Genomic DNA, 288,358 nt, shown 5'->3' on the forward strand with positions numbered 1-288,358 from the left:
GTGATCCTCTTACCTTGGCCTCCCAAGTGCTGGGATTAAAGTTGTATGCCACCACGCCCTGCCAGTTTTACCTTTTAATTCTGATTATTTTTATTATAATTAATTTATCTTACACTTTTGGTAGCTGGGACTTTGTCTTATGTATGCGAACTGTAGTACATCAATGTTTATTAAATAAAAAAAATGAATTAGCTGAGGCTGGAGAGATGGCTTAATGGTTAAAGCACTTGTCTGTGAAGCCTAAGGACCCAGGTTTGATTCCTCAGTACCCATGAAAGCCAGCTGCACAAGGTGGGACATGTGTCTAGAATTCATTTGCAGTGGCTGGAGGCCCTGGCATGCCTATTCTCTCCCTCTCTCTCTCTGCCTCTTTCTCTCTTTCTCTCAAATAAATAAATAAAATGTTTTTAAAAATGAATTATCTGAAAGCAAATTATGATTCTAGCCACTTCAGAAGTGCAGACAAACCCCCTACAAAAAAAAATTATACCTTACTCCCAGAATGGTATTCCAGGGAACCAAGGGAGAATCCTTCACACCTGTCCACCTTCCCATACACCACTGGGCAGTGGAAAGTGATGCTGTGGTTCTTCAGTCCCTTCAAGTTTATCCTGTCGTAGGTCCTAGGAGGGAAGCTACTACTGTTGTTTGGCTAAGTGGTATTTGCGTCCATCAAATTGCCCTCTAATATTTATGTTACTCCAAGACTAGTGGCTCTCTCACTTTTGATCAGAGAAGCTGCTTTTTGCAGAAGGTGCTGACCACTGGGGAGACTCGAATCATGTCAGAGTGCTGAAAGTGACGGATGCATGTTCAGTGCTAAGTAAGACATGTATGTAAGCCCTCCGAGGTTCAAGGAGGGGTCGTGGGGGAGCATCTGACGCACACTAGGAGCTGGAGGACGGGAAGGACTGCTGTGCAACGCTGACTTCCAGGCATGACGCGATCACGACCTCATAGCAGCTTTCCTTACCTGCGCAAGGCCGCACAGCATTGGGCCCAGCAACATTCTACCATGGATGGCGCAGGAGGGCATGAGGCCCCATCCTTCCCTGAGGAGTTATTGGTACTTAATGGTTGCTGAGGGAGAGGTGGAGATATTTTCTTCAGTGGAGTAGCCACTGGTAAGTTGCACGTCCTCTGGTAAATAACTCCCCTGCTTATGTTCATGCAAGCAACCCTATTTAACTCAGTGGGATGGACGCGTGCGCGCGCGCGCACACACACACACACACACACACACACACACACACACGGCAAGGTAGAAGGGAGTTCAGTGGGGGGAAGGGGAGTGGAGAAAAGACAAGGTAATGGAAGGTGATTATAATCCAAATACATTATATACATGTATGTATAAAATTTGTTAATAAATATGATTTTTTTTTTTCTTTTAAAAGAAGAAGCCTGGAGCAGTGGCCTTCAGAGCTGGGATCCAGGCCTCTGAGGAGGGTGAGTCCCAAGCTGGTGAATGCTGCTCTCTTTGAAAAGGACTGACACAGCTGGTTCTGGGAGTGTTAAGAGAATCAGACTCAGTTGTGGAAGCAAACTGAGGTGCTGGGGCAAAGAGACACTGGGAAAGGTAACAGACGTGGAGAGGAATCCATAGAAAAGAAAGGAGCAGTCTTTTTCCTCCTTGCCTTGCCATCGCCCTCTACTGCCCCCTACTGGCCGAGCCACCAAGTAGCTGGCAGGCAAAGGAGAAAATAGGTTTGCAGTTGTCTTAACCCGGTAGTAATCACAAGAGTGTGTTGCAGGCAGAGACAATAGTTCAATAAGCAACTCAGTGGTGCCTGGTTCTTCAGAATCTTTCAAACACATATAAAGCACACACAGAATAAAGCTATAAAGTGTATTGTTTCCAGCTGATGTCATGGTAATAATAGATAATTTGCATATGAATAACACTTCTGCAGGATTTGTCCAGGGCTTTTGCATATATTATCTGCTCAAAATTCAGCTGTCAACATGAACCCTTCCCCCTGTGCCTCACTAGCCAGAACACAAAGAAGAATGAGAAAAGCAAGTTTATAAAGACATCAAAATACAAATGTTAGCAACGCAACTCTGGCTTTGATAATTTTGCACTACAATCACCCACTCACTGAAGTCCCCGCTCCCCACTTTTCTAGGCAGGGGCTCAAATTCTCATCACCAAGACTCAGTCTGACTCCTACTCTCCCAGCATCATCTCCAAGAAGAATTTCCCCCAACAGCTTCCTTAGACCGTTTTTTGTGATTCCTGGATTAGAGCAGTTCTCCTGGGGACGTTTGACAATGGTGACATTTCTTATTGTCCTCATCATTACTGGCAGCTAGTGGATAGAGGTCAGGAATTCTGTTAAGTGGGTTACAGTGCACAGGATAACAGCAAATGTTACGTAGCCCAAAATCTCAATAATCCTAAAGCAGACAAATGCTGTGCTGGGCCAATGGCCTGTGTTTTATGAGCCGAACATATCAAGGGCATGTTTCTAGCTTTATGTATGTGTTTGTTCAGTATTTTGTCAAAATTATCTCCTTATGGTGTCACAAGCTCCCACAGAGCAAGAATTACATGGCACATGGTACCTAATGGCTGGTCAGTAAATGATGGAGAAAGGCCACAGTGTCCTTACACTTCAGCCTTTGAGAGGAGAATAGGTAAACATAGCCCAGCAGCCTTTCCATAGAAATGGTAAGGCTGGTTGGTCATGCCCTTTAAAAGGCACATTCTCTTATTTGACTTACAACTATTACTGAAATCCAGAACATATTCAAGAATTTTAAGATGAATGCTATTAACTGAGAACACAAGGAAAAGAGGCATAGGGTTAAAAAGTATCTTAAATAGCCAAGAAGTTTGTTGTTCTGTTTCAACATGGAGGTTTCATTGTCTGGTTCCTTCATTCACAGTACCTTAGAAGCCGCTGGTTAGAAATGGATCGGGATGAGCACATTGAGATCAGAGAGAAGGAGCAGCTCTGGTGGTACATAAAGGGACCAAAAGTTCACAGAAAGAAGCGCGATTCTAGCTGACAAGGCAACCTAGGATCATTTGGTACAAGGGAAAAGAGCCCTTAGACTTACAGATCCTGTGTGAGAATCATAATATTACCATAAACACAAAAATTCATTTCCATATAAGGTAAGTTAGTTAAATATTGACCAGAAAGGTAAAAATTATGCATCATATTTTCCAAAGATTTTCATTCCAAAACACTAAAGTACTTAAAATTTTAAAGGATACAACCTGAATCATACAAAAAAATATATGTAATTAGAGTGACTCAGTCTTGACAGTTTTAGAGCAATAAATTTCTAATAAACATATGTTAATACAGACAATGCAAGATGACAGACTGCCCATTGCTGGGGAGCAAGAGGAAGGGAGCAGAGTGGGGGCCTGGCTGGCATCACAGGTTTTAGGGAAGAAATGATCTGGAAGTAAGGCTCTTATTGACACACATTAACAAATTATCAATGATAGCTATTAGTACTATTACTTTGTTTTTTTTTATTTTCTTCCTTGAAAATTTAAGTGACCTGGGCATGTTGACACATGCCCATAATTCCAGCAGGTGGGAGGTGGGCACAGGAGGATTAAGAGTTCAAGGCCAGCCTTGTCTACATAGATAGCAAGATCAAGGCCAACCTGAGCCACATGAGACCTGTCTCAAACAACATATATGCATATGTAAAGTTTAAGACATTTTTACTGTGAAAACTTAGCCATACTCAACAGGAGAGAGAAAAGCATTATGAATGAGTCTGTTTCCTTCAACCAGCTGTACCAAAGTTCAACAGGGGGTCAGCCTTCCCTCTTCACAAACTGCTATACCCCCATCAACTTACAGAGAAGCAAGTCCCAGCCCTCACACGGTATAACATCTAAGTACTTAAGGATGCCTGGCTAAGAAATCATTGTTAAATAATCACAGTACCTCATAGGGGAGATAGCTCAATGGTTAGAGGCGCTTGCTTGTTAAGCTTGAAAACTATGATTTGATTCCCCACCACTCACATTAAGTTGGATGTACCAGAGTGGTATAGGCATCTGGTGTTTGCAGTGGCAAGAGACCCTGGCATACACACACACACACACACACACACACACACACATGCACACACACACGCACACATACACACGTGCACATTCAAATGAATAAAATTTATATAAGAAACCCACAATACCATTAGGTCTAAAATACAATTAATGCTTTACTATCATTGCTGTTCCGTATTCAGACTCTCTCTCCTACATGTTTTTTTTATAGTTATCGGGTTCAAATCAGGATCCAAACAAGTTCTACAGAGTGATTTTAAAAAAAATAACTCTATTGTGATATAATTTACATGTCACACAACTCACCTTTTTAAAATGTATATTCTTCAAGGCCTGGTGGTGCAGTTCTATGATGTTGGTTACTCAGAAAGCTGAGTCAAGAGGACCAAAAGTTTAAAGCCTGCTTGGGCTGCAGAGTGAGTTCAAGGTCAGCTCAGATGACTTAGTGACTCTTTGCCTCAAAATAAACAGTAAAAAGCTGGGGTTGTAGCTCAGTAGTGCAGCTCTTGGCTCACACGTGCCAGGAGTGAGTTTCAACCCCCAGTGCTGGGGCGGGGAGCAGCTCAGTTCTGTCCACCAGGGTATGTCAGGTTCTCTTGGATCCCAGTCCTTCAACCCTCGACCTTCCACTATACATAGCATGCTTATTTGCTTTGCGATCTTTTCCTGAGAGAAACTCAGCTTGAAAATCTGGTCTAGGAGCCAGACATGGTGGTGCATGTCTTTAATCCCAGCGCTTGGGAGGCAGAGGTAGGAGCAACACAGTGAGTTTGAGGCCACCCTGAGACTAGAGTGAAGTCCAGGTCAGCCTGGGCTAGAGCAAGACCCTACGTTGGAAAACCAAAAAAAGAAAGAAAAATATAATAATAAAATAAATAAAATTAAATAAATAAAAAATAAAATAAAAAGGAAGAGAATCTAGTCTAGATGCCTGAGATGCTTGAGGCTGCTTGTACCCCTAGAATCACATTTGAAGTAACACTCTCATTTTCTTCTAAAAGTATCTTTACTTTTCTAAAGGTACATCTTTTTTCCCATAAATCAGAAGCTAACTCAAAAAGGTTTCCTGTCTTAATGAATAAGTATGAGCTATTGTTTCATAGATCTGAAAAAGATCTGGCAGAATTATTATTATTTTTTTTCAAAATGCCAAGGTAGGTGTTCCCTTGAGATTTAGGCCTCCCTACAAATTAAGCAATATATTTTGTTTAAAAAATAAGCTGTGAGGCATTTTTGGGAGAATGCAAGATTTTGCTGCCCAAGTTTTGGTTTGCTTCTATCTGAAAAGTAGGCATAGAGGAGAAAAGGCAGGAAACTTTAATATATTTCCATGGGTATAATGATCCACAATGACAGATGCTCATGCATGCATTACAGGAAGGAAGAGGGCTTCTCTCTTAGAAGGCACAAGATGGTAAAAATACAACATTTCATCTAGATCAAAACTCCCTTGTAAATATGGTAAATTGCCATGACTTCAACCAGGGGATGTGATGGGAGATTATGTTGTTGGGTTAAATTAGTGACTCATTAGCGGTCAGTAGTTCAAACCACCTTCTTCATCTTTGGGGAGTCTTACTTTTTGAGGGGTGCTCAGACCATTTGGTAGTATAATGTTTCTCTCTGTTATTTTCACTAATGGCAGATGGCACAGGTGTGCTTGAAGCCAGAGTTTTAATTTTTTTTCTCAATTTTTATTAACATTTTCCATGATTATAAAAAATATCCTATGGTAATACCCCCCCACACTTTTCCCTTTGAAATTCCCTTCTCCATCATATCCCCTCCCCCTCTCAATCAGTGTCTCTTTTATTTTGATGTCATGAACTTTTCCTCCTCTTATGATGGTCTTGTGTAGGTAGGGTCAGGCACTGTGAGGTCATGGATATTGAGGCCATTTTGTGTCTGGAGGAGCACATTGTAAGGAGTCCTACCCTTCCTTTGGCTCTTACATTCTTTCTGCCACCTCCAGAGTTTTAATTTTTTTAAGTTATGAGACAGTAATATGAGCATCCTTTCAACTTAGTTTCTAGAAGGCAATACTGAGAGGGGCCATTAAGTAGAGATTGGTCAGTTGTTCTCTGGTTCCACCTTTCAATGAGTGAAGAGGAAGTCAGTATGAAACACACTTTTGGGCTTTCTATATAAGAACCTTTTTTTCTTCATTTTTTAAAATTAGATATGGACATATTTAGTATGTAAACAACACATGTTGGTAGCATCCTTTCCCTCCTCCTTGCCCCTTTTCTGAAGAGGCCTTCCTCGTTGGGGATCCAGGTCAACCCCATAGGGATTATGGCAGGAGAGGCAATGTCTGTGTGCAAAATGTCCCAACTTGTGGCTCTAACAGTCTCTCCACCCCCTCTTCTGCAAAATTCCCTGAGCCATGCTGGGAGAATTTTAAGTCTAGTTCAGTGATGGGCACTTAGGAGCCTCTGGATCTCTGTTTTGGTAGGTGCTGAGAGTTCTCTCTCTGTAAGAACTTTTTTTAAAAAAATTTTTATTTATTTATTTGAGAGTAACAGACACAGAGAGAAAGACAGATAGAGGGAGAGAGAGAGAATGGGCGCTCCAGGGCTTCCAGCCTCTGCAAACAAACTCCAGATGCGTGCGCCCCCTTGTGCATCTGGCTAACGTGGGACCTGGGGAACCGAGCCTCGAACCGGGGTCCTTAGGCTTCACAGGCAAGCGCTTAACTGCTAAGCCATCTCTCCAGCCCTGTAAGAACTTTTTAATGTGAGAACACACGCAGGTCTTACTTTGGACACTTTAGGAGTCCAGGGACCAAGGTGCCAATCTAAGCTGTTTTACTCATTACTTGTTCAGTCATTGGTGGTGGACTGAGGGGCTGGAGAGATGGTCCCATGGGTAAAGGTGCTTTCTGTGCAGGCCTGCAGCAATAAGGCTAGAGAGATGGGGAACAGTCAATCCAGCAACTCTGGACACCAGGCGCTCCCTGTCCACTTCCTGGCATTCCACATTCTACTGCACAGAGGACAAGGGGTCCCACTGTTGTAGCTGAACTCATCAGTGTCCTGGGGTATAGCCCCCTAATACCTCATTCCTTCTTAAATTTCTCCTGAAGTCATGATGAGAGAGCAATAGAAGGCGCATAGCCATGAATGTGCTCAGCCTGGATGGAGCACCTTGAGTCTACCCTTAGTGGCTTGCATGTTGGTTCATGTGCCCAGTGTATGTGACCATAAACGGGCCTGACATATGTAGGTCCTCTAAGAAGTGACACTTCCTTTTTGTTGATATTCCTTCCTATGTGTGAACTATAAAGAGAGAACTGGCTATGGGCCTGGCACTGTGAAACTTAGGCCCCTTTTGTCCACAGAAAGTGTTTGACCTGTGGATTGGCGCTTAGTCCATCCAGGCAGGGCTAGATGACATTTATTGTCCTTCTGTGTCCTAGACCCTGTGGACATTTGAAAGTGATAACCAGGGGACTGTGGTCACCTTAAAGATAGCATTGATAATGCAGCTCTATTTTGAAATTCTTTTGGTTTGTGTTACATCAGAGTTGATCCAGTGTCTTTTAACCAACCACCCAGAAAACTTTTAGAAAGTGCTAATTCTAAAACTCCACCTCAAGTTTCCTGAGGCCAATCATGGGGTGTGTGGGGGGTGCTCCTGTCTTGGGAAATCCCCTCAGGTGACTCTGATGACTAAGTACACTTACCTCTGCCCTGAATGTTACTGACCTGTGGGCACATTCATTTGGCCTGGGATAAAGAATCTGAAAAAAACAGACAGTCAGGGGAATGTCCTTTGGGAGGATTCTTAGCAAACATGGACTCGGCCAACATCTCAGTGAGGTTTAATCAGCCATGACAAGTACCATCTCTGAAGTGAACCGTTTTCCCCTCTGGATTGTTTACAGAATAGTGATGTCTTGGCGAATGGTGTCTGCCTCAGATCTGCTACAAAACTATAAATAACATGTCAAATCTCACTGTCTTCACACATTAAAACTCACTTGGGAAGTGGGATAGCTACTTATTTTTCTTCTCCCAACCTGTTACCTCTGTTCCCTTCCCAAACAACTCCACTCTAAGGTCTTTAGATAGGATGTAGCAAAGCAGGCATCTTCGGGGTGTTGTAGGGAAGCTGTGGAGGCCCAGGGCAGGTGTGGCATCTCTACCTTTGGAAGGAGGCAGTGCCCCACAGAGGTTTGTCTGCACACAGTGTGAGCCTCAGTAGATGAGAAAGATTCTATACAGCTCTCTCTCTCTCTCTCTCTCCCCCTCTGTGTGTGTGTGTGTGTGTGTGTGAGTGTGTGTATGCTCACATTCATGCAAACTTGTGCATGCTAAGTTTCCACCCAGTGGGGCCACGTGATGTAGGTATCAGAGGCCAAGCTTAGTGAGGGTGAGAGCCGGGCACAGAAGGTACAGTTGGAGCAGCAGGAGGAGGACATCCTGAGGGGAGCAGAATATTAGTAGAAATGAGAGCTGACCTACATATAGTGAACTGATCAAATCAGTAAATATATTAAGCATAATGAAAGCCTGTCTCTCAGAAGAGGGGGTTACACATGCAGAAATAGAATAAGCTTGTGGTTTTCAATAGATAGGTTTGCACACACATGTGCACACACACACATGCTTGCATACACATGAATGCTCCTGTATAAATTGTTACACTGTGTATCTCTGTCCAGTTAGAGAGCCTGGGAATAATGATTTCTCAGAAGCAATGACTGTGCCGGCCTCTGGATTTTGGCTGCTAACTATCTTTTTTTGGGGGGCTGGGAGAGGACTCAGCAGTTAAAGGCACTTGCTTGCAAAGCCCTGCTGGCCCAGGTTTGATTTCCCAGTGCCCATGTGAAGCCAGATGTACAAGTGGCACATGTGTTTGGAGTTTGTTTGAAGCTCCAAGAGGCCGTGGCATGCCCATACTTTTTTTCTCTGTCTTTCACAAATGGATAAATAAAATATTTAAAAAACTCATTCTCCACTAAATGGGAAGGAATCCTCAGAGAAGTGGCTGATTTCCAGGCTGGCAGAGGAAAAGTTTAAGTCTGAACTCTGCAGTACCAGCAAGCAAAACTGTGCTGAAGAGTGAAGAGCTCCTCTTAATAGGACATAGAATCCAGCTTCCATAATCTAATAGTGAAATTCTCAATGCATCAAGTTAATAGTCATAGATTCTAACTGACTGAATGACAGAAAAACACAAGTTCATACAGCTATAAGAGAATAAGTGAATAGCTTTAATGTCGGATGGAAAAAAAGACATTTGCATAGTTTTACAGAATCTCACCACAAAATACTATTTTAAAAATATTTTATTTAGAGCTGGGCATGGTGGCGCACGCCTTTAATCCCAGCACTCTGGAGGCAGAGGTAGGAGGATTGCTCTGTGTTCGAAGCCACCCTGAGACTCCATAGTGAATTCCAGGTCAGCCTGGGCTAGAGTGAGAACCTACCTCAAACAACCAAAAAAAAAAAAAAAAAAAATCTATTTATTTACATGAGAGAGAGGGAGGGTAGAGAAAGAGAAAGAGAATGAGTGGGCCAAGGCCTCTAAGCCACTGCAAATGAACTCCAGACACATACACCATCTTGTGCTGGGGAATTAAACCCTGGTCCTTTGGCTTTGTAGGCAAGTACCTTAATCACTAAGCCATCTCTCCAGCCCTCACCACAAGATACTTTTAAAGGAGAAAATGAAAGGGTAATTTGGCATGCCCTATCTAAGGACTTTTATTTAATGTAACAAAATGATCAAAGTGAGTACCACAATTAAGATGGAATAAATAATCTACAGTCAAACAAATACAACAGGGCTTCTGTGATAGTCTAATGAAAATATTACTTAGTGGCTCATGTTGGTAATCCCAGCACCAGGGAGGCTGAGGTAGGTGGATAGCCATGAGTTTGAGGCCAACCTGAGTTACAGAATGAGTTTTGGGTTAGTTTAGGAAAAAGCAAGACAGCCTTAAAAATATAAGAAAAGAAAATATAACTTGAACCCAATCATTAAACAACACAGCGGTGAGACAGCTCAGTTGGTAGTGTGCTTATTGCATAAGCATGAGAACCTGGGTCCAGATCCCCAGCACCCACGTAAAGCTAGGGGTGCATGTGTGTGTGTGTGTGTGTGTGTGCAATAGTTTAGAAAATTTTGGCTTGTTCAAAACCAAACAATGAGAATTGCTGCACATCAGAGTTTGTTATGACTTGTAAATTGATATAAAAAAAGACATGTAAGTCATTTTCACATGCAAAAGCAAGAAGTACAATTTGGACTAAATTCTCTATGAAGACAAGTATACGTTCTTGTTTTTATTAAGGAATTAAAAAGCCATCCATTCGGTCAACAATCTGTTAAAGTCATTATTCTCTTTTGCACATGTTTTTGTCATGGAATGATCAGGTTAAAAGCTTGTATATTGGGTTGATTCATGTGATTTAGCAAGAAAACCTAAGAAACTCCTGGGGGTTCCCTTGAGCTCACTACTTGGGTCTGGAGGTGTGGATCTCTGGGCCTTCATGTCTGTCAGCCACTGTGACATACCACTTCTCCCTGACACCCATGAATCATCTTCTTAAAGCCTGTCCCGGAAGGAGCCTTCTGGCATCAGGGATTATCTTTAGGTACCTTTCCTCCTTAAGTTCTTTATTTTCATGACCAGAAGGAATAATTTTTAAAAAATTAAAATAGTTTCACTCTGTCCCTATGTCTAAAAATTGCTGTTCCCTTTGAGGTAAGATTCTAGCTGGTCACATTGACCCTGACCCACAGGCTCAGCAGAGTTTTCCCTCTCTGAAGCAGTATCAGGCATAATAGGTTCTTTTATTTTTTCCTCCTTTCTTTCAACTCTGAGCTTTCTGTTCAGGGTTTGGTTCTCATATTGCTGCCCTGGCTCCAAAGACACCATCTAGCATTGCACTCAAAGTACATTTTTCATGTCTCAGTACTTCTGCTCCTTTCCACAGGCTGCTCCCCTGATGATGGGCTGCCCCAGAACCCTGTCTTCTATTGCAGGGAATGCTACACGATGCTCTCAGGGATCCCAGCGTGCTTGCCTTCCAGCTTCCAATGCTGTAAATTCTCCTTCCTCTTTGTTCTTGCTTCTGAGTAGAACCGTGTGATGTAGTTCATACAACGCTTAGAGTGGGATGCTGCAAGGAAAATGCATTAAACAAGAGTCTTTATTTGGAACAACACTTATTTGAAACACTTTGATTGGGTGTCATGTTTTTAGGTCTACATGTTTATGTCTTATAAATCTGACCTAAAATTTGAAGGTAATCTAAAATTCCCTGACACATATAAGTGGTCTGAATGCATCATTATGCCCTCATTTTTAAAAGTCATAAACACAATACTAATAAACCTGAAATAAAACACACAGACATTTCTACCACATATGTGTTGCAGAAAACAGATTGCCTTCTGAAATATCATGTCTTTTAAACAACAGTGTTTATGAGAAAAACAGAGCTGGGGAAAGACTTCTCGAAGCCTGTACAGCTGTCCATGGAGCTGGGCTTGGGTCAGAGGAGACACTTAAATGTGCAAAATGTGTGGCTGCAAAGTTGGACTTGAGGGCAAGAGGCAAGGATTGCGATTAAATGTAACCTTGATTGCCAACTTGACCAGGTTGAGAGAGAAGGAAAGCACGTTGCTGGGGTGTCTGGAACGAACGGGGGAGGAGGAAGAAGCTAGTGCAGGCAGGCTCTCTGCTCCATGGCTGCTATCATTCAAACTGCCCTGCTCCACTCACATAGGCTGAGACCTCTGAAATCATGAGCTAACATGGATCCTTCCTCTCTTGGTTTCTTGCAGGATTGTCTCAGCAGTGAGAAGAGCTAACACAAGGAGAAAGTGAAGGTCTGAGCCCAGGAGAAAGTACAACTTCCTGTCAGTGTGGGGAGCCCCACCCACAGCCGCTTCTGCAGAGGAGTTCTGAGTACTGGTGCTTATTTAGATTTTCTTAAAGTTGAACTGTGAGGGCTCCTGCTTGCTCAGCACCTGAGTCAAGGCCCTTTCTTTTCCTGAAGCTAAAGCTCATAATTCTATGCCCATGCTTTTGTTTCCTCTGGCCCAGGAAAACAGTACAGGAATCAGCCCAACTTACATGGGATACTGACACCAGTTGTCTGTACTTTACAACCCAACAGAAGGATGTAGTTTCCATCCCTTTCCCCACCCTTGTCCACACAGTCAATTCACTGTGTTTATCTTCTGCTATCACATCTATCCTCTCCATTTAACACCTTAGCACGTGAAAACAAAGCAAAACAGAGCAAAAAAGACAGAGGTGTTGTTATAAAAGTCCAGCTTGCTTCAAAACTTCAGTGAAACCCATAGGAGCAAGGAACAAAGTTTGTGAGCTCCTCACAAGTTCTGGTAGGTAGAATAAATTGATTAGCATACAATACTTAGAAGGCATAGAATTCTTACCTTTCTGTTTTTTTTTTTTTTTTTGAGTATTTAAGACGTGTTTATTTTGGTATCTCCATTCCTTGCTATAATACATGAGCCTCCGTTTAGTACTTTAGTTTGGTAGACAGACTCCTAGTAGTCTCGGGGATACTCCTGTCTACCTCCCCAGTGCTGGGATTACAGGTGCACACTGGCACTCCTAGATTTTGTGTGGTGTTGGGGATCCAAATTCAGGTGCTCATACTTTCATGACAAGTACTTATCCCACTGACCCATTTCCCTGGCCCCAAAATTCTTACTTTTCTATAGACCTAGATTCTGCCTATTAGATCTTCATCAAGACTATACATGTATGTGCATGTGCACACCCACCCGACACATACACACTCTTCTCATTTAACCTCTTCCCTCCCTTCTTTCCTCCCTTCCTTCATCCTCTGTCTTTCTTTGTTTATTTTAATTGAAGAATTGCAATGAAGCTATTCAAAAGACCCAAAATATTCCTTTGTGGATTCATTAAGTCTTGCATTCACTTATTCCATACAAACTTATCAAACTGTCCTTTTGTGCCAGGCCTCTTGCTAGGCTTCAAGGATCATAACAAATTCAACTATTCACCACTTGAAGGAATACTGTGAAAACTAAGTTAAAATGCCACAAACTATAGGATGGCATGGGAAGGGCTTCATTGACCTTATATTTATATCTTAAAGATGAATTTCCCTAAGTTTTATATTTCAAGCAAAAAGTCAAACTTGGATACCACCCTTCCCATAAAGGCAACGAATGAATGAACATCCTTTTTCAAATCTCAGGTTGGCTTACTTGGACCACTTTTCTCTTGGGAAGATGTTTCTTCATTATTGGACCTTGATCTGTAGCTTTCTTGGGTGTATTCTGAAATTTCATTTTCTGCAAGAAAAGAAGACTAAGTTATTAATTGCTGATGTCACACACATTATGATATCATGATTACTGTATAAGCCCTCCCAGAACTCAACAAATACATTTATTTACTTATTTATTTATTTATTAATTTACTTATTTATGTAGGATTCCCATAGGCATGGTGTAGGGCACAAGAAGAGTTGTGGAATCAGTGAGCACCAGATCGAGGAAGGGACCCTACCTTGAATAAGCTGCAGAGTGATGGAGCACACTTGACATCAGCCTCTGGCTTCCATGTGCACTTTGACCTGTACACAAGGGTGGTCATACAACTATGCCCCCCTCCACATAAATTTAATATAGAAGGAAATGCTTATCTGAGTGTGCACAACAGTTTAGGAGCCCAGAACATGTAATCAGTGCAATTGCAGGTGGCCAGGTATGGTTTTTCCATTCCTGGAATCCCAGTTCTTGGGAGGCGCACGTGGGAGGATTGTAACACTCCAGGCCTCCAGGGCTGCATAATAAGATCCTTCCTCAAAAAATAATAAAATGGTCCAATGACCGTGAAAAAAAAAAAAGAAGAGTTGTGGAAGTCAAGTGACAACAGAATAAAGGTGAAAATTGTCCTTCAGGAAAGAACAATTGCATTAACCTAAAAAGAATGACAGTTGAATAAAAGTGATATCAGATCCTGTCCCTAGTTCTACTTATATTAATTCTATGGTCAAAATATCTTTTGAAATTAATTTTTTGGTCAGCACATAGCACAATAGCTTCCATCATAGTATTTTGTTCATATGTGTCATTATAATTTGCTCATATTTGCCCCCACCTTGGACCTCCTGGCCTTCCTCCCACCTCCCTGCTCCCAAAGTGTGCCCCTTCTGCTTTTGCATTGTGCATATTCTACATATGAGAGAAAACATGTGATAGTGGCCTGGAGAGATGGCTCAGTGGTTAAAGGCACTTGCTTGCAAAGCCTGACAGCCCAGGTTCAATTCCCCAGTTCCCATGTAAAGCCAGATGCACAAAGTTCTCTTTCTCCTTCTCCTTGTCTGCTTGAAAGTAAATAATAAATTTTTAAAAATATGTACTTTTTGGTTTTTTAAGGTAGGGTCTTTCTATAGGCCAGGGTGACCTAAAATTCAATATGTAGTTTCAGGGTGGTCTTGAACTCATAGCAATGCTCCTATCCCAGCCTCCTAGTGCTGGATTAAAGGCATGCACCACCATGCAGGGCTAAATAAAAATATTTTTTAAAAGAACACATGTGCTACTATCTTCTTCTATCCCCATAACCTATGTGTTCACCCTTTATAAGTCTGTTTGTAAGTATATTAATACAAATTACTGTCTATAGACATATCAAACCAGCAAAAGTGATACTTCTAAGCCAAAGCTACTCAGAGATGGAGCATTTTGCTTGGTACAAAGAATTCTTTGTTACTGAAGGTGTTGGGCCACAGGAGTCAGTTAATGTATACATATGTCCATACACACACATTCAAAAAGGAAAAGGTGAAATTAATTAAATGGCATATTTTATTTAACCAGACTCCCAAGATATTATCATTGGGCATATTATGCTTGTGTTTGAGTGTATGTGTGTGTGTGAACTGATTCTTCAAGTTGGGTATTTTATTCTTATAGCCCATTTTGATAGAGACTCCTGACACATCAGGGACTTGACTGTCATCTTGTGGTTATTGTAATGGGAAGTACAAGATTGATACTCACTTGGAATTAAATAGGGAACTAAATTTTGGCATACTCTCATGGAGTGAATTGAGTAGATGATCATTCTGCATTACTTCTAAGGTCCTGTCGCTCTGAGAAATATTGAGTGGATGATTGAATAGGCATCTTCTAGCTATTTTTATATATTATTCCTGTTATTGTTGTTTAGACTTTTAAAATATTTTATTTACTTATTTTCAACTAAAGGTGTGCGGGGGAGAGAATGAATGAGAATACCAGGGCCTCCTGCCACTATAAATAAACTTCAGACACATGCACCACTTTGTGCTTCTGACTTCATTTGGGTACTGAGAAATCGAATGCAGGTCATCAGGCTTTGCAAGGAAATGCCTTTAATCACTGATTCATCTCTCCAGCCCTATTGGTTTGATTTTTAACAGCAACATTTTCATTAGAATTTTAAAGAAAAAGTTACTGATATATTTTATGGCTGAGTTCTTGCAAAGCAGAACAGGACTAAAGAAAGCAGTCTAAGCCAGGCATGGTGGTGCACACTTTTAATCCCAGCACTTGTGAGGCAGAGGTAGGAGGACTGCCATGAGTTTGAGGCCACCCTAAGACAACATACATAGTGAATTCCAGGTCAGCCTGAGCTAGAGTGAGATCCTACCTCAAAAAAGAAAAAAGAGCAGTCTAGTACATTCAGCCTTTGTCCACAATTATAATATAATATCCAGGCTGGAGAAATGGCTTAGTGGTTAAGGCGCTTGCCTAAGAACTAAGAACTCATGTCAAATCTTCAGGTCCCATGTATCCAGATGCACAATGATGCAAGCATGCAATGTCACACATGTGCCACAAGAGGGCGCATGCATCTGGAGTTTCTTCGCAGGAAGCTGAAGGTCCTGGTGCATTCATTCTCTCTCTCTCTCTTTCTCTCCCTCTTTCTCTCAAAAAAGATAATATCCTTGAGAGTAGGGTCTCTTGTCTTATAGGCAGATGAGTCCCCAGTGTTCAGAACAGCAGCCACACAGTGGGCACTCTCTGAGTGCTTGAAACAGTGGGCACTCAATTAATGCTTATTGAATGAATGGATGAATTAGCTTTGCATTTTGTGAGTAGAGGCACCTGTAATTTAACAGGAATTTCCAGAGCTACTTTAGTTTCTGTAGGTTACACACTTTTGACCATAGCCTCTGGAGGTTTATATCTCTTATTTACTAGAAAAAAATGATTGCCTAGTTGATTGTTGATTAGCTCACAAAGCAGCTAACACAGCAGCTTTACCTGACAAGATTTCTGGTTTCTTCAGCTATGGGTATTTCATAGCCTCTGCTGGCTTCTCTGTGCACTTACCCTTTTTCCATATCACATGTGCTTTCCGTAGCTTCATTATGAAGAGCTGGACTATGATGAAGAGGATGAAAATGAGGAAGGACACCAGCGTGAGCAGCAGGATACCACTTCCCCTCCTTGTCAGGCCTATAGACTGAGCACTTGCTGCAGTAAAAAACAAAAAGAGTGAAAGACTTTAGACAGTCTGGTATTCTCCAATGCTGTCTGGGCTGCAAGATAGTTCAGATGAAGAGATGGGGCCAAGCCCACTATAATCTAAATGACCCTATTGCTGAAAACACCCCAGGTTGCCATTGTAAGACATCAAAAGATCATGCTAGAACTGAGATAGAAGCCAGCTCCTGTTGGCTGTGCTGGGAAGTTCTCTGTGAGTTGCTGGGAGCTGAAGGTCACCAACAGCATGAACAAGCAGTGGATCCCGCAAGCAACAAAATCAACCAGCCAGATAAACGGTACACACTGGCACAATAATGGCGCACAGGTTATGGGGTGGCAATCAGCTGCTTTCTGATCAGATATGAGGCCTGCTAAGTGAGAGGGAATTCATACCTGGTACTGAGACCCAAGTCAGAAGCCTATGGCTTGGAGAGTCTAGAAAAAAGATGTCACTGTCCTTTGGCTAAAAAGAGAGGCTATGCACATTTTCTAAATGTCTACGTTTATACTCTTTCATCTATGTTGCTCTCACTCTTAGTTAGAGAATCTGTTTTTTTGTTGTTGTTGCTGTTTGTTTGTTTTGTTTTTGTTTTACAGAGGACAGTGAGTGAATACTGGAGAGACCTGATACCCATCAGTGCAAGAAAGGAAAGCTAGTGCCTAACATGAGCTCAGCCATATCTCTATCACATCAGCCAGGCCCCAGGAGATATTGCAGAGAAAGTGGCAGATTAAATATGAGTCCTCTTCTCACTGCTAGCTGGAGAACTTCTAGGGAGATGGCAGTAAAGAGACTCAGAACTCATCAAAGCAGAAAGCCAGAGGCTTCTGAGAGCTCAACACTAAAGGAGACTTATAACATGCCCCCAAGGCTCAGGACACCTTGAGGAAGAGGGTGTAGAACAATTGTAAGAACCACAGTGCCGGGCTGGAGAGATGGCTTAGCGGTTAGGCGCTTGCCTGTGAAGCCTAAGGACCCCGGTTCGAGGCTCCGTTCCCCAGGTCCCACGTTAGCCAGATGCACAAGGGGGCGCACGCGTCTGGAGTTCGTTTGCAGTGGCTGGAAGCCCTGGCGCGCCCATTCCCTCTCTCTCCCTCTATCTGTCTTTCTCTCTGTGTCTGTCACTCTCAAATAAATAAATAAATAATTAAAAAAAAAAGATACAGGTTACTGTATTTAAAAAAAAAAAAGAACCACAGTGTGGGAAGGAGTATCCGGAGGCATCGTCTGTCCCACATAGACTGACTGGTGCATCATGGCTCTCCAGTAAATACCTATAACCCCACTGAGGAGAGCCTTCAATGGAATGAGGGTGGGGGAGAGGCCACCTAAGAGTCTAATCCAATGAAAATATGACCAAGATGTCCATACAATAAAGTTCTCAATAAAAAAAGAGATAGAGATGATAAGGCAAATTTATTTCAGAAGGTATGGAATTCTCATTGCTCAACTCTCTAAAAACAAGGAAACCAACAGAGAAAAAAAGCAATTCTGTGGATGACTTGAATATTTGAAAAACTAAAATAGAGATTTAATAGTTATTTTTCATATCTAGAGAAAATATGAAAACTTTACAGTCTGGGAATCTGAAGTAGTTATAAGGAATGCTAGTAGTTAGGTAACAAAGGAGCTTGTCAAGGAGTTTGGAAAACTATCCAAATAAAACAAAATGTGTATTTTGGCTTGGTTACATGTGGTCCCACATGAAGTCATTTGGAAGTGTTAAAAGCTTTTCTAAATCATCATCCTAATTGTTCCTCATCTTAACCAATAAGCAATTAAGGAGTGTCAACTAGGCATAGAACATCATGCTTGGAGCTGCCTAGGACACAGTCCCTTTGCTTAGGGGCTCATTTGCTTTATACATAAATAGACACATTAAGAAAGGTCAATAAAAGTCAGATATCTTTTGCCAAATTCCAGAACCATATATGTTTCTATAATAATGGTTTCAGAGATTCAAGGCAAGATTGGACCCTGAGTGCTGAGTAGTCCCGAGATGCTTTCAGTCATGTTGGTCTTAGAGGAGAAGCAAAGCCACTAAGTCCATGAAGTTGAAGCCTCTCCTTCCACAGGGGACAGGAGGAGAAACAGGGCTGGGCTGCTGAAACAAGGTAATGGTCTCAGAGTGCCATGCATCTAACAGGAATGTTCTAGAAGCAAGACTGCAAAGGTAGGTGGTGGAAGGCACCTTGTGAGGGTGATGGGCTCACACTCTAGTGTGTTGTAGATTACAAGGAAGCCAGAGCTGTTTTCAAGACACAGGGATTCAGTGTGCAAAGGATTTTTTTGTTTATTTGTTTATTTATTTGAAAGAGAGAGAGAGACAGAGAGAGAGAGAGAGAGAGAATGGGCACGCCAGGGCCTCCATCTGCTGCAAACACACTCCAGACGTGTACACCCCTTTGTGCATCTGGCTTACGTGGGTCCTAGGGAATTGAACCATGGTCCTTTGGCTTTGAAGCAAGTGCTTGAACTGCTAAGCCATCTCTCCAACCCCTGCAAAGGGATTTTTAACAGCAGGGTGCTAAACATGGGCTAGAGGAAGATAAACTAAGTAACAAAGTACTAAGGGCCTGTGTTAGGAGGAGGGTAACTGTGAGTGTGGGCAAACACACCTGACTGAGATGACTTAGAAGTCCTTGGGAACTGGCTGCTTTAATGTGTGCATGTGTAAATATCTATGTACACATATAAATTACATGTATCTATTTATATCTATACACACACAAGAATGAAGTTTTGGGGCTACATGGTGCTTTGAACAAGCTGATTTTGTGGCAGGGCACTACTTGGTTAAGTTAAGGAGACAGCAGAAAATATTACTAAGGTTAGGTAGAAAATGAAATGCAATGGGGACTAATGCTCAAAGAAAGTTCTACAACTACAAGAACAGAAGTTTTTTTTTTGCCTATGAGCAACAGGAAACTCTTAGGAATGAGGCGTTTTCTACGAATTGAAGTTTGGGCTGGGGATGTATCTTAGTAGGTGGGTGCTTGCCTAGCCTGTGTACAGGCCGGGGTTTGATCTGCAATAGCACAAAGTAGAGGAAAGGGAGGAAACAAGAGACAAAACAGACAAACCAGAAGCGTGTCCACACTTGAGAAGTTGCAAGAGGAAGCAGAGGTAGTTTGTGAATTCAAACACAGTGTTAGCAAAAATAACAGGGTCAAGTTAAACAGGTCAAGGGAAGGCAAGAGGCAACTAAGTCCAGACGGGACAAGGGAGTGATTAACCAATCATGTCACGGAGTGCAGGAAGTCAAGGAAAACGAGGACTGCAAAGGGCATGTGTACACCAACGCTGAGATCACAGTGTCATCCGCGCTAATGCAAGTAGGTACCACTTACTAGTGGTCAAGTCGGGGTCTCGAGTGGTTTGTTCTTTCTCTTCCTCTTCAATCTCTGCTACACTGGAATTTTCCATCACTGAGACTAAGATGAAAGGAAGACAGACATGGTCTATGCATACACATACACACAGTAACTCATCCACAACTGCTGTGGTTCGTGTCCTCCAAAGCTCGTGCTGTGTGGAGGTGTTGGGCTATGGAGCTTTCAAGAGGAGATCAGGCCAGGAAGGCGTCACCCTCCTGAATGGCCTGATGCCATATGCACAGAGCAGCCTCTTATCAAGGGATTGACTTTGGCCCGCTTGCTCTGTCTTTGCTAAGGTACAAAGTCCCTCACGAGTTGTGGCTCATTGATATTGGACCGCCCAGCCTCCTAAGCCAATCAATTTCTGAGCATTATAAGTGATCCCATCTGATCTTGTAATGCAGGTTAATAAAATAAAACAATTAGAACAAATATATCCACAAGCCAGTCTGTACTATTCTGTTAATGTAGTACGAATGAACGAAGAGCACACAGGTGACTACAGGCACTCAGATTTGGAAACCAGATGCAGGGGCCCACATTTAGAAAAGTAATGAGCACAGCTTTAATTACTTGAAATTAAAATTTTATCTCCTTTAATTAGCACACAATAACCATATGTAGTTAATGGGATACAGTGTCTATAGTGTGTAATGATCAAATCAGGATAATTAACATTTCTATCTTTTTATGTTTTTTTAAATGGTTTCTTTGTGTTTGGAAGCTTTGAGCTCCTCTTTTCTAGGCCTTCATAAGATAGAGAGTGGCTATGCTAACTGGTCACCCCACTGTGCTGTAGAAAGCTAGAATTTAATCTCCCTCTCCAGCTGAGCTTTGGTGCCCAGTACCTAACCTCTTTCTCTTCCCCCTCTTCTCTTTCTCTTCCCCTGCCCCTTCCGAGCCTCTGATAATCACAGTTCTACTTGCCTCTAATTTAAATCATCCTTTGTATTTTTAAAGCTTCCACATATGAGAAAGGCCTTGCCCCATTTTTCTTTCTGGGCCTGGCTTATTTCTCTATGAAACACCAATTTCTTGCAAAATAGTTACAAATGGCCTGGGATTCACTGTGTCTTGATCAGAAAGGCAAATATACTGGATACAGCATTTGATATCTATTATTCCTGTCCCCAGCTCTGAGGGAACAGAGGTTTAGTGCAGTTAGTAAATTACCAGACATCCTGGAACAATTGAATAGCAGAGTCAATAAAAAAACTTGTCATTTTTCTAATTTAAGAACCTAAAATATATTACTTGCTTCCTGGGAGTCATTAGGGAGGTCCACAGGATGCTCCAAGGTAACCACTGAACACTTAGGAATAACATCCTGAGCTTTATGGAGATACTTAAAGCTAGAAATGCAGAAAGCAGTGAGGTTTATGTTGAGATAGAATCTCAGTTAGCATTCAGACTTCTGGATGCCTGTCCTTTGCATAAGGATGCACTATGATGTCTTTGTTAGATGAGAGAAATCGGGGAGGGGGGGAGAGAGAAGGAGAGAGAAACGACATTTCCATATTTTTGCAGCCAGGTTTCCATTTTCCTTTCTCTTTTTGCACCTTTTAGCCCATTGCACAGCGCCACTATGTGGACCATGAGGGAAACGGAGTCTCCCATTTTTTTCAACAGAGTATAGGAGTTATTACCAGTAATAAAATTGCAGTAATTGAAAGCTGGAAGGAATTCTAGAAACTGCATCTCTTAAACCTGATGTTGTATATAAAAATGCAGATCAGAAAATTGAGTTGTTCAGTGGTGGTGAGAACCAATTTAAAAACAACTAGATTCAAAACACGCTTACAAAGATTGGATTATGAAAGCGAGTAATGTGGCTGCCCCACTTCATCTTGCTTTCAATCTCCCGTGTCATTCGGAACTGTGTACGGCACATACCATATTTATCAATGCTTAAGAGCCCCAAACATTTACTTTTAAATATTAATCAGGATACACATTTTTAGGAAGAGGATTTGATATTCAGAACTGAGAGCACAATAATGATCTGAAGGCACTTATCTTATCAGATGGAATTATTTGGGAGCTACCACCAAAAACAGAAAGCATGCAGGAATTTGTGCCCTCCTGAGTGAGACCCAACAGCAAACAAAGTAATTCACTCATTCATTCTTCATTCTCTGGGCATCTACTATTTCCAGATACTAAAGCTGCACACAATACAAAGTTAAATGAGATTTGATAAATTCCTCAAGTTAAACTATAGATTCATTACTTGAAACACTAGAAGTATAACATATGCTTTCTAATTTCTTATAGCTCAATACTGTCATCAGAAATGACCCTCATTCTTGACAACCAAGTAAAGGCTGTTTCTTCAAAGGTGGGCTCATTATTCAGCAATAGCACTAAATCCCAGCTCTTCCTTCTTGGCTCTTGAGCAGTAAGCCTCTGTGTTTCTTCTGATGCAGATGGGAAAACAGAGAATGATTCTCTTCCAAAACAAATCAGCCTTATCCTTTACTACAGAGGAAGTCGAGTATCCGTCGTGTGTGTGTATCAGTGTGTGTGTGTGTGTGTGTGTGTGTGTGTATGGATGCATATGCTTATATATCTCAAGGCAAACAGTACTGAATTGATAAGGTGCTGTCACCCTGAAGCCAGCCCACTAAGGAAGAACTTTTGATGTGGCTCTGTCCCAGGAGGCCACAAAGCTAGAGGCCATATTCTTAATAAAACTAAAAATTAAAACCCAGTATTTCAATTTAGAATTAAACATGCACTTCCCGATCAGTTCTGATTTTGTTTTTAAGTTTCAGTTATTTTGAGACTTACCGGTGCTCCTGGGCAGCTGAGAGTGTTGAGAGGAGGGAGAGCTTTGGTCTGTGGCATCTGAAGCTGTTTCTTGATCATCATCTAAGAAAGGAGAAAGACAAAACTCAGCAACTACAGAGAGCAGCTTCAGCCACATCGTGCTCAGCGCAGCGCCACGTGTCCCTGATACCTGTGTGTGCAGGCGGCAGAGCCTCGCCTTCCGCAGCGCTCTCTCTGGGTTTAGAATCTCTGCCCTGCTGGGTGCCCATCTGCCAGCCTACCTGGCTTGAAAGTACCACATGCTGGACTTCTGTATGGCGGTGCACTTGGCAGTAGCAGGCAAAGAACTGTCTTTCTGTGCCCAGCTGTCTCAGTCCTCTGCCCATCCATCTGCTTTTGACCCTTTTCTGTTTCCATAGGAAATGCAGTTCCATCACTGTCTACCTATATGCAGTGATGTGGCTCTGGCATCACTGTTTGCTCCTGAGTGAGTTGGACACTGAAGTGTTTTTCTTATTTGTGACATGAAGATACTGCATTTACCTCTTTGAGGTTTTGTGAGCATTAACAAGTTCGTACGCTGCACATGCCTAGCACTTTGCCTGGCTACTTACTAAGTACAGTGCTCACTATATGCTGTCCTGTATGATAAAGAAATGTGCAGGGATATTTCCAGAGACTCAGCTTAGGATCCGTCTAAAACCAGGCCCACATCTAGAAAGCATACAACAGCTGCTTACCAGCATTCAAATGTGGTAGATGGGTAGGTAATCTTCATGAAATTTATGAAATTGTGTTTCTGGGTGCTCATTTAATCAAACAACTATCTGTAGTTTAAAATTTTAAGTTTATTCGTCAAACATACATAATTAAAAATATTTTTACTTGTAAGGACAGAATGAATAAGAGAATGTGCACGGGCATGCCAGGGCCTCTGACTGCTGCAAATAACTTCAGATGCATGCATCGCTTTATGTAAGTACTGGGGAATTGAACCCAGGGCTGCAGGCTTTGTAAGCAAGTGCCTGTAACCACTGAGTGATTTCCCCAGCCCCCCATAACTTAAATAAATAAATAATAAAATACTCCTGAATTCTGTGTCAAATCTTTGAGGAAAGGAAGACTCACAGAAGAAACATTAGAGAAAATGTAATATTGAATTCTCTTATCCATGGAGAATAGTGTTTGAATTTAATTTAATTTTATATTTTGAGACAGGAGCTTGCTGTAAAGCCTTGTCCTGGAACTCATTATGTAGCCCAGGCTGTTCATGAGCTGACAGTGACCCTCCTGCCTCTGCCTCCCAAGTGTGGAGAGTACAGGCCTCGACCACCACACCCAGAATTTATGGAGGCTATGTTTCAGTACTCCCGAGGGAGGCCTAAGCTGTGGGCAGTGCTGAACGCTGTGTGTACTGCTTTCCCTATGCATACACACCTAGGATAAATTTCAGTTAATAACTATAACAATATACTGGGACGAAAGTCATGTGACAGTTCTTTCTCTCTCCTTGGGCTGCACTCAGCCTTCTTGTTGAACTGTGGCTGACTGAGATCCCAGGAAGCAAAGCCAAGGACAAGAGAGACTTCTATTTAGACTGAAAAGCTAAAACAGTCTCTGTGACCACAAAGATGCAAGCGAATGTTGACTAGGGAAACCACTAGCAATGGAAAGAGAGAAAAACTTGAAAGTTAGGCAGGTAGAAACAATGGAAGCAGACTACAAGAAGTTCATAACATGGGAAACCCTGGGAACACATAGACAAGATTCATCAATAACGACGAAAGTCTTCTAATATCGCAATGGCTAGATGAATTCAGATAATTACATATTTATGTACAAAACAAGTTACATATTTTCAAACTATTATGCGTTTAAGAATAGCTTGTATGTTCTTCTACTTATCCTCTCTCAACTAACAAGGTGCTAAACAGTTCTTTTTTTTTCCCTTTTTTTAAATATTTTTTAAATTTTTATTAACATTTTCCATGATTATAAAATATATCCCATGGTAATTCCCTCCCTCCCCACCCCCACACTTTCCCATTTGAAATTCCATTCTCCATCATATTACCTCCCCATTACAATCACTGTAATTACATATATACAATATCAACCTATTAAGTATCCTCTTCCCTTCCTTTCTCTATCCTTTATGTCTCCTTTTTACCTTACTGGCCTCTGCTACTAAGTATTTTCCTTTTCACGCAGAAGCCCAATCATCTGTAGCTAGGATCCACATATGAGGAAGAACATGTGGGCGCTTGGTTTTCTGGGCCTGGGTTACCTCACTTAGTATAATCCTTTCCAGGTCCATCCATTTTTCTGCAAATTTCATAACTTCATTTTTCTTTACCGCTGAGTAGAACTCCATTGTATAAATGTGCCACATCTTCATTATCCACTCATCTGTTGAGGGACATCTAGGCTGGTTCCGTTTCCCAGGTATTATAGATTGAGCAGCAATAAACATGGTTGAGCACGTACTTCTAAGGAAATGAGATGAGTCCTTTGGATGTATGCCTAGGAGTGCTATAGCTGGGTCATATGGTAGATCAATCTTTAGCTGTTTTTCTAATGATTGGGTTTTGCCATGTGGCCTAAGCTGGCCTGGACTGTATGGTGTTATAGAGCTCTGCTTTCCAATGTGCTATTCCCTAATTACTAAGCCCATTTAACTTGTTAAGATGAAATCACAAAAAATGTAGCTGCTCCTGTGGCTGGGGAGATGGCTCAGTGGATAAAACATATGATGTACAATTCTGAGTTCCTGAGTTCGGGTCCCCATGTGAAAACCAGAAGCTGTGGCTGGAGTCTATAAACCCAGTCCACCTACAGCTAAAAGGAAAGCTGAGATGGGAGAATTTCCAGTAAGCTTACAAGCAACAGGGCAGCAAGCATTGGGAGACTTTGTCTAAACATGGGGGAAGGTGAAGACCACCCAAAGCTGTCAGCTGTCCGCACCTCCACACATGCACTGGTCGCATTTCAGGATAGACTTCTAGATAACCTGCGTCTTCCAATGTGAGCTTGGCAGCTTTCACATACTGGAGGACCTCTCATGAGATCCCTAGGGATATTAATGGACAGGATTTTTGTATTGAAATGTGAACCATTTGAAAGATGTCAGTAAGTGACAAAATCATGTTGTGAAAATCAAGTCTGAGTAAAAGAGGCATGCAAAGTGTGACATAGTTCGAAGGATTTTAATGTTATAGAGTATGAGGAGTTCTCACTTTATGAATGAAATTTCCTCCAATAGCTCATGTTCCAGGTTCCTTTGACAAAGTACCTCTCGTGGGGTTAGGCTATAGCATCAATAAGACCATCCGCAAGGACTCAGAAGGCCTATTGAAATGCCAGTGCTGGTCTGGTAATGCAGCTTCATTGGCAGAATGAGTGCCTCGCATACACAGAGCCCTGGGCTTGAGCCTCACTCAGCACCCCATAAACCAGATGAGGTTGTCTATGCCTGTGATTCCAGCCCTTGGAAAGTGAAGGTAGAGGGATCCTTTGCTATTCAACTACATAGCGAGTTTGAAGACAACCTGAGCTACATGAGACCTAGTCTCAAAAACAAACACAAAATTACTGTTCCCCTTTCCAACCATGTATGTTTGAAGTTGAATTCTTTTATGTGTATTTCAGTTGAGACAACACAGTGGAATGGAGAGAACTGAATGTAAAAGTGATGAGCATCCCTTTATTTTCTGTTAAGCTAGGTATTGAAGAAAATTTGAACATGTAAAAGGAGGCCATTTTTTTCTGACTAAGTAATGTTTGTAACATAGTTATTTTTCATAAACCATGCTATCTCTGTTAACATGTAGTGGATTTATTACTTTTAAATGAACACATATTTTTAGTTTCTCAGTTTTAATTACTAGTAGTCAAATTGAAATAAGAGTCTCAGGTCATTGGTTGTTCTAAGCATGCGGAAGGTGTGGAGGGTGTGATCTTTTTGGTGTGTGCATGTGTGTTGTTCTGCACATGTGTGTGCAAGTATGTTTGTACCTGTGCATAGGGAGCCACAGGCTGATGTTGGATGTCATTCTCAATTGCTCTCATTATTATTATTTTTTTGAAGACAGAGTGGCACTAACGTGGGGTTCATTGATTTGGCACTGCTGCGCTTCACTTTCACATGGGTGCTAGAGACTTGGGTCTTCACACTTGCAAACACTTTATCCACTGAGCCATGCCCCCAACCCATGATTTTGAGTCATACTCAGCTACAGCTGTATAGGAGGAGAAATTTTTGTAAGTGGCTGAACCAATGATGAAAAGTAAAAATCCATACCCCTCAACATTGTTAGTTTTCTTATTTGAGACTCTAGATGTCCTTAGGAAGCATTCACACTGGTAAGCTCCGTGTATGGGATGAGGAACGAATCATAGAGTCCTAGGAAGTCTCATTCTTAGTGATAAGTTCCACGGATGGGGTGGGGGATGAATCATAGAGGAGAAGGAGTTGTATGGAAGCTGAGAAGTGGGCCTGGAGTTTTCTACTGCAGTTTCCTCAATAAACTACTTGTGGTTTGATGGGAAAGGTCCCTGTGGTCAGGGTACAGCAGTGAAAGGAGACCTGCCAATCACAGCAGCATATCCCCCAGGGAGTGTGGCCCCTCTCCTTGGTAGGGGTACCTATCACTATCGGTTATTTCATTTGATGAAAGGTTTCTCAGTAAATATGCCATCATGTGACCTCTCTCCCTCTCTCGCTAAGGTAAGTGATTCCTTGTGCTCAGGAAGCTCTTTGTACACCCTGAAGTACCTTATCAAACAGGGAAGCTTGGAGCTATACTCATTACAGACTTTGATTCATGCAGTTTCTTACTGGATAACCCCTTGGCTCAAAGAATTGTTTCTAGTTTTAAATTATTTCTTGGACTTTGGGGAAATCTTTAAAACAGTCATAACAAAATAAATCTACATAGTAATCATGCTTACTGCAATTCTCTGAGTGTTTTATAAGAATATAAAATGATATTGACAAGTTCAGATTTATTTCAGTTAGGATCTCCTTTTGGGTCAATGACAAAGATGGAGCATGTTACATGAGATCTCTCCAGAAACCACGACTGTAATGAAACTAATTCCAGCCAAATTATGCTGGTCATTGAAGACACTCATTCACACACACCTATGTGAAGGCATGACACTACTTGTACACAGTTCTCTGCTAGGCTCATCTCCCACTGGGCTTTTGTGAGTCATGGAAGTTCTGGAGAACCCTCACTGCAGCTGAGGGCAGGAATGCAGCTCACAGTCACTGCAGGAAGGAACGTGCTGCTGGGGGACTTCACTGACAGCGGTCTGACCCGGAGGGACTTTGCTAGTTCCATCTGATTTTGTTTCATAACACAACACCAAGATCAATTCACAATGATTGAACATAATAATGTTTCTTACCAAGATCTTCAAACTGGAAGGGCACAACCAGCTTCCTTCCCCGTAGACCCTTGTGTTGGATAACACAGCTCACTGTTGAGTTTTTGCCATATGTGTGGACTACCAGGGTGCTGGTGCTATTGCATTTCTTCCCATCAGTTTCAAATTCATGGTGGGTTCCACCTAGATGACAATGTAAAGACATATAAAGTTATGGTGATTTAACACTGTTGGGCGGGTCCAGTCCCACTAGAGACCACTGGTTTTGACGTCAGGGCAAAAACACATCCTCAGTATAAACTCTGCCAGCTACCTTGTATGTATTGGGTCTGGCCACAAAGACAAGCAACAAACAGAGGGTAAAGGAGAGTGGATAGAATTCTACAAACCCTTCATCACTGGGGAACAACTCAAAGTTGGTAGTGGTTGTCCAAGAAGGATAGCTTGATGTTATAAAATACAGAGACCTAAGTGTTTACTCAGGTTACATAAAGAAAGCAAACAGAGGAAGTTGTATGCAGAAGTAGAATTCTGCTGGACTGGAAATCAGATCCTGGTTAGGTCCTTCCCGTCTAGAACTCCACTTGTCTCTCAGTTTGCTCAGCTTGCAGCATCTGTTGCAACCTTTAAGGGTGTATAATAATATGGCTAGTAATGATGCAATATGCAAGTAATTCCCAAACGTCACAACTAGTTGTCCTGTTTCAAAGGCTCAAAGTTTAGATTTTTGTTATTACAATATATAAAATAATTTTTTTGAGACAAAATCTCATTATCTAGCTCCAATGGGCCTGGAACTCACTATACAGCCCAGCTTGCCCCAAATACACAATCCTCTTGCCTCAACTTCCCAAATGCTGGGATTAGATGTGTGCACCACCACACTTGGTTCAAATACATCTTTTAATCTGTATTTGTGGGTGTGAAAAAGCACCACAATTATATAAAGAAGATCTTATGTTTAACTATAGTCAGTTCCTCACATATGATAGCTTGACTTGCAAAACACACTTGTGAAAACACACTCACTCACACTCACACCTATGTGAAAATGTTCATACTTACACCTATGTGAAGGCATACTCACAATCACACCTATGTGAATGTACACTTATATTTACACATGAAAACGCTCTGGCAACCACTTTGTTTATTTTGTTTTTACATTCAGTATAGGATTCAACCAATCCCATGATATATTCAGCAGTATATTGTGAAATAGGCCTTGTATTAGAAGGCTTTTCCCAACTGAGGATAATGTATGTGTTTGCAGTATTTGAAGTAAGCGAGGCTGTATTTATTGCATTTGGTAGGTTAACGATATTGGTAGGTTAATGATATTAAGTGCGTTTTCTTTAAGATATTTTCCACTTGTGGTGGGTTTTCTGGGACACAATCACATGGTAAGTTGAGGAGCATATGCACATGTATTATGCTCAGCATATTTTCAACTTTATGTCCATGAAAAGGTTTTCCTCAGAGGTAAGAGCTATGTTTCACTTTCTTATTTAAGAGAATTTTGTAAAATCTTAAGCCATTGTGAATGACATTGTTTAGATAAAAATCTTGTTTTAAGGAAAATTTCATCGTTGACGATTAGAGTTTAAACAGTAGACATAATATTGATATAAGGACATTTTTTTGCTGGAGCAGAACTGAATTTATTGGCGTTTTGACACTTTCTACCACCAGAGGGCGCTAGAACACTTAAAACCCTCTGGGAACTACAGGAAGACCCGACAACAAAGAAAGCTCTCCCCACTTACTGTGGATCTCCATGCCGCTCCCCAGTAACCAGGTTATTTGAGGAGGGGGCTTGCTTCGCTGGGTGGAGCACTTCAGTACAACGAGCTTTTTCCCATTTTGCCCTCTGACAACCAAAGCTTCCATGGTTGGCTTGAAAGGAGTCGCTGGAAGAAAGTGAATTTTTCTGTGCTTAGGCTTCCTATCTCAGGAAAACTCTGAGCCCACGAATCTAGGAATTGTTGCAGGATATAGTGCAATTAGTGGGCATATTGTTCATTTAACTTTTCCAGTCGTTTCAAAGGCTTTTGTATCCTTGCAAAGCTACATTGGCTTAAGTTAGAATGGTTAACAGGTGTCCCCAAGGGACAAGATTCAATCAGACTTTGATGTGATACAGGACTGTAGCTGGCTGGTAGAGCACTAGGTGAGGGAGACACCTGACTTCTAGAACCATCTCTGCCACCAGCTAGTTGTAGAAACTTTAGCATATCAATTTTTTTTTTCATGTATGACATGATGGAGTTGGATTTTAGCTCCAAACTTTGACAAGGCCATGAAAGCAAGGACCAAAGTATGTTACTTCAGCTTCTTTCGAACATCAAAAGTGCATTTCTGTAAAAGGGCCTTTGCTCTTTTTTCTTTTCTTTCTGTCCTGGAAATACTTTTTATTTAGTTAGGCTTGGTTCTTTCTCTCTCACATTCTACTTTCACATCCATCCAGAACTGCACTCTTCCACCTTTATCTAATCCAGCCACATGCCATCTAGACATTGTAAGGGCTCTTTACTGGCTCCAGGTCCACACTAAATGTGCTACAAGCTGGCTACACAAAGATGAAAAGAGGAGACCTTTGAGGAGCTGTTAGTCTGGTGGTAGGCTCAGGTCTTACATTGTTAGTTAAAAGATCCTGCACTGGGGCTGAGGGGCAGCTCAGGAGTACAGCTTGTGGTCAGCATGCTCCAGGCCCCAGGTTCAATCCTTAGCAGGTAGGGAGAAAACAACTCCCTGAGCTGAGTCACACTGGTTTTTCAGAGCCTCCAGAATACCAGTTCTTCTCAGCGACTTTCCTGCCATATCTCCACTTTGAACAGACATCATATTATAAAAAGGTCAAAAAGAGAAATCTAAAAAGTCAATTTCTGTGAATGTGAGGATTTTGGTGTTGAGAGATCAGTGAAAAGCAAGGGTTAGAGCTAGAGAGACAGCTTAGCGGTTAAGGCCTGCGAAGCTTAAGGACCCAGGTTCAATTTCCCAGTACCCACATAAACCAGATGCACAAGGTGGTGCATGTGTTTGGAGTTTTCAGTGGATAGAGGTCCTGGCCTGCCCATTCTCTCTTTCTATCTGATTCTTTCTGTCTTTCTCAAATAAATAAAATAAAAATAATTAAAAAAAAAACAAGGTTTACTTGATCTAGTCTACCACCCAACATGAAAGAAGTCAAGTTTGTGAGACACAGACTGGACCTGACTGACCATGTATAGCGTGGAGCAAGTCTCAGATGGTTGGCAGCTCTCCTAGCCTGTCCACGCTTCCTCACCCCACCTCCCAGCAGACTATGGGGGGTGGCATGGTTTTGCAGGAGATGGGTCTCTATCATTCAGACAGGTGTGTTCATCATGTCTTAGGATATGCTGTCATAGGTTCTCCTTTATTTATTTTGCCTTCTAAAATAGTGGGAGACTCCTTATGGGCAGCATTGGCATCTAATTCATCTTCAATTTCCTAGAGCCTCATATAGTGCCAGACTCAGTCATGGCCTATCAAATGTTAATTGTCTTTCCTTTAACTTTCTGACAAGAAAATTTAGTTGATGCCCACAGAAAATTCACAAGTTCACAGTCAGGTCCAAATCTTGCTCCTCAAAATGCTCTCTTCTGTTTTCCTTCAGGCTAAGATGGCAGAAGTACCCCAGGAAATGCCTTGTTATAGGTGATATGTTTTTAAAAATCTAAAATGTGGAGTTTAGAAATGGTACATTGTGTCCATAACTATTTCACACACACACTGCATTACCTTGCTGGGGAACATACCTAGCACAACCACCCGCACTTCCTTTGTGCTCACGGAGTGGCTGTAATGTAAGCACCTGTACACGCCTTCATCTTGCAGGGTTATGCTGGACACACTGATGGTGAGCTGAGTAGCCGAGTAATGAAGAAGATGGTATTTGGAACTTTGTAAAGCTGCACAAAAGAGAAATGGAGCTGTTATGAAGGAAAATGTCAGCTGAATACAGATTGCTCATTTACAGGAATAACTTGGCTTTCAACTAAGCTGTCTTCCAAATTCTAGTTTTGTTAGCTAGATGCTTCTTGAAGTTAGTTAAAGAAATGAAACAGGGCTGGAGAGATGGCTTAGTGGCTAAAGCACTTGCCTGTGAATCCTAAGGGCCCATGTTTGACTCTCCAGATCCCACCGCAGCCACATGCACACAGGTGAGGCAAGTATAAGGTTTCACATGCTCACTACAAGACACAAACATCTAGAGTTCAATTTTGGTGGCTGTGGCCTTGGTGTGCCAAATCTCTCTGTGTGTCTCTTACTCTAAAAAATGAATGAATGAATGAATGAATGAAAGAAAGAAAGAAAGAAAGAAAATATTTGGATGGTAGGTTCTGTGAAGCAAACAAACTGCTTTGTTTGTGCTTGAAGGGAATGAAGAACAGTGCACTGGAGCAGATGAAGGCAATGAAGAACACTGAACTGGAGCTGATGAAGGCAATGAAGAACACTGCACTGAGCAGAAGAAGCAATGAAGAATACCACACTTGAGTAGAAGAAGGCAATGAAGAATAGTGCACTGAGCAGAAGGCAATGAGGAACACTGCACTGGAGAAGGTGAAGGCAATGAAGAATACCACACTGGAGCAGATGAAGGCAGTGAAGAACACTGCACAGGAGCAGATGAAGACAATGAAGAACAGTGCACTGGAGCAGATGAAAGCAATGAAGAACAGTGCACTGGAGCAGATGAAGGCAATGAAGAACAGTGCACTGGAGCAGGTGAAGGCAATGAAGAACAGTGCACTGGAGCAGGTGAAGGCAATGAAGAACAGTGCACTGGGGCAGGTGAAGGCAGTGAAGAACACTGCACAGGAGCAGATGAAGGCAATGAAGATCAGTGCACTGGAGCAGATGGAGGCAGTGAAGAACAGTGCACTGGAGCAGGTGAAGGCAATGAAGAACAGTGCACTGGAGCAGGTGAAGGCAATGAAGAACAGTGCACTGGAGCAGGTGAAGGCAGTGAAGAACACTGCACAGGAGCAGATGAAGGCAATGAAGAGCAGTGCACTGGAGCAGATGGAGGCAGTGAAGAACAGTGCACTGGAGCAGGTGAAGGCAATGAAGAGCAGTGCACTGGAGCAGGTGGAGGCAGTGAAGAGCAGTGCACTGGAGCAGGTGAAGGCAATGAAGAACACTGCACTGGAGCAGGTGAAGGCAATGAAGAACAGTGCACTGGAGCAGGTGAAGGCAGTGAAGAACACTGCACAGGAGCAGATGAAGGCAATGAAGAGCAGTGCACTGGAGCAGATGGAGGCAGTGAAGAACAGTGCACTGGAGCATGTGAAGGCAATGAAGAACAGTGCACTGGAGCAGGTGAAGGCAATGAAGAGCAGTGCACTGGAGCAGGTGAAGGCAGTGAAGAGCAGTGCACTGGAGCAGATGGAGGCAGTGAAGAACAGTGCACTGGAGCAGGTGAAGGCAGTGAAGAACAGTGCACTGGAGCAGGTGAAGGCAGTGAAGAGCAGTGCACTGGAGCAGATGGAGGCAGTGAAGAACAGTGCACTGGAGCAGGTGAAGGCAATGAAGAACAGTGCACTGGAGCAGATGGAGGCAGTGAAGAACAGTGCACTGGAGCAGATGAAAGCAATGAAGAACACTGCACTGGAGCAGATGAAGGCAATGAAGAACAGTGCACTGGAGCAGGTGAAGGCAATGAAGAACAGTGCACTGGAGCAGGTGAAGGCAATGAAGAGCAGTGCACTGGAGCAGATGGAGGCAGTGAAGAACAGTGCACTGGAGCAGGTGAAGGCAATGAAGAGCAGTGCACTGGAGCAGATGGAGGCAGTGAAGAACAGTGCACTGGAGCAGGTGAAGGAAATGAAGAACACTGCACTGGAGCAGATGAAGGGAATGAAGAACAGTGCACTGGAGCAGGTGAAGGCAATGAAGAACAGTGCACTGGAGCAGGTGAAGGCAATGAAGAACAGTGCACTGGAGCAGGTGAAGGCAATGAAGAGCAGTGCACTGAAGCAGATGGAGGCAGTGAAGAACAGTGCACTGGAGCAGGTGAAGGCAATGAAGAACAGTGCACTGGAGCAGGTGAAGGCAATGAAGAGCAGTGCACTGGAGCAGATGGAGGCAGTGAAGAACACTGCACTGGAGCAGATGAAAGCAATGAAGAACACTGCACTGGAGCAGGTGAAGGCAATGAAGAACACTGCACTGGAGCAGATGAAAGCAATGAAGAACACTGCACTGGAGCAGGTGAAGGCAATGAAGAACACTGCACTGGAGCAGGTGAAAGCAATGAAGAACACTGCACTGGAGCAGATGAAGGCAGTGAAGAACACTGCACTGGAGCAGGTGAAGGCAGTGAAGAACACTGTACTGGAGCAGATTTAAGCTGAAGGAGGACTTTTAGTGAAAATGTACCACTAATATTTACTTCTTTGAAATTTGTCTCATTTGAAGTCATCTTGTCACACTGAATTTCAGGAATGGAAGATAAATGCACCAGCTAAATGCTTCTTGTTTTTTATGATAAAATGTTTGTCACTATTTGAAGATTCCCATAAATTATGACTTAGTCCTTCCAGGTGTCTAGCAAATGGCCAAAAAAGCAAGTTCCAAAAAGTTCCAACTGAGGCTAAAGCAATGGCTTAGTGGTTAAGGCATTTGCCTGTGAAGCCTACGGACCCAGGTTCAGTTTTCAAGTCCCCACGTAAACCAGATATATAAGGCGGTGCATAACCCTGGAGTTGATTTGCAGTGGCTAGAGGCCCTGGCATGCTCATTCTCTTTTCTATCTGCCTTTCTCTCTCTCTCTCAAATAAGTAAAAAATATATATTTTAACCAGTGGCAAGAGTTCCTCTCCTTTGTTTATTGACCCAGGATTTCCGTGTGAGGTCAGAGGTCCCTTAGCAAAGCAGAGGTCTGGAAATGAATGTCTTTGTTTATTTTATTATTGTTCAGATTTATAATATGAGCATGTCTGAAAAGGTTCAACCTTTGATAACTGTTCAAGAGAGATATTTCTTGCTTCAAATAATGGTTGTGTGTTCTAGTCCCTGATATTATATGAACTAGAACTCTGGGGTTTTCAGCTCTTTTGACATTTAATTCAATAGTTCTTTACTATAAAGATGTTCTGTACACCAGGATGTTCATCAACACCTGGCCTCTACCCTAGGAAGCCAGAAGCAACATATTACCTGTTAATAATACTCCTAGGTTTCCTCAGACATTGTCATATGCCCACTGCAAGGGAAGATGATTCTAGGTGGAAAATAACTGGGGTTCTACTTCAGAAATACCAGACTATCATCTCCTATTACCCCCAAAGGAAAACAAAACAGAACAGCAAAAAGCATAGACTCAAAGCTTATTTCTCTACAACTTTTAATAATTCATATCTATTTACCCTATTGTAATTTATCATTAATAGCTTAGCTTAAAATAATGTATTTGGTTGTTTTATTTTACCTCTAACATATCACTACTTAATAATGTCAACAATGCATCTCAACTTTTAAGTAGCTGTGCTTCAAAAACATGTATGGAAGTTGCTGGTTTAGACGTTTTCAAGTGTTTGGCAGAGATGCCAAATAGTGTCCAGATAGCAAGGGTTGGGTAAAATCTTGTGTACTGTCTAGGTGCAGTGTGAATTTTGAGTGCTTTCTTCCATCTCAGCTTCAAGCCCTTACTTCTGTGTGCTGTGGAGAGACACACTGTCCTGCACGGGATGCTACCTGTCAATTTCTCTTTCTGAGCACTCCTGATTTTTTTTTTTTTTTTGAGTGGTGGGGGGTTGAGGTAGGATCTCACGCTAGTCCTGACTGACCTGAAATTCACTATGTAGTCTCAGAGTGGCCTTGAACTCTAGGCGATCCTCCTACCTTTGCCTCCCAAGTGCTAGGATTAAAGGCGTGCACCACCACCCCTGGCCTTTTAGGACATATATTTTTTTCTTTTTTTGGAGAACTCTTGTTGTTATGTTAAGTCTGGCAGGGGAAGCAGAGGTGCTTGGAGAGGTGCCACGACTTAGGGCTCCAGATAGAAGGTGACAGTGTGGGCTACACAGGGCCTAGGCCCCCATGGGCAGCCTGCTATCTGTTTCTGGTTTTGCTGTGGGTGTTTCCTGGTCACTGAGAGTCAAAAATGTGTACTGTGGGGGTGAGGTGTAGACATAGATGGGGTTTTATAATGAGACCCCTTTAATAACTTCTGGTGGGGTTTCCACTTCACACTTCCTGCCCCCTCAAAAGTGGCCATGTGTCAAAGGACAGGCTTCAGAGGCATGATTCATGAGTGACAGGTGGGTGGGCAGAGTTCACCCTGTGGGTGACTCATGTAGGCTTTCTGTCACCCTAACTTGTCTGGCTGGGAAATTCTTTACGTTGAGGTCTAGTGTCTTCTTCACCTTTTCTTTTCTTTTCTTTTTACCTCCCTCCCTTCCTTATTTCCTCCCTTCCTTTCCTCCTTCCCTTACCTCCCTTCTTTCCTTCCTTCCTTTCAACTTACCAGGATGCTCATTGAAAAAAATGGTGAACCCTGAGGGGGCCAGCCATTGGAGTGAAGCATTCCTCATCAGAGAAGTGACACACTTTAGGATGAGCTGCTGGCCTTCCTCCACAGTGATGGTTTCCCTGTGGTTAGTCAGAAAAGCCTCTGTGGAGAGAACCAGAATGCCAGGTCAGAAAATCTAAGCACAATGCTTGCCAATAGGGATTTTGGCTCAGTTTAACTCAGCGATTTGATCTTCATCATAGATTTCATTTTTCTTTCTTTCTTTTTTTCTTTTTTCTTTTTTCTTTTTTTTTTTTGAGGCAGGGTCTCACTCTAGTTCAGGCTGACCTGGAATTCACTAGGTAGTTTCAGGGTGGCCTCGAACTCCTGGTGATCCTCCTACCTCTGCCTCCCAAGTGCTGGGATTAAAGATGTGCACCACCACATCTGGCTTCATTACAGATTTCTTGAAGGAATCAAATAGAAGCAGCCCTGTGTGTGGGAACACTGAAGACACATCATGAAGGAGGACCAAATGGAGTTTGGTGTTAATAGGAAGAAAGGGAAAACTGAAAACTGAGCAACTGTTGGGACACTCTTGTCATATGTTGGAAGTGGGACAACCTAGTACCTGTGTTTAATTTTAAAACTGACCCTACAAAAGGAGATTTCTTTTGCTTAGTTCATAGATGAATGAGGGAATACAGGCTTAAGGTTGCAGAGATTATGGAACAGGAATCTGTATTCAATGTTTGGACTTCAAAATCCGTGTTAATGTAACTATATCATTGACTCTTCGACCTATCAAGCTGGTGAAGCCCTGGCAACCAGTATTTATGGTCTCAATTTATAAAATGGGTGACTTCTGCCTTTGAGTGTCAAATTGTGTATCTAGGAGTTTGTAAGGAAATGTTGCAATTGGGTTCATAATCAGTGGTGTGCTAATGAGCTGTGGGGCTGAAGGTCACTCAGAATATGTATACTGCGCCCCCAGAAACTCCTCCAACAGAGGGAGTGTGCCTCCAATTCACTTCCTCATCACAGCACTTTCTCTAAGCAAATGGGTGAGCCTCATTTCTCTGAACACAATCCGCACAGAACAATAAACAATTGGTTCTAAGTTGCTGAAAATTTATTCCCGCAGAAAGAAAATGAAGAAAGAAATATAATTATGTTCACTGTGGAAAGGTACACTTATCACCATTCATTATTTCTTTAAAATTTAAATTAAATTTTCTTTTCCCAGGGAGAAACAGTTCTTATCAATGAAAGTATAAAAAGTTCATAAACAGAAGACTGCCAGAAAATTATAAATTATAAGTAGCAATTGTAGCATGTTTTAGTGAATTACCTTGAACTTAACAAAGAATGAAAAGAAATAAGCAAAGATGTTTATTTCCTTGTGATTTTTTTCTTTTTTCTTTTCTTTTTTTTTTTTTTTTTTGAGACAGAGTCTTATACAGAGCTCAGCCTGGCCTTGAACTCACTATGTAGTTCAGGCTGGCCTCTCAACCCTCTTACCTTACCCTCCTGAGTGCTGGGAATACAGACATGAGTCCCCCAAGCCTAGTGTCCTTGTGATCAATTTTAAGTAGTGGAAAAATTGCTTTGGAGAGCTCCCCAAATCTAATTTATACAATCTTTATGGTGTGTTCCATCCCTCCATCCCTAGCTCATTAATTTCAGCCTAGTTTCTAGCAGCAATATCCAGATTTACAGTATTGTAAGTGTATTCACACGGACTTTCACAGGAAAACAGTTTGCTTTTGTTCTAATGGACAAACACCTACATCGCCAGCCAATGCTACAGTGAATAATAAAAAGAGATTTGGAACTGTGGAAATGGCTCATGGGGTAAAGTGTTTGCCACACAAGCATGAGGACCTGAGTTCAGATCCCCAGAACCAACGTAAAATGCAGGTGTCAGGAGACATGCCCTTGATCCCATGCCTGCAATGCCAGAGACAGGGAATCCTTGGGGCTCATTGGCTAGCTAGTCTAACTAAACTCATGAACTCTAACTGGATCAGTGACCTCTAGGTTCAGTGGGAGATTCTGTCTCAAGCAATAAAAATGGCAGCAATAGAGGAAGACACCCAATGTCTACCTCTGGCCTTCCCCTATGCGTGTATGTAAGTACACATGCACCTGTGACCACACACATATGAACACACACACACACACACACACACACACACACACACACACACACACACACACAAAGGTATTTGTAGGGCTGGAGATAAAGCTTAGCATGCCAGAGGCCTTGGCTTCATTCAATTTCCAGCAACTAACTGGCTAACTGACTAGCTATCTAACTAATAACTGACTGACCAACGGACTGACCAACTGATTAACTAAGACCCCTGTGCTTTCACAAAAAGCGCTGATGCCCCTAGTCAGACCTCTGCTGGTGTTCAAGCACTTGGAAATATTCTCATGCTTACGAATTAGGCAGCATTCTCCTACCCTTCCAAGACCTTAAGGCGGTGAAGAACCGCAGCGCGCCTTGTTGGCGCAGCCTGAAGACTGAACACCTGGAGGTCCACGGAGCTGCTCTTGCCGTGGGGAAGCCAGCCGCTGATGGGCCTACAGCATCTACAGATGCCAGAGCTGCCCCGGGGACAGAGCTGTGACCCAGGCACCGAGCCTGGGCTGTTGCTGCCGCTTCTGCTGCAAAGCTTGCTTTGGGCGCTGCTGGTATATTTATCTTGTACTCTTACGACGCACGCAGGCCCCAAGTTTGCTTTTGCAACAGGAGCTTGGTGTAGAAAGAGACAGTGGCCTAGTGAGAAGCCACAGCTTTGCTTAAAAGCCAATAGTGCTTAAAATAGACCATTCAGTGTGCCTGGGTCGGTCCCGGCTGCAAGTGAAAGCTGTTGTGCCGTCTTAGTGGCTCATCATCGGAGGAAAAGTTCCCAGGATCCTCTCGCTGCCATTGCAAACAAAACTGGAAGTTGCCTTTTACTTTTCTCAATCTAATTTTGGTGCCAAACTTTCACCTTGTCAGAACAATGAGGGATGTGAGGTACTTTTCTTCTCACCACTTCCTCCCGTTGACTCTAAAGCCTTATTTATATAGTGTCCTATTCACCCTTACACGCTCGCGTGTAGACCCTGGGTGTTATGTGCCTACTTCCGTGGTAATCAGTCCCACCTGGCTCCACACAGAGCCTGTGTGGGGTCATTTCAGTGAGTGGTTTATTGATTCTGGGCATGGTTGTTAGCTAAGACCGGATGTGTCCAGTCACCAATGGATTTGCCATGAGACTTTTATTTGAGCCGCATAATACTGTATCTAACTGTATACAGAAATTAGACCTAAAACCTTCGCTATCGTCTCTTTCTACAAATCCATAGACGAATTGCCCTATCAGTGGATGGCTTCACATCAAAGCAGGTGTGACCATCTTTCAAGAAAAATGCAGGCAGGAGTCACACCCACCTACCAAAGCACATACAGCAAAGGCAGTGCATTTCCCCAAGACTTGTGAGGTTGCTGTGTGTGATCTTTACCTCTGTATAGATCTATCTAGATCAAGTCCACCAAATTTTCAACCCTCTTTTCTGGTGACTTAGTGGAACTTAGTGGTGACTCTAGGCTGTAGGAAGCATAAAGGTTGAAAAAAGACAAAAATATTCTTTTTATGGACTGATTATTCAAGTATTGCATGTAACAAATTTGAAACTAAAAAAGCAAGTCTGTGTGTCAGGGCTCCAAATTCCACAGATACAGGTGGAATTAATGATTTTCCGGTTTCCTGTGTCACCCCTTCCATACCTAACACACATATCTACCACCTGCTCTGTTCCAGTTAGTATTATCCAACTATTAATTAATGCCACTGCAGCCCAGATGTTCGACAGGCACCCTAGCCTCTCATCTCTCCAAAACACTGCTTTGTCTATTTAGTCCCCTTTTTTTTGTCGACTTTTGCTGTTTTAGCTGAGGCTTCCATTGATTTTTTTTCCTGGACAATTACAATAATTCAATGATTTCCATGTAGTCTTCCTTCCCTCTAATCCTCCTCCTCCTCTTTCTCTTCTTCATTTGCCTCCCTCCCTCTCGTTATGTTCTCAGGATGGACTTGAACTCACTATGTGGATGACCTTAAACTTTTGATCCTTCTGCCTCATTTTCCCAATCTCTCGAGGGCTGGGATTACAGGCGTGTGCCACCACAACTGGTTTATGTCGTTCTGGGGATCAGACCCAGGGCTTGGTGCCCACTAGGCAAGCACTCTACCAAGTTCCATCACCAGGCCCTCAGCTTCTTGAAGTATACTTTAAGAACATAATTTGATCATGCCTCTTCTTTCACTACAATATTTTCTCTGGATACCATTGTTTGTTAGAATCAGCTTCAAGTTCTTCATGATTTCTCTCTCACTTTCTCCTTTGGAACCATCTGCTGATACATCAAGATATTCAATTTGGATCCTGAAAGTTTCTGGGTGCAAATACATCTTGCCTTTATCCCCGATGTTCTTGTGGCCAAGAATGCCTTTCTTATCTCCTCTAAAACTTATTGAGTAGGCTCAACTCACAGGAAGCAACTTCTGGTAAAAGTTCCTGGCAGGTGTTGGGGAGCTGCCTCAGGAGTTAAAGGCACCTGTTTGCAAAGCCTGATGGCTCAGGTTCAAATCCTCAGTGCCCACCTAAAGCCAAGATGCACAATGTGGTATGTGCATTTGGAATTTCCGGCAGCAAGAGGCCCTGGTGTACCAATTCTCTCTCTTTCGCATAGCAAATAAATAAATAAATAAACTTCCCAAGCAGGACTTGACCTCCCTCATGCCCACTATACCCTTCTTGAGGTTTGGGATCTGCTTTGGTTACAGGTCTTAGCATATTCTTTTACATTTAGCTGCTTACAGGAGAAGCTCTGCTGATAAAGTCCAAACTCTTGGGGCGAGGGGAAATGCAACTTGTGATTCATTCATTTTATTTTTGAGGAACTAGCACCAAGTTATATTTTGAGGTATTGGTTGAATAAATACACCAAATAAGTAAATATAAATATTCAGAGATCAAGATTTTAATAGGGTGCTAATTTTGCTCTGTAATCATTATATCAAATAATATTGGGCTAAATTAATATAAAAAGTGCACAATGGGTGAATTCTCAACTCAGAGTTCTGTTTCCATGGACTCCTAGGGAGAATTATGTAGACACGTGCTTCAGTGTAGGTATTACAAAGAGATCTTTATATAGTATTTTTAGATAGAAGTGGTAGAGAAAACTATAGATGTGAAAACAAATTACACTGGTCAAAATCAAAATTATTTCCTATATGGCTTTAAAGAAGTTGACCCAATAGCAAAAAAGAAAAGACCTTTCCTGTGTGTAATATCCCTTTATGTCTCCTGCAGCCTATCTTCCACTACTCTTCCATATAAGAGGGTTTAAAATTTGGTGGACTTGATCTTTTAATTGCCCACAATGTAGGTAAATAGAATGAATTTGAAAAATACTTCATTCTTATTATTTTTGTCCATCCTAGAGATTATTCATGTGAGGAACAGCCTTAAAACTCTGCAAGGACTGGGGAGATTGCTCAATGGTTAAAGATGCTTGCTTGCAAAGCCTGCCAGCCCAGGTTTGTTTCTCACTTCCCATGTAAAGCCAGATGCACAAAGTGGTATATGTGTCTGGAATTTGTTTGCAAAGGCAAGAGGCCCTGATATCCTTATATGCTTTCTTTCTTGCTCTCTCTCCATCTCAAATACATAAATAAGAATATAAAAAAGAGAGCCAGGTGTGGTGGTGCATGTCTTTAACCCCAGCACTCGGGAGGCAGAGGTAGGAGGATAGGAGGATCACTGTGAGTTTGAGGTCACCCTGTCACTACAGAGTGAATTCCAGGTCAAACAGGGCTAGAGAGAAACCCTTCCTCTAAAAAGAAAGAAAGAAAGAAAGAAAGAAAGAAAGAAAGAAAGAAAGAAAGAAAGAAAGAAGGAAAGAAAAAGAATATAAAATCAGGCAGGGTCCAGGTTCTAGGTTTTTTTTTTGTTTGCAATTCTTGGCAGTCATAGGAGCCAGTCATAGTGATCACACAGTTTGCTATAATAGGCTGATGAGTTACAGCTTTGTGGAAGTTGATAGCTTGTTGGCTGACTTTTACAGACAAGGAAGCTGCATGGCCAGCTCCTTCCCTGAGGGGCTCTGAGGGCCTGGTCAGGGCTACGTCAGAGTGGAGTATGGCTTTCCAAGTGCCACTGAAGTTACATATCTCTAGAGAGGATGAGCTTTCAAATTAGGACGTTTTGCTTTCAAACTTTTGACCCACACTAAGAACATATTTCATATTCAACCCAGTATATCCATATACATATGTGCACACAACACATATATATCTATATACACATATATACATGTATATACATGTAAACATTCATGAGGCCATTCATGGTGCCTTGGAGGCAGAGGCAGGAGGACTGCTTCAAAGTCAAGCCCAACCTGGTCTACGTAGCACATTCCAGATCATTTAGGGCTACATAACAAGACTATCTCAAACAAACAAAAGATAAGACGCTTATTTTGTTTTTCACAGGTTGATATTTGCTTTCTATTTACTGGTTATAAAAGTTTGGGCAGGCTAATTGACTTCTTTTAACACTGCTCTCATCTGAAAATTGAGGATGTCAATAATTACCTTGATGCTATAAGTGTAATTAATGTAATTTGTCTATCATTGTATATATCACAATTAATATTTTTCTCTCCTTCTAAATAATATTTTAATAACTTAGATGCTAGCAGGTTTACCTCATATTTGTGGTTTTTGTTATTGTTGTCTTTGTTTTTGAGACAAAATCTTGCTCTGTATCTCTGCCTGGTATGAAACTTGGTATGTAGCCTAGGCTGGCCTTGAACTCACAGCAATCCTTTGTCCCTAAGCCTCCCAAATGCTGAGATTACAGGTGTGAGCCACCACACCAGCTTAGGTTTATTGTAAGACATAGCTTTTTTCTGTTTATTTAAAAACTTGTTTCTATGAAGTATGTTTGTATGAGAGAAAAATTTAAAGCCTGAGAAAGTCAAGATCAATTAAAATCTTTGGACGAGGTAAAATCACTCTAAGTTTGGCTGTCTAAATATACTCTTTTTGAATGTATTAGCTGTTTTTTAAGCCACTTACCAAAATGAATCATTGTCATTTGCTTCAGGGTACTAATAAAAATAAAGATACTAATTGAGAGTATAAAGCAAGGAATCAAAGTATCATGTAAAATAGAACTCTAGCTTTTTTTTTTTTTTAATTTATTTGAGAGCAACAGACACAGAGAGAAAGACAGGTAGAGGGAGAGAGAGAGAATGGGCGCGCCAGGGCTTCCAGCCTCTGCAAACGAACTCCAGACGTGTGCGCCCCCTTGTGCATCTGGCTAATGTGGGTCCTGGGGAATCGAGCCTTGAACCAGGGTCCTTAGTCTTCACAGGCAAGTGCTTAACTGCTAAGCCATCTCTCCAGCCCTAGTTTTTGTTTTTGTTTTTAAGTGTTCTTCAGTTATCATTCCACAATGAATGTAAATCTAGATGGACAGGTGGATTTTATGAACTAGAAGTGGAGTCACTTATAGGACATGGAGATTAAGCAGTGAATCTCTAAGTGGTTTCCTTCATGTGCACGTGACACAAGGTGCAATCAGAGACCTCAGGACACCAGCAACTGCCCCCTTCCCCTTGCCATCACTTTGAGGAAGGAATAATTTGACCTGAGTTGAAAGAGTAACTGTATCTTTAATTTTCATAATTTATGTTGGAATTAAACCTCAAAACCAAATCACTGTAAAATGTGAAATGTAGCTATCTCTTATAAAACAAGTAGCTTTTCATTGGGTTCATTATTTTCTCTGAACTAAATAAGGGTTACATAATGCTTCACTATTTTCAAAGTGCCTTTGCATTTGAAATTTTATTCTTAAAACAATCCAAGGAGTTTAATAATTAAACATTTATCAACTACACTTCAAGATGCAGAATTTGAGTTTCAGAGAAAGTAAATGATTTATCAAAGATTTATACAGCAAGGACATTTAAAATACAAAACGGATGCTCTTTCAACTGATTAACCCTTAAGACAATTGAGTAAGCTCATGCCACGGCGGTAAGAGACACATGGAATGAAGACGAGGCTGAATGCATATAGTGACTTCTCTCGGATGTGTGACTCGAGTGCAGCCTGAGAAGTACGAAGTTACCCGAGTCGTCTTCCACAGTAGACTGGCAGATTTGACAAGACATTGCTAGCTGAGCAACAGGAAGCATTCACTCACAGTCCTTACCTTGCAAGGGGAACCCAGACAGCAGGCTGAGAAGGTGCCACCACATACTGGCTGTGCTGAAGGGAGCTTGACAGCTTCCTGTCGATTCTAGATACTGTAGAAGAGAAGGTTCTTTTGAAGGGGGGCAGTCTGTGACCTCACATGTGTCAATTCCTCCACCTGCTCCGGGTGCCCCTTTACTTAGCTGCCTTCAAAACACCTCCCAGCGGAACATTTTGAGGACCACAAGTGTCATATCCATTGTGAAGTGTGAGTGATACGTGTATGAGGAAAAACTGTTCTACCACAAGTGGGCAGTACTGATAAGTCCACTCATCATTAGGGCTCTGGGGCGGGTGGCGGGGGGAGAAAGAGTGGGAAAGATTAAAATACTCTCACCCCATGATATAATCTTTCTTTTGACTTTTCTCACATATTAGTTAAAAATTATTAGTTTTTTTTTTCTGCCTAACCCTTGTGAATACTGTGTATTTCTTTTTCTTTTCTTTTCTTTCCTTTCCTTTTTTTTTTTTTTTTTTTTTGAGGTATGGTCTTGCTCTAGTTCATGCTGACCTGGAATTCACTATATAGTGTCAGGATGGCCTTGAACTCACAGTGATTCTCCTACCTCAACTTCCCAAGTGCTGGGATTAAAGGTGTGTACCACCATGGCCAGCAATATTGTGTATTTCTAAATCTGGCAACAATTTCTAATGTTATCATGGGACATATTCAGTTATATTTATTCATTTTTAAAATCTACATATTAGCTTCCATTTGCCCATTAATCCATTTCTTATTCACCTATCTACCCTTCCTTCCATCTCTCCACTTACTCAACCATCTAATATATGCTCTCTAAAGTATGATCAGCTATGAAACAAATTTCTTATTTTTAAAGGAATATAATCTGATGGTGTGGGGAAATATATAAACAAACAATTTTGATTTACTTATTTCTTATTAATTGAGATAGACTTTGTTTCATTTTATTTTATTTTATTTATTTATTTTTTTTTTTGCATTAGAATTTCACTATAGTCCACGCTGACCTGGAACTCATTCTGTGGTCCCAGGCTGGGCTCACACTCGCAGTGATGTTCCTACCTCAGCCTTCTGAGTGCTTGATTAAAGGCATATGCCATCATGCCCACCCATTTTTAATTTTGAAATGAGTTGTCATTAAGTGTGTGAATGAAAGAATGAATAGACCCTCTCTTTGAGATGTAATCACTATTGTTTTTTTTTTTTGGTGGGGGGGAGTCTAAAAGGATACTTGACTTATAATTTTTCCAGAGCATTAAGGAAAATCATATTGGTGTGTTCTGAATGTGAAATATCCCCCATAGACTTTTGTGTTTAAACTCTTGTTCCCTAGCTGGCTTTGGGAGGTAGAACTTGGGCCATGGTGCTTAGCTGGCCTCAGTCGGCCCCTGGGCATAGGTCAGGGGTTCTGGTCTAGCTGTTTCTCTGCTTGCTGTGATAGGAACAAGTACCTGTCATTTCTGCTGCCACTGCTGCTGGGGCCGCTCCAGCCTCCACGCCGTCCCAGACGTGACGGAAACCATGAGTCCATATAAGCCTCTCCTTCCTTAAGTTGTTTTGTCAGGTTTTTTTTTTCCCCAATGTTATGGAAAAAAATACAGAAAATTGGTAACAGGAAGTGTGATTGTTACTGTTGTGGCAGTTTGAATGTAAAATATACCCATAGGCTCATGTCTTTTGAATACTTGGTGGAAACTTGGTAAAGTTGTGGGGCCCTTAGGAAGCAGAACCTTGATGGAGGAGGTCTGTCACTAGGGGAAAGCTTTGGGATTTTATAACCCAGGCCCTTTGCCAGCAATAGCCAGCTCACTAAGACTACTTCTTTCCTGCTCTGACATGGAGATATGACACGGGCTTCTTGCTCAGGCCTTTCATGCTTTCCCTGCCATAATGAACTTTCCCTCAAAACTGTAAGCTCAAGGGCTGGAGAGATGGCTTAGTGGCTAAGGCACTTGCTTGTGAAGCCTACTGAGCTAGGTTCAATTCCCCAGTACTCAGGTAAGCCAGATGCACATGCATCTGGAGTTCATTTGTAGTGGTTAGAGGCCCTGCCATGCCCATTCTCTCTCTCTCTCTCTCTCAAATAAATAAATAATAAATAATACATTAAAAAATAACTATAAGGGGGGGGGGTGAGACGGCTTAGCAGTTAAGGAACTTGCCTGCAAAGCTTAATGACTCTAGTTCAGTTCTCCAGTACCCAAATAAAGCCAGATGCACAAGGTGGTGAATGTATCTGGAGTTCCTTTGCAGTGGCTAGAGGCCCCGGTATGCCCATTTCCTCTCTGCCTCTCTCTCTTATATAAATAAATAAATTATGAAATATGTTAAAAAATGAGATGGAGGGCAAGGACCAACACAAAAGTTGTCCTTTGATCACCACACACGTGCTGTGGCATGCATGTGCACAGGTATGCACATACAAACATACACAAATTAAAAAAAAACACTAAGCTAAAATAAATCCTTTGCTCCCATGAGCTGCTTCTAGTCTGGTATTTTGTCCTTGCAATGAGAAGGTAACTGCAACAATTGTGATAAACTTGACAGTGCGATTCTTAGGTGTGTGCAGGAGGAGTGAAGATGAATTTGGAGTTGTGGGGTTGAGAAGACTTAGGATATATGCAGAGCCTAATGGCCCACTCTAGTGGCAGTGAGGAAGACGAGAATGATGACAGAAATGCAGATAGTATAGATTGTGCTGGGAAGATTTCAGAGGAGAACAGGACTCTCTCTGGAGTTGGGCTACGGGCCCAATGCTACGCTGAGTGAAGGAGTCTGCCATTATTCTTCATGTGTCCTGACAATGTGAGGCTGAATTCAGATGCAATGTCCTAATTTGTTTTGGTGGGGGAAATTTCAAGACAGCATAGCATTCAGGCTGTGTTCTCTGTTTTTAGCCCCAAGTACTTATTTATTTGCTTGTGTATGTGTGCACATGTGTATTTGCACGTGTGTGGGAGCTCGTGGATGATGGTGTGCATGCACATGCAGGAGGAGGCTGGGGGCGCCAGCTGTTACACTCAGGAGCTTCATCTGTGAGACAGGCTCTTGCTGGCCTGGAGGGCAACACTAGGCCAAACCAACCAGGGGCTCCAGGTAGCCTCCTGTCCTTGCTTCCCCAGCGCTCGGATTACAGGCATACACTCACCACACCCAGAAGTTTTATGTGGGGAATGGAGACCAAACTCACTGTCTCCCCAACCTCTTGAGCTAGATTTCTAGTGAGAATAGAAAAATAGAAAAGAGCAGAAAGAACACACAGTTTGGAAACGTGAGTACATTTCATGCATTTAAAGCTCTGGAAAGGGCTGGAGAGATGGCTTAGCAGTTACGGTGCTTGCCTGCGAAGCCTAAGGACCCGTGTATAGCTCCCCAGATCCCAATCAACCAGACACACAAGGTAACACATATGCAAGTCACACATGTGTACGAGGTGGTACACACACCTGGAATTTGATTGCAGTGGCTGGAGGCCCTGGTGCACCAATTCTGTCTCTCTCATAAAAAAAATAAAGTGATGGAAAAGTGGGTGTGGATAAAGTGGCTGTAGCTGTTAAAAAGGTAAACATCATTAAAGAGATATCTTGCACTTTTGCATTAGGGCAATAGGAAAGATGTCATAAGGATTAGTCCCATGGAAAGCTAGAAGGTGGGCAAATGCAAATGCATTTGACTTTGCTTTAAAAGGAGAGTGCCAGGCTGGAGGGATGGCTTAGTGGTTAAGACGTTTGCAAAGCCAAAGGACCCAGGTTCAGTTCCCCAGGACCCATGTTAGCCAGATGCACAAGGGGCCACACGAGTCTGGAATTCGTCTGTAGTGGCTGGAGGCCCTGGCATGCCCATTCTCTGTCTGTCTGTCTGTCTGTCTGTCTGTCTCTCTCTCTCTCTCTCTCTCTCTCTCTCTCTCTCTCTCCTCTTTCTCTGTCAAATAAAAAAAAATATTTTTTTAAAGGAGAGTGCCTATGGAGTTGCAGTCTTCTGGGTGCCTTGACCAGGGATGCCTAGGGAAGGTTTCCCCAGCTTAGTCTTCAAGCACTTGAAGTCTCTGCAGCCATGGCCCAAGGAGCTCAGCTATATCTTGAGCAGACAATAGAACTTGGCATCTTCCTTGTGGTGCTGGTTTTATAACCAGGTATGCAGAATGCAAGTTATGAAGACATGGAGCCTGGCACCAAGGATCCTGAGAAAAGCCTAAGCAGCCAGGCAATGTAGCATGGTATGAGTCCCTGTAGGCAGGCCCTAAGGGTTCAACACATGAAGCTGTGAATGGGAAGCTCAAGTTGGAATTGAGACCCTAGGGTGTAGGAGACACCAAGAACATGGAACCTCTGACAAGGAACTCTGTATGCCTGCCCAAAGAGTGGCCACCCTGAGCACACAACTGTGCTGCAAGCCACGGCTGTGGGGGCAGGGAGACAAACCCCAGATGTCACACGTGGAGCTACGGGACTTAATGTTTGCCCTGCTTAGCTTTAGTCTCGCTTTGGTCTGGTGTTTCCTTGCTATCCTCCCATTCTTCCCTTTTGGAATGGGAATATTTACTCTGAGCCATTGTATCTTGGAAGTATAAAAATAATTTTTTTTTTTTTAGTTTTTCGAGGTAGGGTTTCAGACTAGCCCAGGCTCACCTAGAACTCACTATGAAGTTTCAGGGTGACCTCGAACTCACAGCGATCCTCCTACCTCTGCCTCCTGAGTACTGGGATTAAAGGCGTGCACCACCACTCCCGGCTTAAAAATAATTTTGGGGGCTGAAGAGATGGCTTAGTGGTTAAGCGCTTACCTGTGAAGCCTGAGGACCCCGGTTGGAGGCTCGATTCCCCAGGCCATGTTAGCCAGATGCACAAGGGGGCGCACGCATCTGGAGTTCGTTTGCAGTGGCTGTAGGCCCTGGCACGACCATTCTCTCTCTCTCTCTCTATCTGCCTCTCTTTCTCTCTCTGTCACTCTCAGATAAATAAAAATGAACAAAAAAAATTTTTTTTAAATGTTTTTTTTTTTAGTGCTCCACAGTTAAGTGTTTGCCTTGAATCTCAGAACAGGCTTGACTTTTGAACAATGTTGAGGCTGTTAACACTCTGAGGACTCTTGAAGATAGACTAAATGCATTTTACATTATGAGATGGCCAAGAGCCCATGGATGCCAAGAGCATATTATGATTTGCCTGTAAAATGTTCCCTCAGGCTCATGTGTGAGCACCCCAGCTTCTGCTGCTATTTTGTGTCAGGAGGCATGGCTGGTGGAGGTGGGTCACTGGGGATGGGTCTTGAAGGCGATACTCGTTCTGGTCTGGTCATGTTTTCTCTGCTCCCACTGTGCTGCCATTGGAAGAAGTGACCATCACGGGCCTCTTTCCGCCCTCATAGCCGCGGACTGGGCAGCTCTTGCGTCGTTCCTCCTCCACTGCGACAGCCAGTGTGCCCACCGACACCAGGAGCCGAAATGAAACTTTCCTGCTGTAATTTGCTTCTGGTAAGTATTTTGTCACAACAATAAGAAAAATAAATACTATCGTTACTTGGGGCAAGAGCTATGATATCATAGAGATTTTTGCTAAGATTCCAGAAGCCAGCTAATGTGTAGTTAGTGTAACTTATCCACCTATGCATATGATATGCATCTGGCTAAAGTCCCTTTCCACGAGCCTATTCTGGTTCTCAAATAAATAAAAAATATTTTAAAAGGGGCTGGACGGATGGCTTAGAGGTTAAGGCACTTGCCTGAAAAGCCAAAGGGCCCAGGTTTGATTCCCCACGACTCATGTAAGCCAGATGTACAATGTGGCACATGCATCTGGAGTTTGTTTGCAGCTGTGTGAGACCCTGGCACAGCCATTCTCTGTCTCTGTCTCTCTCTCAAATAAAAAAAAATTAAAACCCTGTCCAATGTCACAGTAGTCCCCTCAAAGATGAACAGTCCCTGGAGGAAATGCTACAACGCAGGCTGGTGGATGACGTGTTCTTGTGGTTTTCAGTACTTCCCACTGGTTCATTAACCCCACCTTAGCTTTCAGCCCACAAGTACTCAACGGGGGACAGCAGCAGTTGGCTGCTCAGGGAGGTGGAGAGAAGGGATGAGGTTGGGCTGTTGTGGTCAGAATTACTTTCAACTAATGGAAAAGTGTCTACTGACCACACGACAGTGTGTGGGAAGAAAACCAATTTTCCTTCTACCTTTTATGACTTCTTAGCTGGGACTCAATAATAAAAAATAGAGTAGCAAGAGCCAAACAATAAGCTTGCTGTCGTATGGGTTTCCTAGATGCAGGGAAGATGTCCAGAGAGTAATTCTCAAAGAGGTAGCTTAGAACTCTGGCCTGTATAGCATTTTCAACAAATAGCAATGAAGTTTTGGAGAAGGCTCAACACAGAGAAAACGGAGCTTGAGCCTCAAAGGGCAGAAAATTGTAGCAAGGCAAATACGTGGGGAAAGAATGGTCCAGAAGGGCTGGTTAGCAAACTTGCCACCCAGACTCCACTGCTGCCCTCTGGAGGCTGCAAAAATGTCCAAAGTTATCTCCAGAAATCAACCTGTGTCCTTGGTAGACAGAATCAAGGACACTTTAGTACATGTATCTCCTGCTCTATGGCAAATAAGGCAACAGCAGAAAGCGTGTATTATATATTGATATATAATATGTATGCGTTAACTTTCTTTTCCGTTGCCTATAGCTTTTGCCCTTCTTCCAATGAGGTGGGCTTGGGAGCAATGCACCACTCTTCTACCCTTTATATATCTGCCGATTTGCCATTTTGATTTTTGTTTCATGAGATCTTTGTATTATGTTTCATTGCTGACAGAAACTAACATGGGATGGGTATTGGAAGAACAGATTTTAGAGACATGAACAAACATCCTTTGTATTTCCTGTCATCACCTTGGCCTACTTGGGTAGATAGATAGCTGAGAAGGGAGATACTTACTAAATAGACTAGAGACTGACTGTTTCAATGGTCAGAACAAACAGGGGATTTCCTCATGTGCCAAACCCCTGGGGATTTTATTGTCATTACAAGAGGGCTTACACTTTCCTCTTGACCTTGCCTGCCTCTTGTGAGTCCTATGGCTTTTCCTGGGGCCAGGAAAGTGTTGGACTCCCCCACTTGCCCAATAGAGGCTCTTGCCAATTCACACCAGGGGCAGGAGTCTTTGAGCACTGTTGTGAAACTTGACTGTAGACTTTCTAAGCTACCAGCAGCCTTTGAAGTTACTTCTGGATTCATAAAAGGGTTCCTAGGAACAGCAAAACTCAGTGCGTGAGAGTGGATATGGGAGATACATGGACCCCGGCTTGTCAATAGCAGTGATGTCACCTTACACATTTATTGTTGTTTGGACTCCATTTCCTTACCTGTAAACTATGAAGAACCATTACAGTCCAAGGTGACTGGAAGGTTTGAATTAGACACAGCACCCAGAGTGCCTTGCAGAGTAGTTCGTAGGAGAGCTAGGTGGCTGGTAAGATGGGTCTGCCTGGAAAAGGAAACGGAACTAAACTTGCTCTTAAGGTTTCTGTCTAGAGTGTGGCTATCATGGAGGTCAGAACTTCAGTCTCATCAAAGGGATCATTTTGGAAAAACTGAAATAAGATTGAGTTCAGAAAGCACTTGATCTGCCTAGCATGTACAAGGCCCTGAGTTTGATCCCTGGTATCCTGTCAAAGAAGAGAAAAAGGAAAGAAAATAGTGGCTTCAATGGCTGCCAGTAGAACAGCCAAGGCCATTTTCACATCCAGCTCACAGAATGTTGCTAAGATAGGTGTCTACTTTCAGCCTCTTCTCAGGAGATGAGGGATTAGGGATTAAAATCATGGTTTCCTATGCTCTGAAAATAACAAACCATACCAGTGGTGTCTCATTTTCAGGAATATTTTCATGAAAAAAAGTTAATTGGTATATCATTTACTGTGCCTGTCCGTGCATGGGTGCACATGTGTGTGCATGGGCGCGGAGGACACTTTGGGTATTATCCTCAGGTATGCTGCTCGCCTCTTGTTGAAAAAAGGTCTCTCATTGGCCTGAAGCCCATAAATTAAGCTAGACTGGCCAGAGAGCTCCAGAGATCTACCTATCTCTGCTTCCCCAGTGCTGGGATTGTAAGTGTGTGCTGTCATATCTGACATTTTTATGTGGGTACTGGACACTGAACTCAAGCCCTCATGCATGAGAGGTAAGCACCTCACCCAGCGAGCTCTCTCCCCAAGCCCTCATGAAAATTTCTTTAAGAACGGTTTTATCTGAGCATGGCAGTGCATGTCTAATTTCAGTACTCAGTAGCTGGAGGTGGGAGGATTGAGTTTGAGACCAACCAGGTTAAATAATGAATTACAGGGCTGGAGAGATGGCTTAGCGGTTAAGCGCTTGCCTGTGAAGCCTAAGGACCCCGGTTCGAGGCTCGGTTCCCCAGGTCCCACGTTAGCCAGATGCACAAGGGGGCGCACGCGTCTGGAGTTCGTTTGCAGAGGCTGGAAGCCCTGGCGCGCCCATTCTCTCTCTCTCCCTCTATCTGTCTTTCTCTCTGTGTCTGTTGCTCTCAAATAAATAAATAATTTAAAAGAAATTAAATAATGAATTACAAGTCAATGTGGGCATAGCAAGCAAGATCCTCTCTCAAAACAACAGCAATAACCACCAGATGCAAACAAAACTCAGAAAAGTGTTTTAGTTATATTAGTCCAGCCTTTGGAACTACAGCAACAAGGATGGAATTTTAGCTTCAACACTTCCTCGTCATGTGACTTTGGGCAAGTTACCGAATCAGCTTCCACCCTCATAAATCGGGAATAATAGTACTTCAGAATCGGATTGTCAAGAGGATTAAATGTGTACGTGTTAAGTACCCAATAAGTATAAATATTCACTAAATGCTGGTTGTCACCTTGTCAGTCCTGGGACACCCTCAGTTTAACATGTTGTCTAATGTGTTGAACTAGTTTTTGTGCCAGATTCAGTGGATTTCAAATAAGATTCAAATGCTTCACTATGGTAGAGTGTACATTAGAGTGTAGCCACAGGAAATGTGTTGATGACTGAACAAGGCTATGTTCCAATAAAACTTTATAGAAGTTGAATTCACAAATTATCATGCGTTATAAGCAATCATCTTTTTCTCATTTAAATGTGAGCACCATTCTTGCCTTAGCTTATGCACTAAGTCCTGCACATAGGTGAGTTTCTGCACATGGACAGTAACTTATGGACGGACCCCTGGTCTGTGGGACCCCATGTCTTTGGGTCTGTCCACCTGACCAATCTTCTCTCCTCCCACTCTCTATCATGATTATTAAACCTAGATTCCCAACCTCCTCAGTTCCACCTCAACTAGCTCTCCCCCACATGGCATGGGGGGCTTCTCTATGCAGAACTTCCTTACTTTGTAAACTTCTGAAGAGGATCAAGTGAGAATGTGACAGGGGCCCAAGATGGAGAAGGATGTAAGTGACTCCATATTGTGAACTTACACAAGGAAGTTCAGCTTAGCTGGTTCCTCAGGATATGGTCTCATCTGCACTTGAACTTAATGTTTGGCTTGCTTTAACACAATGGGTCACCACAAGACGTTTTTCTCACTATTTCTAGATGCAATCTTTAGCTTCTGTTTTAACTGCTGCTTTCTTGCAGTTGTAGGAGAGGGAAAATGCAGGGAGGGAGATTCCAGAAAAGTTCCTGTTTCTTCTAAAACCAACTGAAATTAACTCTTGGTTTTGCAAGATTATGATTACTGAACTTCTGTACTGTCAAACTAAGATGTGCAATCATATGGCTTTCTCCTGAGGTATAGCCTAGCACTGCATTCAGTCTCCCAAGTCCTGGATGTAATTGCTGTCCAGCTAATAAAGTTTCCTTTCCTACTTCTTGGTGTCCGTGTGGTCTTCTCTGGGGGTCCTCACCATAACAAAAATATATTTTCAAAAATTATAAAGGCAATCACGAGGTTCTATAAAAGGAAGGTTTAAATCATGCAAGTAGCTTTATCATCAAAATACAGAAGTCAGCCAGTGTGTTGTATACCTGTAATTCTAGCTGTCAAGAGGTTGAGGCAGGAACAGCATGAGTTTGGGGCCAGACTGGGCTACATAGGAGGAACAGGCCAGTCTGGACCACATGGCGAGAATCTGTCTCAGCCAACAAACACCCGCCTCTCCCCCCAGCAAACAATAAAATCCCCACAGAATAACCAACACACCCACTCTTCTCCTCCTCTACTGCCAAAGCTTATACACAGGGAGAAGAGCAAAGCAGTGTCTGTGTGAATAAGACCATGGCATGGTTTCATGCGAAAGTTTATCTTGTCTTAAATTTTTTTTGCTTATTTTTATTTATTTGAGAGTAACAGGACAGGGAGAGAATGAGGCAGACAGATAGAGAGAATGGGCGCGCCAGGGCCTCCAGCCACTGCAAACGAACTCCATATGCATGCACCTCCTAGTGCACCTGGCTTATGTGGGTCCTGGGGAGTTGAGCCTCGAACCGCGGTCCTTAGGCTTCACAGGCAAGTGCTTAACTGCTAAGCTATCTCTCCAGCCCTATCTTGTCTTTAAAAAGGCAGTTATCTACTTATTATTACACAGTATTTTGTTATCATTAGAATGTGGTATTAGATATTTTATAGTCATCCTATTTGATTCTTAAAGCTAAGCTGGCAAAATGGATAGTCACTACTGTGGTCATTTTACAGAGGAAGTGAGTTGAAGGCATGTAGCAAGCAGCTTTGATTCTGGAAGCAGGATTCTCAGACCAGCCCAGTACTCTTCTTTCCAGACCTTCTGGATCGCCCCAGCAACAGTGACAACCAGCGAGCTGAATCAAGCATGACATCTTTTCATGGCCAGAAGCAAGCCATCTGGGTTTCACATGTGTATTTCTGGCAAAATCAAGGACAAAGATTTCTTTTTGTGGGGGAGGGTGTCTTCCAGCAAGAACAAAAACAAAACAAAAAGCCCCACAAATAACCACACACTAAACAAAATGGCACCACATTTTGCTGATGCAAGTTTAAATGAATCCAAACACCCTGATTGATTTTTCTCTGCGTGTGCAGCCAGCCTTGCATGCATCACAAAAGGGCAAAATGAGTTTGGGGATCTGTTAAGCAGCGAACAGCTGAGAACCAGACAGAAGGCTAAACATAGCCTGGTCTTTTGTCAGATACTAGCACTTGCTGTTATGTTTCCTCAGGAAGTGGGCCCTGCTAGGGCAGTAGATGGTTATGTCAATGAAAATTTGTATTCATGTCCTGGGCACTGATTTGCTTTCAAGGCGAATTTTAAGATCTTATTAGCTTAACATGTAATTACTTTTAAAAAGGACCTATATAGGATGAAGTTGGAACTGGATTTGTCCTCTGCTTCCTCCTAAATCTGCCATCTGCTCTGTGCACCTTGCAATGCCAGGGGAGTGCTGGTGGGGATGAAGACTCTGTGGGATTCTGAACTGGTTCCTGCAGGTGTGGCTCTTTGCTATAGCTGAGTATTTTAAGATGGGCTTTGAGAAAACAACAGCAAGCAGCCAGGTGACTTTCAACATCCTTGCTCTTCTCTCCTGAAGCAGGTCATCATGCATAGGAAGGCTTGTCTGGCCTTCTGAAGCAGGTCCCATGATCTGCATCTCCTTGTTTCTGACAACAGATGGACACTGAGTATCCAAGCAGACTTCACTGCTTCCCAGTCCATCACATTCATCCATTCTTGGGCTACCCATTCTTCCTCAAACATAGCATAAAAACCGGCTTAGCTGGGCATAATGGCTGCATGCCTGTGATCCCAGCCCTTGGAAGGTGGAGGCAGGAAGGTCAGGAATTCAGCATTTTAGTTCAAGGCTAGCTGGGGCTACATGAGACTGTCTCAAAAAAATCCACAAATAGTGTACACACACACACACACACACACACACACACACACGCTTGAGCTTAATTGTTTTTTTAGGTCTTCATTTCCTTATGAAGTTTTCTTGTTATACAAAACTTGTATTTGTCTATTTTTTTCTTTTGTTAGGTTATATTTGTCAAAGGGGCCTCAGACACAAACCCAGGATCAGTGAGGATCTTTCGTGTCCTCCATAGTTTACATGGAAGTTCCTGGAAGCACCTTGGAGCTTATTGTCAGTCATGTCTGGGTTTTTACCTCTTAGTCTGGATGACTCAGAGGTGGGAGGTCGCCTCACTGTAAGGGGCAGGAGACCCACAGGTCTGCTGGAATACCTTCCTCTTCCCATCAGTCAGCAGCAAGCACCCCTCCAGCACTGTGAGAAGAGCCACATGAGCAAGGAAATAGGCCCAGGAGCTCTTGAGACCACGGTAGGAACAGAACCACTCAGAATTCATTATGCAGTTGCTCTGGATCAATCAAGGACACAGTTTCTTTTTATTAAGTCACCTGTGTACCATTTCAACCAAGAAGCTCCTAGAATGGAAGGCACTAATTACAGTGGTGCCATAGTGGTGTCAGGAAGAGCAGCTCTCAGCCAGGAAAGCGCAAAATGCCACGGGGAGTGTACAAGGAGTTTGGAAATACAGTTAGGTGGGGTTACCATTCATTTTTTTTCATAATTACAAACATTTCTCAAATAAATACACCTGAATCACATAGAAAAAAAAGACACAATAGTCTCATATATGAGAAAGAAAGCAATATACCTCCCCAAAGTAGCATGTTCAAAATGGTCTATGCATAACCAAAGAACTTTGGGATGCTTTTCCCATCACCGTGGCAAAGCAAAGGAGGGACCAGCACACATTTCATGAGACACGTGCATCCCACACAAGCCATGAACACGGGAGCAGCTGCAAGTTGTCTGTGCAGTGACAACTAAGTCATGGTGGGTAAGAACTGGCTGTATTAAGCTTGACTACTCATCACTATCATTGTAAGCCTACACACGCACACCAAACCTTGTATTATATGTATTTAAAAGTCAAGTTATTTCCTCTGCATTTAGAGGCAATCTTTTACCCCCTTCCCATGAATTGTCATGGTAACTAGTCAATTTCCTAAGAAAATTCAATGTTGAAGTGTTAAGAGAAGTAAATTCAACTTTAATCCTATGTGTAAAAATGAAAAGCATCTGTCTTCATCTAACAAGACACGCCCCTCCCCTTCATCAAGTGAGCGGTCACTTAAGTAGATGCTGAGTTGTTCTCTTCCAGCCTTCCTGGCTAGTCTCCTCAGCCTCACCCCTCCAGCAACACAGCCTCCTCAGACCTTGTTGCCTCTTCTTTCTTTCATACGTTGTGCTGGATTACAATTAAAATGCAAATCTTCCAGAGCCTCATTACCTAACTTCATACAGATTAGGTCTAGCTGACTATGCTGGTGCCTGTGAAAATTCATGGGAGGCTCATCTGTATGCTAACACATGAATATATGGAGAGTAAATTCAAAAGAGCAATTCATCCCTGCTTTGAAACCCTGGTGTCTAGTTTGCAGAGGAATGCCTTCCTTTCAGCACACAGGGAAGCCTGTCTACAAAGGCAACAAGGAGATAGCAACTTTCTTCCTGTAGCTGTCTACTGAGTTCCCAATGGTACTAGGTTATTGCAATGAGACTTCATTTTCATATGAATACAGCTAGTTGAGTGGAAAAGATACATCCATGGTGATGCCTCACACAACGGGAAGATGATCTGAGTGCACCCCAAACACCATGGACAAGAACGTGATCAACAATGATTTACCAAACCCATATCACTCCAGAAGGTAGATTTTTAATTTTTTTAATTTTTTGAAATTTTTTTGCAAAATCATCTTTCAAATATAAGGTTACTTTAAAATAATTCTTTGGTTAACGTATAATTCAAATAAAAAGTAGAAAGTCCTCCAAGCCTTTCAGTACAGGGTGGAACATACCTGCTTCTTTTGGCCATCAGATGGCCGTTGAATCAGCCATCCAGATTTTGATGCATCTGAATGCAAAGGGAGAAACAAGGTCACCTGAACTGGGTCTGTGGGGAGAGCAGTGGGCCTCGTACTTGAGCAGTGGGGGCGAAAGCCTGGGAGGAGGAGCCCCAGCTTAGACATTAAAATGCACCCATTATTCTAGTCCACGCGCAGAATAGATGTGGCATTTTAATATCAGAGCCAAAGTCCTAGCTGTGAATAATGCTGGGGAATAAGCTGACTGAAGCGGCACACTTGTAGAAGCGGGAAACGGTTGCAGACTTGAAATCCCAGATTAAATCCTTGAGCTAATTTTCTTTCCCCCTGGTTTATTTCAGGTAGCTTTCTACACACACACACACACACACACACACACACACACACACACACTCCTCTGTATAAAAAAAACCCATAAAAAAACCCCATTTGATTCCCTTCTTCCTTCCTTCCTTCCTTCCAAGTATCAGTCTCAGGTCAAAGAGCCTCAACCTCAGGTTCCAATGTTAACACATATATATTTTTTTAATGAATAGGAAATATGACAATACAATTGTCACTTTTATTACATTTAGATTTAACGTATTTTCCAAAAAAATTCTCAGCTGGAGTGCATGCTTAATTTTCAAGTAGGTAAATGTGTAATGAGATTTTAATGTGAATTTGGATAACTCAGCATTTTGATAAACAAATTTGGATAATTAAAGCAGAGAAATAAACTCTTTCTGTACTAAGGGCTTTCCCCCTAAATTATTCAGAAACACTTTAGATCTGTCTTCTTTGGCTCATGAAGACAAGTGGCTAGGGCTCTGTTTATGTTGGAGTAAGGACAAGGGGATGTAGCCCAGTTACACTGATTTATTTACCGGGGCACCGTGGGACTAAGACAACTTTGAGATGGAGAAGAGACTGCGTCTCACACTCTCCATATGATGAGGAGTGCGCAAGAATTATTCTGAACACTAAAGCCCCTTGAAATTTCCAGTGAACTTAATCAACATTATAGATTTGAGAGACTTACTTCATTGCAAATACTAACAGGATGAATGGCAAGGACATGATGTTGGCTGAATTGTGATTTTTCTTTTAAGACTTAATGGAAGTATTTTCTTTCCAACTATTTTAAGGTTATTAAGGCATATAAACATGTGAACATAATGCTTGGACCCCAAAGAGGGAACGATGTTTTTATAGTGCTAGAAGAAATCACAGCTTGTTCTTTAGAATATGGAATCCATGACATGTTTCTCTAAGCTTCTTTAAAAATCTACAAACATAACTTTTTTTTTATTGATTAACATACATAGCCAACAACCATCCCCGTTCTCTTCTTTCCAGGAAATTTTAATTTTAAATTTAAGCACAGATCTATTTTCTATACCACATGTTTTATATGCCTGGGGTTTAAAAGTTAATGTTGCTACAACATATTTAGATATGTTTTACATTCATGTTCCCTTTAAGTGTCTGGGATTTCACTTTGCACACACATTCTACAAAGTGAACTACATTATACCAGACCACTCTCTGTGGCCCTAACTGTCAGCTATTCACATGATTAAACAGACACTGATCAGTGATGTTTTGGTTTGATTGTCATTCTTTTAAATAATCTCCCTCTAAACACAGGAAGCTGGTGTAATAAGAATCTACAGATGTGACTCTCCAACTTCCTCAAGTAGCCCTATCTCTTGTCTAGTTTAAATTATCATAGAAAAGCAAATGAAAAAGAGGGCAGCAAAAGTCACAGTGCAGTCCTGACTGTCATCGTGAAAGTTAGATTCCTGACTTCATTAAGCATCCCTGGTATACCTGGTGCATTTGTACACATTCTGTTATGGTGGGTATTCACTACATTTGTACCACGACATGACCTTGGTATAGTCTATAAAACTGTCTGTATTGCACAGAATTAACTTCTTACTGATTCAAATACTGTATTGAACACATGTCCTTTCAACATGTCAGCATCCCGAACTACTTACCCCAGTCTAGAGTTGAGGGGAAAAGACAAGCAAATCTTGGGATGTTTTAGAAGTGTTTGGTGATTTTGTGGCTTGCTGGGCTACAACATGTATGATTCCAGTTCACTTTTTTAGCTTGCATATTCCCTGCACCTCCCATTCCACAGTCACACCTTTATCCTAACTTCATAATAACTAAAAATGCTTTGGAGAGCAAAAGTGCTTTTCTCCCCATTTCGCAGAGAGAAGCAAGAAGGGCCAGTTGCTCTGGCGACACTGTGACAGTTCCAGGGTAAAGGCTGGTGTCCGCAAGCCGGGTCTGGAGCTAGCAACACCGGCACAGGATGCTGAGCGCACAATCTGCTGCATGCAAGGCATGACTTCAAATAACCATCAGAGCCTCCCTCAGCATGGTTTGCCTAACTCCAAGTGAAGTAAAAAAGAATATCCCATTCCCAGCTGGATTTTGGACACAGTCCTCCTCCTCACATCCCTCTTGAGAGTAAGGGACAGCTTCCCTTGAGAGGAGTGAGGCCTCTTAGCCATGCAGAGCCAGGAGGGGGACAGCCTCTGCTACAGCAGGTGTCCCATATAGGAAGACAGTTCTCCAAAGCCTTGTGAGCTAGGCAAGAGTCCAGAGAGAATGGATATTTTTTCCCAAATCATGTCTTTTGATAATTTATACAATATCATAGTAAGACCTTTAAGTGTGAAAAGAAATATGCTAAATGACTGAGCTGTTCACTTAGAAGGTGGTGTAAGCTTTCCCATGGTACCAAACACCCCAGAGATGCATGTCCAAAGGCTTGTTCTTCTCATTGCTCAGGGGGTTTACTCTTGCAGCAAGGTCTCCCTCCAGTTGAAGCCCCCAGTAGGTCCATGGGTAAGGGGAAGGATGGGTGGGTCTGTCAGCTGCCATATTCCAGTTTCTCCTAATTCTTCACAGGAACAAAATCCTAGGTATGGGATCTGACGTGTCACAGCAGAAAGGAAAAGGAGAATAGAAGAAGATACAGTTAATGCTTAGAAATAAAGACACCCATGTGTTCTCAGTACATACAATTACAAATGACTAAGGGCTTTGTAGAAATGTATCCTTTTCAAAAGTCAATACTCAATCTGGAAAAAAAAAATTATTAGAAGTACCCATTCAAAGGCTGTAGAGAAGGCTCAGTGGTTAAGGCACTTTCCTGCAAAGTCTAATGACCTTGGGTTTAATTCCCCAGTACCCACATAAAGCCAGCTGCACAGAATGGTGCATGCATCTGGAGTTCATTTGCAGTGCCTAGAGGCCCTGGCACATCCATACTCAGCCCCTCTCCCTCTATCTTTCTCTCTTTCTTTGTGTTACTCTCTCTCTCTGTGTATCTTTTTCTCTGTGTCTATATCTCTCTGCTTGTAAGTAAAGAAATAAAATATTTTTGAAAGAAGTACCTATTCAAGGGTGAGCTCCCACACTGTGAGTGTTTATAGATTATTGCTTGACAGACTGGGAAAGAAGAGGCTAAAAGGCTGTGCAAAGATCCCGTTGTAGCTGCAGGGGATGCAGTCAAAAACCTCCAGTGGATGCCTGAAGCTTTACATACAGCATGGATATATTGGTTTTGCCTGTATTTGCACATCTATGATGTGGTTTAATTTATTTATAAACTAGGCTTAGTAAGACTAACAGTAATAGTAAATTAAACAGAATATACTGTAATAAATTATGTGAATGTAGTCCTCCCCATCTTGCTTATATTTTGCCATGTAGTATTTTCATTTCAGGCCATGGTTGATCACAGATAACTATAACTGGACAAAGTGAAACCATGGACAGGAACTACTATAATGTTAATGTGCCCCATCAACTCCACATTGCATATCAAGTTAAAAAGGCATCTCAGACATTTCTGAAATTATACTTGGATGCAACGGGGAAAACTTTATTTATTTATTTATTTATTTAGGCATGGTCTCACCCCAGCTCAGGCTGACCTGGAATTCACTATGTACTCTCAGGCTGGTCTTGAACCCACAGCAATCCTCCTACCTTTGCCTCCCAAGTGCTGGGATTAAAGGCATGTGCCACCATGCCTGGCAAGACTTATTTTTAAACACTTGTTTGTGACCCTTGTTTTATCTCTTGGGTGGAGTGTCGTACATGTATCTGTGGCATTTAAAGGAGAAGTCATGGCCTTGCTGGCTGCAGCTGGCATGGCAATTTCACAACTTATTTTTATGCTCTGTGTCCACAGCCACATCCATAAACAAGGCAGCCAGGAAAGAAACGAGGAGCAGCCTACAAATGAGAAGTACCGATACCTCAGTAAGCTCTTCTGAAAACTGGGAAAGCTGTGATGGTGTTTGAACCAGAGTGTCTGTTGGCAGGGAAAGGAAGAAGCTGTCTGGCCTGAAGGGAAGTGTGCGGGAGGTAGCTGACAGAAAACCTCTTCTCCAGGCAACAGGAAGAATCCAGATGTAGGGGTCAGCTGCCTGGGGTTTCTGTCTCTTGCTGCCTTGGTCCTGTGTTTGTTTGCAGCCTGATCATTCTGTCATACTGCTTCCTTTCACCTGCCTGCAGGAACCTCCCTCAGCCTCAGCTCTCAGCTGGGCTTTGGACTCACCTCTGTTCATCCACTCCTGGGTCCCTGGTCACTTTCCGTTCTTAGCTGCTTCCATAAGTTTTAGCTTTTATAGAGGCTGAGGCTAGCACTAACCCATCTCCTTACACGAGGCCTAATAGAGTACCATACGCAGAATTCCACCAAGTGTATTTGGCTGAGTGAATCAGTAAATGAATCTTCCCAAGTCAGCAGCAATACACGCTTCAAAGACATTAGCTATCAGCCATTCACAACCTGCTACCATAGGCCCCATAAATGTTAGAACGAATTAATTACCTTTCGGACCATTTGTACAAAGTCCTTTGAATTCTGAGGGGACAGGCCTTGAAGTTGGCAGGTACATGCTTCGAGGGAAGATGCGTGGGCCACAATCAGAATGTTATTTCCTGTGAAATGGGAAGAATGCTTTTATGAAGACATATGTAAACTTTGTCAATAATAAAAGCTACGAGATCTGCTAAGAGGGTCAAATATTCCCCAAAACAAGAAAATTTGCCCAAGTAATATTCTGAAAATTCTTCATTACTATTATAGAAGCTTAACTTTCTTTTCTTTTTTTTTTTTGGTTTTTCGAGGTAGGATCACACTTTAGCTCAGGCTGACCTGGAATTCACTATGGAGTCTCAGGGTGGCCTCGAACTCTTGGCGATCCTCCTACCTCTGCCTCCCGAGTGCTGGGATTAAAGGCGTGCGCCACCACGCCTGGCTAACTTTATTTTCTTAAAAAATATATTTTTACCTTAGAATTATTAGACCCAGCACAAAGAAATGATATGTTTGAGGAGAGGAAAAGATAGTCCCTTGGGCTCTGCATTGTATCATTATCCATTGTATATATGCATTGAAATCATACTACACAGCATACATATGCACAAAGATTATGCATTAAAAAATTCCTTAGGAGCTAGGTAGATGGCTCATTGGTTAAAGGTAATTGCTTGCAATGCCTGCCAGCCCAGGTTTGATTCCCCAGCACCCACAGAAAGCTACACAAAAAGTTGCACATGTATCTGGTGCTTGTTTGTACAAGCAAGATACCCTGACATACACACATGCATGTGTGCACACAAATAAATAAGTAATATTTTAAAACTTAAAAAAAATTAAAAATATTTATTTATTTATTAGGTAGAGAGAAAGAGAGAGAGACAGTCAGACAGATGGACAGACAGATAGAGAAAATGGGTATGACAGGGCCTCCAGCCACTGCAAACAAACTCTGGATGCATGTGCCACCTTGTGCATATGGTTTACATGGGTCCTGGGGAACTGAACCTGGGTCCTTTGGCTTTGCAGATGAGCACCTTAACTGCCAAGCTATCTCTCCAGCCCTAAAAAGTCCTTTTTAAAGAAGGTTTGGGGATGAAGCTCAGTGGTATACATTGTCTAGCATGCAAAATGCCCTGGGTTTGATCCTCAGCAGTGTGAATATATGAATGAATGAATACATGTTTAAAAAGAAAAGATAAGCCGAGTGTGCTGGCACACTCAGGAGGCAGAAGTAGGAGGATCGCCATGAGTTTGAGGCCACCGTGAGACTACATAGTGAATTCCAGTCAGCCTGGGCTACAGTGAGACCCTACTTTGAAAAAAACAAAACAAAATAATAATAATTACAGATTCATAGGAGGACACAAACACACACACGGGACTCTCATGTCCCTTCTCTCAACCTCCCCCAATGATTACATCTTTCATTACGTCAGCTTGTGCAGGGCTCACCAGGCTGTGAGCAACGCTCTGGGTGTGAGTACATAGTTCTCTGCAGCCTCTCAGATGTGGCTCTTTGGGTGGCCACCATTACAATCAAGCTAACAGAACCAGCTGGGCGTTGTGGTGCACACCTTTAACTCCAACACGTGGGAGGCAGAAGTAGGAGGATTACTGTGAGTTCAAGGCCACCTTGAGACTACATAGTGAATTCCAGGTCAGCCTAAGCTAGAGTGAGACCCTACCTCAGGGGAAAAAATAAAAAAGATAACACATGCACTGAATTCCCTGTACAAGCCTTCCTAATATAGTTTTAAATGTCACAAGTGCAGAAGTGTGAGCAATAGTGACCTCATAGTCCAGAGCACATTTCATGTATCTTCATGGTCATAAGTGGCTTCTGAGTGCTAGGTGGAAGGTCCACTATTGCCCAGGGTTACAGATGGCTAACATTTTCATGTACATGATTACAATCCTGTCCTCATGAATATGAATACATTAACTTAAAATTTATGGTAACATTTGGTTTTACATGTCATTAACGATTTGAAATAAATCTTTAGAAACTACAGCAGTCAACAGACTTGAGCCTTTCATGTTCCTGCTCCTGGGCCAACTGGAGGCAAACAGTGTTAATTGAGAGAACTTCTGGAAACTGTAACAGGAAATCCTCTCTATAGGACATAAGATGACTCACATCAGTGTAGAGGCTGTTATTTAGTATAGTAACAAAGTCTACTCTGTTTCCATGAAATGCCTACAAAAGTACTCAGAGAATATTACAAATTTAATATGAAAGTGTTCATAAGAGAGTCTGGAAATATGTTTTTTTCTATGAGCTCTGTCATAGCAAATACGAGCATCTTCAAAAGTCTATTAATCATGATGGAGAGATGTTCTCACTAGTAAGCACATTGGAGAGATGCTCTCACTAGAGATCATAATGGAGAGATGTTCACACTAGTAATTATGATGGAGAGATGTTCTCACTAGGGATCATGACGGAGAGATGTCCACACCAGTAATCATGATGGGGAGATGTTCTCACTAGTAATCATTATGGAGAGATGTTCACACCAGTAATCATGATGGGGAGATGTTCTCACTAGAGATCATCATGGAGAGATGTCCACACCAGTAATCATGATGGAGAGATGTTCACACCAGTAATTATGATGGAGAGATGCTCTCACTAGAGATCATGATGGAGAGATGTTCACACTAGTAATCATGATGGAGAGATGATCTCACTAGAGATCATGATGGAGAGATGTCCACACCAGTAATCACAATGGGAAGATGGTCTCACTAGTAATCATTATGGAGAGATGTTCTCATTGAATTTAAATAGGTAGTCCAGCCAGTTGTGGTGGCTCACGCCTTTAATCCAAGCTCTGGGAGGCAGAGGTAGGATGATCACTGTGAGTTTGAGGCCATCCTGAGACTACAGGTCAGCAAGACCCTACCTCAAAAAAAGAAAAGAAAAGAAAGAAATGTAGTCCAAAAGAATACCACCTACCTTTACTTTTACATTCACTTATTATCTCTTTTGTTACTTGGAAACTTCTACTTATATATGTTTCATAGGACTCTGAAACCACTAATTTGCTGACTGGAATGTGAGGTCTGTAATAGAAAAATAAACAAAGGAAATGAGAACCATTATGACATTTTGATCCTGAGATGAATCAATTGATATCACTCTAAACTTATATATTCATACATCTGTTTATCAATTTCTCTAGAAAGGAAAGAGATTCATGGAAGTGTCTTTTCTCCATGTGGATGTTGAGGTTAAAATGTACAGAAATCACGAGGTACGGTGTCACAGCCATCTGATGGAAAGTGATACATTCAGTTCATGTTTCACCTAAAAGATCATATAGGCAGTTGGGTGTGGTGATGCATGCCTTTGATCCCAGCACTTGGGAGGCAGAGGAGGCAGAAGGAGCGCCTTGAGTTTGAGGCCACCCTGAGACTACATAGTGAATTCCAGATCAGCCTGAGGTAGAGTGAGACCCTACTTTGAAAAACAAACAAATAAAAAAACAAAAGCAAAAAGATCCTATAGGCAGTCACTTCTACTGACCATTGGTCACTGATATTCTGAATCACATAGTTAAGAGGAAGCAAAACAGAAATTAGATTACCTGGGATGTCCCAAGTCTACCCTCAGAAGCCTTATTCACAATAAGCTGCAAGGATAGATCTAAAAAGCAGATGTGCAGCTCATCTGATTTTGTGAGCTTATAAAATTTCCACCAGCCTTTCTTTCTCTTTACTTCTTATTTTATTTCTACACTTGGAGAAGCCTAAGCGACATTAAAGATGTGGAAAAGGCAATTTCTACACCAGAGGAGCTCTCCATGGGGTTCAGGTGGAGAAACCATTAACATAAACAATAACTGTGATGTCATACAGAGGCATTTAAGAGGAGGATCAAAGCACCCAATGCTGATGATTTGTCCCCACTGCCAATGGGACCCACCTTGACCCACCATTTCCATGTCCCTTTAGGAGTTTCAAGCCCATGAGATGTCCATCTTAGTTTTAAGCACAACCCACATTTTCTGATTCACCGTTGTATCTCTGTATGCTGTATGCTGGCTGGCTGGGAGCTGACTGGGGCAGGTGGTGCTGAATGCTCAAGGTAAATGCACATGGCATCTTGATCAGCATACTACCTTCATGACTACTGAAAGTGCTCCCCAGGAGCTCCCACGTATCAGGCTCTGTGCTGGGCCTGCCTGCTACGTTCTTTCAGTACAATCTTCCCAGCGGCCCTTGTGCGAATTCTGTTTCTAGATGACAAAACAGGCTCAGAAGTGAGAGAGAATGCTCAGATCATTAGATCATTAGCAGTTCTTAGAGCTGAGATCTGAATCTGCACCTCACATGCAGCCTATTGATGGGTCCTGTATACTGGGAAGTTTCCTCAAGACTGCCCTTTAGATCTAGGAGCGGTGGCCCATACTTGTAATACAGGCACTTGGGAACCCAAGGCAAAACTGCAACAAGTTTGAGGTCAGCCTGGACTACACAGGCAAGTTCAAAGGCCAGCTTGGGCTAGACAGTAAAAGTTTGTCTCAAATAACCAAACCAAACAACTCAAAAGACTGCCCTGTATAGACAGGAAGGATACTGTTCTCCTTGGAAGGAAACTTGATCTTATCTACCCTTCATTCAGCAGGTAAGTTTCTCCAAGGAAACAGTTTCCTGATCCTCACCATACATACCCTGGGAGATAGGCAGAGATAGGAATTACCCCATTAGGGCTGAACCTCTTTGTTCTGAAAAACTTTCTCCTTGTCTTCTCTGTCCATCACCTCCTCTCATGCAGTTCCCTTACCATTTACAACACTCTGGCTCCCATGAGCTTCTCTCTCTCCCTTACACTGTAACAAAAGACTACCTTGTGCAGCCAAGGAGTTACTTCAAGGCTTAGACTACTTTGTCATAGGTGAGATTTCTGTAAGTGAAGGATGGGATGGATGCTGGGATCTAGTTCCTTCTTATCATTTTTCACCTTTAGCTTTCCCAGCACCTGGAAGCCTATCTTTTTAACAATTATTTATTTATTTGAGAAAGGGGCAGATTTTATTAGATAGATGATAGATAGATAGGTAGATAGATAGATAAAGAGAGAGAAAATGGGCAGGCCAGGGCCTGTTGCCACTGCAAACAAACTCCAGACGCATGTACCACCATGTGCATCTAGCTTATGTGGGCACTGGGGAACTGAACCTGGGTCCTTAGGCTTTGCAGGCAAGCACCTTAGCAGCTATGCCACCTCTCTAGCCCTGGAAGTGTATGTTGATGGGTGTGGGGAAGAGTTGAAGCTTCCTCACAGCTGTAAGCAGGACTTGTCATGCTGCTAGACACATCTATAGAGCCCTGGACTGTCTGCAGAGTCAGCCTTGCCCAGCTGGTGTATATATTTTTTGTTCGGTGCTGTCTTGCTTTGTGCACCCAGCCCGCAGGCTGGTCTTGCTACCTGAGGATGAGGCTTAGCAATGAGTCTCAGCTCACAAGGCTCCCTCACATGGCTTCCACCCCCACCCTCCTGTGCCGTGCCAGCTCCTGCTGCAAGATGCCAGCCCTACTCTGTAAGGACAGCATGCCTGATTCATACTCCCCGGCTCTAGGGCTTGTTTCTCATCCCCTCGTTTGAGCTTCACTTACTTGCTTCAGAAGGTCTGTTCATTTGAAGTCATTATGTCATGGGGATTTAAACTACCACTTTGTCTCTGACATGCTACAACTTTGGCTTTTCCAACTGATTTATAGAATTAAAGGCTTCACATTCCCACCCAAAACTGACATAAAATGTTCAATTGAATTTTTATTTGCTGGAACAGAAAATAAAACCTGGAGTAAGGTGCATGTCTTGACCCCTCAATTCTAAGCATTCATCCTTCTGCAGGTACAACTAATGGGGCACGTGGTCTGAGTGTGGCTGAACATCTCTCCATGCCCCAGGAATGATGGCTGCTGGCAGGGGAATGACAAGTTATTATTCCTCCGCTCCTTAAAGAATAGGAAAACCATGGCCAGAGAGGGAAAAACAAATATAAGCATTGTGGGGATCTGATTGCTGAGTTAGTTTTATTTTTTGATGAATGCTAATGCCTGTAAGGCAAAAAGTAGCATACACCTAAGGGACAAAGTTATCTAAGTTCTTATCTGCAGAGAGAAAAACGAGCACTCTCTCGCACTGTGGCCAGTGACCACTGCTTCATCTGTGCTTTGGGTGGGTATTTGCAATGAAAGGTCAATTGGCAGCACAAGGAAGAAGGCTCTATTTACATTGGTCACCAACTCTGCCCTAAGAAACAAGCAGCTTAATTTCTCACTGTAAAGGATGTAACGCAGAGAGTTCACAAACACAAGAGCAGATTGTTTTGGTAGGTGTATGTGTGTGCATGTTTGAATCTGTGTGCAAGTGTATGGAGGTGTGTGTGCACATGCGTGTACATGTGTGTGGAGGCTAGAACTTGACATCAGATGTCTTCTTCAGTTGCTCTCCATCTTATTCTTTGAGACAGGGTCTCTTACTGGACCTAGAACTCACTAATTTGGCCAGACTCTAGGGATTTCCTGTCTCCTCAACTCAAGGCTTACAGGCACGCACCACCAGCTCTAGCATTTTTCCAAGGGTTCAGGGCATCCAGAAAAACTCAGGTTTTCATCCTTGTGTGGCAAGTGCTTTGCCCGCTGAACCATCTCTCCAGCTCTTGAATGGGGTTTTGATAGATAATGCCACTTTATGATTATTAGTTGATTGTGTCCATGCAGTTTATTTAGCTTGTAACACCTTAAAATACCTCCTAGTTAGAGCCAGGTGTGGTGGTGCACACCTTTAATCCCCACACTGGGGAGGCAGAGGTAGGAGGATCACCAGGAGTTCGAGGCCACCCTGAGACTACATAGTGAATTCCAGGTCAGCCTGGGCTAGAGTGAGACCCTACCTTGAAAAACAAAAAACAAAAAACAAAACAAAACAAAACAAAAAAACCAACAAGAAAAACCTCCTAGCTCAGGCAATGTGGGTTAATGGAGACAGAACAGGAAGGCTCAGACCAAGACCAAGACCCAGACCCAGACCCAGACCCAGGACAGCATCAGTAGACGCTAGTTCTCATCATCATTATGATCTTCATCTGTGGTTGCTAAATTCCAAGGCAAGCTGTTGAACTCTCTTGAATATAAAAGTGGCTTGCTAGGGTGAGGATATGGGTCAATAATGTGCTTACCTGGTGTGTGTGAGGCCCTAGGTTTACACACACACAAAGTAGTTTGTTTACTTTGTAAGGTTATAGAAAAGAAAATTAAAAATTCTTTGGATGCCAAATCGAGTGGCTGACTTGGGAGACAGGGACAGAGGGTCATGAGCTCCAGGTCACCCTGGGCCACATAATGAGACCTTTTCTCAGAGGAAGAAAAAAAAAAAAACAACAAATGCTTCAGAGAAAAGGGAAATAGTGGCTTTATTATTACATTATCATGGACTACTGCCTGTAGGTCACACACATCTGTTCCATTAGCTTGGCCTGGTGATAGTGCAGACCACCCTGGCCCAGGGAAGGAGCAGTACAGAGGTTACCTGTAGGTTGTATCAACACTCAGGTTGGCTGCAGCTAATTCTGATGGAGGTATCCATGCAGGCAACGTGCTCCCAGCCACCCACTTCGTCCACTCAAATAAGCCAGGCTCAACGCGAATCTTCAAGTGATTGTCTTGTTGTAAACCTTAGATAGGAAAAAAGAAAATGAAGATGGAGGAAGTGCAGTTAAGGTCTCAATGGAAAAGTATTAATTACAGACCAAATTGTTACAAAAATCCCAAGTCGCTTATTGTCTTTCTACAGATTTTTTATGTAGATAAAGGAAATTGTAAGTATATGGGTTTGGGCAAGGCTTATAAATTTCGTGTTTTGGGCTGGAGAGATGGCTTAGCGGTTAAGCGCTTGCCTGTGAAGCCTAAGGACCCCGGTTCGAGGCTCGGTTCCCCAGGTCCCACGTTAGCCAGATGCACAAGGGGGCGCACGCGTCTGGAGTTCGTTTGCAGAGGCTGGAAGCCCTGGCGCGCCCATTCTCTCTCTCTCCCTCTATCTGTCTTTCTCTCTGTGTCTGTCGCTCTCAAATAAATAAATAAATAAATATATTAAAAAAAAATTTCGTGTTTTACTAACATGTGAGTTTAATACCCTGGCCTTACCGCCATAGTGTATGCTGGCTTTAAGTGCTGTCTGATTTAAGGGGGGAAATCCCACAAGTCATTATGCATATAATTTATCCAATTCTGTGATTTTTTTTTTTTTTTGAGATTTGTTACTTAGCCCAGGTTGGTTTCAAACTCTCAACCTTCCAGTTTCAGCCTCCCAAGTGATGGGATTGCAGGCATGTAGCACCACACCTGGCTCAAGTTTATGAGCATTATAATTTCTCTTTCCAAAGTAATTTACAGAATTATCTGATCAAAACACTTCAGATATTCTGTTGGCATCTCCTACTGTACAATGGTTTATTTTGGATTTGAACATCATATAAATTATTGATCTTATCTATAAGGAAATCTAATGTTGGATATTTGCAAATGCCAATGCACAAGTTCTGTGTTTTAGCTAGTTACTCTTAGAGCAGAAATTTTTCCTTTATTTTAGTTTAGCCTTTTTGAGATTGGATGTGGCCCAGTTTCTCTGTACAGGTTCAGTACATAAATGCCTTCTGTGGTGAAGGGAAGGTTTACTTGGGCAAAGGAACAGAAGACCCAAGCACAGTGTCAAGCTCTTTGCTGGCTCAAGTACATAGTCCAACTCTTGTTCGTTCCAGTTTTAATTCCAGTGGGATAAGAATGGCAATGTGACTAATGCAAGCTCCATGGGCCTTAGGGACAGAGTTGAGCATCTTTACAGTAATGGTGGGTTTTTGCATGTGTATGTATGTGTGTGTGATGTGCACACATGTGCGTATGTGCCCATGTGTCTGAGATTGATTTTGGGTGTCATCCCCAGTCTCTCTTCCTGATTATTCGAGATAGGGTTTCCCCTTGAAGCCAGATCACTGAATGCAGCTGGATTATCTGGCCAGTGATTTTCTGTCTCAACTTCCCTGTTGCTAGAACTATAGGCAGGTGTCACCACATCTAGTATTTTACATGCTTACTGGGGATTTGAACTCAAGTCTCCATGCTTGTAAACCAAGTCACCTCCCTAACCAGAAATAGTGCTTTCAAAGTCTTTTCTTTTCCAATTAACTAAAGAAACTAGGGTGATTATGATTTGGAACTCCCAGGACCTCCATTAGGGATATAAACAAAAGGCAAGCAACAGACTCAAGCCAGGTAAAATTATTTGATTATTTAAATGCAAAGAAAAGATCCTTCTTCCTTTTTTTTTTTTTTTTTTTGGTTTTTCAAGGTAGGATCTCACTCTGGCCCAGGCTGACCTGGAATTCACTATGGAGTCTCAGGGTGGCCTCCAACTCACGGCAATCCCCCTACCTCTGCCTCCCGAGTGCTGGGATTAAAGGCGTGCACTACCACGCCCGGCAGGATCCTTCTTATATAAAGTACAGGTAGTATGAAAGCCCATAATCCATTCAACAGCTTTAAATTCTCAGGAAAAAATATTAGTTCTTCCTTTCATCTGGCTCATGCTGTCCGAGTAGGACCTTGTGTGTGGCTGGCTGGTCATCTTGTGGGAGAATCCTCACTAAAATGTCCAGATTCATGCCAGGCATTGTGGCTTATGTCTGGGAGGAGGCTGATGCAGGAGGATTGCTGCAAGTAAGAAGTCAGTTTGAGCTACATAGTTTGAGGTCAGCTTTGAGATCCTGTCTCAAAACCCAAACAAAACAAAATAAAAATGTTTTGAGGGCAAATATACCCTTAACTCTATGATAATTACATGCCCAGAGACAGAGGGATGGACCAAGTACTGTCTGTCAATTGAGGGTCTTACCTTTCAAGATATTGTGTGCAGTTTGGACACAGCGTAGGGATGGAGAGCAATAGACATGATCAATGATGGTGTTGCTTTCTAACAAGGCTTCACCTGCAAAGAGAACCAAGAGGAAGTCTGTGTGGTAGATTTATTTGGCCCCACCTTGACTCTCAATGTAATGGATTGCCAAGCAAACTCCATAAACCTTGTTTCTCCGGTGGGAACTAGAAGCTGACCATTGGCCAGAAGGCAGGAAACCCTGTGTAATCCATCACTCCAGGACACTTACCTACTAATCTTGCTTGCATACAGCCAAACACAGTGATTGGAGCATCTTTTTCATAATCCCGAAAACCGCCGCTCCGCTGAGGTAAGCTATGAGGCATGTTCAGGTTGGTGCGTATGTAACGGCCTGGAAACAAAAGGCACACAAAGGCTCTATGAATTGCTGGTGGCCTCAGGACTCTCCTTGTTGATCTTGACACCCCTCTTTCTTGTTCAAAGAAACTGAATCGAACTGTCTGGAGCTGGTGGACAATATCGTGCCTGGCACTTTTTTTGTCTGACTTGGAAACCTTTCTTGCTGACAAAATGATGAGTTTCTCAGTGACACTGCAGAGGAGGCGGGATTCTAACAGACAAGCCTCCCATATTAGCGTCACTTAAATGATAACAGAATCAGATGGCCCAAAGTGACTCAGTGGCAGGAACACTAAATGGCCATGGAATCACATATCTCTGAGTCTGACTTTGCCAGATGGCCATGGACAAGACACCTTTGGTCCTTGGCCCTTAAGCTTATAGACAGGGGAACAGGCCACTTATTTCTTCCTAAAACTCAAGATAGTCCAGTCAAGAAGAACTTAGAGACTGCCGGATTTTTTTTTAACAGCATTCAAACCATAAATGTTATCTACATGTGGGTGAGTGACATGTACATAGGTAACAGATGTAGGTAGGCCATACTCCTAGAGCCATGATGGATATGCAGTGCTGAGCAGGCCATCAAACTACCATGCTCCTTCCCTCAGAGGCAGGAGATATATTCCAAGACCCCTACTAGTGTGTGAGACCACAGAAAGTACCACACCCTGAACACACTATGAGGTATTTACCTTATATAAACACACATGTGGTAATCTTTAATTCATAAATTAGTCACAGCAATAATAATGAAGATATACTACAATATATGTTCTATGAATATGGTCTCACACAAAATATGTTATTGTACTGTACTTGACCTTCATACAAGGATATAATACCGATGTGATTTAATGAAGTAAGGAAAATGACGCTGTGAGAGTAGCTTTGAAAACCAAGACGGCCAGTAATGGCAAGTGTATGCTGGTAGCATATATAGTGTGGATGCACTGGGCAAATTAATCATTTACCTAAGCAGGATGTAGCTGAACAGCCTGAGATCTCACTACACTGTTCAGAATGGAGTGCAATCTTCAGCTTATGAATTCTTTCTTCTAGAATTTCCCACTTGATTTTTTTTGAGGCAAGCCCGATGGATTGTTTTTGTTGTTGTTGGTGGTGTTATTTTGTAATGCAAGAGTGAAAGTGAGAGAAAGAGACAGAGTGTGTGAGAATTGGCGCACCAGGGCCTCTACTCATTGCAATCAAACTCCAGATGCATGCGCCCCCTTGTGCACACGTGTGACCTTGTGCGCTTGTGTCACTGTGCATCTGGCTTACGTGGGACCGGAAGAGTCAAACAGGAGTTCTTAAGTTTCACAAGTAAGTGCCTTAACTGCTAAGCCATCTCTCCAGCCCTCTACTTGAAATTTTTAGATAGTGGTTGATGTGGGTGACTACAACCCAAAGAGTGAAACTGGTCAGGTAGAGAGATTCAGAGGGAGTACAGCACTCACCTTTGGCATCAAAGCACTGCGATAGCCAGTATTTCCCAAATACAACATCCATCCTCTCCCCATGCCTGCACACAAACAGGCATCGCTTCTGGGGTCCAGGCTGGCTGTTGACTCTCAGGGGCTGCAGAGAGAGAAAAAAAAGTGAATGACGAAGAAATGCATGGCACAGTAGACATACCCCGCTGCCAAGCAAGCTGTGCTCTGGGGCAAGTTCTGCCAATCATCTCTCGCATAGTCCCCTTGGCTGCCTTGGGCTTAGTTTGGCATGCTTGTAAAACGAGGATGGTAAGACTTGTCCTAAAGACCGCATAAGTTCCTTTGAGGCTCAGATGAGATACGGTTCAGGTGCTTTGTAAAGTAAGCAGGGCTATGAGCGTGCTGCGATCACTGTGCTGCCACTGCTTCCGTTTGTAGCAGGAGCAGCACCTGGCCTCCTCCGTCTCTGGAACGGCCTTCCTTCCCCGCCCAAATGGACGTGCTGGTGGTCACAGTCAGCACTGCTCACCTGCCTCTTCCTAGACCTGAGTGTCTTGTGTGTCTTTTATTACCTGTGTACCATCTCCTCATAGGGGCAGGGCTGCTCTGGGGGAAGCAAGGGCGACGCTGATACTTAATAAACCGCACTTCCTGATTAGACTTACGGATATGACCCTCATGATCAGTCTTACCTGCATGGGCTGACAGATGATAGTAAGAGGTGTCGTCTCCCCCAGTCCTTGGTCCTCATACTGCCGCCTCTCTAGTACTCCATCACCAAACATGAGTGAGCTGCATGATGCTGTATTTAAGATGGAATAAGAACTGTAGGGAAAGACGAGGAAGGTGTCAGTGGGTTTGGCCAGGATTCCTCGGTATTTCATGCTGAGGCTCAGCAGGGACAGGGGAATTAACACAAAACACTCTAACATTCTCTCCTGTCTCTGGGCAGGAGCATCTTTTTTTTTTTTTTTAACTGAAGTCTTTCAGTTAATAAACAAGGGGACAAGGGGTAGGTAGAACTCAGAGCTGGGAACAGATGTGTGCATCCCTCTGGGCAGGGACGGTCCTAGCGACTTCGGCTTATTAGAATGCTACAGGCAGAGTTGGCATCAGAGGCAAGTTAAAGAATGCCGAGCTATCAATTATGTACCACTGTTTCCAGCTATCCTTATGATTCTAGTGAAATAAACAAGTCCTGCTGCCATTAATCTCTTCCATGACAATTTCCATCTGAAGAGTGAGAGGATCTTCCCTTTCATAGCATCATTGTGCCCTGTGGCTCGCAAGGGTCTCAGGAACGCCATGGCCCTTACCCCCTATTCTGCCTTCTTTGGTCTCTAGCCTTCTGCTCACTTCCCCAGCACCTCCATAAGATGATTGAAGATGGGTTATTTCAGAGGTCTGAGACAACCCTTGCCAGGTGCTTAGAGCTGACAGCCAAGAATGCTCATTTCTGATTATACCACTGTAAGTACAGAAGTCCAAAAGGGAGCTCATTGAGGGCAAAACTGTTAAAACACACAACACTTAAATCACTGTGCATAGTCAGACCTCCAAAAAGCTTTATATGGTAAAAACTGCTATTTTAATAGGGTTGTTAGGTAGATCCAAGAAACGCTGGGCAGCCTCAAAGCAGACCACTTAAATGTGCAATTTCTTGTTCTGCTTCAATGTGGAGAGCCTGTGTCCCAGTTTGCCCAACAGGGTCCTGGATTGTGTCCACCGACCCAGCAATCGGTGTTAGCAAGCACCTGTTCTACCTTCTATCTTTAACACAGCATAATTATTAGCATTTTATTTTTGAAAAGAACATTTTATATTTTCTAAGATCATTAAGCTAACTGGTTATTAGGAACTTTACCCCCCTCTAAAGTAAAATTATGTGATTTTAGTATTTTGGCACCCCTTTTGTTCTCAGAAGTGGCCACTTGTGGACTATAGATCATCATATACATTCTGTTTCTAAGACTCATTGTCTGTACAGGTGAGGGTCTCAGAAGCCTTAAATCTTGAAAGAAGGGTTTGTAGTCCTATGAGTGTCAGGATTATCATGGGACCTTGAGAGCATGCTGCTGTCTGAGCCCATCTCCCTGCAGACTGTCATTCGGTGCCTGGGGGGGGGGGAAGAGCGCAGCCTACAGCTCCACAGAGCAGCATTAGCAGGTCTGATGTGCAGCCAAATTAAGCATGTGATGGGTCAATTTTATAACTATATCCCAAGGAGATCCTGTACCATTCATGAGCAGTCACCTCCTTTATTTTAAACGGAGGCCTTCCCAAACACACCCTTAAAGAACATTTAGTTTCCTGTGTGACTCGTCAAAGCTTTGGGGTTGGAATGCCTAGCTAGCTGTCTGGAATTGTGCTGACATGCTCATGCCTGTAACATCTGTCTTCACCACAGCTGAGGAGACACTGATAGGACCATTTCTCCCCCACTTCAGCTCCCTGGGCCAGTAGAACGTAGCTTCCTTCCTTTTTCACTGCCATTAGAATCAAAGGACACGACTCCTCCTGAGATAGCTTGGGAGTGCCAGTGCCAAGAAGACAGTAGTTAGATGCTTTTCCCTGAGAGCAGGGTCAGCAGGAAACAGGGCCAAGAGCCAGAGCCTCTTTCCAAGGACCAGGCTGGTGCTGGCTCCTCTCTAGAACACACATGCCCGAGAGAGGGCAGGCAGCTCGCCCCATACCAGAAGACAGTGAGGTAGCACCAACTGGCAAACAACTAGGGACCTTCAGGATAAGGTGACAGTCAGACCAAGAAGAAAAGGGACCGAGAAGCACCAGGCTTGGAGACATATGACAGCCATGGACCCCAAGTCCCTACCTGATGCCTGATACACCTCAATGGCTACTCCCCACAACAACCAGGCTATGCTCAGTGGGCTGTGTCTTCCCTGTCTTCTCCCCCTTGGTTAGGAGTGAGAGAAAGCCTGTCTTACAGCAGAGTTGGGCTCTGCCTCCACAAGTGACTTCCTCCTCTGGGGTGAAGTGCACTTCACTTACAAGACCATTTTGGTGGAAGAAACCTTTGATTTAGTGAATGCGTAAACAAGGACTGATAAACACAGACATGAAAAAAGAATCAAGAGGGCTGGAGAGATGGCTTAGCGGTTAAGTGCTTGCCTGTGAAGCCTAAGGACCCTCGTTCGAGGCTCGATTCCCCAGGACCCACGTTAGCCAGATGCACAAGGGGGCACATGCGTCTGGAGTTCGTTTGCAGTGGCTGGAGGCCCTGGCGTGCCCATTCTCTCTCACACTCTCTCTCTCTGCCACTTTCTCTGTCTGTCACTTTCAAATAAATAAACATAAAACAAAAAAAATTTAAAAAAAAAGAATCAAGATACTGAAGGATTTATGGTAGGTGCTGCTGTACACCAGACATAGATCAATGTTAAGCTAAGCCGTGTATTCCAGTCCCCACCACGACCCTATGAGAGCTGTGCAATGAGCTCTTCCAGATGAGCAAACGGCCCACAGAACTTTCCGACAGCTGGTAAGTGGGAGATGGAGGACTTGAACCCAAGGCAACTGGACTAAAGCTCAAACTATTAAGATAGCATCCCAGTGCCTACCCCTCACATTTCCTTGCTCTTCGTGGAGTTCAGTACGGACACTAGTAGTTGAATTTCAAACATCACCGGCAACCTCTCAATATAAAAGAAATAACTCAGACCTTCAATTACACACTGACTGGAGTCTCTTGGCTTTGCCCATGGTTCCAGCTGGAGTTCTAGTTTAGGGACGTTGGGTCTGAGTGGATGATCTCATAGCTAGCAGGAATCCCTATGTGTATTTTTCTCCCACACGGAGTCCTACTGAGAGCTATGTTTTGGCCAATTACCTCAGTTCTCAGTTTACCCATATGTCATGGGGCGACATCCTGAGGAATGCATCAGTGATGTTGTCTCTGTGTGATATCACGGAGAGTACCTGTGGGAGACCACTACAAGGCCACGATAGGATGCATGCTGTTCATGACCGACTTTTGCTTTACTAATTTTTACAGGGTAAAAATGAGACTTTGAAAAAAGAGAAAGAAAAACAAATGATGACTTTGGAGAACCCAACACATGCATTTTGACTTTCAAAAATATTTCTAAAAAAGCAAATGTTTGTGGAACACAAGGCATGCTGGATGTCCATGGCTGGGGTGGGGGAGGGGAACGTAAGGCAAGGAGGGAGTTACTGGGCAGGGGGTTCTTCAGGAAGAAGTGTTCTCTCTCATCTTGAGTCTGTGGTTCATCTGTTGCTGCGCTACAGGGCAGGAGGCCTTTTTTTCTTTCCTTCCTCCGGCAAAACACTTCCGAAATTGCCCCTCCCTGCTCTTTTCCAGCACCACGCAGCCGGTGCTCAGGGCTCCTGCCTCTTGGCCACGTTGTCATATGGCAGAAAATCAAACCAATATGCACACATGGAGGAAAATCAAACCAGTCTGCACAGCCTGGAGGCTGGTTTTGGGCTACTAGGGTTAGGAAAGAGACTGTGCTGTTTATTCCTATTTATTTCCCGTGTGTGTGTGTGTGCACACGCACATGGGTGTGCTGGCGGAAGCCAGAGGACATTCTTGGGTATCGGTCCTCAGCCCGCACCTTGTGTGTGGCAGGGTCTCTTTGCTGTTTGCTGATGCAGAAGCCAGGTGGCTAGCTGTCCCAACAGCTTCTAGGAATCCCAGCTTTACCTCCTACCTTGCCATAGGGAGTTGGTATCACAGACACAGACTACAGTGCCTAGCTTTACACAAGTTCTAGGGAGCCAAATTCAGGTCCTCAGGCTTGTACAGCAAGTGCTTTGCCCACTGAGCCATCTTCCCAGGTCCCACTAAAAGCTAGTCATACGTCTGGGCCATTCTGGATGTGCATCCCTATGTGTGTTGAGGACAACAGATTAGTGGGGCACAGGTGGAAAACTCACTTTAAGGAAGTGTGTGGGACCATGTGTGCTGTTCAGTTCTGGTAGTTGCCTGTTAAGTCAGAAACAATCTCCATAGGTAGGCACATATACACCACGTTTGAGGACTTGCTCAGGGTCACCCAGCTCTTGAATGGTGAGGGCTACCATCTCTCGCAAGCATCCTTTCCCACTGCTGATCTGGCTGGCACAGAAGAAATCTACCTGACTGCTCTGGGAAGTCAGGCCTCACAGAGCAGCGACTTAGGACAAGGTAGATAGAAGCCCCAAAGTACAGACTCAACTTGACAGCCACCACCCTCCAGCCAGACAGAAACAGCTGCCTTGGATTAGCTTCCAACCAGGAACTTAAAACGGGCCGAGACATCAGATGGGACAGGAAACACAGCGGAGTAAAAACCTACATTCCTCATTTACCTCAGGCCTCAAGGCAGCTCGCTTTCTAGCAATCTGGAATCAATATAGCCCCCCTTTTCCATTGGCTCCATGTACCAGTACCGCCACCCTGAGCACCCAGGGTCAGGTCCACTTCCCCGCTTCCTCACACAGTCTACCACAGCACTGGTCTTCACGAAGCAGCCGAGCAAGGTCTCCAGGACAGCTTACCCGTGGAAGATCCAAGTGCTGCACTCATCGGCCTTGCTGATGTAGTTCTCGGGCAGCAGCCCTGAGCAGCCGGTGGTCAGTGAGGTGCCGTAGATCCAGCCCTCACTGGTGCTGGTCTGTTCCATCGGAGACATGAAGATAAAGTCCCCAGGGACCAGCTCCAACTCATCATCGTTCTGAGGGGTGTAAGGGTAGATCACCTGCAATGTCTGCAAAAGGCAGAGAATGTGTGAGACCGTCCATTCTTCCGAGTTCCTCAAGGATGAGACTATATTGCATGTGAATACCGCACATCTCTAGGTGTGATGCACACAGGTACCCCTGGTGCCCGTGGGTTCTGAGCAGACCTGGATCCTGATCAGAGAGCACACCCTTCTCACCAGGGTTTTACAGATGAGTGCCTAGTGTTCCTGGATGTTCCAGAAAGATTCAGAGATGGGTTTTGGAAAGTCATCTGAAAACCCAAAGGTTCTCCCAGAAATTGCTGTACAAATGGGCTCAAACTCATTTTCCCTGTGACATGTGCTATGGTGGACACTCCAGCAGACATGGAAGCTTCAGTTCATGAAAGAAAGCAGTTCTCCACAGGGACAGCAGAGAAGTAAGATGGTAAATCACTCCTGCTGGGAGGGAAGGGAATCAAGGGTGGTCCGTTCTATGTAATGTGGCTGCTGGAGCATGGCATGGTTTCTGCCCTCAAGGCTCTCTCTTTAAGCCTAAAATTATAACAGAAACCCAGAAAGAAAATCGTCCTTCTAGACATGAGCGTGTGTATTGGTAGGTGGTCGGCTTCTTTCAGTGCGCAGACGGAGACCATGTGTTCCTTTTCTGCACTCAGAAAAGGTCCCCGCAGGGGCAAACACAGGGCCAAGCCACATGGCTGAGTGGTTCCATTTTGGGGTTGGGAGGGCTTCCTTTCCTGATGTATATAAACATCATAGCTCTAGGCCTGAAGGTACTTTAGGAAACATTTGTTTTACAATTTTATTAATAACAGGAGACCTTAATAGGAAGGAAAATATTTCCTATCCCATTTGCTTGATGGGGACACCAAGATGGAGAATCCTTCACAGCTTTTCCTCAGGTCCAAGCTGGTAGTAGCAGACTACATACTCTGCTTCTCATCTTCCAGCTTGTTAACTCTGGCCTTTGTTTTCCCATCTGTAAAGTAATGCCTGGATTCTCAACATTAAATAAAAGAAAATGCCTGAGAACAGAACCTTGGATAAAGAAAGGGCATAATTATTTCTACTGAGCTATGAATCCTGGCCTCCCTCATGCCTTGCAGCCAATCCTGAGCCTGGGACCTAGGGGCATGGTGCTGAGTGGGTCAATAAGCTAGTCAGCTTGCTATCAAGGTGAGCCATCAAAACACACCATAGGGGTTGGAGAGGTGACTTAGGGGTTAAGGTGCTTTTCTGTAAAGCCTAAGGATCCAGGTTCAATTCCCTAGGACCCACGTAAACCAGATGCACAAGGTAGTGCATGCATCTGGAGTCAATTTGCAGTGGCTGGAGGCCCTGGTGTGCCTCTCTCTCTCTCTCTCTCTTCATATTTCTCTCACATAAATATTTTAAAAAACACACTATAAAGAAAGGGTTATCCTGGGCATGGTGGGGCACACCTGTAATCCCCTCAATCAGGAGGTGGAGGCAGGAGGATCACTGTGAGTTTGAGGCTATCCTAGTCTATGTTGGGAATTTCAATCCAGGCTAGATAGAGCTACTCAGTCTCTATAATGCAAAAACATGTTTTTCTGGAAATCTTTAATGAAAAAGAGGCAGGAAAATATTATTTATCTCAGAGGACAAAGGTGGCAATGAACAGAGTTCATCTGGCCTCTAGACTCTGCTTAGGGTGCTGATTTCTTCCCCTAATTCTTCCTCCAGTATTTTTCAAGCCTTTGTCTTCTTGTTCTCTGATCATCTCCTTTCTCCTTCTCTGATTTACACATAAATCAAGGGTGTCTGCTGGCTTGTTAACATTTTTTTAAAGGATAAGGAATTTCATAAGAAATCCCTTAAATTTCAAAGCCAGGTGTGCAAGGATGGGCGGAAAAGCACCAGCCCTTTTCTCTGGGACAGGGTGGGGGGAGCCAGCATACCACAAGGGAGTGGGTTGAAAGTCATGCTGGCCAGATACTTAAGCAAGCAGCCATGGCTCATAATGCCTTTGACCCCGGACAGTATTCGCCTCAAAAAGCTTGAAGCATCTCAGAGTCCCTCTCTGGTGGTTTGACTTAGGTGTCCCCCATATACTCATGTGTTTCTGAATGCTAGGTCCCCAGCTGGTACCAATTTGGGAACTAGAGCCTTGCTGGAGGAGGTGTGTTGTTGGGGGGTGGGCTTATGGGTGTTATAACCAGCCTCCCCTTGCCAGTGTTTGGCTCACTTTCCTGCTGCTGTTGTCCACCTGATGTTGGCCAGGAGGGGATGGCCACTCTCTGCTCGTTCCATTGTTTTACCCTGCCTTCATGGAGCTTCCCCTTGGGTCTATAAGCCAGAATAAACCCTTTCCTCCCACAAGATGTTCTTAATTGGGTGCTCTGAAAGTCTGAGCAATGAGAAGTAGACTGTGACACCCTCACACATCCCATCATATGTGAGTATTCTATCTCTACTTCTCCTGGGAAAATTAGCACACAATAAAATTGGAGATAACATACTCCTAAATATAGTAGTTGGACAGTAAGAAACCTGGACTTAGTGAATGCACAGTATAAAAATTAAGGCATTTCAGCAAATTCAAAGTCACCACTGGTGGCCAGGGAAAATGTTAGACTGTGTGCTTAGGTAATGGGTTCAGATTTCAGCACAATAATCAACAAATAAATAAATAAAATTAGACAAAACCTGGGTCCAAGTCTCCTTTGTCCCTTTTCTATCCACCAAAAGTAGACATAAAAGCTCAAAGTGTGAGACACATTGGAACATATGCCATAAATATACATTAGGCTAGTTCTTTGTTTTGTGTTAAGCATCTGCTTCTGAGAATTCTCAAGTCAACCTTAGGCATGGTTTTCCCCCACTCATTACACTGCAGAAACTAAACTCAAAGGCAGCGACTAAAGGGCAATCACAGGCCCGTGAAAATGGGAACTCAGCTACTCTGCCTTTGAAGTCCTTTTATTCCTAGAACAACAGCTGCAGTGGTTTTGCCCCTGTACCCAGCCTGTGCTAGGTATTTTCGTAGACTTCCCACATATCTTTGCCTAGGAAATGCCACTTCACAGAAAAGAAAATTCAGGACCAGGAGAATTACATAAGTTCATAGTGAATCCAACTGCTGCTGAAATAGGAGCTGAAACTCACGCGGGAGTGCCAGACCCCTCCGTGCTTTTTGGAGAATTCTGTACCTTTTCTACAATTCTGCCATTTAGCGCTATTTGAGCTAAGGCCCAGTGTCATCACTAATGTGGACGCGCCCATGTAAACTACCAGGAGGCATTTGTAAATCCAAGTTACGTGAGAAGCTGAAACAGCACAGTGACGCGACTCTGCAGCTTCCCTAAGCATCCCCGGCCGAGTGTCCTTGCTTAAGCTGGTCCCTCCTCTGGATATCTGTTCCCTGGTTGGCACGCTCAGTTGAGCCTCCCTCCTGGGGGAAGGATGAGGAAGGTGACAGTCTCACATATTGGAGGGGCTCAGGAAGATCAAAAGACCCCAGAGAGAATATAAAGGGATGAGGACTATGTTATCAGAAGGAACTATAACAAGTCAGCTTTTACAAATAAGAGATAAAAGAGGCCAAGATATTTTTAGAAATAATTCATGTGGGCGCTTACTGCCATTTTTCTTCTATGCCAACTGAACAGAATGTGGGTCAGGCAGAAAAGCAATTACCCTCTCAGTTAACTGGAGGGCAGTGTTGATGATGAGAGGATGCACATCTTGTAAAATTCCATCACCACCTTCTCTTACAAAGGTGACCTCCAGAAGCTGTGTGCATGCTATCCTTGAGCCAACCCCCTCCACACACACCCCTTGCCCTAGGGAAGAGTTTGACCAGCCATACGTCCCTGTTATCTTCAGGCTTTATCCCAGATGATTCTAGGAGCTGCCAAAATTCTTAAGATCACTAGGATAGGCTGGGGATATAGCTCAGTCAGTACAATGCTTGCCCAGTATGCACACAGCCCTGGGTTCAATCTTCAGTCCTCCCTAAAAGTGGGCCTGTACACATAGTGCTTGGGAGGTACAGACAGGAACTTAAGAAACTCATGGTTATCTTCAGCTACATAGTGAGTTCAAAGCCAACCTGGGCTACCTGACTCCCTGTCAGAAAAAAAAAAAAAAAAAGAGGAAGGAAGCAAAGAAGAAAGGAAGGAAGGAAGGAAGGAAGGAAGGAAGGAAGGAAGGAAGGAAGGAAGGAAGGAAGGAAGGGAAAGAAAACTGCAACTGCATCAAATGGCTGAAGGAAGATGTGACTCCTCAGTGCAGTCACGCAAAGCTGTCTGGCCCTGGCACGCCCAGGACACCACACCGAGCCCTGAAGCTTTATTTTATAGGTTGGCCCTTCTCAACACTTCCAAAACAGCTAGGTTGCTTGGTTATAGCCCAAGTATTTGTTTTTCATGTTACGAAAATGTGTAAAAGATGTTAAAATGTGTAAAAGATGTGTGCATTAATAAAAACATCCCTCAGTTCTTTGCTGTTTCTGTTGAAAAATTGGGAAACATGTAAATACTGAGTAATAAATGTAGCTAAATTGAAAAACATTTTTTTTTGTTTTCATCTACCTACAAGAGTACACCATATACCATTGTGGGGATGTCTGGAATTGTTGACAGTGCCAAATTGTATCCATACTACAATTTTTTCTACATGTGTTAGCTACAGTAAAAATTAATTTATAGATTAATAACAGTAGCTAATAATAAAATAAAAATATACCCTATAACAAAAGCTATCTAAAGCCTACTGTTTATTTTCTGCAATTTTTCATGTTATAGTTTTGGATTGGGATTGACATGTGGTAACTGAAACCAGCGCAGAATGAGAAGCCATGAAAACAGGGGGACCCCTGCATGTGGGTCCTTGTTAGATGGGCTACCTATCTATATTGCCGAAGTGCCTCGGTGTGCTTTGCTGCTGGGCTTCAACGGCTCTGTTGCTTTACAGTAGTGCAGACACAACCTTTGTGTCTCTGGTTCTTCTTCCAGAAAAAAAGGGCAATTTTCTCCTCTAAGATGGCACATTCAGTACTGGAAAGCAGTGTTGATTCTATGCAAAGAAGGATGCCAGGCTCATGCCTGCTTGTCTATGGCACGATTCAGTTGTCCCCAGCCATGCCTCGCATCACCATGCACGTGAACTCTAAGGACCTGGCTGGGTTTCTTGCCTGTCCCTCTCCTGCTGGACCCATAACTCCTTAAAGGCATAATTAAAAACAAAAATTCTGGCACCTCTGTGGTACCTTGCATGCCCTAGACATCTGCACATCTGCTAATATCTGCTGATGACATCTCTGAAGTTGTCTCCATAGGTATTCTCCAACTTGCCTAAGGTCAGGATGATGCCTTCATCAATATCAAGAAGTTCTATACTAGGAAATGTTTTAAAATATCTTTTCCATCCTCCATTTTATTCCTGTGTCCTTCCACTAAGGCCAACAGGGCAAACATGGTGACAGACATTACCCAGAGGAGCCATGTGGATGAGAGGGGAAGGGCACATGCTCAGCTACAGAATCTGGGGCTGGATGACTCCCTGCTGATGGGTTCTGGCCCTGCGACTCCTCTTTGCTCCCATCTCCCTCTGTCGGCTAGCAGCAAGCGCTCCTAGTTCTGCTCTTCAATCGGCAGCGGGGAGCAGCATTGGGAGCTATGGCGACACATTACCTCATGGTTAGCAAACCGGATATCCCGAGAGAATATGGTGGCCACCCAGTCGCACCCTAGCTTGACGTCAATGTTCTGGGCGAGCTTCTCTAGGGTGGGCAGGTGGCTAGCTTGGAAGTGGTATGCGAGGGTCACATGCAGCTGCTTCTTATGAGGCTCCACATGTACTTCTGGGAAAAGGAAGGAAGAGTTTGGGGATTAGAATGAGGAAATGACAGCACCATAGAGAAGGAAGAAAGGGCACAGAAAAGATCCCCAGGACGTTCTGTTCCCCAAATAACATCAAAACGAGTCCCTAGGTTAGACACAAGCTATTTGCTGGGCTGCGGATGTAGCACATTGATAGAGTGCTTGCCTAGCATGCACCAGGCCCAGGGTTTGATCCCCAGACAGAGTGGAGCACACCTGTAATATCAGCACTTGGGAGGCAGAGGCAGGAGGATCAGAAGCTCAAGGTCATTCTCAAAGGGAGTTTGAGGCAGTCTGGGACACATGAGACCCTGTCTCAAGAAAAAAAAAAAACAAAAGCTGCTTGCTTCCCAGCAGCATAATAAAAGCGTCTCAGATTCTGAGTCAATTTACTGTTTCAGGCATAAAGATCCACACATACGGATTTTCTTTCTCTGGGCACTGGGTAGACTAGGGGTTAATCATTTTTTTTAAATTTTAAAACATTATTTTTATTTATTTAAGAGAGACAGACAGACAGACAGACTGGGCCTGCCAGGGCCTCCAGCTGTCGCAAAGGAACTTTAGACACGTGCACCACTTTGTGCATCTGGCTTTATACAGGTGCTGGGGAATCAAATCTGAGTACTTTGGCTTTGTAGACAAATGCCTTAAGTGCATAGCCATCTTTCCAGCTCTTAATTATAATTTTTTTTTTTTTTGCTCCTCCTCACAAGTCTAGATGATCACCACCTACCCCACAATTCCGATGGGGAAAACAAACCCAAAGGGAAGTGATGTAGGATCACAAAGCAGATTTTGGAATTGTGTGGCTCCCAGACTATATTGCCTTTATTACGTTCCTTAGTTTCTGGTTGAGTCTGATGAAGAAATGATGAATATCCTCAAGATGTAAATAGCATCTGTTGCAGGGCACTAGCCTGGACATCACAAGGTGTTTAGCAGCATTCCCAGCCTCTAACCACTGGATGTCAGTACCATCCCCTAAATCATAATAGCCAGAAGTTACTCCTCACATTGAATAATATACGCTGGAGGCAACATCGCCGCTTGTTGAGAGCTACTGATTTAAAGTATGCAGACTGTTATTCTAAAACTGTAAAAATAAATCTCCCCACATGAGGGAATGCATTTTATTACTTTTTTGTACTTTACACAAGAGATAAAGTTTAATTCCTGGCTTAGAATAATAAGGAATATGCAATCAGGATAAAGTGGTGAATTCAAAAATTTAAGGTCCTTATCTTCCATTAGAGATGAGCAGCCTAAATAGAACAAGAAGCTGGTAATTTGGTTTTAAGTATTTTAGACTTTTTTTTTGCATTATACTGCACGGTGTTTCTGCAGAAAGAGCACATATGATATGTATTTGGATCCCATTCCCATCATCTCGGTTTTCCGGAATTGCTCAGTGAATGAATGAATGAATGTGCGTGGGTGAGCCTTCTTGAACCACCTGGAAAGAAGAATGACACTAAGTATTTTGGCTGATGGAATCTGGGTATGCCAGTAACTCTACACTACTCAGGCATTAAGCTCTAGGGCAAAGACATGACCTACTTTCCACATTAGGGAGTAGAAAGCTGGGCCAGCTACAGCGGGGCCATGCAGTGCCCCAAACTGCCACCAGGGCGCACCGCCGGGGCAGAGATGGGAAGCCGCCAGGTTCTTAGAGGGACAGCAGATTCTTAAAGAAGACCTGGCTCTCTCCAGTTCCCACATGGAAAGCAAGGGCCTTGACTGCCCCTCATTCCACAGACACCCTAATAACCTGCCAAAGTTCTGGCTGATGCCCGCTTTTCTGATTTGTGAAGGATTTGAGTTTTGTGTTAGTCCTTGTGATGTACCGGTTCTGACAATAGCAACATGGCTTTAAAGAAACCCATTTCCTTGTGTTCTGCGGACAAGAACAGGAAATAATTTGCCTTATTGTTATGCTATCTCTCTGAAATATTCAGTTCCTCTGAGGAATTCAGAAACCTAAGGCTGGGCCCTGGGAGACAGGGGTGCCAGGGTAAGGGTGCAGTCTAGAGAGGCTCCCTGTGTCCTGAGGACCCACAGCTCCTGAAAGAAGACTCCTTGTGATCCTGATTGCACTCTTCCTAGGGTTCAAGCTCTATGTGAAGCCTTTCTGGTAAGGTGGAAGAGGGCTAAACTAATGGACAGCAGCAGCAAGGACCACAGCAAGCAAGGTATTGCTGAAGGTCAGGAGAGGGAAGACCAAATAGTATGGCTTTGTTCAGGTCTTTCCCTCTCTTGACCCCTATAAATCTGGGTGGGCAAGCTGGGAGGATCTTCTAGCTCTGCATGAGTCACCCGGATTCAGAGGCTGGGGTATGACAGAGGCGGGAGGGTGCTTACCTAGCAGCACAAACCCCTGAATTTGAACTTCAGCACTGTACAAAACTGAGCACCTGGTGGTAAGCACCTGTGACCTCAACATTTGGGATGCGGAGGCAGAAAGATCAAAAGTTCAGTCACCCTGAGTTATATAGCAAGTTTGAGGCCAGGCTGGGCTAATTGAGATCCTATCTCAAAAAAAGTACTGGGGGCTAGAGAGATGGCTTAGCGGTTAAGGTGCTTGCCTGCAAAGCCAAAGGACCCTAGTTCAATTCCCTAGGACCCATGTAAACCAGATGTACAAGGTGGTGCATGAGTCTGAAGTTTGTTTGCAGTGGCTAGAGGCCCTGCCATGCCCACTTTCTTTCTATTTGCCCCCCTCAAATAAATGAAGAATTTTTTTTGAGGCAGAGTTTCACTCTAGCCCAGGCTGACCTGGAATTCACTATGTAGTCTCAGGGTGGCCTCGAACTCATGGTGATCCTCCTACCTCTGCCTCCTGGGTGCTGGGATTAAAGGCGTGCGGCACCACGCCCAGCTAACTTTTTTTTTAAGTACTGGGAACCATTGTGCAGCTCACACTTCCGCTCTGCTCACACCCTCTCCGCTCCTGCCTGGGGCCCACCATGCCTGATCAACATCCTCCCAGCTTCCTTTCCTCTCTACGGATGGCACCAGTCCCCCTGCGTCCCAGTGCGGTCTTCACGTTGCCTGAGTAGGGTTTCTGAACAGGTCTCTAAGAGATGTCTCTCATTTCTGTTGCGTTCTTCATGGACAAATTCATGGTAGGGGCTCAGTAAATAGCCCAGTTTGCCTCTCCCAACACACTGCTGTACATTCAACTACAGAAGGCTCCGTGCAGTGGTGAGCTGATCTGCCCCTGAAGCTTTACAACTTCTCCCCTTCTCAACACACATCCTCAGCTCCCTTTTAAGCTGAGTCCTTCAGCAGAAAACTTCAGAACTACCACGATGAGGGCAGGAGAGATATTTCCAAGGTGTTATTTTTGGACTTTAAAAAAAGTCTTGGGCTGGAGGGATGGCTTAGCAGTTAAGGCACTTTCCTGCAAAGCCAAATGACCCAGGTTTGATTCTCTAGAATCCGTGTAAGCCAGATGTATAAGGTGGCGCATGTTTCTGGAGTTCACAGTGGCTGAAGGCTCTTGTGTGCCCATTTACTCTCTCTCTCTCTCTGTTGCTCAAATAAAATAAATAAAATTTCAAATCTTTAAAAAATTCTTTATGTATGTATATATGTGCACATGCTTATGTATGTGCATGCTCATGCCCGGGTGTTTTGAGGCTACAAACGAGTGCCAGATGCTTGTATCACTTTTTGCCTTTGGCTTTATGTGTCAATGGACTGAATTTGGCTGGCAAGCTTTGCTAGGAAGTGCTTTTTTATCACTGAGCCAACACCCCAGCTCCACTGATGGATTTTATTATGACTTTCTATCAGCTTCATTCTCCTGTGTCCTTCGTGTGGTGTGAATGGCCAGGCCCAGGTAAGCACCTGCGTGGGTGGAGATTAGAGGGAAAGAAGAAGGCCCCTTCCTTCTGAAGGGGAACAGGCAGGAACACTGGAGAGGGCTCTATCTGTAGTTCAATGTGAGTGGTCAGTCTTGGGTGTCAGGTAAGCCATGGGCAGTCTTTCCACCCCAGAAGCTGAGAAAGGGAGAAAAAGGGTGGATGTGGGAGGCTCTTTCCCACAAGGCCCTGCACCTCTGGCTTCCAGTTCTCTCCTCTGTAGTAGTGATGGTTTGAGCCCCACAGGCTATCTGTTGAAGGCTTGGTCACCAGCCTGTGGGACTCCTGGGAGCTGGAGAAACCTTGAAGAGGTAGGACCTAGTGGGAGGTACTTGGGTTGTTGGGGGTGTGCCTTTGAAGGAGACAGCGGGAATGCAGCCCTTCCTTTCTTGTTTTGCTTCCTAGCTGCCATGAGGTGAGCAGCTTTATGTCACCTGGCACTGCCCCCATGTTCTGCTCCACCTTGGGCCCAAGAGCACTGGGGCCCCCTGACCATGGACTGCAATCTCTGGAGCTGTTATGAGTCAGAATTAAATGTTCTCTCTTTCTTTTCTTTTTCTTTTTTTGTTTTTTAGAAGTAGGGTCTCGCTCTAGCTCAGGCTGACCTGGAATTCACTATGGAGTCTCAGGGTGGCCTCGAACTCATGGCTATCCTCCTCCCACTGCCTCCCAATTGCTGGGATTAAAGGCGTGTGCCACCATGCCCGGCTTTTTTTTTTTTTTTTTTTTTTTGAGGCAGGTTCCCTACCCCAGGCTGACCTGAAACCCACTCCGTAGCCCAGGCTGGCCTTGAACTCATGGTGATTTTCCTACCCTAGCCTCCTGAGTGGTGTGATTCAAGGCATAGGCCATCACACCCAGCTCTCTTCCCCAACTTTTCAGTTGATTGCCTTCAGTATTTCTGTCACAGGGATAGAACCCAATGGGAGCATTTCCACCCAGGGCTTGCCCACTCTGCTTGCCAGGCGGGCAGCTGTGCTTGCTCACCGGTCTTGGATGCAGCCTCGGCAGCGAAGTCGGCAGCAAACTTCTTGAGGACCTCTGCACTGTCTTCCTTCACGAATAGGCCAATGAAGTTGGAGGAGGTGTAGAGTTCCAGGGGCAGCGGGGCTGAGAATTTGCACTTCCAGCGGCTGACGGTGGTCTGCAGGGCTTCCCCCAAGGCATCCACCTTGCTGTCCTCACACTGGGGGTGGGAAATGTACAGACTTTATCGGAGACCAGGAGATAGCAAGGCCTAAAGTCACTTACCATTGGTCGCCCTGCTTCCTAAGAGCGAAGGCTGATGAGAGTTACCAGACCTCGTTGTCTGTGAGGGAGGGAAGATCTGCAGGCTCCTGATTATCCAGGGGGAAAGTTAATCTGGGGAATGCATCATGACCTCTTCCCTCCTTCCCTTGCTCTGCAGTGGCCACTGGGAACCCTACGCAGAATGCCATCTGACTGGTCAAGCAGAAAGCAAGAGCCAGGGTCAGGATTTATGCTATGCTGGCCAAATGACACCCAGATCTTGGGAGATGGAGGCAAGAGGATTAAAAGTTCAAACAAACAAACAAAAGTTCAAGGTTATGGTTGGTTGCATAAGGAGTTCTAGACTAGCCAGTGGTATAAGAGACTCACTTTGAGAAACACGATAAACAAACAATGGAAAGAAAAAGAAAAAAAAAGCCCGAAAGGAAAATAAAACCAAGACAGTAACATTTAAATGATCTTACCTCAAATAACCAATAAATACAAGAGAGAATGCATAAATACATTTGCTTGATTAACCATTCTACAAAGTACACATACATGAGACCATCATGCCACAAATCATAACTAATATAACTTTTGTCAGTTAAAAAATGGTCTCCTTGGTCTGGACACCATTAAGACACTTGGCTGCAAAGCCAAAGGACCCAGGTTTGATTCCCCAGTACCCATGTAAAGCAGATGCACAAGGTGGTGCATGTGCCTGGAATTTGTTTGCAGTGCTTGGAGGCTCTAGCATGCCAAATCTTTCCATCTTTCTTTCTTTCTTTCTTTCTTTCTTTCTTTCTTTCTTTCTTTCTTTCTTTCTTTCTTTCTTCCTTCCTTCCTTCCTTCCTTCCTTCCTTCCTTCCTTCCTTCCTTCCTTCCTTTTTTTGCTCACAAATAAATAAATAAAACAATTAACTATTTTTTTTGTTATTTTTATTTATTTATTTGGGAGCATCAGACAGACAGAGAGAAAAAGGGAGAGGGAGAGAGAGAGAGAGAGAGAATGAGCATGCTAGGGCCTCCAGCCACTGCAAATGAACTCCAGACACAGGCACTCCCTTGTGCATCTGGCTAATGTGGGTCCTGGGGAATCAAGCCTCGAACCGGGGTCCTTAGGCTTCACAGGCAAGCGTTTAACCACTAAGCCATCTCTCCAGCCCCAATAAACTATTTTTAAAAATATTCTCCTTGATTTTAAAAAGGGGGGAGCTGGAAAGATTGCTTAGTGGTCGAGGTGCTTGCTTGCAAAGCCTAAGGACCGGGTGTGATTCCCCAGTATCCACATAAAATCAGAGGCACAGTGGCTCATGTATCTGGAGTTCATTTGCAGTGGCTGGAGGCCCTGGCATGTGCTCTCTCTCTCTATCTCCCTCCCTCCCTCCCTCCCTCCCTCCCTCCCTCCCTCCCTTCTTCCTTCTCTCTCTCTGCTTGGAAATATATAAAAATATTTTTAAAAACATGAAAATAAAAGAGGATTATGCCAGGCAAATGCATCTTCCAGGAGAAACCCTGTGTGCTTTCTGCTGCTCTGCATCCTCTGAGCCTTTTCTGCTCCCCTCAGACCAGCAAAGTCTCCACCTCCACCCCCGGGATCCTGGGAAGAATGAGGTGGGAGCTGTGACGTCATCCTCCTACCCTCTTTGGAGCACTGTAAGGAAGAATGAGTGTCTAAGTCTCTGAATGTTTTTGAGAAAGATTCTGGGATGACTAAGAAGAAGTGATAATCAATTTAATTTTCAGTGTGAATGGCAAAAAAAAAAGTGTTAGAAACATTTTTTTAAACCTGGGACACACACACATACACACACGAAATATATCTGGGAAAACTAAGCAAAATATCTTTTAAAATAAATTTGTTGGGCAGGAGAGATGGCTCAGTGGATGAAAGTGATGCTTACAAAGCCTTCCAGCCCTGGTTCAATTCCGCAGCTACCCACAGACCCCAAAAGTGGCACAAGAGTGACTGGTCTGGTGTTTGGTTTTCAAGAGGCGAATAAATTTAAAAACTTGTTTTAAAATAGTACCATTCTGTTTTGCCCTACCGTGTGAATAAGTGAGCTCTCTCTCTTCCATTACCGTGCAGAGATGGCACAGGCTTGATGCATGCAGGAGGAGGAGCTTTCGTCATTACCTATGCTTTCTGACAGCTAGGGTGTGGAGAAGGAGCTGTGGCAGGTACAGAGTACCCGCGTTGCTTCTAGAAAGCGCTAGAGAAAAACCCTGTGAATGGTTGAAGTGCCTTTCCCTATCGATTAGCCACTTGTATTATTATTATTCTCTGCTCTCCGTGCTCTTTCCAAACACAGTGGCCTGTCGCACCCATGAGGCTGAGGCAGGAGGAACTGAAGTTCAAGGTCCTTGTAGTGAATTCAAGGACAGCACAAGTTACATGAGACCTTGTCTTCAAAAACAAAACATCGACAACAATAACTGCTGCGGTATCTGTTTTAAGAGTGAAGAGGACAGGCCATGAGTTGGTGTAAAGCAGCTCCTGTTCCTAGGGTCAGTTATCTTGTTGCTATATCAAACCTGGGGTGTGCCTGGGTCTCAGCAGATGTGAAGGAAACACAATTGGGGTGAGACCCTTTGATGGGTCACCTTGATATCTGCGAGGTCCACCCAGTGCTACGAGCCCCGGGCCACTTCCAACTCTTCCTGAGTGCCTGTCACTTTCTTGCCAGACCCCGGATCAGACATCGCAGCTCACCATGAAGAACTGGCAGAGGGTGATGTGGGGGAAGATGTTGTGGGCCTTGTTCTTCCCGCAGATCTGCTTTGACTGCTGCCAGAAGTCAGAAAGCTTCTGTGCTAAGGGACCAGTGGGACGGAGGTAAAGGACATACTCCCGAGGCAGGGGGTCATCGAGGAAGGGGTCACCAACGTGGGAGAACAACCTGCAAGATACAACAGAGCCAGGAAAGCCTCTCAGGAGAACAACCCTACATGCTGGAAAAAAAAACCACCCTGCAAAGCTCACACTTCCCAACCAACTCTCAGATGGAGAGGCTTCTATTCTCCTGCATGTGGTACTGCCTGCTCATCCCACAGCTCCCTAAAAAAACCCAAAAGCTGCTCTCCAGGAAGCATCCTTGGGTTAACCCCACCTCCTCTCCCCCAGACACTCTTTCCCTGCCATGCACCACCTCTCAGCAGAGCCTGTGATGGAGCCCATGTGCCTCTGAAGAAAAGGGAGGCTCCAGGGAGGTGCCCGCGAATCCTCCCTGTATGGTATCCTGACAGGGGACAAGGTATCTTTTTAACTTGTCCAGCATCCACACATCTGCAGTGAATCTCAAGGTGAGCATCAAGACGGTGGATCGCGTGAGAGGGTCTAGCTTGTAAAACTTCCAAATGACTTTCAGCATCTGCAGGACGTGGGCACCCTGGGGCCAGGGCAGAGGAGGCAACTGACATGATAAGTAGGCTTATTAGGCAGACTTTTGGTTCCTGCTCCCACTCCCACCCAAATGCTCATTAGAGAAAGACTGCACACCCCCACTTATCACAAACACTCAAGAGTTAATTATAAGCTATCTTCTCAATTTATTTATTTCATACCAACCAGTCACATGCTGCCTGCACGCTTCTTCCTCCTGTGGATGCCAGGGCTTTTTGTCTGGAAGAAGAAATCAAAAATCTATTGTTAGTATTTTTAGCCTCCCCTCAGCTTTTCTTGCTGCAGTGGCAACAGTGGAGTGGGCAGAGGGCAACGCCAGAACCCACGTTCTCTTGGCTGCCTTGTGGTGTGGAGGGAGCTGCCTGCAGCCGGCTCTCCCCAAAGGTCACACGGAGACATTGGAAGTGAAGACTTGTCATTAATTTCCATGTAATCAGCACTGGATACGCTCGCAGCTCGCCATCCCATGCAGTCTATTTTCAGCAGTTTCCACATTAGAGTTTTATTTTCACTTCCCTGAAAGTTGTCACGTCTTTGCTTTCTCTCCTCCCTTTTCACCCCTCCTTTTCCTTGACCCAGATCCCCTACAGAGCACGCTCCCTTCACCGTCTCTTGGCAGAATGGTTGAGAAGGAAGAGCTGATGGTTACGAAGACACGGGGCTAGGGGTCTATAAGGACACTTGGGTCTGGATAAACTTACTGCCTCCCCTCTCGCTCTCCAACTCGCATCACCTACAGCTCCAGGCTGGGTCTGTCATCTCCAACTACCTTGCAGACCTCTCTGGAGATGCGTAACACTGGATAGAATGTAGAGCCAGTGCTGCCGTCCCATTGCTGGAGGAAGAGCAAACGCGAGGCCCTCCCGCTGGCAGGTGAGTATTCACCGGCTGCCTCCGGCAGCGAGGCCCCTGTGCACAAGCTCACAAGGAACTTGCCTGGGATTCTAGGCGGTCCATGAGAGCCACAGTCCTGAGTTCATGAACACCATGATTTGTGGTGCTCATGTCTTCTTCATTCCCCCCACGCTGACACGCCATCACCATCTACTGAATCGGGAGACATAATGGCCCCTGACCTCAGGGAGTCCGGTCAAGTTGACATAAAGACATTAATTACGTAGCTACCTATGTGAGTCACTTGGTGGCAGGTGTGATGGAGGGAAAGCCTAGAGCCTTAACCACACAGGACAGGGTGGTCTAACGTGGCCTCGGTGATCAGGATGGCAGCTCCAACAAAAGTGGCATTTCAAGTAAGACTCCTCTGGGGGCCATGGGGAGGGGCTGTGTGCTTGTTGTGGGGATGGAAGACACCAAGTATGGAGACTCTAGAGTAGAATGTGAAGTAGAATATGTGGTGAATCTATGAGCCTTGAGCAGAGCCCATCATATCATGGGTGGTCAAAGAATGATTAACACTCCCTGCACTGCACTCACTCAGGGTCCTAGGGGAGAAGAAAAAGGCAGGGATTCAAACTGAAATGATGCTCTTTCCAAGCCTCCTTTTCCTATTTGACTGCAGAACTCAAGTCTTCCTTCTTCTTGCCACCCCTCTATGGACCAATCAGAATGATGGATACTATGAGAGTCCCAGGGTCAGGCAGGAAGGGACCTCAGACATCATCTATCAGTCCAACTTCTTCAGTGCATCAAGGGCAAAACTTCAGTGGGAAGAAGTGAATATACTTGTCAAAGCAACCTGCCCGGAGCCAGCCTAGGAAGCCAGATGCTGCAGCTCTGTTATACAGCCGCCAACTGTGTCAATCCTTGCTTTTCCTCCACCAAAGCCCAAGCCAGCGCCCCACAATCAGCATAAAGACATCTGCACAGCTAATTGGAGCAGCACTGCTATAGCCTGCTTACAATAAGATGAAGTCCTCGGGGAAGACCCTTCTCTGGTCCCTCAGAAAAATCTGGAAGCCCAGAGCTCTTCCCTTCTTCCAAGAGCTTCAGCTCCTCCCGGTTCTCCAGAGCCCCACACCTGGCTTTTCTTCGTAGCTGCCATGTACCCAGGAAACTTCACCAGTTATGGAGTGTTGGAAGTTAGACTCTCTTAGGGATTGAACTCACCAAAAAAAGGGCCCATTGTTCCAAAAACAATTGGGAACGGAAAACACATTTGTGGTATAGACAATGTGCTATTTATACAAAGCATTCAATTTCTTTTCTCTATACCCTTCCCCCAATGAAATGTACCTGACTGAAACTTAATTTATTTCTTCTGAGAAACTAAGAGAATCCTTTGGAAAGGAAAGATCTAATTAAGTTATGGTCTCCTTAACTCAAAAGACATGTTTTGGAGAGGGTTCAAAGGACAAAAAAGGAAAAAGATAATTAAAGATTTGGGTGCGATAAGGCTGTGGTAAAAGGTTAAGAAAATCCAAATTCTTTATAAAGAAGACAAGTGTAACAGGGCTCTAGCCTTGTGGAAGGTTATCTCATCCAACACACCCTCTCTAGAAAGAGTAAGGTATGTGTTAGCTAGGGTACAAAGTGCTCAAGTGGCTACCAGAAAGAATTGGCTGGAAGCAATGTTTTAATGATATGTTTAGAAGTTTATAGAAAGTATTCATCTGAAAAAGGTAAAATTTCTTAGACAGAATGTTTTAGGAACAAAATTCCCTTTCCACAGGGCTTTGGGGCCCAAAGTAAAACCTTTGGCCCCTTCACCCACACCACCAGGTTGGCCTTGGTTAGGATTGAGTCTGTTCCCAGAACTCTGCCCACAGAACAGACAGACCTAGGAGCGATGGCACAAGTCTCCCTTCTCTGCTCAGCTGAAGAGACTGTTGCCATAGAGCACCAGCCCCAACACCCATCTCCTGAGGGCCAATGCCAAGGGCAGGTGGGAGTATGTGGGGTACACCTGAGAGCCCCAGACCCACCTGAGCATCTGCACCCCAGAAGCTGGCAGATGGCTTAGTTCAGTGGCTGCCTGAGACCTCAAGCTGGCACTAAAATGTGGGTCTCCCCCCACCCCGACACACACTGGGTCACAGTGAGGCACCACAGCAGCGAATGCTGTCAGTGGGATTGCCTTGTCTCAGATCAGGGAGACAACATGTGGTCTTTCAACATTCTGTCATGTACACCCATAAATTTGGTTTCTGATCCTGGTCCAAACTTTCAAGTCTAGGGCTCATTTGCAGTTGACAGTGGAAAAACATGGTGCAAACTCCCCTCCCTGCCAAGGAGGGGACGAATAGGATGAATAAGACAAAGGACATGGCTAGACAAAAATATAGTAGATAGTCGAGAGAGGCCTAGCATAGGGCAGGCCCCAAGAGTCCACCAGCTAGTAACCAGAGCCCTCTGGTGCGAGTCCTCCCTTGCCAGTCAGTGCTCAGGCTCTGCTCCATGTGAGGTTTGGAGTTCAGGAGGACCTAGACCCACAGGAATCCTCTCAGGCTTTGGAAGGAAAGAACATCGCCTTTCCGGCTGGTTTGCCCAAGACAGCAGAATCCCTTCCCCCCTTCTTGCCTTCTCCATGGTCCCTTCTCTCCTTCCTCTAGTTGTGTCCCCACCTCCACCCCACATCTTTTCTCCTTAAGGAACTCTTAGGGTACCAAATGAAAGCCAGAAACCAAACCAAGGGTTTTGTGTAGTGTTGCTTTCTGACAGGTGGGCATGTTTGGGGGACAACAGCTGCTGGTTCTATAGGCCTAGGATTATCCTCACCTCTCAACTCCCCCTGAAAATGCAAAAACAAACGCCTGGAAAAAACAGTGAGGAAATGAGAGTGACAAGAGCTCTGAGCAGCTGTGCAGTGCCCAACATATACACACGCCCTATGAGCAAAACAGAGGTGGATGTTGAAGAATAAAATAGAGGGCTGGGGAGATGGCTAAGTGGTTAAAGGCGCTTGTTTGAAAAGTCCCAAAAGCTAGGGTTAGATTCCCCAGTACCCAAAATAAAGCCAGATGAACAAAGTGATGTATGCACCTGGGGTTTCTTTGCACTGACACAAGGCCCTGGTATGCCCACACTTTCTCTCTCTCTACCTCTCTCTCAAATAGATAAAAAATTTAATAAATAGAATATTATTTTTCTTAACAATTGCCTTACCTTTTTTCCAGGTGGCTCCTAAGTAAATAGGACATAAATAGTTAAAGTGTCTGGATTTAACTACTAAGCAAACAGAACTGTTAGGCATAAGATTATTAAAAGAAAGATCTGAGGCTGGAGAGATGGCTTAGCAGTTAAGGAGCTTGCCTGCAAAGCCTAAGAATTCATGTTTGAATCACCAGGTCCCACGTACTCCAGATGCACAGTGACGCAAGCACACAATGCTGCACATGCGCACAAGGAGACATGCACATCTGGAGTTCGTTTGCAGTGGCTAAAGGCCCTGGCTCACCCATTCTCTCTCTCTCTCTCTCTCTCTCTCAAATAAGGAAAGATCTATATGGGTTCTGTAGCAAGATGCTCAGATGGATTTCTTTTAGGGGCGATGCTTATTATGGGAAGGTTATTACACCATAAGAGAGCAAGGTGAGTTGTGAGTCCAGAGGGGCCTCAGTGCTCAGGAACTAAGCGATGTGTTTCTTGTAAGTTATTAGGGAGGTAAAGGTTCCATTTGGCCCTGCCTTCATATTAGGAGCTATGGGGTGCTGGATAGGGGTGAGGGGGACCCAAGCGGGCTTTGAATAGGACTCATTCAGATGACCTTGGGGCCTCTGGCAACAGAGAACTGGTTTGCTTTTGAACTCTGCCTTGGGCCTTGAGCAGCATCTGGTCTCTTAAAACAACCACATCCATTCTAACACTCATTACTTAGGTTGGCACACAGGCTTTAGGTGGCAATCACTATGACCTGGGAAAGTTCTGGAGTCCATACTAGAGGAAATGGTGCTTGATCTGTACCTTAAATGCTGGGTAAGAACTAGCTAAACAGAGCGGAGGCTACAGCTAGAACTGGTGAGGTGGCAGAGAAACACTATGAAGGCAAGAGAGAAGACTGTGTCGGGAAAGGTTGGGTTTGGTGACACTACAGGAGAAGCTGTGAGCGGAGGCTGGAAAGGCTGTCTGGGCCCAGCTCAGAAGCCCTCATGGGCTGCTTCAGGGGGCTTGAACGGGACCAGCATGCAGCGGGAACTGAGAGGGATGTCAAGCTGGAGAAGCATGATTAGCTTGGTACTAGGGATAGAGCTGGGCACCTGGAGGCTGTGCACAGCCCTTGAGGACAGATCAGACGGGAGCCGAGAAAGACTGCCCTCAGCCATGGAGATGGAGGTGGGAGAGGTGGGCGAGTTGCTGACTGAACAATGCTCAAGGCTGTCTTGGCATTGCAACTTGAAGGCTGAGAACAATGGCGGTGACATCAGCTAAGGAAAACACAGGGCCAACACAGTGCTGGGCACGGGAGTGGGCCAGCAGCTTAGTTCCAGCTCCAGCTTGACAGCTAGGCCAAGGGTCATGAGCAGACACTAGGCAGTTTGTTGTTAGGCACCTTGACTCAGGAATTTTCTTTTGAGCTTGACTATGATGCTTATCTGTGTGTAATCCTGATATGTCTTTTGTGCCACCATCAAGTTCTGATTTCCTGTCAAAGGACTACCTTCAACTCTCAAATGAGTCTACAGTGAGGTGAACAGATATTTAACATACCTTTGGTGAGGGAACAGGTTAGCCCAGACCCAGGGCTCTCTAAAATGAGACCCTTTCCCATGCTTTCAGAGGGTGTCTTTCTCTATTTTATTACTACTTGACAAGAGTCGTGTTCTTGGCACTGTAGTAAAAACCAGTAGGCTATATATGTGCATCTATATCTATAAATGAAGATGGTAATATCCCTCAGAAGAGTGAATTAACTTGATTTTATTAGTTTGAAACTCATTTATTAATGTTTCTAATTGCAAGTTGCATCTCTTTTATCCAAAATGCATGGACCAGAAGTGTTTCAGATTTAGGGATATTTGCACAGGTTGGCTGTTGAGCATCGCTAATCCAAAGATATGAGATACAAAATGTTTGAGTGTCACGATGCTCTGGGACCTTTCGAACGCTAGATGTTGTGATCAAGGATGCCCACCCTGTGCTCAAAGTTGTATTATACGTGGCTCTGAACTGCTGTTGGACACACGCTCATGGCTTAGGCACCCGTGTGCTTCTGTGCATTGGTCGTCTGCGTTCAAGACTTTCTTGTGAGGAAAAGAGAAGACACAGGGGCAAGCAAATAATCTGTAAGTGGCTAAAACTCCTGATACCAAACATTAAATTATATCTTTCCTTCATGTAACCAAGATAACCTAAATTTTGGAAATTAATACTAACTCTAAGTTGTAAAAAAAAAAAAAAATTAAAAAAAAATCTCATCAACTACCAGGATAGCAATTGCTAGACTTTTTCATACATAACACTTTTAATTCAATTAAAATATGGCCTAATTAACCAGATGACTCATTCTTTCCGCTCAAAATCATTTTAACCATCAGCCCTGAACTGGAGGCTGAGCAGACCTGGGTGGGACCAATTCCTGTGCTTCCAGTGGAAGAGGGCAGCAATGTGAAGAAGGCGTCTTGGAGCCATAGCAGAAGATGGAGGGACTCCTGCAGGCATCTGTGAAACCGCGCTGCTTAGTAAGCCAAGGCCCTGCTGAGCTCTTTGAGGCTGCCAGCTCCAGGCAGAACCACCACTGGCTGGTCTGAGGCAGCGGCACTGAGCTGAGGCTGCCAGCCACCTTGACCACAGGGCAAGGCAACCCTGCATGCACCCCTTTCTCTGGCAGGAGAAAAGCAGGGTCAGGGAAGGTTGGAGAACTTCATGATCCTGGCACTGGACGTGTGTTGAAGCCTCCTGACACACTAGGAAGCCGACACCGCTGGGAGCCTTCCCTGGCCTTTGTGACTCTACCGTGATGAGTCTTTGGGGCCATCCCACCCTGAGATGGTTCTGGAAGCTTGATTGAAAATCCATAAATCAGTGACAGTTCATGTAGTTCTCATTTGTGAAGGCTACATTTTAAACCCTCCTGCAACCCCCCCCACCGTGGATGCTGAAACTGGATAGTACTAACCCTGTACAGCAGGCTGATAAAGTTTAATTCATTAATTAAGCATACTAAGAGATCAACCACTACCAAACTCAGTGATCACAATGTGCTATAATAAAATTTGTTTACAAATGACAAATGGATTTATTCTAGAATTTTCTATTTAATATTTTTGACTGTGGTTGACCTTGGATAAACGGAACCTTGAAAAATGAAACTGTGGGTAAGAGGGGACTAAGGGATAGAGTGGCCATTAATCTTAGGTGGGTGTGGAGGTTTGATTCAGGTGTCCCCCATGAATTTATGTGTTCTGAATGCTAGGTCCCCAGCTGGTGGCAATTTGGGAATGAGAGCTTCTTGGAGGCAGTGTATTGTTGGAGGTGGGCTTATGGGTGTTATAGCCAGTTTCCCCTTGCCAGTGTTTGGCACACTCTCCTGCTCCTGTTGTCCACCTGATGTTGGCCAGGAGGTGATGTCCACCCTCTGCTCATGCCATCATTTCCCCTGTCACACAGAGCTTCCCTTCAAGTTTGCAAGCTAAAATAAGCCCTTTTCTCCCAAAAGCTGCTCTTGGTTGGGTATTTCTGACAGCAACAGGAAGCTGACTACAACAGTGGTTTAATTTAAAATATCTTTTTACTTTTCTAAGACAGAGTCTGGACATGTAATATGGGTTTTCCTTGAACTCCTGATCCTCCTGCTTTAGCCTTCTGAGTGTCAAGATTTCAGGAATGCTCCAGCGTACTTAGCTTAGTTTTGCTTTTAAATGTAGGATTCAGTGTCCCAAACTGATGCATTCAGCACCCTCATCCCAATATTTGGGTTTTCTGTCATAGGCACTTCTGTGGGTTCTTCACATGTTGATCTTTTGACTCCAGATGCCCTGACTGTGGGATGACTGCACAACCCACCAAAAAGCCTGGTTTCCTGACACCTCTTGATGGAGGAAGGTGATAGTGGGCACTGCAGGCAGCTCAGGACCTGTGAAGGTCAGGACTACCCTGGAGGGAGGCACAAGAATTATTCCATGTGGCAAGAAACTACTTGTAAGCACTTACAGCCTGGCGGCCACTCTGATTCCCATCACAGATGAGGAAATCAAGGTCACATGACCAGGACTGTACATCTATATCATTTATCAAGCCCCTGAGGTCCATGTACAATGAATAATGTGCAGATCAGTAAGACAGCATTCTTGAGCTGGGTGTGGTGGCACACACCTGCAATCTGAACACTCAGGAGGCTGAGGCAGGAGGATCATGATGAGTTGGAGGCCAGCTAGGGATATATATTAAAATCCTGTCTTAAAGTAAGAGAAAAAGAGGGCTGGAGAGATGGCTTAGTGGTTAAGGCACTTGTCTGCGAAGCCTAAGGACTCATGTTTGACTCTCCAGGTTCCACGTAAACCAGACGCACAGTGATGCAAGTGTGCAAGACTGTACATGCACACAAGGGGGCACACGTGTCTGAAGTTTGAATGCAGTGGCTGCAGGGCCTGGTGTGCAAATTCTCTCTCTCTCTCTCTTATTCTCTCACATTAAAAAAGGAAGGAAGGAAGGAAGGAAGGAAGGAAGGAAGGAAGGAAGGAAGGAAGGAAGGAAGAAAGAAAGAAAGAAAGAAAGAAAGGAAGGAAGGAAGGAAGGAAGGAAGGAAGGAAGAAAGGAAGGAAGGAAGGAAGAAAGAAAGAAATGGCAGCTTGTTGGGCTTGCCTAAAAAAAAATAGTTAATAGCCTTGCTGTCAAGGGACGCACTGTGCATAGGTCCCTGATATGTAACGCAGTTGCTCTGGGGGGTGCCTGCTCTCTGCTTCCACAGCACATCTGCTGTTCCTCCGCTGTCAGCACGGCCAGCGAGACCGCGGGCAGTCAGAGCACTGACAGCCTTCCCCAGTCCTGTGTACTGGGGGTTTGGATAAGGTCAGTTTGCTTGTGTTGTCAACATTATCCCTTATTAACCAATAGGATTTCCAGGGAATTCAGACACCATAATAAGCCTGGGGCTTTGAACCATGCTGCTGGCATTTCCTACTGTGTATGGAGGGCGGGGGGGGGGGGGGAGTGTTCCCAATTCTTAAAATAAAATGATCAGTATCAAAGATGACTGGAAGTCTGAGCTCCTTCAGGTTCAAGGTTGAATAGGACCCTGGCCTTCCTGTCAGGAGACTGCTGTGGGGCTGGGGCTGGAGCTGGGGGAATGGGGAGGGGAAACTGGAAGCCTGAGTGAGCCCTGAGGCAGGTCAAACACCCCCCACACATGGGGGAGGTCTGCCGACAGCGACAGCGTTGGGCAGGAAGCAGTTCCTGCTCCATGGCTGGTGGCTGGGTTACAAACCAGGAGCCTTCACATAGTGCTTTCCTCCAGAGCAAAGATGATAGCTAGCTTAATTGTGTGCATTTTTTTTTCTTTTGGGGGCAGAATCTCAAAAAAAGATATTCCTATTGTGACAGAAGAATAGGGCAGAGAGTGAGGTCAGATTTGACATGTAAAAGAAGCCAAACTGGGGTGCTGAGGATAGGGCTTAGCAGGTAGGAGGCTTGCTGCACAGACACGGGGAATCACGCACCTAAAAAACTGATCATGACCCAGAACGCCCGTAACGCCAGGGCTGAGGAGGGTGGCGACAGGAGGACCTTTGGGGCTCCCTGCTCAGCCAGGCTAACTGAAAACGGACACAGCTCCAGGTTCAGTGAGAGACTGCCTCAGGGAAATAAGACAGAAGCACATGGGGCACATGCATCTGCACGCCACACACACACACACACACATACACACACCATGTGTGCACACTTGCACAGAGAAACCAAACTGGATATTCCTCCCCACCAAAGCCAATGTGCACCAGACAGCGCACGTGCAGGAAGAGAGTGCTTCAGACAGATGCCTCGGCAGACACCACTGAGCTCTACCCTTCCCCCAGGTTGCCTACACTTCCTTGGAAGTGCTGTCTTTCTTAAGAAATGCTCTCTACTTCTACAACTGTCCACATGTCCCTGTCCCATTTATTGTTTCAGGATACAAAAACCTGGAAATGCTGGCAGGTGTCCTCCATTCTGATCCTTGACCGTACGTAACACTACGATTGCCAGGCATGGTGGAACACATCTGGGAACACAGGACTAGGCAGGGAGAGGCAGGAGGACCAAGGAATGAAGCCATCTTCAGTTGTATAGTGAGTTTGAGATCAGCCTGGCTACACAAGACCCTGTCTCAAAAAAAAAAAAAAAAAAAAAAAGAAAAGAAAAGAAAAAAAAGAAACTCCTATAACAATGACCTATTTATATCACACACAGTTTTCTGGACAGACGCCTGCTTCTATCTCCATGGCAGACAGGGTCACAATTAAAGCTGACTCTTGACTCATGGAGATCTATCTCCCTTGGAGACACTTGCCTCCCATGACGAGGATCTCAGATGCCCACAGCAGCTCTGTCACTCCCCCACCCCCCACTTTTGCTTCTCCTTTCAACCATGGAAGAGAGGAAGCCTTCCCAGTGGAGAGAAAGAGGAGAGAAAGACGATCGCTGATGCCCTATCAGCCACAAGGGGGCTGAACACAGGGGCCCTCCGGTTTCAGAAGGAGCTCTAGTTTCTGTAATTTGACACGAAGCAGGAGACAGCCTGGGGACTGGCAAGGGAATCTGAGCCAGATCTCCTTACAAGAAGCTGAATGAACTGAGGGTCAAGGCACTGAAGCAAAAATCCTTACCCAGGAGCATCCTCAAAAGCCAAGGGTAAAACACACCAGAGCTGTCAGCACGAGTTGGGGCCAGGGATGGTGGGGGGGCGGGGACTTCCAAGTGACTTATACCTCTGAGAAAAGAGCTCCTGGTGGAACGGTAACAGGTCAGCAGACAGCAAAGGAGCAAACCAGATCTGGTCTACTGACCATTCTCCTTCTCCGAGGGCCTCCCCTTCCTGAAAAAGTCTTCACTTCCCTTTTATTTATTTCCCTATTTATTTAGTTGAGAGAAAGAGGCAGAGAGAGAGGCGGGGGGTGGGGGTGGTAAATGAGCGCGCCAGTGCCTCCAGAACTCCAGATGCATGCACCCCCTTGTGCATCTGGCTTATGTGGATCCTGGAGAGTAGAACGGATATCCTTTGGCTTTGCAGGCAAACGCCTTAACCACTAAGCCATCTCTCTAGCCCCTTCACTTCCCTTTTAAAACATGGATTGAGTGTCCCTTATCCAAACATGAAATGTTCAGATAGGAGATTCTCGTTGGATTTTGGAACACTGGCATGGACATTGCTGGTTTGTCTCTGTGCTTACACTTACCCTCTGCTAGGAAAAGCCCACACCTCCTAAGCCTGTAGGCCTGGTTGATGATTTAACTAGCAGCATAGAGTTCATTTACTGGAAACTTCTCTAATCTAGTTCCTCCCCCTTCAAGACTGATGCAGATCAACAGATATCAGAGGAGCTGAAGACTTATGTTGTGATAGTCTTTCAGAACTCTTCCCTGCCACCTTCTCCATTTTGCTGGTTTATTCACATAAATCTCTTTCCTTGCCCCCCAAATTTGTCTTCAGTTCATTGGGCCCTATCAAATAATGAATAAACAGATGGATCTGGTAACAGATTGAGCACAATCAAACCAGAAACCTGAAATCCAAATGTTTCAGTCCCCCAAAATGTTAAGTGTTATGTCAGAGCTTATGAGAGTTTCAGATTTTGGAATATCCCAGAGTTTGAATTTTTGGATTCACACAATGTCTCTGCACCTGCTGAGTCCCAGAATTCCATGGCCTGAAGAAGTAGTCCTGGCAACTTTCTCCTCCACCTCCACCCCTTAGAGGTCTTGACTGAGCTGGCACCCATGGGTGTCAGGTCTCAAAGCAAGTGTCCCATCCATGGATAAAAAGCCCTGAGCCACAGCCTAGGGAAGGTCTCAGCTGATAGACTCTTAGTTCTCTTCCATCTGGGGACCCAGGGAGAGGTGGCTAATAAGCCTGTTCTTGGCCATACCAGAGATCTGCTCTAGACTCCAGAAGCATCTTCCAAGTGTCTTCCAGGTTAAGCTGACTCTCTGCCCCAGAGGGAGTGGGGACATGGAGAATATGGGCCTGGGATGGGCATCAGCCTCACAACATCAGCAGAGACTCCTCTCTTATCTTTCAAAAAAGTGAATACAACCAAACCTCTTCTGTGCAGGAGCAGATATAGACATGGGAAGGCTTTTCAAAAATTTTTATTTATTTGCATGCATGTATGCATGCACATGTAGAGATGCTCCAGGCCTTTTGCCACTGAAAACAAATGCCAGACACATGTGTCATTTACTATGTTTGGTCTTACATGGGTTCTGGGCACTGGAACCCAGGCATGCAGGCTTTGCAAACAAGTCCCTTTAACCACAGAGCCATTTCCCCAGCCCCCAAAAGGCTTTTAGGACCAAAAACATAAAGCAAAATGAAACAAAACAAAAACCTGGTGATCTAAAGGGGAGAACTTAGCTGAAAAAAGGAAAAAGAACTTTCCCCTGCATTTTGTCTCTCTCTCTCTCCTCCCTCCTTTTGTTTCCTACTCATCTCTCCCAGCTTCTGTCTTTGAAGAAGGATCCCACCACAGCCAGCATGTTCCTCTTTCTGGTTGGCTAGGATGGTTCCCGGGATGGTGCATTCTCCCTGGCAGAGCCATGGTGTGTCGGTGAACGGATGGAGATCATATCCAAAGCCAACGTGGCACTTCAGCTGCCAGATGTGGGAGATGCTTCCAGAGCAGCAACTCTGCTCTGACGCAGCATGAACTCAGGCCTTCCCACTGTCACTACCCATCAGCTGTGGCTGATATGACCAGCTCGTGCCCATCAGAACCATAAAGATTCATTTTCACCTTTAATTAGCATTCCAAGTGTGAGATTAGCACTGGAGGACCAGCTAAGAGCCATGCATGCCAGGCAGGGCCAGCAATGGGAGTTGGCTATATCACTACTGTCAAAGAGGCCTGGCTGAGAACTGTTACTCTACAGGTAGTTGCCAAGGACACTTGTTTTCAGGTACCTTCCCAAAAGGAACTCATTGCCCAGTTTTTGTTTTTGTTTTTGTTTCATTTTTCAAGGGAAAATGATGAACCAGCCCTCAGAGAGGTTGGGAAAGAAAGCCATGACATCTACAAAGCGTTTCAAGGTCCTTAGCAGCCATCCTAAGTGACAGACAAGTGACCCCCTTGACTCCAAAGCTTGACATGACATTGTGCATTTCTTCTCATGGGCAGAGGAGACTACAGCATATCATCTGTGATGGTTTATATTGTCAACTGGATCCGATTTAGGACTATCCAGGAAATAAGCCCCTGGGCATGCTTTGTAAGGGTTATCTTGATGAGACTAATTGAGGAGGGCGGGTAACAGTACCATTCCACTGGCCAGGGTCCTGGACTGGTTACAAAGGAGAAAGTTAGGGGAGCAGTAGCATGCTTTGGTCTCTGCTTCCTGATGGTGGTCGCAACGTGACCGGCTGCTTCATGTCCCCACTGTCATGCCTTTCCACCATAAGAACTGTAACCGCCTAGAAACTGAAGGCAGAATAAACCCTGTCCTTGCTTCAGCTGTTTCTTGTCAGGTGTGTGATCATAGCGACGACTAATACATCAGCTTTGACCTTTGAGGAAATCTTGCCTCTGACAGACATGAAAAGAATATCACACAGTTGTGCAAATGGCCCCTCTGCTCAACGGCTCTTCCATGAGCCCATTCTCCTGCTCGGTGTGCTACCCTTTCTGGACCTTGCCCTCCTTCCTACATGAGGAAGCATTTCTTCATTCTATCATGTCCATATGAGGAAGTCCAGTTACCTTTTCTCATGAAGGCCCGTGAAATGGGCTAAGAGCCTGGGTGGTTCCATTGAACAAGCTTATCCCTAAGGTCTTGGTCTCCATCCCCCTTGCCTTGTCCCCAGGAAGCTGCAGGGGTGCAGGAGAGAGGCCTGTCAATAAACATCACCATAATAGGCAGACCCATTTCCTTCAGAGGAAATGCACCTAATGGAGAAAGACATATCGATCTTACAGGCCCCATGTCAGAGCCTGGCTCCCAGTGGTGACCCCTTTCAGTCGGCCAGGGTTAATGGCCTAGCTGTGTATCTAATGATCAATACAATGGCATGTGTGCAGGACTGTAGCCACCCAAGGCCAGCCAGCAGGAATGAAAAGGTTATGAGGGCTTTGTTTGTTTGTTTGTTTTAATAAATCTCATCAAAGAAGGAAAAAATATTACTGTGCTATAGTTGTGGATCAGGCCTTTCCTGCCAATGAACTCCAATGCATGGAGCCTCCTCTCCTATCAAAAGACCCTCTTTTCCAAGAGTAAAGAGAGTTGTTAACCAGCTCTCCTCTCCTCAGGAGGTGGTTAGCAAGGAAAATGCTGTTTGGGTTCTCTGTGTTTTCATGTGGCAAGGCCCAGCAGCCCAGATGGGAGGCTGCATTTTGTTCTTGCTAAAAGGGGCAGGAACTGTGGCCTCTGCTGCAGGGAAGCAGCAGTTTGTAATTGGGAAACCAGCCATTAGACCATGGGTGGTGACATAACAAAACACTTCCCTTTGCCTCTGTGACGACTCTCCCTAACATCTAGACAATGCCTTCTCCCTCCCCAAGACCAGTGAGGTTTTTCACACAGAGGCACAGGTGGGCGTGTTTGCCATGTAAAAGCAGCATATTATTGGAAGCAAACTCTTTCTAGCTGTTTTATAACTGTGGACAAGTTAATTCTAATTAAACCTGTTTCCCCATCTTTTTAAAATTTTTTTATTTAATTTTTATTAACATTTTCCATGATTATTAAAAAAATCCCATGGTAATATCCTCCCTCTCCCCCCACACTTTCCCCTTTGACATTCCATTCTCCATCATATTACCTCCCCATCTCAATCATTGTTTCCCCATCTTTTTTTTGTTGTTGTTGTTTATTTATTTGAGAGCGACAGAGAGAGAAAGAGTGAGAAAGAGAGAGAGAACGGGAGCGCCAGGGCTTCCAGCCACTGCAAACGAACCCCAGACGCCTGTGTTCCCTTGTGCATCTGGCTAACGTGGGTCCTGGGGAATTGAGCCTCAAACTGGGGTCCTTAGGCTTCACAGGCAAGCGCTTAACCACTAAGCCATCTCTCCAGCCATCCCCATCTTTTATTTTTTTAAATTTTTTATTTATTTATTTGAGAGCGACAGACACAGAGAGAAAGACAGATAGAGGGAGAGAGAGAGAATGGGCGCGCCAGGGCTTCCAGCCTCTGCAAACGAACTCCAGACGCGTGCGCCCCCTTGTGCATCTGGCTAACATGGGACCTGGGGAACCAAGCCTCGAACCGGAGTCCTTAGGCTTCACAGGCAAGCGCTTAACCTCTAAGCCATCTCTCCAGCCCCCTCCCCATCTTTTTAATGGAGGTAACTATACACACCTTGCATGGAGAGATCATGGTTCATAGCAGTTCATGCATTTGAAGAGTTCAGCACAGAATCTAGCATATATTAGGCACTGAACAACAGTAACATTTGTATATACATTTATGCCTATTAGCCAGCCAAGCTTTGCAGTTTTCCTAGGATGAATGTAAACTGCATACTATTAGAAGTATGCCAAGACTGGGTAATTGGTAAGCTAGATTCCTTCTCTGCTAACACCTGGCATCTTCAGGGAAGATCTTCAAGTGCTGGATTTGGATAGAGAGAAGTTCTCTAGATAAGGCAAAAGCACAAGGAAAGGGCAGAGGTGGGAACCAGATGGTGACAGGTGACCAAGGCAGAGGAGACAAAGACAGCTTAGCCAGGTTGTCGGAACCAGGATGGGGGGATGGCTAGACTCCATCAGGAGGAAAGTGGGGAGTCACTGAGAAGTTGTCAGCAGGACAGGGACCACTGGAAAGCAGCACTTTCCACCACCTTAGGCATCCAGGAGCCATTGTAGGGGTCTGTCCCCAGGGAAGGCTCCAAAGAGGCGTGGATCTCTGTAGGGGACAGGCACTGGGGAGGGGCTGGCTTGGGCTGCTTTTTCCTCTGTGATTTCAGATTCCATGTCACTAGTGCTCCCTGTGGGGCCTTTATTCCCCACTCCACACACACTGATCACCAGAATATCTCCCCAGGGAAAAGGACATAGGTTTCAAAAGTTCAATCTATTGCACGAGTTGAATTAATGTTAAGAGTACCAGAGCTCACTCCTCATCCTCTTTTCCTTCCCTTACCACCTGGCGGGACCAGACCAGGGACTCAGAGACTATCTCCTGGTATAGTAATTGAGGATACTTCTGGGCTAAGAGGAAGCAAGGCCGCCTTTTCCCGGCCCCAACTCTGCCTACCACCCAAGCAAGACCTCTTCCTCAGAGCAGTTTTCCCTCCATGAGACTCTATCTCTGGCCTTCACACTCTTTCTTTTGGCTCTCCTGTTCCAGGAGTGTGAATACTCCTTTCTATCTCCTCCTCTTTTTCTTCTTCTTATCCTTCTCTCTCTTTCAGGTGCACAAATCCCTTCCTCTCTCTCTTTGCCTGTCCCCTTCTTCCTCTCCTGCATTACAGTAAAGTCTTAGATCCAAGAAACTGTCCATCTTAGTCCTCCATTACAAACCCCCAAATCCAACAATACCATTTCCTGAGAAACTGAGGCTCCAAAGCTGCCACTGTCTTGCCAAGGACAGCAAGCCAGAGATGCATGATCCCACAGTGAGAGCATGGATTTTAAAACCAAGTTCAGTCCCTTGTCCACAGTAGGCTGTCAAAAAATAAGGCCATGATTCCTACATTTATGATTTTTAAAAACATTTTATTTTTTATTTAGTTATTAGAGAGAGAGAGAGAGAAAATGGGCATGTCAGAGCCTCCAGCCACTACAAACAAACTACAGATGCATGAGCCATCATGTGCATCTGGCTTACGTGGGATCTGGAGAATTGAACCTGGATCCTTAGGCTTTGCAGGCAAATGTCTTAACCACTAAGCAATCTCTCTAGCCTCATTTATGTTTAAAATTATTTATTTGCAAGCAGAGAGAGATAAAGAGAAGAGATACAGGCAGTGGGAATGGGCCCACAAGGGCCTCCAGTCACTGCGAACAGAAAAGATGCATGCACCACTTTGTGCAGCTGGCTTTATGTGGGGACTGGGGAATCAAACCTGGTTGTTAGGCTTTGCAGGCAAGCACCTTAACTGCTGAGCCATCTCTCCAGCCTCTACATTTAGGACTATTTTTGCAGGGTCTTGCTTTTTTTTTTTTTTTTTTTTTTTTTTTGCCCTTTCCTCTGGGAGAACCCAAAGTAGGATATGAGTTAGAGCTCTATCTTGGCACTAGGTTCAAGGTTATGCTTATGGCATTAATCTCTGACTCTGTGTCAATCCAAGAGGCTTATTTCTAGCTCTGGGGTTCTAGAGAGCACCACGGAAACCAGCCATCCTGAAGGCAGTGTCTGTTGTACAGAGTTGGTCAACCCCACAGAGCACAGCCAAGCTGTTCTGGGGACAAAACTATCCATTGAATAATAGAGGCTGTGTCCCTCCAGGGCACTACAGAGGGTGGGAGATTAATCAGATGCCCTTCAGGGCTGGCAGCCAAATGGGGAAGTGCTCGGTGGTGCACTGGGGGTGGAGGGGTTCTAGCAGTAGACACAGAGACACCCTCAGGTAGGTGAAGATAGAGCCTATAAACGTGCATCACACCGAAGCTTAGCGAGCACCCAGTGACCCACTGGCATTCTCAAGGTGCCTGAAAGCCCTGCATGTTCACAGCATGAGGGCCAATTTAACGTCACCAACATGGAAAAGGGGGCGACAGAGAGGTGAGTAGACTTGTCCAGCACCACTCATTAGCATGGGACAAAGGTAGGGCTTTTGCTCCTTCTCTGAGGGCAGTGCAGGAAAGGGCTGGATCTCAGGGGGAGGCATGGAAAGTCCAGTGAGGTTCCACCATACTGTGGTAATGGGAAAGTAAGATTGAAGCAGAGGGTGGAAACAGCTTCCACCCCATCCCTCTCCATCAAAGGAGGGATAAAAAGATGTGGAGGAACAGATGAAAATGAGGAGTCATTTCAGGTTGCAGATGACAGCAGACACTAATTTCTTCTCTCCTCCCATCCCCACCCCCTCATTCTCTAAGCCACTAGAATCAGCTAAAAATACTGAAACGCTGATAGGTTTTAGTCTTCCTGGGATTTTGTTTCATCTCAGAGCTGCGGAAGGAGCTCGGTGACTCACAGCTGTGGTGGGTCAGAGAAAAGCACACAGACCCACTCAAACCTTTGTCGACCTCCTAGCATGCCTCTGAATTAGCCCTCGATAGCTCAGTTGTGGAGCTTACTAGGGAACAGGTACTGCACTAAGAATTTCATAGGTAAATAACCTCACTCATCTCCTCCCCAGCTCTCTGGGGCAGGCGCTGGTGTTCTCACTGAACTGCTGAGCAGTGAGGCTTGGGTAGATGGTCAGGTCATGGCACTCTAGTGAATCCCCAGCCACTAGGCTTCACGGCCTTTGAAAGTCAAGGCGGGAAATGGGTGTTTGTAACAACAGAGGCTGCTCTGTGATCATGATAATGTGAAATGGGGAGATGAACTTTGGGAACTTTGTACAAAACATAATGCATTGCATTACTTTTTCAGTCCATCACTCAACTGCTCATTCACTCCCTCAAATGAATATCCCTTTGCCAAGCATGTATTGAGGCAAACTCTGTTGTCAGGTACTATGAGAAAACAGACAGAGAAATGGCTCCTGCTGTTAAGGAAAGCCATTTTTTGTCATCTCAAGAACAGATATAAAAAAAGAGGAGGAGGTAAGATTAATGGGGTACTTATTGTGTGTTATGCCATTTACAGCTATCACCTCATTTATTTATTTATTTATTTTGAAGTAGAGTCTTGCTCTAGCCCAGGCTGACCTGGAATTCACTATGTAGTCTCAGGGTAGCCTCAAACTCATAGAAATTCTCCTACCTCTACCTCCCGAGTGCTGGGATTAAAGGCGCGTGCCACCATGTCCAGCCTCATTTAATTCTTAAGCCAACGTGGTAGAGCATTATCGGCTCCATTTTATGCATACGAAAACTGTGGGTAGAAATGTTCAAGCCAACACTGCCAGTCAGTGAAGAACTAAGGATCAAACCATGCCGAGCTAGCACACCCACACCAGACTCACTTTGCCACTGAATAGCTGAGGAGCATGTGAATCAATGACTAGGTTTAGAAGATTGGGTGAGGGTTTCTACCAGGAGGATCGGCTATTATCATGATGAGATCTGTAGGTGACCCTTCAAAGATGAGTGGGGAGATGCCACTGAAGAGAAGCCATCCACTGCCACCTCAGGGCTAACAACTGACACTAGGGAACATACGAAACTTTCTAAGTACTAGTCTAATTCTACCAGAGAACAGTGCCATAGTATGGTCAAATCACACTCTGTTGGCCAATTATTTCAAGTGACATCTATACAGAACAAAACTCAGCCTAAAAAAAGAGCAAAAGACAAACTTAGAGACCAGGAGACTTAAAACCAGAAGAATTATATATGAGATGTGAGAGGCAAAACCAGGAGGGTTGCAGGAATGCAGAGAGAAGCAGCCCAGCAGGCTTAGATACCTGCTACATCTGAGAATCGTCTTAAAATACCTTACTTTATTTTTAAAAAATATTTTATCTATTTATTTGAAAGAAGGAAGGGGGCAGAGGCAGATAGCAAGCTAGCTAGCTAGACAGAGAAAGAATGGGTGTGCCAGGGTCTCCAGCCACTGCAAATGACCCACCTTGTGCATCCGGCTTTATGTGGGTACTGCAGAATCAAACCTGGGTCATTTGGCTTTGTCGGAAAGCACCTTAACCGCTAAGCCATTGCTCCAGTCCCCTTCATCTTATTTTTAAAATTACTTAATAGGATGGTATTGTAAATGTGTAAGTAGAAGAACAGATTAATGGGGGTGAAGAGGCCTAAGTGAGGTCAGGGGAAGAGATTGAGTAAAGGAAAGGTGGAGGGAGGGCTTATCAAAATCTAAGAGGATACAAATAAGTCATATGGAAACCTACTTTTTTTGGACAATGGAACACTCAGGAGCCATAGATTGTTACTAGAAAATTTTCAGTGCCAGGGATGGAATACATTCCAGTGAGTTGTTCGCCAGGGAGGTACCTGATGCCCCCAAAACATTACAGGCCATTGTCAAGGCCCTTGTTTCACCAGCAGAAATAGATGGTAAGACCCTATTGCTAAAGACTTCATACTTGGGCTACAAGGCCACTGAAAAACCCTGCTGGAGCTGAGCTGAATACCTCCTCCATGTAGACCAGCTGACAGAAAACTGGAAAAAGCCACGCTGCATGCAGCTCAATGGGAGAGAGAAAATCACCGGTGAAGATACTCAACCGTGGACACTGCAAGCCTTATATTTGGCCAGTTAGGCCAAAGGAGCCAACTGGTGCAATAGTGGCACGTCTGTTATGGGGGAAAGCAACCACCCTCTAATTTGATTGGAGGCCCACACCATGGGAGGGAATACATCCTTGATACTGAAAACCTACCACAGGGGTAGTCATGAGCCCTAGGGGTGTAATGTCTGCTGCTGTCTGGCTAAATGTATATACTAAGCTCATCAAACTGGCCAGTAAGCACTTCTCTTAATGTTCATACCCATATATTAATGCTACTCTCACTTTTGGCTAGAGAACCTTCTCTTTTCAGATGGCAGTGACCTTGAGATGACTCAGAAGGCACCACAGTGCTGACAAGAAGTGACAGAGGAGTGCTTAGCACTGAAATATCTATCACACCTTACAAGGCTCAGGGTCCATTGCAGAAGAGGTGGCTGAAAGAATGTAAGAGCCAAAGTAAGGGAAGGACTCCTTACAACATGCTCCTCCAGACACAAAATGGCCTGGATCTCCATGACCTCACAGTGCCTGACACTACCTACACAAGACCATCAAAGTAGGAGGAAAAGATGATGACATCAAAATAAAAGAGAGACTAAGAGGGGGAGGGGATATGATGGTGAGTGCAGTTTCAATGGGGAAAGTGGGGAGGGAGGGAATTATCATGGGGTATTGTTTACAATCATGTAAGTTGTCAATAAAATAATAATCATAATAATAAAAAGACATAATAGCAATAAGATAGACTCAAGAAGGATAAAAAATAAACAAAATATAATGAAATTAGTTAATTTAGTTTCCATGCTTGTATAAATAACCCCACTGAACTAGACTTGGGAATCAGTTCTTGGCACATCATCTGTGCCCTATATGAAGTGAATATTCATTCAAATCTCTCCAAGAAAATCATACAATATATTCCAGAGCCTTCCCAATTACATTAAAATGATCTGTCCTTTGCAATAACTGTGAGCCATTTGAAGTAGAAACCATTCCTCTTTCTTTCCTTCCTGGCTTCCTTGCTTGCTTCCTTGCTTCCTTCCTTCCTTCTTTCTTTCCTGCTCCCGTTCGTGCTTTCTTTCTTTCTCTCTCTCTCTCTCTCTCTCTCTCTCTCTCTCTCTCTCTCTCTCTCTCTTTCTTTCTTTCTTTCTTTCTTTCTTTCTTTCTTTCTTTCTTTCTCTCTTGTAGCTGTAACAGCTAGCCCAGTATTTGGCACATAGCTGGTGATAAAGTTTAAAAATATGTAGCTCCCATGAAGATGTTGAAGGTATATGTATCCAGTGTGGCAAACAGACCCTGTGGTGGTTTGAATAGAATAGATGGCCCCCAATATATTTAGTTGTTTGTAGTTTGCATCTTCTGGCTACCTGGCTGGAGGCAATGTCACTGGGTGGATCTTAAGTTGTGGTGGTGGATTTCAGATTTCAATCTAAAGATATGCAAAGTGTCCCTAGCTGGAGTTCCTGAAGTGTGCTGTGTGGCTTTTGACCTTTAGGCTTGTACTTCTCTCTCTCTCTCTCTGCTTGGATCTGTGAAGGCAGGCCAGTTTCTTCTGCCATTATGGAACTTCCCCTGGATCTGTAAGCTTCAATAAATCTCTTCCTCCATAACTGTGACTGGTCTGGAAGTTCATCTCAGTGAACCTGAATCTGTCTGCTGCAGACCCCAAGGTGACACCCTTGTAATCCTGCCTTTGGGTGTTTACTACTCTAGATAATCTGCTTGAGTGCAAGATCATGGCTCACTGCTATCCAACAGAATGTGGCAGAAGTGACAGGATACTGCATCTGTGAGTCCACTAGGATCCCCATGTAAGACTCTTAAGAGACTCTCTTTCCTGCTGGCTGTGTAGCAGCAGCAGCATGCTGTGAACTGCCTGTGAAGAGAGGTACACGGCAGGCCCGAGGTGGCTTCCAGAACTTGCAAATGGATTCCTGCCAACATCCGGCAAAAAGCTGGGGCCCCCACAGACCTGCACGTAAAGGGAAGTGAATTCAGCCAACAGCCTGAGCAGCTTGGAAAAAGCTCCAACTCAAGCTTCCAGGTGAGAAGGCAGCCTAGCTGGGCTCATGTGACTGAGACCTTGTGAAGAGCTAAGCAGAAATCCTAGCCAAACCATTCTGGACTCCTGGTGGACAGATACCGAAAGAATAAATGGATGTGTTTGAAGTCATTGAGTTTCTAGTGCTGAGTAACAGAAAATAAATATACCAGAATTTAATGGAAGGAATGGAAAGCCCCAAACGCAGAACCAATCCCTTCATTATGAATGTATTTCATTCCATTTCTATCACTAATTAAAACTTGATGTGGCCCCTACTAGGCTAAAAGTTACAGCGTGGTGCCTCAGGGAGCTAGGAGTAGCTAGGATATGAACTTCACCATGAGACAGTCTCCACTTGTACACATTAAGACTGGTGACACCTGTTTGTCATGGCTATGTGGAATTGGCTGGAGGTGCAAGCACAGAGTCTACACAAGGCCTGGCTCCCAGCTCCCATCACTTCTTGGCCTCCCCATTTATGCATGCTTTGGGATTCTCCTGGACAGAATCTTTTGGCAAAATAGACCTTGGCAGATGCTTGGGAGGTTCACGCTGCAGCTGAAATCCCAGGAACTTCTACCCAGCCTGTTCTTAACAATGCTAAGCTGTGAAGGGAGGCCAGGCTCAGTTTCCTGAAATGATTTACTGCTTCCCCCTTCATGGGGGTACTTGATATTTATAGACGGAATCTTATCAAACATGCCAGGAAGTGAGAGGGCCCCCAAACTCTCTGGGCAGTCACTTGACTATTGGCCTGACCACATGCCCTCCCTTGCCAAGTCCTCCCCTTCCTGCTGGGCCTCAGATCCACAGAGCCAGGGACATGAGAACCTTGAGTGCTGAGGTCAGTAAACATGCCAGAAACCCTCAGCAGATCTTACATAAAGAAATCGTTATTAAGGTCTTGTATTTCTTCTGGACTTTAGACAGCTCTGGTCCTTTCACAACTCCCACCCCCACCTCTTAGTGCCTCAGTAGGACAGGAAACAGGGGCCAGAGGCAATTGTGAATTTTACATTATGGATAGAAAATATATACCCTGTTGGTTCCATACTCCAGAGTCCTGATTATCTCAGTGTAATGGGTATGTGCTGTCTTTCTCCAGGCTGTGGTAACAAAGCACCATAGACTGAGGAGGTGCATAAAGAACAGAAATGGAGCCGGGTCAGCAGCTTCCGAACATCCTGCTCACTGGTATACCAAGGCTTGGAAAAACCACACTGGGCAAAGAACTTGTGTCAAGATCAGGACTGAAGTATATATGAACGTGGGTGGTTTAGCTCATGGAGTCTGATCACTGGACATCATGAAGCCTGGCAAGATGGCTTCTCCCAAGAGCATGCTGAAAGATGCACAGATGATGACACGATCCTGAAGGATGTGGGGATTACAGACCAGGAGACAAGAGTTATAAATAAGATGCTGGAGTTTGCCTTCCGATACGTGACCACAATTCTAGATGATGCCCAAGTTTATTCAAGCCATGCTAAGAAAGCTACTGTGGATGCTGGTGATGTGCGAGTGGCAATCCAGCGTCGCGCTGACCAGTCTTTCACGTCTCCTCCCCTGAGAGATTTCCTATTAGATATTGCAAGGCAAAGAAGTCAAACCCCCTTGCCACTGATCAAGCCATATTCAGATTGCCACCTGATCGATACTGCTTAACAGCTCCAAGCTACAGGCTTCAGTCTTTACAAAAAACAAGCATCTACTTCTGCAAGAATAGCAGTTCCATGGTTAGGTGCTGGTTCAATTTCTAGTAGACCAAGTACTCCCACACTAGGCATACCAAATCCACAAACCATGTCTGTTTCAACTAAAGTAGGGACTCTGACATACCTCACACAGCAAAGGTTTGCAGTACAAGTGCCTGTTTCCCCGTCCCTTGCTGTACAGGCATCCATTCCTGCAGCATCAGCAGTTCAGCATGTTCTGACTAACCCATCATTAATTGGGTCCACAAACATTCTTATTACTGCTAACACGATATCACAAAATACTACCGATGAATCATCAAATGCATTGAAAAGAAAATGTGAAGACGACGAAAACGATGGCTATGATAGTTTGTAACATAAATATGATGCATGTAGTGTGTATACTTGTTCTAGAACTTGTTGTACTAAAACAAGCATGCTTGATGGTTTCAAGTTATTTTTAGATAGTAATATTTAATTAGTAGATATAATTACTATGCTTCTTAAGTGGAAATGTTCAATTTTCTTTAATAGAATCCAGTGCTTTTTCACTAGTCTTTAGGCATAAAAAATAAAGTTGGGGGCTGGAGAAATGGCTTGGTGGTTAAGGCATTTACCTACAAAGCCAAAGCACCCAGGTTCAACTCCCCAGGACCCACATAAGCCAGATATGTCGAGTCCCTTTGTGGCTGGAGGCCCTGGCATGCCCATTCTCTCTATCTTTCTCTCTCCCTCTCTCAAATAAATACATATAAATTTTAAAAAATAATAAGGTTGGCTTGATCAACTTGAACCAAAAAGAACAGAAAGGTATCGCTCACAGTTCTAGGGTCTAGATGTCTCAGGTCAGAACGATAGCATGGCTGGGGCTTGCAAATTCTGACATCTGTCTTCATGTGGTAGGAACAGGGTGAGAGAGTGTGCTGGAGTCCCCTGCCTTTTGCAGTGCATGGAGGAAATCCATGGCCTCATGACTGCTAGAAAAGTACTCTACTCATGGGCTACCACAGCTTTGAAGCCTTTTTGGTAAGGCACTGATTCCATTCATAGGGCTCTTCTCTTATGTTCCAATCAACTACCACAGGGAGACAGTAAGTCCACATGCAGCCTCAAAGGCCTAGTTCTCATTTCTTCTACCCAGCAGGGGGAGGAAGTTGGGCAGTTTTTCAACCTTAAAGTACCTTACCCTCTGAGCCTCTCCCCCACTTATTTCCATGACTTGTTATAGCAGCCCAGAGTATAATCTGCTTTTAGGAGTTAATAATAGTATTGATATTAGGATATAAGGCATGTGGGACAATACTCTGGAGGAGGACTACAACTTCATGGCTAGTTTGGGCTATATACCAAGTTATAGGGCAGTCTGAGTTGTGAGACACTGTCTCAGAAAAAGACAGAAAGGGAGTCAGATAGAGAAAGAGGAAGGAAGGGAGGCAGGCAATATGATAGGACATTAAGAAATTTAGACTACAATGCTCAAAAAATGTTAGGCATTGGAGATCATGTCTGTACATGTTACAAATGAGGAACTGAGGGTCTGGAGAGATGGCTCAGAGGCTAAAGGCACATGCCTGACGACCTGGGTTTGAGTCCCTGGTACCCATGTAAAGCCAGATGCACAATATAGCACATGGCTCTGGGGTTTGTTTACAGTGGTAAGAGGCCCTGGCACTCCCACCGCCCCCCCCAACACCTTGTAAATAAAAGATGAGGAACTGAGACTTACAGAGATAAATGACTTAATAAGGACAGGAAGCCAGGTCTGCCAGGCCAAACCATGCTGTCTTTCCTACCCAGGTGCCACCACCAGATTTCTGCTTTAGTCAACCTCTTGAGCTTCTGGACATGTGCTAGTTTTCCAAGAAGACTTGACACATTCTCACAGGGAGCAGCAGCAAGAGGGACCCCCCATAAGCTTGCTGTTGGCCCTGCAACATAAGCTGTTTTATCTTCGGAAGCCTTTCCCAGCTAGGGTCAGTCAACTTCTCCCGTTAACTTTCTCCAGCTCTTCAAGCCCTGTCACACCACAGCCCGCCACAGTGGGGCGCCACAGCTTTTGAAGCAGCCAGAAGCATCCCAGATGTGAGGAGACAAGAGACGGTTTATAAGTAGCCCCAAGTGGCCTTTGCCTGGGTTTTATGATGAAGACACTGGAAATAGGTGGGGGGATGGGAGGCGGAGAGGATAAGGCAATCAAAGGTTGAGGACGCTGCCCAACTTCCCTCCCCTGCTGGGTGGAAAGAGAAGAGAACCCACCACAAACAGAAACTCACCTATTACCACTGGAATGGCCCTGAGATCCATGTAAGGCCCTTCTACACTTCCAGGATCCTTGGAAGACTCAAAGAAGCAAGGAGCAAGGGAAGGATTCTGTCTGACACCAGCCTAGGCACTTCTGCTCATGCAACAATATGATACTTAACTCTCTGGGCAGATCTTTGAGGTATTTTTTTTTTCCTTTCTTTTTGAGGCAGTGCATCACTATGTTGGCCCAGGCTGGCTTTTATCTAGCAATCCTCCTGCCTCCCGAGTGGGATTACAAAATGTTCCCCTATGTCTGTTTTAGGCAATTAGAAACAAGGAAACAGACAAAAACAGACATAGAGAGTCAGACAAGGCTTCAGGTTACACACGTGCATGCTTAAGAATCCAAGCTAGCCACCGGCTACTCACATGGAAACAAGGTCCAGAGTTTTTGGAGTTCAAAGAAAACCGAACTCGGCTATAGGTAGCTCTGCATGCATTCAAAACAGAACTCTCAAGAAGCTTTCACACAGTTCATTCTTATTGCTACATTCCAATGTCGCCCGAGCACGGTCAGCTCTGATTCATGTCACACGCTAGTGCTCGCTTCGGCAGCTCACATACTAAAACTGGAATGATACAGAGAAGATTGGCATGGCCCCTGTGCAATGACACACAAACTCATGTCACATGCTAGTCTATAAGCCTACATGGGCTTGATCTTGTCCTAATTCATTGGCTCTTTCTTAACAAGTGCAAGAATGGCCCTGGAATGTATATCCAGCACCCCCTGGGATAAAGCAGAGAGGGGCACTGCGAAATGTGGATACAAGGCAGAAGCAAACATATTAACCCACAAGTACCAGACTTAATGCAGGGGATAACCGGTGACCACGGCTGCATCAGGTCTGCCTTTAGCCACAGATTTATTCAAGAAGAGCTTTCTGGTTTGCTCTGTGTTACTATTTCTCTCTCTCTCGTCCTCTCTCCCTTCCTCTGTCAATATAAAAACCCACCTTTACACTGATAGGACCTTGAGTCTGTGTTGTCAAAATGGACTTCTGTCAGCGGCTCAAAGGGGGATCCTCCTGAGTCACTTCCCCCCTGCCTCACTTCCTCTCCGGCTGATAAAGCCTCCTTATGGAGTGTGAGGGAGAGATAAGCAGCTCAGGGCTGGAGCCACTTTGGTGCCCTTGCAAGAGCAGAGGGCATGCCTTTCTCAGCAGTGCCCCTTTCACTGAGGTCGGTGCTTCTCTGTGCAGATCAGCACTCTAAGTGGCAGACCCTTTGGCCCAGTTGTCCCCCACCTCTCTGATCAACAACCTGATCTGATCCTTGCTTTTCTTTACAGACATCTTTAAGTGTATAGGTCCTTCCATAATAGGCTACAAATCAAGTCCAGCTGCTCCCTGGGTTATCTGAGTCCTGTCTCACGGACAAGGTGAGAGAGGAGAAGCTCAGAAAGGGAGTAGTCCTTGGATAAAATACTGAACTGAAGCCCCGGGATGCACTGCTTGAGAGCTTTCACGTAGCATACCTTCTCCACACCATAGAGCAGACCCGAGGCTGAGAGAAGGAAAGGCATTTTCAAGGTCACAATGAGTCAGGTGACAGTGTGCTCTAGGACCCTGGACTTGAATCTCTTTGTCAAGTGACCTTCCTACCATTGCACCCTATATGTGTCCTTTTTTATCCCTTTGCCTGACTCCTGTGCAGTCCCATGGAAGAGCTACACTGGTGATGCAGCCAGAGTTTAGTCTTGGCACTATCATTATGTTGCTGTGGTCAAGTTCCTCAGCCTTCCACAGTCCATAAGAAATGACAACAGCTTACATGGATCTCAGGGGCCCTCCCAGCTCCAGCAGCTATGTGTTTCTGTATGCTGTCGTTTCTCTTCTCCTTCTACCCACAAGGGGAAGAAGTTGGGCTGTGGTTTTCTTAACCTTGAACTGAAATGAATGGATAAAAGAGAGGTGCAGGATGAACAGTGAGTGGTCTGTAGGGAGGGAGTGGGTCAATGGAAATCTCAGTGGGAGCAAATGGCAGATGCCAAACCAGGGCTCACAGTCATGATACCACCACTAGGGAGAGCAGTCATCTTGAGCTCTGGCTTCCCTCATGGGTATCAGCTTCAGGCCCCGCCCTGCTTCTTCCCACTGAAGGGGACCATAACCACTCTCTCCAAGCTCCTAGCTCATGGTCTGAACCTTCCAGGTGCTTTCCAAAATGCAACCCACATGGGTTTCTCTCCACTACAATAGTCCTTGGGAATCCTCAGAGACCTAAGGTCCTAAGATCTACAGATGTCCAAGTTCCTTGCAGAATATTGCACAATAACACATGCATCCTTCCAAATACTTGAAATCACCCCAAGTTAATGGTAATGGATACACGCACTGCTGCTCACTGTATTGTTTAGGGCATAATGTCAAGAGAAAATCTGTAATATTTAGTTCAGATGCAAGTTTTTTTCTGAATATCGTTAATCTGTGATTGGTTGAATCTAGGGACAAGAGATACATACATATGGACGGCTAGCTATACTGTTTTGTGTTTGATAGTAAAGACCTAAGGAGAGTGATTCCTTGGGAATATGGGATGCCAGTTTTACCTTATAAGGAAGACAGTTTTCTGGAGAAGAGAGAAGGCTTCAAGGCATTTTCACTTCTGCAGTGGCAGTGATATACCAATCATGAGGGTTGCCCTCATCATTCCCAGAAAAATGTTAGTTTCTGCCTATAGTTTGTCTCAGTAGTGGAGGGTAGCCCTTGGCCTTCCGCATTGATTATCTGCCAAACCATTCTATGAGATCCGTGTTGGCTAACACACTAGTCACTGGCCACAAGCTAAATGAAACAGAAAGTTCAGTTCCTCATCACACAGACCACATTTCAGGTGCCATGGTGAACAGCACAGACATGGGACAGTCCCGGCACCACCGGAAGGTGAACAGTGCGGTGCTAAGACTTAAGCTCCCGGAGGACAAGGACTTCACCTTCATCCCATACCTAGTGCACTGCTTGACATATCACTGACTTTTAATTTGTTGAATGCATTTATGGACCCCTGCTCAGCAGACTGGATGGGGCACAGAATTCTGTAGTATCAATGTAGCTATGCTAAAAATTAAACACACACACACACACACACACATGCATGCACACACACACACACACACACACACACACACACATGCTAGGCTTCTTCTAAGAAACTCCAGTTTTTGATCTAAAAAACTTTGACTCTCAGTTTCTTCAGCTTTACAATGGGAGTAATGGCCCTGTAATCTAACAGGAAGCACTTTGAAAATTGCAGAGGGTAGGATATTTGTCCACCCCCACTCCCCCCCACACCCCACAACAATGGCAAGGGCCTTGGAAAACACTGCTGCCTCCTTCCAGTGCCCTCCGTGCCTTGGGATCTTTGCTTCCCTGCTTCATGCACACCTCCAAGCAGTCCTGATGCAGGACCACCAATATTGCACCTCTATACCTTACAGACTGCACCATTCCTTACTGCGGCGGAGATCAAGATAGCCTTCTGCTGTTTGACACTATCACGTGCTATTTCCAGTGATCAGGTAGAACTTCCCTAGAGTAACAAACTACATTCCTGTTACAAATGGGCTCCTGCAAGACACAAGGCATCTCATCCCATCCCTCCAAATTGTATCTCCTCCTGTCCGTAGCTCCAGCCCCCATCACCCTGGCATTCTTAGGCCATCTTGCTTATACATCAGAACATTTCCCCCAATCTGGTCTTGTTCTCTGATTATTTTGTGTACCTTATCTCCTTAACAACACTGGGCAACACTTGAGAGAGGGATGATTATCTGCTATGGTTTGAATGTGTCCTGAAGAAGTTTGGGTGTTGGAAATGTAATCTTCAAAGTCCTATGTTAGTAGGATTTGGAGGTAGGATCTTCAGGAAGTAATTAGGATTAGATGAGGTTATCTTTAGAAGATAAAGGTCTGAGTTGGCACACTTGATCTGTGATTTAATGGCCTTCCCCCACATCATGTTACAATGCAACAGGAAGATCTTCACTGGCATTGAGCAGACATTGGCATCATGCTCTTGAACTTCCCAACCTCTAGAATTATAAGATAAATAACCCTTTTCCCTTTTTTGTTGTTGATTTTTTTTTTTTTTTTACAAATTCCCACATCTTAGGCATTGTGTTATAGCATTAGAAAAAAGATAGCATGTTAGTGGTATCTAGAGATGTGGAAGGGAGAATGGCCTGGTAGGTTGAGCAGATAAATGGGAGTAAGCTACACCAGAAAGAAAATTATGTTTGGGAAATAGTTTGTTCAGGTGAACTATACTTTTTCCTTCAATCGATTCTATGTTTTAGTATAAATATTTCAAATACCTATCTTAATTATAATTCATTTCAGGTTGATATAGCCCAACCCAATGTAGTTTCAGTAACTTAAGGCTTTAAAAATATTTTAGTAATTTACTTGCAAGAAGAGAGACAGAGAGAAAGAGGATATGAATATGGGCATGTTGGAGCCTCTCACCACTGTAATTGAACTCCAGATGCATGTGCCACTTTGTGCATTTCACTTTAGTGGGCCGCTGAGCTTCTCTCTAGCCCTGCTTAAGGCTTTAATTTGAATATCTGACTCCTTTTGGTTGTAACAATTGGTCTCACCCTGGATCAAATCTCTATGATCAAGCTGGGTCAGCAATTGTCTGTCACGTGTGAGGGCCTGGGTTCTACCTCCAGCACCACAAATGGCAATAAATAGATAAATAAAATTTAAATAGAACAGAATAAAATAAAATAAATGAAAAGGAGAAGAAGCCATTTGTCACCTCCCCATCTCACTATTCATCTAAAGCTTCTTCCTCTCACCAGAGAGGGCAGATGGGGCCAGGATGAGGTACAGAGATGGTGGCTTAATGCGGAGCCCAATAACTTGGAAAATAGTATTCTAGAGAAATGAGGAGCAGTTACTAGCCATGATCATCCAGGGAAGATGAGCCCAGGCTCTTAGGCCTCTGCAGAAGGCCTGGATGTATGGGCTGGACTCCATCCCATTCAGAATGAGCATCATCTTCTGGAACAGCCAGACAGCACTGCCTGTGTGAGGCCCCAGCCAGCACAACATCTCCGGCCAAGTATAAACAGATCATCCAATCAAAACACCTAATTACAGGCCAGGCTGGAGCCAGGAGATGGGTCTTGTTGGTGGCCCTGAAGCAGATCATAGTGAGGCTGCCAGCATCTCCAAGACCAGCCACAGCTGGTCTCAGACTAAAATGAGCCTCGTGTGGGCACATACTAGAAACTCAGCAGGGCAGAGTGGACTTGGCACTGCTTCTTAGCTCCTGGGCTACAGAAGTCACTCCAGGAAGACTATGGAGGGAAGACGTTCCTCAATCCCAGCTGTCTCATGCACAGAATGGAAAAAGGAACATGAGGATTTCAATACTGCCCAGGGTAACCTAAAAGCTCTTTGCTCATGGATAAGCCCTGGAATGTATGGTGCATTTACTGAAAAAGTAGAGGCAAGAGAGCATTTCAAGCAATGTGGCTCAAACCCAGTCTTTCTGTACAGATCTCTTGTCTGCAAGTGACCCTCTCACTTGCCAGGCACTTAAGTACTGATGTGTATTCAAGTCAACCACAATTATCACACACATGGTCAGTGCTGTATACCTTCTCTTTTTCTTCTTCTTTTTTTGTTTTCCGAGGTAGGGTCTCACACTAGGCCAGGTTGGCCTGGAATTCACTATGTAGTCTACGGGTGGCCTCGAACTCATGGTGATCCTCCTACCTCTGTCTCCCAGGTGCTGGGATTAAAGGCATGTGCCACCACTCCTGGCTCTGTACGCCTTTCTCAGTGACAGTATGAGTTTCTGTCCGTTCCCAACTAAGGTTCACACAACTGTTCCTCTAACCTTCCTAAGAGGGTGACAAGATGGGTGAGCATGTGAGGCTTATTGGTGGAGCATGCTACAAGCCACTTGTCCCTGCGCTCCCTTAAGATGACACAGGAAGAGTTTGGTCTAGGATCTGAAATTGCAAGCAACCTGGGATGTCCTCCTGAATGCCGCTGGGTGAGTCTCAAGGCTCTGCTATGAGTGAACATTCTGGAAATGCAGAACTGAGCTGGAAGCCATCAGTGGGATTCCATCAGCAGTGGACTCTCAGTTTCAGAGTCATTTCACTAAACTCCATGAGGAAAAATATTTTCTTGCTTTCACTGAGCTATGGACACAGGAACGAATTTCTCCCATTTTCTCCTGGGTGGTGTCACCTTTAATCAACTGCCCTTAGCACACATAGCACTGGCTGTGTAAAGGTCTTTGTAGCTTTGGGGGCTTGGATGGAAAGCACACCACCATCCCAGTCTCACAGCCTCACACCTGTGACTGCAGACTGCCCAACCAGCCTGAGTGACATGCCAGGAAGAAAGAGAAAAAGGCAGGCACAGTCCACCAGGTCCTAGCACTGGCAATCCTTGTTTAGCTCAGGCAATCTTTCACTTTGGGACAGGATTTCAGGATCTAGGGAGAGCCTCTGCAGCCACTGAGATATTACTATTCAAGTAGAATTATACAGCTTGGGTTGCATAGTGAGACTCAGCCTGCACACTAACAGAAGTATAATAATAAGGATTACCTTTCTAGCTGTTATTAGTGGAGTCAAGTGGTCATACTCATGGACCTGAATTTGAATACTGTTCCACTGCTCACTAATTATACAACCTTTGGGCAATTTACTAAACACAGCTAGCCCCAGCTTCTCACTTAACACAGGATGTAATGATATATAGAGTGTTGTTTGGAGGTTTTACTGACACAGCAGCTGGTGTACATGGGCATTCAATGAACACTTTGGTAATATTTTAGGTGCTCTATGCACAGCACAATGCAAATGCAGATAATTGCGGTTATTTTCCAGTCTCTAGGCAAGTGCTGCCAATAGATGAAGTGCTTTGCACATGGCAGTAATGCTCTACTCTGTGTAATTGTGGCATCCACACATCCACTCTGGCATTCAGCTCTAAGATTACTATCACTTAGTACAACCACATTCCAGGCTGCCACCCTCACAAATTAGAGACCTACAAAAGACAGGTAGGTCGTACAAGGTTTAGCTATGTCCAGGGGAGGGGCTTGGGTGGCAGTCAAAGCCACAGGGGATGCAACCTGGGTACTTGTGAGGCATAAGCAGGAGGCTCTTCCTCTCACAGGGACAAAAACCATACTGTCACATGTAGTGCAGGGGCCCTCTGGGGTCAGGAGGACACACTCATTCCAGGCTTCCAGCCATGAAGATGTCCTCCACTCCAGCATGGCTGAAATTGAGACCTTTCCTTTCCTCTTCATCTCTCCTCCTTTCCAGACAGCTGAGAGACTTTAGTGGCAAATCAGCATTAAGTGCTAGTGTGTCCAAAAGGGGCAGGGAGCTGGATACAATGGCAGAGTAGACCTTGCATTTAGCCTCACACTACTGTCATCTTTGGATTGACTTTATTTTTGATTTTTAGAGAGAGAGAGAAAGAGAGAGGGGAGAGAGAGGAGAGAGAATTGGCAGATGCCAGAGCCTCAGCCACTGCAATTGCACACCAGATGCTTGTGCCACCTAGTGGGCACATGAGACCTTGTACTTGCCTCACCTTTGTGCCTCTGGTTAACGTGGGATCTGGAGAGTAGAACCTGGGTACTCAGGCTTTGCAGGCAAGCACCTTAACTGCTAAGTCCTCTCTCCAGCCCTGGACTGCTGACCTTTGACATGACTTTTGTTTCTTGTTCTGCATCCAAAATCAACAGTGGAAAGGAAATGGAATTATTCCGAAAAGACTTGAGGAGGTAACATTCTTTGAGAAGTTACAAAGACTTAAATGATGTAGCCCAGGAGACTAAACTGTCATTAGATGTCACTTAACTGTCCATTCTCCATTCTTGTGGAGGGAGAACAAGAAGGAGAGCAGTGGCGCGAGGCGGCGGGGTTAGTGGGTTCTGTCCTAAGGCAGGCCTTGTGGTTGTCACTGAAGCTGGCTGAGCATCCGAGGGGGCATCCTCCGCGATAAAAAAGTTAGAACAAGAAGTGAAGGAGGGCAGCTGCTACTCGGCCCCAGCCCACTGCAGGAGTCAATGTCTCAAGTTGCCCAAGTAGATTTTTTTTTCACAGTGATGAAATCGTGAACATTATCAGGTTTGAACCACTGCATGAGTCACTCTACATTTTTTTTTTTTTTTTTTTTTGGCTACCATGTCCATTTGACAAGTATTCTTGCTCTGAGTTTTGTAAGGATGAGGGGACAAAGTGTGTAGACCTTCTTTCCAGTCACGTTTTCATAGCTGATGGCTGTTTACCATGCCTCACACAGACTACCTTCTTTACCCGCATGGTGTCATTGAATTCTTACAACAATTAGGTCAAATTGTGTCAGCTCATCTGCACACCCATCAATACATATTATATAGCTCATCATTATCACCCACTACATAAATGTGGAAACTGATGCTTAGCCTAAATGGCTTGCCCAAGGCTGTAGGTGGATATCAAGTTGCAGATGCAAGACTGGAGCCCAGGCAGTCTGGTTGCCGTTGGGCTGTTTCTGTTCCTGGGCTACAAAGCCCGAGCTATAGCAATGTCCCCTTGATATTTCTAAACTGAACAGCTCTAATATTTTTACAGTCTCCCTATCAGCCAAATATTCCAAACACATCATGACCTCAGCGCCCTTCTCTGGTCTGTCCCAGCACTGGTTTTTTATCTCCTCATGTGCAGCAGCCCAAGCCAGCTAATGTTAATGCAGGTGCTGACCCTATTGTTTATAAAAACCTAAAACACAGGTTAGTTATCTCGTTTTTTTGCTCTCACAGCAATCCCAACAGGGTGGGGTTCCAGTGGGACAGAGCACTGACCAAAGTTACCAGTTTTAGGTGCTCTCTCCTGCTGCTCAGCCTCACAATTCCCTGAGACAGTATCTCTCCCTCCTATCACTGCCCTTTTAGGTCAGCAAGCCCTAGGGATTCTTTGGTCTCTGCCCCTGCAGACCAGGGATCCAGATGTGTGTGGCCATACTCAGCTTTTGATGTGGGTCCCGGGGAACCAAACCTGAGTGCTCTCAGGCCCTTATGCTTAAGTGGCATGTCTCTTAACTACGGGGCCATCTCCCCAGGCCTTACCTTTTTTTTTTTTTGAGATAAGGTCTTGCTGGATTGCTTAATTTGGCCCTGAACTTCCCATCTTCCTGCCTAAATTTTCTGAGCTCTGGGATTACAAGCTTGCACCGTGCCTGGCTCTCTTCCTTCCCATGGTAGCCCACCCATATAGAGCTTGGTTCCTTCCATCTGCCTTGAACTATAGGAAAGGAGATGTTTCCCAAGTCTTACTGGCTGCTCCTCTCATTCTGAGTTCATGCACTCATCCATTCCATTCCATTCATGTGCCTTTGCTTGAAGGGTTTCGGGAGTCTCTCAGATGCTGGGTTTGCCTTCTCCTGTACTCTTCAGTTCCCAGTCACTAAGCACCAGATCAGGCCACAGCCCTGGGTAAAATCCTTCAGCGCTCCCAAATCCCTGGCTGCTTCTCCCACTGGGACACCCCATGCGTCACCCCCACCTCTGCCTCAGAAGCTGCTGTGGTGCCCAGTCCTGCCCTGTGGTGCTCAGTCCTGCCCTGTGGCTCCCTGGTGCATTGCCCTCTGCTTTGCTCTTTCTAGCACTGGGGTTGTTCACACTCCTTTTTCTGCCTCATGGAATTAAAGCACGACTTTAAGACTAAGCCAAAAAGACTTAACCTAATCAGCAGAAAACGTCCATAGCTTCCTTTCTGAATCACAAGTATCCCCTTCCGGCAGCTCCAGCTCACAGGAGATGTTTATCTAGATCTAGTGGACTGTGTGCCCCTTGGAGATAAGCCTCTGCATCTGCTTAACTTTGTGTCTTCACTCAATGGCCTGAAAGATGCATAAAATAAGATCGGAATGAATGGCTGCTCTTCTGTTGTCCCCACTCTGGAGAGCAGGGTAGCTGCTCTCTGGGTCTCCTGGCACTTTCCAGAGGTCTTCTGTTAGCTCCTGCAGCCCCATCTCCAGTCCTTTCCTTCCATGTCCACCTTCCCTAGCTCAACAGAACTCTCCTCACCACACCCACATCTTCACAAGTGGGAGGTGTACACAGGGCGCACAGTCCTGCACGTGGGAGGACCCCTGCTCTCTCCTGTCAGTGTTAACTAGTGAGCCCACCCCACAACTTCAGCCTAGAGGCAGTGCTTTGAGTTCACTTGCACAGACGCCACCTTCTGTGTGTTTCCTTGCTTCCTCAGGAGAAGATCCTGCTTGGGCTACCCACAGACATGTGGGGTTCACCTTGAAGTTTCTTTTCCAGATTATTTATGAAAATGTGAAGCAGCTTTGGCTCACAATTAGCCAGTGTTAAAACTCCATTCCAGTAGGAGAAAAAGATGATGACATCAAAATAAAAGAGACTAACAGAGAGAAGAAGAGGATATGACGGAGAGTGGAGTTGTGAAGGGAAAAGTAGAGGAGGGGAGTGACTTATCATGTTTTATTGTCTATAGGTATAGAAGTTGTCAATAAAAAAAAAGTCCATTCCAGGCCAATGGGTAAAACACTTGCTGTAGCATAGTTTGGATCTCCAGCACCTATGTAAAATACTGGACTGTTATCCCAGTGCTCAGGAGGTAGAGACAGAGCTCAGACATAGAGCTCATGGGATTGCTAGCGTCCAGCCAAATTTGTGACCTCCAGATTCAGTTAGAAACTCTGCCTCGGGCTGGAGAAATGGGTCAAATGTACAACTGGGCTTGTTCCCCAATGCTGTAACCTACCTGAGATCAAAGATTTTGTTTGGAGTTAAAGCTCAAGGGTCTTGTAACCTCCTTGGGGCATAGTAAGTGCCCCATAGATACTTGCTAAATGACTTCCTGGACCTGTTTCATGCCCAGAACTGTGTGACATACTGAAGCTAAGAAAGAGCCTGGACCTATTGTTTACCTTTGAGCTAGTAGGCCTGGAATCTGACCTGTGCTGGGATTTAGCTCCTAATGAAGCCATTTTTCAACTGGCAAGATATGATCAGTTTTAAAGCTTAAAAAATGTCTTGCACAGGCTAAGAACTGAGCCTTTGGAATGGTGAAGAGCTGCCGATGGGCAGGTCCGTGGGAGGGCACCACCCTGCCAGGCCAGCTGCATTCTCCTGCGGGGCTCTCAGCTACCCTCTCCAGGCTGTGCAGCCCAGTAGCACCCACACCTAGTCACAGCCACCACCAGCCCAGACAGACACTATCGTACTCCCACAGTATAAGGTCACAGTGGCACCACAACACAGTCTTGCACACTTGATCACACAGTCGCACAACTGAGCTCACACAGCATCTACAGCACTTACATAGACACAGGGTCACAGTCTCAACACGTAACCCACACAGCCATGTATGCTTTTATAAGCAGCACATACTCCATTACACACGATTATACACTCACACAAGCCAGAAGCAGTAGACACACTTAAACACATACAACATATGTCCATGTGGTCACACAGCACACACTCATCTGCTGGCACACACGCTAGATACATATATAACACATGCTCACACATATTTATATACGTATACATGCTCTCACATTCAAAGCCACATCTGCACAGATACACACGTGCATGCACACACACTCGTACACACTGGCACACCCAGCTTGAGCTGTCGAAGCAGCAGCACCCACACTTTCCATCTACTGGTAGTTTCAAAACAGGAAGCGTGCCTGGGGCAGGGAGGTGTTGGCGAGGTGAGAGCTGCTGTGAAGGGCCCAGGTGCATGACTAGACTCGGAAGGGACTGCATACTGGAGCCCTGTCTCCTTCACAGGCAGAAAAACTGGACTGTCCAAGGCCTGGACTTGGCCCAGGGCCCACGTAGGGGTCAGTCCTGGCTGGGAAGGCTCTCTCAGTAGTTGACCTGATGTAGCCACCCAGGTCACAGAGCATCTTCTCCTCAGCCAGAGGTTTCCTGTGAGGAAAAGGCTTCCTCTTCTGCTGCCATGGAACCTACTCCTTGGAAACTGCTCTTCCGAGAGACCTTCTGCAGTAACCTGTGGGCTACCCTGCCTTGCCGCTCAGGTCCTCCCGCCTCCGCGGTGTGTACCTTCTGTTTCGGTTCTTGTCCTTCGCCTACTCTCAAAAGACACAGACTAGGGGCTTGTTTTCTACTATCCAAATCCATGCAGAACTCTCCTACCTTTGAGTTGAGATCATCTGTGAGGTTAACACATGCCCCTTGGACAAACAGGGAAGCTGATAGCAAAGGCTAAGTTCCTTGCTACAGGGTCTTAGCAGCAAGCCTTGGTTACCCAATGCTTCATTTTGAAGGCTGTTACAACTCCCACCTCTCATTCTGGCTCTAAGCATGGGGGTGGGGGGGCATACCTAAGACGGCTTTGCACATCAGAACAACAGGAGCAGAAAGCCATGGTGAAGGGATGCGAAAAGGAAAGGGTGCGGTTGCAGCAGGCCCTGAATGGGCTGTGAAGGCACTGCCTGCCTCACCCCATGGTACACACAGACCAGTGCATATGCACACACAAGTAAATAGGTATACACATGCATATGAAAGCTGGTAAGATGACATTTCTGGGGGTGAAGGACATTTGTGAAACTCCTCCCTCCCTCTCCCTTTTTTTGAGGTAGGGTCTCCCTCTAGCCCAGGCTGACCTGACCTGGAATTCACTATGTAGGCTCAGGCTGGCCTCAAACTCTCCACAATCCTCCTACTTCTGCCTCCCAAGCATTGGGATTAAAGGCATGTGCCACCACACCCAGCTTCTCTCCTTTTTAAGATAAGGTGTTATGTAACTCAGGCTGGTCTGGAACTTACTACATAGCTGAACTTCTGATCATCCTGCCTCTACCTCCTAAGTGCTGGCATGATAGGTATGTGGAACAATGCCTGATTTATGCAGTGCTGGGGTTAGAACCCAGGGCCTAAGGCATGCTAGTGAGGTATCCTACCACGTGAGCTACATCCTCAGCCCTCCCTTGCCTTTCTTTCTCAGGAAAGTGTTTAAAACCACTTTCCCTCAGCAGTGGCCCTGAAAAGGACACTGGCCTTCATGCTCTGAAGTGAACAGAAGCCCCTGGTGGTCTTCCTCCCCAAGGGGTGTGGGAGGGTTCACGGAGGGTGTCACAGGTTGCCCTCTAAACCAGCTCAGGAGAATGAGAATCTAGTAAAACTGTGTACATGGCTGGAAGGAGACAAGAAGGAACCAAAGAAAGCTGGCAGCCAGGACTTTTCCTTCAGGGTAGCGCTGGCATGGTCCGATGTGACTCCTTTCACGCCTCTTCCTCTCAGATGGCACATCTTGACCAGTGGGAGGATGTAGAGGCTGACAGCAGTAATCACAGGAAAGAGCATGGGTCAGACTCAGGAAAGCCCTGGAACTTTCTTTCCTGGAGATCTTCCTTGGAGATCTTCAGGACAGATCCTAGAGCCTCTCCTCTCAAAGACTTCTTTGCTCTTCCTTTTGGCTCCCTTTACTTCTCCTGTCTGGAATATTCCAAATCTTTCCATCTTCCTGCAAGTCCCACCCTTTTCTGCAACGCTTCCCCTGACTGTTGCCTGAGGCAAGAGGCTCATATGGTCCAAGGCCTCCTGCTGAGAGGTGGGGAAGACTCTACCAGGGGAGGCAGATGTCTGATTCCTTGGAGCCCATCCAGCTCCAGAGTAGCTGAGTTCACCCAGGTGGGGACAGGGTAGTTTAGATCCCACTCCACCACTGGACTGGCCAGGATAAAATGCTGGCATGTGCTGAATGGAGGTGGCTCAGGTTCCGGCAGTGTGTGCAGAGGGGAAGTAGAGTTTTCTGTAGGGACCTGGTGTGTTGAGGTTGGGCAAGGCATCAAAAGACCTGTTAGTCATTGGTGTCCTTGACCAGCAAAAGGGTCCAGGAAGCAGAACCCGTAGGAGGGAGAGGTGAGGAGCTGAATGGGGCTGCTGACCCTGGGAAGAAGCTCTGAATCAGCCAGGCCACCCAAGTCCACAGAGTTCATGTCTGTGAGACCTTCTGAGAGGGAAGAGGAGTGACAACTCCTTGCTTATGGGTCCAGTCCTGCTCCAAGCAGAGAGCATCCTGGGACTCATAATCCCATGGGTCCAGCCTTCCTCCCAGGAGATGTTAAATTCAGAGCATTCAGCAAGTTCTTTGGTTCCTTTGGAATGAGAGGCTGGATAAACAGTCCAAGAACTAACTTAGATCTCCCAGGGAGAAGTCTGAAAGGAAGTAGACATGACCCCGTTAGGCTCACTGTGCCAATGTTCATTTACTAGTGAACAAGTAATACAATGAGTTATGGCTGTATGTTTGTACCTATGTTTGAGCTTGTTTCTTCTGTTGAAATTTGTATTGGTTATGTTTGTACTAAGAGCAAACTGGCCATCTTTATACTTCACTGTTAGAGGAAAGCAAAGAACATGAACGTGTTCTGTGAACTGAGAGCAAACTGTGTAGATATTCTATTCTGTGCCAGTTCTTGAAGAATCTGATCATCTGATATCAGTCCTCTGGAGGAAAAGCCACTGTGAAGTCCTTAAACTTCTTTATGTCTTTTTCACATGTATGTGTTTGATGTGTGTTGTATGTGCATGAATACACTTGAATGTGAGGGTGCATGTGTGTGCGTGTGTGAGTGTGTAAGTCGGAGTTCAACATGTGGAGTTTTCCTTGGTTGTTCTTCTTTTTCTTTTTCTTTTTTTTTTTTTGGTTTTTCGAGGTAGGGTCTCACTCTGGCTGACCTGGAATTCACTCTGTATTCTCAGGGTGGCCCCAAACTCACAGCGATCCTCCTACCTCTGCCTCACGAGTGCTAGGATTAAAGGCGTGCGCCACCACGCTCAGCTTTGTTCTTATTTTTCTGAGACAGGATCTCTTGCTGAACTTGGTGCTCAGTGATCCAGGTAGACTAGCTAACCAGTTTTCGTCTCACCTCCCTGGCAACAGAATTGCTTAGCATTTTAGGGGATTGATGGGGATCTGAACTGAGATCTCATGCTTGCACTGAAAACCCTTTATCTACTGAGTAATTGCCAGACCTTAATTTTTAAATGGAAAATAAACACCTCATTAAAAAATTATTTATTTTCAAGCAGAGAGGGAGAGAAATAATGGACATGCTTGGGCTTCTTGCCACTGGAAATGAACTCTGGATATGTACCACTTTGTGCATCTGCCTTCATATGGGCACTAGGGAATTGAACCCTGGGCTACCAGGCTTTGGGACCAAGTGCCTTTAACCACAGAGCCATAGCTCCAGGCCGAATGTCTCAATTTTCAGGTGCTAGGGGCTAATAACTTAGAAGTACTTTCATATTATTGGGGCTTACTCTGATGACTGGAAAATTTATGTGTGAGTTTGCATTTTGAAATAAAAAAGAACCAACTTTTCTTTATTTTCATTTATTTATTTGACAGTGAAGGAGGGAAAGACAGAGAGAGAGAGAGGGAGAGAGAATGGGCACGCCAGGATCTCCAGCCACTACAAATGCACTCCTGACGCATGCGCTCCCTTATGCATCTGGTCCTGGGGAATCAAGCCTGGATCCTTTGGCTTTGCAGACAAATGCCTTAACCACTAAGCAACCCTTCCAGCCCCAGAGCCAACTTTGCTAAGAATAATTTGTATTTGTAAATTATACTGCTAACCATAATCCCCTTGTCTTGCTTAAACACATAACTATTATCTCCCACTTACATAGGACTTCTGCTACAAAATGATCTAAATAATAGGTTTCAGTTCATTTTATATTAATACAATTAAATTTTTATAAAAAATAAATGCACAAAGATATTTTCTATAATAAACCCTAGCTTGGCCTCAGTTTAACTTTCTGCCTTTGCACAACGTTTTCCCCACCTAACCCTCTATCATGGCACAGGCTTGGGTAGGTGGCTCCTAGCACAAATCCTAAAGACTCGGCTTTCTCATATCAAAATTCATGCTTGTCACAGTAGACCATGGTCAAACTACCCCCTCCCCTGCCCGCCGCCACTCAGCATCAGTTATCATGTATATACAGCGGAAGAACTCGCAGTTGCTCTGTGAAAACAGTCCAGTGTGAAGCACTTAGCACTGTGCATGGTACTGGCATCATTCTGTATCTTCCACCATCCATTCACAGATAGAAAGTACAAAATAAACAAAAAACAGGGGCTGAGCAGATAGCTCACTGCATAGGCATGAGGACTTGAGCTTGGTCCTTAGCACTCATGCCTGGAGCCCTAGCATTGAGAAGGGGGTGAAGACAGAAGGACTAGAGGGGCTCCATGGTCACTCAGTCTAACCAAAAACTGGGGAGCCCCGGGTTCAGACACAGTTCCCTGTGTCTCAGGGAAAGAAGTTGGGTGAGCAATAGAGGAGGACACCCAACATCCTTCTCTGGCCTCTGCATGCTTGTCCACAGAATGCATGCATGTGCAAGCACATGTGTAGTCACCACATGCATACATACATGACACATACCACACATGCAAAATAATAAGTAAAGCTTGCACCCACATTGCACATATACTTTTTTCTTACTGTTGTTTCCTAAGCAACACAGTAAAATAAATACCATTTACACTGTATGTACATTGAATTAGATATTATAAGTGATCAAGAGATAGTTTGAAATAGATGGGAAGCTGTGTGTAGGTTATCTGCAAATATGCAAATGCGATATAATTTTATGTAAGGGAGACTCAAACATCCGTGGATTTTAGGATCTGTGTACCATCCCAAAGCCAATGCCCAGCAGCTCCCAAGGAATGACTACGCTGCTCTCCCTTAGTAAGCAGTGGCTGGTACTCCAATACTGCCGTGACTATGAACAGCTTACGCTGTTCACAGCCAGCCAATCTCTTCCAAGTACATGCTGTCCCACCAGGAAATGCACTGGGAAAGCCCATCTCCTTTTCGTCATCTGGGAGAAAGAAACTTGCACCCTGAAACTCAGTTCAAATGCGAGGTTTACAGAAACTGCCAGTTGGTCGCTTCTGAGTCACCTCCCCACAATCTACTAAAATTATGTCTTTAAGCCTTTCACCAAAATACGGGCTTTGCCACAAAATGCGGGAGCATTCAGAGTGCATAGCTAATGTTATCCTCTCATTGTGAGTGCCAAGCACCACACAGACATCTGATAAATATTTATTGAACAAATAAAACAGAACGAAATCAAATGGCATCTGTGCAAATCTCAGGACGTATGGAGCATATGGCTTTACAGAAAGACAATCCTTGGTATAGCTTTTCCAGAAACCAGCTCTCTCTGAGTAGGAATAAATTTAACCAAACGAAAGGATGAAAGGAGGATGCTGGTGAAGAGATTAGGGAAGGGCTCTTAGATTCTGCCTTCACTCCAGGAGAGATGTTACCTGCCTTTTAGGTAAATGCCTTCAAGTTGAATGGGAATGTGATACTAGGCTGCCCCAGACCAACCCCAAACACAAAAAACTTTTGCATCAAAACAATCTATAATGTAGAATATAAATGATGTCAGTTTGCCAAACCAGGGAGTGTGAAGACTTGAAAATTTATACCTAATCTTCTGTTGTTGTTTGTTTTGTTTTGCTGGTTGTTTTGTGTTGGGGCAGGGCTTTGGTATATAGCCTTAGCTAGCCTAGAACTCACTTTGTAGCCCAAGCCAGCCTCAAACCCATGTCAATCCCCTTGCCTCATCTTAGTTCTAGGATCATAGGTATGTGCCATCACACCCAGTTAATTTTACAACGACATGGTTTTTGGAGGAAAAAAAATGTTATTTTCCTTCACTATAGCAAGGTTGGGGAAACAATTTACATGTCTAGAAAGTCAGGGGAAAGCAAGGCAAGGTGGGAGAGTGTTGAAGAGGGAGGAATGGGAAGGGTACTGAAGTGCTTACTGGGTGCCCAGTCCTATCTTGATATACCTCAGAGATAAGTGTTAGCCCCATTTTGCTGATGAAGAAACTGAATCATGATGAGGCAGGTTGCTTAGCCAAGGCTAATATGGTACAAGTGGTTTTTTTTTGTTGTTGTTATTCTATATTAAAATCCTCAATTTTTTCTTCTCTAGGATTCACTCTTCTTTCTATTGCTAGCACAGATTCTTCTAGAACAAGTTCAGTTAACCCTTCTACTCCTTTAAAACTTCAGTGCCTCCCCTGGACAGAGAAAACATTCAAACAAAGAGCCCCACCCTCGACCTCATACTCATTCATGTATCTATCACTTCGTTATGGGCTCAATTCTCACAATAGCTTTCAGCCATCATGCTTGACCCTGGCCCTGACCTTGACATCATGTAGAATTCCACACAGGTTCCTTAGCTCATGTCTATCTTTTGCTGTATTCTGACTGAAAGCCAAACCAGGCTTTTCCACCGCTTCTACCTATTCCTTAGGAACTCTTCCTCGGCATTTAAATAATCTCTTCCAAGTTGACAGTCTCATTTCCCCTCTGGTTAAAAGTCACTTTGTGTTGCATTTTACCAACAATTCCCCTAAAGTTCCTAATAGTCATTCGTGTTACTGAATAGTAATGGCTAATATTTACTGAATATTTCAATGCTGATCTGAATAGTGTGCATGCATTCCAATTTATAGATGAGGTTCAGTGTAAAATTAATAGTCTGCCCCTTGCCTATACAAGCAAGGAGCAGTGAAAATTAGAAACACTCCATCCCATTCAAAGGGCTCTTTGCAGGTCATTCTCCCTGACCTCTCAGCAGCATTTCCCTATATGGACACTCCCCCTGCTCCCTGCTTTTACTTTCCAGGCACTAGCCCCTTTTGCTTTTTCTTCTGTTGCTTTTGCTAGCTTCTCCTTCTCAGCTTGCTGGCTTCTCCACAGACACTGTAATTGCTGCTGTTCCGCAGGGGTCTGTCTCATCTTTCTCTTGAAGTGTTACTCACTCCCTAGGCCAGAAGATCTGAGCCACTCCCTAATGATACCTTAATCTTCTGACCCCACCAACTCTGTCACTCAGCCTTTGGGCTTCCATAGCCTGCTCCTCACTGAGAATCTTCCCTTAAATATTGTGCTGGCATTAAATCTTAGGGTACAAACTGAACTCATCTTTTTCTCTCTCCAAAGCTGCTTCTCTATTGATCAGTCTTGGTGAATGCCACACCATGTCTGCTATTTCTCAAGTTAGAGACCTCCCATCCATTCTCAACTCTCACTGTCACAACTCCTAGCCTCCTTGCCTGTGGCTTCACTCTTTCCAGTTATGTCATACTTAACAGGCTTCCACGTGAGACATCTCAGCAGCTCCCTGTTTTCTTTAGGATAAAGTTCTTAATCTGTACTATGGCTAGGAAGCTCAAGTTCGTTCCCCTCCCTCCCTCCCTCCCTCCCTCCCTCCCTCCCTCCCTCCCTCCCTCTCTCTCTCTCTCTCTCTCTCTTTGGTTTTTTGAGGTGGGATCTTGCTCTAGCCCAGGCTGATCTAGAAATCACTGTGTAGTCTCAGGATGGCCTCAAACTCTCTGTGATACTCCCTACCTTTGAGTGCTGGGATTAAAGGCGTGTGCCACCACCACACTGGGCTCCAAGTTATCTCTTTTCTGGCTGTCTTTGTCTTCTTTTGGCCACTTCCCTTCTCTGTATACTCTGACCATATTAGACTGCTTGCCAGATTTTCTAACTCCTGGTGAACAAGTAATCTTGTAGTCCTGTCTTCTCTAGGCCAATATTTCTACACCGGTCCTGTCTCAGCATAAATTTCCATTGTTCTCTTTTAGCCTCTGCATTAATCTCCCAGTTACATGTCCTCACAGTACCTTCCATTTCTCTTCCCAAGCATTCACTGTGCTGGTAATCAATTAACTATGTAGTGTTTGGCTTTCTTTTTATTGTGTGACCAGACTAGACTGGTGTTGGTCTATTTGCTTGCCGTTCTGGAGGTGGAATCCAGGACATCATGTACGCACGAGCTTTTCTACTGCGCTACACCTCCAGCCCTATACAGTGTTATTATTCACAGTGGGAGGGGCCAGCAGGACATGCAGTGAATGCTCAATAAAAATGAACAGCTTCTCTTAAGCACCACCTTCATGTGAGATCCTCCTGAGTCCTCCCCAGCCTTCTTGCTGTGGACTTTTGCTGTGCTTTCCTTCTGCCGGGGTTATTCCATCCTGTTCCTCTGTCTTCCTCCATAAGCACATTGACCTTTCTGTAGGAAAATGCATGCCTTACCTGCTAGCATGATGCCAGTAATATTTACTAAATTAAAGTGGGAGGAGTCCAAGTCTTTGACATGACAAGTCCCCTAAAATATCCTAGGGACGAGTAACCCATTTGTGATGGGAGATGGAGGAACACTTAGAAGTAGTAGGAACTATGTTGTAGCAGATGTTTTTTAAATCTAAGCATTTTGAAAATGGGCCACGACATTGGCATGAATAGAAATCAGGCAGCATTTCTCATCATGGCCTCACTTTCCTCATACCACTTATTCTTTTGTCAGGCACCAAAGCACTCCAAGTGGAGCCAGACCACATCTCCTGCACTTCCTAAGCTCCTCCCACGATCTTTCTTCCACCAAGCCAGCTATGCATTCCTGTCTCTTCTCCCTCTCATACGCACCATCTACAGGGCTGTCAGAGCCATTATTCTAGAACTCCCTGTGACCAAAAGATAAAATCTTTTTGACAAGTTATCCAAGAGGCTTCATGGTAGCAGCCAAATCTGTCTTCCTAAGCCCAGTGCTGCCATTTCCCCTTCATGTGCCCCGCATCAATTCCAACCTACGTTTCTCTTCCTCACAGCACTGTTTCCTTCCTGGTCTTTGTCTATGCTGGGCCCTCTGCGTAGAACACTGCTTCCTCATTTCCACAGAGATGCCTTCTATATGCCTTTCCACATCCACATCAAGTATTCCCCTACCACATGCTGCAGAGTTCATTGTTCCCATCTTCAGATCTGTTTGGACACCTGTCAATCTTGCTTTCCTTTATGGAATTCAAGTGCCACAGGCAACTTGCTTTTGCTTCCTTGCTGTTCTAACATCTATCACATTTTAGATGCTGAATCAGGACGGAATGAGTCATTGTGACAGAACAGGTCTTCCAGTTGTTCCTGCCTTTTGTTTCTGTTGTTAGCTAGAAGATTGTTTGGTAGCTTGTCCCTGTGACAAGCTGTTCTTACTAGAAAAGAGCTGCCTTCCTTCTTTAGCCTCCTGTTCCTCACTGTTGCTGAATTTTCTATGGGCAACTTTGTTGCACATCTATCACACCCATCATAATTGCAAATGAAGCAGGTTCCTGTGCTAAAAATAAGATCTTAAGTACATTCCAAGGGCAAACAAACAAATGTGGAATATATGCTCCTGAGCCTTAGCCATGTGATTGCTCTAATGGCATCTTGCTTGTAATATATGCCATTCTCTGCTTTACTCCACTCTTTAAGTGCAAATAATTGCAGGCTGTCAAAATATTGGAAATAACTGTAACCTTCCTGTGCACCATGAACAAGAAGATGTAGAAAAAGTACCGGTCTCCTGAAAAGGGGTAAAGTTCAATCCTAAATAGCTTAAGAAAGGGCAAAATGAATTTATCTAAAACTGGCTAGGAAACAGGAAGTCAGAAAAGCCAGTGATAAGGAAAACCAGAAAGAGAAATGCTGACCCACAAAACATGGATCTGAAAATGCAAAGGGAAACGTACACAGATGCAGGATCACTTATGAGAGATCATTTAATTTGAAAGACAGTGCTAACAAGTGAGGACTGAACTCAATGTAATTCTGTAAGACAAGCATGTCTGATGAGGGGAAATGATTATTCACTCTACTGGAATTGCTTTAATGGGGCCTCGTTGATGAAAGCTCCATCTTAAAATACTCATCCAGCAATGAGGAGTTATTTCAAGATGTGAACCAAGCCTGCGGCTACAGGGACGCTTGCATGTGAAGCCTGCTACATCTGTAAGATGTTCTGCTGAGCTGCATGAACACTGTGTTGACGACTGTCCCCACTGGCCTTTCTGGACAGCTGGTTCTTAGCCCGGTGGCATCCTGGAAGCCACCAACAACTAGTAATATATGAACACCCCCCAAGCTATAAGGAGGGGTCAGAGCTCAGCAAGTCAGCTCTGGAGCCTGGTCCACAGCCCCATCATTTTCTTTTGCTCCAAGTACTTTCTGCTTATTCTGCCCTATGAGGATTCTGGGCACATTCTTCTCTCATCCTTATAAGTGACATGGATGGCCCCAGTCAGTCACCAGTCCCTTTTTTGTGCTCATGAAAACAAAATCTTTGAAGTGAAAATTGAGAGACAGAGAGAGAGATATCTTACATTTCTATTCTCAATTTAGTGGTCCCTTGTATGGTCTATCCAAAGTCTACCTCAAATTCTACTTCCTGTATGCCATCTTATCTGATTCTCCCAGAAAACAAGATACCACTTCTTCTGAGTCCATACAGTTTTATTCATATACCTATTGTCATATAGTCTTATTGGCGGCACTAAAATAATCTCTTCACATACCTGCAGCGCCCATAAAACATGGAGTCCAGGGTCATCAGTATGGTTATGGAATGGATGTGGATTCTGAATGGAGGGAGATGGTAGAAGTAGGTTTTGTCTGCTGACACCCTTAAGAAACAAAGGTCAAGAACACTGAATGACAGGACTTGCCAATGTGAAACTTGGCTTGGGGCCGAGTTTGGGTCCATGGAGCCTAAGTAACATAAACAAGCAGACTGGATGGCTGGGGTTTGTTTCCGGTGACTTATCCTTGACACACTTGTTGCTGGTAAGACTCTCCTTGCAAAGTCACATCCTTCCCCAGTCGCTGCCAGACGTTTTTCCCTGAAGCATTTATTAAACTGGCCACCTGGGAGCTCCAGAAATAATGGAGCTTGAAGACAGCACTTTGCATTTGTGATGACTGGGATTAAAATTTAATTTGGGTTTGAGATGGAATATGTGGGAAGCTATTAATGTTAGTCTTCTAGAACAAAGGAGAGCATTTTCTGCTGTGTATGAAGACATCGGATTGTTTATCCATCTTTACACTCACTGCTCAGAGATAAACTGTAGAATTTCCTGTTTAGCACAAAGGCTTTGTGTCTTTAAAGGGGGTTAATTACACAGTCAATATGGGTGGAAGACATACCTCAAAAGGCCTTCAAAATCTTGATGTCATGTATGAGCTGTGATGTGTATACCATACTAAGCCAAGAACTTTAATATAATTCATTTAAGAAGACTAGAACATTTCACTGTAAGGAGGGGGAAGAGGGAGGATCTAACTGCAAAACCATATTTTAATTGCATTCTTTTTTTTTTTTTTCCCAAGGTAGGGTCTTGCTCTAACTCAGGCTAACCTGGAATTCACTATGTAGTCACAGGGTGGCCTTGAACTCATGGCAATTCTCCTACTAAAACCATATTTTAAAAGAGATCTCGGGCTGGAGAGATGGCTTAGAAGTTAAGGCACTTGTTTGTGAAGCCTAAGGACCTAGGTTTAATTCCCAAGTACTTACATAAGCCAGATGCACAAGGTGGTGCATGCATCTGGAATTTGCAGTGGCTGGAGACCCTGGTGTCACTCTCTCCTCTCTCTCTCCTTCTCTCTCTCTCTGAGAGCTCAACATTTCAGTCTCATAGCTAGTCTGTTGAACAGAGACGAGGACACAGCCAGTGCCTCAGACAGAGCATTGGGAATCTTAAGGGAGACTTTCATGATAACATGTTGGCATATGCAGCAGTCTCTTGCTTAAGGCTAATCTAAACATACTGGTTAGCTTATGTAATGAAAGTTCCTCAGAGATGGGAAGATGGGGAGACAGAGCACAATTTCACCTTCTCTTTAAACACAGAAAACATACAGTGCTTGTTGTGTTTGACAAGTTATGGGAACTATCATGGAGATGGATGCCTTCTTTAAGATTAGACTAAGTCCAGAAGAAAGCATGGTCCTGAGTCTCAAGTAGGAAACAGAATGCCCAGCAATGTGCAGGGCCAGAGCAAGAGTATAAAGGAGACCCACATACCTAGTGCCTAAATATTGACAAAGTATACAGTCCTGGCTTATCCCAGGTCTGCCCCAGATGCTTTATGCTCTCCTCTGGCCCCTCTGGAGGAAGCCTCATGTTCATGTGTTTGGATATGGCAGAAGCCGGTCAAAGTTTTGCCCATGCCCTCACAAATTGCTATTCCTTTGCCATCCTCAGGAAATGGGTGTGTGTCTTCAGAAGGCTGGAGATGGGAGAGACCAATAAAGCATGTTCCTAATATTGAGAGCAAGAAAGTGTGCGTGTGTGTGTGTGTGTGTGTGTGTGTGTGTGTGTGTGTGTGTGTATTTAAACTGCTTGCTCTGGACTTTCCAAACACATAGAAAAGTGTACTAGATAATGGGTTTCCTTGTACCCATCACCTCGCTTCAGTAATTATAATCAATGTGTTGTAGCATTATTTATGTAGTCTTTAACTTTTTGGGGAATGTTTTAACTTAACCCCAGCTATGTTACTATCTCATACCCAAACACTTATAATGATTTTCCTTGGTCTTCTAAAATATTTTAAAACTATCTAGACATCAAAACATCTGGCAGATAAAGTCTATTTCTAACAATCATTTCCATTATTTTATCTAACACATTCATTAAGATCATTGAATAGCAAGTCCACATTCATTTTTTCCCTGATTGTTGAAATAAATCTCTTTCAGCACTTAAGTACTTGGATCAAAATAGGCCCTGACATGATTCAGTCAGGATGGGAAGCCCTTGCTTGTGGTTCAAGTGCCAGATCTGCTTACACACCTCATTCTAAGCAAATACAGAGCCACAAGGTCAAAGTAATGTGGCTGCTGTGTCTTGAAGTTCAGGTCTCTGGTGAATGAAGTCTCACTGGGAGCTGTGGGTAGCCAGGCTTCTGCTGTTGGAAGGAGCTCTCTTTGCACATAGTCCAGAGCTTCCCAGGACTCACAGGATGTGGGTCACTGAGCCATGGTATGCCTGCGATGAAAGTGGCTCTTTCCCTTTCTGGCACCATCCCTCTCCTTTCCAACTTGATCTTTGGAGTTTTCAGGGCCAAACACAAGCTGTGTAGTGTGACAGAAAGAGCCAAGAGCAGAGATGGCAGACTGAGTGCTCTCTTCTTGCCTACTAGTGGCTGGCCTGGAACAAGTCATTCAACAGTCAGTTTCTCCATGGGCAGTGAGAGGGAGACACTCAGCGATCCTTAAGACCCTCTCGTTCTGACAACTCAAAGCCACCAGTAACCACTGTGTCTGCTCCACTGCTAGGATTGTGGAGTCTTGAGAGAGATAGGTGGTCTCTTAGTTTGGCATCACCAGATTCTAGCAGGGTGTGGTCCAGACTGGAACATGGTAGGCACTCAATAACTGTTACTGGGTGGAGCTCCAACCCACTAGACAAGCTGGAGCATTCATCCATAGTGGAGAAGTTTCCACATTCTACAAAGGTCACCAGAGAAGCTCAGGGGAAGAAAGCTATTTGTGAAGTGGGGGAAGGGATAGGTTCTCTTATCTCCAAGATGCCTTACATATCAGTTATATCCTCAGGGGCTGTCTGGCCTCATGAAGGGAGTTATCCACTATATGCAATTAGCTTGGTATAGGCCTGGAAGGTGCAACTTAGGACAGACAGGCCAGTGAAACTGATCTTCAGAGCTGTTCAGTGCAGAAGGAAAGTTCTCTCATGTAAGAGAAGTGGACACGGGTCTCAACAATTCGGGCTTGAGATAATGGCGTGGTGCTGGAGGCTCTAATCTATGGGTTAGCTGATCCTCTGACTGAACCCTGACATAGCAGTGTTGAAATGCGTTACCACAACTACCTCAACAGCAACAACGAAAGAGTAGTCCAGGCAGAAAGAGCTGAAAGATGTCTATGCCAAGTTACTAAGGGGAGTATGTCCCAAATAGTTTTCATAACCCTTTTCAGAGCCAAGTCTCTCTAAGGGAAGCCTGGAGGAATGATGCAGATACCAACTCAGTGGTTTTGGGCCCCTGAAGATAGCCACAGATCTGCCCAGATAGCTATGCAGTTTTGTCTCAGCATGGGCTGAAGCTGCAGGATGGAAGAGGGTTCCCCTGAGGAGGATTTCTTCCAGCTAAATGGTGACCATTCAAAGTGAGGATATGCCACTAGTGACTGTCCTGCCTGGCTATTTGGTAGAATGACTATTCAAAGTCTCTTTGGAACTTGAGGTGGGATAAGAATTTTTCAAAAATTTTGTAAGGTTTTAATTTAGCAATTCATGGCCAAGCCTGCATTAGAGAGAAAATGGCCTTGTGCTTTACCTAAGGGCCAACATAAACCCAGTGCCTCGAGAAAAAGACTTCCAGGAGGATTCTCAGTAAAGCAAAACTCCAAAGCCCTTTCTAAACAGTGACCAAGTTCTGCGGCTTCCAGACAACACCACTACCCTTTCCTTCCAGGCCTCACCTCTCAGGCCTCTGCTGAGCTAATTGCTTATCATGGATAACTCCCCATATGGGGCCAGGCAGGCTCTGAAGATGCCACTGAAGTCTCATTTTAGAACTGAAAGAGATATTAGTGTGCCCCTTCCCACCTCGGGCACAACTTCCTTCCTCTGGACCTCTCCAGTGACCCATGGTGAACGCAGGAAGCGCTCTGCAGTAAGCAAAGACACGGGTCTGTCTTTAATGACCAGAAGCTTGCAGTTTCAGCTAATTACAGCAAGCACCAGCTCACTGCTGTGAGTTGGAGTCTGAGAGCTTCCGTGTGGCGCAGCACATGTGGTGGGGGAAAAAAAAAAAAACAACAATTTTGCTACTGATTCTGAGGAAGCACTGGCACCATGTCGTAGTCCGGCAGTCTCCAATAGAACGCTGCTTAAAATCAGATACACATGGCCCTGGTGGGGGCTGGGCAGCCCATTAGAGCTCAGAACTTTTGACAGGAAGAGCTGGAGGGGAGAAAAAAAAAACCCAACAACTTGTTAACAATGAGCAATCTAAAATTGTTTTTTAAAATGAAGTCCTGGGACCAGTGAACACAAGAAAAGTAGTTGGTTGCAAGATCCTCAAGTTGGCAGTGCTCTGAGGGTCTCTTTCATCAGAAAGCATAAAATAGTTTATGAATATGAAATTACATCATGGAAGTCGAGGTAGACAGGATACAAAATCATAGCAAAGATTCTGCTTCTCTTCATTTCATTCTACAAGTAACTAGGAATACCTAACGAGTGCATGTTATTTCAGAGAGCCTCTAGATGTATTTGATACATATTCCAAAAGTGCCCCCACATATGTCTTTGGATTTTCTCGTATTTTGCACACAGAATTTCTGGAAGGATATGCAAGAAACTAATAAGCGCGGTTTCTTGTGGAAGGCTGGGACCAACAGGGTAGAGGAGCACAGTGGTAAGAGTCCTTTTGAGCCATGAGAATATACCTATTCACTAAGAAAAATCTTAAGGGTGTCTTGTCTTCTGAGGCCTCGCTTTCCTCCTCAGTGAACTGTGTCACGGGAGTTACCTAAAGATGAGGTCTGAAGAAGGCACACAATCCCCTCTGTGTCTACAGAACAAATGGAAGTTGGGACACATGAAGTACTCCTGTAAAGGTTACCTAGAATGTCATGGACAAGGCTGCTATCAAATTCTCTGAATTCTTGACTCCCGGCCACAGTTGAGGTTGAGATTTCTTCAAAATGGTGGATGACTTACATTCTCATTTAACAAGGATGAGAGACTAGTTATCAACTTCCTCTCTTTCTTTTCACAGCAGAGTGATTTTTATTAAAAAAGCAAACCTGATCATGTTGCCAGAACACTCCCATGAGTCCTGAGCGCCTCCCTTCAGCTTAAGTTCAGCTTGCTCAGTCGAAACAGTTCTTGAGATGGGCTGGCTGACCTCCCCACTTCCGCCCCTTCTCATGCATTGCGTGCTACATCATTTCCTGCACATGCCTGAGTCTTCATGACTCTATGGCCCTGTATGTGGCTGCCTCACTCTGGGATGTCCTTATGTTTCTCCTCCATCTAGTTTATCCCTATTGGTACTGTAAGATCAGATGTTACTACCTCCTCTAGCTAGCTCAGGCTAGCCATCTCTCTGCTGTGTACAGCCAGCCTGTTGCCCACACGCCCACAGCACACTTTGCTTCTTTCTGATAGTCCTTCCCATGACACCGATAGTTTCACATCACGATAACAGATCTGTTTCTGTGTCTGTCTTCCTGCTGACGGTGAATGTCTACAAATGCCGCTCCTCATGGTCGCTTTGACATCACAGTGCTGGACACTGCTTGTTGAGCAGGAGTGACAGCTGACACATGACACCATTTCTGGGCTGGCCCTCGTCCCACGAGCTCCAAACATCATCTCTTGAACCCTTCCTAACACCCAGGAAATGGCAAAGATGGACATGGAGTCCAGGTAGCTCCCTGCAGAGCAGAGGCTTTTAAACACTATATTGCAACCTCTGTAAATAAACGAATGGATGAAACAATTAGATATCAAGCTTCCATGGCTAAGGCAGACTTCCAGGAGCCGATGTCTAAAATCTTCAAAGAGCAGCTGCCCTGGATGAAATCTGGGGAGGGGTATGTCTACCAAAGTCCACAAGAGTGACCTAGCAGCCTGAGAAGATCTCCATACCTTCCCAGAGCCCTCCCCAGGGCCACCTCCATCCTTCTCATTACAAAGATCTTGAGGTTTCTCCTAAACACCTAACTCTAAAATATAATGCCTGGGGAAGAAAAAAGATCTGCTACAAAGTTGCTATACCAGTGTTCTTCAGAACCCTCTCGTGGAGCCAGGTAAAAGTATTCATTTGCCCTTGTAGGCTGGGTACCGTCTGCGCTGTGAAGGGTGATAGGCCTGCCTGCTCTGGGTGAGGCTCAGTCTGGCTGCCACTAGTGGCTGGTGGTCTCAGAAGCTGGACACACATGGGTAATTTGGAACGCCTCCCTGGAGGCTGTCTTTCCACAGCTGCTCAGAGCTACTCTCAAGAAGAGCAGTTGAGCCTGACCTTTTTCCAAGGAGCAATTAAAGTAAGAGAAGAAACCAGCACCCCCAGCGTAACTGAGAGATGGGAATGAGTCTCCAGGGGAGACTGCAATGGAGGCAGAATCAGATTTGGAGACAAAAGCTTTAGACTGGAGTCATGGCTCTGCCATAACTTAAAGGCACGCACCTAGTGATTTACATACGGTATTTGAGTCACATCTGCAAAGGAGCTTAACAGCTTCCTCATGTGTTATGAGAAACAAATGAAATATTATGTACAAAAGAGCTTAGTAATCTAAACAGTGTTTTCCAAGCCTGGTTAATTGTCAGATTTTTTTAAAAATTTAATTACAGATTTTTGGATTGGTCTTAAGCTTACTCAATTAAAATCTCTGGAGAAGGAGTTCAGAAATCATGCTTTCAGAAACTTCCTGAGGTGTATCTGAAACACTACACAAAGTTGGCGCTGTAGTCATTCTGTGGTGAAAGAAATATCAGGCCTGGAATATGCTTAAAGGGCAACACCTAGAACTGCCTTGATTTAAAAATGAAGACTTTGCTATGGATAAGGAGAAAAGAAGCCCGGTTCTCTCCAGACTTGTAATGCACATAACAAGCTTGGGGAAGCCAGCTCTCTGTGGGTGTATGCCACCAAGAAATCTCCAGGACAAAGAGCAGCCAGGCATCCCCACGCTCTCTCTCTGAACCTGGCAGAAGTAGGGGGATCCAGAAGTAAGATGTCAATTAGAGATGGTTTCCATGGCCAAGGATAATCACTAGTGTTTGAGTCCAGCCCTTGAGCTTGTAGAGTGCAGGGGAGAAGTGGAGAGATACCTGTTAGTGGTTAGGGAAGACCAAGCATAGAAGTGAAGGCCTTGTGACACAAGGAGCTGCAAGCAGGTGTCAGGAGCTCTAGATCACATGAGGCCAAAGCCAACAGCAGGCTTCTGCTAGTCACTACCTTTGTTATCCCTCTGACCTCATCTATAAAACCTGGACGTAGCTTGTCTAACACAGGAAGCTTTCAGAACATCAAAGGAAGTAACAGATGTGACGGGTTTGCAGGACCCCAGCAAAGGCCATTCAAATACAATGCCACACTTTCATGCTTCAAAAGTCTTCTCCAGAGAATTAACAGTCAGTACAACTGCTTCAGCCAACAAACAGAACCCTGTGTGAGTACTGGCTCTGGCTCCCTAGGGAAGAGAAGCTGCCCTCTCCTACGAGTCACCCTGAAGGGTGGAAGAAGCATGTTTTCAGGCTTCCCCCAGAGCAGATGAAGTACACTTGAGTACCGGCTGACTAGCAAGTTATGGATCATGTTGGGTGATTTGGTAAAGAAGGGTTAAAAAGTGAGCAAACAGATGAGGGGAAGAAGAAAAGAGATCCCAGAAGGCTCTTCCAAACCACTAAGTAACAAATGTAGCCCCGGCCTCCCACCCACACACCACTGGAAATATCTTTAAATAATGCATCTGAGAATGTCTGCAGAACAGGCAGCCTGGATCAAGGACATTTAAAGGGATGGTGTTCCAACAGGGGTTCTTGCAGGGAAATCACTGCTGAACTCTCCGACAAGTTAATCTGCCAAGTATCCTTATGCAAGCTTGGAGTTAGAGTAAAATCTTGCAGTGGTAAATACTATCATATGGGAAGTTAATTGATGACAAAAACCTAGCTGTCTGCCTGATTGACACATACCTACTTTAACAGTGTCTCCGAAAGATTCACTTGTGCTAAGTTAACAAAAATCCCACAAAGAAGTCATTGCAACCCTTTAGATTCAGAGACTTACTTTCTTTTAGCACATGTGGATTGAACATCTATCATGGGCCACATATTGTTCCAGTCTAGGAAACAAACAGAACAAAATTTATAAAGTTCTTTACACTCACATCGAGGGAAGGAGACAATTAATAAATACATGCATCTCTAAGTGTTCTGGGAAAGAATAAAGCAGGGATGATGCGAAGAGATCCCCTATTCTACGTAGAAAGAGAGCAGGTTATATATAAACCATGAAGGGAACAGCCACATGGATATCTATGTCATACATCTGGCATTCCTGGCAGGGTGACTAGAAGATATCAAAGGCCCGAGGCAGTAGCATGCTCAGTGTACTTAAGAAATGGGTATACTGTGGCGCTTCAGTTGAATGAGCAAGCAGGAAAGTGGTAGAAATGAGATCCACAGAAGCATTGAGGGACACAAGGGCAGGATTCAAAAACTACTTTTAAAAGTAATTTATGTATTTATTTGAGAGAGAGAGAGAGAGGGAATGGGCATGCCAGGGCCTCCAACCACGGCAAACGAACTCCAGATGCATGTATGCCCTTGTGCATCTGGCTTACATGGGTCCTAGAAAGTTGAACCGGGATCCTTTGGCTTTGCAGGCAAACGCCTTAACCGCTAAGCCATCTCTCCAGCCCTCGAAGGCTTTACTTTTTAAATTTCATTTTATGTTATTTTCTTTTTGTTGTTATCGTTGAGTTAGGATCTTTTGTTGCCCAGGCTGGTCTCAACCTCACCACATAGTCACGGTTAGCCTTGAATTCCTGATTCTGGAGCCTCTACCAGCTGAGATTACAGGAGCGCACGGCTGTGCCCAGTGGAGCTTGAAGGCTTTAGGTTTGGCCTCGTGGTAGGGAACACACCGGAGCAGTGGAGTGCTCCAATCTGCCTTACACTGTGAAAAGAGCTCTAGTCCAACAAGAACAGACCACAGGAAAGCAAGAGCAAAGCCAGCCAGCAGCTGGGAGCCCTCTACAACAGTACAAGCACCAGTGAGGCAACAGCAGCGTGGAGACTGTGAGGCTGACATTTACTGGTACGCTGACGTGAGCAAAAGGGAGGCGCTGACAGGTTCTGAGCTATTAAACTTGAGCACCTGGGTGAGAGGAGTCATCCTACCTGCAGATGACAGAACTGCGGGAGAAGCTACACTCGAGATAACTGTTTGCTATCCACAGGACATTGAAGGTAGACTCTGGAAAATGGGAGAGAGAACTGGCCTGGGTTGGGATGCCAGTGCCCAAGCTGTTAACATATGGATGCTGTTTAAAGCTAAGAGTCTATAGGAAACTACCACAGGAGTGTGCTTGGACAGAGAAGAGAAGGGGGCCTTGGTTTTATTTAGCAGGGGTCCTCTAATGTTTGGGTGGGGAGATGACTAACCCACCAGGAAATCTGAGCAAAAGTAGCCAAAGAAGTAGAACCAGGAAAAACCAGACTTTTGGACATCAGGTATTTTTGAAAAGTAAGAAGGAGGAGGGGAGCACCTGTCTGGAGGTGCAGCTGGCCCTGGGCAGGAGAGTGCTGTGGGCACAGTGACCTTCGCAGTAAAGGAGAGGACAGGAAGCCAAAATGTCAGCAGAGAACAGACAACTTTTTGCGAAGCTTTATTGTGAAAGAATTTGTTTGAATGCTTTGGGATTGGCCAGAAGAGACAACAGCAATGGGAATTCTCATGCCTCTAAGCCTGACTGCCAAAGCCCTAGGAGGCTCCTTGACCTACGCAATGGGAGGGATGCCCAAGGCCCATGAGCTCACGGCACAGCCCACAGGTTCTTCTCTCCTGTACCCTTATTTTCAGGGGAAGGAAGAGGAAAGACAACTAAGGAGTAGTTGTGAAAGAAAGGGGCAAGAACAAATGCAAGTCTTCAGAATTCCAGGTCTTTGTCAACTTCTTAAACCATCACTGAAGTTAACTTTCAAATTCCCACATGCTCCAGAAAGTGTCCCAGATAAATTTGGTATGAACATAGAATTAGTGGACCCCAGTGGGAATCTAAACAAGCTCCTTGGGAATTGGGAAAGAAATTGAAGCCCAATGAAGGTAATTGGCTTCCTGGCGTTCTCAATAGTTATTAGTCATATGGTTGGACATACTACTTTTGTTTTCAAATGCATTAGTTGGCATATCTGTAAAAGGAGGTATTTAATATCACCCACCTCCTTAGGTTGTACTGACATTTAAGATAATTATTCTTAAAGTCTCAGAACAGTGTTTGACATGAGGTCAGTGTTTTTTTTTTTTTTTTTTATATCCATTGCTCAGTCCCTTCAAGATTTCAGGTCAGGTTGAAGTAAAAGAGGTGGGTTCTACTCTTTCACTTACAAAACACATAGGTTCCATAACTGCCTTATCTCTGCTCATCTATTATACACTAATTGATGACAAATGAAAGTATTTACACAGGGTAGGGTACAGCTCAATGACAGAGCCCTTCTTGTATGCAAAAGGCCTTGGACTCAATTCCTAGTATTACAAAAAGAAATTTCTTTCTTCCATTATTACTATAAACAGCACCATTATAGAGGGTCTGTTGAAAACTATGCTGATTTGTTTGCATGTGTACAGTGTCACAATGAATCCTTGCCTAGTCTTGTGATGAAAGTTAATGATCCCATTTTTAGGATCAAGAAGCTGGTGCTCAACGGTGAATGAATGTCCTAAGGTCTGTGGACACACAAGCTTTCCACAAGTCCTCTGAGCCCCAAACACGCGTTCCATGCATTATCTCAAAGATCATCTGGGAATTTGTGGAGCTGGGGTTTATGTTAGGTTTCCAGAGCAAGAAAAGCAGTGTTTGAATTGCTGTAAACATGAGATGAAGTATGTATGCATCTCCTATCTTGGGTGTCTTTAAAGCTTGGATGAGACATTCACTTATAGTTGAGTTCAATCTTATCATGCAATTCTAGCCTAATGTCCTTGGGGGCCAGGCCAGTGGGGAGAGAAGGGGATGGGAACAGGAAATCATTTGCTGATGGCTGGCCAGGGCCCATGTGACTTCTCAGAGTTACAGAAGTGCCACCAACAGTCCCAGCAGTTCCTGGAGAACGAGCAGTTCTGGTCAACATGAAAGCACCTGTGGTGACATCATGGGATGGAAAACATACACTTTCAAGAGGCCGTTTCCCCTCTGCTGAACACAGGGTGCTGAGAAGCTAATTATAGCCAGCACTCCCCCCACCCCACACCCGCTGACAGCAACTAACATCTACAGGGGCCTTGTGCCTGTTTGTGGCGATTCTCCCTTCATTGATCTATTGCCACAGCCATACCCAATGCATGTGGTAGAGACCACAGATCTAGACAGCTTGGGTGTGACCAGGACACCCTCCTCCCCACCATACCTGACCAATGCCAAGAAACCTCCCATGGAAGTACAGACACATTACATAATGACCTGTTAGTGTGGTGGGACTGTAGGGTAAGATCACTTCCCCAGGGGCAGAGAGGGGAACCCTGAACTTCCACTATCAGTCAGTCTAGAATGTTCTTGGGACTTGCAATGAGGATCTGGAAAGAGGCTTAAGACAGAAGAAAATCTCTTTCCTTTTTCCTGTCCCCAAAACTCACAGAAGCCTGGTGATACCTGAATTTGCTGAGATCTGGAAAACTGGCCCTTGAATACATGGAGGTAGTCAATTCCAAGCCCAGAAGTAACTGAGGAAGTGTCACCAAAAGTGCCTTAGAGGGCTGAGAGATAGCCTAGTGGTTAAGGCACTTGCCTGCAAAGCCTAAGAATGCTTGTTCGAATTTCCAAATCCCATATACCAGATGAGACAGTGATGCAGGCATGCAGTGTTGCACATGTGCACAAGGGGACAGACACATCTGGAGCTTGATCACAGTGGCTAAAAGGCCCTTGAGCACCCATTCCCTCTCTCTCTCTCTTTCTCTCTCTCTCTCACTCTCTTTGTCTCTCTCAAAAAATAAAATAAAATAAAAAGTACCTTAGAGCCTGAGTTTATCAGTCTTGTTCAGCTTGCTGTCCTTAGGCCTAAGCTATGCTGTGGAAATTTAAACATGAGCTTGTATCAATAAAGACCAGGAGAGAGAAGGGGACCTGAGACTTTAATCAATGAGTTCTTCTATGATCTATTATTTGTGAGGCTGGAAAAGCCATACTCAAGTCTTGCATTGGGAGGAAAAGGAAGAAGACCATTTTTCCTTCATCCCAGCAGGCTCTCTGGGGTTCCCCTCTGCACCCTGATCTGATGCTTAAGTTTAGAAAACTGGATTAAGGTGAGTAGTATTTTAGTGGTTATCTGACTATGAGTGAAAAGAGTTTACATTAGCAACCCAAACTACTTTCTAGAATAAAACAGACTGAATGCTCAGACTAAAATTTCCTAGAGGCAAACTGGTATGAAAAGATGAAAGGGGGCTGGAGAGATGGCTTAGAGGTTAAGCGCTTGCCTGTGAAGCCTAAGGACCCCGGTTCGAGGCTTGATTCCCCAGGACCCGCATTAGCCAGATGCACAAGGGAGCGCACACATCTGGAGTTTGTTTGCAGTGACTGGAGGCCCTGGCACACCCATTCTCTCTCTGCCTCTTTCTCTGTCTGTTGCTCTCAAATAAATAAATAAAAATAAACAAAAAAAATTTAAAAAGATGAAAGGACATTTGATGTCCCAAGCCACAGTGGGCAGTGATTCCCCTTGCAGGATGTCAAAGTTCCTACTTGTTCTCCAAGATTCTCCTTCGGGCAGGGTTCACAATCTCCACATCTGCCACCACCACACAGCCTTTCTGCTTCAAAGAGGGACAATGCAACATGACCTGAAAGTTTCCCATCCAACTCCTCCTTCTTGCCAGTGAAGAGTACTAGGATGGCAAGAAGGAAGGGAGACGTTTGAATCTCCTCTATTTCTGGAGCATTCTGGAGAAAGGAAAATGTAACTGTGACTAAAAATTCAAGAAGCCAAACTTCATGACCCCTTCAAATTTGGGCAAGGGCCAAAAGCGGCCTTAAGGAGAGAGTATCATGGCAATGGCTGAAGACCTCAATTTGTGATTTGAGAGCATGGCCAAGAAGACGTACGTTGTGTTCTGAGACCCATACATGAATTAATGCTACCTGTTGAGATTTTGGTTTTGCAATTATTCCCTTTGTTGAGAAAGGTAAAGGGATCTGTATGTACTATGCAGGGGAGAAGAAGAGATGGATGGTGTGGGGAGAGCAGAGAGAAGAAAAGAGCAGTCATCACTAGGGACTTTCTGGTTAGTGGTTCTCCAGCAATTTGTCACGTGACTTCAGCAATGACAGGTTCACTGAAGCCACAGCAGCCCACGAGCTCCCAGGGTCTCAAGCACCGTCTAGAGGGGGTGTGCAGAGGCACACCAGTGCAGTGCTGCAGCCCTCTCTCGCAACTGTTGTCGCTGACAACAACACTGTGACTATTCTGAAGGAGGGAGCCTCAGCTACCACAGCTCTCAATGGCAGCCATGCAAGGTCCACCCTAACCAGAGTCCTATGCCAACTGCTTATCAAAAAATAGCAAGACAGGGCTGGAGAGATGGCTTAGCGGTCACACGCTTGCCTGTGAAGCCTAAGGACCCCGGTTCGAGGCTCGGTTCCCCAGGTCCCACGTTAGCCAGATGCACAAGGGGGCGCACACGTCTGGAGTTCGTTTGCAGAGGCTGGAAGCCCTGGCGCGCCCATTCTCTCTCTCTCCCTCTATCTGTCTTTCTCTGTGTCTGTCGCTCTCAAATAAATAAATAAAAATTTAAAAAAAAAAAAAGAGCGCATGTTCCATGGTGCTTTAAAAAAAAAAATAGCAAGACACTTGGGCATGGTGGCACATGTCTTTACTCCAAGCACTCGGGAGGCAGAGGTAGGTGGATCGCCATGAGTTAGAGGCCACCCTGAGACTACATAGTGAATTCCAGGTCAGCCGGGGCTACAGTGAGATCCTACCTTGAAAAACCAAACTAAATACATAAATAAATAAATAAATAAATATAGCAAGATATAACATTTCCCTGGTGTTATGTGACAGGCACTATATAAGTATTTCACATGTATCATTTAATCTTCAGAACAATGGTAACCTACGTACTATTATTGTGCCCACTTTACACATAAGCAAAGAAGTTAAATAATCCCACAGCATGTGGGATCTAGGTACAAACTTAAGTTTGCCTGAAACCTCTATCTTTAGCTACCATCTTGCCCTGCCTTCCTGTGGTCAGCGGACATTGCTTCACTGTGAGCAAGGATGGGAGGAGGAAACGCATTTATAGTGTCTCAGCTTAGTCCCCCACCTCCACTCTTACTGATGAGGAAATGAAGGGTCACAAATTGTCAAGCAAAAGCTACACACATCACTGGTAGCAGAGCCAGCATTCAGAGCCAGGACTTAGTTTGAGCTTGTATTTCCCATTTTATCACAGAATCTCTGGGCCAGTTCAAGGAGGAAGAGGCCTGTCCTTTGGTTGGTTCAGATCTTAAGGAAAAGACAGAGGTCAGAGGAACTTCATCTTCAAGTTCTGCTGGGGCATTTAGCTGGGATGCTAGAAAGGGGAAGGGCCAATGGGAGCAATTTCAGGAGGCAGGTTGAAGTTTCATGTACAGCCCTTCCTCACAACCATCAAGGGTATCTGGGGAGAGAAGGGACGGCTGGGGTGAGCTTGCAAAGGATGGAGGTGTTCAGGAACAGTCTGATGAACACTTGATGACAACACTGTACAAGCAGTGTTCCTCAAGTCTTCCGCTATCTGGAGAATGTGGACAGGAATAAGGAGATGTGTGCCCCACAAGGGCCGCTGATGGGGCAGATGTTCTCTCTTGCAGCTCTCTGGCAGACAGTGCCCAGGCTTGCTGTCTGGATGAAGGCAGTCAATGCTCCCAGTGAGGACCTGGAACCTTAGGGAGTGACTGAATGTGTAGGGAGCAGTGTGCTGGGGTCCTATTTTCAGATCCTGCTTACCAGGCTACCTAACATCTTTTTCTGCTCAACCTAGCCAGAGGTGGTTTCTGACATGGGACATGAGGGCCTAATGGGAGGCTGGACTCTGTCAGGTCAACATGCCTTCCACTCCTCTTAATTGCCAGTAGAGCTCAAGAAAAGTGCTTTTCTCAAGGTCCTACTGCCACTAATACACTAGCTCAAAATCTTCAGTGGTGCATGCTAAACATCTGTGCTGAAAAACTTCCTAGATGACAGCTGGAGAGTGTTGGGCTAGCATCCATGAAACCACAGGTTCAATCCCCAGTAGCACATTAAAAAGAATTAACCCATGGATGGGCTAGGGATACAGTCCAGGCAGTAGAGTGCTTACCTAGTCCTGGGTTCAATCCTCAGTATCACATAAACTGGCATGGTGGTCCACACTTGTAATCCCAGCACTTGGGAGGTAGAGACAGGATTCAAAAGTTCAAGGTCTACCTAAGCTAAAAATTGAGTTTGAGATCAAACTGGGATACATGAGACCCTGTTTTAAGTTAATAAATGCATGCATATATGTGTGTATATACATATACATACATATACATATATATATGTATATATACACACCCCCATATACACACATACATATACATACATACACACACATGCACACATACACACAAATAAAACTCCTCAGATATTTTGGCATGTAAACATATTTGGGAGTGATGGGATAAATAATCTCTAAAATCTCCAAGATAAAATACTATGATTGAATCTCTGAAAAACAATTCCTAAGGACTGAAGTGTGGCTCTCAGAAGATGCAAGGTGCCCATATTTCCTTGGCATTAGCTAAGAAAGGCTCATCTCCTTGGACAGGTCATGTGGGTGGCTGAGGCCTCCTGACGCTGTCCCTTTCTGAGGCTTGCTCACCTACGGACCTGTTAGCACAGCTGACAAAGTTGGGTGCCTTCCTGCCTCCAGTGGGTGGGATCCATGTTTTCACGTAGTCATCAATGCAAGTCACCTTGTCACCTGGCTCTTTACATCCCTCACCAAGCCTCTCTTCTTGTGGCTCTGCTCTGGGGCCCTGTGTGTGTGGAGCAAAGGCTGGTTTCTTCATGTGCCTCAGCTTGCCTGCCTGAAAGTGAGGAACAGTGTGGTACTTTATGCATGGCCCCATAGACCCAGCAGTTTTATTGAAATTGAGTTTGCAATGGTGTCACTGGGTGAATCTTGAAGTCCAGCCCTAAGGTATGTGGAGAGCAGTTTGGAGCTCTGGCTGATCATGCTTTATAGCATTTGCTGGCTGTTTGATGGTGTCTTTCTGCTTGGAACTATGGAAATGAGTGAGCTTCTGCCATTGATGGTGTTCCCCTGGAATTTATAAGCCTGAAATAATCTCTTTCTTCTGATAAGCTGCTTTCAGTTGGGTGTTTGCCCAGCAACGCAAAGCTGACTGCAACAAACACTAACAGCAAGCTTCTCTGTACAGTCTCAAGACACAAGAAACAGAAGCGGGTAGAAAGGGGTTGGTTATGAAGCTTCAGAATGTAGGCCGCTCATGGAAGGAAGATTAACAGTTGGCTTTCTGAGTCTCAGTTCAAAAGCACTTGGCCCTGTGCCACCACTATTACTTCACACGGGAGAAAAATCCCAACTTCTGGAGACTTATCTGCTTTTTAAACGCTGCACTAGCAGTCAGCAGCATACTCTAAGTTTGGGGGGTTTTGGTAGGAAGCCCACTGAGTTTTCCCCCTTGTTTCCAGCACTCAAATTCTTCTACTCAGGACAAATGCCAACAAACTCTCTTGGTGTTCCTCCTGGTGCCACACAAGGCTACAGAATGCAAGAGGTAAAAGAGCAAGGGCCAACCAGACCCCCATGGTGCCACACTATCCCTCGAAGGTACTATGGAAGGAAGCTCAAGAGCCTCAAGTTCCTTGGGCTGTTGACTATGTTCCTCTCATGTGACTTTCCTTCTCCTCTGGAAGAGTGTCCAAGTTTACCCTGGATGTGTATCTATTGACAAAGCTCCTTTGGGTGTGCGTGGGGGGGAACTGACCTCCCACCTCCTCACCCTTGAACTTCCAATCAGCCATTGCTCTCTGGAGCACTTGGAGGGACAATTTGGCCATCTGGTTCCTGTACAATTGGCATCCAAATAGTGCACATAAATTTTATCTCAGGCTCCTTCCAAATGTACACAGCTGAATTCCACTGCTGACTTTGGCACTTGCTCATGGTATCTGAGAAGAACAGATTCAATTAAAAAGGAAGGAACAGATGCTGCAAATCATTCCCTCATTTCAAGAAAACACCTCCCATGGCCTGAATTACTTGATGATCAACAGCAATGCAGGGGAGAAGCTGGCATGACAACTTCCAGCTTGGCTTCAAACTGAGGGGAAGCTGTGGGTTCCCCTTCTTAGGTGGTCTTTGGTATGGGTATTGTGTAGAGAACTTGGCAGAGATACCAAGGCAGACAAAATGAATCCTGGGGTTTTTCTTAGTTATAACATTCTTTACTCTTACTTTTCCTCATAGTGTCCTTGTGATGGGGTATGTGGTCAAGGGGACCTAGGCAGAATTAGTATTCCCATTTGAGACAGAGTCCCAGGTAGTGCTCACAGGATGCTGGAGATGGTGAGAACTTGTGACCTGCTCAACCTCAATCACTCTCATTCCCAGATAGCAACTCAGAGTCTCCAGGGAGTAAGAGGTTTGCTTGGGGCAGTGTCAGAAAGAGCCCCACTTTCAGATTTCTAGGTGTGCTTCTCTACTAGTGCTGTGCTAGGGAAGAGATGGTCAAAGACAAACCCCATCACCACAGTCACACATCACTAGTTCTTAGGTGAGCTTCCTTACTTATTGCTACTGAAAAAGATAAAGAAAACAGTAGGCTTTAACTGCAACCAGAGATTTAGGATATTTATTCATTCAGAAAATATATATTTAGCAGGACTTATGCGAATTAAAATTAGCTAAAATGTAAGTCATCAGGGACCTCACTGCTTAGTGTCATTCAAATAATTCTCAGGTCATGGTTAAGTGCTAAAACCAAGGATGGACCAGGTGCTTGAGCAGACCAGAGGGGTTACAGGGAAGGCTCTTATCCTGCTAAAGGTAGTTAGAAGGCTTCATTGAGAAGAGGTAAGGAAAGGAGAGAAGACATCAGAGATGACAAAGGGCTAACAATTCTCCACCAGGGTAAGTAGAAGGTTATAGCAGAAAGCTCCACATGGAGCTTTCCACTGGGACAAGCATCCAACAAAACACAGTTTTATGGGAGGAAGGTATTTATTTCATGCTTACAGGTCCAGGGGAAGTTTCATCAATGATGGAAGAAGCTGGCTCCCATTCATAAATCCAAGCAGAGAGAAACCACCAGCAGCCAGCAAACTCCAAGAAGCAGCCAGCAGGGACCCTGCCAGAGCTCAGATGCTCTCTTACACCTTTGGGCTAGAATTCAGATACTCACCCAGTGACAGCTTAGGGCTGCACTCCAGGATCCACCTCCAGTGACACCTCCTCCAGCCAGGAAGCTGAAGACCCAAGTTACAGCTTAATGAACACCTGAGTCTATGGGACACACATGCACATTCCACCCACCACACAGGTTAATAATGGAAAAGCCTGCTGAGCAGAGTTGGGCTTTTCTCTTGAGAGAGGGAACAGGAGAAAATCAGCGGGCTGAAGGCTCACTGGGAGATGGGTACATCAGGCCAGGTGGCTCCAGTTACTCAATTAGGTGGGAATGGATCATATGAATTTGCTCATTGTTCAGCCCAAATTATCACCATCATTCCTTTAAAGCAGGATATTGGAATACCAAAAATTAGGTCACTAACCCCAGAATACAGGGCTCTTCCTACAGAGGAAACCACCTGGAAACCCTCAGCAGGATTCTTTCACTGTTTTCTCATTTCAGTGTGGACTAGAAGTATGAGCAGGAGGCAAGACCCAAACCATGACTGAAGAGCACAACCCAACCTCACAGGCAGAGGACAGGTCAAGACAGACCAATTTTCTTCACCTGTGTGGAGAGCTGCGATGTGCCACGCCCTAAAGATGGCGTCGGCTTCTGCCTTCCGCTAGCGAGCGCTCTCTGGGATAAACAAGTCCTTATTTGGCTGAGGCTGCTTAACTAATTCTGCTTCCTTAATCATGGACCTATCTGCATGGGCCATGTGGCTCACTAGGGTTGGCTAGCGCAGGACTACTTAGCTTGTGGGTGGGCTCTCCCCGGGGTCAGAAGATTGTTCAAGGTTCCTGAATAAACTGCTTAAAGAAGAGCTCTCGGGTCGCGTAATTCTTGCTGGTCGAGGTGGTCGCGACAAGTGGTTGCCCGTATGGGGAACCTCTGTCTCGAAGGAGGCTCAGAACTTTTTGCAGTCAGGGCAGCGCTGGTAAGTTCCCTAAGGTAAGGTGGGACAATAAAGATCGCGGGGAAGCGACAACTTGTGCTCTACTCTGTAGATAAAAGGAGAGCGAAGAAGAGTTCGCAGTGATAGAGAACGGAAAGTAAAGTCACTGCAGACCAGTGAGCAGAGTTAAAGGTAAAAGTAACTATGGGCGCTTCTCATTCACACCCAATTTTTTTGGCTCTTCAGGAGCTGCTTTTGTCAAAGAATTTAAAAGTTAAGAAAAGTACCCTAATATGTTAAATGGAAAGATGTGCTCATGGGAATGTGGCATGGCCCTGATCCTGTATTGACGTGGACGAGAGGGTCTGTTTGTGTTTTTCTGCAGGATCATCAGGATCCAGTGTGGGTGCCCGAGAGACTGACCAGAAAAGTCCAACATGAAGATCCTTCTGCTAGCTGGTCTCCTGGTGCTGGCCTTCTTGGTGGGCCTGTGGTGTCTATGCACGATGAGGGTCACACAGCAAAGGAATGCAGCTATGATTATTCAGGCCTTTACAGCCATTGAGGCAGTGCAGTCCCCTTATGCATGGCTTGCTGTCATGAAGAGCTAGAATACTCAGCACGTTCAGGTTGCGAGGCAAAGCACTGCACTCTAGGTATGCCGCCTGCAGTTAGCAGCCTAGAGGAGAGCATGTCTGAGAGAAAGCGGGTTAGTGCCGTCCTTTCCCCATAATATCCATCCTCACTCCTGCCTCTGGAAAAATCGGTACTGGATTTCACTACAGAGCTCAGACCTCTACTCTCACCTGTTTCGTTTAAAACAAAAAGGGGGAACTGTGGAGAGCTGTGATGTGCCATGCCCTAAAGATGGCGTCGGCTTCTGCCTTCCGCTAGCCCGATAGCGAGCACTCTCTGGGATAAACAAGTCCTTATTTGGCTGAGGCTGCTTAACTAATTCTGCTTCCTTAATCATGGACCTATCTGCATGGGCCACGTGGCTCACTAGGGTTGGCTAGCGCAGAACTACTTAGCTTGTGGGTCGGCTCTCCCCGGGGTCAGAAGATTGTTCAAGGTTCCTGAATAAACTGCTTAAAGAAGAGCTCTCGGGTCACGTCATTCTTGCTGGTCAAGGTGGTCGCGACACACCTGGGATGGTGCAATCAGCTGCTTGGTATATACACGACCTCGTTTTACAGGAATGTGCTTCAGAAATTCTCCATCTTACATTCCCCTTTAAGTGTATTCACACTGCAAGTTATTCTTTTTGTGACTCTTGGGGAACTCCTTACTGAGGATTTCTATAATCTTCCATGTGTATAGTCTCTTCAAGTTCACTCTTATACTCCAACCTCAGGACAGGGAAAGGTCTAATACTCACATTCCTCCTGTGCCCTAACCCATTCCATGAGGAGCAGTCACTCCCGGGGAATCCCGGGTCCAGGGTGCTGGAGCACAATGCAGGATGTGCAGTGCTGGCTTCATTACACAAGCTGCTAGCCTCCCTGCGGGAACTTTCTAGTCAGCCAGATGGGCAGATAAGAACCTTGACTGGCTTTTCAGTGGTCAGAAAATGGAAACCCTTTACAGCACACAGTAAGGAGAAGGTTCTCAATTAGGACATAATGTTTTTCCAGATAATGCATACTTAATTAAACTATCTTATTTGCTTTGCATTTATTGATTTATTTAAGAGAGAGGGAAACAGAGAGAAAACCATTGCACCAGGGCCTGTAGCCACTGCAAACAAACTCCAGACACATACGCTACCTAAGTGTATCTTGCTTTACATGGGTACTGGGGAATTGAACCTGGATCCTTTAGCTTTGCCAGCAAATGCCTTAACTGCTAAGCCATCTCTCCAACCCAAATAATTAACTTTCTTCAGCCCTGAGGCATAGATCTGAACCCAGCAGGACACAGTGGTACACACTTGTAATCCAGCCACTTGACAGGTGGAAGTATGAGGAACACAATTCAAATCCAGCCTCAGCTGCATAGTGAAATAGATGCCAGCCAGGGCTTCATGAGATCTGGTCTCAAAAACAAAATAAAATGGAAGCATTGGTCCATCCTGGGCTACATAGTGAGCTCAAGGCCATCATGGCCTATATAGCAACACTCTTATCCAAATAAATAAACATATATATGCATATATGTATGTATGTATATACACACACATCATGAGATCTGGTCTCAAAAACAAAATAAAATGGAAGCATTGGTCCATCCTGGGCTACATAGTGAGCTCAAGGCCATCATGGCCTATATAGCAACACTCTTATCCAAATAAATAAACATATATATGCATATATGTATGTATGTATATACACACACATATATAAATAAAAAAGAACTAAAGCTTTGACAAATAAAGAAATAATTCTTTTTGCCTATTTCTTTTAGACTCGGTCTTACTATGTAGTCCACATTAGTCTAAAATTTCCACCCCTGCACCTCCTGAGCACCTACCTAGTAGGATCCTCTTCTCTTTTTTAAAAAAGAATTATTTAATTATTTATTTGAGAGAGGGAGAGAATGGGCACACTAGGACCTCTAGCCGCTGCAAATGAACTCCAGATGCATGGGCCACCATGTTTATGTGGGTTCTGGGGAATTGAACCTGAGTCCTTAGGTTTCACTAATCATTAAGCCATCTCTCCAGGCCTTCTCTCTTTCTCTCTCTTTTTTTAAGCTTTTCTTTTCATGAACATTTTATCCCTTTAACAATAGACACTAAGGGAGCTGGTGAGATGGTTCAGCAGTTAAGGCACTTGCCTGCAAAGCCTAACAACCCTGGTTTGGTTCCAAAGTATCTATATAAAGCCAGATGCACAAAGTGGCACATGTACCTAGAGTTCATTTGCAGTGGCTGGAGGCTCTATGTGCCCATTCTCTCCCTCCTTCTCTCCTTACAGACAAAAAAAAAAAAAAAAAAAGCCAGCAGTAGTGGTGCATGCCTTTAATTCCAGAATTCAGGAGGCAGAGGTAGGAGGATCGTCATGTGTTTGAGGCCACCCTGATACTACATAGTGAATTCCAGGTCAGCCTGGGCTAGAGAGAGATCTTACCTCAAAAAAAGAAAAGAAAGAAAAATAGACACTAGGGCATGAGGCAGCCTGATACACAAAGCCAGTCAGTTACCAGATGTGAGTAGGGACTCAGTGCTTCACTGTGTCTTGTGGAGACTGATAGTATACCTAGGAATAATAAGATTCAAGGACAGTCAATTGTTTCTTGCACATCAGACATTATCAAGGCCGTTGTTATCAGCCTATGAGAATTCTATGAGGCAGAGCAAAGAAGGAATAGTACGATGATAAAGTTGAGTAGGAAAGATAAAAGGTCAGAAAGGAACTCATTTGCATTTCTGCACTCACTCACAAGACTTCCTAGCTCCCAACTGGCTTACTCAGGGTACCTGTGAGGATGGGGACACCCTGTGGGGTTGGTGAGATTTGAGTCCCCTGTGTAGATACCCAGAAACCAGCAGAACATGTGTGACAGCAGCTCAGTGGGACCCAGACTCCAACTGTTGCCCTGACCATTTCCATGAGGTGTCACCATGGCATGCTAAGAAAAGCCAGTGTCCACAGGCAGTGTACCCCTGGACTGCCTGTCGTGTCCATGTTCCTTGGGGATTCATGGGTCTGTATGACAAATAGGAGTTAGTTTCTCCCTAGGTAGGAGAATCGGGGCTGGAATGTGGCTCAGACATACAATTTTGGCCAAGCTGGTACTTGCTCCCTTCTATAGCTAGAATTTCTGGGTTTGTAGCCCTAAAACAAACCTTTCTTCTACCACAGGTTTCTCATCAAAATGTGGCCGTATTTCTCTTCTAACCTCTCAAGTTATTTCTGCCCACTTCTCTATCTAGAAAATCAAGCCTAGGAAGACATCTACCTGTAATCTCAGCCCTTGGGAGGCACAGGCAGAAGGATCCCCACAAACTCAAGACCAGCCTGGTCTGCACAGGAAGTTACATTTTAAAGTATGAAATAGCTTCCAAGGCTGGCTCCTGATCACACTCCTGCAGCCTTAGACTCTGCAGCTAAGGCTCCTTGGCCCTGTGTTTGTAGGCACCTCAGAAACTAGTCTCGCCCCTGGCTAGCCTGTGTGACCTTCACAGGGCCATTTGCATTAAGGCAAAGAGTGGGATGTGTTTCAAAACTGAAAAGGTATCCCACAGTTCCCTCATGTAAGCTATTCTGTAGCAAACAACCTGACGTGATGTTCATACAAGTGCAATGGTGGTGCACAGCCATGATGGGAAACCAACTTCTCTTGATTTGGCTAACAGATCTGCTCAGTGGCACAGAGCCCATAGCTGGAGCTAGGAAACCAGTCAGAATCATATCCAAAAATGAGTCCACTCTCTATTATCAAGCTCCCACCAATCATGGACTACATGAGGGCCTACACATATTATATTCTCTCTGTAAAAACAAACAAACAAACAAAAAAAAACCAAGGGTTTTCCCATTTATCTGGTGCTAACTTTACTTTCTGTTGGAGATTTTGCTTCTCTTTTTCAGACAGATGCAGATTCTAAGGAGAGAACCACCCCCCTCATACCTCAAAAGGGCCCCAGCTGAAACAGAAAAATTGAGGAAACAAGCAAGAGTATTGTTTTCTTGGTGAACCTGGTACCAGCACAAGGGTGAAGGAGATAGACACAGAGAACAATCAACTCCTACCAAACCAGATATCCAGAGACACAGAGGCTTCCAAAACCTCATCACTGAAGCAGACCTGGCTCAGGGAAATTTGCAGAAGAGGGGTGGAAAGAATGTCAGAGCCATACGTTGGGTCATGATACACAGAGACATTGCCGCCTACTCATAACTGATGGTTAACCCCACAATGCACGACCCATATTCCACAGCAAAGAGAGGAGAGGGCTGGTCAGGGAGGAGGTACCAACTTGACTGTATTCACTGAGTACAAATCTAATTAAAAAAAACCTGAAAATGTGAACTTCTCCCAGCACCTTCTAAGAGCTGAAGGGCAGCTATGATTCACATGTTCTGGTGACCCCAATACAGATAGCTGGTAGCCTCCAAGCTAAGAACTCAGCCCATAAATGAAAGGTCAACCAGCTTGGTGAAACTTCACATTGGCTGGTATGAAATCTACAGCCATATGCACGCTGGCAAGTCAGGTTGGTTCTAAGTCTGAAGGAGTCAGTTCTGAGGCCATAACTGTTCGCATGGAGTAAACAGTGGTCTGCCAGGCAAAGGATCCTCTTACCCACCACAATAAGGAAGGACCATTCCAAAGTCTTGGAGCATGTCCCATGGTTGCTAGGTCCCTAGAGTGCATTTCCTATGGCATTTTTGATCTCTTTCCTACCCTACAAAAATGTGCTTCTCTGCTAACCACCAAACTAACACCAGGCCACCATGTTCTTTTAGAACCTCAGTCAGTTCCTGTCATGGGAGGTGGGATGTTTGCCCTCATAAAGCAAGGGTTCGAAGAAACAATAAAGCAATATTTATATTTATGCCAAGAACTTTAAGTTCTTCTGTGTTAAACCCATTTATTCTCAATATTCAAGGCTTCTATTTGTACCCAATCTAGATTTGCCTCCCCCACATTTTTTACCAGTATGTGTGTTTGTGCATGCATACATGTTTGTGCATGTGTGTGTGTGCATATATGTGTGTGTATGTATGTGTGTGTGTGTGTGTGTGTGTGCATGTGTGCATGTACACGCGTATGGAGGCCAGAGGCTGACATCTAGAGATTTCCTTGGTAGCTCTCTACTTTACTTGGTGAGACAAGGTCTCTCACTGAACCCAGAGCACACAGGATGAGCCAGGAAGTTGGAAGTTCTTTCTCCTCTTCCAGAGCTGGGATTCTAGAACCACAATGCCATGCCTGGTACTGTGTAGTAGCCCTGGGGATCTGAGCTTGGTGAAGAATGACTCTGTCGCAGGAGTGCAGCAGCCATCGGGACTACACCACTTTGTCCTGAGTAGCAGGAGGAGGGAGAAAGCGTTTCCAAGCAAACACTTCCAAGTACGCTCATGCTATGGATGAAGTTGACAAGTTTCTCAACGTATTTCCCATACATGACTCACTATTTTCTGTTTGCTAAGTTTAAGTTACAATGATCTCATTTTCAATATGACCCTGTTTTTGCTCCTATTTAAGTTCTTACTAAATTTCCATTGTGCACTGACATAAGACATAGACAAATGAAGTTATTGTATCTTAATGTACCTTTCACATGTAAGCTTGTTAGTCACTTCCTTATGCTTCTTAATAAAAGTACTGTGCAGGGCTGAGAGGCAGAGGTGTACCTGACAATGTCCTCTCCCCAGCCAGCCTTTCGACTCTAAGTCTGAAGTGTCTCCAACGAACTGGGACCAGTTCCCTTCTTTCCACGCTGTCCGAGGCGAGTGTGTTGTCCAAGACATAAGCTCAGGTCCTCATGCTTGCATGGCAAGCGCGTGAGCCATCTCGCTAGCCCCATAAGCTTTTAAAGTCCACAAACCCTCCATATTCCTAAAAATAATGTGACTCAGTCGGGCAGGGTGTTTTCTGCTTCTTTCTATGGCATAAGAATATTTAAATGTTATTTGTTTTGAAAAATAAAAAGAAAGCTTAAAAACAGCCTGCCTGAAATCAGCCTAACTGAACATTATCTACCAAGCAACTGCTGTGGGCAAATCTCCAAAACCAACAAGACATGGCAGCTACATGCAGGGACACAGTTTGTTTGGGGAAGATGAAGAGCTGGGCATGGCGGGGAACACCTCCCTTGCCTACAATTAGAAGCTGGGTCAGAAAGATCTCCAGTGGAAGACTAGCTTGGGCTAAACAGTCAGACCCCGATTTTAATTAATTCATTTTTTTAAAAAGTGAGAGTGAATCAATGAACAAATAAATGAATGAATGTAAACTCAGGATCAGTAGTAAATTTTATAACAACTCCTCTCCTTCATTTGACTGTATTAGTATGACCCAAGGAAGTGAGGACAATGTACGTTTTACCTAAGTTAAAATGATTTTACTTCCTGTTTAATGTGCCTGCTCCCCAAAACAACAAACATATTTCTAAAATTTCTTGTGATCTTCAGTCCTCTAATGTCTCTAATATGACCTTGAATGATGAAGGCAAAGAGTCTTTGAGACTTTAGGGGAGAAAAATCCTATAAGTGACCATCTATGTGATGGTGGTCTTAGCCTTCCTTTAGGTACCCTCAAAAGATCTCGATTTTAGACTCTTAACATCTCTCCCTACTGTTTTGGGCGTGGGTTCAATACTAAACCAGTGAATTGTGTTCTCTAAGGAACAAATGCTACTTTCCCTTGTGGGGTGCTTGGTGTCCTTCTTTGAGGAGCATATACCACAGTACTTAGAAGCCACCTATTAGGAGTGAGAAGACATGGAGATGTAAAGGGTATGACGCAATGGAAATTGGAATTCCTGTTGGGGGTCAAGGTTTAAACATGGCAGCATAAGGCCTCAAAAGGGAGGGGCCAGCATCCGCCAAGGAGTTCAGAGGAAGATGACAGTTCGTCTTGGGCAAAAGCTGTCAGAAGGTTTCAGACCAAGATGGGCATCTTGAGGAGAGTCAGAAGGTAAGGGCTGGTCCTCTTCCCAGCCCTCCATCCCTTCTCCCTGAGATACATTCACTTTCCTGAGGGCTTCAGGAATGCATGTCAATGCAACACAGTACAACATGAACTAGAGCAGAATTCTGCATTCCCCACAAAATGAGTGAGAAGGAGAAGTGAAGCTCATTTGGGAAAGTCCCTAGATGTTGGAAAATGTATTACCCAAAGAGCCTGATGAGGCTGACCCCCAGAACCCACCTCTGCAAGAACCTTGTTCTCATTAAGGGTTCACTCTGTAATACCATGCATGCACGGAATTTCCCCACTGCCTTTTACACTGGAATATTTAACTTTCTGCCCTTTGTGTTAATTACCCTGGGGGGCATCACTCTACACTGCACCATAAAAAGATCCAGTTAGAACATTTCCAATCATCGTTTCCTTTGGTATCCAAAATGAATCAATAGGATCCTTGAACCCTCCCAAGAAACAACTAGATCTGCTAATGTCGTTGGACAAAGAAACCAAGAAATTCAAAGCAGATGGAGCAGAAGCCCACAACCATGTGAATTAGCACAGGCCCATGGGCTCCACAGGATTAGAATGATGAGGGCTGAGAACTTTTAATATAAAACAGAAACTATAACCTATGGCACTAATGTTCTTTTTGTGATGGAACATGATGATTCTGGGTAAATGTGGTCTTTGAGTTATAAGCATGTAGATGTCCAGGGGTCTCCCATACTACAGTTATTGTCTGGGGCAATTTAGGCAGCTTATTATCTATTCTGGTGACACAGACCCTCACCTGTCTGTGATCACTCTCTCTGCCTATCACATCCTAAACAGTTATCATCAGAATTAGAAGGAAGTTGTGGTGTGGACACGATAGAAACATTAAACTTTGAGTTGAAAACCTACGATGAAAAAGATGTATTGATGCTCAAGAAAGAAATTCTAAGCTTATTCACCAAAGTACAAAATCCTAAACTTGGAGGGCTTGGGGGAGAGCAGAAAAAGGGGTTTTTATTTGTTGGTTTGTTTTGTGGTGCTGGGAATTGAACTCAGGGCTTCACATATGTGCTAACCTACTGAGCTATAGCCCTAGCCCTTGGTTTTTACTATTTACATATTTATTTATTCATTCATTCATTTTGAAGCAGGGTCTCTATGTAACTCAGACTAACCTTGAACTCATAGTCCTCTGCCTCTATTTTTGAGTGCAGGCTTGTACCACCATGCTTGACGCTTGGTAGATTATTTTCTTAAAGGTTCTCACCATCTGCAACTCAGACCAGAGCCCAAACCTGAACAGACAAAGCTGCTGTGATTAATCCACTCCACTCAGCACTGGGGACTTGCACCATTTAGAGGCCTGAGGAACTGCACAGCATCTTGAACCAAGAGGAGTAGCTTCCCCACCATCCTCACTCTCATGGCAGGGCTGCTCCAAGCCGGTGACGCCTGCCTTGGCTTCTCCGGGCCTCTGACAGAGTCCGGGTGCATACGGGTCCTGGCAGGAAGTCTGCTACAGACAAGGCCTCTGGTTCTGCTGCTGTTCTGTAGGTGTCACTGTCAATTTCATGATTGCCAAAATTACAATAATACTTACATAGAGCTTCAAAGATCACAAGACACTTTAAGATCTGCCATCTGTTATGTTTCACATAATAAGTGTGGAAAGCAATATTAATGTTTACAGAGATGTCATAATAGACAGTACAGAGGAAATGCCAGGAACACACAAGCCACTGCTAGGTAGGACACAAGGCCAATTCCATGACCCCATGTACTATGCTTTTCTGAGTTGTAAGTTCTTTGATCTCAGGGTTCATATTGTTCCTATGTTGGGGAGGTGCCCAGCCACATCTGGTAAGTGGAGAGAGCACCAGCACTGGGTGAAAGCCATACTTCAACCCTGGTCTGCTCCTGAGCAAACCACTTGCCCATTCTGATTTCCTATCTTTTGTCTTCATTTCTACAAAATGAGACTAACATCTACCTCATAATAGTACCAGGAGGATTAAACAAATAACCTATGTTTAGCAGGCACATGCCAGATTCCTTGTCACTTCTCCACATCCCATGTCCCAGGGCCCTATCAGAGACAGAGATTGAGAACCAATCACAATATATGGTTTGCACGTGCTACATATATATGCTGCATATGCTCAACTTCAGGTTAAAGTGAACACATGTCTGTAATTTTAGCACTTAGGGGGCCAAGACAGAAGGACTGGGAGTTTGAGACTAGCCTGGGCTACACTGTGAGAAAGCAGAGGGAGAAGAGAGTTAAAGAGGAAGAAAAAAAAAAAAGAGGAGCCAGAAAGAAGAAGAAAGAAAGAAAGAAAGAAAGAAAGAAAGAAAGAAAGAAAGAAAGAAAGAAAGAAGAAAAAAGGAAGGAAGGAAGGAAAAAAGGAAGGAAGGAAGAAAGGAAGGACGGACCTACCTAACTGAAGCAGACAGATTTCCAGAGGTGTGGGGATGCTGGATGCGAGGAAGGTGGACGTTTGTGGGGAGACAGCAGGCTCAGGAGGCAGCTGTCAGCTCTGGCACAGCAGCCCCCACATGGCACCCAGAGAGCTCTCAGGTCTGGCGTCTAGTATCATCACAGCCGGCGCCCACCTACCATTAACACCACACTTTCCCATACTACCAGTGCGATTTTCACTAAATGATGCATCTACCTTTTTTTTTTTCTTCTCTCTACTAGAGCTTTTTTACTATCCTGCTTTTGGTACTCTCATAAGCTGTTGGTTCCTATCTGGTTCAAAGTAGAGAGAAAATGCACAAACCAGGTGACTTGTAGACAGGTTTTCCACAGCAAAGATGAGCATCAGGGAAGATGCTGGAAGTTGGGAAGGAATAGCAGATAGAAATCAATGACTGATAGGAATTGCCACAAGAAATTGTCACAACCATAGAGGCAAAAGGGAGGCCATTTTCAATGTTGACAACTTTTCGTCTGACGGGCAGGGCAGAGCAGGATCCTGACTCTAAGTGATGAGGTAAGAGCACTGGAAGCACCCAGCTGAGACAAGCCCACCCTTGACCTTCTGTGGGATATAGCAGGTATTCTCCCATTCTGGTTTCCTGCTTGGTCGAATGTGGGGGGTGGGCTGGCTTCTTTGTAATCATACAAACCTAGATGCACATCGAGGCTCCACCACTTACTTCATATGCAGCTCTGGACAAGGTGCATATTTCCTCCAAGCTTCAGGGCTCTCATTTATCCAATGGGGGGTATCTCTTCTGGATATATAACTATAGGTACCCTGGAACAGTTAGCTCCATGAAGCTCCCATGTTGACAGTAGCTGTCTGCTTGATAAATACCCATCCCTTTCCTTTCACTGCCCTGGCCTTCTAGGTTGCTGAGTCCTTAGCATCTGGGGCAACGCTATGATGCCAACATCAGTCCCTCAGTCCACTGCTCTTCTAAGTGGTGACTGTTTAGGCACTGAAGTGCTGTGCTCTAACGTGTTCAACAGATGAGGAGACAGACAGTGAGGGATGATGGTGGAGGGAAATGGCCCAGATCCGGGAGGCAGTAGACTTGGGTTTGAATTCTAGATTCCTCAGTCCCTAGCTGTAAAACACATGTCTTTGGCCATGATTTTCTTAATATTTCTGAGCCTGAATTTCCTCACTGTCATGCAGGAATCATCATGTATAAAATGAATTCGTAAACTAAAAGTACAGTGGGAACACAAGTTCTCAGTTTCATGATACCATTTCAGGTGTTTAGGTTAAAAAGCCCAACAATTTGAGTTTGACTGTGTCATTTAAATATTTTGAAAGCTATCTAATTTTTTATATCAGTCAAACAAAAATTCAAACTTTCCCCAAACCTTAATTTTCAGAATCAAACGGCTATTATGCAGATTGCTAAAGTATTCCTCAAACACCTGTGTCTGTTTTTGCACTGACATAAACCAATTACTCCAGTGACCCATACGATCCACCTGTTCCTGGTGGCTTTATCTTTACAGTGAAAACAATGCAATAAACCACCCTTTTATTTTAACAGCTAACATAGCACAGGGCAGAGGAACCCCCGCCCACGCCTGCTATGAACAGAACGCATGCTGCTGCCGATGTGAAAACAAGATAAGGAGAAATGTCTGTCAACAGCTTTAGGCTTCCCCCTGTCATAGAAGGGGAAGCAAGAGGCCACACAGTCACTGATATGGCTCAAGAACCAGCCATGGCTCGAGGAACGATGGACGGCAGCCTGGACACTTAGGCAATGTCCTCATTCTGGAAGGCAGTGAAGCTTTAAGATGTGTGTGTAGTTTGTGACTGACACTGCAGAACCACACTGCCTAGAGTTGAACAATTACAAGCCACTGCGGCTGGGTGGAACCATCAGCTCAGTGTGTCAGCACGGCCGCTTCCCACCAGCTCTCTACTGTGAGCTCGCTAAATGAACACTGTACCTTAAATGCGTTTTGGCATGGCTGAGATACAGGAAGCGATACACTGATGCCAAAATCTTCTGTAAACAGTTCTTTTCTATCTTTTCTGAGAATGATAAGGCCTCCAAGGAAGGAGGCACTGTATGAATGTGGGTCCAAATGGCACATCCAAGGCACTGAGAGGATTGTTATGCATAAAACACAACACGAAAGTCGAGCATGGTGGCGCAAGCCTGCGATCTCCGCAGCCGGGAAGAGTGGAAGCAGGAGGGTCAGGAGGAACTCAAGGTCAGCTTCGGCTACATAGTGAGTTCAAGACCAGCCAAGTTTATGTCTTAAAAAACAAAAAGTAAAACAACACAAAAACATACTGTGATAGGCACGATGAAAGGAGGAGAGGAATGGATAAGAATACAGTATAGCATGTGTGAACTATGTTATGATGAAAACCTTCACTTTGGATGGTAACTTAAACATTAATTGAAAATAATAATTTTAAAGCCGGGCGTGGTAGTGCACGCCTTTAATCCCAGCACTTAGGAGGCAGAGGTAGGAGGATTGCCGTGAGTTCAAGGCCACCCTGAGACTCCATAGTGAATTCCAGGTCAGCCTGGGCTAGAGTGAGGCCCTACCTCAATAAAACCAAAAAAAAAAAAAAAAAAAAAAAAATTAAAAATTTTATTTATTTATTTACTTAAGAGAGTGAGTGAGACAGAGAAAGAGGCAGATTGAGAGAGATGGTGAATGGAGCATCAGGGCCTCCAGCTGCTGCAGATGAACTCCAGATGCATGCATCACCTTGTGCCTCTGGCTTACATGGGTTTTGGGGAATCAAACTGGGGTTCTCTGGCTTTGAAGGCAGGGGCCTTAACTGCTAAGCCAATTCTCCACTCCAAAATAATAAATTTTTTTAAAAAGAAAGAAAGGGCTGGAGAGATGGCTCTGTGGTTCTGGCACTTGCCTGAAAAGCCTAATGACTAGAGTTTGATTCACCAGTACCCAAAGAGCCAGATACACTGAGTGGCGCTTGCATCTGGAGTTTATCTGCAGTGGCTAGAGGTCCGTACGTGCCCATTCTCTCCCTTTCTCTCTCTGTGCCTCTTTCTCTCACGCACACACTCCCTTTTATTCCCCTTGCAAATAATTTTTTTAAAAAATTAAAAAGAGAGAGAAACCATAAAATCTCTTAAGAACTACTGAAATTGTGATTATATCAGATACTTATCACCATCACCATCTCTGGTGGTGATGTCTCTGATATATAATAATGGAGTGCGCATCACAGGAGCCAGGAAGACACTGTCGGAGGAGGGGGAGGGGCAGCTGAAACATTATCGAAACTGAAAGTTGGGAGGATTCAGAAAAGGTCCCAGGGGCACACATGCTTACCAGCCTGCTGTCCTCAGAACTAGAAACTTCTAGCCATTTACAGACTCCTGTTGGCTTCGGCTCCTTCCAAATACCCAAGCGATCATGACAAGACTGGACAGTAGGAACAAACAGAAGGCTTGGGGGCTGGAGAGGAGAGATGGCTTAGCAGTTAAGCTCTTGCCTGTGAAGCCTAAAGACCCCAGTTAGAGGGTCAATTCCCCAGGACCCACGTTAGCCAGATGCACAAGGGGGCACGTGTGCCTGGAGTTTGTTTGCAGTGGCTGGAGGCCCTGCCATGCCCATTCCCCCTCTTTCTATCTGCCTCTTTCTCTCTCTGTCTCTTGCTCACAAATAACTAAATAAAAATTAAAAAAAAAAAAAAAGGAAGGCCTGGGACTTTTAAGCAGATCAGTTGTAAGTGGTACACCCTGAGACACCCCAAATTAAGCATAAACTAAGTGGCAAACTCAGTGTTAGAGGCTTGGGAATCTCAGAACCAAGATGACACTTGGGAGTTTGACACTCAGGGAAGCCACAGTCCAAGTAAGTTTTAGCGACTTAAATCCTTTTATCTGTGGCCTTCTCACTCATCAAATGCATCCTAGACATCAGCTGTTTTTAAGCCAACTTGTCAGTTTTGCTATATCTGCATCTTTGCTCTCTGTATTTTAGTTTTGCATGAAATAACTCATTTATTTCTACTCAAATACATTTTGAAGAAAAGTTTACATGACGACTTCACAATGGAACACTGGTGTCATGTATCATACAAGTAAAGCAAAACCAGGCTTACTTACTTTTGCACTGACAGAAAAAAATGGAGAGCTTGAGGCTAGCCTGGGCTACATATGAGACCTTGTCACAAACATCATCAAAAACTTCCCCCAAACCCAAAGTTAAATTAAAAAAATAATTAAACAAACAAAAAACTCTAGAAATCAGGCCATCTTAATAAGTTCTAGGTACATCCCTTTGCTTGTTGTTCAGAGCCTAAGGCTGACAGCCTTCTGATACAGAGAAGTCAGCAGGTATCAAAGAGCTCTAGGTCAACGAGCTCTGGGAGACCCTCCCTGCCAGAGCTGGAAAAGCAATGACTGTTCACCATGTTTTCCTAATGTCATGCCTGCCCACCACCTACATCAGGCCATGTCCTTGCCACTGTGTGTGCTCCTTAGCCCACTACTGCATCCCAGATTCTAGGACAACACATAGGAAAATTATAGGCATTCGATAGCTATTTCTTGTATTAATAAGTAAATGAATGCATAGCTTAGCTCCTTTATTCTTTTTCTCATTATGTAGCCCAGGCTGGCCTCCCATCCCCTGAGTGTGGTGATTACAGGAGTGTGCCACCATGCCTGGTCTGCCCCATCATTCTTTATGCTACCCATATTTGGAGGGTTGCTTTTTCCTCATACGAATACTTCTCACTTATCCCTCCATGTCTCTGAGGCCTAAGGAATATTTTTCTTTTCCCCTTATCGCTTTCTTCCAGTGGGTTAATTCCAACACATTCAGGTCTTAGACTGTGTCCTTTTCCCTTGATGGCCTCTCTTCATTTCTTTGGGTTGAAAATGGAATGTTTTTCAGTGTGCTCACTATAGCACTTATCACTTGGCCTCTCCCTTCCTACCACTTTCTAAACTCCCTGGAGGGAAAAGAAGTGATTTTTTTTTCCATCTTTGTCAACCGTATCTGGAATTCGCTGATATTCCATAAGTGCTAACTGACAGCACCTCCAACTATTCCCCCATATGCTCTGTCTGCTCCTTTTCTGAGTGTTTGTACATACCGTCTCTGCTGCAACCCCCTTGACAATACTGAAACCCTTTCCATATTCCTACCGGGAAGACTATGTGTTTTTGAGTCAGGAGACAATGGCCATCATCTCTCATTGTGTCTTCAAGGTCTAGAGTGCCTGGAACACAGTGAGTAAGCCAATAAATACTATACAAAGGAAGAAAGGGATGTTTAATAGGAAAACTTTTTCATATTCACTGTTCTTCTTTTGTGAATCCTCCAAGCCCTTGAAGTTGAGGTGAATAAAAACATAAAAATATCAAATTTATGGTTAACATTCAGAGTGCCTGCTCTCTGCCAGGTATTGTGAGGATCTCACGTGATTATCCCAACCAATGCCCATATACAAGTGAGGAAACCTGGCTTAGGAAGATAGAGCCACATGGCCAAGACTACCCAGGCGACATCCCAGGACACAGACCCAGGTCTGCAAAGCACCTTCTGGTTTGGTCTTTATTCCTATTACCCTCCTTCGTGACTGGAACTTAAATCCTAGGCAGATGGCCTGTGACTTCACTCTTGGAGAATATTATTAAAGTCATAAGACAAGGCCTGCCCAAAGCACAGGGTCCTGCCGTCATGTTCTCTTACTTAACCACGTGGACTGCAAAACTGCAGGCGCTAAACTCACCCAGCAGAAGGCCAGTCAAGGCAGATGGATCTTTTTCATTGAAAAATACCTACCATTTCACATCTTGGGATTTTCCTGCAAGTGATAGGTGGCTACAGCAATAACATATAAATGGGGGTCTTTGAAAGCTGAATAAAAACTCTTTTTCAGGGCTGGAGAGATGGGTCAGCTTTCAAAGCCTGATGGCCTGGTTTTGATTCCACAGAATCCATGTCAAGCCAGATGCACAAAGTGGAGCAAGATTTGCAGTGGCAAGAGGCCCTGGTGTGCTCATTCTCCCCTTTTCCCCGCAAATAAATAATATGTTGCATAAAAAAACCCTTTTTCATAAAGATCTTGACTAAGCCCTAGATTGACTGGATAACTGCTTCGGTGTCCTGCAGTATTTGCAGGGAGGTGAAGGCTGGCATGGGTGTTTTGAGAGCTCCATCTCTGCACCAGGAAAGGGGGCGCAGCTGCTCTCTTTGCTCCCGGTGCTGTGTGGAAAGGAACCCTGTCAATTAAAGCCTGTTTCTTTTAGTTTGTACCCATGACAGTGAGAGAAACACTGCTCGCCTTGTTGCGTGAGGTTTTGTCCAGAAAAAGAGCAACTTGATTTTAAATGAAAATTAGATATATTTGCTATGAAATTGAGTAAAGGAAAGGAAAAAAACAAGAACCACCTTATTTTTCCTTTTTTGTACTTGTTTGTGGTGTTGGAGTTTGAACTCAGATCCTTGTGCATACTAGGCAAGCACTCTACCACTGAGCTACATCTCAAATGTCTACTTCCTGCTTCTTGATGAAGTTTCCAGAACACTGTGAGAGGAGGGCTCAGGCAAGGCCCAATACAGCCATGTGGTTTCATTTTTCCAGTGATGAACCTCTTCCGAGGAATGTTCTGTTTTGGCCAGTTAAACATGACCTTTCATCTACTGGAAATGAACACGATGGGGGGGGGGGGAGCTCTTGAGGGAACTGGAAAACCTGGAGTTTGGTTCTGACGTTGCCACTGGCTTCATGGCTTTGGACAAATAAATCTTTTAAATGCTCAGGACTTCAGCCTTCCACAGAAGGGGAGATCAGGCCTCTCTGCTGCTCAGCAGCCTCCACATTTCCTTTCAGCTCTGAAATCCTGCAGTAGTAGCATATGCGAGGGGGCAAGATGGTTATGGACCTGCTCTGTTAGGGTGCCACTTACAGGCAATCCTGTCCCAGAAGGAGAGACGGCACTGAACCCAGCACCTCCTCTTGCACCCCACCCCCCAGAGATCACTCCTTCCAGGGAGGCACAAAGCTGTGAAATAAGGAACAAAGGTGAGTTTTAGGGGACTACATGGCTTCACATTTCTCTCCTAGTTTCATGGTCTCTGTCTTAACTTCAGCTGTTGTAATATGGTGGATTCTCAACCAGAAGGTGATGGCCAGGTTGCCTGTCATCCCAGTTCTGTGGCCACCTTTTCTGGTGGACTAAGTAGAGGCCAAGCTTGACTACCACAGCAACTTCCTGCCTTACTTGACCTTCCCATAGGTTAGCCTCGTCCAACTATGCACCTTTTCAATGTCATCAGTATGTAATTCTACTTCTTAGCAGTTCTTTAAGAAAATAATCAAACACAGCGCGAGTTGGTGATAATGGCTCGTATTTATAAAAAGTTGACCCTGCAAGGCTCTGTGCTAAGCACATGCTGCGAATTATTATCTCAAATTCTCCTCACAGGGCTTTGAAATGGACATTTTAAATATTTTTTGTTAATTTTTATTTATTTATTTGAAAGTGACAGAGAAAGAGGCAGGTAGAGAGAGGGAGAGAGAAAATGGACGCACCAGGGCCTCCAGCCACTGCAAACGAACTCCAGACACGTGCGCCCCCTTGTGCATCTGGCTAACGTGGGACCTGGGGAACCGAGCCTCGAACCAGGGTCCTTAGGCTTCACAGGCAAGCGCCTAACCGTTAAGCCATCTCTTCAGTCCTGAAATGAACATTTTATCTCCACTTTGTGAAAGAATCCCAAGGCTTTTAAACTTACCATACTGTTAAAGACACAAAAATTTATGTGTAAATATGAAAACAAAACAAGGACCTGATTAAATTGTCTATTCATACAGTGGTACATTAGGAATGCATGAGAAATCATGTTAGGAGAATAAAACAAATTGTTATGTAGTAACCATAACCTTGTTTAATTTTATGTAATTTTACATAATAATGTGATTGGGTAGAATGTCAAAGGCAGATCAACAATTGGCTCTCCTAAAGGTTGGGCATATGCCACACTAATTGGTACTGACCTTCTTAAGAGCTGAAATCTTCCCCTTTGCAGACGGAATGCATAAAAGCTCCCACTTGAAGCCCTGCATTGTGAGGGGCTATCTCAGGTTGGGCATTTAAAACCACATGCTCAGTCATTGTGAAAAGAGGATTAGTCAGGATTCCAGACATCTTTTGCATATCTGAAAATGCTATGACCTTATCATATTCATGTGCTGCCACTAAAGCGTGTGTCTAAGATAATAAAATTCAAAGAATTTAATTTTATTGTTTTTGTTATTGGGACAAGGTCTCTGCAATCCAGTTTGGCCTTGAAGGAAGTATGTAGGGTCAGGCAGGCTTTGAATGCACGACCCTTCGGCAAGAATCCCTCCCTCTAGCAGGGCTGTCCAATCTTTTGATATTGCTACATGATGTTGTCACCTACAAATGCATTAGGCTGCATTCATAGCTATCCTTGATACACATAGCCTGTGGGCCACAGGTTAGAACACCTGCCTGCAGCGTTAGAATTTCATGTGTTCACAGGCATACCTGGCTACTACCCACCAACTGTGCAGCTTATGACAAACCTTCCACTTCACATATTTGGTGCATCTCGCTTCACTGGAGAAACAAAAATTATAGGGATGACTTGGTGTAACGTAGGGACAAATAGGGAACAGAAACATTTGTTGATTTATCTGAGACCAGTTGCATGCAAGAGTGGAAGTGGGGGAAGGAGGAGATGGAAGGAAACAGGAAAGAAGTTCAGATTGGTTATTTCAAGTAGGCATTTGTGGCAGGCTAGGTCCAGACACAAAGTCTAGTCTCCCTCCCCTTACCACCCTAGCCTCATTCAGGTGCCTGGGCTGTCTTCCCTCCAGGGCTTCTTTCCAGGTACATCATGGCCAAGAATCTTACTCACTCTGCTCAAATCCAGTACCCAAACATGCTTTATAGTTGTTTTTTTTTAACATTTCAGGCCATCTCAGCACCAATGCATCCCTTCCCAAAAATCTGCCATTCCATAGTCAACAGCATCCTGAACTGCTGGTGGGGATGCAATGACCAATACTCAGCCACAGTCAGGCTTTGTCATGGAGGAGCAGAAGAGCTGGACACAGTCCACGGTTTCCACTCCGGGCCATGTGTTGGTCCAGAGTCATGCTTTGTCATGGAAGAGCTGGACACAGTCCACTGTTTCCACACTGGGCCATGTGTTGGCCAACTCGTGGGTACTTCTCTTTCAGGGATGTCTGCCTCTTCCTGGACATGATCAGCCCAGTGCAGAAAACCTCTCCTTGTCTGAGTCCCACTTACACTTTGTGTGGCAGTCTTTGCTGGGCACTTAAATAGCCCCAAATATTGTGTCCCCAAAGAACTCCCACTGAAGGCTATGTTGGGGATAGGATTATGCAGAGAGCTTTCCCAGTAAACTGGGAGGGAACCCTTCTCTGTGAGCACAGAAAGAAGTAGTTCCTAGTATTGTACCCAACAGTGCTCTCTGGGCTCCCCGACAGCCCAGTTTTCATACAGCCCTCACTCTGTGAACTTGAGAGACTGAGCTTCTCGCAACATTGTTTCTTCATTGATCAGTGGTGAATTCATGCTCCATTTAGGCTTTCCCTAACAGAACTTCCAGAAAATTCCAGTAAAGCCATAAAGGCAGAAATGCTTCATCCATTGTGAAACATTACAAAAATGGACTATAAAATCCAAAGGCACTGGTACTATAACAACAGGTGTGTGTTTGATTATACATTGTAAAAAAAAATTTTTTTTAAATACACTTCTGCCTACAAACTGGCTATTCTTAGTTTCATATTACTACAGAAAAATACCTGAAGTAAGCTGCTTATAAGGAAAAGGTTTATTTAATTCAAGTTTTGGGGACTAAAAGTGCGAACAGCATTGTGCCAGCTACACGTCCCCTCAGCTACACCAGCTCATGGAAAGCGTAAAAGCAGGAGCATGTGGCACTGAAAACCACATTACCAGCAGTTTAGGGAGTGAACTTGCTCTTACAAGTCACTCTAGAAAGCTAGTTTAGAGTCCCACAAGAACTTCCTTAGTCCCTACTGAGCATATCCCCTCAGTAACCATAGCTGAAGGTCCTCCCAGCAGGTCTTACCTTTGTAAAGGTCCCATTATCTCTTAAAAGCACCACACTAAGAACCAAGCTTCCAGTGCATGAGCCCTTAGCAAGCCACATCCAAATGCTAGTTCACGTGAAGAAACTTTCAAAAGAAAACCCAGGGCCAAGGTGAGGACAGGGAGTGGACAAAGTTAACTACTTAATTTCCTGAGCATCTGCTCTGTGGCACTCTTCTTGGCTTGTTGAAGATCTGAGTGATGAGGAAGTGAGTCAAAATCCTTGCTACAACTGGGGCTAGAGATGTAGGACATGGAATAAGCATAAACCAAATAAGAATTTTAAAAAAAAGAGCCTAGAGTGATGGCTCAGAGGTTAAAGGCATTTGCTTGAAAAGCTTGACCTCCTGGGTGTGATTTCCCAATACCCACGTTAAGCCAGATATACAAAGTGGCACACACATCTGGAGTTTGTTTGCAGAGGCAAGAGGCCTGGTGAGACCATAATCATTGTCTCTCACTCTCTCAAATAAATAAATAAATAATTTTTTTAAAAGAATAAAAACAAGGCATGCTATCCTTCCATGGTAGAAACAGTGAACTTCACCTCCTCTATTTTAAAGTTAGATGAGGATTTCAACCTTTCTGCTAGAAATCCTTACTGAAAATCTTCCCTAAAGAATGAACACAAGTCTGCACTACTTCGTGTTTCTCGTTACTTTTCCAAATGCAGGAAGCTGGACCAACACTTCCACTTCTAATTTATTTCTGTTTCAGGAGGGGACAGTCTCATGTAGCCCCAGCTGGCCCTGAATTTGAAGATAACCTTAACTTCTGATGCTGCTACTGAGTGCTGGAATTACAGTTTTCCATGGTGCTAGGGGTCAATCCCAGGAGTTTATGTGTGCTAAATGAACACCCTAGTAACTGAGCTGCATCCCCAGCATGCAAAATTGTTCACATCTCATCCTTCGTAGCTGATCCTATGCCCCAGTGGGATTCACCCTTCCTCTGCCCCCTCAGCTCCAGCAGCTGTGAGCTGCACACAGCACTCACCACACATCATCAACCCCGACCTACTGACGTGTCCCTCGCCAGAAGCTGAGCATCCTCAGGCTGGAGTTGAACTGGTGTTGAATCCCTAACACCAAAGTACCATAGCTACACTTAGTAGGTACTCATCAGTACTGATTCACTTGATCATTTCTCATTGAGCAATATTGCATTCATGCCCAATTTACTAGCTGGTTTGAATGTGAACAAAGACTGCAAAACCTACTGTATAAATTAGCTTTATAGGACAATTGCCCCAACTTAGTCTATTATTTTCTAATTTTCCCAACTCTCTTCCAAGGACATATACTTTATCTGAAGTCTATTTTGGTTGTTGTTGTTTTATCTATTTATTAAGTTATTGATTTTTTAAAATAAAAAGGTTGCACGCATAGACAACTTTCTCCCACCTCAATTCTGCCAAAGGTCTTGGTTGGTTGTTTTATTTTGGGGGAACAAGGTCTCATATAGTCCTGATTCCCCCTGCCTCAGCCTCCCCAGTTCTGGGATATGCCACAACACTCAGCACTGAATCTGATGTCCTATTAAGAGTCCTTAGTCAGGTGAGGTTTTGGTCCAAAAGGAATCTTACATTAAAATAATTTCCTGTTGTTCTGACTACTAATTCTAAGCACTACTGGGAATATTCTATACCTTAACCTAAAATCAGAATGAGTGAGGTCATATAAAATTATAAACATGTGACTTCATTATCAACAGGAAAGTTATGCCAAGTATCAGAAAATGGTGAGTGGGGAGAGTACATGCACCAAGACATTCTATCAGTCAAGTTCAGAACTAATTTAAAGCCTAGTTCTCAATATGCACACTTAAAAAAAAAAAAAAACATGAGGCAATTGAAGGTATGTGATCACTGGCTAGATATTAGATGCCATTAAGTAATCAATTTTCAGATGTAACAATAATGCTGTGTTCTATCTTTAAGAGTTACAATCTTCTTGTTATAAATGCTGAGATTTTTTTTGTTTTCAAGGTAGGATTTCACTCTAGCCCAGGCTGATCTGGAATTCACTATGGAGTCTCAGGGTGGCCTTGAACTCATGGTAATCCTCCTACCTCTACCTCCCGAGTGTTGGAATTAAAGGCGTGCACCACCACGCCCGGCAATGCTGAGATTTTTTATATGACGTGATTTCCAGGACTTCAAAATAATGTAGAAGAAAGTAGGTTATAAAAAGGACATAAGGAGGGGCTGGCTAGATTGTTTAGTGGTTAAGGCATTTGCCTGCAAAGCCAAAGGACCCAGGTTCAATTCCCCAGGACCCACGTAAGCCAGATGCACATGGGGGCACATGCATCTGGAGTTCGTTTGCAGTGGCTACAGGCCCTGATGTGCCCATTCTCTCTCTCTCTCTCTCTCTCTCTCTAATAAAAATAAATAAGTAAATAAGGACATAAGGGCAGAAGAGATGACTTAGCAGTTATGGCACTTGCCTGCAAAGCCTAAGGAGCCAGGTTCAATTCTCCAAAACCCACATAAGCCAGGTATACAGGTGGCACATGTGTCTGCAGTTTGTTTGCAGTAGCTAGAAGCCCTGGTGTGCCCATTGTTTATCTCCCCCGCTCAAATAAATAAACTATATATACATGTGTTTTGTTTTTTTTTGAGGTAGGGGCTTACTTTAGTACAGGATAACCTGGAATTCACTATGTGGTCTCAGGGTGGACTTGAACTCTCGGTGATCCACCTACCTCTGCCTCCCAAGTGCTGGGATTAAAGGCAAGTGCTACCACACCCAGCAATAAAATATTTTTTTAAGTACATAAAATAAGGCTAATTTGGGCTACACAGTGACACCCTATTTCAAATAAACAAAAACATTCAACACAAATTATTTTATTTTAAATATTTTTATATATTTACTTCAAAGGGACAGAGAAAGAAACATATCTATAGCTATATCTACACACAGAGAGAGAGAGAGAGAGAGAGAGAGAGAGAGAGGAGAGAGGTGTATGAACACCCCAATGCCTCCTGTCACTGCAAATGAACTCCAGATGCATGTGTCACTTTAGTTTAGTTTTTTGTTTTTTTTTTTGTTTTTTTTTTTTTGGTTTTTCGAGGTGGGGTCTCACTCTAGCCCAGGCTGACCTGGAATTCACTATGGAGTCTCAGGGTGGCCTCGAACTCATGGCCATCCTCCTACCTCTGCCTCCCGAGTGCTGGGATTAAAGGCATGCACCACCACGCCCGGCACGTGTCACTTTAGACACAAAATATTTGATTCAGTGATTTCATTAAACTATTCTGGCTACCTTTGCATAAGTTTGAAATTTGCCATCATATTTTTTAAACCAGTAGTTCATTAAAAGTATAATCATTCCAAGGTGACTAGTGAACTCCACAAAGCAGGCTGACTCACAACAGGCCTTGGTGCACAGCCCACTTGGGGCTGCAGCAGCCCGCAGCTGGGCTGTTCCCCTAGGTCTGCCAGGGAAGAACCTCTCCCTGGTGTCCTGGTTAACAAAACTCTTAACTAGAAAGATGAGTACTTTTTTTTGTTTGTTTGTTCAGCCATGGGTCTTTTCTCTGCATGCTTATATGGTGTGTATGTGCATGTTCATATGTATGTGGGCACATGTGTGCAGGTGCATGTCAGACCAGAAACTGACTTTGGGTGTCTTCTCCCACCCTATTCTCTGAGGCAGAGTCTCTTGCTGAACCTAGAGCTCAATGATTCTCTAGACCAGCTAGCCAGTGAACCCCAGGGTTTCCCCTCTCCAACTCCCCAGCACTGGGATCATAGGTGCGTGTCACCACACCTGACATTTTCCCACTGTGGGCATCTGAACTCAGGTCCTCATACTTGTATTTCCAGAAGGACTTTACTGACTGAGCCATCTCCCCAGCCCTTTATTCCCGTTTACTGAGAAAGGGTCTTACCTTATAACTCAGATTGGCCTCAAACTCATGGCAATCCTTCTACCTCAGAATTACATAACATCCAGCATATGTCTCAACTTTTCATATTGAAAAATAAAAGCTCAGCAGGGTATGGTGACATATACCTGTAACTCCAGCATTTGAGCAGGTTGAAGAGACAAAATTTTAAGTTTAAGGCCAACATGGGCTGAAAGTAGAGAATTCTAAGCCATCCTGAGCTACATAGGAATACTCTCTCAGAAAATCTAGGACTATTGTGGTACCTCAGTGGTAGAACAATTGCATGTACAAGGCCCTGGATTCAATTCCCAGCCCTTAAAAGCGTGGGGAGAGCACCTGAGAAAAAGAAAAGCTCAGGAAAAGAGAATTTAGGTCCGAAGCTTGAGTTTAGTCCTTGCTCCTTACCTGGGACAAGTGAGCTCCCCGTGCCTCAGTGTTCTCATCTACAGCTCAGGAATTGGCCACTACTCTGCGAGAGGGCACGGGTGATGGACAGCATGAAACTGGGGACAGAGACTGGAGTCGGAATGGTGGCTCTGCTGGACTGTCCACACTGTAATTAGTTATTTAGGAAAAGGCAATTTGTTCCAGGCCTCAAAGTGATTCAGCAGGGTCCTACTAAGAAGGACAACTTGCATACTGGCCCCCAGCCCTTTGAGCTTCTATGGCTCTCTATGGTCCGCATGATTCACAAGAACCCGTGGCTTTTTTTTTTTTTTTGGCAAAGCCAGGCAACCAGGAAGAATGGGCCAATCTCATTGTGACAGCTGGGCCACCCTGGGTGGCAGGCATGAGTCAGCTCACTGCTGCCACACTCAGCACAGGGCCCCCAAGCCAAGGCAGAGCATTTCTGATCACAGATGCCCTGACTGATGGGTTGCTGTGTGATACCAGCCAGTGACTTGGCTTTTATTTCCTCCCCAGGGGTATTGGCAACCTCATAGGCTTCTCCCAGCCTCCAAGGAGAAGTACATTTTTGAAAAAACCCTGCTTTAAGAAAGAGGAATATGGGCTGGAGAGAGAGATGGCTTAGCAATTAAGCACTTGTCTGTGAAATCTAAGACCCCGGTTCAAGACTCAATTCCCCAGGACCCACGTAAGTCAGATGCACAAGGTGGCTCATGCATCTGGAATTCGTTTGCAGTGGCTGGAGGCCCTAGCGTGCCCACTCTCTATCTGCCTCTTTCTCTCTCTGTCTGCCGCTCTCAAATAAATAAATACATAAAATTTAAAATTAAAAAAAAAAACAAAGAGAGAGGAACATGCATGTGATTCCCATGCATAGGTGTGTATGCATGTACATGTGTGTGCACAGGGGTGTGCATGAATCTGCACCTACTACCCCAAGAGCAGCACGCTACACAGCTCCACAGAGGACAAGGCACAGCACAGCTAAACAACGGAGGGGCAGGTTCCTGCGAGGGGAGCTCATCCAAGCCTTTAAAGATCTCCTCACATGTGACTTCAGAGGGGATTGTTAGCTTTGGCTTCCTGGGTCCTGGGGAATTGAGCCTCGAACCGGGGTCCTTAGGCTTCACAGGCAAGCGCTTAACTGCTACGCCATCTCTTCAGCCCGGGACCAGACATTCTGAATCTCCTCAGTACACTGTCCAAACACAAAGACATGGAAGTAGAGGAGGGCGGAGCTCCACTTCCTCTGTGAACAGCCACCTGTTTGACTGAGGAGTCGGGCTGGAACGTGAGAAAAAATGGGGCCAGAGTGCGATTCCCAGCACCCACATAAACTCAGATACACCAAGTGGTGTACGCGTCTAGAGTTCATTTGCAGTGGCAAGAGGCTGTGATATCTATCTATCTCTATCTCTTGCTCTCCTCTCATAAATAAATAAATAAATAAATAGATAAATTTTAAAACAAACAAACAGAGGTGGAGGGAAAAGCTTTTATGTTGTATTTTGAGTATTGAAATACTTTGGCTCTCAATCTGCACAATAGATTTTTCCAGAGCAGACTTCTGACAGCCTTTTGGCATTGACTGAGCAGCTTTGATATTGTAACCATTTGTAACATAGCAAAATCAGAGTTCCTTTGCAATGGACACATAACTCTCTTTTCAAATTTACTCTACCTACCTGGAATTCAACAGGCCTGTTGCCATTCTAATGGAGAATAAGCTACGTACCTCTGAGTCAGTCATGCTCCATTGTGGGCCTCCATTCCCTCACCTGAAAAATACAGGCCCAGCTGATGTTCAGAGTAACCCTGAAGCACCTAGGTCAGGGGGTACTGTTGGGACACTGAGGGTGTGGAATGCTCTAGATAAGGGGCTGGCAAACAACAGCCTTGAACCAACCCCATATATGACAGCTAAGAATTGCTTTTACATTTTTATGAATGTGTGTGTGCATGCATACATGTGTGTGTAAGTGTACACACATGTGTGTGTAAGTGTGTGTGTACACAGAAGCTGGAGAACAAGTTTTGGTGGCATGCTCTGGTATGCTCTTTACATCTTTTTAAAAATATATTTTAAATTTTATTTTCCTTATTTATTTATTTGAGAGAGGGAGAGAAATAGGCAGGGAGAGAGGAGAGAGAGAGACAAAATGGGGGGGCTCCAGCCACTGCAAACAAACTCCAGCTGTGTGCGCCCCGTTGTGCATCTGACTTACTTTGTTCCTGGGAAATGGAACCTGGGTTCTTTGGCTTTGCAGGCAAGCGCCTTAACCGCTAAGCCATCTCTCCAGCCCTATTTCTGTCTTTTAAAGATAGGGTCTCTCATTGGCCAGAATTCAGCTAGCTTCAGGAATCCTGAAGCTTTCCCCTGAGTCTCCCCAGAGCTGGAATTTTAAGTGTGTCCCACCACGTTTAGCTACATTAAAACACACACGCGCGCGCACACACACACACACACACACACACACACTTTTATTTTTATATTTGACAGAGAGAGAAAGACACGGGGAGTGGGGGAGAATGGGCGTGCCAGGGCCTCCAGCCACTGCAGACGAATTCCAGACACATGCACCACCTTGTGCATCTGGCTTATGTGGGTCCTGGGGAATCAAACCTGGGTCCTTTGGCTTTTCAGGCAAGTGTCTTAACCACTAAGCCATCCCTCTAGCCCTTGGCTACATTGAAAAAAACAATCAAAAGAAGAGAAAGTGTTCACTTTGGCAGCACATACACTAAAATTGGACCAATACAAGAAGATTAGCATGGCCCCTGCGCAAGAATGACATGCAAATTCATGAAGCATATAAAAAAAAGAATAAAAGTCTGTGTTACAGCTGGGAGTGGTGGCACACACCTTTAATCTCAGCACTCGGGAGGCAGGGTTAGAAGGATCGCCTTGAGTTCGAGGTCACCCTGAGACTACACAGTGAATTCCAGGTCAGCCTGGGCTATAGTGAGACTTCAGACCCTATCTTGGAAAAAAAAAAAAGAAGTTCGTGTTACATGAAACTTGCATGTAATCAAATCAAATTTCAGTGTCTTTCAATAAGCTTACTGGAAGCCAGCACACTCATGTGTGCCTTTGCAAAGCTCAGTGTATTGACTCCGTTGTTTCTTTACCAGTTTTGCTGACCCTTAGCATAGATCAAGTTGTTTGAAATGTTAATGTACACTTGTCTCTCAGTATTTGAGGAGACTAGTTCCAGGATCCCTTGAAAATCCCCAGCTACTCAGTGCCATTGATAACTGCATATGACCCATGTACATCCTTCCATATACTTTAAACAATCTCTAGATTACCTATAATGCAATGGAAATGCTATGTCAACAGTCAGTATATGTTGATCACAGAATGACAAGAAAATGCTTATTCATGTTCAATACAGATTGATTTTTTTTTTTCTGAGATAAGTTCTCACTATGTAGCCCTGGCTGGTCTAGAAACTGTCATGTAGACCAAAGTGGTCTTGAACTTATAGCAGAGCTCCTGCCTCCACCTTCAGAATTCCAGGATTAAAGGTTGTGCCACCATGCCTGGATCTTTTGTAAAGAGCACTTCATTTTGTTTTTCTCAGTACTGAGACTGAAGCCAGGCAAATGATCTACCACTGAGCTACATCCCAGCCCTCTAATTGTTTGTGAGTGTGTATGTACAAAGGGTGAGACCTTTGGGCATAGCAGCCTTTTCCAAGGCTGGCCCCTGTGTGGAACACAGGAAACTCCTGAGCCCAGGTGATCATTATTAGTCCGAAAGATACCCCTCAATTTCCAGGCAGTAGATCCTGGTGCTACAGGACTGTTAGCCTCCCAGTGAGTCATGTGGGAATAACCCTAGAAAGTGGTGGGGAGCGTCTAATGAGAAGGCCTGGGAAACAGATTTAGCTTTGACCACCACCACTCCCCCATGATATAGGCATTTCCCTTTCACTTCTGTGGTTTCTATTTCCTTATAGGTCACCTAGGCCCACAGGAATGTGGGCCAGCCAGAAAGATGCAGGCTGAGAACAGCCGCAAGGGAAGAAGGGCAGAAAACCTGATCTCCACTTGCTCCCAGCTAGCACAGGGGTAGAGTGGTGGGGTATGCATGTAGAAAGCCAGATCCTGCTCTCTCTTTCCTGTCCTCAAATTCCTACCACTTAATATACATGAATATTCTCTCTAGAAGGTCACTAACGGCTGATATGGCCTGCAAGGATGACAAAACTGTTTCTCATTAAAATTCAGACTGAGATCTAGAGATCAGGAATTCAAGGCCAGCCTTGGCTACCTATAGAGTTCAAGGCCAACATGGACTACATGAGACTCTCACAAATCACCCCCTCAAAATAGAATGATAAATTCATAAGACCAACCAGCAGCCTAATCCATAATATAACAGTATGTAGAGATGGCACCTTTGGCAGGAAACTCTGTTTAGATGAGGTTATGAGAATGGACTCCTCATGATGGGATCACAGAAGTACTAGCACAAGGAGAGACCAGAAAAGTCCAGTCTGATGTGATACCTATAATCACAGAACGTGGGAAGCAGGAGGATGGCCAGTACAAGTACAGTCTGAGTTACACAGTAAAAGCTATCTCAAGAAAAGGAAAAGAAAACAGAAACCAGGGATCAGATCTCATCGGCTCTCCTCCAGCGTCTGCCACTTGAGGACCCAGTGAGAAGGTGCCCATCAGCAAGTCAGGGAGAGCCCTCACTAGACCTTGATGCTGGACGTCCAGCCTCCACACTGCGGGAAAAGAACTCTGTTGGTTAAGCCCCTATCTGTGCTTATTCTGTTGTAACCACACACGCTGACAGAGACAGCAGCTTTCTTTTACAGGCAAGTAGGTGGGTTTCAATAGCCTCCAATGACACTTTAAGCTCATGAAGATAGAGTTGTGTTTCCCATTGTCTCTTTTGCATAGGACACACAAATAACAAGCATTAATAAATTGTAAGTAGAGAGAAGAAAGAATGAGCTTTTCATTATATACTGACCACCACGCAAATGGCTAGGGGAAATAGAAAACTCTCTGGGTCACAGTCTAGTCTGGGGAACTATGTCAGCTCACTGTGACAGTGAACTGAAAAGTTCACTATATGTTTGCATACAATGTGCTGGGACGTTGTCTCTCTCTCTCTCTCTCTCTCTCTCTCTCATTAGAAATGGGATAAGATCTAATCTAAGGTGGGTCATGCTTACAATCCCAACTGGAGAGTCTGAGGCAGGAGGATCACAAGCATGTAACCAGCGTGGGCTACACAATGAGTTCAAGGTCAGCCTAAATTATATGGCAAGACTGTCTCAATAATGTGTTTTGCTTATTGTGCTAGGCCTTAAGGTGCTGAGCATGTGGGCACTTCAGACACCAAAGGAGTCTGAATTGCATGGAGGTACGGGGGCAGAGGGAAGAGAAGGGTCTGGACAGGCAAGTGGCAGGAGAACTGATTCCTGATTGATCCAGAAACACAGAGGGGAACCTCAGGGAAAGAAAAGGAAGACAATAAAATAGTGAGGAATGTTAGAATGTGAAATCTTCCGAGGATTGTCAGGGCAGGGCAGGGCAGGGCAAGGTGGAAAGCACTAGCTCTAACATCTGATGGGTTAACCGGGTGTGGTAGAACATGCCTTTAACCCCAGCACCTGGGAGGCAGAGGTAAGAGGATCATCATGAGTTCAAGGCCACCCTGAAACTGCATAGTTTCAGGTCAGCTTGGACTAGAGTAAGACCCTACCTTGAAAAACAAACAAACAAAAACAAAATCTAATGGATTAGAGTACATTTGAACTGTCACTTTCAAGTTGGATACACCTTTACACCCCTCTGTCTTGCTTTTCCGATTGGGAAGACTGAGATAATGCTACTACGTTCCTCAGAACTGAGAGTAAACTCATAGTAAGTTCACAGCAAACATGAGCTCTCACTGCCTGCCTCCGTGTAAGCAGTTCTGAATTCCCTGCTGTTTGTTCCAAGATGAGAACTGGAGAATATATCCCTTTGTTTTGTGACTACCACACATGTGTCTATCCCTTTTCTAATCCTAGGGATTTGCTGGGATGGGAGGCACCCTGCTTATCTCTGTGCTAGGCTCATCAGACATGCTCCTCCAAGTCTGTAGAACGCATCTGCAGGAGCAGACGTCAACTGTCCGAACCAAAGTCATGGGACCGATCAGCTGCAGAGCTAGCACTAGAATTCTGACCTCACAGTTCATTGATTTCATAGATACCCTTGTCTCAGAAGAGACAGAAAAAAGGCTCTAAGCTCATCTCCTGACACACAAATTACCCAGCACATAGGAGCTGCCAGTGAACACGGAGCACACAACACCACCTTCCTTTTTCTCAGAGGTGGCATCCACACTTTTGAATAGCAGGGCAGACACAACACTCAAAACAACTCTTTAAACACTTCCCTGCAATGTGGTCTCTAAACACAGGAAACAGCAGCTGGCTGCGCTACCAGGAAGGTTTATTTGCCAGTCAGAGTGCTAGAGCTCAGTGTGCAAGCTTAAAGCTGTGCTTCAGGAACAAAAATAAACCAGCCAAGCAAAGCCCAAGGTACTGTAACCACAGGTCTACCGGCGAGATGAGAAACCTGCAATGCTCCTAAATTATGGTGCATATGGAAGAACCCATTTGAGCCCTATTTCCTCATGTATAAATGGGGTTATAAACACTGCTTAGATTTGCAGAAGGTTGGGACTGGATTCAAAAGGTGCTGATGCTATTGAATGGCACTTAAAAGATGAGGAGATGGGACTGAGGATATAGCTCAGTGGTAAAGCACTCGCTTAACACACAAAGTTCTGCATTTGAGTCCCAACACCAGGCACATGTGTGCGTGTGAGCATGTTCACACACACACAAGCATACGATTATTAAACAGCACGTCCAATCCAACACCTCTGAGGATCTAATATGAAGTTATTTGCTTCCAGCCCTGTAGTAGAAGCAAATATCCCAGCCCCTCACCCCTCCTCCTGTGTGGTTCCATAGCCCCATTTGATTTCACTGTTTCAGGCACTTCACAGAGTGCAATATAATTATTTGTCTACCAGTCTCTTTCTAATTTTCGTTTATCTTTTGCTTGCTGTCCCCGCCAGACTGCAAGTGACAAGATGGCAGAAGCCACTCTTTCTGTGTATTTTTTTCTTTTAGCTGCTAGCACAGTGCACACTCAATAAATGTGTGTTAATTAAATAAAAACAGCAGGAAGTAACTAGAAAAGGGAAAAAGAACATTCTGGATACTTGATACTCAGCTCAGCTCGAAAATGATGCCCCGCATTGTGGCTGTAAGCTGAGAAGGCTGCAAGCCGGGTCCACACTTCCCTTTTCACTATGATCTTTCTCTTTGAGGAGGAAAATTCCCTCCACAGAAGAGCAATTCCAGAGCCTAGAGGACCAAACAAGGAAACAGCCCTGGACTCTACCAAAACCAAGAGGTGCAATATATATCCTCCCCATGCCCAGAAACTGCAGTGACAACAGAAAAACCCATCTAGAATTCTCTCTTGTAAGGAGTGAAAGGCTGACCTACAGCTATTCCTCTTTCTGCTAAAATTCTTAGCTCTATTAGGAATTCCAAACCATCCTCAAGAGCCCCAGGGGCCTGCATTCCCCTTCTCTCTAGCTTGACAGTTCCCTTTCTTTCTCCTCAGAGCAGCTGTGCCCTGGCTTGGTTACACTGGGCTTGCTTGCCATCCTTTTTGCTGCTGCCTCTGAGCCTCCATCCACCCCCATTCTTGCCAATACTTTCTACCCTCAGCCCTAGATTGCTGATGGCAATTTGCTGCTATAGGTCCAAAGCCCAGCCAAGGCAAGAGCACGCCACTGAGTGCCTGCCCAGCAGGCAAAGGCTTAAAGCTGGCCTCCCATCATCCCACAGGTGCACACACTCCCAGCTTTTTGTGTGGATAAGTCCCTCCCAAGCAGCCCCGGGAAGCCTGCATGTGGAAACATCTACCTGGCTGTTAACGTATAAAGGAGACCTTCAGATATTCTGTCCCTCAGTCCCCACAAGCCTCAGCTCCCAGGCTGGCCCAGTCTGGTCCCCATAGCTTCAGATGTGTTCCTGAGTCCAAAGCAGAACTTGGGAGTCTTTCTAGGGAGCCCACCCATTCTCCATCATAACCAGGGTGTGAAGCAGGACCTTAACGGGCAGTCCTTCAAATAAGCTTCCTCTGTTCACATGATAGCCCCATAGATACTAAAGGAAAAACACTCTCCATTCCACCCACTCTTATCACATAGGGAAGTCATCTGCTTCTTGTGGTCTGAGACCGGGTCTTACTCCTCTTGTTACCTCCAACACAGCAAAATGTAGCTGCAATCATAGCTCAGTAAATCTTTGTTCAAGGAAGCAAACCCTCTTTCTGCCCTATCGCAACAGTTCCCTTATCTTATCAAGACTTTTCTAGATTAAACATGCATAGCCAGCTCCACATTGCTACTTCTGGAACAACTCACAAAAGCAGGGGCAAGGGCTGAAGTGACAGCTTAGCAGTTTAGGTGCTTGCCAGGAAAACCGAAGGATCCAGGTTTGATTCCCCAGTACCCATGTAAGCCAGATGCACAAGGTGGCGCATGCGTCTGGAGTTTGTTTGCTGTGGACAGAGGCCCTGGCTCACCCTTTCTCTATCTGCCTCTTTCTCTCTCCCCCTGCCCCTCCCCACCTCTCTGTCTCTTTCTCTCAAATAAGTAAATAAATAGGACATATATATGGCAGGGGCTAATTCCCCATATGGGAAAGAAAAAAAAATGTAAAAACCAGACAATGAAAAACACAACTTCACATGCATATACTCAGATCCAGCTCTCTAGCAAACAGCAAGCTTCTCTGTTTACTCATTCTTGTTGAATTAGGCATCTTGCTGAAGAAGATTCACTGGAGTCCAGACACTCCTCCTCGTACCGAGGCCATCTTCCTGCTCCACGCTTTGCAGGATTGGCAGCTTCAGGACACAAGGAGACAGCCACGCTCTCTCTTCTGCCAGCTTGATGGATGAAGTGATGCTGGGAGAGCTGTGGCGCCTGGAGTGGCCAGACGGCCAGGGCCATGTCTGTCTTTCAGCCATCTGTGGTGAGCCTCTGATCTTCCACTCGGAGCAAGATAAGAATCACTCTCCTCAACTGTGAGGCATGAAAGGCGCTGTAAGCCTGAACCTGAGATCTCTGGGAGGCTCCTTTTAATGGATCAGTTGATTTTCAAAACCTACCTACAAGCTGGCTTTCACAGGGCCCTGATGTGTCATGGATTCTGGCTGGTGTGTGTATACATATATATGATTTAGTTAATTATTTATTTGAGAGATAGAGAGTGGCAGATAGATTAGAGAGAAAATGGGCATACCAGGGCCTTTGGCCACTGCAAATGAACTCCAGATGTATGTGCCATCTTGTGCATCTGGCTTTTACAGGGGAATCGAATCTGGGTCCTTAGACTTCTCCGGCATGCACTATAACTACTAAGTCATCTCTCCAGTCCCTGGATATTTGTTTTGTTGCGTTGTGTTGTTCTGTGTTTTGGGGGGGGGGCTTCTTTTGGGGAAAAAGATGTTTTTTCCCCCTTTTACTTTTGTAGTACTAGAAACCAAGCCTTACACACATGCTATACAAGTACTTTCCCACTGAGCTACATTCCCAGCACTTGTGTTTTTGAAATAGGGTCTCATGCACCCCAGATGCCAGCTGTAGATTGTCTTGATAGAGGAGGATGGCAGCTCTGTGCACCAGGATGTTGGGCAAGACTGGTACGGCTTCAAGGGTGCATTGAAGAGAGCTTTGCAACATTCCTAACACACTCTCCTTATCTAAACACCTCTCCCCAAAATGCCAGTCAGCTCTCCAATCAAATGCTATTTCAATTATCCCCAGGCCTTGGATCTCAAAGAGGCAGAAGAGCAATAAAGAGGACACCTGACATGTTATGGCCTTTGCAAGTGTGTGAACACATACATATGTGTGTGTGCATGCACATACATATGCCACACATATCACACACACCAAAGGGGGAAGAAAAAACAAACAAAACCTAGTGCATGGTGGCACACACCTATGACCCCCAGCACTTGAGAGGTAAATATAGAGACAAAAAGATTGGGAGTTCTAGGTCTTCCTCAGATCTACAGTGAGTTCAGAGTCAGTCTGGACTACATGACAATCTATTTCTGATAAGTAAATAATATAGAAACAGTCAGGCATGGTGATGCTCTCCTGAAATCCCAGAACTTGGGAGGTGGAAGAAAGAAGGCGAGCCTAAGACAATCCTTGACTGTACAGTGGGATGGAAGCCAATTTGAGCTACATCAGATCCTGCCTCAACCAAACCACAACATACATCGCAGTAGGTATCGAATGCCCTTGTGCACTCCACTCAGCATACGGCTCCACAGCTAGGAGCATTCTCACATGTGTGGCATGCACTATATTCTCACAGGTCAGACTACGCACTAACCGTGTTTACATGCATTGCCCCATTTAATCACTGTAACCACCATCACCTTCACATACGAGATGATCAAACTGAGGCTCAGAAGGATTTCATAACTTGTCCAAGGGGAGTAGAAATTTGAATGTGACCGCAAACTCTAGTACTAGACAAACTACTGTGCATTCTGCCCAGGGAGTCCCTCACTGAAGCCACAGGAATAGGAGTGCGCTTCCTGTTTCTACCACAATGGTTCAGTTGGCAGCAGCAGGTGGAAACAGGGCCAGGTGGTTGACAAAGGCTGGGTGTTCTGTGACTCCCAAGTACAAACCCATGCCTGTCCTTCCACAACTAGGAGCTGAGTAGTACACACACACACACACACACACACACACACACACACACACACATCCCTAAAAGGAAATAACACCACTGCAGATCCAGTCCACATCACTAGACAGCCAACTCCAGCAGTTAGTGAGGCTCAGACCAAACCAAGAGACAAATAAGGTTGTCCTCTTGAATGCAGGTCAGTGTAATCTAGGAACATCATCTCATTGATCTGGAACTCAAGTTTCCTGACTGCTGCAATTCATCAAAGTTCATGAACACCAGCTGCATGTCCATACCATGGACGCTGGTTAAGAACTCCCACTCTGGACTCAGCCTGCTTATGCTCATGTCCTGGTTCTCCTGCTTGTTAGCTATGTGATCTGATGCAAGAGATAAACATCTGTGCTTCTGTTTTCTAAGCTGTAAAATGAGGATAAAAGCTGTTCTTGTCTCACACAGTTGCCATAAAGAATAAGCAAAATAATACACAGGTACAAAGCTTAAAATACTACCTCATATACAGTGGTTGATCAGTGAAGGTTGGGGATGATAAAGTGAGGAGACAATAAATGAAGACTTAGCAATGTTCATGGCAAATTCTCGCAATGGTCACAGACTAAGGAGAAACCAGGCCATATGCTGTGGGTGACAGAATATTAGCATCCCAATGTCGTTCATGTCCTGAACCCTATGACTTGCCACGATGCTGGCTTACACGGAAATGCAACTTTGTAGGCATGGCTGAGCTAAGCTTCTTGAGCTGGGCAGATGCAATCACAAGGATCCTCAGAAAGGAAAAGAGTGAGAGGTAGGAGAATCAGTCAGGTCAGAGTGATGTGCTTTGAAGGTGGAGGAAGTGGCCATGAGCAGAGAAATGCAGGTAGACCCCAGAAGCTGGGAAAGTCAAGGACACAGAGTACCTTCCAGACTCTGCAGAAAGAACACCTTGATGTCCGCCTGTTCAGCTCATATTGGAGCCAGGTGTGATAACACTCACCTCTAACCCCAGCCCTCAAGCGTGAGGGGAGGAGGACTACTGCAAGTTCCAGGCCAGTCAGGGTTACATAGATGGTGACTCTAAATAAATAAACCAGTCATTCATTCATTAATTTGTTCATTGTGGCTTCCTGATCTCCAAACTATAAGAGAATCAGTTTGGATGCTATATTCCACAAGCCCTCTCAGGCTTTACAAAAGCCACTTGCTAACTTCTTCTGACTCACGTTCCTACCTCCATAAAGAGATGGCATGAAATTTCAGGTCTCCAGAGGAAAGCTTTTTTTTTTTTTTTTTTTTTGGTGGAACCAGCTTCTAATTTGTCCCATGTGTCCACACCATGGCGTATTGTCCTCTGAAACAAGGTACCTTGGTGAGGTCCACCAAGCATAACACAAAACCAGGTGCTCATGGATTCTCTGGGAAGGCCGACAAGTGCCAGGAGCAACTTCAGATGGTAAACAACAGTTTGCAAGTACATGGTTTTCTGTGGCTTCTACTTGCATACCACTACCTCAGTTTGACTCAGTGAATCTATAGAAAGAGCTTGTTCAAATCCACACCCTCAGAAAATGACGGAGTCAAAACTTCAACCTAATCCTTCATCTCTAAAGTCCATTTTCGTGTCCACCTTTTGCTTATCTTCATGCATGTGTGACACAGCTACAGATCTCCTCTAGCATCTCCACTCTCTAAATGAGCTGCCTTTCCCCACCCAACGCCCCACCCCCCCCCTCAGGGGAGACCATTCCACAGGCCTAAGGAGAGATGAGCAAGCACTGTTCTCTATACCACTATGAGACAAAGAAAGGGTCAGCAGTAAGAAGAAAGCAAGAAGCTGGGTATGGTGGTTAGGACAATTGCCTGTAATGCCAGCACCTGGGAGGCAGAAGCTGAAGGGCTGTGAGGGTAGCCTGAGCTTTAGAGTGAGATCCTACTTCAAAGAAAAGAAGAAAGAAAGGGAATGAGGGAAGGAGAAAAGGAAGAAGGGAGTAAAAGTAAAAGAAAGAAACAAGATATAAAGACTATACCAGACAATAGCTGAGGCCACACCTCCAGAAAACAGCCGAACTTTGACAGCAATCTTATTTCTTGGAGCTCAGGCTCCCGGAAGTAGTGTGAGGTGGAAAAAGACATGTGATTTAGACTGGTGGTCAGCCAGCCTCAGCTTTGGTTAGTCCCAGATGAGCCAGTGGGTCTGAAGAAAGTCAGTTCATTCTGTAAGAGGGTGCTAGGCCAGCTAAGCGCCATGAGCTTGTCCACCTAGACACTTCTGAGCTTCTGCTTCTGGAGATTTTTTTCCAAGCAGTGTCTCATAATTTTTGTCCAAAATGCATGGAACTAAAAAGATCTCAGATTTTGGATCTTTTGAAAGTTTGAAATGAGATTTCTTGAGGATGGGACCCAAGTGTAAGCATGAAACTCAACTATGTTTCATATAGACCTGTAGATAACTTAATATATTCTTCATGTGTTTGTGTATTGGCTGTGACCAATCACATGATGCAGGTGTAGAATTTCCTACCAGTGGCAGCATGTCAATGCCCAAAGTTTCACATTTTAGAGCATTTCAGACAGATTCTTGGATTAGGAGTCAACTTGAACTGTCACTGGCTTTCCCAACCTCTCCTTCCCAATCTAAGCGTTTCACTCTTGCTCCTGCATTTCAAATTCAAGGTTCCCTACTGTTCACCTGGTCAGATCACCTTCATCACTCAGATTTGCTTTCATCTTTCTTTCTTCCTTCCTTTTCTTTCTTTATTGTGTCTTGAAACAGGGTCTAAACTAACCTAGGCTTGCCTCTTGCTATATAGCCACAGATGACGTTGGACTCCTTATCCTCCTGTTTCTTTCTACTTCATGAGTACTGGGATTTCAGGCATGTGCCATCATGCTGTGGATCAAACCCAGGATTCTGCACGTGCCAGGCAAGCACCCTACTAACTGAACTGCACCCCAGCCCTCAGATGTGACAGCTATCCCTTGCACTGCATTTACCACCCGTGATCATCATTTTCTGACTTCCACATAAATTGCCAGCTCCCCATAAGAATAGATTCATCTAAATCAGTCTCTCTTTTATCTTGATGTCATCATCTTTTCCTCCTATTATGATGGTCTTGAGAGGGGGAGGGGATATGATGGAGTGTGGAGTTTCAAAGGGGAAAGTGGGGAGAGGGAGGGAATTACAATGGGATATTGTTTACAATCACAGAAGTTGTTAATTATAAATTTTTTTAAAAGACTAGATTCATCTAACACTCATCTGATACATTTAATACAATAGACTATAATAGCTGCCCATAAACATGTAGCAAAGCATTTGCACTATTTTTTTAAATGCACCCTACAAGAAACTTCCCAGGGAGATTGTTTGAAGACGTGGGCAGCTCATTCTGTGTCCTCACAGGTGATGCAGGGATAACACCCTGGGCCTGGTTTGTTTCACAGGTGATGCTTCATAAGACTTGAGGGAGGGCTGGAGAGATGGCCTAGTGGTTAAGGCACTTGCCTAAGAAGCCCAAGGACCCATGGTCAACTCTCCAGGTCCCATGTAAGCCAGACACACAAAGATAAGGCAAGTGAGCAACGTCGCCACACATGCACACAAGGTGGCACACGCATCTGGAGTTCGAATGCAGTGGCTGGAGGCCCTGGCACAACAGTTCTCTCTCTCTCTCTTGTTCTCACTCTCACTCCATTTTATTTAAAAAAAAAAAAAAAGACTTGAGGGGGATGTGATGAGAAAAGAAAAAGGGAGAAGGGAAAAGACACAGGAAGGGAAAGCAAAGCCAAACAGGTTCCAGTTGAACAAGCCTAAAATGGTAAAATATGTGACCAGGCTCGAAGGAAAAAGGATGGGCAAACAGGCAAGTTAAGGAGAGGCTGCATAAGAAAGATGCGCCTGCAGACACCACGCCAGTGCCCTGTGCCATCCTGCATGTGTCTGTGTGTGGCTGAATAGACGCATGTGAAAGCAGCTGTCAAGGGAGCTTGAGGTAGATTTCTGTCTTGCTTCCTGTTTCTTACCCAGGACAAAAGAATAAACATTGAGAGAGTGAATGAATGCTCTCCGTATTTCTGAATGGGCACAGTCAACACAGAAGTAGCATTCTAAACAATACTGCACAATACTGCCACCTGGTTCACCAGGAAGGTTCCTCCAGCCACACAGCTATACCTGAAAGAAACCAGCAGCACATGGCTGCCCCTGGCCATCTGTGCTGTTCGCCTCCCATGGGTATTTTGTGAACTGCTATGAGCCACAAGGCTGGCGTGTGTTTCAGATTCCCACTCTGTGTGGAAGCAGAGCTTGTCGTGGTGGAGTTCACTGATGTACTTGCTTTATGTTCAAGGATGTTTATGCTTCCGCAGGGGCCAGGGAACACAGCTGAAAGCGTTATACAAAGAGCTGGCAACTCCACTGAAGGGATTATGTCCCTTTAATTAAAAAGTGTCCATGAGCCATTTATTCACCGCGAGCGCTGGGCTCAAGGCATGGGGTTCTTTTATTTAACCAGCACTTTGGTTGTATTTTGTAAAAAAGCACATGATGAACCAATTTGAAAATTATTCTAATACATACTTGTTAAATGACTCCCCACTACTGTAATTGTCTCATATCTTTCCTTCCATTTCTTTACTCTAGAATATCAACAGTGCCAAGGAGTTTTCTTTGAAGGAAGAGAAGAATTTGACAGCAAAGCACTGTGGAAAAGCAAACAAAAACAGAGGCAGAAAAGCCAAGGGCTTTGGAATAGAAAAACACCACATGAAGCCATGGAAACATCCTTATGATACTCAAACACTCTCCTCCAGGTCACCTTGGAGTCACCTGGCTAGATGCAAAGGATCTTAGAGATGGTTGACTTTGACCTCTCTTATAGTTGAACCCATTGAGGCCCAGAATCAAAAAGGATGTGTGCAAAGACAAAAACGCAGAGAGCCGATTTCAATCTGAAAGGACAGCAAGCCTTGCTTGCTTTCATTGTGCTCCCATTGGGCTACCTATGGGCTGTGACACAGTCCAGAGTCTTTCAACATTCTGTAGAGTTTTATTCACTCAGGCCCAGAATATATACACTTGCTAATCACAGAGTAGATTTTTCAGGCAGCTAGAGCAAGTGGCTGACTGCAGAGTGCCAGGTGGTGAGACCTGACATTTGTCTTTTCCTACTGAGGGCTGCTCAGGATGTAATGGGACACTGTGCACACAGAAAGAGCCCAGGATCTGGATGATCATCAAGACGCCTCACTCTGTATCTCGTAAGTATTAAAGGGCGAAGAGCATGCCTCAAAGTCAGCAGGTAAGGAGGGACTATTAGAAATATGGAATAACACACAAGATGCTGAGGCAGGAGAATGGAGACGTAGACTACATAGTAAATCCTGTCTCAAAATACCAAAGAAGCAATGAACAAGGACAGCCTAGACCACACAGTGAGTCCTCCCTCAAAATATTGGAAGAAGAAAAGAAAGATATAAAGTTGGGACAAGATGGGAACACTAACCTATGTATCCTAAGCCCCTGGCATTGTCACATCTGCCCGTCCTCCAAGGAAAAGAGAAGCAGCAGAGATTCCTGCAGAGGTCTTTGGGCAAATACTCAGTGCTCCCTGGAGAACCCTCCAGTGAAGCAAAGGCTTTCAATCCCAATGGCCCAGGTATCCTTTGGGTATTGACTCTCGTCCTACTTGGGGCTATGCTTGTCACAGTGTCAAGAGAATATTCTTCAGTCTCTCTCTCTCTCTCTCCTTCCCTCCTTCTCTCTCCAGGTCTCTCAAGTCTGATTCCAATTGGGAATAATCGCAAGACAGCCATATGTTACCCTTCAGATCTCGAAGTCTGGACATTTATTAGAGCAACAGTTTGGGAAGTGCTGTCAGGGACCTCTGCAGAGCCAGGCACGTGACAGCAGAATGCAGTAATGAGGGAGCAAGCACCTGGTGGCTTCTGTCCATCTTCCTTCTTTAAGCCCCAGCTCAAAGAGGGGTAAGAAAGTACAAAGGCAGAGGGCAGCCAAGCACCCAGATACCAAAGACAGCCATGTGGAAGAAGCCAGCTAGGCAAGTGGCAGCAGAACCTGCCTCAGTACTGATGACTCACAGAAGGCCCAGCGCTCTCCATCTGTTTACATGGGTTGGCGCTCTTACCTGGCTCAAATGTCCTTATTTACTACCTAAATGTTACAGGCAAAGCCAGGCTTGGTAATACAAACATAATCCCGGCTACCTGAGAGGCTGAGGCAAGAGAGTTGCTTGAGCAAAGCAACATGAGATTAGCCTAGGCAAAAAAAAAAAAAAAAAAAAAAAAAGGCACAGACAGGAAAACTGAGGTTTGATGTGTTTAGCAACTTGTCCAAACCCAGATGGAAAGGGGCTGAGCTTGGATTCAAACCCAGGCTGTCTGAACAGCCACATGAGCTCAGGCTTCTATACATCAATCAAGACAGGAGGGAAGAGGGAATGGTATGTGGTTCGGTTGGCAAAGTGCTTGCCTAGCATGGATGAAGCCCTGGATTCCATAGCCAGAACCAGATAAAAAGGGCGTGTTGGCTTGCACACACCTGGAATTCCAGAACTCAGGAGGAAAATGGGCTCCAGGTCATCCTCAGCTTCATAGCTGGTTCAAGGCCAGCTTAGTTACCTGAGGCCCTGTCTTGATGCACAAGGGGCGCACACATCTGGAGTCTGTTTGCAGTGGCTGGAGGCCCTGGCGCGCCCACTTTCTCTCTCTCTCAAATAAGTAAAAAATGAACAAAAAAAAAGTTTTAAAAAGAGGCACGAGGGGGCTGATGGCTTAGTGGTTAAGTTACTTGCTAAGCCAAAGGACTCAGGTTTGATCTCCAGGACACGGGTAAATCAGTTGCAAGAGGTGGCACCTGTGTCTGGAGTTTGTAGTGGCTAAAAGCCCTGGCATGCCCATTCTCTCTCTCTCTATCTGCCTCTCTCTCTCTCTCTCTCTCAAATAAAATAAAAAAAGGCAGGAGGAAACCGGTCATATGTGCCTTTAATCCCAGCACTTGGAAGGCAGAAGTAGGAAGATTGCCATGAGTTCGAGGCCACCCTGAGTCTAGATAGTGAATTACAGGTTAGCTAGACCTACAGTGAGACCCTACCTGGAGAAAAAAAAAAAAGGCTGGAGGATGAAGACAGAGTTATTAGGTACTCATGTGGAAGAAAAGCCCCCACCCCCTCTCACATACACAATGCCCCCACACTCACATACACTCAATGCCCACCACTCACACACACAGTGCTCCTCACACACACAGTGCCCCCACTCACACACAGCGCCCAAACTCACACACACATTTCCCGCCAGCTCACATAGACAACGCCCCCCCCCCCCACACACACACCTGCTAGCATGGCAGAGAATCCGAGGACACCGTCCTCCTTAGCTGGAGCATGCGAGACCTTTAGGCCAGGCCCCTTTAGGTCTGAGAATGGCTGAGGACAGGTGGCAGGGTGGTGACAAAAGCCACAGGACACAGGATGCTCTTCAACTTCCATGGCACTTAATCTTGAAGGCCTATTTCCACATCAAGTCTTTAGCTACTGAAACTTGACCATACTTTTTATTTTTAATTTTATTTGAGAGCGACAGACACAGAGAGAAAGAGAGATAGAGGGAGAGAGAGGGAATGGGCACGCCAGGGCTTCCAGCCTCTGCAAACGAACTCCAGACGCGTGCGCCCCCTTGTGCATCTGGCTAACGTGGGACCTGGGGAACCGAGCCTCGAACCGGGGTCCTTAGGCTTCACAGGCAAGCGCTTAACCGCTAAGCCATCTCTCCAGCCCTTGACCATACTTTTTACAGGACTCTGCCATGCCACCTCCAAAGGGGTGGAAAAACGTAAGTGCCATTAAAAATTAGGGCCTAATGGAATTTTCATAAGGGCTGTGTACAGAGGTTATAATTATGCAACTAGCACATTCAACCACCTCAAGGTCAAGCAAAAGAGACACACTAATGATGCACACAGCATGTGGAACAAAGACGTGATGCTCAGTCCAGGTGCAGCAGCGCACATCTGTGATTCCAGCATTTGGGTAGAGGCTGGAAAAGCAGGAGTTTGAGACCAGCTACATAGCGAGTTTGACGCCGGCCTGGACTACATTAGGCACTTTCTATAGTGAGTTTGAGGCCAGCTTGAGCTGCATGAGACTGTCTCAAATTTTATATATTATTTGGAGAAAGAAGTCACATAAAAGAGTATTTGTATTGGGCTGGAGAGACGGCTCAGCAGTTAAGGCACTTGCCTATGAAGCTGAAAGACCCATGTTCAATGCCTCAGACACCACGTAAACAAGACGCCAAAGGTGAAGCCTGCACAAGGTTGCACATGCAAACAAGGTGGCACATGCGTCTGGAGTTTGATTATAGTGGCTGGAGGCCCTGGTGTGCCAGTTCTCTCTCTCTCTCTCTTGCTTGCTTTCTTTCATAAAAAAGGGCTAGTCTGTTGGGCTTGCCTTAAAAAAAAAAAAAAAAAAAAAAAGAATATGGCACATGCTTTAATCCCAGCACTTGGGAGGCAGAGGTAGGAGGATTTGCCATGAGTTCAAGGCCACGTCAGCCTGAGACTACATAGTGAATTCTAGGTTAGCCTGAGCTAGAGTGAGACCCTACCTCGAAAAAACAAATATATGTGTGTGTGTGTGTGTGTGTGTGTATTATATGATGTTACTTATATGCAAATCTAGAAAGGAGCTAGAATGTTGCACAGCGCTAGGGATACAAACTCGAGAATGACTACAAAGTACACATGAAAACTTTTAGGAGGATAGGTTGCTGGGTCTTATTGTGAGGCTCATATAGAATGTGCATTATTTGTCCTAAACACTCAATCTTTCATAGTTTATTGTACCTAGTTATACCTCAATAAACCTACAAAGAAACCAGCACTCTTCCTTTTTTTTTTTTTTTTTTTTTTGTTTGTTTGTTTGTTTTACAACTTAGGGTCTCACTCTGGCTCAGGCTGACCTGGAATTCACTATGTAGTCTCAGGGTGGCCTCGAACTCTTGGCGATCCTCCTACCTCTGCCTCCCAAGTGCTGGGATTAAAGGCGTGCGCCACCACGCCCAGCACTCTTCCTTTTAAACTAGGATCTCTTTATACCTAGAAAGTTCTTTTAACTTGTGTTGAATACCAACTGTGTCACCATGGCAAGTCTATGAGCCCTGAGCCTCAAGTTTCTTTATTGCCATGATCTTAACCTCACCTGACTGCTATGCTAACACAATGCATAAAAGCAATTGTGTGTGTGTGTGTGTGTGTGTGTGTGTGTGTGTGTGTTCATGCGTATGAATGCACAGATGTGTCAGGGTGTATGTGTGCATGTGGAGGCCAGGAATTGGTGCTGGGGGTTTTCCTCAGTCACTCTCCCCCCTACCTTTTGAGACAGGGTCTCATGTTGAACATGGAGCTGATCTATTTGGCTGACTAGCTAGCCATTGAGTCTTGGGGCTTGCCTGCCTCTGCCCCAGTACAGGGATTATAGGCATGCACCATCACATGTGGCATTATACGTGGGCTCTGGGGGGTTGAACTCAGGTTCTCACACTTGCACAGCAAGCCCTTTACCTACTGATCAATGTTTAAACTGCACCACAGCATACAAATGTAAGCGAGAGTTACATAGGCAAACAGTTATGAGAGACAGATTAGAGACTCCATCCTGCCCACCTATAAGATGCCTTCAACTACCAGTGGGTCTCAACTGCCTTTTCTACCAAAGGTACCTGAGAAAGCAGCCACAGCCCCCAGCCAGAGCCAGCTACATTTCAGATATGCTCAGCTGACCAAGTGCTTTCCAAGGATCCAATGTCAACTAATAGGTAAGCAAGAGAGAGCCAGAGAAACTAGCCATTTTAATTCACGGTCCTTCAGATTGCCTCGCAACTCCTTGCAGAGCTAGCTTTACGCTGTCTTTATCTTTTGGCAGTGAGGCGTGGCTAACACAGCTTACTGTCCAAAGCCAAGTCAAAGGCACTTAGTCCAGGCCTTTTCTTCTGCCACTGTTTTGCTCTTTAAGTAGGCATTGTTCAAATATTCTCAGCCTAGAAAAAAAAAATAGTACACATCAGTCCTCGCTTGGTAATTCCACCACTATCTCTCCTCCTTGCTTTCCTTCCAGTCCAAAACAACACCATAAGAATATTCAGTGTCCAAATATTACTTTCAATTTTTCCAAGTCCTTACCTGTCCATAAGCCCACAGGTAAAGCCTCCAGAGTTAACAAGACAGGCACAGCCATGTACAAGAGCTGACCAGGATATATAGGGGCTCCATGGAATACACAGAGGCTTCAAGTGCCAGAAGCTGGACTAGAACTTAGGAAGCTCACCTCCATCAGGACTTATCTTATGATCTCTTCTTAATAATTAGGAAACATAAGCAAACCATTTTTTAGCCACAAGGGACCTCAAAAAAATTTAAAAAGCAACACAGGGGCTGAGAGGATTACTCAGTGGTTAAAGGTACTTGCTTACAAAACCTGCTGGCCTAGGTTTAATTCTCTACAACCCACATAAAGCCAGACTCACAAAGTGGTGCAAAGAGTTTGTTTGCAGTGGCCTACCCATATACTCTCTCCTTTCTCTCTCTCTCTCTCTCTCTCTCTCAAATAAGTATAATAAAAATATTTACAAAAACAGCTCAGGGTTTTATGAGCAAAGAGTCCTTAGAGTCAGTTATTTAGCAACTTGCTCCAAGGCATAGAATTGATGGAGTTGACCTTGAAGCATGAGAGCTTCAGTCCCCTGAAGCCCCAGAAGGCATCAGGGACCACTGCTGAAGTGGTGTGCTCAGCCTCAGCATTATTTTCAGCCCAGCTCTGGCCCCTGAGGCCTCCTCTGCCTCAGGCCATTGCTCAACACACACACATACACACACACACACACACACACACACACACACACACGCACACACACACCACACACACACACACACACACACACACACACACACACATTCATCATCACAGCCTCTCCTTGGCCTAGAGGAAGCTAGAGGGTATTTTTAGAACTTTTGAACTGGGCAGGACTAATGAGCAAGAGCCTAGAAAGAAAAGGGAAGGGATGGGGCATAGGGCCTCTTGAACGTTTCCTTCCTGCTGTGTCCCTCACACCTTCTCCTGGGGCACACACACCTTCTCTCTCTCAACCCAGGAAACCATCATTGTTCCACCCTTCTCCATGTGAAGGATCTTCCACGCAGCATATAGGTCAGATAAAAGTCTTCACGGGGTGCAAAGGCCCTCAGGAGTAGTAATAAGCTTGAGAGAACATTCCCCCAAGGTCACTGACTTGGGCACAGCCCTGCAAGCTGGTGCTTCCAGCTCGGCAAGCACTTAACAAGCTGGTGCTCATTAAGCCTGTTCTCCAGAGGGCTACAGCAAAGCCCTGTGGGGGTTACCTGCAGCATAGCCCAGCACAGGTCAGGGGACCTAGGCCTAACTGGCCTGTCCACTCTTCAGCTATCTAGAGCCTGGTCCATGCCCCTTGCTGCTGCAGGACACAGATTCAGTTACATCCCCAAGGAGAAAGCAGGCCAGCAAGCCCTGGCTGCCGCCACTCTCCTCAGGACAGATGGGACTCTCCCCGTCCTGTAGCATCACAGTGGGTCTTCCTGGACCCTGGGGGTCTCACTGCTCTCCTTGCTTGCTCCATCCTCCAGGAAGATGCTTCTGGCCAGGTAAATCCTTGCAGCCTTTCTTCTCAATTCTGCTCTTAGAGATCCCTGATGTTCCCTCCTACTGACGAGTGAAGTGACTGATCAAGGACAATGTCAGCTACACATGCCTTTCTGATGGAGTAGAGATGGATCAAACCAGCTCAGGGCCATGCATAGCATATGCTTGTAATCCCAGCACTTGGGAGGTAGAGGCAGGAGGATCAGGAGTTCAAGACCAGCCTCAGCTATGCAGTAAGTTTAAGACCAGCCTAGGATACATGAGGAAAACAAAACCAAAAAAAAAAACAAAAAAAAAAAAAAAAAACCCTTCTCAAATAGCTGAACCTTTCCAAGAGAAATTTAACAAAGTGCAGAAAATCCAACCTTGCTCCCACCACACCTCCTCTTGCCTCTTTGGTAAATAGAGGCAGCACTATCAATATCTTTAAATAATGACAGCCCAAAGATACCTTCATTGGGATCCCTAGAACCTGTGGGTACTACCTTTCATGGGCAAGAAAAGACTGCAGCTATGAATAAGTAAAACTGCGATCTTGAGGCAGAGAAGAGACCCCAAGCTCACTCATGCTCATTACTTGTATACAATGCAACACCGCTGAGCCACAAACAGTGGACTTCTTCCATTTGCTGACAACACAGACAAAACTTGAGATGTGTATATGGAGTAAAATAAGCCAGGCACAGAAAGACAAATACCAAACCAGGCATGGTGTGCAAACCTTTAATCCCAGCACCACTCAGAAGGCAGAGGTAGGTGGATTGCTATGAGTTCAAGGCCACCCTGAGACTACATAGTGAATTCTAGGTCAGCCTGGACTAGAAGAAGACCCTACCTTGAAAAAAATCAAAGAAAGAAAAACACCACATTACCACAAAAGAATCTAAAATAGGTTGACCTTATGGAAGGTAAGAGTAGAATGGTGATTTCCAGGGTGAATAAGGGGAAGGGAGAGATGGGGAAAGGTTGACCGATGAGTACTAAGCTACAAAAGGTAGGAACTAGAAATTCTAGTATACCACTGTACAACTGGATGACTATTGATAACGATATTGATGACAGATTATAATAATACAACAGTTGTTCTCAGTATTTCAAAAAGCCAAAAGAATGTATTTTGAAAATTTTTACTATAAAGAACAGAGATGAGGGGCCAGGACTGGAGAGATGGATTAGCGGTTAAAGCCCATGCCTGTGAAGCCTAAGGACCCCGTTTCAATTCTCCAGGTCCCATGTAAGCTAGATGCACAGATGCCCTCCCATTCTCACTCTCTCTCTCTCCCTCTCTCTGTCTCAAATAAATAAATAAATAATAAAAATCTTTAAAAAAATAGATGAGGGGCCAGAGAGATGGCTTAGGAGTTAAAGCCTAAGGACTCATGTTCAGCTCTCCAGATCCCACATAAACCAGACACACAAAGGTGAGGCAAGCACAAGACCAGGAATGCCCACTAGGTGGCACAAGCATCTGGCAGTCGATTGCAGTGGCTGAGGCATTGGCACACCAATTCTTTCTCTCTCTGCCTCTAGAGTTCTCTTGCTCCCACTCTCTAAAATAAAATTTTTAAAAAGTTGAAAAGAATATAGACAAGGTTAGTGGCATACATTAGTTATCCCAGCACTTAGGAGGCTGATGCAGGACAATGGGAAGTTTGAAGCCAGTCTGGAATACATGAGGCCCTTTTTCATCAAATAAGGGGGGACTTTGTAGATGTATGAAAAGATTGTATATCTGCCCATTATTGTGTATTCTTTTCTGTTTTTATGCCTGAGTTTAAAATAGTTTACTGGGCTGGAGAGATGGCTTACTGGTTAAGGCACTTGCCTGCAAAGTCAAAGGACCCAGGTTCAATTCCCCAGGACCCACATAAGCCAGATGCACAAGTGGTGCATGCATCTGGAGTTTGTTTGCAGAGGCTGAAGGTCCTGGCAAGCTCATAGTCATATCCATTCATTCTCTCTCTCTCTCTCTCTCTCTCTCCCTCTTTTTATCTCAAATAAATAAATAAAACAATAGGAAGTAATTTACAAGTGTCCTCCTAATAGATGTACAGTGGGGAATTAGGCTCAAGGAGAAGCCACTGTGAAGATAAGGGTAGAGACTGGATGGAATGAGGTGACTTCGACCAAAGCATGACAGCTGCCACCAGAAGCCAGAGCATAGAATGGAGTCTCACCAACAGCCTGCAGAGCGACGTGAGTCTGGCTGGCATGGGGTAACTACGATGGGGAGAGAATTCATTTCTGTGGATTTAAGTCACAAGGTTGTAGCCATTTGTTACAGCAGTAAATAGAAACGAATACAGTAGTTAACAATGACTGCTCACTACATGCTGGTTGGGCATTGCTCTGGGGCTCTTACTCACATGGAATCTCACATGTGCTAGTCTTACCTGTGAGGCCTGCCGTGCACATGGACTCTCATACGTACTAGCCCTACCTGTGAGGTCTGCCGGGCACACACAATGCCAGGGTCTGAATCTCTGCTGCACTCCCCGACATGGTGACCTTAAACAAGTTGTATAGCCTCCTTAAGCCTCTGGCTTCACAGCTCATAAAACAGGAATGTAGTACATTTCTCATTAAGCTGCTAGGAGTATAAATGGGTAATAAAGAGCTTATAATAGTAAATAGCAAGCACTCAATAAATGCCAGCTATCATGAGATCTTGGGAATTAAACAAGCCAAAATTAGATCTTCCTACAGGTCTGTCAGGACTTGAGCAAGGCTTGCTAGACCCAGCCTAGAGGGGGAAAGTTCCCTTAAAGCCCGTTGAGTAGCAAATGTGACAGTCTAAAGAGTCCAGTCAAGCACCTCTTCCCTTAATTAATCAATTTAGGTCCTGAGTCTCATTTCAGGAAAAGCAGATGTGTGGGACTACGGCAGTTCGTCAGGGTGCCTGGGTGCTCCCTCCGGTTCCTAAGAACTACTACACACATCATCCTTACCGAGTACCTAGCTGGCGCATCCAACACTTGACACCTCTTCTTTTCTGGGACTTACCACAACTTCTCCCTATAATTCGGCTATCCTTGAGGGAAGCCCAAGTATTTTGGAAGTCAGTGTGGGAAACAAAAATCTTTGGTCCACTTAGTGACTTTGAACAAACTATGTCCAACAGCACGCCAGCCTGTTCTAGCAGGCCGGTGAAATGACAAATTCAGGTGGCTGCTTTAATTAAGAGGTCATGACTAAGTTAATAATTTTTTAAAAAAATAACCATAATAATAAGCTAGGCTCCCTCTGGGGAAGGGAGAAGGGCAGCTAGAATTACCACCTGGGGGGATGAAGTGTAGAAAAGACGAACTTTCATTTACTTGGCCCTTTTCACTAAAGTTTGCCCAACTCTCCAAATCCAGGTGACGCAACTGAACGCAAAAGAGCCATAGCCGCCAGTATCCCAGGGCTTGTGTCCCCACACAGCAATCATCGCGCCAGGAATTAAGCAGAAAAGGGTCTGGGCACGCGGCCCTGGCTGTCTCTCAGTGGGTTTCAGCCTGGGGACTCGAGCGCCCAGGGTTCAGAGGACGCCTGCTGCGGCTGTGGGCGCTGGCCGCCGGCCTCTTCCCAGCAGGCTGCCGCGACAGCCACCTGCGCTCCCCGCCGCTCCCCAGCCCACCCTCGGAGAGGAAAGAGGACAGCTCCCCCTTCTTGGAGGCACCCACAGATTTCTGAGCTGCCGTCACCACTGACGAGAACCTTGGCCCCCGGGAGGAATCGCTTCTCCTCATTCCATCCTCCACTTGATCAATGAACACGCACAGCAACACCCACGCTCCTACTCCGGAGGGAGACCAAACCCGGGAGCGACATCCGGAGCTGGAAGCCTCTGCAGCGGGGGCGCCCGGCTCCGAGCCCCGCAGCCCTTGCCTTTTCCCCACCCACCCACCAGAAGACCCCCCAACCGCAACCCCGCCGTGCACTCGGAATGGAGAGGATGCCCCGCTCCTCCGAGGGAGCCCGCCTCCCCAGGAGCTCAGCACCTAAGAGACCGCAAGTTGACGGCGAGCCGCGAGAGCGCCACTCTCGAGGGGGCCCAGGCGCTGGGCGCCCAGCCCGGGGACTCGAACCCCGGGGTGTCAAAGCAAGCCCCGAGCCCCGAGCTCCACGCGCCGGAGCGCAGCCCGCGCGCCCATCCTGCCCCCAACAGGTCGCGGGCCGCGCGGGGAGGCGAGCCGGAGCGAAGCCGAGGACCGGCGCCGCGGGGCCGGAGGGTCGCGGGGAGCACTTACGCGCGGGCTCGGGGAAACCCCATGGAGAGCAACACGTCCAGCGCCGACCCATGCTTGATGGTGCCGGGGCGCTGCTGGCGGTTCCTGCGGGGGGTCACTTTGCTGTACAGCTCCTCTCTCGCGGCCATGCCGAGCGGGCTGGGGTCGCCGGCCTGAGCCCCGGCTCAGCGGCCGCCCATCGCCAGCGAGGGCGCCGAGGCCGAGGGTCCGGGAAGCAGGGCGCGCGAGGGCGCTCGGCGAGCGGGCGGCGGCGAAGGCGGCGCTCCGAGCTTCCCCCGCGCGGGGACGACGCTTCCTGGTGAGGCCACCGCAGCCCCGCGCCAGCCCCCGGCTTCAGCGGGACCGGCCTCCGTCCGTCCGCGCGGCCCCAGCCCGATCTCCTCCGCCCCCTGGCTTCTCCGCTCCACCCTAGCAGTCCCGGAATTTGCAATGAGTAATTTTTGAATGGATCAAAAAGGAAAAAGGAGCCTTGTGGGCAGGCCCTGCCTTGCCTGAGCCGGGCCCCGCCCCTCTCTTAAAGCGGCCGCGCAGCGGGAGGCTCGGGCTCTGCTGGCTGGATTCCAGCTGGAGTAGGATCGCTCTAGCCAGAGGGTCCCCAGCCACCGAGGAGGCCTGTGTGCTTTGGTTCCCAGTTCCTCAGGCCTGCCCCTGCTTACATTTTGGCCTACCTGGGTCCCAAGACTCCAGAGCAACCCACTCTCCAATTTCACTGGGTCCTTGGTGGAGTCAACAATGAAAATAGGCTACATTGGTGGATGACATCCATGGACCAGAAGACCAAGCCATGAAGGCCAGGGAAAAGGTTTTGTTTCTAAGATTACCTTGCAAATCCTAATGGATTGACAGATCACTGGAGGCCCATTTCCCACCAGGGCCAAGGGACTACATGGAGCCCGGTGTGCTCTCAAGACAGCACCATCATGACTGGACAGTGATTTTGGGAAGTCGGATCTCAGGCTCTTGGAACTGGCAGGTCTTCAGAGCTGAGAGGCCAGGGTCCAAGGAAAATGAGTGGAGAAGGAAAAAGGAGGAAGAGTTGCGGAGGAAGGAAGGGCCAAGAGCTAGAAGGAGAAGGAACAAAGAAAGGTCACTTTCTAAGGATAGGGGTTGAGAATGGAATGAGCTAATTTTCATGAGGGAGTGAGCACCCTGTAAAAAAAAAAAAAAAAAAAAAGAATTCAACAAGAGACTGGGTCACCACTGCACGGGACCTGCAACTAAGTTGTACCATGATTGGACCAAAGGACTCTCTCCTCAAAGAAAGTGGAAGTCATAACTGCTGATGCCCCATGCCCCACACCTTGAATTTGGCTGAGGGAGTGATTTTTTTTTTCACTTGAACACAAAGTCGTTTGTCTTCTTTGAGGGACAAAGCCCCATTTGGCGTAACGAGAGAAGCCAAGAGTAAACCCTAGCTGATCCTCTATAATGGGTTAAAAAATAATTATTATTATAATTGTATGTGCCAGTGATTGTGCTGAGCATATTGGATGAATTAGCTCACTGGATTTTTACAATGCCCTGTGGGGCACGTTTCTTTCTAGTCTCTGTTTTATAGTTTCATACTCTCAGAGAGGCCAAAGAAATTTAGAGAGCTCAGAAGTGAGAGCTAGACCTTAGACTCCCTGAGCAAGTCACTTCTGCCCCCAGCAGCCCTGCCCAGTCATCTGTATGGCAGTCACCTAGCAAAGCACACACTAGATTGATGGTCCAGAAACTGAGGCCCCTCCTCCGTCACCATTTAGGGTGTGGGGGAGAGAACAGATTTTTTGAGGGGACAGGGGCACAGGGTCTTATGTAGCCCAGGATGACCTCACTATGTAGTCAAGGATGCCCTAAAACTTATCCTCTTGTCTTCACCTCCCAAGTGCTGGAATTACAGGCATGTACCACCACACCTCATTTTTTAAGTTTTTTTTTTTTTTTAATTTTGTTTTGTGGGGATGTTGTGGTAGGGATTGAAACCAGGGTTTCATGGATGTTAGGCAAGGACTCTACCAACTGAACTCCATCCTTAATCCCACAGTAAGTTTTTTTAAAAAATTTATTTGGAGACGGCATATACAAAGAGAGAGAGAGAGAGAGAGAGAGAGAGAGAGAGAGACTGGGCACACCAGGGCCTCTAGCAACTACAAACCACTCCAGATGCATGCACCAACCACCTTGTGCATCTGACTTATGTGAGTACCAAGGCATCAAACCTGGGTGCTTAGGGTTCACAGGCAAGTGCCATAACCACTAAACCATCTCCCCAGCTCCGCCCCCCCCCCCCAGTAGCTTTTAATGTTGCTTTATAAGGCCTCCAAAGTTTTGGTAGCATAATTTCCTGACTCCCTCCCACTGGTTTTTCTTCAAAGTCCCCTGTAGCATTTGAACTTGGGGATATAAGGTAACAGGGACAACATTAACCATGTGCAAATTTCTGCCTGGAGTTATGTCAAAGAGGAAGGATGAGGGGTGCTCAGTAAAGACAGGCTGGAAAAACCATACCTGAGGTACCCCTGGGGAATGTGCTCAACAGAGCATGCTGGACCATATCCACTATTCTAATGCTTTTTCAAATGCCTGGGCTTAGAGTCAAATAACCCAGCTTCTAGTCAGGAGAAAGTATTATCTGGGAGCACTTCGTTTAGCACAAAGCTCTGCACAATCGAGCTGAAGCCTCCTAAACTGGATGCTAGGGCTGTCCTTACCTTCTCACACACGTGGCTCACTTAATTCCTTGGCCAGACTACGAGGTGAATGTCTCTCAAGAATTTTTGGGTATGTACAGTCCTTTTTCTAAGCATCTCTCCCTTAACACCAGTGCTCAAAGTGAGGTTAAAACCCTTCCTTAATTAACTCCAACTTTGCTTCTAAAACAAGCCCCTGGTGCCACCATGTGATTGTTCACTTTACAAAGAAAGGCACTAAGGCAAAAAAAAAAAAAAAAAAAAAAAAATCAGTATAGCATTCTAGATTGCTTAGGTAATGCATGGACAGCCAGGTTTGAACTTTTAACTTTCGACCACCATTGTCATAGTGACAAAGACAATGTCACACTTCAAGGCAGTTGATTTTGATTGCCTTTGTTGTTTGTTTTGTGTTGTTTGTTTGTTTTATGTTTGTGACAGCGTCTCCCTAGGTAGCTCAGGCTGGTCTCAAATGCAAAAATCCACTTGCCTTAGCCTCCATCTAGGACCTGGGATTACAGGCCTGTACCACTCACGCCCTGTGTGGTTGCCCTGATGACTCCTCTTGACACGGACTTGCTGGCACTCTGTTTCTCCAGAAAGGTTGAATTAGTTGTATTCTTCTGTATTTCTATGAAAACAGTGAGATACAGAAAGTCATGGATATAGAAACAATTTTAAAGACCCTGGAAAAAGCCTTATGGAAAACAGGCATCTTTGTTGCAAACCGTTTTCTGTTTCGACTGGGGCAATTTTTCAGAAGTCGGGGCCTGGCTCCTCACCCTTCCGCAGCTCAGTGCCAATACTTGTCTTAATTGGGACGACTGCCATTTGCTCTGCACCGGGCTGGGGGCTGGCAATTAAGATGCATTGTGCTTTAATTGTATTGACTTTGAAAGGCCAGGGGAAGCCTTCTAAACACCCATATTGTTACATTACAAAGGGGGAAGACAGAGTATTCCTCTGACAGCTAATCTTATAGCAGTGGGGAGGAAGGCGGCGGAGGAGGCTTGCACAACAGGGCTGACACATCAGCAAACTGCAGCTCCTTCAGGGAGGAAGACAACTTGTCATGGCACTGTGTTTGGTCATGTCAGAGTCCACTCAGGCCCGCAAAGCTCACGTGAGCTCCGTTTCACTCCACACCATGGCTCCAGTCACTTTCTTGGTACAAGAAAGAGTCCTTTCTCCTTCTCTTTCTTCTCCTCTTCTTTCTTTTCCTTCTTTTTCAGAGACAAGTCTCAAGCTGGTCTGAAACTCCTGAGCCTCCTGCCTCAGCCTCCTGAGGGCTGGGGTTTCAGGCCATCAGACCTGCGCACACTTGTCCTTTCCAAAGTCTGTCCGCGTCCTCTTTCTCTTTCACTTTTCTCTTGGGCCTGAAGAAAAGGCTCCGTGAGCACAAGAACTCCACACACTACCTCCAGGTCTGAGGGCTGGGTGCTGCCCAGGAGAAGGAAAGTCGTCTTCTGAGCTCTGGGGATGACTTTGGCTCCTAGACTTCAACATTCTCCTCATAGATACAGGATTTTGAAGTCGTAAGCACGGCGCTCTGTGCCTCGACCTCCCCACTAACAGAATGCAGCACTTCATCTGGGCTGTTGCTGCAGGACTTTGGATCTCAGGTGCTCTTTAGTGGGAGGGAGGGCTGCCCGACTCGAGGTTGAGTGGCCTGCTCTTTCAGAGCAAGCATACTTCCACATCTTTACAACCCAGGGTAAGGTTTTCTATAGGAAAATTTAAAACTGTTTTGAAAGAATTGAACTAGACTTTGGTTTCTTTTCTTTTTCTTTTTGGTTTTGAAGGAAAAAACCCCAGCAGGGGGTCCCCCAGGCTCTGCCCGGATATGACGACACCCCAAATCACTCACGAGAAGCGGTCTTGATGCAAACTGCAAGAGGATTTTATTCCAAGCATGCTGGGGCACACAGTCGTACACCGCACAGGGGTAGAGGACTGCAGAGCCCCGAATGCAGGAACAGGACAGTTTTTATAGGGTTTCTAACAAAGCCTGTGCATTAGACCAATCATTTTCTAATATCAGGAGCCCGCAGGGTGTTAGCCAGTCAGTTTGTGCCACCCCATAATTTCTAAGCCAATTAGTTTAATTTGTTCAAGCCCCTCGTGGACCAATCATTCTCTTATGCCCTTGGTGGTCAGCATTTGCTCAGGTCCTTGGGTGGGAGTAGCAGAGTGTGGTATCAGCCTCCTATGACCTTGGAGGTCAGCCTTTGGCAATTCCTTAGGTGGGGGTAGCAGAGTGTGGTATCAGCCTCCTATGACCTTGGTGGTCTGAGGCAGACTGCTACAGCTTATGGTGTGAGCTACTAAGGCTTACAGTGTGGGCTATTAAGGCTTATAGTGTAAGGCTTATAGTGCAGGCTATTTACAGAAACCAAATAAGTGGTTCACTTCATTACTCATTTCCCATCCTTGAGGGCTATCTCATGCCCTTTTACCTAGTTTTATATTAGGAGCGGGCTCTGATATAATGAGAAGAGGGATTCTTCACTTGCTTCCAACAGAGAGTAAAGCCTGGAGTTTGAGGTATGCAGGGAGCCCGCTTAAGCTCCCCTTGGAGCGTGATAGTATTTCTGAGCTTCTGAATTCTTGGGCCTTTCAGTTTTTCAAGGTAGGATCTCGCACTAGTTCAGGCTGGCCTGGAATTCACTGTGTAGTCTCAGTGGCCTCGAACTCATGGCAATCCTCCTACCTCTGCCTCCCAAGTGCTGGGATTAAAGCCGTGCACCACCATGCCTGGCTGGTTTCTTGAGATAATCTCATTAGCCTAGGCTATCCTCAGATTTGCTGTGTAGCACAGGCTGGTCTTGAGACCATAGTCTTCCCGTCTCTATGTCCAGGGTGCTGCTGTTATAAGTGCCACGTGCTCAGCTTCAGAATGAGATAAATTTTTTTCAAATAATTTTATATATGTATTTGCAAGGAGAGAAAGAGACACACACAGAGAGAAAGGGCATGCCAGGGCCTCTAGCCGCTGCAAAGGAACTCCAGATGCATGTGCCACTTTGGGCATCTGGCTTTATGTGGGCACTGGGGAATGAAATCTGGGTTGTTAGGCTTTGCAGGCAAGTGCTTTAATGGCTGAGCTATCTCTCTAGACCCAGATGAGGTGATTTTTAATACACAGTTCAATTTTGGTAGTCTGCCATTGCGTGAAAGGAAATGAAAGGAAAGCAAAAGGGTGAAGCAGGATTGGCCTCGGAGGAAGAGCGCACTGAAGCCAACAAGTGAGGAGAGGGCTAGAAAGGGATTGCATAGGGGTAGTGTTGGAGTGTGATGGATTTCTATGAGGTACCGTCTGTCCTGCCCTTTCCTACATTGCTTATGTGGCCTGCTGAATCCCTCCCCTCCCCTTGTCTTCTTTACCTCTGAACACAAGGTGTCGATAGGCTGGAAGTTGCTTTTCTGGTGAGCTGGCCAGAAGTGATTGCATCTGAGATGGCTGCCAGAGTGACTAGCGGTCACGCTAAATGATGCCCCTTCCCAAGGCAGTTCATAATTGCCATGTTGACAAGGGAAAGAACCACAAAAAGAGGAGAGAAAAAAAAAAGATTTGGTGCCTAAATTCCTGGAAAATCTCTGCCCATTCCTAGAAAAGACCCTTCTTGTCCCATATTAGTCTATTCTTTCACTGTATCTGTGATCTCCTGTCCTCCCCCCACACCCCCACACAAGTGATGAGCTGATTTCAGTCTACCTGCTTCTATCCTTTTTAAAAATATTTTATTATTTATTTTCTTGTTTGAGACAATGTGTGTGAGACAGAAAGAGGCAGATGGAGAGAACTGGCATACCAGCTCCTCAAGCCACTGCAAACAAACTCCACAAACATGCATCACCTTGTGCATCCGGCTTATGTGGGTACTGGGGAATCAAACCTGAGTTCTTAGGCTTTGCAGGCAAGCTCCTTAACCACTAATGCATACCTCTTCAGCTCTTCTCTTTGTTTTAAACATTTTCTTTCCTTTTAGAATATTTTCTTTCCTACTGCCTTTTCTGAGACAGTGTCTTATTCTGTCGCTAAGGCTAAGGCTGGCTTGAAACTCATTATGTAGGACAGATTGGCCTTAAACTCATAGTAACACTCCTCTCTCAGCCTCCTGACTGCTGGGGTTATAGGCATGAACTACCTCCTCCTGTTCAGTTGTGTTAACAATACTTGATCCCAAACTGGGTCACTTTCCCCTTTCAGAATTATAGAATCAAATAACAAGACCTATTGGCTTTTTAAATAAAAAGTTGCACATGTAGACCCCCCCACCCCAATTCTACTGAGGGCCTTTGGTGAGGTTTCTGGTATTTACTGAGACCTCAGTCAGTCTCTGCAGGAATGGGGAAACATGGTGTCTCGGGCTAGCCCTATCCACCCTGAGACTCCTACAATCTTTCTGCTCCCTCTTCTGAGCTGCCCCCTGAACCTTGGTGGACAAGACAGACACCTGACTTATTCTTTCTCTGTAGACTCTGAATCTCTGTTTTTATGAGGTTGGAGAGACCACAGTGTCTGTTGCTATTTCCTTTTCCTGGTTTTCATGCTAGCCATGAGAGCAGTATTTGTGTCACGGCTTCCCTAATAATGGCCAGGGCAGATGAGGTAGATGTGACCATCTCCTGGTAGACACTCGGCTTTCTTCTTGATGTATCCTTGTTCTCCCCCATATACTCCTCCATCTGCAAAATAGAACAGATTCTCCAACCAAAAGTGAGAACAGTTTGAATAAAAGGGGATAAACCTAGCCATTAAAAAGATATATTGATGTGCATGTCCACTCTTCTTAGAGAGCAGTGGCGGTTCTCTCTGGATCCTATTGGTTTCCTGTTCTAGGGAATCTGACTTGGTTCCCAGAACCAGATATGGGTTCACCCCCACGAGTAGGTCTCATGTCCAATCTGTGAGCAGTTGGTTACCTACATTAGCTGTGTGCCACTGTTGACTTAAGAAGAGGAGTGGAGGCACACACCTGTAATCTAGCACTTGGGAGACTGAGACAGAAGGATTGCTATAAATTTAAGATCTATATGTAAGTTTCAGGACAGCCAGGGCTATATAGCAAGACCCTGTCTCCCAAAAACACACCCACAAAAAAATGATAACATAGCAAGACCACATCTAAGGATCCAGAGATCTCTGGCTACTCTACTGTATTAAATTTGTTCCTATGACTTGACACAGTGCTGGGTGCACAGAAATGATCTGGGATTGCTTGAGCGCTCTGGGAAGCCACGTTACACACCAGGAAATGCCAAGGCTGAAAACTTGGAGCATCTGTCCAAACCATTAGTAAAGTTATACTTTTCTCACATAGTGAAAAAATTAAATTACAATATTCCCTCAATTGTAAAGGAAAGAAAAGAGGAGAGGCCATTATTTTTTATGGGTTGTCTACTTGTGCTTTTTGATCATCTCAAACCCTCCTGGGAAACTGTCCATCTGCATGTTCCTTGTGGGAAGGCCTCCCTCATCCCAAAACCACTGCCTCAGGGTCTCTGCCCCCAGTCTGCCACATAACAATGGATATGTTGTGAAGTGATCAGTGCAAATAAAGAAAAAGAAAAGCCTCTTCCTTTTCTCATACTACTTCCTTTTTGTAAACAAAAGACATGTATAGACAGAAGAAAAGTAAGCTTTATTTTTAAGGAGATTAAAAATGGATAATTGTGCTGGAGAGATGGCTTAGCTGTTAAGATGCTTGCCTGTAAAGGCTAAGAACCCATGTTAAATTCCCCAGTACCAATGTAAGTCCGATGTACAAGGTGGCACATGTGTCTGGAGTTTGCACTAGCTGGAGGCCCTAGCATGCCCATTCTCTGTCTCTCTCTCTCTCTGAGTATATATACATATATATATGTATATATATGTATATAAAATATATATAAATATATATTTATATAATACATTTATATATTATATATATACATACATGTATATATGTACATATATATATACTTATATACATACATATATATGCCTTTCTCTCTCCAATAAATAAATAAAATATCTTTTTAAAAGTGACCAGTCATACATACCTAGATATCAAGGGAAAAAACCCTCCTTGATTTAAAAAACTTGAAATAATAGTCAATTAACCAAAAGATTTGGAAAACATTTTTCACCATTTCAAGATATAGAGTAATCCAGGTATGGTGGCATTATGCTGTAATTCTAGCATTTGAGAAGCTGAGACAGGAAGATCACTATGAATTCAAGGACAGCCTGAGTTACATAATGAGATCCTGTCTCAAAAAACTAAAAAATTAATTAATTACTTGATTAAAAATGTAGGATGGGCCAGGCGTGGTGGCACATGTCTCTAATCCTAGCGCTCATGAGGCTGAGGTAGGGGCACTGCTGTGAGTTCCAGGCCAGCCTGAGTTACAGTGAGAGCCTATCTTGACCAAAATAAACAAAAATGGGGGGTGGAGCTAAAAATGCAGAATGATCTCCAAGGTTTTAAGACCTAATTTTGAATATAATTTTGAACATATTTTTTATAGTAGTGTATTTTTCACAAAACACAGGTGACCATGACCTGGGACAACAGGTTCAACCTACTCCAAAGCACACATTTATTGAATATAATTCTGTGTGTATGTTTACTTTAGCATTCTATAAGGTGAGTTTTAATGAACAATTTTATAACTGTGTGCAGTATTATTGTAGCTTTCTGATGTATACATATATATCTGACATGAAGACACATAGACAAATAATTTATAGCCTATAAAAATATGAATTACTGGCTGAGAGATTGCTTAGTAGTACAGTGCTTGCTGAGAAAGCATGAGGACCTGAGTTCAGATGTCCAGCTCCCATGCAAAATGTGGGGCATAGTGGTAGGTAATCCCAGTGTTGGAGAGGCATAGAATTTTTAGAGAGCATGTGGCTAGCTAGTCAGTAAGCTCTAAGTTCAGCAAGAGATACTATCTCTAAAGGATCAGGTGGGGAGTGATTAAGACTCCACACATCTATACCCATATGTACAGACACATACACACCTACTCATGAATATGAAAACACATATTCATGAATACTACGCACATATACAAAAAATATGAGTGTTGGTCAGATAATTATAGTCTTGAAGGTTGTTGGGAGTGGACCTTCTCCCTCAAAAGCAGCTTATGACCAGGCAGGATGGTGGGCACTCACCTATGATTCCAGCATTTTAGTGGTAGAGATAGGAGAATCAAGAATTCAAGGATATGATTGGCTACATAATGAGTTTGAAGTCAACCTATGCTATAGGAAACCCTATTACACCCAGCTGTTCCACCATCCAAAAGTAAGAAACTTCAGGGCTGTGGTTACTGATCAAAAGAATGGGATCTGAGTGGTGATCTCTGTCCTTGAGTGAAGACATGGCATTCATTCCAAAGGTTCTAAGAGTAGAGTATGATGGTACATGCCTGGAATCTCATAATTTGGGAGGTAGAGGCAGGAATTCAAGATTACGCTCAGTTACATAGCAGTTCAAGGCCAACCTGAGCTACATAAGACCTTCTCTCAAGAAAAAAAGAGAAAGGAAGAAAGACAGAAAAGAAAAAAGACAAGGAAAGAGGTAGGAAGGGAGGAAAGGGGGATAGAGAAAAAGGAAGAACGGAAGAAAGGAAGGAAGGAAGGAAGGAAGGAAATTGGATTCCAACAATATCATAAATTACAATCTAACCAGTTACTTTCTTACTAGTTAGTCAAAATGGACCTGTCAGAAACCAAGACAGGAAAATATCCCTTAGGAAGCTGCCTGTTCCAGAGACTTTACAAGGCAGTATAAAGCCTGCTAAACATGCAGTTGTGCACAAAGGTCCCTTTGGTCAGTGTCCACTGACACAGTGAGAGTGTTTTCCTTCACAGCAGGCTCCTTTGACACCTTCTCTCACTCGTGACAATGCCTCATGCTATTCCCTAATAAACTCTGTCTTCTGTACTCCATGCTGTCTCATCACAAGGACCCAAGAGCTGAGGCAAGACCAGAGCAAGATTCCCTTAACAAGGAAAGATCCTTTGTGCCAAACCAATGGTTGAATTTCCAGGTTCTCCAGCCAATGGTATTTCTTCCATTTTTATCCTGGAGATTGGAAAAAAAAAAAAATGTCAGTTACCACCTCCACACACCTACACCATGTGACTGTTCTCCTACCCCAGAAAGTGTCTCCCTATGTGTTATCGCTAGTTCCATTCAGAGGTTGGTTTAAGAAAATAAGCAAAACAATCAGCTTCCTTATCTTTAATGTGGAAAGAAGACCTCTGAAGTTTTGTGTGACAGTTAATCACGAATACGAAAGTGCTAAGCAAGGGACCACATGCTTGCTCTGGATTTTTTTCTGGATGCATTGTTCATCTTCCTGTTCTCATGATATTTGTGCAATTTCTCTGTTTAGTTAGTCTTTGGGATCACCAGATTGCACTAATCATGGAAGGCACACGTTTAGTCATTTAATCTCTCTTTAAGGGTTTCTCCCAGTCACTATTCTGTCTATCTGCCTCTCTCTTTCTATCTCAATCTTTCCTTCCATCTCTCACTGTGGTGGCTTAACTGTAAAATACCTCCCATAGTCTCATGTGTTTGAATATTTAATGCCTACTTGGTGGCTCTGTCCCGTGTACAGGACCAGAACTCAAGGGATAGGGAGTGCTTTCTTACCCTGGTATGGTGGCTCAAGCCTTTCATTCCAGCACTTAGGAAACTAATATAGGAGGATTGACAGTTTGAGGCCAGGCTGGGTCACATAACAAGGTCTTATATGAAAAAAATAAAAAAGAGTGTTTACCTATTCCTGCCAATTTTTGTATTCCTTCTCCAGCTCTTCTAATCTCCAAAAATCTGTTCATCTTAATCCTTGAATAAAAACCGACACTGAGTGATTATTTCATACATCAATGTACCACAAACAAATATCTAGGGGTTGCAGAAAGACAAATCATTGGATAAAGTACTTGTATCATAAGCATGAAGACCTGAGCTTGGAACCCCAGCACCCACATAAACTGCTGGGCACGGTGGCACATACCTGTGATGCCAGAGCTGGGGAGGTGGGGGCAGGAATCCCTGGAGCTCACTGGCTAGCTAGTCTAGCTGAGTTGGTGAGTTCTAGGTTCAGGAGAGACCCTGTTTCAGAAAATAAGTTAGAGAGACTGAAAAGATACCTAATGTCAACTGCTGACCTCCACATGCTCATGCACGTGCATGTACGCGTACACACACACACACACACACACACACTACACAGCACAAACAAATATCTGTAAGATCTATTTATTGGAAAACCTTCTGAAGTTATAAAACTTGACCAGTGTTAAATAGCTCCTACATGGTCAAATAAGCATTGGCGATGAAGATAACCTGAATCCAGGTTGAGCACACATTATAACAAACCCCAGGTAGTTAGCATTGGTTGAAGTGTTTTTATAGTCAAAGATTTTAGTAGATAATTTGTTTGGATGTTCCATGAAGTGAGCCACAGGACTATTTGAGCTCATAGGTCAAAACTGCTAAAGACACAAATATAAAGGTTTTTGTTAAAAGCAAATTTGACATTGAAATAACCTTTACTCAACGCATTAATGATGATTAGAATCCTTATTCCTCCTGCTTACTTTCCACTGTGACTGAGCACTGACCATCTCTTAGTATGGGCAATGTCTAGTAGGAGAGAGGAAGGACCAAGCATGACAGCACAGGATGTGTGACAGACAGTGTGGTCTGCCCAAAACACTGTAAGGGCAGGACGTAGGAGGAAGACTAGGCAAGTATGTCCAGGATAACGGATGTCTTCTGCACAATGGAAGATGAGCAGACAGGGAATGGGATAGCAGGAGTGGCTAAGACTTAGAAGAAAGAAAAGGAAAGGAAGCATGATCCTTGGGGTATGATGGTGCACTTCTGTGACCTATTGCTTGGGAAACAGAGGCACAAGGATTGCTGCAAGATTGAGGCTAACCTGGTTTACATAACAAGTTCCAGGCCAGCCAGGGCTACATAGAAAGTCATTGTTTCAAAAGATATTATTTTTAGTATTTATTTTATTTTTTATTTTATTTGAAAAAGAGTGAAAGATAGAAATAGGAGAGAGAGAGAGAGAGAGAGAGAGAGAAAGAGAGAGAGAGAGAGAGAAGAGGAATGAACATGCCAGGACCTCGAGCCACTGCAAATGAATTCCAGACACATGTGTCCCCTTGTGCATCTGGCTTTACGTGGGTCCTGGTATGCATGAGACCCTGGCTCAAAAAAATTGATAAGTAGATAATAGATATAAAGAATGGTAGCCAGACTTGTCTGCAAAGCCTAATGACCAAGGTTAGATTCCCCAGTACCCAAGTAAAGTCAGATGCATAAAGTGGCTCATGCACCTGGAGTTCATTGTCAGTGGCTAGAGACCTTGGTGTGCCCATTCTCATTCTCCCTCCCTCTCTTTCTCACACATTCTCTCTTCTTTATGTCTCTCTGCTTGCAAATAAATAAATAATAAATAAACAAATATAAAAAATCTTTACAAAGAATGGGAGCCAGGTATAACAGTGCATGCTTATAATCTCAGCTCTCCAGATCTGTAAGCCAGGCCAGGCTACATAGAGAGACCATGAATGCAAAGTGAAATGTTCCCTACTGCAATGAGAATTGATCCATGGAGCTGTCACATTTTATATCTTATTGTATTTTTAATTTTTTCAGGGTCCCACTTGTACCCTGGGTTGGTCTAGAATTTGCTATGTAGATCAGGCCGAACGAGAACTTGTGTACTTCCTCCTGCCTTTGCCTCCCTGATGCTGGCATTATAGGTATAAGCCACCACATCTGGTTACATATTTCCTTCTATCATTTTTTTTTTAAATTGATAGATACCAGGGGTGGTGGCACACGTCTTTAATCCCAGCACTCAGGAGGCTGAGATAGGAGGATTACCATGAGATCAAGGTCAGACTAAGGTACAAAGTGAGTTCCAGGTCAGTCTGGGAAAGAGTGAGATCCTGTCCCAAAACAACATAATAGCAAGAGACAGTGTTCAGGCCTAAGAAAGGTAACTCTAAATTCCTTGAAAGTAGGGACTATGCAGTGTCATTGTATCCTGTTCACCTGCCTCCCATGTGAGCCTACTTAACTACTTGCCACTGATGATGATAATGTCCAGTGTGGTCCCAGCTACTGGGATCAGAGTGTGTACATGAGAAGTATAATTATCCATATCTATGGAAAAATACATGCTGAAGGGTACTGATATGAGGAAGCCCAGAAGAGGAGATGGCATAGATAGTCTTGTCTTCTTCAAGAGTTGGACAAGTGTTTCAATTTTTGGAAAGTGACTCTTTGCAGTACAGACCACCAATATAGGCTAAAGTGATTTCTGTTAAGAATGAGTGGATATACCACTAACTGAAAGTAAGAGCCGAAAGCATCTGCCCATACATGTGGGTATGCCACACATATGCTCTACACACACACATACCACCACCACCACATATGCATAAATATAAACATACACACACACACACACACACACACACACACACACACACACACACTAGACAGGAGTCAGCTGGAAGCCACGTAAAATTCATTTATTTATTTATTTTTGATGTTTTGGGATAGGGTCTCATGTAGCTTAATCTGGCTTTAAGCTCACTGTTAGGCTGAAAATGAACTTCAACTTCTTACTCTGAGGGCATCTTTCTAATTTTCCCAATGCAGATCATATGGCATACCTTTAATGGTGGGAATCTCTTCAACAATTGCAATTTAAGGGCATAAAATGAATCTTTGCCTAGGACTTCAAATTTGCTTACATTTCTTTGTGTGTCAAACTTCACATTTTTCATACACTTTTGCTCTACATTTTTTTCTATGAAATACACTAGCCCATTACTTTCAAGGTAGGGTCTCACTCTGGCCCAGGCTGACCTGGAATTCACTATGGAGTCTCAGGGTGGCCTTGAACTCATGGCGATCCTCCTACCTCTGCCTCCCATGTGCTGGAATTAAAGGCGTGTACCACCAAGCCTGGCATAAAAACTCTTTTTAAAGGAGACAATTTAAAAGAATTATAAAAGGTAATATTTTATTTCCTCCCTGAATTAACAAATGGCTGTGTCCCTGAACACCTGGTATTGGTTTTGGAAGCACGAGAGACACATAGAAGTGGGTCATGTATACACAAGGTTTCAGGCATGGGAAGTAGGGTGATTTTTTTTTGCAGAGAGGCTAGTAAGGCTATTGTAAGATGGACTGTGGTTGGCAGGGAAGACCTAAAGATGTTTTGGATATACCAGGACTGTGCAAAGGCTGTCAGGAAGTGCTTTTGGTTTAGTGTGGAAGTATATCCCAGGATACTCAGCCCAGCTGGAGGATGGAACCTGGAAATCCAGAGACTATTGTCACTGGTTACAGATATCAGACTTAAACTGCAGATGTTTGGTGTTGCCTAATGGTTATTGATTTTAGATTGGTCTAGTCTCTCCTTGCTATACATTTTTACAATACAAATGTTTATTCTGTGCCATTGTATGTTAAAAGTATGTAGCTTGTTTGATTTAACAAGACTCATAGTTAAGGAATAGTCTTAAAGTTGGTAAAGCTTATGGGACCAATAAGGTTGGATGAAACGCAATTTACATTGTGTTATGGTTCTCAGTCTCTGGGGCTCAGGGGTGGAATATAGTGGTTTGAATGTGAATGTATGTCCCCTAGAGACTCAGATGTTTGATTCAGCTTCTAACTTGGGCCTCCAACTGCCTGGCTGGGGGAGGTGGTACTGGGGGCAGATCCTGGGATCTAGTCCAAAGGTATGTTTGGGGGTGGATCTGATTTCAGCCCAAATATATGTAAGGCAATGCAAGTTCTGCTTGCTGCTTTTTGGGTTTTGCTGGCTGGTGGTGGTTTCTCACCCTGCTTGGATTTATGAGTAGGAGCCAGGTCCTTTTACTATTGATGGAACTTTCTCTGGTTCTGTAGGCTTGAAATAAATCCCTTCCTCCCATGAAACTGTGTTTGATTGGATGCTCATCCCCACAATGTGAGTCTGCCTCTAGCACCACTTAACCCAAACATTGCGTTGGGCATTGTTAGCGGCGGGTTGACATGTGGTCTGACACATGTCTCTTGGAACAAGACACAAGGGGTGTTGTATCTACCATGGCCTACACAATGTGCTTGTCAGAAATGGTATGTGAACCTAACTGAGGCAATGCTTATCTTGAATGTGAAATATTGTTCAGGACATTCTAGACATTCTAAAATGGACTTCATATCATAAACATCAGACAAAACTGGTGGGTTCTTCTCTTTTGAAAAAAAAAAAACCAGTATTGAATGTAATAATTAAGCTTTGACTGGGTCCTACCAATTAACCAGCAAACGAAAGCCAACAAAGATATTTTGGGGACAATTTGAGCTTTTTTTTTTTTTTTTTTGGTGTATATGTGAAATGAGTGAGTTCCATGGCACACATGTGAAGGTCAGCGGACAACTTTGCAGTTGGTCCTCACCTTTCACCGTGTTTGAGGTAGGCTCTCTCATTTCATTGCTCATTGCTATGTTCATTCCACTCCACAAGCCAGCCCTCCTTCCTTTCACCTAAGGTCCACTGGGATTACAGATGCCCACCATGTCATGGAACTTTTACATGGGTCCTGGGCATCTGAACTCAGGTTCTCATGCCTGTGCACAAGCACTCTGTACACAGAGCTGTCTCCCCAACTCCTATTTGAGAAATTCATAAATGATCTCAGTCAGCAGGTGCTGTGTTGATATTGATTTTCTCAGACGTGATTATGTCAGAGAATGTTCTCGTCCTCAGGAGATGCAGACTGACATTTCTAAGGGGAGAGGTCACCACATGAGAAGCCTACTCTTGGGTGGTTTAGCTGAAGGAAAGTGTGGGTGTGAATCTAGAGAGACCGAATGAAGGTTGGGTGCGGCAAACACTTGCTGGCTGTGGAATCCATGTGAAAGGACATGTGAGCATTCATTTTCAGTGGAGTTGAAAATGTTCAAATAATTTTTCTAGGTCAAAAAATTTCATTCAAGTCATTCAAATTGCAAAGGACTCCCCAGGAGTGGTGACACATTTGTAGATACCATACAAAGCATGAGCAGGGGAAGCCTAGGGCCGCTGAGAAGAGCTCCTGGAGCTGAAGCTGGAAGTGGAGACAAAGGTCTCTCTCTTCAGCAGGAGAATCCCCAACCCAGGCAGAAAGAGCTCCATGCTCAGAGCATCATGTTGCCTTACCTCTGATCTTTGGCCTTTCTTTACATCACCACAGAGGCTTCTCCTAAGTCCCTGGATTCAGCCAGCAGACACTAGTTAGATGTATCAACAGGGTTACCTTTGAAATCTAGAGATGCTCACAGTGAAAGCTGCTGCTTCTTTAAGTAAAGCCTCTCAAAGCCATCTCCAGGGCAGTGCTTCTCCCCCAGAATGGGTTTGCCTCTCTTGCACATCTGCCTTATTACAAAAGATCTCATCCCTATCACATACCCAGAGAGGGTGCTTAAACCTCTCTCTACTGAAAAGAATGCCCTAGATATTTGTAATTCTATTTTTGGTCCCCTCTGTTTTCAGGAATGTCACTATCCCTTGTCTCCTGTGACTAATGCATGCCAATCTGCTTCTCCATTTACAAAGTGGCTTGTGGTGAAGTTGGCTACAAGTGCTCTGAGCTTATCTGGAAAAGGTTCTGGGAAGCTGAGTGATACTTACTGGAGAGTTGAAGGGCCGCGCTGTGGAGGGGCATTAATATTATGGCTTGCTCTCATCTGCTGCTCTGTTTTGAAGAAAAATCACACATTCACTTGTTTGGGATGAGGAACAATCAGTGATGGCTGAACAACAAATCACTGATTTCATTTCCTGCCCACGGTTCCTGCACAGGGGTCTGACTGGCAGAGAGAAGTGTTTGAAAAATGTTAGAGCAAACAGCATAGCGAAGCAAAATGGGCTGCTTTCCAGGATGGACTGCTGTGCCCAGTAGCATTTGTTTCAAGGCTGGCATTCCACTGTAGTGCGTTGCCAGACAGACCTCCTTCATTTTATAATGACAGCTGATATACGGAGTGCATAATTCTTAACAAGGGCCAGGAGGAGGAGACTGAAGGTCACAGAACACCAAGTATACATCAGGTGGTTTATAACTGTTTCACTGTTTCCCTCATTTCACAGAAAAGCAAGACTCAGGCAGTTGAAACTTACCTACACACAAGTAAGAATCTGAAGCTGAAATCCAGCCTCCTCCCCCCACTGTTACCTCCAAGAATTCAGTGAGCTCCACGGTTTGCTAGGACATGGCCAGCTGGCTTTAAATTGCTCATTTCCTTTCATCCTCCAATATGCATTGCCCCCTCATGAAAGTAGGCATTTTCAAGCCAGGTATGACTGAGCATGTCTGTTGTCATTCATCTGAAAGTGGGGTGGAATCATTCTTTTTCTGTGGCCGTCCATTACATCATTGATGTCAGGGGTTCTCTGTCTCTTTGACACTGGTAGATCTAGGGTATTTTCTTATTATGTGTGAGAAAATTCATGTAGTAATTTGGTGGGAAGTTGTATAGAAACTTTTAACAATATTTTTTTAAAAGATAGCTTGATTTTGAGACACACACAGAGAGAGAAAGAGGCAGAGAGAGAGAGAGAGAGAGAGAAAGAGAGAGAGAGAGAGACTCCAGACACGTGTGTTCCCTGGTGCACATGACAATGTACACTTGCGTCACTCTTGTGTCTGGCTACGTGGGACCTGGAGATTCAAACAACCATTCTTCAGCTTTGCAGGCAAATGCTTTAACTGCTAAGCCATCTCTCCAGCCCTAGAAATTTTTATGATACCTAAAAATTAGTGTACCTTACCCTCTAGGTGACTTATTATACTTAGTACAATGTCAATGCTGTATAAATATAACTGGAATTTTAGGGAAAAAGCAATGGCTCTTGCAGCCCCAGCAGGCTAGGCTTGGCCACTAGTCCCAATGGGCCAATTAAAGAAACCAAAAAGGAGATTTAATCAAGGTGGTCACATGGGGAACAGCAGATAAAGGGGTCCAGTGATCCACAGTCTATCCATGAGGTGCTGACACAAGCTTTAGGTTTAAAGGGAGGAAGAATTGGGACATGGGACAAGAGGCATGCATGACAAAGCAGTCCTGGCCAAGGCAGAGTCTGGTTGATGATTGTCTCAGTTCTGGTTCTGCAAGGTGGCCCAAAGGAATTATACTCAAGGCCACTGTGATCGCTTGAGGGGACCAATCTTGTTTTGACAAGATGATCACATCTGGTCCAGGGTGTGGCTTCACCCACACAAATAATTACCCTCTTCTGGGGAGGGCCTGAATTATGAGGCTTCTGCTGTTTCTGGAATCCAAATGACTGTAGACTTAGGACAACACGTGTTTGTGTCTTCAGTCTTGTGCGTCCAAGTGAGGCCTGAATGCTTTCTGGTAAAGCACTTTGAGAGTACCTGTTACATCAATAATTATTATATCATGTTGCTTAGGGAATCATGACAAGAAAGTGCATACATGTTTAGTACAGACAATTTTGCTTCTGATCTTTTTAACTTTAGTTGAATCTGTAGAGTTGGAACAATGGCTCTGTAGAGCTGAGTGCATTTAAAAGTGTAGCAGCTATAGTCAGATACCTTCTACTTAGAGTAACTGATACTACTGTTTAAACTGGGAACGTATCTCAAACTTCAGAAACCAGTTCCTGTACAGGTGAAATAATGATGGAAGATCTACTGCTTTCATGAATTTGTTGTGAGGGTTTTATTAATGATGGACAAACTCAGAACAGAGCCCAGTACAGGGAATGACTTATATTCAACAAAACAGTGGTTGCATGATGATGTCAAGCCACTGTTAACTGAAGTACAGAAAGTAAAACAGGTGAATGGGAGAGGGAAGGAGAAGTGGACACTCTAGCTGGGCTGGCCTGGGGATCGGGCAGTGAGGAGGTGACATTCAAGTTGAGATTCAATCATTAAGCAGGAAGCAGGTATGCCTCATGGGAATGACAATGGTGCTACGAATAGCTGATTTCAAGTCCTGATTCTGCTACTTCTGACCTAGTTCACATAAGGCACTTCAAGATCTAGTCCACAAAATCATAATTTTAAAAATCCTCATTGTTTTTCACAAAACTTATTTGAAAGTGTGTATGAGATGTGGTTGTTTTTAAGCGTATATGTGGTGGGGTGCTCTTGCCATGACAAGAAAGCCAGAGCCAGACGCACCACATTTTGGGTCTGGTTTTGCATGGATGGTTGGGGAGTTGAACCCAGGCCAGCAGGATTTGGAAGCAGTGTCTTTAACCACTGTGTCATGTCCCCAGCCCCATCACAAAATGGTTTTTAAAATCAAGTCACATAGGGAATAGGAAGATTATGATGGGGGAGGAAATAAAATCGCAATGCACACTGTAACATCTGCAAAAGGTTAGATAGTGTAGCACTCCATTTGCTCAGAGTAAACTGTACATTTGTTCGCTCAGTCAGTCATGCCTTCTTTGTTTCTTTGCTCACTGTGTAAGGTTGATGAAGTCCTCCTGAAGAGCCTGGACTCACATGGGGCGTTACTGGGAATGACTAAGAGTCCTGGCAAGTTTGAGGCACTGTACCTGTCAGTCTATTACAGATGAGAAAATTGGGCCACACCTTTAATGATGTGCCTAAAATGGTCTTATTTGAATCCTAGGCAGTTTTCTGTTTCCACTGCCAGTGAGACACATATCAGGGCAAGGGTGTCACTTCTAAGGGCTGAGACTGTCCGGGTTCACTTAGGTGCCTCAGCCTGTCCTTGCTGCCAAAGTTCCTGCAAGTACACAGGGGTGCAACAGGAATGAAGACTTAGGACACAGCCGGGCTGGCTTTCTTCCAGAAGGAAAACATCTGGTATGGATCAGGCCTTGCAAGGCCCTCTGGGGGCAGTGGCCACTCATGTTTTCTGAACCCATGTCTGCTACATAGCTTGGTTATGTATTGAAAGTCAGTATCGAAAAGTCAGACTGTCTCCAATGGGCATATGGTGAATGACTCTAGCAGTGATATGGGACTGCAATAAGAGGAAGGACAGAAAGAGGGGAAATATTTCAGGTAGAGGTAAAAACAGAGCCCAGTCTCATCCACCTCCAAACTCTTTGGACTTTTCTGCTCCTACTCACTGACACCTGAGAAGGCTGGCTCTTGGCTCACTTCTAGTCCCCAAAGAGTAATTGCTGGAGAATGAGAGCTGGAGCTGGTTTTGTAGCATGATCTTGAAGGAAGGGAAATTAAAAAAAAAAAATCTTGAGGGCTGGAGAGATGGCTTAGTGGTTAAGCGCTTGCCTGTGAAGCCTAAGGACCCCGGTTCAAGGCTCGGTTCCCCAGGTCCCACGTTAGCCAGATGCACAAGGGGGCGCACGCGTCTGGAGTTCGTTTGCAGAGGCCGGAAGCCCTGGCGCGCCCATTCTCTCTCTCTTCCTCTTTCTGTCTTTCTCTCTGTGTCTGTCGCTCTCAAATAAATAAATAAAAAATTTAAAACAAAACAAAAAAAAAACAAACAAAAAAACATTTGCCTGCCAAGCCAAAGGACCCTCGTTCGATTCCCCAGGATCCACATTAGCCATAAGCACAAGGGGGTACATGCATTTGGAGTTCATTTGCAGTGGCTGGAGGTCCTGGCACGCCCATTCTGTCTCTCTCTCTCTCTCTCTCTCTCCCACTTTCTCTGTCAAATAAATAAATAAAAGTAAAAAATTTTTTAAAAGTCTTGAAATGCCCAGAAACTTCAAATCCCCTGGGCCTGTCAGAGGGGATGGACGTTAGTTTGAAAAAGGCCCCTTATAGCCATTTGTTCTTTGCTTCACCCAGAAGAGGCTTTAATCTGAATGTAGGAAGCAGGAGTGCGCAGGGACTGGGGAGAGACAGGGCTGCTTGGAGAGAAGGGGGCGGGCAGGGAGAGACAGGGGCGCTGGCTGCTGGAGCTGTTTCCTTTTGCTGCTTTGGGTTTGCACTTGTAGGTCAGTGGCAGGATGTGAAAAGGGAAGTGTTTTGTGGTCATGAGGACTACAGCTGATGGGGAAGCCGTGGGTTGATGGAGACACTTGGGAGAGAGGCAGTAGAGGTTCGGAGGAAGGAGAGAAAGAGTGAGGGGGTGGGAGATGAATAAGGCAATCCATCTTTCCTTCCTATCAGTCCAGCTTCCCTGACTCTTCCCAAGTCCCAGGAATCAATGCTCATGGTTTGGTATCCCACAACAGCCACTGAGCTTGGTGTTTGCTTTGGGTCCTATATCTCACATAAGAGTGTGGCCCTGGGCCAGGTCACTTAAGCACTGCTCCTCCCTTCCTCACCTGCAAAATAGAAATGATACTATTGAGCACTGAATGAGGCTGGAAATAAATGCCTTGCAGACTGCATTAAGCACATCCAAGGGCTATTCCTGGAGCCAGAATAGAATTCTCTAGAACTACAGTGGCCCAGTGCCTCCCACCCAGGAAGCCCACATCACTAACCATGTGCATTTTCTAGGTATTTCCAACTTTCCAGAAAGCTTCTCCAGTGGAATGTCCGACACCCCCAGGCAGCTTGCAGGGCTGCCCACTGCCTGGCTCATCTTTGGAAGCTGCTCTATGTCGCCCAAAAGGCACTGGGAGGGTAAGGCAGCAGGGCTTTGGTTCTGAATGTCTTTCTTCAAGGGAGGCCAAGTGGGAGGTAGAAAGGAAGGAGGAGGCTGGAGCATTTTCACTCACCCTGGATTCCGTCGCTACTTTGCCCATCTTCTCTGAGGTACCAGACATGGATCCCGGGTCTTGCATGTGCGAGGCAAGCACTCTACCACTGTGCTACACCCCTAGCCTTAGTTACATAGATACTTAGCTCATTAATTAGCTTTGAGACCAGGTCTCACACATTCATGCTGACCTAGAGCTTACTACGCTCTTGCCTCACCTCTGGAGCTCTGGGACTGCAGGCGTGAGCCGCCGTCCTCCTGCTACTCCACTCGTTTTCTCTCCTTTCTAGGCTCTTCTGATCGCGATTTGCTCCAGGCTCTCGGACCTTTGATCCAGTTGCTTCTTTCCTCTTAGTGCAGTCACACTCGAGAGATGCTAGCACAAAGGAGAGAGGAAGAAACAACAACTTCCTGAGCATTTGGGTGCCGCGTTGTAGTTGAGCATTGCTCATGGGCCACGATACCTCATGATCCTTCCAAAGGAGTTTCTACTGTGGACCATTGTACGGCTGGGGGCTGCCTTGCACGGAGGCCTCCTGATTTATCTACACACACAGCTTGGAGCTCTAGCCTTGAGGCCCAGCTGTAGAGATAGGACTCCACAGCTTGAAGCCTTTCCTTCTCTTCTATGTCTAACTCTGGGTAGAAATTGTGAGGTCATGCAGGGGACAAGTGGAAGGGTTATTTGAGGAGATCTGTATCTTAACAGAGCTAGGATAAGAATTACCTATGAAATAATGTGAGTTTCTATTCACATGAGTCTTTTACTAATCCTGCCCAATCTAACCACTGCCTTTATCCTTCTGGGGGAATTCAAAATCACCCTGTTGGAAAAATCACACACCTTCCCTTGGGGCTTGGGACACCAATCGAAACATTTAAATATCCTTTGTAAACCGGAGGTAGTGGCTTACCTCTATCATCCTAGCACTCAGGAGGCTGAGGTAGGGGGATTGCTGTGAGTTTGAGGTCAACATGGGCTACAGAGTGAGTTCCAGGTCATCCCGAAATAGAGTGAGAACACTGCCTCCAAACAAAATCATTTGTGCACTTAAATGAAGGGGCGTGGCTCCCATGCAGAGGTGCACAGAGGTCCATGAGCTCCTAGTGTGGTTGTACCTTTCCTTCTTGCAGATAGAGGTACAAGAGCGTGGAAATGTTACCAACTGACATGAGGAGTGGCCCCGAGAGGAGGGTGGGATTGACTAATCAGGATGGCAGCTATGGCGCAGAGAGCAAGCTGGTCTCTGTTGTTTTCTTCATTCATCCTGGGCAGGTGAAGTACACTTTCTAAAATCAGATCCAAGCAAGCCTAGCTGAACAGGCCTGGGCATCTAGCTTCTAAGGAGGCTGAAGTGGGAAGATTATAAGCTCAAGGCCTGCTGGCCTGCAGTGAGTTCAAGATTAGCCAGGACAACTTAGTGACACTGTCTCAAAAAGTAAAACGAGGCTGAGGGTATGGCTCAGTGGTAGAGTATGTGTCTAGCGTGTGTGAAGCCCTAGGTTCAATCCTTAGTGTGGGTGGGAAAAAAAAGAAAAAGCTGAATCTATAAATAGAGTTGTGTCTTTCCCAAGCTGAAAACCCTTTAGAAGTATGCTCCACTGTCCTCAGAATGAAGTCACGTTTCTTGACATGGCACTGGGGCTTTCTTCCCCTCCAGCTTCACATCATGCTGTTCCTCCTCTTTGCCCCATCATCGTTGTAACTCACACGCTCGGAGCTCCGATTCAGTACAGTGATGAGTGAATCACCGTCCCTCCTTCAACCTGAGCGTCTGCATTCTGGGAGACAGACAGGAGATAGGCAATTACGGTGCACAAAGAGAAGCACCATTAGCGAGGTAGGTCTTGGTTTGATGGGAACTCAAAGTCTGCACATCTATCCTGCAATTGAGATGAAGGGAGACTTCCTGAAAGGAGTGACATTTATGCTAAAACGTATGAGATCTTAAGGAGGCAACAGGGTCAGGAGCAGATGTTTCTGCACAGGATATGCAAGTGCTACAGAAAATAAAGACCTGAGGGTGAGGAATCAAGGAAGAAGTGGTGGCCGATGGGATAATAAATGCGTTAAGTGGGGGTCTGAACCCCCCTGAAGACGGCCGTGGACAAGGCTTAGTCTCCAGTGCACTGCTCTTGGGAAGCTGTAGCAACTGTAAGATGTGGCATCTGGTGAGTGGGAGGTCTTCCAGTCACTGGTGTCCTTGAAGGGTGAGACCCCAGACCTTCCTTTCTCATTTTTTTCCCCATTCATGAGACGAATGGGTTTCTTCTTCCATGTCCTCTTACCAATATGTGCTGGAAGAACGAGGCTGACTGACCCCTGTCTGGAGCCTCCAATCTGGGAGCCCACAGGCTTTTTTTTTTTTTTTTTTTTTTTTTTTTGGTTTTTTTGAGTTAGGGTTTCACTCAGGCTCAGGCTGGTCTGGAATTCACTATGTAGTCTCAGGGTGGCCTCGAACTCATAGTGAACTTCCTACCTCTGCCTCCCCAGTGCTGGGATTAAAGGTGTGAGCCACCATGCCCAGTTCACATCGGTCTTTTGATGTGAACTCAAAGGTAGGGCATCTATCCTGCAATTTAGATTTTAAGTCAATTATTTCATTACAGTAATAGAAAGCTTATTTTGCAGTTTGAATGTCAAATGTCCCTCATAGGGCTCATGTGTTTGAATACTTGGCCCTCAGCTGTTTTGGAAGGTTGTGAGACCTTTAGTAATTAAAGCCTCCTTGGAGGAAGTGGGTCCCTGGGGGTAGACCTTGAAGTTTATAGCCTCACCCCACTTCCTGTCCATTCTTCCATTCTGTGCTTCCTACTTGTGGGCACAGTGTGACCAGCCACCGCATGTTTCTGCTGCCGTGACTTCTGTGCCACGATGAACTGCATTCCCTCTCAAACTATGAACAAAGCAAACCTCTTATTTCGTGAATTGCCTTTGTCAGGGCTGGGGAGATTGCTCAGTGGTTAAAGCACTTGCTCTGCAAGCCTGCCGACCAGAGCTTGGATCTCCAGAACCCATGGGAAGCTGGATACGAAGGTGGTCCACACAGCTATAAGCTCAGTGGGCCTATAGAAGTGGGAAGTGGAGTCAGAGTACGAAAGCACATGGGCCAAGCAGTCTGGCTGTCCTGCAGCAAACAACGAAAGAGATCCTCTTTCAGACGAGATGGAAGGAGATGACCAATACCTTGAGGTTGCCCTTGGATGTCTACACACACACCATGGCACACCCGCCCCCACAAATACACACAAGTTGCCTTTGTCAGTTATTTCCTCATAGCAATGAGAAAAGTAACTAATATAGCTAATTGTCACAAGCAACTAGAGGTGGTCAGGAGCCACATCTTGCTTAGGCTTCTAACCATTCTCCAGGAGTTTAGGCTATTGTTTGAAGTTTGTGGCAACCCAGTGAGGGTTTGGTTTTATTTTGTTCTTGTTTTAGAAATAGGGTCTTGCTCTGTACTCCAGCATGGCGTTGAATTTACAATCCTCTTGTCTCTGCCTCCAGAGTTCTGGGATTTGTTTTCTTTTATGATGGTCCATGCCTTTTTTTTTTCTTTATTAGTTATGTAAATAGTCAGTGTGTAAATAGCCATGTTGGTGCCATTGTTCGCCTCCTCCCTGTTCTCCCCCCTCCTAAGGGACCCTCCTCATTGGGGATTGTGAATAGTGCATTGTGGGGTAGCCAACAGTTATGGGGAAGAGGCAATGTCTCTGTGCATAATATCTCAACATGTGGCTCTAACAATCTTTCTGGCCCCTCATCCATAAATTTCCCTGAGCCATGTTGGTTTGTTTTAGGTCTACCTCAGTGATGAGATCTTGGGAGCCTCTGTGTCTCGGGATCTCTGGTTCATAGGACTTGCATGTTCTCTGTGTCTATCTCCTTCACCCTTGTGCTGGTACCAGGTTCACCAAGAAAGCAGCACTCTTGCTCATTTCCCCAGTTATTCTATGGTTTCAGGTGGGGCCCTGGTGATGTGCAATGGGTTGATTCTCTCCTCAGGTTCTATGTCCATCTGAAAAAGAGAAGCAGATTCTCCAGTGGAGAGTCAATTCAGCACTGGATAAATGGGATAACCATTATTATTTTAGAGAGAATTTAACAGGTTTAGGCCATCTTGTAACCTAAGATTGGTGGGAGCTTGATTTTGGAGAACCTTTTTTTGGATATATTTCTGACTTGTTTCCTAGTTCCAGATAGTGGGTTCTGTTCCACTGAGTGGATCTGTTAGCCAATTCAAGAGCAGTTGGTTACCCACCATGGCTGTGTGCCACTATTGCACTTGGGTGAGCATCACGTCAGGTTGTTTGCTGCTGAGTGGCTTAGACCATGACTGGCTTAGACTGAGGGTCATTTTCTCCCAGTAGTAGCTCACATATCATCTGGCACTAGTCAAGCTAACTGTCTGGGGACTGAAGAGGTCTAGATTTAAATGTGTGCATCACTATAACCAGGTCCAGTGAGGTTTTCTTTCTTTTTCTTTGAGGTAAGCTGGCCAAGCTGGCCTCAAATTTGCTATCTGTATAGCCAAGGATGGTCTTATATTTCCGATCCTTCTGCCTCCACTTTCCCAATACAAGGGTTACATGCATGAACCACCATGCCTGGTTTATGTGGTGTTGGGAATCAACCCCAGGGCTCTGTGCATGCTAGGCAAGCACTCCCCAACTGAGCTATATCCTCAGTCCTCCTGTGAGGGCTTTAGCCTTAAAATGTGGTTAACAAGGAGTTAAGGGGACACACACACACACACACACACACACACACACACACACATACACACACGGGGGTGGGGAAGGGAGACGAAAGGGGGGAGGGAGGGAGAGAACACAAAGTAACTAATACTGGACTTGCTAAATCAATAAAAGCAACTGCAACTATGTCACAGTCTGTACGGAACCTGGAGAGGACTACATTACATGGAAAAGAACACTCAAAGCTTTTCCTCAAGAGCTTCACAGTCCAGAAAGAGGGGAAAGAGGCAAATGAATAAGGCCAGACAGAATATTATAATTATGATAATAGTAGTAGAGTGATGTGTTAGTGGAATTTGAGAGAGCAATCCAATTCAGTTGAGGCATCATTTGAGCCCTGAGGAAGGAGGAAGGTGGGTGGAAAGACTTTACTCAGCACTCGAGAGGACCTAGCTCTCTGGAGACCAGGGGTGGGCAAGGGAGAGGACAGCTGGAGAGTTAGCAGGACTGTCCCCCCAGACCAGTTCCTTGTAATGTAGGGGAGGGTGAAAGGGGACAGTGGGAGACATGTCTGGTTGGTTAAGGCAGACCCTAAGGGGCCCAAAGGCCTTGCTTGTGATCAGAACGTGTTCCCAAAAATTTATGTTTCAAACTTAGTCCCCAGTGCATTGGTGGTTTTGGGGGGGGTCTAACAGAGACGCGTAGGGTGCACGGGTTGGAGCTCCATGAGTGCGCTCCTGCTGCTGTGACGGGTTAGAAAGGCCCTTCTGAAGAAGGCTGCTGGCTTTTTTTTTTTTTTTTTTTTTTTTTTTTTTGAGACAGGTCTCACTAGGTAGACTTGCCTGGTCTGAAATTTGTAGTTTGGTTAGCTAATTTTGGTTTCAGTGCTGGCTATTGAACTCAGAGCTCATGTATGCTAAGCAAGTACTCTTCCAACACACTTCCAGTTAAGTGGTGCTGGGAATTGACCCGCAGGCTTTGTGTAAGCTAGGCAGGCGCTCTGTCAACCCTAGCCCTTGTTTGATATTTGCTTTTTAAAAAATTTTTTTCTATCTTTTTTTTTTTTTTTTAAACAGGGTTTGGCTATGTAACTCTGGCTAGCCCAAGCTGAGTGTTAGGATTATAGACGTAGACCACCACACCCGGCTTAACTTCACATTTTTGCTTAATATACACTTTCAAGTTTTTTAGTACCCAAATTTTAAAACATTAATAAGTTTCAATATAGTTATTAACATATACTTAAAAAGTCATGACAAAAATAAATGACATCAACCCTGGAAGGTCATAAGATTTTTTTCTCTCATTAGATTATATATACTCATTTCTTCAGGAAAATTGACATAAAGTATGCATTATTTTCAGACTATAGAAGGACTGAGTTTTTGCTTTGTTTTTGTCTTTTTGTGACATGGCCTCAGTCTGTGATCCAGGCTGACCTGGAACTCACAGAACTCAGCCAACCAAGTGCTGGGATTACAGGTATGAGTCACAATATATGGCTAGAAGGGTTGATTTTGGTGTTGCAAAATGAAACAAATGAGTGGGAGATGGCTTGAAGAGAATGCGGGCTGTCCACTGAACATGAACTATTATCACAGTCAAGAGATAATTTGAAGTTTGTCCCTTCTAGGGGGCTGGCAATGACTTAGGTCTGGGAAGCGAATGGGAAGTTGAGGCAAGATCACTGAGGGTATTCATGCCAAATGCCAGAAACTGGTTTTTCAGGAAGAGAACTTATTTATATTTAGGAAGAATGGAAGGAGTTTGAGAAATTAATTTTGGGAATGTTTCAGTTGGAAAATTGGCCTAGTAACAAGCTGGAAACATGGAACTGGAAGACGGACGAGATGACTTCTTTTCCTCCCAAACAGAACTTCTATCTCACCCAAGCATCATGGTTCTGTGCTCTCGCCACAGATAGGGCTGAGTGGGAAAGCCCCCCACAGAATCTCAACCCAGGCTCAGTCTCCAGGACGAGAGACAGTCAGGCTGAGCAAGCCCTGAACTGGAGGGCACCACTGGGGCGCGGGGAGGGGAAGCCAAGTGGCCCCCGGCTCCTGTCCCCTGCTCCAAGCCAGAGCTGCTGCCTTGACTTCCGGGCCCTGTGCTGGGACCTGGTACTTGAAGTCTGTTGTACGTGTCTTCTGTTTTTGGTTCAGATTATAACCAGTAAACAACCAACCCCCACAAAAGAAAAAGCAAGTTTCCGGTTTGGGAATGGGAGAGCATCTGTTTCTCATTCTATTCCCCTTCTCTGGAAGGCTGGGTCGCTGATGCCCTCTCCTCCCTCCCGTCCGCCCTAAGGACATACAGCGCAGCTGTGAGCATAGTGGCCTCCTCTGACCGTTCGCCTTAGTGAGACTTAGGGGATGATTGGGAAAGCTCCTGCTCCCATTCAGAGTAGGTGTCTTGGATGGTTTACTTGACATTTTCCATCTCGGGGGTTGGGGAGATAGCTCAGTTGGTAAAGCGTTTGCCTTGTAAGCATGAGGACTTGAGTTGGATGTCCGGAAGCCACATAACATGCCAGTCACAGTGGCATCTGTTTATAAGCCCGTTACTGAAGAGGCGGAGATGAATGAATCCCTAGGCAGTTAGTGTAGCCTAATTGGTGTGCTCGGGTCATTGAGAGACCTTGTCTAAAAAAGGTGTATGGTATACCCTAGAAATGACTGCCAAGCTGTTCTCTGGTCTCCACATGCACACATACACACATGTACATACATGCTCATTGTGTCCACACATGCATCCATACACATACGGATGAATACATGATACATCCATACTACACACATACAAAAAATGTTTTATAAAAATTAAGACCAGGGCTGGAGAGATGGTTTGACAGTTAAGCCCTTGCCTGTGAAGCCTAAGGACCAGAGTTCCAGGCTCGATTCCCCAGGACACAAGTTAGCCAGATGCACAAGGGGCGCACACATCTGGAATTCATTTGCAGTGGCTGGAGGCCCTGGAGCTCCCATTCTTTCTCTCTCTCTCTGCCCCTTTCTCTCTGTCACTCTCAAATAAATAAATAAATAAAAATACACAACAACAAAAAATATTAAGGCCTGGAAGAGGGCTCATCAGTTAAAGGCACTAGCTTGCAAAACCTGCTAGGCCAGGTTTGATTCCCTAGTACCCAGGTAAATCCAGGAGCACAAAGTAGTGCATATGTCTGGAGTTCATCTGTAGTGGCAAGAGACCCCGGGGTACCCGTACTTTCTCTCTTTCTTCTGCTCCCCTAAAAATAATAAGAAAAACATTTAAAGAAAATTAAGTTTCTGTATTTTCCCAAAAAAGCAAGTAAATATAAACCAAAGACAAATATATAAAATCATGTCTAATTAAGTGAGCATCATTTTGTGAGCGGTGTTACAACTCCAGCTTAATTTCTTATTTAACAGAATCGTTTGCATTTAGTGGAAGGATAATAGCTGGCTTCCAGACCTGCTGAATGCAGTATTGAGCAGGCTGTCTCAGCAGCAGCTGTATTGCAGCCTGCTTCTCTCCTGGGATTCAGGAGAGGGGAGGCTTCTAGAAACCAGCTCTACTTTCCACCGGTGTTATAGGTCCCTCTTGTGTTGGTTGTTAACATTGTTCTCCTGTTTCTATAACCACAATACCCACTTCTACGAGCCCATCTGTCATGCAGTTGAGGTCCTATCTTTCCTCCCTTCATCTCCAGTCCCGCTGCCACCACCATCATCACCAGGGGAACCTCACGTCAGCGTGGTAAGGCATGAGGGAAAAACTGTGTGCTCAGACAGATTTGACTTTGAATTTCTTTCCACTGTGTTTCTTCAGGCAAGTTACTTTTGTATGTTTAAGTTCCTGCCCTAAGCGGAGGTGATGATAATACACACATAATTATTTTTAGAACAAAAAGATAATGTATATAAAGTATCTGATGCTGACCTCATTCACTTGCTGTTCTGTTGTTGTTGGTTTGCTCTTGAGACAATGTCTCATTATGTAGACCTAGATTTCATTCTATAGACCAGGCTAGCCTGGAACTTTCAATGATACTCCTGCTTCTGCTTCCCAAGTGCTGGGACTATAGAAGTGTGTCACCATTCTAGTGTAAAAACACTATGTTTTTTGACATTCATTTTTCTCTTTTTCTAAGAAAAACAGAAATCCTTGTAAAGAAAGAGCAGATGTGTAAAGTCAAGTTGAATGTGCTATGAGCTTATGAAGGATTGAGTGATTTTTATACAATTTACGTAGCCATGAAGTTACCAAGTACAATATGAAAAATAAGTTAACTATAATGGCTTAGCTCATAATTATGCCCAACTGGGGCCCTTACTTCTTGTATTTTTGTTTCCTTTGCAGGCAGGGTCTTGCAATTAAGCCCAGGCTGGCCTTGAACTTGAGATCCTCCTGCCTTAATTTCTCCAGTGCTGGGAGTAGAAGAATGAGTGGCTACACCCAGCGCTCTCATTTTTTCACCTTCATGCTGTCCCTACTCAGAAGAGCTGAAGGCCTCGGCCTTCCTCTTCAGCAGGAAACCTAGCAGGTGCATGCTTCTGCCCCTTAGCCAGGCTTTTAGCAAATCCTCAAAGCAGAATGCAAACATGGTGTTGAGGGAGGTTAGTCAGGGGATGTGTGCATACAAAACATTCGCTGAGAGGCGTTGCCAACCTTACATAATTATGCTCCTGCGTCAAAAAGGATTTCTTCTTTCTCTGAACTCGTGTAGAACGTTATGTGGTATCTGTACAGAACACTTCCTGTAGCCCTTAGACTGTACAAACTTGCGGTTTTATGCTTTATCTTCTAACATATTCAATGCCAAGATCCTTGGGGCTGGTGCAATTCCTGCTTGAATTCCTACTGACAAGCACGGGGTTTACCAAAGTCAACTTTAATAAATATTTATTGAATAAGCTGAACTGTGTATCTTGTTTTATTTTCCTAAGGATACTGAAAGTATTTCAGAGAGGAACTTCTCTCTCTGTCTGTGCGCCCACCTTGTTTATCCTCCTATTCCAGCATGATGCTCAGGAAGTGACCTTTGGTATGTGATCACGTTTGTAGTAAGCAACTGAGTAAGGCAGACGAATTCCTGTGCACTGAGAGACTGTTACCCAGTCTAGGCCTAACTCCCCAGACAACAGCTCTGCCAAAGGTCATCAAGGCTCCTCCAGCCTCTGTGGAACCAAGTCTCACCCTGGAAAGTTGTGTACCAAGACAACCATGTTGGACATAAAGTCCTTAGAATTCCCATTGTCTCCCAGTTGCCTTCCTCTGCAATCTAAAATCTACTGGAGGAGTACAAAACATCCTCTTTTTCATTGTTATTGTTGTTTTGAAGATAGGATATTATTCAGTAGCTCTGGACAGCTTTGAATATGTGATTTTCCTCCTGCAGCCTCCTAACAGCTGTTGTGATGTGTGTATGCCACCACACCAAGTGACAACTCTTTTAGAACCACTGTCTACTTGAAAGCCCATCATATATTCAAAGAGAGCATTTGGTTCTATTTCTTCCATAATAAGCATTTATTTATATGGCACAATCTGACTCTCTTTGTCCTCCATGTCTCTCTTTCAGGGCTTTTACTGGGTTCCTCATTTGGAGCTAATTATAATTATTGGGAGCTAATTATATTAATTGGGAGCTGGTTGTGCTCTGGGGTTGTCTCTTCATTTTCCTGAATTTGTGAGGTGAGTGTCATTACCACAGACCAGCCAACCAAGGCTTGGTGGGATAAATAATTTAACTGTATAGTAAACACCAGGGTTGGGACTGGAATCCAGAAACTTCTGATCTCCACGTTTACATCTGCTGTGGTGTGCCACTACCCAAGACAAACTGGCTCAGTATGTTCTCCTCCACATTGTTTACTTTCTGGACTGGGCCCTTTTACCTAATTTCCTAAAATTCCATGTTCTCTTTAATTTTTGTTCTTAAAGAAATTGGTTTACTCCTGATTTTGATTAACGTTTTTTCCCTGTGTAAACATTCTTCTTGCACTTTCTGATGTAAGGCTGTTTGCTCTGTGTTTTTTCTATCTCCTGTTTCTTCTTTCTCTCATTTTGATATTCTGATGTAAGTTTAAAAATTTTTTATTGGCATACAAGGAATTTGGTTTTTAAAGTATATTTTATTTATTTGCAAGGAGAGAGATAGAGAGGGAAATGGGCACACCAAGGCCTCCCACCACTGAGCTGAGGCCCGGATGCCTACACCAATCTGTGCATTTGGCTTTATATAGTTACTGAGGAATCAAACTCAGGCCTCCAGGCTTTGAAAATAAGTGCCCTTAACTGCTGAGCCATCTCACCAGCCCAGGAAATTAGGTTTCATTTTGAACAAATTTGCTGTTTGTTTCCCGTCCCCTTCCTTTCCCCCATCTGCCTTCCCCTTGTGTCCTTCTCCCCAATATGGCCTCCTCTCCTCTTTCCTGCTCCATGTTTCCTTATGATCCCCTTCTCCACTCCCTGTCACCTCAGCTTTCCCTCTCGAGGTCTCTTATATCATAGCCTACACTTGCTCTCACATCCCTTATTTATATACATACAATAAAAATTAGGATCCACATATGAGAGAGAAGATGTGAGTTTTTGTCTTTCTGGGCCTATGTTACCTCACTTAGTATAGTTTTTTTTTCCAATTAAATCCAGTTTCTTGCAAATTTCATGACTTTTATTTTTCTTTACAACTAAGTAAAACTCTGTTGAGTACATGACTCACATTTTCATTATCCGGTCCCTGGCTGCTGGGCATCTATGCTCATTTATTTAATTGAGAGAGAGAGAGAAATGGGTGCACCAGGGCATATAGCCACCTTGTGCATCTGTCTTATGTGGGTACTGGGGAATTGAATGTGCGTCCTTAGGCTTGGTAGGCAATCACCTTACCACTAAGCCATCTCTTCAGCCCTGATTTATTTTTAATTTGAGATGGAATCTCTCACTGACCAATTATGCTAGACTGGCTGGGGATCAAGCCACAGGGGTCTCTCGTTGTTCACCTCCCTGGGATTTTTCTGGGATTGCAAGTGCCCACCACCACACCCACCTGATGTTTTTTGCATGGGTTCTGGGGGTCCTCATGCTTGCCAGCAAGTACTTTACCAACTGAACTACTTCTCCACCCATCTCACTATGGAACCCCAGCTGGCCTGGAACTCACCATGTAGAATAGTGTGGCCTTGAATTTGCAGCCATTTGCCTGCCTCTGCTTCCAGAATGCTGAGGCTCCAGGTATTTACCACCATACCTGGCTTCCTGTGTGATTTTCATCTTCAAAAATTAAATTTTCAGGATGACATGGTGATATTTCTGACTTGCCAAAGTCACCTCTAAACACATTACCTGCTTTATCATCCTTGCCACATGATCTACTGGGTAGAAACATGTCTACCTACAGACAATCATGCATTCATGTCACCTACAACTGGTTGGGCTGATGTTCCAGTTACCTTGGCAACAAGGGAAATAGACTGTACGTTCAGAAATACTCATAGACTCAATAGAAAATTCAATTTGTTGCTATAGCATTTTTCCCTCTGAACAAAACCTTTAGGTAAGAACTTTTTGAAAACTATAGTTCAATAAATTTTCTTCTGCTTATGGCCTTCTCAGAGTTTAAAATTTCAAGGGAGAGAAAACAAAAACAAAAACAACAGTTTCAAATCCTTTGTTAGGAAATTATGTTCACTATACCCACTCCCTAGGGGGCTGATGCCCCAGCTAAATTGAGGCAAGAACGGAAGGAGATGAGACATAAGTGTCCCTCTTGCTGTCCCACTCTCCATGGCTTCCCTTTGAGCTCCTGCACCTGGCATCTGCTGAAGCCTTAGGCAGGACCTAAGTTATTTCACAAAAATATTATATAGAACAATACAGAAAATAAGGGTTCATGAGGAAGGCACCTGCCTAGAATGTACAAGGCCTTAGGTTTGATCCTCAGTACAGCAAAAATAAAATAAAATTACAACAACGAAAACAAAAACAAAAGGAAGCCAGGAACATGCCTGGTATCCCAGGAGGCTGAGGTAGCAGGAGCACAAATTTGAGGTCAACCTGGGCTATATTACAAGTTTGAGGTCAGTTGAAGTTATATAGTGAGAATGTCTCAAAAATAATTAGCTGTTGGAACATGGAGTTTGTTCCCATAGAAAAAGTCTTCTTAGCTGGGTGTGGTGGCATATGCTTGTACTGCCACCACTTGGGAAGAGGAGGCAGGAGGATCAAGTGTTCAATGCCATTTTTCATGTTTTGCTTCCTAGCAAGTTTGAAGCCAGCCTGGACTACAAGACACTCTGTCTCAAAAAGCAAAACACAAAGATATTTGTCTGTTCACACACGTAAATTGTATGACTTGTTAAATGAGAGAGGACATTTTGTCTTTGGTAAAGAGCTGTTTCTATCTGTGGATCATGTTGCTTTTATACTTAGAAGCTTCTGTCAAACTTCTAGAAAGGTACCCAAATGGGATGACAATGGTTTTTCCCTTGAGAATTTGACATGATTTGCATTTAGTGTTTGTTGCAGTCAGATTCGCATTGCTGCCAGTAAACACTTGACAAAAACCACTTGTGGGGAAAAAGGGGGGTTTATTTTGGCTTAGACTCCAGGGGAAGCTCCATGCTGGCAGTGGAAAACGATGGCATGAACAGAGGGTGAACATCACCCCCTGGCCAATGTCAGGCGGACAATACCAACAGGAGAGTGTGCCAAGCACTGGCAAGAGGAAACTGGTCATAACACCTATAAGCCCGCCCCCAACAATACACTGCCTCCAGAAGACATTAATTCCCAAATCTCCATCATCTGGGAACCTAGCATTCAGAACACCTCAGTTTATGGGGGACACCTGAATCAAACCACCCCAGTGTTCTAGATCAGAGAGCAGCAGGACCTTCATCACTTTGCGAGCAGTTTGGTCCTCCAAGGCTAAGCGTTCTTATACGTTGCAGACTTTCTGGTAAATGCACAGGTGGTGGTGGTGGTGGGGGGGGCTGTCAGCTCTCCTGCTGCTGTGTTAACACCATCTGCAGCAAGACTGCGTTGTCCTGTTGGGAACCTGATTCGCAGTCTTTCTTTATTTGTCTTCAGGGAAACCCTACTCTCTTGGCTTCTAGCCCTTCAGCTCCCAGAGCTCATCGCTAATATGGCACCCACATGCTTGCTGGGGTTCCCTCCAGCTACTCTGTGTTCTCTAAGGTCCCCCTTCAGGCACTCTCTCAGTGTCATGGCTTTGAAGCTGTCTCCGATCTGTGACTCCCACATTTATGCTGCCAATTTGGACTTTTCTCTTGATCAAGGCTCTCACCTCGGATGGTCCACATCACCCTTTTCATGGACACCGCTTGCTCCACAAACTTCTAAAGCCTACAGCAGCACTCCTTTTGCTTTGGTAAGGTCTCACTAGACAGTCCCGGCCGACCCCGAGCTGAATAGGTAGACCAGACTGGCCTAGAACTTGAGGGCATCCTGCTGCTGCTGCTGCCGCCTTCTCAGTCTTGAGGTCGTAGTCACGTGTCACCACAGTCTGCCCCTCAACAGCATTCTTACCTTTCCTCTTCAGAACCTTTCTTCTCGTAGCCTTCCCCATCTCTTCACTATTTATCAGCTGCTCAAGCCAGTGTTCAAGCTAAGGCATTCTGGACTTCATTCTCTCCCCATCTTCTTACTTTTCATTTGTTCCCGTTCATTGGTATGTCCTGTCATCTTTTATCTCTCTTCAAAATATGCTTGAAATCTGACCATTTACTATTCACCCTATTTTCAATCTTTCTATTACATTCTAGGTCTCAATTATCTCTCACTTGGACCATTGCAATGTATTTGTGTTTGCTTTTCTGTTTTATGAGTCAAGGTCTTATGTTTCCCAGGCTGGCCTTAAACATACTAGGTAGCTGAAGCTGATCTTGAACTCCTGATCTTCTCTCCTCAATCCCTAACCATTGGAATTATAGGCATGTGCCACCACACCTGACTTAAATTCTTTTAGTTTTTGTAGGCTTATTTTTTTTTCTGGGGGGGGGCAGGGGAAGGGAATGTGTGTGGTTTGCATGGCATGCACGAACGTGTTTATGTGTGTGAGGGATCATATGTTCCTGCTCCTTCGCACTGGCATTGCAGGCACTCATCATCCTGCCATGCTGAGGGCACAAACTCAGGTCTGGGCACTTGCACGGGAGTACTTTACCCATGGAGCCATTTCCCTAGCCCTTCTTTGTTTGAAACAGGGTATCACTCTATAGCCCTGGTTGGCCTGGCACTCATTATTTATACCAGGGTGGCTTTGAATTTATAATGATGCTTCTGTTTCTGCCTCCAGAATGCTGGATAACAGGTGAAAGCTACCCCACCCAGCTTCATGGTGGGTTCATTCCCTTCCAGTCTCAGCTCAAATATCACTTGCTTAGAGGAGGCTTCTTATGCTAAAAGATGGCCTTCAGCAGAGTCCTTCCCCCATCTCTGCGACAGAACTGTTTCCTCCCTCCCTATGTATTGCCTAACTTATGGATGCTAAGACCTTTTCTCTCCTTAGAAAGTAAGGCTGGTGAAGACACATGTTGGTTATGCCACACCCCTAACACCCACTTCTTAACAGTCTCTGGGTAAAGAGAACATTCAAGAATAGTTATAGAAAAGAAAGAAAGAAAGAAGGAAAAAGACAACAGAATAGCTATGGCCAAAGAAATACAGGGAGCAAAAAGTGTCTTCAAGGTTGTGGAGACTGAGTGGGTCATGGCCTGCAAGTTCCCTGGCAGAAAGAGCAAGTCCAAGCTGAAGCGGTCAAGTGTTGGGGACAAACTAAGTTGTGGGCAAAGGGGTAAACCCAAAGCAATGCCAGAGCTGCTCAAGTGGTGCCAATGATAATAGCCAGTAGTGAGGTGGGAAATGAGACTCATGGTCCCGACTCACAAAAAGACGGAAAGTAGAGAGCACGCTGGGTCCTAGTGAGAGGCTTAGAGAGAGAGACTGTGAGTGAAGAAAAGGGACAGACGCTCCCATTTTCAGGGCACAGTCAGGCTATGAGCGAGATTTGATGATATAAAGGTATTGGGCAAGTCCAAATAGAAGTAGGGGAGTTAGTGGCTTTTCCTTTTTATTACTTATTTATTTTTACAGTTCTGGGGACCAAGCCTAGGACTTTACCTAACCAGTCTACAGATGAGCTCTATCCTCAGCCTTTTTTTCTGGGACAGTTTTAAGTAGCCCAGGCTGGCCTCCATGGGGAGCTGAAGATGACCTTCAACTTCTGATCCTCCTGCCTCCACCTCCTAAACACTGAGATGATAACTGTGTGCTACCATGCCCAGTCTATGCTGTGCTCCTCAATTTTTACTTTGATCTAGTTTTAGTCACATGTTTCTGCCTTACCAGAGGTATTCTGAAACGCCTACTCAAATAACTAGCATTTGTAACCCAGCTGCGACAGCTGGCCGGAGTAGTGTGCCCTGTGCCAGTTTGTGGGGTGGCCTTTACCACTCCACTGGCATGTGCATTCCTAATGAAGCTTGTCATTGGGTTACCACCTCGTAAACACTGGGAGCTAGTTAAGTTTTCCCTTTTCTTGCTTTCTTTACAGTGATATCTTTAACCTACATCTAGCATTCTAGGTGGTACATACATAACCAAACATCAATTTTTAATTTTTTATTAGAGAGAGAATTGGCACACTAGGGCCTCAGCCAGTGCAATTGAACTCCAGATGCTTCCACCTTCTAGTGGGCATGTGCGACCTTGTGCTTGGCTCACCTTGGTGTGTCTGGCTTATGTGAGATCTGGAAGTTGAACATGGGTCCTTAGGCATCACAGGCAAGTGCCTTAACTGCTAAGACATCTCTCCAGCCCAAGAATCATTTTTTTTTTTTTCGAGGTAGGGTTTCACTCTAGTCTAGGCTGACCTGGAATTCCCTATGTCTTCTCAGGGGGACCTTGAACTCACAGCGATCCTCTTACCTCTGCCTTCTGAGTGCTGGGATTAAAGGTGTGTGCTACCACGCCCAGCATAAGCATCAATTTTTTTTTTTCTTAACACAGTGCTTTGACCCCGCTACGTATTTCTTTTTATTTATTTATTTATTTGAGAGCGACAGACACAGAGAGAAAGACAGATAAAGGGGGAGAGAGAGAATGGGCGCGCCAGGGCTTCCAGCCACTGCAAACGAACTCCAGACGCGTGCGCCCCCTTGTGCATCTGGCTAACGTGGGACCTGGGGAATCGAGCCTCGAACCGGGGTCCTTAGGCTTCACAGGTAAGCGCTTAACCGCTAAGCCATCTCTCCAGCCCTAAGCATCAATTTTTAATTATAATGTTTGCAATGCTGTAAATGGAACCCAGGGCCTCACACATACCTACCAATGTCTATCACTAAATCTCACTATGAAGCTCAAATGTCAAATAATGAAGAATGATGAACTGATGGAAAAGAGAGAGAGAGCAAGTGAGCTAGGCATGGTGGCACATGCCTTTAATCCCAGCACTCAGGAGGCAGAGGTAGGAGGATTGCTGTGAGTTTGAGGCCAGTCTAACTATATAGTGAATTCGAGGTCAGCCTGGGCTAGAGCAAGAACCTACCTCAAAAACAAGAAAGAGAGAGAGAGTGAGTGAGAGATAGGGAGATATCAAGTTACCAAATAAGTGACTAAGTGCTGAGTTTGGTAGCTCATACTTGTAATCCTGGTACCTGGGAGAAAGAGGCAGAAAGATCAAGACCATCCTTGGATACATAGAAAATTTGCTGCAAGTGTGGGATACATAAGACCCTGTTTCAAAACCCAAAATCAAACATAATCCCATAATCAAATTAAGTGTTATATTTTAAGATTATAGTGAGTTATACATAATAGTTCTCATTTAGGCTATTTTAAGCTTGCAGTTTTGTGACACCAAATACACTGACATTGTTGAGTGACCATTGCCACCTCCTGTTTGTAGAACTTTTTCATTTTCCCAAACCACAACTCATAATACATAACACTAAAGAGTCACTCCCATGGAGCTGGGGAGATGGCAGAGTGATCAAAGGTGCTTACTTGCAAAGTCGACTGACCCAAGCGCAATTACTCAGCCACCCACATAAAGGTGGATGGTGTTTGTTTGCAAAGACAAGAGAACCTGGCATGCCTGCGTGCCCGCGTGCGTACGCACACACACACACACACAAATAAATAAAAAAAAAATACTTTATCCATTTGCAAGCAGAGACAGAGAGAGAGAGAGATAGAGAGAGAGAGAGAGTTAGTTAGTTATGAATGGGTCCACCAGGTCCTCTAGCCACTACAAACGAACTTCAGATGCATGTGTCACTTTGGCTATCTGAATTTACATGGGTCCTGGGGAATCTTTGTTTGCCTCAACTCTAATCACCACCCTCCTACTTCCTGTCTTAATGAGTGGGACAACTCTAGACATGTCATATGAATGAAATTTAACAGTATTTGTTCTTTTGTGAATGGCTTATGCACTTAGCATTATTCTTCCAAGGATCATCCACATTATAGTATGTGTCAAAAGTCCTTTTTTTTTTTTAAACAGAGAATTTACTCTGCAGCCCAGGTGGGCCTCAAACAATACTCAGGGCAATTCTTTTACCTCAGCCTCCCAAGTGCTAAGATAAAAGATGTGTACAACCACACTGGCTAATTTTCTTTCTTTTACAGGCCGAATGAGGGTTGGGGGTGTAGCTCACTAGTAAAGTAGTTTCCTAGTGTGCTCAAGGTTCTGGGTTCTTTCCTCAATACTGAAGACAAAAGGTAAAAAGGAAAAAGTTTGAGAACTGTTCTGTTGAATGAGTGTACCACATTTTATTTCTCCATTCACCCCAAGAGTCCCACTGTTTTGAGATGGGGCCTTCTGTATCCCTTGCTGGCCTCAAACTTATGTGGCTAGGAATGACTTTCAACTTCTGATTCTCCTGCCTCTGATAAATGCTGGGATTTACAGGCATGTGCCAGCCCACCTGGTTCATATGATGCGGAGGAGCAAACCCCAGGCTTTGTGCATGCTAAGCAAGCCAATTACCAACTGAGCTACATGCCCAGCCCCAGAAGGCACATCTTTTAAGGCAGACAAATACTGAATGAATGACATGAATATGAATAATTTAGAGTCTAAGTAGATGTAATGTTTTAGTGACATCAGCCGAGTCACCCAAACAGTGGTGGATCCCGTGGTCCTTGTCTGTGACCCTGTGATCATCTCTGCCTGCCCAGTTTCAGTCTGGCTAGTAAGCTTGAGAAGCTGCCTGACCCACACTCCCTACACTCCTCTTCCTTGACAACTGTGTTTTGCCCATTTTCCAGATCTTTTCTGTTCATTTGTGTGAGTGTGTGTGGGTGTGTGTGTGCACAAGCACACATGTGCATGTGGAGGTCAGAGGCAGCCTTAAGTGTTGTTCTTCAGGAATACTGTTCACCTGTTTTAGAGATAGTGTCTCACATTGAGACACATGGAGCTCATCCCATAGGCTGCACTGGCCTGCCAGCCTGTGAGATCTGCGTATCTCCACCTCTTTTGTCTGTTCACAAGACTGTACTACCATGCCTGGAATTTTTAAAATGGATTTGGGAATAAAACTAAGGTCCTTGTGCTTCCACGGAAATCTCTTTTTTTGAGACAGGATCTCGCTATGTAGCTCAGGCTTGTCTCCCACCCATGGTGGTCCCCCTGAGTCACTCTGAATGCTGGGTTTACTGCCGTGTGCTTTCCCAGACCTTTTGTTGCTTCCTGAGTGGGAAGTAGAGAAAGGAGACAAACTCAGGTCTCACTTGGTCAATGCTCAGTCGTTCTTGAGCGAATCTGAGCTCATAGATTTTCGCCATCTCTGAGTATGTTACTGACTCATAAAAAGTTTTGTGAGATTGTTTTATCAGAGGGACACCAGACTTACATCCCACTTTCTATTCACTCACTGCACTATTCCTTAAATAAACATTTAAGGCAATATATATATATATATATATATTATACATGACATGCTTCCTGTCCTTTAGTCAAATGGGTAACAGAAACAGGCACAGAGCCCCTATACCATCCTGTTTAATACAATAATAGAGCAATAGGCCATTATGCAGAATCTTAGCACATTATAAAGAAGGACATTTAAGCCTTGGGAGATTAAGGAAGGCAATAACATCTGAGCTTGGTCTGTCTTTGTGCTGCTACATGTATGAGACAGCGTATGAGACAGGGCATTGTACTGGAGCAAATTAGAAAGGCTGTGTTTAGTTGTCTGTTGCTATTCAGTAAACCACTTCAAAATTCAGTGGATGTCAACGATTGTTCATTTGTTCATGATTCTGCAGTTTGCATAGGTGTGCCAAGGGTGGCTCCTCTGCATCGTGTGAAGTTGTCTGGGGCAGCTCACCTGAGGCTGCAGGATCCAAAATGGTTTCCTTCACAATGCTGGTGCCTCAGTTGGTGTGGCTGCAGGTCCAGGGGAGCCCCTGGGCCTCTTTTCTTTCATCCTCCAGGGCTCCTCTGTCCACATAGCCTCTTTGTCCAGACTTCTGCAGGGACTGGCTGGCTTCCAGGAGGATGAAAGTGCCTGTCTTTGGCAGGCCTGGGACTAGGCTAGGGAGTACCATTTTCTGTTTGGTCACAGCAGGTGACAAGGCCAGCCTAGATTAAAGCAATGAGAACCACACTCTACTTCACGATGGGCTAGGAGGACAAGGTGGTTGTCCCTGTTGGAAACGCATCAACAGAGGGAAAGCGTGTGATTGCGTTTCTTTCTGAGAGGAGCTCATGGGCTGGCCACTAGGGGAGAAAATACACACTGTTTTTTTTTTTTTTTTTTTTACGGAGTCTGCTTTGGCAAAAGGCATGCCAGACTTGATCCTTTCGTGGACCTGTGTCCAGCTCTCACTTTGGGAAGATCCCCAGTTGCCCATTATTAACTCTCAGGGTGACAGAACCCATCTTTGGGATGTACCTGCTTCCTTTGCAGAGTGTTTGAACACTGAGCACAAAACAAAAATAAAACGAAGCCAAACCAGAAAACTGGGAATTTACTGTGTTCACGAAACAACTTCCACCCACTGCTCTCTGCCAGTTTGCTGAGAATGAAGTCCTACTCTGCAATGCAGGCCCAGGCCGTCCTGAGACTCAATAGGAAGCCTGGGCTGCACTCAAACTCAGGGCGACCCTCTGGCCTCAGCCTCCAGAACACTGGGCCTGCAGGCTTGAGCCACCGTGCCCAGCTTGTTGACAACTTCTGAGTGCATTTGATTCGAGACTATTTTCAGTTGGCTCCGATAACAAAGCTGCAGCTGGGTAGCTGTCTTCCTGGAAGGCAAGCATGCCATTCTGCCACCCAAACCGCCCCTTTTCTCTCCGTTTAGACTTCCTCAGTGCAAGCATGCCACTATGCCACCCAAATCTCCCTTTTCTCTCTTTAGACTTCCTCAGTGGCAACTATAAGCCGTGCGAGGCTGAATTGGCGTAGTCAGTTTACTATGAGGCAGTCTCTCCTTTACACACTTCCCTATCCACTACTCTGGGTTCTTTTCCTTTCACACTGGATCTCATTCGTGCACAAAGCGACCCCTTGTGGCCTTCTGTGGGTCCTGCATCTCTAGGAGTTGGCTGACGGTACTCAGCCTTGGAAGCCTGTTTCTGGAGGAACAGCTCTTCCTTCCTGCACATGATGCTACCAGTCTGTTGGAAGCAGAAATAAAAAAGAACAGTCTGTTTGCCAAAGGAATGTGTCTGTGCAAAACATATAGCTCAACACAACTGCTGCACGGAGAGGAGAACCGGAGCATATGCCAAGCCACAAAGCTCCTCACAGCTTCCTGCATCCCGGCTCTTCCTGTGCTAGCTCCAGACTGAGTCCGCACTCAGCTACGTGATTTTTCTAGAAAAGAAGAACATAGACTTACAACAGCTATCTCATGCAAAAGCTAATGTGTACTTGAGCAGAAGACGAAAAATATTGGCATGAAGGACCACAGAGAGTTGAAAACCATGGAGTGAAAATTTACTGATAATTTTTTTTCTCCTTGCTTTCTTCAGTCTCTCATTCCCTCTTCTTCCCTTCCACCCAATTTGTCCCTTTTTTCTTTCTTTTTCTGTGTTTATTATTATTATTATTAACAACATATTTTTTATGGATACATCATGAGTTGATGCCCTCTTTTCCCTCCACCCTGCATCCATTCCATTGGGGACCCTCCACAGTGGGTTTGCAGGCCATGGCGTTGTAGTTTATGTGTTGTGGGAACAGCGGTCAGTTATTTTTGCAGGGAGGGAATGCCTCTGGGCATGATGTCTCACCTGGGGCTCTTACAATCTTTCCACCCCTCTTCCGTGAAATTCCCTGAGCTATGGTGGGTGAATTTTAAGTCTACTTCAGTGATGAGCTTTTAGGAGCCTCTGGATCTCTGCTTTGGTAAGTGTTGAGAATCCTCAGGGCCTGTCTCCTTCACCCTGGTGCTGATTATCAGGTTCAGCATGGAAGTGGCACTCTTGCTCACCCCTGAGCCATGGTGGGTGAGTTTTAAGTCTACTTCAGTGATGAGCTCTCAGGAGCCTCTGGATCTCTGCTTTGGTAGGTGTTGAGCATCCTCAGGGCCTGTCTCCTTCACCCTGGTGCTGATTATCAGGTTCAGCATGGAAGTGGCACTCTTGCTCATCTCCCCAATTCCTCTGTGGATTCAGTTGTGGCTTGGCTGAAGTGTGAGGGGTAGTTTATCTCCTCCAGTCTCTTTACCTTCTGAAAAAGAACAGATTTGGGATCAGGGAAGTTGAAGAAACTGGGGAAGAGGACGATTTCGCTCTTTTTCTTTCTTTGGCAGAGTTTCATGTGCCCCGGGTTGGCCTTGAACTCCTGATCTTTCTGTCACCATCTCCCCAGTGTTGGGATTGTAGGTCTGTACCACCACTCCTTGTCCAACGGAGGTTCGTTGCTAATTGGAAGTCTGATCATGTACATTATGGCATGTTTCAGTCACCCAATATTTCTTTCTTTCTAATCACTTACTAATGTTAACTGTCTTGTCTGTTTAAGGACCTGGTAAAAGAGCGATGAAAGGAAAACTAAGCCAGGCAGGGTAGCACACACCTGAAACACCAGTAGCTGGGAGGTTGAGGCAAGCATATCACAGTGAGGCCCTGTCTTAGAAAACAAGAGAAAGTAAAAACAAAAAACAAATCAGGAGGCAGAGGTAGAAGGATCACTGTGAGTTCGAGGTAACCCTGAAACTACACAGTGAATGCCAGGTCAGCATGGCCTAGAGTGTGACCCTACCTTGAAAAACCAAAAAATAAAAAATCAAAAATAAGCTGGGTATGGTGGAGCATACCTTTAATCCCAGCACTTGGGAGGCAGAGGTAGGAGGATCACTGTGAGTTTGGGGCCACCCTGAGACTACAGAGTGAATTCCAGGTCAGCCTGAGCTAGAGTGAGACCCTACCTCAAAAAAAAGAAAAAAGAATATGAAATTTAAAAGAATACACACACACACACACACACATATATATATGTATACATACATACATACATACATATATATACATACATATATATATATACATATACATATATATATATATATATATATATATATATATATATATATGGCAGTTCTCTGTGCTTTAAGATGGCTGGAGATCTCTTTCTCTTGCTCTGATAAAGTCTCACTGTGGAACACTGGCTGGTTTCGAACTTGTGATCTTCCTTATCCTACAAAGCACTGGATTACAGGCATTTGTCACTGTACTCAGCTCCAGAGACCCTTCTTATGATCATACAAAAACACATATATGTATAATGTATTTCCCTTCCTTTAAAAACATGAACAGTAGAATCTTGCACTATCTACTTCTAAATTTTCTTCTTGATATCACACTTTTATTTTTATTTATTTATTTATTTGAGAGTGACAGAAAGAGAGAGGGAGGGAGGGAGGCAGGCAGAGAGCGAGACAGAGAATAGGCAGCCAGGGCCTCCAGCCGCTGCAAACGAACTCCAGACGCCCCCTTGTGCATCTGGCTAACGTGGGTCCTGGGGAATCGAGCCTCGAACTGCGGTCCTTAGGCTTCACAGGCAAACGCTTAACCATTAAGCCATCTCTCCAGCCTGATATCACACTTTTAAAGCCCTTCCATAGTTATAGTTACAGAACTACTTTGTTCTTTTGAAGAATTGGACAGAATTTTGTTTTACCACATGGCTGTGTCACAGTTTATGTTTCCTTTCTTGTCTACTATACTGTACACGTTTTTGTACACATTTATGAGGTTTTTTTTTTTTTTTTTTTTTTGGTTTTTCGAGGTAGGGTCTCACTCTAACTCAGGCTGACCTGGAATTCATTATGCAGTCTCAGGGTGGCCTCGAATTCACAACGATCCTCCTACCTCTGCCTTCCAAGTCTGGGATTAAAGGTGTGAGCCACCACAACTGGCTTACATATGTGAAGTTTAGAATTCCATAATTAAAATGCATAGATCAAAGGATAGATACATTATAACTCTTAGTTTGGTAGATATTGATAAATTTCCTTTTTAGAAGTTGTATCAATTGACCCTCTTAACAAGAACTTGAAATGTCTAGTATATCATATATTTAATTTTTTTGCCAAGCTAAGAGAAATAAAGATTTGGGGTCTGGGAAGATGGTTCAGTGCCTATAGGTGCTTGATTGCAAAGTCTCCCAGTTCAGAATCCCCAATACACACATAAAGTCAAATACACAAGGTGACACATAAACCTGGAGTTTTTAGCAGCAGCAAGAGACTCTGGTATGCCCACACTCTGTCTGCCTTTGTCTCATGAATAACTAAATAAATAGCATTTCAATAAATGAGGCTTGTTTCTTATAGTTTTACTTTGCATTATCTTACATTTTATTTTATATTATCTAGATGTGGTGGTTCATGCCTCTAATCATAGCACTTGGGGGCAGGACGCTCCTCGGCAGCCTGGTCTACACAGAGAGTTTCTGAACAGTCAAGCTATATAACAAGACAGCCTCAGAAGCACACAAAACTGTAAGACAATAGTTAAGATACTTAAGAATCATCATGAGTAGTTTTCTATGTTTTATTGTCATTCATTTTCTGTGGATGAACTCAAAATACTTCTCACTTGCTGTATTTTATCTTTCAGTTTTATGATATATATTTCTTTTGAGGTGGGGGTCTCTCTATCCCAGCCTGACCTGGAAATCACTATGTAGTTTCAGGGTGGCCTCAAACTCATGGTGATCCTCCTACCTCTGCATCTCGAGTGCTGGGATTAAAGGCGTGCACCACCACACCTGGCCATTTTTTTTTTTTTAAAGAGAGAGTGAGAGAGAATTGGCACACCAGGGCCTCCAGCCATTGCAGTCAAACTTCAGATGCATGTGCTCGAACATGTATTTAAATCATGTTGTACTTTCTGGCTTACTTGGAGCTTGGGGAGTTGAACACAGGTCTTTAGGTTGTACAGGCAAGTGCCTTAACTGCTAAGCCATTTCTCCAACCTTGCTTGCTTGATTTCCTTCTTTTCTTCTCTCTCTCTCTCTCTCTCTCTCTCTTTCTTTCTTTCTTTCATTCTTTTTTGAGGCAGGGTTTCACTCTAGTTTAGGTTGACCTGGAATTCACTATGTAGTCTCAGGCTGGCCTCGAACTCATGGTGGTCTTCCTACCTCTGCATCCTGAGTGCTGGGATTAAAGGTATGCACCACACCTGAACTCATGTCTATTTTTAACCAAAGAATTGGATAAACTAACCTGAGAAGATAATTTATAAAACATTACTTTTTATTCAGGAATATATGAGGGAGAGGGAAGGCCTGCAAATCAAGGAAGGGAAAGTGGGTACACCCACATGGTCCATGAGCCCACCTGGGAAAACAAACATGAGCCCTGGAACATGCAAAGGGATTTAGAGAGGCAGGAGAAGAATGCGCAGAGAGTTCCTGCCATGTGGGGGGCGGGAAGGGCTAGAGAGCCCATGGGGGAGTACCATTCTCCCCTTGTCTCCCCCATCCTGGCTGGGCTGAGACGGGGGGACACTTCCCAGGACAGAAATCTGGAAATTCAAGAGACATGAATAGCCAGCAAGGAGCTCAATTTTATGCTATTCTTGATGCCAATCTTATTAGAGTCACATTCTAGCCAACTGAGTTCATTGCCATATTTGAGGCAGCTTATTTATTTATTAATTTTTAATATTTATTAGAGACAGAGAGAGGGACAGAAGGAGAGTGTGAGAGAAAGAATAAATAGGCATGCCAGGGTCTCTAGCCACTGCAAATGAACTACAGATGCATGTGCTACCATGTGCATCTGGCTTGCGTGGGACCTGGAGAATTCAACCTGGCTTCTTAGGTTTTGCAGGAAAGTGCCTTAACCACTATGCAATCTCTCCAGCCCTTGATGCAGGTTTTGAATTTTATATTTTTGAGACAGGGTCTTATGTGCCCAGTCTGGCTTTGAACTGGTTGCGTAACTAAGGATGACTTTCAACTCCTAATCTTCCTGCCTTTACCTCCCAAGTGCTAAGATTATCGGTATGGGTTACCACATCTGGCTGATGTAGCTTTTTTGTAATTATTTATTAATTAGTTTTGTATTCAGCAAGTACAGTCAGTTTGGTACCATTCTTAGGCTCATCCATGACCTACCTGTCCCCCTGGCCCCTCCTTGTTGAGGTATATGGGTCATGCATTGTGGAGTTAGTCCACAGTTATGGGTAGGAGAAATGTCTCTGCATATCATGACCCAACATGTGGCTCTGACATCCTTTCCGCCCCCTCTTCCGCAAAATTTCCCTGAGCCATGTTGGGTTCATTTTTGGTCTGCTTCAGTGATGAGGTGATGTAGTTTTAAAAACATAACACACATAACTTTTTAGAAAACTGAAGCTTCCAAGTGTTGGCTCTTGCTTTAAGTACACGTGTAACACCACATGTACACACACATACACAAATGAATTTTTAAAAACAAGATTAAAATGTGACTTTCCTATCTTCGAGAGAGGGTCTCACTTCATGTTCCAAGTGACCAGCACTCACTATGCAACCCAGTCTGGTCTTAAACTTGAGTGTTGGGATTGTATGAGCCACTACATTGGCTTGATTATTTTATTTTTTACATTTAAATCTGAGATCCATGTGAGCTCATTTTTATGTACAATGGGGTACTGATTCCCCCTTCTAGGGGCTGGCTGTTTTCAATAGTAATATTTCTTCTCTGACCCTTACCCCATCCCCCAGGGGCTGACTATTTTTAATAGCACTATTTTCCCCCTGATTAGAAGGGCCACTCACTCATATTTCAGATCACCAAATAAACATACTGACCTCTCTTGCTATAATCTGCATCATTTTAGTGATTTGTTTCTCAGAGTCAATACTAAATTATTCATTACTAAATACTAATTATTTTGTTTGGTGTGGTCTTATAGCACATTTGAATAGTTGGTATTTCCTTTCTCAGAATTCCATGGCTGTTCTTCTCCAGCTCCTTTTGTCTTTTCCCTCCTCTCCTCCTCCCCCTCTTCTTCTTGAGACTCAGTGTGTAGCCTGACTGCTTGAGATGCATTATGTAGACCAGGCTAGCCTTGGAACTTCTGCTTCCTCCAGCCTTCACCTCACATGCTGGAATTCTAGCCATGCACTCATACATGGCTCTTCGAGGTAGGGTCTCACTCTAGCTCAGTCTGACCTGGAATTCACTCTGAAGTCTCAGGGTGGCCTCAAACTCACGGTGATCCTCCTACCTCTGCCTCCCAAGTGCTGGGATTAAAGGTGTCCGCCACCACGTCTGGCTTTGTGATTGTTCTTGCATGACTATTTCTTATGTGTATTTTGGAATCAACTTGTATTATACCTACAAGAATTTCTGCTAGTATTTGAAGTTGTTTATCATTTAAAATTTTTTAAAAAGTCCTTTTTATTTTAAATACCTTAATTATTTGTAAGGAGAGAGAGAGAGAGAGCTTCTGGCCATTGCAAACGAACTCCAGACACATGCACCATCTGTGCATCTGGTTTTACATGAATACTGGGGAATCAAACCTTGGTCATTATGCTTTGCGGGCAAGCACCTTAATCACCGAGTAATCTCTCCAGCCCCCAAATCTTTATTTTTTTAAAGGTAGATTTAGGTTTGCAGCAAAACTGAGCAGCAGAACTTGTCAAAGTACTGAAATTAAGTGGCCGCTGAGTGCTCAGTGCTGATGAGAAATTTGCACACACTCACACCCCTACCTCCTCCCAAAGGCTCATGGAACATGTGGAGGAGGGGTGGGGGAGGGGTGGGAAGAATGTAATAGCTGGAGGAGCATGGGAACGAGTGCTTTGGAACACCGTCTTCTGGACATTGCATTCATGGCCTTGTGGTGGCTGCATTTAGCTGCATGGGAACTGAACGACATTGGGCCCGTCAGTGTTCTGTCAAGTGTGATGGAAGACAGCAAACTAGACCTCAAAATAAAAGGACTAGTTGGAAAGAGAGGTTCAATGGAAGGGGGATGAGAGGAGGGTACAAAAGAGATAGTGGGAGGGGATATGATCAAAATAGATTATCTACATGTATGAAAATTGTCAACAAAAGCATTTTCAAAATTGGTTAGAAAAACATCCATTAGAAAATCCAAAGTTCTCATATACTTCCTCCCTTCCTTCCATAGTTAATTCTATTCTTCTTCTTCTTATTATTATTAGTAGTAGTCATACTGGGGGTTAAGCTAGGACTTCCCACATGCCTGGACACGTGATTTACCACTGCATTATATCCCCAGTCCATATCCTGCTTTTAGCATCTTACATTGTTGTACATTTTCAAATATTGGTGATTCACTATGCATTAGTATGAACTAAAGATCATGATTTACATGAAGATTCAATTTTTATGTTTTACATGCAATGAGATTAAACAAATGTATTATCTCATATATGTGCCTTTACAATATTGTATAAATAGTCTCACTGCCATAAATCCCCTGGTCTTTATTATTCAGTGGTATCCTTCTGGTGCTCTGCCCAAACTCTGCCAAAGAAGAGTTCATTAATGTCTCTGTGGGTTTATAGTTCCTACACTGTCATAGTACAAAAGGTCACCAAAAGAACCCTCATTCCTCTTGTCCAAGTGAAACTTTGTGCCACCTGACCAGCACCTCTCTTTCCCCACACTTCCCAGGCTGCAGGCATCATTCTACTCCACATAGTGGTGAGAATGTGGTGTTTTGTCTTTCTGTGCCTGCCTTATTTTATTTAGCCTAAATTCTCCAGTTTCGTTCAGTTTGCTGCAAATGAGATCTCTTCCTTCTTTTTAAAGGCTGAATGGTATTCCATTGTATCTATGTACCAGTTTTTCTTTTTCCATACAAATTTTGATTAACACTTAGTTAATACCATAACAGAGCCATTTTTCATGCTACAATGAACACAAGCAGCACACTGTTTTAAAAGTACTATATATTTATTTGCATGTGTATGCATGCGTGTATGTGTCTGGGCATGTAGGGCCTCTTCTGCTGCAGGTGAATGCTAGCTGCTTATGTCACTTTTTGCATTTGGTTTATATGGGTGGCTTGGGAATTGAACTCTGACAGGCAGACTCTGCAAGCAAGCACCTTTAAGTGCTGAGCCATCTTCCTAGCTCCATGCAGATGTCTCTTAACAAACCAATTTCTAACCTTATAGATAAATACCCCAAAGTGGGACTGTTAGATCATGTGTTAATTCTAGTTTTAGTTTTTTGAGGACCCTTCACACAATGTATCATAATAGCTATACTAATTTATATTCTCAGTAAGGTAGTGCTTTTCAAATGTGAAACTTTTCATTCATGCCAATTGTCTTTAAAATCCTCTTGGTGCTTTTATACCTGGTGCCATTTTCCTCAGCACTTGACTAGATGCTCTTCTGCCCCAGTTTAAATCTCTCTCATTTAGCACTCATGCTTCAGCTTAGTCTGTAATGACCATAGTGCCTCCCAGAACCAGGCTCATTCTACCCTCCTCGACACTGATTTGCGCTTGATTGTGCTGATCTATTGAGCATGCAAAAATTTAAAAATAAAACCCAGTACCATTACTTTATTGATGCAATGAGTCTGTAACCTACTAACATTTAATGGGTTTCCTGTTTGGGGAGAACTGTGTCCTATGATCAAATATGTTTTTATAAACTCTGGCTCAAATCTCAGAGACAGGTTTCTTTCCAGTGGAATACTTCAGAACCTAAGACATGCACGCAGGGTCTCAGCGAGGAGCAGAGGGCACACAGTGGGCTTTTCAACTCCACCTGGCCCTCTGCCTCCTCCAACAGTGACTCATATGTTCTCTAGCAGTACTACACAAGAGGGTATTTAAAAGCTTAAAACATATTTTTCAAGTAATCCATTTTTATTTGATGCTATAAAATAATAGTCTATGATACACTGAAAATAATTTAAATTGGTCCTTTTTTGAGAAAGTTTGAAGACACCTGTTCCATTACACACTTTGATGTACCTTGTATATGACATGCATTTTTCATAATGGAGAAAATAAGAAAAATACTTTCCCTTTACTATTATGGTATTTTGGGTATCAAAATATGAATAGCACAAATAAACATTGATAGAATAAAAATGGGTCCTTTGTTTTCTTATTAAGTAGAAACTTTGTATGACACGTCATGTGTTGGTACCATCATTCCCCGCACACCCCCCCCCCCCGACCCCCTCACCCCCGTCCCCATTCCACTGAGCGCCCTCCTAAGTGGAGCAGCTGGTCCTCTCCATGGGGTTGCGGGTTGTGAGTGGTGAGAGCAGCAGTCAGTCAGTGGGGGCAGGGCAATGCTTCTGGGTGGTCCCTCCCATCCCGTGGCTTTTACAATCTTTCTACTTCCTCCCGTGCAAAGTTCCCGGAGTTGTGGTGGGTGTGTTGTAAGTCTACTTTAGGGTTGAGCTCTCAGCAGCTTTTGGATCTCTGCTTTGGTGCATTTTGAGTGTCCTCAGTGTCTCTCCCTGTCACCCTGGGCCGGGTTGTCCGGCTGCCCATGGAAGCAGCACTCTTGCTCTCGCTCATCTTCCGGATTCCTCTGCCGTTTCACCTGAGCCCTCACTGGTGTGCAAGGGGTGGCTTATCACCTGATGGGGAGCCAGCTACTTTCTTCTGTCTTGTTGAAAAGTTTGGGCTTTCCTCATTTTTTTGTTGCCTTCTGTAAAAGACAGATTCTCTAATGGAGAGTGAGATCAGTATAGTTTAAAGGGTATAAGCCTAATTATTATTGATGGGTGTGGCCTCTGATTTGGCCAAAGGCTGTTGGGAGCTTCTTGTTGGAGTCCATGATCTTGGTCTCCACAGGATTCTGACTTGATTCCCAGTACCAGATATGGGCTCCTTGCTACTGAGAGGATCTCTTAGCCTAGGCTGGGTGCCACCATCGCACAGGGTACACATCTATGACATGCATTTCCAGCATCTCTCCTGATTTCTTTGACTCCATCCGCTTCTTATGCTATGCTGCCTGTTACACTCGCACCTGAAGCTTGACATGAGTCCAGCTTATTAGGATACTGTTGATGCATCTCCTGTCCTTTTTCACTAAGATATTTATTTATTTATTTATTTGCAAGCAGAGAGAGACAGAGAGAAGAGAGAAAGATTCAGTGAGAGAGAATGGGTATACCAGGGTCTCCAGCCACTGCAAATGAACTCCAGACACATGCACCACCTTGTGCATCTGGGTACTGGGGAATCGAACTAAGGTCCTTAGGAATTGTCACACATGGCCTTAAATCTTTCCTTACCTCATTTTCATTTTATTTTTCTATTCTGAATTTGTCCCTCAAAAGTAAAATATCAGGCTGTCTTCTAGGGAACTGGAATACTGCCATAGATATATGTGAAGGTCTGATCAGTTTTCAGAAAACAATTTTCGTATGTAAGGATGGAGAGAGAGAGAGAGAGAGAGAGAGAGAGAGAGAGAGAGAGAGAGGGAGAAATCTAAATATTAGGTGCCATGGCAGATTTTTGAAGATACTTAAATTCATTCATCCATATTTTTAAATGTTTTTTTTTTCAAATAAAAAGTTGTACTCTTATATCCCCTCTCCCCTGCCCCAATTCTGATGGTGGTCTTCCTCAGTGGAGTTCTTGGTATCCACTGTGACATCAGTTAGACTCTGGGGGTGGGGCATGGTGCCTCAAGCTATTCCCACTCATCTTGAGTCTTTTACAATCTTTCCATCTCCTCTTACACTATGTTCTCTGAGCCTTGTGATCAAGATAGAGGGCTGATTTCGTGTTGAGTTTTCTGTAGCATCTGGATCTCTGATTTGATGAGGTTTAAGTGACCACAGTGTCTGTCACCATCTCCCTGGAACTGGTTTTCAGACTAGCAGTGAGAATAATACTCATGTTACCACTTCCTGTGCAGTGACTTCTGGGACTGGGCAGATGAGGTGACGGTGACCCATCTTATGATAGTCAGCTATTCCTGACATATAGATGTATCTCCCAGTGTTCTTCAGCATCTGCTGTATTTTACAACCCCAAACTAGAGCAGTTTGAATTAAAGGGTATAAGCATAGTAATCAGAGAGTGTAATTGATACGCATGTCCACTCTTCTTAAAGAGCAGGGGAGGATCTCTCTGAAGCCTATTGGTTTCCTGCCCTAGGGGATCTGGCTTGGTTCTCAGAGTCAGAAATGAGATCTTCCCAACTAAGCAGGTCTCATTCCAATTCATGAGCAGTTGGTTATCTACATCAGCTATGTGCCACTATTGTACAAGTATATATTTATTGCCTGGCTAGTTGATTTCATGTCTGGGAGGATCTCCTGCTTATTCACTCTGTTGGCAACTGCTGTCCTCCAGCAGTTCGCATAGTACTTTCCAGCACTATGACGGCTATCCAGGAGGCAGCTGGATTCCCTCTGAGTTCCAGCATGGTCACTTGATGTCCTATAGCTGCAGGCTATGATGTCTTCAGCAAAAGAGTCTTATCTTTTAGCTCTTGTGGGTAATCAAGTGTTTTGGCAATGGCCTTTTTAATTTGTGTAACTAATATGCCTCCCTGACCAACAGCTCACTGTTAGGGACAATCCAATTCTGGCTCTGGGTTTTAGGGTTATGATTTCTGTACCTTCTATGGGACTTTTCTGTTTACGTCCCCTCTCTGCTTTGTTGAGGATAATGACTTGTAGAATGGTATTCAGGAGGAAGGTTTGTCTGGAGTTGATGCATGTTGCCATTAGTTTTGTGTATTTCCTCACCTGCTCCCCTTTCCCATAGACCTTTCTACCTTTGCCTTTTTCTTTCCTTTGTCGTCGTCCTCCTTCTCTTCCTCTTCTTTTTCTCCTCCTCCTCCTTCTTCTTTTGCTGACCCTCAACTTGTTGTTGGGTAGCCCTTCCTCCCCTCTTTCCCTCCCTATTTCTTCTTTTTCCTAGCTCCATTCAAGTACCATGTCCATGCTGTTGATATTATGGCTTATAATTAACTGATGCTGGTCCATGTTAGGAACCACATATGAGAGAGAACATGCAATGTTTGTCTTTCTGAGTCTGTGTGACCTTGCTTGGCATGATTTTTCCCAGGTCCACTTATTTTCCTGCAAATTTGGTTTTTTCATCTTTCCTTACCATTGAGTAGAATTCCCCTGTGTATATGTACCATATCTTCACTAATAACTTATTTGATGATGGGCATCTGGGGTGCTTTTAGTTCCTGGCTACTGTGAGTAGAGCAGCGATAAAAAATGGAGGATCATGTGTCTCTGTAGTACATAGTAGTCTTTAGGGGATATGCCCCAAAGAAGTATAGCTGGATCTAAAGGTAGCTCTATTCTTAACCTTTTGAGGAGTCTTCACACTGATTTCCATAGTGGCTGTACAAGTTTGCACTCCCACCAACCTTGCAGTGGATGAGGGTTCTCTGATAGCTCATCCATGTATTTCTTTGAGACAGAGTCTCTCCCTCAACCTGGAGATGCTGTCTATAAGCAAGCCTCAGTGATTGTTTGGTCTCTGTCCCATTCCCCTTCCCCCCCCCCCCCCATAGACTGAATTTACAGATGTTCATGGCATGCTCAGCTTTGTATGTGGGCTCTGGAAAGTCAAACTTGACAGTCTCCTGCAGAGGCCCTCATGTTTAAGCAGCAGGCACTCTTAATCACTTATCTATCTCCCCAATCCTCCCACCCCCACACACTGAATTTTTGAAGATTTAAGTATATTTAAAGTCATGTTGAGGTCACTATGTTCTTTACATTTTATTGGGGCTGATTTTCTTGGCTCTTTATTTGTAGTGTTTACTTTCCTCATGTGCTTTGAAAGACAGCCAACAAAACCAACATTTGGGAGCTAAATTCACTTTCCATAAAGTGTAACTAAGAGAACAATCTTGGCATGACTTGGGATTGCAGGCATCAGGAGCAGAGTATAGCCCCTTTTATGGTCATTTGTCCCTGTACTGGCTCTGTGATTGATTCTCAGCTTCTCCCCTAGGCAGCAATGTGGAGTTACCTGAGATCTGCGACGTGTTGGCTCACCTTCTGTGCGTGCTGCTTTCCTAGCCTATCTTCTAGCACATCTGGCCTGAGCATGGGTGCACAGAACACTAACCATAGCTCCAGGTGGTAGTCTCAACTTCTGCAACTCTGTTCCTATTTGGCCTGGTTCTGGCCCTTTTTGCTCATTATCACATAGGACTTGGAATCCCTGCCATTTCTGTTTCTAGACCTGGAGCCAGAAGCCTATTTCATGTAAAATACACCCCTGCCCCCAGTTTCTTGGACAAGGTTAAGCTGTAATTCATGGTAACCCCTGCAAGGTTTGGGGCAATCATTTATTCAGCCAGTAATTGGCAGCTGTCTTCTGCAGTGGGCCAGCCAGTGAACACATACTTAAGGCTATGTGGACCATATAGTCTCCATGGCAGCATTGGAGTTTCCCTTCCTACATTTCCTTTATACACTTTGTTACCTTTGGATAACAATGTCTGCATTTCATTTTCCCTGAATAACCTTAAAACTATGTTTAAAAGTTTTTTTTTTATTGACAACTTCTATACTTATAGACAATAAACCATGATAATTCCCTACCCTTCCCCACTTTATCCTTCACAATTCCACTCTCCATCATATACTCCCTCTCTCCATTAGTCTCTCTTTTATTTGATTTCATTGTCTTTTTCTCCCATTATAAGACTTTTGTGAAGGAATTGCTAGACACTGCAAGGTCGTGGACATCGAGACCAACTTCTGTGTGGACAGTTGCATTTTAAGGAGTTGTACCCTTCCTTTGGCTCTTACATTCTTTCTGTCACCTCTTCCACAATAAACCCTGAGTCTTGGAGGGTGTGATAGAGCTGTTTCAGTGCTAGACACTCCACCAGCACTTCTTCTTAGCACTATGCTGTCTTTTGGGTCATCCCACTGGTCACTGCCATCTGAAAAGAGAAGCTTCTCTAACCAAAAATGAGAGTGGCATTAATATATGAATGTGAACATTAAGAATAGTGGTTAGTGGGTAGTTTGGTGAGAATAATATATGCATTTAGCTAGATAAGAGCAGGCTTTATACCCTTAAGGCTCATGACCTCTCCTTCCATAGGCTTTTGATTATGTGTTCAGTACCAGACATGTATTCCCTTCCGTAGAGTAGGCCTGCAGTCCAATGAGAGAGCAGTTGATTTCCCCCATAACAGACATGCCACTACTGCACCAGTTCAGTCGTTTGGCCTGTTTGGCCAAACTTGATTAAGGCTTCCAGTATTCACTGTTTTCACCACTGAAGACTTCTGTCTTCCATAGAGCTGCATGCAGTAAAGCTTTTGCCAGCTTTTAGTTGGCTGGATTACAGGGAGGAGTTGTTCAACTCAGCTCCAGCTTGATTTCTCAGTGACCTTGCCACCCAGGCATGTGAAGTCTTCAGCAATAGGGTCTTAGCATCTGTTTCTTGTGGGAAAGCAAGGGCCTTGGCAATAGCCTGTAATGTTTTGGAGGCAACAGGGACCTCCCTGGCCAACAACTTACTGGAAGATAACCCATCCCTGGCACTGAAAATTTTCTAGTAACAATCTATGACTTCTGGATGTGCTATTATCCAAAAAAAAAAAAAAACAACCTAGGCTTCCCTATGTCTTATTCAGATATCTTGAATTTTGATTGACCCTCCCCCACCCTTCTTTTACTCAATCTCTTCCCCTGGCCTCACTTAGGTCTTTGTCCTCCCTGTAATCTGTTCTCATACATACATATATACAATGCCATCCCCTTGAGTCCTTCCCTGTCCTCCCTCCCTTATATCCTTTTACTAGCTTATTGGCCTCTGCTATTGATTTTTGGTTGTAGCTCACATACAGTTCTAAGCATTTATAGCTAGGATCCACATATGAGAGAGAGCATGCAACATTTGACATTCTGGGCCTGGGTTACATCACTAAGTATAATCTTTTCCAGTTCCATCCATTTCCTTAAAAATTTCATCATTTCACTTTTCCTTACCACTGAATAGAAATCCATTGTGTAAGTTGAGGGAACATATAGATATCTAGTTTTCCTAGTACCATTTTTTGAAGAGGCTGTCTTTTCTACAACAGATATTTTTGGCATTTTTTGTCAAAAATTAGATGGCTATGGCTGCCTGGATTGACATCTGGGTCTCCTATTCTTTTCCTTTGATCTACATATCTGTCTTTTTGCCAGAATCATGCTGCTTTGTTACTATGACTTTGTAATATAGCTTAAAATCAGGTATGGTGATACCACCAGCCTTATTTTTTTGCTCAAAATTGTTTTTGCTATTCAAGGGTTTTTTTTTTTGTGCTTTGAAATGAATTTTAGGGTTGTTTTTTCTATTTCTGTGAAGAATGCCATTGGTATTTTAATGGGGATTGCATTAAATGTATAGATTGCTTTCAGTAAGATTGACATTTTCCCAATATTGATTCTTCCAATCCAAGAACATGGGATGTCTTTCCATTTCTTAGTGTCTTCTTCAATTTCTTGCTTGAGTGTTTTAAAGTTCTCATTGTAGAGATCCTTCACTTCTTTGGTTAAGTTTATGCCAGGGTACTTTTTTTTTTTTGAGGCAATTGTGAATGAGAGAGATTCCCTGATTTCATCCCCTACATGTTTGTTGCTACTACATAGGAAAGCTACTGATTTCTGTGTTTATTTTGTATCCCGTTTTGTTGTTAAAAGTGTTGATCATCTCTAATAGTTTTCTGATGGGGTCTTTGGGTCCTTTATGTATAGAATCATGTCATCTGCAAATAATGATAATTTGATTTCTTCCTTTCCAATTTGTATACCTCTTATGAGTGTCTCTTGCCATATTGCTATAGCTAAGACTTTCAGTACTATATTAAATAAAATTGCGGACAGTGGACACCCTTGTTTTGTTCCTGAATTTAGTGGAAAAGCTTCAAGTTTTTCTTCACTTAGTATTATGTTGGCTATAGGTTTGTCATAAAAAGCTTTTATTATGTTGAGATATGTTTCTTCTATTCCCAGTTTCTGAAGGACTTTTACCATGAAGGGGTGTTGGATTTTGTCAAATGCCTTTTCTGCATCTATTGAGATGATCATGTGATTTTTGTCCTTCACTCCATTTATATACTGTATTGCATTTATCAATTTGCATATGTTGAACCATCCCTGTATTTCTTGGTCTACTTGGTTGAGGTGAATAATCTTTCTGATATGTTCTTGTATTCTGTTTGTTAATATTTTGTTCAGAATTGTTACATTTATGTTCATGAGGGAGACTGGGTTCCTTTTCTGTCCTGTCTTTGTCTGGTTTTGGTATCAGGGTGATGCTGGCTTCATAGAAGGAATTCAGTTAAATTCCTTCTTTTTCTCTTTTATGGAATAGCTTGAGAAGCTATGGTGTTAGTTCCTCCATGAAGATCTGGTAAAATTCACCAGTGAATCCACATGGGCCTGGACTTTTTTAGTTGGGAGAGTTTTTACAACTGCTTGGATCTCTGTACTTGTTATAGGTTTATTTAAATGGTTTATCTCATCTTGGTTTATTTTTGGTAGGTCATATGAATCAAGGAAATCATCCATTTCTTTCAGATTTTCAAACTTAGAGGGTTATATATTCCTAAAGTATATCCTTATGATTTTCTGACTTTCTTTGCTGTCTGTTGTAATGGTGCCTTTTTTTCATCTCTAATTTTATTAATTTTTGTCTCTTCTTGTCAGATTTGCTAAGGGTTTATCAATATTGTTTATCTTTTCAAAGAACCAACTACTTGTTTCATTGATTCTTTGGATTGTTTTGGGGTTTCTGTTTCATTAAGTTCTACCCACATCTTTATTATTTCTTCCTGTCCATTGATTTTTGGTTTGCCTTGTTCTTATTTTTCCAAGGCCTTAAGGTGAAGCATTAAATTGTTTATTTGTGAACTCTCTAATTTCTTAACATAGGCACTTAGAGCTATAAATTTCCCTCTTAGGACTGTCTTCCTTGTGTCCCAAAGGTTTTGATATGCTGTATTCTCATCATCATTTGATTCTATGAACTTATTGATTTCTTCAATGACCCATTAGTCATTCAATAGTATACTGTTTAGTCTCCTTGAATTTGTATATGTTCTGTAGTTTTTCTTGTTGCTGATTTGTTGTTTAATCCCATTGTGGTTATATGGAATACAAGTGATTATTTCAATTCTCTGGTATTTGTTAAGATTTTCCTTGTGTCCTAATATATGATCTATTTTGGAGTATGTTCCATGTGCTGCTGAGAAAAATGTATATTCTGCAGTGTTTGGATGGAATGTTCTGCAAATATCTATTAGGTCCATTTGTTTCATGACATCATTTAATCCAGATGTTTCTGTTTATTTATTTATTTATTTTGTTTATTTTGACCTGTCAATTGATGAGAGTGGGGCATTGAAGTCACCCACTCCAAGTGTGTTTGATGTTATCTGTGACCTTGAGTCTAACAGTGTTTGTTTGATGAAATCAGGAGCCCCCATGTTAGGTGCATATACATTTAGGATTGTAATGTCCTACTGTTGGCGTGTTCCTTTAATCAGTATAAAGTGACTTTCTTTGTCTTTCCTCACTAATGTTGGTTTGAAGTCTCTCCTGCCAGGTATTAGGATAGCAACCCCTGCTTGTTTCCTAGGCTCAATTGCTTGAAATACCATTTTCCATCCTTTCACCCTAAGACAGTGTGTATCACTTATTGAGTCATGAGTTTCCTGGAGACAGCAAACAGCAGAATCCTGCCATTGAATTCAGTCTGTAAGCCTGTGCCTTTTGGCTGGGGCATTGAGGCCACTGATACAAAGAGGTATTATTGAAATGTATATGTTTGTTCTCACCATTCTTCTTGTTTTGTAGTGCTTCTTGGTTTCCCTTTACTCTCTTGTTTTAACTGTTATTTGAGTGTAGTTTATTTTTTCCTGTTTCCTTATGTGTGTGCTTTGCTTTCTTTTCAGTGTGAAGGATTCCTTCAAAAGTTTTCTGTAGACCTGGCTTAGTTGTCATAAATTTCTTTACCTGTTTTTGTTGTGGAATGTCCTTATTTCTCTCTCTATTTGAATGGATAGCTTTGCAGGATAAAGTAATCAATTTGACTGTTGTTATCTTTCAGAACTTGGAATATAACATTCCAAGCCCTTCTGGCTATTAAAGTGTGTGTTGAGTAGCTGTGATCCTGATGGGCTTGATTTATAGATTGCCTGCTTTTTCTCTCCAACTGCTTTCAAAGTATTTTCTTTGGTTTGTGTGTTTAGTAGTTTAATTATAACATGGTGAGAAGAGGTTCTTTTCAGGTTTTGTCTCTTTGGTGTTCTAGAAGCTTCCTGTATCTGCATTGGTATTTCTTTTCCAATTTGGGGAAATTTTTCTTGTATGATTTTGCTGAAAATGTTTGCTGTGCCTTTGGATTGAAATTTCTTTCCTTCTGCTACACCCTGAATTATTTTTATTTTATTTTATTTTAATTTTTTTATTTGAGGGAGGGAAAGAGAGAGAGAGAATGTGCATGCCAGGCCTTCTAGCCACTGTGAATGAACTCCAGATGCATGCATCACCTTATGCACCTGGCTTATGTGGGTCCTGGGGAATTGAACTGAGGTCCTTTGGCTTTGCAGGCAAGTGCCTTTACCACTAAGCCATCTCTCCAGCCCTACACGGAATTCTTATGTTTGATATTTTCATAATGACCTGAATATCTTGAAATTCCCATCCATCCATTCCTATTGGTTTGTCTTTCTCTTTGTTGGCCTGTATTAGATCTGCTACCTGGTCTTCTGGTTTTGATATTCTGTTCTCTTCTTCATCATCCTACTGGTGAGACTTTCTACAGTTCTTTTTTTTTTTTTTAGATAGGGTCTCACTTTAGCTCAGGCTGACCTGGAATTCTCTATGTAGACTCAGGGTGGCTGCAAACTCATGGTGATCCTCCTACCTCTGCCTCCCTAGTGCTGGGATTAAAGGCATGTGCCACCACGCCTGGCTCCACAGAATTTTTTTATTTGATTTAGTGTGATTTTCAATGCTAGTATTCCTTTTTGCTTACTCGTGTCTTGTAATAACCTCCTTATTTCATTAAGCTGGTTTCCTGTGTTCTCTTAGAATTCCTTCGGGAGTTTGTTTTCTTCTTTGATTTCTTTTAGTATAGATAACAACATTTTTTTTTTTTTTGAAATCTTTGTCAGGCATTTCATCTAAAACAGTCTCATTGGGGGTCATTTCTGATGGATTTGTAATTTTTGGTGGGATCATACTGTTTTGATTCTTTGTGTTTCTTATATTGTAATGTTGTGATTTTTGTATCCTGAGTTGATTTGATGCTTGGGTTTTCTAATTATCTGTGGTGCTGTTTGACTTGGAAATCCAACTCCTCTAGAGTAGGAGTTTAAGGTGCCAAGTATAGCTCTTGTACTCCAATTCACCAGCAAAAGTAATCCTAGGTATTGAGTTTGCCTGCTATTCCAGTATTCCAGTAGGCTGGGTAGAGCAATTTACTGGCAAGATTCTAAAATTCAACTGAGCAATATACACATTCAATAAAAACCAGCACAGAATATGCAAGAGTGGGGATTAAAACAAACAGATGACCTTATAAAGCCAAATCCTTAAGAGTGTGTGCTGCTCTACACCCTTAATCTTGTCAGTTGAGATGTTGAGCTTTTTGTTCTGAATCTGAATCAGACCCTGCCCCCAATAATGACAGAAGAAAAATACAAAAACCCTATGAATTTTGAAAGCATCAAAGACAACAATATTCAATCCCCAAATACAGCTTAATTGAGAATGGTAAGGCCAACCATGAATATGTAACCCACGACCTGTCCTGACATGGAAAGAAAGATTAGCACTTTTAGTGCAGACCTATGTATCTGCTTTTTTGTCAGTCAGCCTCATTACCTTTTGGGGTGGCTTCCAATCTCACCAATGCTGAGTGCCCACTTTGATCCCTCCATGTTGTGCTGTGGATCTGGTGGTCTGATCAGCTGTGCTCCATGCCCTGTATAGCTGGGAGCTGAATGTGTTCTCTGGAGGTTCATGGTTCTGATGGTTGGGGCATAGGAGAGTGCAGGAAGCCTGGAATTGTACTAGAACTGCTCAGCTGGTCTCTACAGTCTCCTCTTCAAGTTTCTTGACTTTGCAAGGAGGCTGATGAGGTTGGAAAATCTCCTTGTTTGGTCTTTTCTCCTGTAACTTGGAGCTAGGCCTGGCAAGCATAAGGATCCACATGGATCTGGGCCACAAGTGCCTCAGTGGGATTTGGGCCAGTTTCCTCCTTTCTGGTAGATCTTGGTCTCCCTTGCTTCTCTGCTGTGGCCAGTAGAAACCTATGCACCCTCTCTTTTCAGAAAAAAAGTGTATTTTGCTGTGCTTTTGCTTTAATCCCTTCCCAGGCTGGTTTGGTATGACTCCTATGCACTATGGATCACCATAGTTTTCTTTTTCTGTGTGTGTCTCTGTCTGGTATAATGTTGGATTCATAGGAAGAGTTTGGAATCATCTTTTCTTTGAGTTCCTCTTCAAAGCTCTAGTAGAATTCTTCAGTGCATCTATCTGGACCAGGAATATTTTTGTTGTTGTTTTTATTGTTTTACTTTTTTGAGGTAGGGTCTCACTCTAGCCCAGGCTGACATGGAATTCACTATGTAATCTCAAGGTGGCCTTGAACTCATGGTGATCTTCCTACCTCTGCCATGGTTTGTTTTAACTTTGGGAGGTTTTTTGGTTGCTGTTGTTGTACCAATATTGTTGTTATATATCTGTTTAAAGTATTTATTTCATCTTTGTTTAACTTTGGTAGGCCATATATATCTAGAAATTCATCTTTTTTTTGCTTAGATTTTCCATGTTAGTGGAATTTTAAAAGTATGCTCTGATGATTTTCTGTATTTTGTTGGTATCATGCAATATCTCCCTTTTCAGTTTTGGTTTTCTCTGTCCTTTAGTTAATTAGTTAGTTAGTTAATTTGGCTAAGGGTTTGTCAATCTTGTTGATCTTTTCAAAGAACTAACTCATTGACTTCAATTTCATTAATGCTTTTATTGGTTTGTTTATATTTCAACTTCTGGCCTGATCATAATTATTTCCTTCTATCTACTACTTTTGGGTTTTGTTTGATCTTTTTTTTTTTTTTTCCTAAGGTTTTCTGAGGTTTGATCAAGTTTTTTCCAAGGTATGTCTTTAAGTTGTCTATTTGAGATCTCAGGTTTTGTAATGTAGGCACCTACAGCTATAAACTACCTTCTTAGAACTGCAATTATTTTATCTTATATGTTTTGATATCTTGTGTTCTTATTTTCATGTATTTCTAGGAAAATTTTTATTTTCTTCCTAATTTCTTCATTGATCCACTCATTATTCAATAGTGTGATATTGATATGAGGTTATAGTTTCTCTTTTTGATTTATAGCTTTATTCAATTATTGTCAGAAAGAATACAATGTATTATTTCAGCTTTCCTAAATTTGGTGGTACTTGCTTTGTGTCCTAAGATATGATCTATTTAGGATAAATCCCATGAGCTCATGAAAAGAATATTAATTCTGGGGTTGGAGAGATGGGCTTAGTGGTTAAGGCACTTGCTCGTGAAGTCTAACGACCCAGGTTCAATTCTGTAGGTTCCATGTAAGCCAGATGCATATGGAGGAGCATGCATCTAGAGCATGTTTGCAGCGGCTAGACGTCCTGGTTCTCTCCCCCACCTCCCTCCCACCCTCTATGTCTCTAATAAATAAATAAAAAAAAAAGAAATTTAAAAAAGAAGAATGTTAATTCTATTGTGGCTGTTGGGAATGTTCTGTTGACATATATTAAGTTGAAAAATCAGCTGTCATTCTGATAGGCCTGCCTTTATATATGACTTGATGTTTTTATTTTGTGGCATTTAGTACCTTTTGTTTTGTCTCCATATTTAGTATTCTCACTGTCATATGACATGAAGAGTTTCTTGCCTTGTCCTGTGGGTGTTATTTATGCCTCATGTACCTGGATAAGTCTTTCTTTTCCCAGATCTGGGAATTTTTTTTTTTTCCTGTAACTTTATTGAAAATATTTTCTATGTCTTTGGCTTGAAAGTGTTCTCTCTTATCTGTGACTATAATTCATAAATTTGTTCTTTTAATGGTGTCTGAAATCTCTCTAATGTTCCATTCATATATTTTTTGATCTTATCATTGACTTGGCTGACTGATTTAATTCCTCTGTATTGTCTTCAACCCTGATATTCTGTCCTTCACATGACCCATTCAATTGGTGAGACTTTCCATTTAGCTTTTTACTTGACTTATTAAATGTTAATTTCTAGTACCATTAGTATTTCCATCTCTTTGTTGCATCCTATTCTCATATCTTGATTTGATTTCCTCATTTCTTCCAGTTGTGTGGGTTCTTTTAGAATGTGGTCATGTGTTTATTCATGTCATCTTTGTATTCAGTCAGATGTTTATTTGTGTCCTCTTTACACTCATCTAGAAGGCATTTTGTGGCTGTTTGAATTCATTTAGGTATTTATTTGTGTCCTTTTTGTCGTTGTACATATTATAGTAGTTCTTTGTCTGGAATTTCCTCTAAGGAGCTCTCACTGGGAGCCAATATTGTGGGATTGGCAACTTTTGGAGGAAGACAAGGAAGCCTTATCTTTTCATGGTACTTGTTTTACACGGGAACTTGTGCATTTGGAGACAGTTCTTTGGCCAGGTCTCTGGCATACATATGTTGAATGAGTGCTTGGATCAGGACTTGGTCTTCCTTCATCTTAGCTGGACTTGTTGCGTGAAGTAATTCAATTGTGGAGACCCTCAATATTGATTTATGTATGGGTTAGCTGAGACAAATCTGTCTTGGCTGGGGTATACATGTCCACCTTGCAGGCCAGGTCACATACAGTGCAGCAGGTAGATGTGCCAGGGCTGGGGTTTGTGCATCTTATAATTTCAGAAGCTGGGGTGTACACATTGATCCAAGGGCCGCAGTCACTCTTTCCCTAACATCATGAGTCTGAGAGACTTGATACTGGGGAAGTCTGTGAATACAGGCACAGATTTAGATGGTACTTACACATATATGGAGTTCAGAGGGCAAGGCTGTGGGGACCTTGGTGCATGGGTACAGAGTACATGGCTTCTGCCCTCACATGTGTATGGCACAAGAGAGGAGAGCCTGTAGGAAAGAGGTTGGGCATGGGATTGGCACAGCCTGCTCTCACATGTGGAGTCCAGAATTGGGGACTCTGGCAGTAGCACTCACACTGGTCAGGGGGTCACTGCCCTCTCCTCTGGAGCCCAAGTATCTTGGCAGCATGGAACCTGGAGGCACGGGCACATGTGAGGTGGCCCTAGCCTCACATGTGGAGTCTGAGTGGTGTAGCACTGGGGACCCTGTGGGTGTAGGTGCAGGATCGAGGTGCTGCAGCACCTGTGTATGGAGCCCCAGGGGCCCAGGGGTGGGGATGCTGGGGGTATAGGATTGATGCAAAGCTAGACAGACTTGGAAACCATGTATGCAGTTATGAGCTGCAAAGAGTTCAAAAATAGTTGTGTTGACTGTTTCAGGAGGAAACCCACATCCTCTTAACCCATTTCAATATACTCTCATGTTTCTTTTATTACAAGCAGTTATTGATCATTTTTTGCATATGTGTGTGTGTGTGTGTGTGTGTGTGTGTGGTATGCAGGCATGTTTGTATGTATGTGAATATTCATGTATTTGCAGGTGCATATGCATGTGTATAGGGTCTCTTTCTAAGTTGCTTACCACCTTATTTTCTTTTTTTTTAATTTTTTTTGTGTTTTTTATTTATTTGAGAGCAACAGACACAGAGAGAAAGAGGGAGAGAGAGAGAGAGAGAGAGAATGGGCACGCCTGGGCCTCCAGCCACTGCAAATGAACTCCAGATGTGTGCGCCTCCTTGTGCATCTGGCTAACGTGGGTCCTGGGGAATCGAGCCTCGAACCAGGGTCCTTAGGCTTCTCAAGCAAGCGCTTAACCGCTAAGCCATTTTTCCAGCCCCCACCTTATTTTCTAAGACAGAGTTTCTCATTTAACCTAGAGCCCACCAGCTGGGCTAGAGGAGCTAGCCAGCAAACCACAGAAATCTAGCTGTTTCTGTCTTCTTAATTCTGGGATTATAGGAATGTGCAGCCTCACTTGGAATTCTATGTTGATGTTAGAGATCTGAACTCAGACTCTTATGCTTGCACAGCCAAGTGCTGGTGTCACTGGCAAAATATTTTACCATGAAATCATTTGCCTAGGCCTGTTGTTGATCTCTTTTTTTATACATGATGTCTTGTTATAGGTGAATATGCAACAGGTTTTAGAAAACCATAGCATATATAGCACTGTCCTCCATTTTAGGTCTCCACTGAGGTCTTGAAACACACTTCCTCCCAATAAGGGACTTCTACATTCAACTATGCATTAGTAACATGAAAGGAGACATAGCCAACATGTAGGTAGGTGGCTGTATCCCAGTGGACTTTTATTTATAAAAACAGAGTTAGGCTTGTATTTTCATGGTAGTTTGTTGGTTGAACCAGTTCATACATGGTTCTAGGTTTTTATCCATTTGCTTTAGCTGGAGGTCCATGCTACAGATGCGGGTGACCAACATATAGTCCAATGCGTATCTTGACCCAGAGGGACAGCACAATGCAGTAAATTACTTCATAGACTATTTATACCTAAGCACTCCGGCTTTATCATGTGCTTTCCTTGTGTCCTAAAGCAGTCATTCACCTTATCCTGAGCCTTGGCTTCTGTGTTCCTACAACTAAGGTTCTCACAAGTACCCTATAGAACTCTTTTGAAGGTTAGGGGTAAGCATGTAATGTACTTAGCACAGGGCTGGGTAATTAGAAAGCAGTTATAAATGTTACTAGTTTCACAGGATGTGCTGCTCAGTTCTATTGTGACTGAGCTTTCTAAGCCCTAATTGGAGTAGAAGGAAAATTCCACTCTGTTTAAAATTGGGTTATGGCAGTCAGCTTTTGACCTATTTGCTCTGTCGTTCCCTCCACCTTCTGTGTTTCCACCTGTTACCCAATTAACACCCTATTATGCTGAACACCTGCATAGCCATCAGTGGGCTCCTTTCCAGGGATCACTGCTGCCTTCCTAACCCAGAGAGCCCTAGGACACTGCCAGGTATGGCAGGTGTTTGCCTATAGGAAGCCAAGGTGAGCTTTTCCTGGGACAAGAGATTACAGTGGTGATTTATGCAAATGTCTTTGCAGAAGCTCCTTTTCTGGGCTCTTATCCATAGAAATGCTCTTTGCATGTCTTCAACTTTGAAAATATAATGTTGTGAGTGTGTGTGCATGTGTGGGTGTGTGTGTTGTGGGTGTGTGCACATATGTGTGCATGCATTAGGAGTGCTAGAAAAACACCTTGAGGATAAAGTGAAGCAGAAGTAGACAAAGGGGAAATACAAGCCTGACAGTGGGAATTCAAGGGAAAAGCCAGCCCCAGTCTCCATTCTGATTGAGGCACTAAGGGGCATGTTCACTGACACTGGCTTTGGAAAGGTCACCTCTCACCTCTATATTTAAATTCAGGCAAGTGAGAAAGCCTGGAAACTCCACTATTCTCCCCACAAAGTGAAAACAAGCCACTTTAAGTGTTCACATGCAGTTCATGTAGGGATAGGTGCTCTTGGTTGTTACAGTGGCTTTTGCTGACCAGTCCATGTCTATGTAGGAAGCTCACAGTGCACTTATCTCCTCTACTTGTTAGCATGAACAGGAAAGTTCAGCCTACAAAAACAGTCTGCCTCTTTCTCTCTCTGTCTGTCGCTCTCAAATAAATAAATAAAAATAAACAAGGGCTGGAGAGATGGCTTAGCGGTTAAGCACTTGCCTGTGAAGTGTAAGGACCCCAGTTCGAGGCTCGATTCCCCAGGACACACGTTAGCCAGATGCACAAGGGGGCGCACACATCTAGAGTTCGTTTGCAGTGGCTGGAAGTCCTGGCGCGCCCATTCTCTCTGCCTGTTTCTTTCTCTGTCTGTCTCTCTCAAATAAATAAGAGTAAACAAAAAAAAATTAAAAAAAAACAAAAATAATTTTACAAAAGTCTGTAGAGTCTCAAGGATGGAGTGGAGTTTAGAGAAGTGCTTCTCAAGCTTTGGGTGTCTATCAACCACCTAGCCAATTTTGAGCTACAGATTATGATTCAGTGCATCAGGAGCCAGTGGAGACCCTGTATTTCAATAGCTCCCACATGGCCTGGGCTGCTGGACCACACATTTTAGGAAAGAAGATAGACCGATTCTATTAATCTGAATGGTGACTGCTTCTGATATCATGTTGGACCTTGATTGCGTCACCACACATTTAATTGCCTGGTGATGTGTTAGAGGTTTCTAAAGCTATTTTTGGACCCAGGGCTTATTCACTGAGTGCAGGTCTAGCTCTGGATCTTTCAGCGTAGTCTCTAAGCATTGACGACTGAAAGTGAATTGGTCATGTCCACGAGCCAGTATTTGATCCTTATCTCTACTGAGTCTGTTTCTTAGCTGGTGTAGCAATTGGAGACCCTCAAATCAAGTATTAGATTTCCTTCCTTGGGTTAGAGATTGACATTGTTTAAAGCTAAAACTGAATAAGAAATTATTAGAATGCCAGAGTTGAATAAGCAGAAAAGCCCTCATGTTTATTAACAAAATATTTAACCTTGCTGGACCTAAATTTACTCATCTGTAAAACATGATAACGTACAGACCACCAATTTTGAAGGGTTAATGGTTAAAAAAAAAAAAATCCCCAAATCCAAACTTAAAAATAATGTATGTGAAAGTGTTTTGCAAAGTTACATTAAGACAAAAGCAGGAACTATCAACCTAGCCGAAGAAAACCAAAGAAGGCACCTGCTTGCACTGCCCCAGAAGCCAAAGATGAGTCTAGGAGCTGGGGTGGCTTGGGAGAGTTAAGAGCTTCATTCTTCACTACTTTATTTTCCTCTATAACTCAGCAGATAAAGTTGGCAAGTGAGATGATGAAACTGTATGGATGAAAACTGAAGTGTCTTGGAAGATCTGTACTTTTGGTTTCTTTATAATTTTGTCAGCTCTCTGCTTCCACTTCAGGAAACTTATTGAGTTAAGGTCATGGAACTCAGGGAGTTGCAAAGTTCCAAGTCAATCTGTCTCTGCAGTGGCTTGGTTGTTCTGTGAGGCAGACCACAAAATCCATGAATCTGAGATCTATGGGTCCTTTCAGGTGGTATCATCTAAGCCCTCATTTTCCAGACGAGTCACTGGTATAGCTGGCCAAGACCCTGCTGCTTGTGAGTGGAAAGCCAGTGCTGGGTGGTTCCTGGCTTGGGCTCATGGCTCAGCACCGTCCTATACACCAGGTTGTCAGTCACTGCTCAGGAACATAGGAAGGCTTGGCAGGAGGATTCTTCCCACTGGGTAGTTGGCTGTGCTTGAAATCAAATGACTTTGGCTACCTCTGTGGCTGTTCTCAGGGAGCACCTGGTCAGCAGACCGCTGCATCTCTTCCAAAGCACAGCTGAAGGCATCATTGTGAGGAAGTCCATTCAGACACTCTAGGGAGGATGGTAGAGGTGAGGCAGGTGAAAGCAAGGACTATCTGATGAGAGAGGGGTCTAGAAGTCAGCATTGTTTCCTTTTTAATGGAAAGCCAAGTACATTATTACTACTAGAATTATTGAAGTGATGGATAATTAATGTGACAATAATAATAGTGTTGATGTCATGCCAGGAGCGATTATGATGAGCTAAAAGTGAGGGAGTAAGAACATTTCCCAGACCAGACCAGATTCACAAGTATTTAATAAGGAAGATACATTACAGGAGGGCAGAAGTGCAGCAGATGACTTTTCAGAGAGAATGGAAATTCTGTTACAATAGGTAAGGGAAATGACTTGCTCTGATTTCCTGTGCCATTTGAATGGGGTCCCTATCTGGAGAGAGAGGAAGTTATTTCATGATCCTGTTAAGATTTACAGCAGCAGTTTTTTTGTGTGAGATTGGCCATTCGGGGTAAGGCCTGTGGGTCATTCAGAATTAGACTCTAAATGTTTGGGTCAGACATCACTAATCACTGGAAACAGGCTCCAAATAACCAGGTTTTGGTGTTAAAGTGGTAGAATTTATGTTTGAATTTATTTGGGGGGCGACTTTTTCTCTCTATATCTCTCCTCTGACAGATTAACAAGGTTGCATCATTGGCAAAGACTGAAGGTCATTTTGTTTTTCTAGAATTGCTTCAGAGCTGAGAATGATGTCCAGGGGCCCTGCTTGGCCTTATTGATCTTCCACAGGGTTTTAGGACTCAAAGGCTTAAGCAGCATTTTGGAGAGGGGAGGGAGTGCTCATTATAAGAGGTCCAAGAGGTCAAAGGCCAGACTTTGACATCTCTTGGAAGTCAAGAAGTCCTTGGTTGTGGGAGAAAGACACTGACATCAGTAGCAACAGTTGATAACACTGGGAAATGAAACTTGGGGTTTAATAGTGCATCTCAGTATGCTGGAAATTTATTTCTCAGAGTACTGGAGACTGTGGGGTGTCCAATGGTGATTTTGCTGTCAGGTGAGGGCTCACTCTTGGTTTGTAGAGAGTGCTTTCTCTCTGTGCCTTCATACAGTGAAGAAAGTAGGCAGTGCTCAGGTGCCTCTGTATAAGGCACAAATCCCGTATTTTGGACCAAATATTATGGCCTATCAAACAATACCATCACCTTGGATTTTAATATATGCATTTTGAGGGGACATATTAGGCCATAGTAATGAAGGATATCTATCAATTATCTCACCAAACTTGTCTATTGTCAGGCATGACAATGTGTACATGAAATGCTAGCACTCAGGTGGGTGAGGCTAGAGGATTGAGGGTTTGAGGTCAGCCTGGCCTACTTCCTAGCAAATTCCAGACCAACTTGAGCTACATAGTGAGACCCGGTGTCAAACAAAACCTCTTGATAAGGATAAGAATGGACTTATCTCTAAAATTTTCTTATGCCACTAGATTTTTTAGAAAAATCATAAACATAAAACCATCACACAGCTGACAGAGCATTAGAGACTATATTGAACTGAATTTATAGAACCATTAAAATCAAGCCAATATACCCATCAAAATCTCTCTTTACCAAAAAAACATTTTATTTATTATTTACTTGAGATAGATAGATAGATAGATAGATAGATAGATAGAGACAGAGAGAGAGAGAGAGGGAGAGACTGTGAGAGAGAATGGGTGCATCAGGGCCTCTAGCCACTGTAAATGAACTCTAGAAGCACGTGACACTTTGTGTGCATGTACATGTGTACTGGAGAACTGAACCTGGGTCCTTAGGCTTCACAGGCAAATGCTTTAACTGGTAAGCCATCTCTCCAGCCCACATCAAAATTTCTCTTAATTAACAATGCTCATCTCAATAAACCTAAGCTGACCTTATTCTCCATTGGAGAATCTGTTTTTCTTGTTCAGAAGGCAGCGAGAACTGAGGAGATAAACCCCACCTCACACATCAGCCAGGGCCCAGGTGAAACCATGGAGGAATTGGCACCATGGAGGAATTGGTAAGATGAGCAAGAGCGCTACTTCCATGGCGAGCCTGACAACCAGTGCCAGGGCCATGGAGACAGACACCGAGGATACTCAAAACATAGCAAAGCAGAAATTCAGAAGCTGCTGAAAGCACAACACCAAAGTAGACTTAAAGCACACTCACAACGAATTTTGCAGAACCGGGGTGGAAAGATTGTAAGAGCCACAGAGTGGAAGGGAATGTCCAGAGGCATTACCCCCCATGCTTATAATGACTGAGCGATGCTCTCCCATCTCATAACCCATATCCCCAGGGGGAATACCAGCAATCCCGTTGAGGAGGACCCTCAGTGAAATGGGGGCAGGGAGGAGAGAAGTATTGGACCAACTTAAGGTGTGTCCATACAAAGTTTCTACTTAATAAAAAAAAAAAATAGCCAACAGATTGCTGGGGAGATGGCTCAGTGGAGTTCAATTCCCAAGACCCCACGTAAAATCCAGAAGCCAGTGGGCTTCTGTAATCCCAACATACCGATGGAAAA

The 288,358-nt window shown here is 44.3% G+C and overlaps 2 protein-coding genes, 2 non-coding genes and 1 pseudogene across 5 annotated transcripts; 3 read left to right on the forward strand and 2 right to left on the reverse strand.

Annotated features, from left to right (window-relative positions):
* Positions 1–10,924: 10,924 nt before the first annotated feature.
* Positions 10,925–44,892, reverse strand: Crtam (cytotoxic and regulatory T cell molecule). Its single transcript, XM_004667348.2, has 10 exons — positions 44,847–44,892; positions 36,576–36,722; positions 31,861–32,013; positions 29,848–29,991; positions 28,103–28,264; positions 22,712–22,792; positions 19,888–19,978; positions 16,388–16,527; positions 13,268–13,354; positions 10,925–11,175 (listed from the first exon to the last, which is right to left on the reverse strand). Exons 1-10 carry the CDS (start codon positions 44,890–44,892, stop codon positions 11,045–11,047), a joined length of 1,182 nt encoding a protein of 393 aa, XP_004667405.2. The 3' UTR covers positions 10,925–11,044.
* A 12,298-nt stretch (positions 44,893–57,190) lies between these two features.
* On the reverse strand, positions 57,191–214,981 carry Ubash3b (ubiquitin associated and SH3 domain containing B). Of its 2 annotated transcripts, none has more exons than XM_004667349.3 (14): positions 214,833–214,981; positions 95,539–95,592; positions 94,684–94,870; positions 91,725–91,923; positions 86,683–86,852; positions 80,844–81,052; positions 76,016–76,148; positions 75,348–75,468; positions 73,757–73,879; positions 73,486–73,578; positions 71,128–71,272; positions 66,544–66,650; positions 63,591–63,700; positions 57,191–61,677 (listed from the first exon to the last, which is right to left on the reverse strand). In XM_004667349.3, the coding sequence occupies exons 1-14, from the start codon at positions 214,958–214,960 to the stop codon at positions 61,540–61,542; spliced, it is 1,917 nt and encodes a 638-aa protein (XP_004667406.1). In that variant the 5' UTR covers positions 214,961–214,981; the 3' UTR covers positions 57,191–61,539. The 2 variants fall into 2 exon arrangements, with proteins under 2 accessions (XP_004667406.1, XP_045001347.1); XM_045145412.1 differs by having other exon boundaries at positions 95,535–95,592; positions 214,833–214,976.
* Positions 119,045–119,811, forward strand: LOC101610943 (annotated as a pseudogene).
* LOC123459730 lies at positions 122,279–122,382 on the forward strand. The gene has a single exon (XR_006636482.1). It is a non-coding gene; the product is annotated as a U6 spliceosomal RNA (small nuclear RNA).
* LOC123459702 lies at positions 190,868–190,973 on the forward strand. The gene has a single exon (XR_006636459.1). It is a non-coding gene; the product is annotated as a U6 spliceosomal RNA (small nuclear RNA).
* Positions 214,982–288,358: the final 73,377 nt, after the last annotated feature.

The sequence above is a fragment of the Jaculus jaculus genome, chromosome 3 (genome assembly GCF_020740685.1).
Source record: "Jaculus jaculus isolate mJacJac1 chromosome 3, mJacJac1.mat.Y.cur, whole genome shotgun sequence".
Taxonomy (NCBI): Eukaryota; Metazoa; Chordata; class Mammalia; order Rodentia; family Dipodidae; genus Jaculus; species Jaculus jaculus.

What these genes read in the sequence shown, in the direction of transcription:
- Ubash3b (XM_004667349.3), bottom strand. Translation starts at nt 214,960, where the DNA reads ATGGCCGCGAGAGAGGAGCTGTACAGCAAAGTGACCCCCCGCAGGAAC. An exon ending in GCAGTGCTTTGATGCCAAAG is followed by an intron (nt 73,880 to 75,347) that starts GTGAGTGCTGTA and finishes TTTTGTTTCCAG; the next exon opens with GCCGTTACATACGCACCAAC. An exon ending in TATGCAAGCAAGATTAGTAG is followed by an intron (nt 73,579 to 73,756) that starts GTAAGTGTCCTG and finishes TTCTCTTTGCAG; the next exon opens with GTGAAGCCTTGTTAGAAAGC.
- Crtam (XM_004667348.2), bottom strand. Translation starts at nt 44,892, where the DNA reads ATGTGGTGGCACCTTCTCAGCCTGCTGTCTGGGTTCCCCTTGCAAG. An exon ending in GACTTGACCACTAGTAAGTG is followed by an intron (nt 16,528 to 19,887) that starts GTACCTACTTGC and finishes TACTGCAGCAAG; the next exon opens with TGCTCAGTCTATAGGCCTGA. An exon ending in CCAAGAGAAAAGTGGTCCAA is followed by an intron (nt 11,176 to 13,267) that starts GTAAGCCAACCT and finishes TTTTCCTTGCAG; the next exon opens with CATCCCACTCTAAGCGTTGT.